Raw genomic sequence first — 288,358 nt, forward strand, 5'->3', positions numbered from 1 at the left:
ACTTGTCTTTTTTACAGTTTGGGATGTCTCTCTGTCTCTCTCTTCCTTTAGGCCGAGCATCGTTTGCTGCTGACAGGAACTCCTTTACAGAACAACCTCTTAGAGTTGATGTCTCTCCTCAACTTCATCATGCCCTCTATGTTCTCCAGCACAACGACACAGCTCACCAAAATGTTTTCTATGGTAAGTGTGTCTGTGTGTGAGGCACAGTGGGCTCAGTTTGTAAGGCCACTCCATTTGAAGCTACTCAAACAGCACTACCTGGAAATATAAACATGTTATCTCCCTTTATAAGTTCGGATTCATGATCATCCATGGTGGTCTTAGTTTTTGACTTGAAATTATTGTAATATATATATATTGTATGGAATGAAGCTCCGGGACTAGTTGAGCAAAAATGTGTCTCTTCTGTTCCAATCTGACGAAAGTGTTTACTGTTTTAGAAATCCCAAGACGAGCAGAGCCGTTTTGAAAGGGATCGTATTTCTCAGGCCAAACTCATCATGAAACCGTTTATCCTCCGAAGACTCAAGAGTGACGTGAGTTGATCTTCTAAATGAAGACTTGACATACAAAATGTTCTCTCAGTTTTCTTTTCTCTCTCTTCTTTTCTCAGTTAATATCAATTGCTTCACAGCATTTATAAAAACGCTGTGTTAGTGTTTTAAATAACGGGATGTTTCCTTCCTCCAGGTTTTAAAGCAGCTGCCAGCGAAGGAGGAGAAGGTGGAGTCCTGCTCGATGAGTGAGAAGCAGCAGGTGCTGTACGAGAAACTCTTTAAAAAACTCAAGGCCTCCACCACTGGCGAGAGTAAGCCTTATTTAAATGGCTGCATTAGCGGCTCCCTTTTGTCAATAACGGCATTATTTTGTACACAAAACAGAAATTAATGCATGGTTAATAATGTCTCTACAGAGAGGGAGCTGTGTAATGTGATGATGCAGTTGAGGAAGATGGCCAACCACCCACTGCTCCACAGGCAGTACTACACCACAGAGAAGCTCAAAGCCATGAGCAAACTCATGCTCAAGGTCAGTCCTCTTTCACTATCCTTTGTTCTTTTACTTTTTTTATTAATTCTGTACTTGACCTTCAGTTTGTTTAATTTGAATTCTTCAACCATTCAATTGTTCATTATCCTTTTACCCCTCCCTCTGTATTTCTCTGTTACCATTTTTTAACTGAAAAATCAAGTATACATTTTGCTTTAGTTCTTGACGGTTGATGTGCCTGACGCTTGGTGCTGGCATCAAACTTGTACATGTGAGTTATCAATAAAGGTTTCATCTATTTGTCTGTGTTTCCTTCCTCAGGAGCCAACTCACTTTGATGCAGATGCGGCTCTGATCCAGGAGGACATGGAGGTGATGTCAGACTTTGATCTGCATCGTCTGTGCCAGCAATACTCCACCATCAGCTCCTACCAGCTTGAAAACAATGTCCTGCTTGACTCTGGGAAGTTCCACTACCTCAAAGAGATGCTGGCCTCTCTAAAAAACAATGTATGTACTAATGTACAGAATCATTTGTGTGGACTGTGTCGAAGGAGTAAAAGATAATTTATCATCATTTACTCCAACAGGGCGACAGAGTGGTATTATTCAGTCAGTTCACCATGATGCTGGACATCGTGGAAGTGATGCTGAAACATCACAAGCATCGTTACATCCGACTGGATGGATCTACACCCATAGCCGACAGGTCAGTTAAAGTTGGGCTTTATCCAATTGTTGATACGGTTATACCTTTCCTAAATGTCCCCCCTCTACAATGGGATTTGATGCTGAAGTTATATAAACAAGTCTAGCATAGTAATTTTCCAACCTGTAACACCGTTAAAAGAATTGTCAAATTGAGAAAAGAAGTCTAGTATTTCACTTTATGAGCAAACATTAAATTGTGTCACACATAATGACAAATGATTTACTCATCCTGCAGGATTGTGTTGATTGATGATTTCAACACGGACCCTGAAATATTTGTGTTCCTGTTGTCAACTCGTGCTGGCGGCCTGGGCATCAACCTCACGTCAGCTAATGTTGTGATTCTACATGACATCGACTGCAACCCCTACAATGACAAACAGGCAGAGGACAGGTGTCACCGTGTGGGACAGACCAAGTAAGATGTAATCTGTTACTAATACTCCTGTCAAAGAAATTACTTCTTTTTCCTTCTATCTTCTACTTATCAGCAGTTGGATTGAAAGAAAACATTAATGTTATATTCTCAGATTTGGATGTGATCCAAATCTCAGAATAAGACCATACAATATGAATTGCTGATCTCAGATCTCATTAGAACTGCGCTTCATGTATTATGTGACTGTAGAGACTCAACATACTTTCTTGTGTGTCAGGATTGTGAAGGTGATTAGGCTGATCAGTAAGGGCAGCATAGAGGACTGCATACTGCAGCTGGGACAGAAGAAATTAAAGCTGGAGCAGGACATGACTGCTGCTGATCAGGGTGAGGACTCGCACGCACCTACACACGCATACCTTTTCTCAAATGCATTTTATAATCACCCTAAAAACAAGTGTAGTTTGACATAATTAAGTTAAAAAGTGAGTTAAGTTTCAAAATGTAAATAAAACTGATCAGAGGAGCACTACCCGTGATCACGCTATATATCCTTAAACTGTCCGTGTTAAATTTTTGAAATTCTTATAATGTCCTGTATTCCGTACAATGACGACTAGTTGGTCCATCTTAATAAGCTTCTAGACTGTACCTTATGTTATTAGTTGCAAAAGCTAATATCTTATTACATTATATGATGTCTGATATTGACATCACTTACAATCATATGATATATGATGGGGAAGAAGGAGAATTACCAATTGCTTCACAAGGTAGAGAAATAAAACAGAAGAGTTATACATTCATCAGGTTTTAAAGAGAAATTACCAACAGTTTCATGTCAAACTAATTTAATCTGGGACAATAAAAGATTGAAAACATAAATAAAAGAAAAAAGACAGTTCATAGAAAATATAAATCACAGTAAAAAAAAACTGTCCACTAAAGTGCATCTTAAGAAAGGATTAAAAAAAGGACACTTTGTCCCCTCAAAAACACTGTCAACTCAACTGTCACCTCCATGTTGCTGTGAAACCCCCTTCGGATGAGGTGCAAAAGCAGTTAATTTATATGTAGAAATGTTGCTTGATAATACAGAAGTATCAACTCCTCAAAAAGGGCACCAAACATGTATTCTTTTTGTTTCCAGAGCAACATGTAGGCTCCATGTCTGTAGTATTTTAGCTAGTAGTAAAGTATTTTAGCTTTATTTTGTAGCATGCAGCTTTCAAATGATCTGACTTGAGATAACTTCAACATAAACTTCTGAAATAAAGCACTATTTGTCCTTCAGGTGGTGAGGGAGTCATACCTGAAGATATGGCATCTTTACTCAAAGCTTCACTGGGAATGTGATACACATGAAACCTGAGACGTTTTTGAAAGCATTCCTATGATCCTGGCCAGAAACTACTGAGAATCATATGCTGCAGGTTCTGAAAATGAATTCTGATTGACTGACTGTGTAGCGTGCTAGCTGTGCCTAAAACACAATTTTTACCTGCTCTGAGTTTATGTTCTTACTTTGTCTATGAGACCAGTATTTACAGAGAAGGCTGAACAACAACTTAGCCTTTTTATTAATATGCACTTCACATGTTACATATAAGATTCCAAAGTTTAGAAACCTGAAAGAGTGTTGTTTTAAGAATTTCAGCGAGAACAACATGTATTGGAGAACACCATCAACCGTTTGGTACTGAACATATAGACTGAAACAGTTTGCATATCGGAAGTGACGTGAACAAAGCCTTGTGTCATATACATTTAGATAACTGTACTTTATGCTGGTAAGGACACTGAGAAGCCTGATGAGATATTCAGAATTGTTTTATGGTAATGATTCTTTCACAATAGGTGGTGCTCGGAGCATGGCACCTGACAGTGTTGCATCCTTGTCATTCCAGCCAGTGATTTTAAAACACCCTAGTTTACATCCCAATGATTTCATTCTATTCAAAACTATTTTGGCACTTGTCGTTGCATCGCAATTTCAGCCAACTATCTGGAAAATTAACTTCTGTCCCCGTTAGTTTAATGTGTTGAGTTTCATCTTTCAAGCCCAGATCTTTTCCTCGGAGACATGTCAAAGGAATTAAGAGAATGTTTTTACGTTAAGTATGGTGCTTGAATTAGTTTCTTTGAGTTTTCGAGCCAGGCAACAAAGAAGATGATTTGAGGAATCAGCTGCTGCATTCATGTACTGTACAAGTGGCTAATGTGTTGTAAGTGTACAAGTGTTACTGTAAATGCTTTAACTAAGTCGTTTGTATGATTTCTAGATACCTGTTTAAACTTAATAATAAATATTGGAATAAATGTGTGTGGTTATGTGTGTGGGGATTCAGCAGGAGGACCAGTAGGTACCTGGATGAATTATAATGAAAGAAGTACAGCTCCAGTGTAAAGGATTTAACAAATCCTTTTACTTCTGACACACGCTTGACCAATCACGAGTCAGTCTCAGCTGTCAATTATGAGGTTTCACCCTGTTTTTATAGCAAAGACTAATTAAAACCAAACATGTACAATTTAAAAAATACATCAATGTGATATGAACTACCTACACTGACCGAACAAAATTAACATTGAGGAGATTGGCTGTTGCCAGCCACCAGGGGGACATGGAGACAATTTGCCTCACTTTCTGAAGCCATCATGTTCTCAGTCCTTATAAACGTTTATAGGATGTATTAGCACCTAGTGGTGAAAATGCACATTGCAACCAACTGAATACCTCCTCCTCTCCCAAGCATGTAAGAGAACCCATGGTTGCCTTTTAATGTGAAAGGCCTTCTCTAAAGCCAGTGTTAGGTTTGTCTGTTCTAAGCATCCGTGAAACAGGACCAATTCTCAATGTTGACATAAAGAGCTCATTCTAAGTTGATAAAAACTTGTTTGAGCATGTCAGTGCAGCAAAAGACAATTAAAGGTCAACAGCCAAAGTATGTAGCCGTGTCTTTAATAAACATTTCTTTATTTGGTTATGTATGATGGATGTAGAAGGACATTGACTTTGGTTAATAAATACAGAAACATTACAATATATTATTTACATAGAAGACAACTGGTTTCTGGTTAAATTAATGTTTCCTACAAGATTATAATATGAAATGTTTATGTTCAGAGTTCAAATGCAATAATAAAATACCAAATATATTACATTTAAACATCTATCTATTTATCTAAATCTATGTTGAAACATTGTCACCTAACAACCTACTCAGCATGGGGGGAGTAGCGTCCACACCTAAAGCCTGTCAAGTGAGCATCACATGTGACGGAGTAGGTGAAGTAGAGAACTCCTTTACTGAGCTGACAGCTCAGGGAGTGAGTTCCCCTCTCAGGAAACAGCAGACATATCCCAACCCTGTCATTATAGAGCACATCCCTGTCCCAGACTTCAAACCTCATCTCCTGACCCAGTTCAACAGAACCAAAATCATACGTTGCATTCCACACTGGGTTATTGTCATCCATTACTGTCGCAGTTTCCTCGTACTTGCCGTTGTAGAAGATCTTCAGGTAGGCGTCTGTTTTTGTGAAGGTGTCCGCCTTCAGGCCTGCGGCTCTGTGGATCTCCAGTCGGAGAGTTCCTCTGCCAGCCCTTAACGGACAACAGTTGTGATCCAGGTTAGGAGTCGGGGAACAGCTCTTGGAAGCAGGATGCCCCTCCTGCAGCTGGTTCTCTTTAATGTAGTCAGTGACAATGCTCCTCAGATTGGCACTGATCTGCGAGTCCTCCACCAAATGGTGCAGAGGGAAGATGGCGTAGGAAACCACATCAGGGTTGTCGTGGAGGCTGTTCATCCAGCTGCGGTACGCTTCAGATGGGTCTTGCTGGTAGAGGATGTCGGGGAAGTACCTCTCCCCCCCGATAACCTCGGTCTTGTGGGTCATGAAGCCCTGGTAGAAGCCCATGCTCATATTGCCCTTCAGGAAGTTTTCACACTTGTTTGAGAAGGAAGCATTAGCAGGAACGAAACCTAGAGCCATTCGGAGTTCGGAGTTCAGGCAGTTATTGATCTCGGACTCTGAGTAACCCTTCAGTGTGGCCAGACAAGTCCTGAAGGCAGTGATTCGCTTCACCTTTCCCCCAAGCTGGACCTAGGAAACAAAAATATTTACTTTTGGCTTTTCAGTGACTATTGTCCACCACCTCTTTGTCATTATCTCAGTAAAACACTATGAAAAGATGCATTTATTAAAAGGTGCAGAGAGAAGAGTGTTTGTGTTTCTCTGACCTGGTGTATATAGTGTGTTCCATAGGTTTCTATCAGACGTCTGTACTTAGCTCTGTCCTGGCTTGTGTTTAAACTCGGTGGGAGTCGGTTCAGATGCTTAGTAAATTCTGTACTCAGCTGGGGATGATCAGCCAGCCTGTAGCTGAAGAAACAAAGAACATGCAGAGTGTCATGAGGCAATTAGAAAATAATCTTGACCTTTTTGTAACAAACACAATAAACATTCAAGTTCACTGAGCGGCCTTAAACCATAGTAACCAAGCCTTTATATTGTTTTTCTTTTGTGTACCAATAGTTCCCCTTTACCTGTAGTAGGTGCAACTTATTTCATGGATGGCAAAAGTGGCCTTGTCCACACTATGCTGTGAACGAGCAAACTTTGCCAGGTCTGATCTGCTTCCTCCCAGCACTGCCTTGCCAACTTTGTCGAGGCTCAAATCCAGATACCAGTTGTTGTTAACCAGGGAGTTGGAGCTGCGCAGCAGGGAGTCCACCGAGTGGTGCAGGGCACTAGAAAGCTGCTTACTGCAGCGGCTGAAGGGACGCCAGTCAAGCACCGCTGCTGGAAGCCTCTGAATCTGAGGAGGATTAAGAATGACCGGATGTACATGGGGATGCAGGTGTAGGAAGAAAGCAGTTAAAGGAAGTGGAATACAACAGAGCAGGAGGTGCTCTGAGAGGCCTGAGCAGTCTGGTAGTTTGACTCTACCTGTCCGTTTTGGAACCGGTTGGGACACAGTGTGCAGGTGCGGTTGTCATCCAGGTGAGCTTTGACGTTGATGACATACGCGCCCGTTCGACGCATCCGCACCACATCGAAGCCGTCTCCTGCCAGGTTGTGGCCTGGGACAAAAGGAGCTTTTTCACACTCTGACCCAGAGCCAACCCGACAGCAGTGGACCCTGCAGACCTCCAACATGACTGATAAAGCCATTATCAACAGAATGAAGCTGCTCCGTTGATGATTTCCTGCTGGCATGGTGACCTAAATGTAGCAGAGGACACAAAGGTTGAGGATGTTGCCAGTAAAGTCAGGATTTTAATGAAAAGCTTGTGAGAGAACATTTTGTCACTAAAAGCTCCCAACATGTCTCACAGGAATCTCAATGCAAGTAGCAAGTGTTTTCCAAAGTTCCTTCAAATTAAAACACATTTTGACAGGTTTTCTTTGGGCAGATTTTCAATAGCAGATGAAGTATGTCTGTCACACAGTAAATGCAGATGAGCTCTTAATCCTCTCTGCTTTATAAAAAGCAGTAATCCTGCAGCAGATGTAGTGTCAACATTAAAAACGTGACAAATGCACTAAAAATGGCAAACCATGAAGAAAGGCAAAATGTTACTCTTACCTTGGACTGTATTTGTTTTATTGTCCTTCTGTCCGCTTCGTCGTCTTCCTTTAGGAGTGGTCAAGCTGTATCTTGTCTTCCCATGCCAAAACGCCTGCCTCTGTTTAAACGCTCCCTCTTCACTAAGCCCATTGATGGCACAGTTCACTGTAAACGGTGAACTGCAAACTGTCTAAAGTCTTGATCCTGCTGGAATTGAAATAGCGGCCGAGGGAGCTTTTGCTGTGCTGAGAGCCTGCTGGGCGCTCTCTTTTGTCCGTCCTCTGCCTCATGAAAAAAGACCTAGGAGGGAGTTCCCCTGCTTCACAGCTATGTATCTGTCTCTCTCTCCCTTTCAAATGTTCTCTCCCCCAAGGCCATACCAATTTCCTCAGCATGACTGGTTTTGTTTTCATGTTCAAGACCCAGCTGTATGAATACCTCACAGCTGTGTGTTTGTGTGTGCGCGTCCACATGTACATGTGTGGGGGGAGGGGGATTTTTATATTGTCACGAGAGAGGAGATGCACATTGGTCTGAGCACTCTTTACGGGAAATAGAAGTGTGTGTGCACGTGCATGTGAGTGTGCACAGTACATGTCTGTTGTGAGTGAATGTGCGATCATGTCTATTTAATGTCTGGGCCTGCCTGTCTGTGTGCTGATAACCCTACCAAAACCATGAGGTCAGCTTTGCCATTGTCTATTTAAGGGTGAGGGTGGAATGCTGTGGTTTCTCAGTAAGGTCAAGCAACATTAAAGTGTCGCTCTTTCATTCAAAGAGAAAGTGAGAAAAAAAAGAATTTCCAGCCCTGGTTTGCTGTTATATTTAGAGAACCAATATGTGCTTTGGTGCCGTATGTACAGACTAGAGAGAGGTCCATTGAACTGATTCTGCTTTTTGAACTAATGTTTACTAGATCTATTAAAAACACAGCATCAGAATCAGATTCAAAAAGTATTTATTGCCAAGTAGGTTTACACCTACAAGGAATTTGCTCTGGTTATTGATGCATACAATGAACATAGAAACATAAGAACACAATAAATACAACACACATAAGAAAAGCAATAAAAAGGAAAAATATATATTTACTCACTATTTTCTTCTTACTTATTCCCTTTCTCTAATATTTATACAAAGTAACATTTATTTAGACATAAATATATCTAAATAAAATATATATAATATATAAAAGATATAAAAAGTGCAGTAAAAAGTGAAATGCAAGATGCAAAACAGTGCATAATGCATTGGGGGAGACATGTTATCCATTAACTATGTCCTTGACCAACTACCAAGATATTATTTGGACTTTAAAGAACAGAGAGATAGCAAACATAAAGATATAGAGCCATGACATTTTTTTTAAATAACTTTAATAGTTAATTCATAGTTGTGTATTGCAGAACATACACAATTTATACACGTATAGTTTTTAATTGCAAGTACAGTACCAAAATGATTCATACACAAATTACAAAGGGTCCACTAGTTGTCTGTGAAGAACATTTGTAAATGCATTTATTTTTGAGTGTACTTTTCAGTGCTACTGAGGGTAAAAATGAAAAAAAACGAAATGACATTGTGCATCTGGCCCTCATGAGGGCAGTATTTGTTCACTACAGCCATTGGAAATCACGTCTGCTTCCAGTTGATCATTTTGAGATTTTAAAATCAGATTTAGCTGTATCCAAGTATCTTGGATGTCATTAAATGTTGGAAAATGCAAAAGAGAGAGCACTGGCCCGTTATTTTACCTGCCTGGGGGGACAGAGAAAAATAAAAAGTGAAATCAAAGCAAAAGTTCAATAAAAATAATCACGAATCAACCACGTCATCTTATTACACCTACAGTAACAGGTTTCCAGTGGAAAGATGCTATAGTTAACAGGCCTCAAGCCATGGGCAGATTATCAGGGCAACACCACAGACCCTGACCTACTCACTCAAATAGTACACGTTCACTTCCTGTGTCTGAGGACAAACTAAAACCAACATCAAACTTGAGATATGAGGTTCACAAGGCAAATTTCTCTATTTGTGAGCCAAATACGACCGTGACCTTGACCTTTGACCACCAAAAAGAATATGTCCAACTGAACATATGAACCAAACCTGAATTCCCTCAAGGTGTTATTGAGATTTCATGAATTGGACGGATGAACAAACCAAACTGATTATTTCTTGGAAACTTCCACTGCTGTGTTTGGTTCATACATATCAGACGGAACCAGAAGGAACATCTCACCTGGCCAGATGCAGAACGGCCTCCAGGATGTTGGAGCCCTCTTTGGCGCTAGTTTCACAAAACAGGGTGTTGTATGTCTGTTGGGTAAAGACAGAAAATCAATAATCCATAATCAATCTGATTATTTTACTGCTGATCCGAGTTGGTTACAGGTTGTGACTTGGAAATTAAACGAAGATGATTGTGGATGTTTACCATGGCCAGTTTTTCTCCATAGCTGGTGGGAACTTCAAATTCTCTGAGATCACACTTATTACCCACGAGCATGATGGGAATGTCCTCCAGACTCACGTCCTGCTAAGTATCAGAAATACACTAAAACTAGTTAAACATAAACATAAAAAATATATTTTGCTGGAAGAGAGAAGAGAGAGCTGTGATGGACTAACCTCCAATGAACAGAGTTTACTACTACAGCTTCTGCTGGAGTTCAAGGACTGTTTTTCTTCGATGTTGGTCGGACTGATCTCATCGAACTAGACATCGACACTGGAGAGGCACAGCCCTCTTTCACCATGGAAGAGAAAGTATAAGCAGTTAAGAACTGGCCCAACCCCAGTTCTCTACAGGACCTAAAGAGTTTCTTCGGCCTGTCCTCCTATTACAGGAGGTTCGTGAAGGGGTTTTCCTGAATACCTGTGCCCTTGTTCTGCCTGCTGAAGAAGGGGGGGGGCATTCTTATGGACAGAAAAGTGTCAGAGAGCGTTTACTTCACTGCAAGGCACTGATCCTCCTGACCTCACTTTCCCTTTCGTTCTTGACACGGATGCCAGCAACGTCTGCTCAGGTGCTGTATTGACCCAGTTGACACCTGGGGGAGAAAGAGTGGTGTCGTACTACAGCAGGACATTCAACAAGGTTGAACGTCGCTAATGTGTCACCAGGCGGGAACTGCTTGCTGTGGTCAGCGCCATCCGGCACTTCAAATATTACCTTGGGGGCCTCCACTTCACTGTCATGTGGTGTCATGAGCCATGTGGTTTCTTAACCGTTCAGAAATCCTCACATAACCAATCACTGTGTGTCGGAGCTCGTCAGGGTTTATAAGTTACGAATCATTTCACTTTTTCCTAAAATGACGTGCACATCACTACATATACTCTATGATTCTGCACAATATACACCCTTGGATGTCACATAAATGTGCAGCATGTCACAGTTGAATACACTAATATTTAGTTTTCTTCAGCCATTCTGTTATAATAAAAAACTTTATCATTATTAATAATAATAATAATAACTTACTTCCAGCTGCTTTACAGAGTAAAGACAACAAAATAAAAACAAAATCTCAACTTCAGATTAACATCTTTTTCTTTCCTTAAAAAAACAATAAATTAAGATGAAAGAGTAAAAATTGTGACAATGGCCTTCTCGAAGACACTAGTCAGATAAAGAAAGGGATTTCAGACAGGCTTTCATTGATAATGCGGAATTATTTTTATTATCCAGGACAAAAATCAAGAGCATGAGCTTAGTAGTTTTCTAAACTACATGAGCTTAGTAGTTTACTGAGCTCATGTGCACACATTTAAACAAAATTACAGACATCTAGTGGATCAGAGTCTGCCACCTTTCATTTACACTTACCTATTAACTTATAATTCATACCAGACGATTAAATGATCAAATGACAGCAGTTCTTTTTAGCATTCATGCAAAGTGAGAATGATGTGCGATATGTTCAGCTTCAAAAAAATAAAATCTGTAACACAGCATCATCCTCAGCAGGAGGTCAAATGAAAGGAAATATAACACTGTGGGTAATATAATAAAAATGAAGTCTCGGAAAACATTAGCATGAAGTCTCATACGACCACACACTGTCATCTAATACAGTATAGAGCATGTATTTCTTTCAAGCAACACCATGTAACTTTTATGTAACCAGTGCCCTCCGCAGCCACACATGATGGTGATGATGAAGATGAAGTCACATTAAAAAAGGCCTGTTCAGTGGATGTTTTTACCTTTCAGACATAAAAGCTTTAAACATTGATACACGTTTCTATCTATGTTGGACACTGTCATTTCTCAAGAACATTGTAAATATTGAAATGACATATGACATCTATTGCACTTCTGTCCGTCCCGGGAGAGGGATCCCTCACATGTGACTCCCCCTGTGGTGTCTTAGTTTTTTTGGTAGCTATTCCTCACTCTAGTGGAGGGTTCAAGGGCAGAGGGCGTCACACGCTTTTATCAAACCCTATGAGGCTAATTATGATTTGTGAATATAGGCTTTAGAGATAAAACTTGATGTGATTGAATTAAACTGAAATATAATTGAATGTTGAAAATTCCTCATTATCCCAAGCTTCCTGAATCAGAGAAACAGCTGCTATAGCAAATACGCCAAACTCTGTTTAGAATTCAGTATTTTAAGTTTTTTCTGTGAATACTTGAATTAAACGCTGGTTCTTCAAAGTTCTCCAAGTCTAAAGTGAGTGGCACCATTCTCCATGTTACAAATTTGTCAGTGTGACAGGTTTTAAAGATGCTATTGTAAAGTGGCATAGTGTTGCTTTAAGTTCCTTACACACTTCTCTGTGTCTCCGTGTCGACAGTCAATACAGTTCACTTGCAGTAATATCTAGTAGGTGCAATCTACAAACATCCGTTTCATTTGAGGCAAACAACATTTTGTAGATGTCACTTCAGACCAGCACACAATGATGGAGGCAGCTCCACCCGGACCAGGCACCAGTCCATCACAGGGCCAAACATCCAACATTCACATTCGTTTTAAAGTCGCAAGATCATCTAACCTACATGTCTTCACCCTGTAGGAGGGAAACCAGTGCCCCCACAGGAAATCAGCTACAGGAGGGACACAGGATTTCACTTACACAGCCGTCTTTCTCTTCTCATGATCTGCACACATTCTTTTAACAACGTGCCAGAACCAGGCAGAGCTGATTGTACAAACCATATCACACAGGAGGAACGAAATTGTGCGAATAAGTGTGATAGCATAATAAAGAACAAACATTACATGGTAAAATATTGAACAGTTAGGTTCATGCTGTGCCCGAAACAAAACTTATTTTACATAACCCTGAATAACAAAAACAAACATCTAAAATGAATGTGAAGTTGTGGCTTTTCTGCTGTGATCCAATTTGCTCAATGGATCCATTATAACATAAAGTAGTTGTGGTTACTGAGGGTGATGATTTGTTCCTGTTGCAGAGATCAAGTCTCATTTCGGCTTTGTCAGGTTTCTGCATTTGTTTTCCTTCTCGAGTTCACATTAAGTCAGACGTGCAGGTCCAGAAATGAATCAGGTGCAACAGGAGAAGTTTGGTTTCTTACGGGGAGCATCCAGGCTGGGCAGCGACTGATAATGACTCTTTCGATTTAAGGTCGACTGTTCTTTTACCTGCCTGGAGGTGGGAGGAAAGAGAAAAAGAAAAAGTGAAATCATGCAAAAGTTCAATAAAACAAATCACGAATCAACCACGTCATCTTAGTACACCTAGAGTAACAGGTTTCCAGTGGGAAGATGCTACAGATTATCAGGGCAACACCACAGACCCTGAACTACTCACTCAACTAGTACACGTTCACTTCCTGTGTCTGAGGACAAACTACAACCAACATCGAACCTGAGATATGAGGTTCACAAGGCAAATTCCTCTATTTCTGAGCCCAAAACGACTGTGACCTTTGTCTGAACATATGAACCAAACCTGAATTCCCTCAAGGAGTTATTAAGATATCATGAATTGGACGGATGGACAAACCAAACTGATTCTTTCATGGAAACTTCCACTGATGTGTTTGGTTCATACATATCAGACGGAACCAGAGGGAACATCTCACCTGGCCAGATGCAGAACGGCCTCCAGGATGTTGGAGCCCTCTTTGGCGCTAGTTTCACAAAACAGGGTGTTGTATGTCTATTGGGTAAAGACAGAAAATCAATAATCCATAATCAATCTGTTTATTTTACTGCTGATCCGAGTTGGTTACAGGATGTGACTTGGAGATGAAACGAAGATGATAGTGGATGTTTACCATGGCCAGTTTTTCTCCATAGCTGGTGGGAACACAGTTAACTTCAAATTCTCTGAGATCACACTTATTACCCACGAGCATGATGGGAATGTCCTCCAGACTCACGTCCTGCTAAGTATCAGAAAAACAGTAAAACTAGTTAATCATAAAGTAATGAAACAAAATATATATGTTGCTGGACGGTGAATTTATGACTGTATGTGCTGGGTACAATCAAAAAAACAAAATAATGTAAGTTCATTGTTTACATAGTGCTTTGTATCAGACAACACATAACAGATTTTCACAGGCCACAGAATACAACATGCAGGAATTTTTTAACATGCCCACAATAAAACAGCAGAACACAATCTGTGCATGCTTTCCACTCCACACTTACACATCTGCTGCATGGGAGAAAAGGGAAACAAGCAAGACCGGTTAGTTAGGGATTAAAATGAACGTGTGACAACATGTTAACGTAAAGTATCTTAAAATAAGACAAACGCTGCCGTTATAGAAGGTGGATAAATTCCACCTTCACTTTAATCTGCAGAGGTCAAACACTGTGATACTTAGTTTACCAGAATGTTTTCCTCTGAGCACCTTTATTACCTCGATCATGTCCACCCACTCTCTCACATTCAGGAAGCTCTTTTCACAGGAGATGTCGTATAGCAGCAATACGCCGTCCGCCCGCCGGAAATAAGACTTTGCAATACTGCGAAACCTGAGGTGAGGGGAGACAACTGTTCAAAATACACACATATACACACAACGTTGATTTTTTAACTTGTGTTGGCAGAATAATTTAAGTTTTTTGTGATAAGATTAATACAAAATGTTTTATCTTACTTTTATTGCAGCCTGACCGATATTATAAAACGAAAAACATTTCCGATATTGGCTGTTGTACAAATGAAACAATTTTTCACTGATTCTTAAGATGTCATTATCATACCTCAATGACAACGATTAGGTAATTGAGGTTTTCATTTCAGTTTTTTTAATATATTAAACATATGTCAGCAAATCTACTTACATATAACTGTAATTATATTAATTCGTCTTACATAAATAAAAACTACCATAAACCATAAACTATTTCATCAATAATTACAAATAAATATAAAACACAAATATAGCCTGTTGAACTTGAATTAAGAAAATATTTTTTGCAAATGTAAAATGTAAACATAAATGCACAGATTTTCTACAATGTTTATCCTGTTAAATCATTGATTTTATTTTGACAAACGTCAAATATGATATACCTGTGAAGGCCATTGGCTGAATTTATCGACGATCCGGTAAAGTCAGGCTCTACATTTCTGGAAGCTTGCATATCTTCTTATAAGCTTTTGTACATATATAATAATACATATATATATCAAGCAAAACGATATAACACACCTTTCCTGTCCTGCAGTGTCCCATAGTTGTAGTAAAACAGGCTCTCCATCTACAACTAGTGTCTTGATCTGAAAATCCACTCCTGAACACACAAAAAGTCAAAATAAAACTTATCACACTGTGAAACTAAAACAACTAAGGGAACATTACATTTTATAAACTTCACACAATAGTCAAGGGCTTATTTAAACTATAACCCTCACAGAAATTTGACCATTAACTACTGACTGGTTAACTATTAATCTGTCAGCTGCCACTTCCTCCAGGCCTTCGTTTCTTGGAGAATATAATTTATCTGAAGTCGAAGAGGAGAGAACAAGACAATAAAGCCAGTCATGACTAAAAGAGAGTTTTGTTTCGTCCGACTCACCCAGAGTTGCGCTGGAGTTAAGTTTGAATTCGTTCTTGCAGAGTCGCAGCAGGAAACTGGACTTTCCCACGGCCGCATCTCCGGCCAACACGATCCTGAAGGCTTTGTCTGAGGTCCTGTAGCCCTGGTCAACGCTGCCCAGGTCCTTCTGCAGAGGGGACAGAGGCAGAGTGATAACATGAATCTGCAAAATTACTTTGGCTTTGACCACTTTAGAATTTCTACTTCGTCTTATTTTCATGTCTCTTTGTCATGTCACAATGTAGATCACATAGATACGTTTGCTAAACGTGGCCTGAAGAAACTGCTCAATGAAAGACAATGAAATCAAATGAAAGAAAAACCACACCTTGATTTGTTGGGATTCTAAATAAAATCTTTAAATTCTGAATCCTGATACTAGAGTCACTGAAATCATTCAACCCTTCTTTCTTGTCTCTCTTACCTTAACACTGATGGCGGTGAGGGCTTTCCTTGTTGACGGTGCCGGGGTAAAAGTCTCAGGGAGCTTCCAGTCCAACACTGAGCTGCTGTCCGACCCGATTGCTGATTCACTGTCTTGTGTGTCTGCAGGCTGTGATGGAGAAACAGAGGCAACCGCTAGCATTACACTGAAGAAATGATATTATCCATTTTCCAGGAAACCCACGGAAATGTTGAAACACTGTCAAAGAACGTGAACATTGTATGGGTTCTTCTTTTTGTTGTGCCCCGCCCTTCCACAAAATTTCATGGGAATTTGTAAATTTTTTTTTTCTTTTTCGCGTAATCCTGCTAATGACCAAGGAAACGCAGATGAAGAAATAACCCCCATGTGCAGTTGTGTGTCTGTGTTTGATCTTCTTCTCGTCTCACCTCAGCGTCAGACGTTTCTCCCATCATGCTGTCATTGTTGTCGTCCTCCACCTTCTTCTCTTCTCTCTCCTCCTCCTCCTCCTCCTCCTCTTGACCTTTGACCTCCTGCTCAGAGTCGTAGCCTCCGTGTGAGCCTCTGAGCGTCGACAGGCCGCTGTCCGTGTAGACCTCGGGCAGGCTGTCCTCCTCGCACTCACTGCTGTCCCTGCGCTTCAGGCCTGGGTCGCACATGGCCAGGGCCAGCGTGTCACAGCTGGGCCGCCGTTCGAACAGAGGGTATTCGTCCATACGCTGACCGAACCTGAGGAGGAGACCAGGAAAATAAATAAAAGCCTCCATAAGCTAATTCTGCATCCTCTAGAACAAGATGGAGGTAAGAAAAGTAGAGCCTACAAACTACTACTATTGTTACCCAAAGGAGCCAGGACATTGTGCAATAGCTTTATTTACATATTTACTTTTCTGGTAGTCCAAATGAATGAATACTAATACAAAACTCGAAATATGTTGCTGTACAAACACACAGTCGTGTTTCTTGAGGAAAAAGCCTTAAATTCCAAGCAAAGCGTCTTGATTCAATACATTTTATACTGGACATACGAATGGCTCAAACTTGATGCACCCAGTCTGAAACACCTATATCATCCTTAATCCCTAAACACTGACAGTTAATATTCTGCTCTTGATACAACTGAAATACTATTTAAAAGATAAACAGTAACTGTGATAAAGTAAAAAAACAAATTGATTGTTCAGAAAATATAAAAGTTCATAATTGTGTATCAATACAATACGTGCATACAATGAGTAGAAGATTGGCACACTGACCTTTCCCTTAATGCATATGGGGATGTGTAGCAGATGCTTTTACTTCTGCTTCTCTCCTTAATTTCTGCACAGTTACCAGACTGAAACACACGATATATATATAGATTTTAATGTTTCATTACTTTCTGAAACTGACACATATTCTGTGATTGTTTTCATGAGTATTGTAACACAACATGCAGTTTTCATTTCAAACAAATCTCCTGGTCCAATTAATTTGTTTTTTGGGGTTGAAATTGTGTAAATAGGTTTAAGCATCAAAGCAAAAAGTCAGCTTTTCTTCTTGCATAAAACAAATGGCGTCTATAAACCCAAAGTAGGAAATAACGTCAGCCTCTTTTAATTTGTAAACAAGACCATTTTTTAGTAATTGTTCAGCTTTACCCTTGATGTCCTCTCCAGAGCTGTTCTCAGGCCATCGTTACTGTCATGCAGCTTCCTGTTGGCTGTCCTATCCACACACACACACACACACACACACACAGCGAGAGAGAAAGACAGAGAGAGAGCAATAAATAATGTTTATTTGACTTACAAAGTGTGTGTGTGTGTGTGTGTGTGTGTTTCTGTGTGTGTGTGTGTGTTTGTGTGTGTCTGTGGGAATAGGACTTACTGCAGAATATCGATCTGATTCTCCAGGGCGTCGCGCTCATCTGCGAAATGTTTCATGAGCTCTTCGTCTCTGCATCAGAAATAACAATTGTTCAAATTTATACATTTGAAACGGTAAATAAAAGTGAAAAAAAAAATACACAATATGCTACAGATGTGTGTGTGTTTGTGTGTGTCTGTGATGAGGAGGCCTGAGCAGGGGGAGTGTGACTCTGCTGCGTCTGTTGCTAAGTAACGCTTCTGAAGAAGTTATTGTGTGTGTGAATCCGCTCCAGGATATCCTGTTTCAGCAGTAACAAAGTGAACCCCCCCCCCCCCCCCCCAAAGTGGGGACACTGAGGTCCTCACTTCTTTTTGTCCGAGTCTCTGACATCTGTCATCAGGGGTTGTTAAGGGGCCAGATGGATACACTTGATTACTCTAAAACAAATGTCGGCCTATTTCTGAGGCTTCAGGAGGTTTTCTTGTGTGATCGAGAGCAGAGAGACCATATTATTCTCAAATTCAGAATCAACAAATGAGATTTAAAAAAGAGGGAGAAAACCGGCTCTACCACTTCCATGTCATCAGTAATTCCAAATTTAAATATTTTCCTGAGGGGTAAGTGTGTGCGTTTGTGTTTGCACGAGAAAGTGGGATTTGACGTCAAGTCTTGTGCAGCAAACCCATTTCCTTCTGTTGGTGAAACAACAAAAAAATATCCCCTCATGTATGATCACGAGAGCTCTAGAAAAATATGACAAATAGAATATGATGCTGAGTTTGTCTGAAAGGTCTGCAACTTGCAACAACAGATTCAAGAGAAATCCAGTTAAATGTGCTCTAACACCTTATGACAAACATGGGAATAAAAACCAATTCACCGCTCAGAGTTGATGCTTTGATCGGTTAACTCTGTCTTCAGCGTGTCCATCTCACTGTGTAGACAGGCCACTTTGGTCTGAGATTTCATCAGGTCCTGCTTCAAACGCTGGTTCTCCTGCAGACACAAAGACAAGAGGAGAGAGAGGTGGAAAGTGAGAATATGACACGTGTGTGAAGCTACAAGTGGAGACGTGAGACAAAACTCCTTCTGGCACCTTGAACAAACGTTATGCAATGACAGACGCAGTCTCACCAGTGTCAGGTCACTGATCTTCTTCTTCAAAGCTGGACTCTCGTCTTTCACAGTGATGATCTTGTACTTATCTTCGATCTGATGGTTCACATATTATAGATTCGTCAGTTGACTATACACACAGATTTAACAGACTAATATAAAAAGCATACAAACTAGAGATGGCCAATATTACAACACTAATAATCATCACAATATTATTTTCACTTATAGCAATATTACAAAGATTTATTATGTATTGATATATTGATTGTAGATGTGAAAAACACAGTGAGGAGGAGATATAACACATAATTGGTTGACCTCAGGTATTTTAAATGTTTTTCTCTTTTCTTTATCAATTGTTTGTCAATTTCTTTGCCAGTCGATCTTATGGTTCTTCCTTTTGATATGAAGAATAAAAAGATCCTGTTTGGTTTTGTATTTTCAATTTAAACTAAAAAACGAAGTTATGCGATAAACTCAAAACAGAAGTGAAATTTAAAAAAGTCAAAATAAAAGCAGAGTGGAGAGAATCTATAAAAACCTCATGTCACAGGCTCAATTCTAAGCTCGAAAAGCTCTGCTGCCTCTTTAGCTTCCTGCACTAATGCACAGCTCATGTTTTTATCTTTGGAAACAAGTGAGTGTTATCTGCTCAAGTGGATGTTTGTGTTTTCAAGAGGTCAAAAGATTACATTAGTTCACCTTCTTGTGAATGCAGTCAGTCAGTGTTAACGAGAAATGACCCAATTCACCCAGTTCCAGTGTTTAGCGGTTTCATATATGTTCAGTACAAATAACTCTTCAGGGCCTGTTTGTGGTTAATTGAGTCGAAGGCGAGTGTCTCTTCAGCAGTGCACTCTTTGTTGTGAGTCCACATGTCACTGGGACAGTTAAACAGCACAATCATCAGTTTTCAAGACATTGCTCTAACTGTAACTCTGTGGAGCAAAATGTGTTGATCTCCAGAAGAGGCAGTTTTACAAAATAGATATTTACCATCTGCATCCTCTGGATCTTACACTGCAGCTCACACACTTCAGTCTCGAAATCTCTCCGTAACTCGTTCAGTTCGTTCTCTGCTCGCTTCTTCTCCTACACAAACACACAACAAGCACAAAAACACGGCTGCATTAAAATAACACGTTGTGATATTCTCTTATTAAAGCGTGCATGCTGTGAATGTGTGTGTACATGTGTACGTGTGCTTCGTTTTTTTCATTAGGATTCAGGACATATGATATGTAACAATTCTTAATAAAAATAAAATAAATAAAAATTCCTAGAAAACGACCAGACATCCTTATATCTTAATTTTTGCCGACTTGTGTTCTTAAATCATAGCAAAATGTTTCCAAGAATTCTCAAACCCAGAGAAAAGTGTGTAAGATTTAGGTGAAAGGGATCTATTGGCAGAAATTGAATATAAAATATCCCTTGTGATGCATTCACTATTGTATGTTTCATCTAAATTTTACAAGTTGTTTTCTTTACCCTCGAATGGGCCCTTTATATTTAAATATCAGCTGGAGCTGGCCTCTCTACGGAGGCCGCCATGTTTTTTACAGAAGCCCAAACTGAACAAGCTAAACACATTTTGAGTTTATATGACAATAGAAGGTTTCCACACCTTTCTTCATGTTGAGAAGGAGAGGGTTAGGAGAGTGGTATTTAGCTGCAACATGCAACTTCACCACTAGATGTCACTTAATTCTAAACACTGAACCTTTACGACTTGGTGTTAATGCTATGTATAGAATTCAGTTTATGATAAGGATAAGGGACTAGGGAATGCATTATGTTAACATGTGTCCTCACTAAGGACACATGTTGACATAATGACTCATTAATCTGTTCTTATTTTAGGGCAGATTTTGAAACATGAACGAAGGCCCCTGGTTGATCTATAAGTGTATCAGCAACCGTCTACGTCCAGTTTCCAAAAATAGATTCCTGTGATGTAGGTGTCGGAACGCGGCAGCACGGCTCTGTGCACATTACAGTGTGAGAGAAAACAGGTGAGTGCCCTCTAATCATGTGTACTTTTCTTACTAAGCAAACAGCAGCTCCTGAGTCAGTTGAGTACACTTACATAAGTTCAAGTTAAAAGCACAAAGATTTTCTCAGAAAGTAGTTTACAGATTACACTTTTCACACACACACACTGCCCCACTCTTATCATGACAACGATGTGTTTACAGTACAGTTTTATTATTGGAGACCAGCAGTTCTGTGTGTCTACTGTGTAATACACAGTAAGGGATGTACAGATCCGCAGGTGTGTCCATGTGGATCAGTAAGGTGATATTCATGCTTGTTTGACATGAGGGAAGAGCTGAATAAACACGCCCTGCTTATCTCTTGGCCTGCATATACTCCATAGACAGAAACCCATCATATCCACTGACCTGCAATATTGAAACGAAATCAGAGAGCCGTGTTTAAGCATGCGTTTGAATTTGAGAGGATGTGATGAGTCTGTCCCACCTGCTCCCGTGTTTTTCTCTCCGCAGCCTGAATGCGTTGCTCCATCTCCTCCTCCATCTCACTGAGCTGCATCGAAGCCTGGTCCTGCGCGCTGCAAAACAACGAGAGATAAACGTTAGTGTACTCCAGAAGCCTGCATCCCTCCATCATCTAATATGTACAGGTACTGGGTTATCCTCTTGATGGTCGCAAGGTAGGTGAGGCCAGTGTGGAGTCGCCAAATTTACCCAACCAGCAAGTTCTTGGACTGTAGGAGAGATTCTGAACATAACAGCATTTATTTCTCCCTGATCATGTAACTAATATGTAGCATATTTCCTGACATTAGGACCAAGATAACACACATTTAAAGGGACTAACGTAGAATCTATATAATCATCATCAGCCATTGTAACTGAAACATCTGAAATAATATTTTACTGAAAGAAAGAATTAATAACCATATAACCATAAGGGTAATTACACTGATAAAAGTGTTCTGCGTCACAACTCGATCCTATTAGTGTGTATGTGTGTGACTGTGTGTTTCTCACCGTTTGATGGCGAGGGCCAGGTTCTCCATCTCTGAGTTTTGCTGTTTGATCTCTTTGGTGAAGTTCAGGATGACGGTCTCGAACTGAGGAATCATTCTTGGCTCTGTCAGGCTGATGTTCTGGTACAACGTCGCTGCCTGTTCATGCCTGGAATAAAAACAGGATTTCACATTGTCTGCCGTGATGAATTACTGACATACTCACTCTCTCCTCAAAATTAAAATGCTTCCCTGGCAAATCATACACCATACTTTATTCACATAACCAAACACTGTATCTATCAGGGGCCCAAAGTGTTTGGTGATGTGTCCTGGAGAAGAGATGTTGACTGGAATAAATCTCACTCTGACCTGCACCCTATGTGTGTGTATACTGGTTTTGTTACAGCTTTGCGGCCTTTCCCAGCATAAGCACTGACCTTGTGAGGACCAATACATCTTGTGGCCCCCAAAGATCTGTCCTAATGAGGCTAAATATCATTTCTGAGCTCCTGGTTAATGTTAGTTAAGATGTGAAATCAACCAAATTTCAACTGACTGTATCCTTTAGTCTTTTGAATTGTGATTATGTGAAGCTGAAACTAGTAAAGTCTTGGAGTATGATTATTGGATCCAGTCAAATTAACAGAAAAGGGAAATAAGAGCATGCTCTCTATGTACAGTGAGAATCTGATGAGCGGTCAAAACAGGTTTCCTCTTTTACTGCCTGAAGAACTAACATCAGTTCACCTCATAAATCATGAAAAAGACATGACACCAGCACAGGCACAAGTAAACCATTTAAAGAAACTATTCTAATTTCAAAAGTCCAGTTATAACACACCAGTGTGTTTGCTGTTGCTTCTGGACTCATTTTATATCCCAGTCAAATACATAAAATGTAGATCCCATTAAGACATGTCAGTGAGAAACTAAACCTCACTTAATCACACAGTTTAGTTTAGTGTTTGATGTCGTTACAGTGATAAAAGTGTTCTGCGTCACAGCTCAATCATATTAGTGTACAGTGAGTGTGTGTGCGTGTGTGTGCGTGTGTGTGTGTGTGTGTGTGTGTGTGTGTGTGTGTGCGTGTGTGTGTTTGCCTTCTAACAGGACGGACCGGCCGTAATACTGAGCATATAGACACTTCTGCCTGTCTGTCAATAACTCGCAACACCACACAGCTGGCTGCAGCGTCCTTCACTCTGACACGCAAACTTTTCCAAACAGAAACACACACACACGACATGTAAACACAGGAAGTTGTGCTGAGGCGGTTGATGTCGTCTAACGCTGCTGAAAACACCACTTTATCGGCCCAATGATCTCAAAACTTTAAGCATTAAAATACTTTTACTGGCACCAAATAAAGACTTATTTATATTCACATGTGCGTAGGAATCATGTTTTCAGTGAACACTCACACAGTCATTTTAGTCACTGCCTCAGTCAGCTGAGAGACTGAATATTGATCAACAAAACACACTCACTACTTCGGCCGTAATCATTATGAAGTTATCGGTTCGGACCCTAATCGATTGATTTGCTCATGATGCCTCCTTCTCGCTCACAAAATACTCTTTCATCCACTGGAAAACAGACACTGTGTCTTGTGTGCTATATTTTCCATGATGTCATCGCTCAGCTGACGGTTGTGGCAGTGACTCGGACTCTTCAGGGATAAGAGGGTGTATTTAGCAAGTGGTACCGCTGTGACCATCGATGTTCCGATGTCACAGCACAGCGGCGCGAGGAAGAGTCCCATGTCAGGCCCGGGGCCAAAAACATACACAAAAAGATGATATATGAAAACATTCACAAATAAATAACAATATAAAGATATATGCTTACACAGGTTGGCCAGAGACATAACATTTTACCAGTTGAAGTATTTTGACACTTCTGCTGACTCGATATGGGAGTCATCATGACGATACATAAATCTGCAGCTAAGAGCAAACATGATTTATCGAAAACATGCTGAACATGCCTACGCACAAACAGATGTAAAGAGCTTTGCCAAAATAAAGGAGTCAAAAATTGAAATGAGAAACTAATTGACCATCAATGCAGCTTTGAAATCTGGAAAATTCTTTGGGGCTTTCAATGAATTACACTTTCTGACATTTGCTTCTTCGGGCCCATTTTTGGTCAGTTTGCGGTTTGATGCCTGGCTCTGTCCAAGGATCTCTACTTGACCACATGAGGACAGAAGTGAGCCTCCACTGAAAGGTTCGGTCAGAAATGTAACTGTAAATACAATAACAATCAAAAGTCAGATAAGAAAGACTCATTGGAAAGGATGATGGATTAGATGAATTACAGACGCATGCGGCTCAGTTAACAGACGATAGGTATTTATATGAGTTATAGTTGATATTGATTCCGTCATAATGACAGTCAGTTGGTCTTTTCATGGCAGACCAACTCAAGCTCTTAACTGAGACATTGCAAAATGATGATACTCAAAACTGTGGCAAGTAGGGCAGACCTTGTGTGTGTTAAAAACTGATATCACACTAATAAGCTGTGGTAGGCTTTGTTAAGTTGTAGAAAGTTGGGAAGAAGAAGGAAAGTTACTGTTTTAAAATAATTTATATTTAGAAATAAACATTGTTTTCCCTCTGTGGTTGGTTGTTGTCCTTTTCTCATTGGTTTTCATTTTGCATACACTTAGCCTGTAGAACAGATATCCCAAATATGGAGCCTGTCCACGGCCCTAGAATCCAGGAAAAGTGTGTAATGTCCACTGGGCCTTCCATCTGGTCAGGAGGTCTAGGTCCACATTCAGATAGAAACCCTTGGTTCTTAAACCCTTTGATGTTGGGGCCATCTGTTCCAGGTCGAGCTCTAGTGTGGCAAAATAAATGGTTGACCATGAAGGTTGTAGTTAAGGTAAAGTCATTGTGACCGGCCCAGATGGCCGAGCTGCAAATGTGAGTGGGCAAGGGAGGACGGGTTCTGCGATGCTGAGCTTGTTGGGCTTGTGCTGGGCAGTGGCCTGCTATGTGGCCCTGTTCACTGCATCATCGGCACCACTCTGTGGATTGCCGGACTGTTGTTAAGGTTCCCTGTCTTGGACGGCAAGGATGTACAGTGGTGATTTAATAGGCCACTACATCTGCAAGGCATTCTCTGTGATCTCACGTGTGAGACACATGCTCAAACTGCACTGCTTCGGTTATATGCACCATCCAATCCCTTGGCGTGTACAGGTGGATATATTCTTGTTTGTGTCCAGATGGCGTCCACAAACAAAGACTTGTGTTGTAGCATTACAGGAGTGGTACTCACTCTGTGTGAAAACCACTCTCCAAGCCTTTCTCCCTGTTTTCTCTGGTGTCATGAGAAACACGACAGAACCCCTGCTTTGCCGCTGACTCAATGGCTGACCAGAGGAAAAGCTCCTCTTGACTAATGGTTTGTAAAATGATGTAAATGTCCATCACACTTTCCCATAAAAGGCCTTGTTTAAATCAACAACACAGTTTAGAGTCATAGAAAATAGACTGAAGCAGAAATTCCTCTCGGTTTAAATTCTATAGCGAAAGGAACATTTTCGAACTAGTAATATATATTAATGTTCATTCATTTAACACGTTCAACTTGCTCCCCCTCACATATACTGAAGAGGAAGAGATACACCTGAGTCAACATGAGAACGTATTTATCTTTGGGATATTATGACTCCTGTAGGGGATTAGAACTAAAGACAAACACATTAACAACCCACAGTTCACTTTCTTTCTCTGACACCAAGGAACAGCATGTAGGGCTGGACGATAGGGCCCAAAATTATATCACGATGAAAATGTTCACATCAGTCAATATCAGTATATAAGTGTCTCAATAAATGTCTCATTATTATGTATTTTAAGTTTAAAGTGTGACTTTCGTTCCTGGGTGAGGGCTTTAAAACTTTTCTTTATGGGAACACCATACACCCAAAAACATTTCTCTATGACACAAAGACAAATCTGAGGCGGATCCACGTTCAAACAGTGACGCTTTGAAATCAGTGTCTTAGATGTGAATATATAGAACGCTTGTTTTATTGCTATTGATCACAAATATATTTGGATAGTTCCTGATATTGATTGATTGCCCAGCCATGTTGCCTGTTACCGCAAACATCGGTACAAGCTCTGATCATTTCCCCACAGCTACCTGTTGGCTTTTTACTTCCCTTACGTGAAGCCTTATTTGTGAATTTCCCTTTGGAGATAACTGAGGTGTCACCATCATTCGCTCCAACACATTCAAATCACCCTTGAACATTTCCATACGCGTCTCACACCCACTGGCCCGAGCTGCCCAGCGGCCGTGCGCCCTCACCTGGGGATGAACCTGGCTTGCTCTCCCAGCCGCTCCTCGAAGTGCTCCCAGGCGGCGGACACGTCCCCTTCGTCCGACTCCATGTCTTCCCCGTAGCGCTCGTGGAAGCCGCTGATGAACTCCTGCAGGGTGACGGTGCCGTCGTTGTCCACGTCGAGCTTGTCGAAGATGCGGTCGGCCTCGGCGGCGGACACCTGCAGCTCCGCGCAGATGGTGAGGAACTCGTTCCTCTCGATGCGGCCCGAGTTGTCCACGTCGTAGGCGCGAAAGAGGGCGCGCAGCCGGTCACGCTCCTCCGCGCTCATACCATTGATGGAGTGCTGGCTTCGGGGGGGGAGAAGGCGGTGCAATGGGTTAAATTGTCGAGGAAACCCCTGAGAAGAACGTGTGTTATTCTCCCTATCTGCCAAACTTAACAAAACACGTCGATACAAGTGCGTAAAACATCTTTAGGTAAAAGTTAATCCGTCTCAACATGTGAAAATGCTCGGGACATGTTCTGCTCCTGTTGAAGAAATAAGTTTCCAGTTGGTTTCTGCAGCGAAGAAATGAACAGCTGCTCTGTCTGACTCAGGTACAGCAACTATCTGTGTGCGTGTGCGTGTGCGCGTGCGCGTGAGTGTGTGTGTCTCAGAATAATAGGTCTGGGCTTGAGACCAAATGAAAGTGCTCTCATTGTAGTGAAAGGCTGACACCCTTTAATGGATTGACTGGACTTTATAAACCAGAGAACCACAGATGAAAGGGAACTTGAATTTATTATATACATTTTTTTAACAATGTTGTTTTGAGGACGAGAAAACCATTAAATGTACATGTTCTGAATTCATAAATCCGAACCCTGCAGGCCAAACCATTCAATGTGATTCATCCTTTTTGATTTACAATGCTCTGTACTGACATGTATGTTTAAATTGGCGCGTATGACTATTGACATAACGTGTGCACACATACTGACACACAATATTACATTTGCTTTTTGTTCTATGTGTAAAGTGATACAAAGTTTTAACTCATTAGCTCTCTAAAATGTTGAGTTTAGTTTGGTTTAGTTTAATTAACAGGTGCCATGTACATGTTTACGTATATAAAACATCACGAAAAATTTAACCAGACACAGTCTCCATGTTAGAAAATGGTTCCAAATGTCAATAATCACATGACTGATTTGTCTTGAGCCGCATGTGAGTTAAGTGATTTTAAGAGTGTTTAAAAATCACCTGTAGGCCAACACAAGTGCAATTTTTGTCAATGTCTGTCTGAAAATACAATATACTACAAATTCTGTTAAAACCTGGGATCCTGTTTAAGATTTGACAATAAAACCTTCTCACCCTGAAGCATCAATTTTCTTGCATTTACTGTAATAGAAAGAAACATCCTAATGTTTTGATGCAGGACTGTTTTTCAGCCTGACTCTCTAACACTTCCAAGGCATATGTTACCAAACTGGGCTACTTTTTTTTTTTATTTGTAAATAATGTTTTCATCAGAAAAGGAAATTGCATCACATTTACTGAATGGGACTTTCAAAGTGACACATTTTAGTTTAGGCTAAGATCATGTTGACGCATTAAATGGTCAAAGCAACGTTGGTGATTTATTTCAGGGATCCTTAGGTATCTGATAAAAGACTTATTTAATACATCTTTTTAAAGATACTGTGACCTAAAACACATTCTCTTTTTATTTCTTTATTGAACTCATGAATAGAAAAAAATACCCCACCAAGGAAATCCTGAAGACACACATTTCAGAGTGATTTATCCCTTTTACCTTCCCTTTCATTTACATGTTGATGACTGTTCTCTCACCTGGATATGATCTGCTCCTTGCTATTTGAAAATGTCCCCACAGTTGGGGAGTTTTCCTCCTCTTCTTCGCTGTCATCCTCCTCCTCCTCCTCCTCCTGGTTTCGTTCTTTGAAGCCGCCGATGAACTCCTCCAAAGTCACCGTTCCGTCTTTGTCAATGTCCAGGCGGGTGAATATGTTTTCTGCCTCCTGGGACGGGACGTGAAGCTCCTGGCAAATGGTGGAGAACTCATCTTTTTCAATGCAGCCTGAGTAATCCACATCGTAGGCGTGAAAGAGCGAAGTCAGACGACTTTTTTCTTCTTCACTCATGCCCTTTGTTGATGAGGCCATGTTGTTGCTTTTTAATAAGCAGCAGCTACAACAGATAGTTGATTGAAGTGTAATACAAAATCTGACAAGGCCTTTTGAATTTTAACCTTAAAGACATTTACTTTAACGTTATATTTCTTTCATTTGAGGATCAGGTTTTAAATCCAGTTGTTGGTTGGCAGCAGGTAAAACCTTTTGCTCCGTGTCTACAAAAATCCCATCGTTGAAAAGAAAAAATGTTTTTGTCAACGCCTCTGCCACTTCACTTTTATATCCTCCCCTCCCCCTCTTATCTCACTCCTTTTTGTGTGACTCATGTACACCCCTGACATTAAAAAAAAACAAAAATCCGTTCCCTCAAACATGGTGTGGCAAATGCTGTAAATCCATGACTGGCATCAAAGGGCAAATTCCCTCCAAGCAAAGAGATAACAGCCAGGCCGGACTCTTCCCGAATTACAAGCACCTAAAATAACTTTTTGTTTCCCAATAACAAGTTGAAAAATAAATCCAGAATATCATCACATAAGAAAGATTTTATTCAACAATTGTTTCCATTTTTCGAGCAATTTGCAATTCTCTGTATGAGGATTCTGGAATTTGAGTCGAGGCAGATATAAAAAGTTATTGAGCCTGATCAAAACTAGAAAAAGTAAAGTAGTAGAAACCCTTTGAAAGAGTCAACACATCTAACATCTGACACACAAAATTATTCACATTAAGTTTTATTAATATCTGAAAATTATTTGATTACTCGTTGAGACTCAGCAGATCTTGTATCCCCTGATACCTCAAGAATAAATGCAAAATATGTTAAACTGATATGATGTTGCACCTTTGTTTTTATATTATTACTCAGTTATGTGTGGGTCCGTCCCGTTGTGTGCAAATGTTTGTGTGTGAGTCACGACAGAGGGTAAACTTTAACTATGGCGTTGACTTCTCTGATCTCTCTCTCACTGGGGAGATGTGCACAGCCGTAGAGATGTAGCAGCTTCAGCCTAAAGAGAGAGAGACACGGGAACAACAAGTGGTGTAGTTGTGCTGCATGATATGTTGCTGTGCTTTGAAGTTTTCTAGCTACAGCAAAGAGTTACCACACTGAGTTGACACAGTTGGATGGTTGGTGTTAGCTATAGATTATAATTCAATGACACACCTAGCAGCAGCATTGATAGACTTCATTTTAATTTCGAGGCATTTGAGACACTTTGGATCTTTAATAACACTTTTAGTACAATTAGCAAAGAGTGTAAAAGAGCAAATTGACCCTTCATAGACACTTTGAAGTCAGATCTCAGAGAAATTAATTCAGACAAATACTGACAGAAATTAATTTGTGCATGTGTGTGTTCACCTCTTGCTGCGTCTGCAGAGCTTCAGGATGTTCTCTGAGGTGATGTGGCAGAAGCTGAGTTTGACAGTTTGAAGGTGTTTACTGCAGTAATTTGCCAACAGAGAAACCCTGCGTTAGACACACACACAAACACACACAATTATTTCTTTAAGTGGACATTTAACTCATCATATCAAACGTTGCAACACACAGCTTAAGTTGTAAAAATGGTTTCGGTAACCCTGGGACTTTTGCACACGGCAAGTCCCATTCAATCATGTACCCACATGAAACTAAACCACAGCTCATCAGTGTGTTGTTTTCCTACCCTCTGTTTCCTGCATCAGTGGAACTGAGGTCTAGCTGCTGAAGCCGTCGACATCCCAGAGTCAGAGACTGAACACCTGCATCGGTCACTGCCCCACAGCCACTCACATCCAGGTATCTGACACACACATGCACACACACGATATCTCAGTTTCTTTACATTACTATTCCTGTGTGTGTGTGTGTGTGTGTGTGTGTGTGTGTGTGTGTGTGTACCTAATGCATGGTGTATATTTGCTGATGTTGTGCAGTGTCAGGTCCGTGACTCCAGGACAAGAACTGAGGGTCAAACTCTCAAGTTCTGCATAGTTTTGAAGTAAAGTGGCCACTGTGACATCAGTGACCTGTGGCAGTAAACAACAAACAAATGCAGCACATTGGTTTAAATTCACAGATAAAATATTCATGGCGTACAGCTTATGTAGTTGTAATCTCACACTCACTGCCTGTAGACCAGTGACATTAAGGGAAATGAGACATTTGAGCTGTGATGCCATCACTGTGAGACTGTGTGCGTTGACTTTGGGCACCCGTCCGATGTTAAGATGCTTTAGACCCGGACACATCTGGAACACAGAACGTGAAAAACTACTTGGAAACATACTGAGACAAACTAAGAAAGTGTACACTTATTGATAAAAGATACAGACATGATTTGGAAGCACTGCACAAAGGATTAAAACTAAACATGCTGATTACTTAAGTACCTCATATATTGTCTGTAGACAGGACGCAGTGAGGAACTGACAGCCAAACACCTCCAGCCTGCACAGACTAATGTGAAGACAGAGTTACAAACATATCTATGCATCTTATTATTAAATCTCTGTGGATTTATCCAAACCTGCAGCTAAGGATGAGATCTGGTTTTCTTGTGACAAAATGGATGTGAGCCTGAAGTTTCCTACTCATAAATAGCAAATATGGCCCAAATATCCCAAAACAGATGTGGGCCACCTTTAGGTAAGGTGTAATCTGGCCTGTGAAGTAAATGGTGAGTGAAAAAAATAAATAGAGTATATGATGAAATGTAGTCTTGCTAATACGCTTATGTAAATACAGTGGGGCTGAATTCGTTCTGACCTCTCTCTGTGTCTCATGACAAGTTTCTTGAGTGGGTCATCAGTGACATGGCAGCCGTTCAGGACAACTGATTTTAGTCTCAACCTATGTGAGGAATAAATAAAGCATTAAAACGTATCGCCATCGTTACACTTTGTTTGTTCATGTATAGTTTTCATGTGCGTGTATGTCATTATCTGTGTGTGTGTGTGTTGTGTGAGTGTGTGTGTATGTGTGTGTGTGTAACTGACCCTGCCCGGCCGTCACTCAGAGCTTTGACTCCCATATCTGTTGCTCCACTCCAGCTCATGTCCACACTAGTCACATGGTCACACAGCTGACCAATCTGGGGCAGTATCTGGTCCCCATGGAGGCCAGGACCAGTGCAACCTGTGACCTTGACATCCTGTAATTAACAAACAACAATATCAGTTTGATGCGGCGTGATTCCAGCAGGTAACGTAGATGCAGAGTGCATATCACATTCAAGAAAAGATCCAATCAAGACCTCTTTATCTCAGAAAGGGAAGAGTCTATGACCAGGGGCCTCTATTGACAAAAAGAAGGGACCTCTTATACACAAGTAATTCACCCAGACGGAATGAGACTTGTTTCTTTGTTTTGTGTTGACTTGTGGCCAGCTTTAGTTTGCCAGTGGTTGTTTTGCATCCCCATGAGTCTCTGTGGAATCTGTGTGTGTATTTTCATAGTTGTTTGATTGAATAATCCACTGAGAAATCACTTCAAACAGAAACACCCTGAAGGGCCCCTCACCTCACACTCCCTCGGTCATCCTTCCATACAAGTTTCAAATATACTTATGTTGATAATGTGATATCTTTTAAATGATATGTGGCAAAGGATGTTACAGAGGTGACTCACTCCGGTAACATCACGTGTTGGGTGGACAATGACAGCCAGCAGACGGATTCAGGATGTGAGGTCAATCATTTTACAGTGTCAACAAGGAAGGATAATGTCTCATTGGCAGATGACAAATAAAAGTTTTGTTTTCTCTTTCTAATAAATCGATTTTCCGCCCAACACACAGACAGCACAGTGGCTTATTGATTAAGATGATCTGATGTTTTACCTTGACGTGAAAAATCATGTGAATGACGAGAATCTTTCACCAGACATTCACCCCTGCTCATCTGACCCACCATGTCTGCTTTGAGTGTTTTTCTTTTCTTACCTCCAGATGATTCTTACACAGAGTGAAGAACACCTGGAGCCCGTGGGAGGTCACAGACGGGCCGCTGCAGCTGGACAGACACAGGCTGTGAGGACGACGTTTGCCCCAAAACAGCAACCACTGCTCGGTCAGCGTTGAGTTTTCAATCCTCAGATGTTTCCCTTCAGGAGCAGAGAGAAGAAGCAACAAGTATATTTCATGTTCAGTGTATAAGCTCGTTTTAGTGATTCACGATGTTGCCTCTGACGTACAGCGTGTGTTTGAGGACATGTGATGGTGCAGATCTGGGTTATCTTACTGAATATATTTGTCCAGGGAGTGGTACGGTACACTTTGCTTACATCATGAGAACAAACCATGTGCTGTTACTTTGAAAAGTTCAGGTCATCCCACTGACCTCAGACATCACTTTAAATTATTTACGTGAACTTAAAAAACTGAAAATTCCCCTCACACGTCTCGTCACATATGTATTATTTTATAATACATGAGACAAGTTATAATGATTGTAATTTAAACTGCTACCAACTTGTCTAATGTTCTTTGTGGTCGGCTTTGTGTGACTTCTGTGCAAAAGTTTTACCTTAAAAAAATGCCACTTTATGGTGGTTTGGCATAATTTCGTACAGAAAGAAGAGGAAATAATACCAAAAAATAAAGTAATGTATCATCAGTCCATAAGAATAAGTGGAACAGGGAATTAATTGTAGGTATCTTCTTGTTTTTTTATTGATGTAGTTCTTGACTAAATCGATTCGAGGTGTGTCCATCTCTGATTTAAAAAAATCATTTGTGTGAACAATATAACATCCTTATCAATGCATTTCGCCTAAAAACATTTAAACATGTCTTATCCTGTCTTGTCTTATTATTTTTCTGATAGTAAGTTGTTTGTTCAATTGTCTCTATAACTATATAGTATAAATCTGTCCATCCCAAACACTCTGGAGCAGAGGTCAGAGTGTATTATGGCATGCGGCACCATAATCATTGGAACACAGGTCGATTTCTTATTTAATAAATATTCAAAGCTTTTGCCGTCGCGCAGCCTATATCATTTAGCGTGACTGATGTTAACACCCCCCAGCCACTAGGTGCCAGTAGTGCGCCATAGGCTGGATGCCAATCGCCATTTAATAACAATAAGAAGAAGTCTGGTGGGGCTAATAACCAACTAAGTATTGCATTCATAATGAGATAAACATGTTTCTTTAAAGTGTTGTTCTATATAAAGCCAATATGGATGGAATACAATGACAATCTGTTTGAAAATATTCATATGGTTCAATAATAAAACTTAACATAAGAGAATGTTGATATGGCACTCTTAGTAACAAGACATTTTCAAATTGGCACTTATTGTGAAAAAGGTTGCCGACCCCTGCTTTGGAGTATGTGTGTGTTTATTGTCGCTCTGCCTTGCGTTAACATTGTTTTGAGGATGCTTGTTTTTTTTTGCAGTTGTTGTCATCTGTCCGTAACCTTCGTGCTTTAGCTTATATGCTTTGAGAACATGCAGCCAAAGGAAGGCTGAGCATTTGTGAGTTTGGCAGAAATGTAGTTTGACATGTTGTTGCACGATCAGCCAAAACAAATACCCTGGTTCAAGTGAGGAGTGTGTATCTCTGCAGGGAGCTGACTCACAGAGTGTGTGATCAGTAGCCACTGTGAGCAGGCGGCTGCAGACCTGCGTCACTCTGCACAGATCAGTGTGAGGCAGCAGAGACAGGACGGACAGCCACACCTCATCCGGCAGACGCAGCCAGCGGCCACACGCAGGGTCAGCTGCCACCTGACAGGTGTAACAGAAAACACAACAAAGATGAACAATGATTGTGAGACAAAATCATCACTTAAAGGTCCTTTTTCTCCACAAACTGCAAACGCAGGAAAGAAGAGGCAGATCAAATCTTTTAAAACATTGTCAGCTACAGACAGTGTTGTTCATGAACGAACGCAAAAGAACACGTTCATTGAACATGTTCACTTTTATGAGAACGATGAACTGAACGCAACTCAATGACAAATAATGAATTTGAACGGTGAACATGTTCATATTGTAGCATCCTCGCGTATAGACAACAGGAAACCTCTCTTTATGTGTAACTTTATTAAAGTCCAGCGAACACGACACACTTCTTGATCGTAACTCCGACACGCCTATCATCCACCACTGTATTCTTCACTCCCCTTCCTCATTCACCCTTGATATGCCAACTCATCAGCCAATGAGAGCCTGCCATCCCACAAAACCCTACAGCCATTGGCCTAGAATTGTCACGTGCCCCACCCCTACCTGTTCACTAACGCTTTGGACATTTCATACTTTCTCCTCAGGAGAGACGCTGTCTAAATTTTATTGTTTCACCATGTCGTTGCTCAGTGCCCGTAAAATGTCCACGATTTATCCTAACCGAAACCAACTAACTCGACTTTGCACTACATTACCCAGCAACGTTTTCCAAGGGTTTTCTTCTCTGGCCAGTGTCTTGGCTCCGAACCGTAGTTGGGAGCTCAGCTCACTGGTCAGGGCCAGCCCTGGTAATGTTGGCGCCCTAGGCGAGATTTAAAATTGGCGCCCCCCAACATACACACGCAAACTGTCATGCATCCCCAAGAACTTTTGAACTGTAAACAGATGCACACACAGGCAGACAAATTTGTAAACTATAAAAAACAATAAAAATATATAATAAAATATATCAAAAGAGTCCTGTACTGATAGCATATCATGTCGACACAAATAAACATTAATTATGTCCACAATCGGGGTGATTCTTACCTCTATATTGTTCTTTCTTCTCCTCCTCTACGTGCTTTCTGAATTGTGCACCTGTTAATTTAATATTTTTTTTATTCATCTTTGACTCTAACCTTAGTCTATAATGTTCCTACTATGCTGCCAAAATGAGTAGGTTTTTATACATCTCTTTGTATGCAGCATGCTTCTATGAGGAACTGTTTGTGAAGTGAAATGAAACTCCTTTTTTTCTGTTCATGCTGAAATAAAGTGGATTCACTTGTTCTGACGTTTTCGATCACATCTTTATAAAACACCTCTCTAGCTTCACACTACAAACCCTATGGGGCTGGGGAAATGTTTTTTGAGAGAAGATTCCAGATTCATTCACTAGACTGGCACTCAGTAGAGCTCAACAGAGCCATATAGGTTCATCTCTGATCCATGCAGCTTCCTTCTAACAAGTTGTGTGGTTATTGGTCCAGTAGTTTATTACATAAACCTGTTGACTGACAAATCAGAGATGAAAACATAACCACCTTAGCAGAGGTAATAAAACCTCCACCCATTTATCAAGGAAATGTCACCAACATTAATAATTATTAGAACCACAACAGGAAATTAAAAGTAGAATGAAATGTTTAGAGAATATCTAAATAGTTGATGGGTAATTTTCTGTTGGTCGATTTATCAATTCATTTATTAAAAGCTAATTTCCCCCTGCTAAATTCGTCTATAGGGTTTTTATATTGTGTTTTATTTACATTGTTTATATTTTTTTATCTTTGTCGTGCACTGATTGCTGGTTGTACATCAAATTGCCCTTGAAGGATATTAAAGATTTTCTTTTATGGACAACTTTAGTTAATCACAAGCTGCACAAACCAAGCTAGAGCAGCAGAGGAACCCAGCAGCCAGGAGGGGGCAGCCTCAGGACATCACAGCAGACTGTGATTCTTGTAAGGCGTTCAAAGACAAGGTTGGAAAACATACTGGGTTATTCTCTAACAATCATCCAGTATCTAAAAGGCAAAAATCTAAAAGTAACTTTTAAAGTAAGGCTGTTAAATATATGTAGTAAAGTACAAAATATTTTTTTTGAAGTGTTAATCAAAAGCAGCATAACATGACACGGACACACACACAAACATGATAATTTGGCCATCTAATTGTGTTTAGTTCTTCACAGTTACCATCAGGCAGTATGGCCTAGTTGGTAGAGTGTCCGTTCCCCAGTAAGAAGAACCTGGTTCGAATCCCGCTCCTGCCATCCTTTAAGCAAGAAATGTATAAAATCTTAAAATAGGTGGCACATAATTTATTAGTTGCAACATATCTTAGAATATGTAAATTTAACTTAATTAAATATAAAAAGAAGAAAAAATTATTTGGAAAAAAAAAAAAAAAAAAAAAAAAAACTGCGCGCGCAATTTGTGCGCAATGGGCTTCTGCGCAGGTGTGCGCAATGGGCTTCTGCGCAGCATGTGCGCAGTAGGCTTCTGCGCAGATGTGCGCAGTAGGCTTCTGCGCAGCATGTGCGCAATGGGCTACTGCGCAGGTGTGCGCAGTAGGCTTCTGCGCAGCATGTGCGCAATGGGCTACTGCGCAGATGTGCGCAGTAGGCTTCTGCGCAGATGTGCGCAGTAGGCTTCTGCGCAGCATATGCGCAATGGGCTACTGCGCAGCATGTGCGCAATGGGCTTCTGCGCAGATGTGCGCAGTAGGCTTCTGCGCAGCATGTGCGCAATGGGCTACTGCGCAGATGTGCGCAGTAGGTTTCTGCGCAGCATGTGCGCAATGGACTTCTGCGCAGAATGTGCGCGCGCAGTTTTTTTTTTTTTTTTTATTTAATTTAATATAATTTTTTTTTAATTTAATTTAATTTAATTTAATTTTTTATTAATTTTTTTTATTTTTAATTTTGTATATATTTTTTTATATTAAATTTGTCAGCATCGTCATCATTCTCCGCGCTGGTTCAGGGGTAAATGATGCTGGTCTTCACAGGAGATTATGTGTGTGTGTGTGTGTGTGGCCGCGGAGCCTCCCGGTGCGAACAGCCCAAGTATTTAACATGGGCGAGGAGAGGAAGCGGACGGCTTTTCGCAGCGCTTCTACCTCCGGTGCGTCCCCGGGGTAAGCAGATGATCGTGGGACTTAATGTATTGTTTTAAATTGCATGTGTCACGTCATGAGAAATCAGTCTCCTATGTCGCCTGTACCAGGAGCCTCCCCTGTCACTGGTTATCTTGGCTCGCTGTCTGGCCGGTAACCAGCCGTCCGGACCGCTCCGTGAAGAAGGAGGAGGAGATGTTTCTTTACTTGGAATGCGGCCACACTCTATCTCTCGGATATACAGCAGGAGCAACAATGGCATCACCTCCTGTTGGTCCGTGACTTCTCGTTTTACACACACGTTTAGAGAGTTTACCCACAATACCCTGGTGCACTACGTCACACACTACAAACTTTCCTTAAAGGGGCAGGCCATACCTGCTACACCGCAGCTCTCGGTCTCATATACAGATGGCAAGTAGAAAAGGGAGGGAAAGGGATTTTTACACACTATCTGATAAAGATTCCGACAGTAAAGGCCAGGGGTAATGATGAATAAGGTTTTCTTAAACAAGTTAAGCCTTTAATTCTCACTTTCCACCTTAAAACCATGAAATGAAGTGAACTATAAACTAGTTCAGAATTTAAATGGTGAACTATGAACGTGAACTCTTCATGTTTACTTGTATGAACTGAAATTTGAACTAGTTCATGAGAGCTGTGAACTTGCACAACACTGGCTACCGATGTGACTGTTCTTCCTGTAGCCTCTTTCACAATGTACTTTCTACATTGTACGACTTAAGTAAATGTGATCACATTGTTAGTAGGTTTATAATAGAATAAAGAATTATATCTTACAGTGTGTTTATAGCCAGTGCTGCTCCCCTGGGCAGATTTGTCTGTGAAGGAAACAAAGAGTTATCTATTCATATTAAGTTATGAAAATCAATCGTTCTTCATAGGTCACACTGTAATTATGCAGCTCACCAGCAACAAAGGAGGAAACCAAAGTAAGGACAGATCGAGTTGAGCAGACACGCAGACCTTCATTGTTATTATTTCATATTTTGTTTTAAATTGCCATAAGTCAACTTTTACTTAATCTTAAAAAAAATGTACTCCTGTTATGAGACAGTATTTTGTATTTCTCAGAACTTTGTGTTCTATACAGAATTTCGTTTCATACCTGCACCATTGGACAAATTAAATTTTGATTCTTGGTTCCAAAGAGATGAATCATTAAATATCTCATGAAACATTTGGTTTTACAATCACATAATCACTTTTACAGCCCCTTCTTAACACTTGCGACTTTCAGTAATTAACCACCACTAACAACCAAAGCCTTTTCAAGTTCCAACCTTAGAATAAACTGCTGCTCACATGAGGACGATGTCTGCATGGCTCCATTGAAGGAGGTGAGCCGGTGCAATGAGACCAAATTGACACCGGCTATTATTCGACTCTAACAAACTCTTTTAAACTCATGACTAGCTGCTAAATTGATATCTGATAAGGTGTGAAATTAATTAAAATTTAACCAATCATATGACCTGTTGTTGACTTGAACTGTTTCTCTTTTGCTTTTTACATTTTGTAATGTTTTCATGTCTGTGATTTTATTGTTAAACTTACCTGAGGCTGGGGATGTCAGTCTGGTGTCATCACTCTGACACGTGTGCGTCTCTGTAGGTTTCAGGCCTGTGGGTGTATCCCTGTAAGGCGATGTGTGTTTCAGTCTGTCCTCTGGTGTGTGTCTCTTTGTGTGTGTTTGTGCATTCAGCCTTTTTGTGCGTTGAATTGCTGCTGCTGACTGAGGTCTGGAGAAAGAGGATGATGTTTATTGTGACACACCGGTATTTTTCACATACATATTTAGTCAGGCATAACAGGTCATTTTGAAGGAACCATGCTTTTATTTTGGAAAAAATAATCTGTCAAAAAATCTGTGTTTAAATTGTTTACTATTAACTTTGTTATGCTGTTTTTCTAACAAATCTCCTAAACTCAAAAACAGAAAATAGCTGAATGATTTCGGATTATAATTTACAAAATTCTGGCAAATCCATAAACATGTTATGTATATTTTTCTTAAGGTTAAATTTTAGAAAAAATGTATTCAACCTTGGCAATATTCCCCCATCAGTGAACGAAGACAGGGAAATGCTTGACTTCCCATTAAACCGCTGTGGACCTTGACCTCCAGTTGTCTTCTTTTGACCTTTGACATCACTCTGATGACATTTCAGGCCTGGATGTCGTTCAGTCCTTCTTGGCTTTAAAACTGATGATAGACAGAGAGAGAAACAGACAAACACACATTGAATATAAATGCACATATTCAAATAATCTGAATGTGGATTAAATCATATCAAATCATAAACTTGCTGTAGAGCAGGCGTTCCCAGTCTTTTTAATTTATGATGCCTTGAAATAGAGAACGTCTTTTTGTAATCGTCACAGTTTACGTCATCCTTCTGTTTTATATAAAGGATTTTTAAGGATTTTGATCCAGTTTTAAATAAAAAAAAATGAGAAAAAAGAAGTAAAAGAAAAATAATGCAGATTGGGAACAACAACCCTGGCCAATAGTTAAATTGTTTCTTTTGTACAAGATAGAACTTCATGTTGATAAGGGTTTGCATTCATAAATTATTTTTCAGTACCTGAATTAGCAGGAGGTGCAGCTCTCTCCTCTTGTGTTGAGTCCTCTACGTGTACGTCTACAGGCTTATCAGTGGACGTTTTGGCTCCTGCAGGCCTCTTCATGAAATCCCCATGTTTGTTGCAGTAAACAGAGCTCGTCTGACACAAACGTCTGTTTTTCCTTAGAGTCAGATTGTCACGGTGTTTGGTTTCCTTGTGTTTAGTAAGTGTCGCCCTCCTACATCCATCGCTTTCGGTCCTGTCCTTGTTTTTACAGAGGTCTTCTGCTTTTGTTGTTGCTTCGCTAAAGAATTTTTCAATCTCAGGATCTGCGGAGGAGGAGTTGAACTTTGAGCGAGCTGGAGGTCGGGCTGGTGCTGCAGTTTCTTCACAGGTCAGCTTCCCTCGTGCAGGTGAGTCTGCGAAACATCCCGCTTCAATACGTGGTCTCAATCTGAGGCGATGCAGTCGGTCCACACAAAGCTGGTACTGCTCAAACACAGTTAAATCTGAGGGGGTTTTCAAGTGACAGGGAATCTCATGGTGGCTCATTTGATCAATTGCAGAATCCAGAAAATCTGAATAGGTTCCTTGTATTTTGCTTCCATCCTCTTCCTCCAGCCCAGCATCCTTTTTCTCCTCCTCCCCTTCCACCATCTCTTCAACCGGTTTCTTCACTTCCTTTTGATTGTCTGACATTTCTCCTTTCAACTGAGCTCCATTTATTTTATAACTTATATCTTCAGAGTCACGTTTGGATGACACTAATTTCTTTTTACAAATGACTTTGCTCCGGCATGATGTGGATCCTATGATCAAAGTTGGTGATGTAAGAGTCTGAATCTTGCTGCTGTCAGATATATGTGTTTGGTGTCTTTGATTAGATGCGTTCAGTCTGTTTGTTGGGCAGTAGTCTTGGCTGGGACTTTGTTTATTGGTGCTCTGCTTTCGTTCCATACTTTTGCTATTTTCCGTTTCTCTGTTCTCAGGCCAAGTTACGTCATCTCTCCTGGAGAAGGGAATGCCGGGCTCGTCTTGTACAGGAGATTTAAATCCACAAAGAAATTTAAATTTTTCCTGATTCTCATAACTTGTTGGTCTCCCTCCATCAAATACCTCAGTTTCCCTCTTCTCCTCATCCTTCTCAGTTGCCAAAATTAAACTGTCCCCTCTGCAGAGATCTCGGTGAAGCTCTGATCCGCTGCTGAGGAATCTTTGAGCCCAGTCCAAGACGTGCCTCAGCTTCTTCTGTTCACTGAGGAGAGAACAACAGAGGTCCGGCTCCTGGTTGATGTTGGGCCGACAGTTCCCAGCATCCTCCGGGGGTTCAGACACAGCACGTGCTTCTCTTGTGATCTGATGAGTCTCCATTGTTGGATTTGCTGCTTGAAAAGTTGATCGTGGATTATGTTTTCCAGTTTATCCACAGGTATATCTCAGCGTCATACACACAAACAACCATGTAGGATTTACTATCGTCTTTCTCCACCTTCCTGTTCGAACAATAGAAGCAAAACCACTATTTAGACTTACATAATAACGATGCATTACATCATCTCTACAGAGTCGGATTCCGTCTGTTTACGTAGAAGCAACAGAGTTTTGGAAAATAAATGTTCACTCACCCTGAAGATTCCCTGTCGCCTCTGTATTTTAGCACAGAGTAAAAGAGAAGTTAAGTCCACTTGAGGTCTTCAGGCAATACATCAACTCCTTAACTCATATTTTTTCATTTATAGAAGAATAGGCAGTCAACAGTGAAGGTCTTAACACACTTCCTATGTCCCAGAAATCTTTAGTTGCTCACACAAACATCACCATAGTGACAGAGATACAAAATGCAGTAACTCTTCTCCACCATGTGGGGGCGGCAAAGCTTTGAGAACGTTTTGGGAAAATCTGAAATGTGAGCGGTTCATACTTATATTACTGATTGAGATGGAATAATTATCAACCTGAGTCGCTGCCTTCTGACGTTGCCTCGTGTGAAAGAGTTGAATTAGAATTAGAAGAATGTGAACTATGTGAGCATTGTAAGAATTTGAGTGTGTGGGGGCGGACACAAGATAATTTCCATAGTAAAAAAAACTTTTTATACATTTGTAAATTATATCGGTTTATACATTTTCTACAGCAGCAAACTGCAGACATTGAATTCTGATGCAGAATTCATAATTTTAATTTGTTAAAATTATAAAAAAAACTTATTTTTTATTATCATTGGAAATGTGTAACTTTTCTGATTAAACCAAACTTTGGTTTTTGTAATTATATGTTGACACTGAAATGTTTTTATAATCAGTTTTTGCTGCTTGGGTTCGCATTGACATTGAGAAAGTTTGATTGGTTAATTATCGCATGAATATTATTGGTTTTTATTCCTGCTGGCACCAAAAAACAAACAAATGCATTGTCCTATATAGACAGAAGAAAAAGCTGTGTAGGAAAATCATAAAAAACAAACTGGGTTATTGAGTAATGTAAAATAACTTACCCATCAGGCACCATATTTCAATAAATATTCAGTAGGGAGCTTTATTGAGGCAGTATTAACATATAAAACAATTCATGTTTTCTTTTATAACATACAAACATTCAAAATTTTCACTTCACAAAATTCATAAGGCTTGGTTGTCCCAGAAGAGAGAGGGTCATTACTTAGGGATTTTTTTTGTTACTTTTTCTGATTCTTTTCAAATTAAATGTCCCAGAATTTGTTATTAAAAGAGACTGGGTGACAAAAAAAATAAAATAAATAAAACTAAGATTTCGACAAACAATCCAAAACAACAAAGTGACCGTGCAAAATAATCTGCTACTGTACATGCCCACACAACACTGAAATTATATGATAAACAACTGTTTATTTTTCTCATATGCCATGTGATGTCTCATACATTTGCATATAGTTGACCTGAGTTCAAATATTTAAAATCTTAAATAAATTAAATAAAAACAGTATTCATGTGCTAGTTCCAACAGATGGATTCCAGGTGTTGGTACAACAGTTTTATTGTTCTTAATAATTAAAGGTAGATAATTCAATTTAAGTTTTGTAAATACTTGAGTCATGTCAGGAACTTGTGATTTTGGATTAAGTAATACCTCGGCTGTGACATCAACTGATGAGTGATCTTGATGTTTTTTTTTTTTTGTAAATCACAGTTTTATGTGCATACAGGCAATAAAAGTCATACTGTCAGTTTGTCTGTATGCCGTTTGTTAAACACAGGAAGTAGTTCAGTAGCTCTAAACAGGAGCTAAATGTCAAAGGGGGAAATTCCCTTTGAACTCATAAAGGCTACGAATGATGAATGAGCTACAAACTAATATAATGCTACAGTCTCATTGAGCCAAAGATCTGATTTATCAGGCCCGTAATCTGTGTTTTTGCAATGAGTTGAAGTGTAGCTTCACTTCCCATTAACTCTGTTGAGTGTTTTTAAAACATCTTTTCAGTAATGGAACATCGAAACAATTCATTAATTTAATAGCATGCTACGTTAGCAATGGGGTTAGCATTTAGCAACCGGCCTACATAAGCGACAGACACAGCAAAAGCACAATGAAGCTAACTCATGAAAATTGCAATAATAATGTTTTCCCAGCAGCCATCAAGAAGTCTTCCTTTTTATATTGAACTATTTAACTCAGACAGAGTTTCTTTTAAGCTAACAGAATTAGCCACTTGAAAAATATAGTTATTGATGCCTGAAACACACAGCATTACGTATTTTGGTTTTGAAATGCAGGGACAAAACTTGTCAGGTCCCTTCTGCTTAATTTCGACTGAGATAAATTGTGTGTTCATGTTGCAGAAATATTAGTTCCCAACTGGGAAATTTCCTGTGAACGCCACCTCAAGTTGATAATAAAGTGGAAATTTGACCATTTTTTCTTCACAAGTGCAAGTCGCCTATATCATCATCTGGTAACTATTTTTTCAGCTCTATATGCTTCTAAACTGAACTTGTTCAAGTTGAACTTTTGCCATTTGTAAACTAAATGTCCTTTTCTAAAAATATAAACAGCATACTTTTTCAGCCAAATTCATGCCTGTCCCCTGATCCTGTGTCCTTGCTCTTATTATGCACATTTTGTAAAAAGAGCTGTGAAGGGCGTTGTTTAAATGCTCTAAACACATTTTGTTGACAACATGTTTTTTCTGACTTCAAAGCACATGAACACTAATCGGGGCCTTCTGAGGAGCATGTTCACGCATAGAACTCCCTTTCATGTCCTAAACTCGTCTTCCCGTCCTCCTGTTGCTAAAGACACAGAAAAACATGCGTTCATCTGAGATGGTCGAGACAGCCAAGCCTAATACTAGATCGCTTTACACACAGAGGAGACACACAGAGGGAAAAAAGAAAGCAAGTCTTTACCCACACTGTTTTTTTTCTGTTGCCACAACTATAAAGACAGTATTTACAGATGAGGGCATGCAATTTGCAATGAGAGGTCAGCAGAAGATCCGAGTGAGATTCCCAGGTCAGTTAGAGGAGGACAATGTACAGAACACATTTCATTTTTGTTATAAAGACAAAATGATGGTCCCCTCTGTTAGTTGTCACTGGATGGTGGGGGTCATTTTACAGAGCATCAGCCACTTCCAACCAGTGAAGCTGAGTCTTTGACATTAAATGCAAACATCATAGTGGTGTGGCCCTTTGCTTGGTTCCAGCTTCAGAACTCAGTGCATGTCCTGCAGTAAGAAAAATAAATGTCTTGTCCCAAATAAGCGTGTTTTCATCATTACTGCATATTTATCATATGCATAAAGCTGGTTGATGCATAAAGTTTACAGAGTTACATGAAAACAAGGCTGATGATATGAGGCAGCGACATTGGAGAGAATATAATGAGAGGGCTTTGTTGGTTACATGCATTGCGGCGGCCTCTGTAGCAACCGACCTACAAAGAGTGATTTCTGAAAATAAACTTTAAAACATTAAACCAATTCCATATATGAGTCTGAATACTGTGGGAGAGCACTGACCAAAGTGCAGTGGCTGGCTCTCAACAGTAAAGACTTACTTTTTGATGTTATTTATCAGACAGACAAATAACATCATACATGCTGCAGTGAAATGAGGCTACAACACCGACCGTCTGCAGCCGTGTTAATGTCTGGCTTCAGACTTGATATAATACATACAGTATTTGGATATTCATAACAGTGAGATGTTTATGCATGTCTATGTATAAACGTTATGGTTTATGCTGTGATTAGATGCATTGTTTTTGTTTTTGTTTATATATTAGTTTTTTTTTAAACATAAACTGCTAATGCCTTTTCCTGAGAAGTTGATCCACACCATACTCTTTTGTTTGTCACACCATTTTTTCTCCACTTAGCAACAAATGTTTTTATTTAATCTGAAAATTATTTCTGATAACATTACCTCCTATGTTCTCTTCTCCACTCAGAGACGCTAACCTGACACACACTGTCTGTTATGGCTGTGAGTTCCCAGGATGCAGGGGTTGGATGATGAGTCGAGTCATAAGGTTACTTTGCTCAGGTCTCGGTTCTGTATACAGTGAGCTCACTTTTGTGTACAGAATACACAAATTCACATGCAATATGAAAATGACCCATTTCCACACGGATCATGAATCCCTTCGATCAAGTCCCAATTTTACAGATAATTCCTCCTTCCTGAACATTTTTTCAGTCAGTGGCGGGACAGGCATCCTCACAGTGCTCACTCATATATCTGTCCCATCAGATTAATGATTGGATAAATGGATTAGGGTTGGGGGGGGGGGGGGGGGGGGTCAACGGTCAAGGTCCCAGTGGCCTCACTAAACTAGTTGTGGCAGTGGGGAATTTCTAGTGACAGTGTTTTGCCTCCCCTCTGGCTTTAACATTGATATTTTCATCTTGGGAACCTCAGTCATATCAGCAGTGAATGTCAATAGGCATAAACACAGTATTATACTGTACATACTTCCTCTGGAAGCACCTTCCCTTCCTATAACTCCTGATAACTCTGCCTCGTTGGTCACTGACATTAAAAAGGAAAATACACTTTGTCTGTTGAAACATATTAATGGTTGCAGTTGTTTCAATGATAAACACAGGATAAATAGCAGATCTGCGTGCAGTGAGTAAAATACCTATAACTGTACCTCTTCAACATTTACTCCATCAGAAATCGGCTTGGATGACACCTCAAATGTCCCATTGTGTGTCCTACCTCTTCAAACAAAGCTCCCCGAAACAACACATCATCACACAAATGACCTCAAACTCAAAAATGTTTCATTCAGTGACTTTCCCCTTGAATCTCTTCATATTTTTATGTCAAACTCTACAAAACCACGTTGAAAAATGCGTGATTAGTTTTTAGTTAATGAGCTAACATTTAGTTCAGAAGACATTTTCAACAAAACACACATTGTTTTTTTTTTTCAATCATCACAAACGGACTGGAGTTTCTATCATGCCACCCTCCTGTTCCCCCGAAATGACATCACGTAATCTGAAACAGTTGCAATCTGTGTTCGGTGTAAAAGATTTGTGCTATAGCCTCTGTAGGAAAAAACCCAGGGTGCTACTGAGCCAACAAACATTGACCGTAGTCTGAAAAAATAGCTTAAATTTCCTTACAACCCCATAAACCTAAATAAATTAGCTTTTTTTTGTCATCTTATTTAAACTCTTAATTTCAAAATAAACTCAAAGTAGATCCTCTGACTGAAAAATTCCTGAAAGATCTGGATCACATAAAAATGTACAAAACATTTAAAAACAACTTATTTAAGATTGGTATTAATCATCAATATTCTGCTTTGTTTTAAATATATATATATTATATAATGTACCTCTGACGGTGGCTATTGTTTCATCCAGTGACAGATCAATAATCTCTTGGTCGCTCTCTGTTCCCACTCACTCCGTCATGACTGACAGGACGCTCTGCTCTGAGGACGAGAACCAATCAGAACGGTTGTAATATTTACCAAAAATGTCTCTTGCATCAATTTGTCAGCATCAGGAGTGAACAGACCATTCAATCTTCTAGTGAAACCCAAACCAACTGACTTTCCCTCTTGTTTTGATGTTTTCTCTGTTCATTACCTCCCTCTTATTTCTAAATTCATTCATCTCTCACTTCCACAAGTTCTTCCTTGAGCGCTAACAGTATTTTTTTATCTCATCACTGCCAAGTGTCCATCTTAACAAGTAATTAGATCCTGTGATAGAAATCTTACCTCTCTTTTCTGTAAGACAGTAATTAGCCTATGCTGCCAAAGAGGTGAAACACATCAATCTGATGAGAGAATCCAGAGGGCTACTTCATTACTGTCAATGTTTCCATACGAGGCCCTTTTTCAAATAAATATAAAATATGTAATTTTGTGGAGTTGTCATCGGTGATGTATTCCACCTGCTCCTGAAATAGATTGGATGGTTGAAATCATTTAACACCATTGGCAGACTTGTGTTTCATGAGGCACCAGTTGTTAAGACTGAAAATAAGATTAAATTCAAAGTTAAGACAGACATTTGGGTGCGTGTGATTCCCCCACAGTGACCTCTCACTTTCCTCCTCATTCTCTTTCTCTCCCTCCTCAGTCTGACCACAGGTTCTCCATGGCCATGCTGATCTTACACAGGATCCAGCGCCGGAACGGGCAGTAATACTCGTAGTGAAACTGATCGAACTCTGGCGTCTGGCGGATCTCGTGGAGGAACGATACGTCGATGTCAGACTCCAGCAGTAACAGCAGTGTGGGCACAGTGACCAGCAGGACGCCCATAACCACGGCCACGAAGCGGGCCACGCTCAGCACACAGGCATTGACTCTCTCGTTGGACGAGAGCAGGCGCAGGCTGCTGGTCAGGACGCCTCCCATTCGGCTCCTAGTAGCCAGCCGGGTGCGTTCGTAGACCCGGTCTCGCTCCCTCTCGGCCTCCAGCTGGGCCTGGATGTCAGGGTCAGCATGGAGCTCCCTCAGCATCCTGGCGGGGCTCTGGACCGGGGAGGAGAAGAGCAGGTCGACGCCTCCCTGGCTGTCATCTACAGGGGTGGACAGCATGCTGGCACAGGGGCTGGAGAGGAAACAATTTCACATTTTTAATAAATACATTATCAGTAGGAATGAACCTACTCAAGGCCTCTGAAAGAATGATTGTTGAGCGTTCTTATGAATAAACTATGTACCTGTAGACCAGCTCAGAGATGGTCAGGGGGCCACCGGCCCCGTCGTCTTCCTGCGCCTCATCTTCAGCTTTGGGCGTCTGAGGTCGGAGAGTGGAGGTTTCCATGGAAACACGGGGAGGCTGCAGGTCAGTGCTCAAAGCAGAGTTTCCTCCTTCGGTCCCTTGTTGCTCTGTGACTGTGGATACAGCTGAAGGTTTGAGAGGAGACAAGGGAACAGAGTCCTTCACAGCAACAACACCTGGTGAGAGAGGAAGACAAGAGACAGAGGAAGGAATACATGTTTTACATGAGGGTTTTAACCGGCTTTAACATCAACTTACACTGAATTAAACTGTTTCCTGGGTATTTATAGAGGGAAAAATTCCATGAAATAGTACTGAGTGACTTTTTAACAATCTATCTTTTTCACACGTATTGACTACATGGTAAGGATGTCATATTCAAGTTAGTAAAGGTAAAAAGTTATAAAGTAAATAATGTGTCCCAGTTTCATGTGTGATACATACGATCACACTATCAATGTTGGTGGTTCACTACGTAATAATTTTACAGTACATAAGGACTTACCCCCTCCCCATTTTATTTTATTAAACAAGATGTAAAAGTTTGAATCAAAGATGATAAATTTAACTTTTTTCAATAGTACATTTTTAAAGTAATGTTAAAGGTTTAGTGTGGATAATCTAGTGACATCTAGTGGTGAAGTTGTATGTTGCAGCTGATTAGAACTTTTGGAAACATTCAGTTGTTATAAAATCTCAAAGGGTGTTTCATTTATCCAGTTTGGACAAACTCCGTAGAGAGGAACTGCTCCCGATGTAAATATAAAGTATTAAACATAAAGGACTCATTCTAGGGTAGAGAAACAACAATTTGAACGATTTAGATGAAACACACTAGTGAAAACATCACAAGGATTATTTTATATTACATTTCTGCTGATAGATCCCTTTCAGCATAATCTTACCTAGTGGACCTTTAAATCATAAAAATGAACAAGCGTTAAGTAAAATGTTTTTTTCTGATGAAAAAATAGAAACATATTTTTCTACAACCTTCACAAAGCAAGCCGCACATTATCAACAATTTTTTGGGACATTTCTTGAATGGTTGTGAGGACCAGTGAGGGACAACAGTGTCCATGTGCCCAGGGCGAACATTTTACATAGGCATGTCAGTAATATATTCTTATTATGTTTAATATAATACATGAATCACATGTCACAATTGCTGTTGCAGTTTAGTTGTATAGACTTATTTGAACAGCCTTCAAGGACAACGTTACGCTGCAATTGAACCAACACAGGCACATGATGGCGCTCTTCTACTGGTTAATGACCCACAGATAACAATGGCTGGAAGAATGAAACATGTATAATCATTTTTTTTCTGTGTAAACACTCAACCCTCACGTTGAGGCACAGACTTGTGGATGTTTCTAAGACAGCATTGACGCCTCAGTGCGCACAATGAATCTGAAAATGTTGTTATGTCTCTAAATGGTAAACGGTCTGTATTTATAACGCACTTTTCTAGTTTTGATGACCAGTCAAAGCACTTAGTACAGTTTATTGCCATTCACCCATTCACACACCCATTCATAGAGTGCATCTATGGGCAGCCCTTTTTTCTATGAGGGGCAATTCAGTATCTTGCCCAAGCACACTTCAGCATGCAGATGGGGAAGCCTGGGATCGAACTGCCACAGCCAGTGTAAGTGTTTGTGTTTGTGTGTGTGTGTGTGTGTGTGTGTGTGTGTGTGTGTGTGTGTGTGTGTGTGTCAGTGTGCGTGTGCGTGTGTATGTGTGAAGGTTAAAAATAAAACCAGCTGTCTTCCTGCTATAGATTAAGTGGGAGCTGGGGGCTAAATGTCCACTGACGTATGACTCAGCTTGTCGACACCTCTCTTATCTCGCGATCACGTACACACACACAAACACACACACACACACACACACACACACACACACACACACACACACACACACACACACATACATGCCAGCAAGACAAAGACATTGTTAATATTCAACATACGTATTCCTATGCATAGAGTCTACGGTATATGCATAATAATAAATCTATTGCCATTGCCTTGACATGCATGAACCAAACCAGCCGTACTCTTTCTAACAAATTTTTAAGTAAAAAAAATGTACTGGTAAGAAAATGTTTGACGATCCTCTTCGAATTGTTTTAGCGTTAGAGAAATCAAGGTCAAACACACAAATCGGTTACCATGGCCAACGGATTCAAACACAAGTTGAGAGGAATGAAAAAAGAAAAAGTGGTGGTGACAACTACCATGGCAACAGAGTCAGCAAAAAGCCCAAGAAGCGAGTGGACTCCGGAGAGAAAGAGGCGGGTATTAAAGTTGAGGAAGAAGGTGCAGATGAAAAATGAGAGGAGCAAGATAAATAGAAGAGAGGCGGGTGAAATATATATAAAGTTAAATATTACAGCAGACTTGGGCAGCAACTGTCTGAATTTATCATAATTTATTTTCTCACAGTTGCTCAAATGTGAACTTGAACAAAATACAGATTTATTAAATGGAAATCATACAAATCAAGTCGCCCACAAAATGATGCGCCCCTGCGTGATTATGGCACCCAGGAAGAAAGATTATGATATGTGTGGTGTGCAAGTGATCTGTGATAATTCAAAGATAATTCACCCTGAACTGACCTGCAATTTAAAAGCAAATGTATGAGGCGGATGAAGAACTTTAGATATATTCAGTTTGCCCTTTTAATCAGAACGTGGTGGGGAAATAATCATAACTTCCACCATAGCTACTTTTGCTCTTTTCCCATTTATAAACGCCTACTGTCTGCTTTCTGTCCTGTCACCTCCGATACAAGCCTCTACTTAGAGATGATTCACACTATAAAAGCACAATCTCTGCATTGCCACAATTCACACATGCGCAGACAAACACTCATGCACAGACAGAATCTGGGTTTTCCCCTGTTATGCAAGTGTTGACAGACCTATTTATCTTTGCCATGCAACCTCATCATTAACACCCAGACACCTACAAAGGATATTTATATTTGAACGGCTGAAAGAAGCGTGCGAGAATAGTCATCGTTTTATTCTTTTTATTTTAAAACCCTGTTGTTTCTTTTCAGCACCTTGTCTTATTTTGTTTTTAACCACTTTTCCTCTGCTGTATTGATAAGTGCCATAATATTAAATGACATCGTGTAATCCATGTTAAGGCGGATTTTACATAACGAAGATGTCTCACTGTAACTGCAGACTTTAATCTCTTATGCAGACCTCTTACTACAATAGAAAACCCTCCTGAATGTGGCCTCCCTGCACAGCGTTAAGTGAGGGAACAGGATCAGCTGTGAAGCATCGCTCTTAAACCCGATGAAGATTCAGTGTCAGACTCAAGGACACTTCAGCCTGGTGGCGACGAGGGGACTGTGAAACGAGGCCAGTCAGTCAAGAACCAGCCCCTTGATGTCCTCATATTTCCAAAAATCTATAATTCCAATTCCAGTACTAGATGTGCTGTTACCAATCCTAAATTATCAACGATGTTGAAATTTAATCTACAAGAGAGTATGATGAATTATTAAAATCAGGCTTTAGTCTTAAATTTCGCTTCGTAAAATTGGCCAAAGGATTAACTGTAGTATAAAATGTTTGTGTGCGATAACAAGCAAGATTGAGCAAAAACGATGGGAGGATGCTATATGGGTCAGGGAAGAATCTCTTAACTTCTGGTGTGGATGTGGATCAATGGACACATCCAGGATTTTTTTAAATTTCTAATCGTTTTCTTTAAAATCACGACTTGGGAGATGGATTGTTTTTCCCAAGGAACAATTCATGAATCTAACTGACCCCCCCTCCCCCCCCTTTGATGCTCCATTCAAACTCAATCCAGATCTTCCACTAAAAAACTTGAATTACCTCACAATCAATCAGCCTGTTGTTTCACCATAAATCTATTGTCCACCTTTTGTGATATATGTGGCCTACACACACACACACAGACACACACACACACACACTGGAGAGGTCTCTAGAGAGTCTCAATGGATGTTTGACAGATCACACTTACCAGTCGGTTGCCATAACAGAACATCTACTGGGCTGAATGAGCTCAAAATTTGATCATGCATTTACTTTGAGAAATACATGTTTAATGCTGCATCACTTAAGGAAGTCTAGTGTTCATGTGTTATGTGCCTGAGCAACCAAAATAATCCTCTGTACCAATGTAGTTGAGCAGCCGGCAGAAAAGATGCTGTATTTGACCATAAATTACTTTGAACTGTATATCTTGATGTGTCTCTGCCTTGCATCTTACTCTGTTCCAGTGTGTTTCTCTGACATCCCGTGCAGGTTCCGCTGATACGTCCCGCTGACCCCACGAGACGTACATAAACATCCCTTGCCGTGTGATTGGCTATACGAAGATGCAGGCTACGCCGCGTTGTTATCTTCACCTGGCACCTCAAGGCCTCTGCCACCACTATCGATGAGGCCTGCTCCTCTGCAGCCTCCCCTGGATGAAATACTTCAAGAGGCCCGGCCTGTCCCTCCTCCATCTCCTCACGCTCGAGACCCTCAGAGGTCACGTCCAGCCCGAGCCCGCCCACCCTGCCCTGCATCCTACAGCTACAAGCGTCCCCTATGTTGGACTCCAAACTGCTCTGCATGAGGCCGCCTCCAACATCGCTTCTGTTTCTGGGCTCGAAAAGCTCCATCGTTCAGTCCGATGATACAACTTGGACCAGCTGTCTGCGGCAAGACCCCCACACCCTGAATGACCGGACTGCCAGCTGAGCTCTGAGGCTGGGAAGGGTATGAACACACATGCACTCCCAGAGAGATGGTGAGAGATGGACACCAGACACACACACTCACACACTCTCTCTCTCTCTCTCTCTCTCTCTCTCTCTCTCTCTCTCTCTCTCTCTCTCTTTCTCTCTCTCTCTCTCTCTCTCTCTCTCTCTGATGAACAGACATGGTGGGCCCTCATGTGAATGTCAGTGATTTAACAAAGAGTGGAGGGGCATTAGAGGAGGATCAGATCCAAAGCTGTAGTATCTATATATAACCAGGTGGTCCGGGGCAACTAATCTAACTCTGAGTACAGAGGCACAGGCCCGGGACGGGATGGGGATCACTTGCTGTTCCTTCACGCGACATTGTCTATATCTTCGTCTTTCATCCTATCGGACAAACTTGTTTCTCTTTCATTCTATACACACAAAATTCTTCAATTCAAATACACGGAAGTTAACTTGTGATCACAGAGAGACGAGTGTGGACTGTGATAGGATATACGGCCCAAGTGTTCTTCTAGGTGATGGTAGGAATGTGGACAATGTCCAATGTGAGACCTGAACAAAAGTTAGAACCCTGTTTGTGTGTGTGAGTGTGTGTGTGTGTGTGTGTGTAGGTAGATGGAGAGGGACAGGCTGTACAAACAGAGCAAGGTCGGCATAAACCTTGGGTCAGCTTCCTGTTTCCCCTCTAATGGCTGAGATTAGTGCTCTGAATATAGACGGGGGAACCTCAGCCATCTTGAGAACACTTTATCCCAAAGTCCTTGCACCAGCCTTCCTGCATTAGTCTGTGTGTTTGACTTTATGCTGTTGTCTCGTCCGTCCCCCTCTACAGGCAAAAATGCTCAATGGTACTAAAGGCCATATTAATTGGAGGGGTGTAAGTGATTCTAAAGAGGATAACAACATACATTTTTGAATTATCTTTCTTAAAAGCATTCAAGGAGTTGAACTCAATTGTAGACACACAAAGTAATGTGGGCATTTGTGTAAGAAATTAAAAGAAGAGCTTCAGAGAGAAGTTTAAATCCTACATTATATGATCAGGCAAATGAGAGGTGAGTGTGCTTCTCAGACTTTTGGTATTTTCTACATTAATTAACAACTAAAATATGAATTTATTAAATCAAGTGGCATACAACCTAGAGTTGCAGGAGATGCGATGACAAACAAGGCATTTTCAAATTGAATCTGGTGTCATTACTCAGCCCGGATCCTGTCAGTGATGCATGAGGCCCTTCACAAGATGACTGCCTCCTGCCCCGCGCAAGCTAACTAACTGAGACAGCCGATATGCTCAGCGCTGCAGCTCTTTGACCCCGAGTCAAGACTGGATTGATTTTCCTTTAAATGGGATGAAGGGAGACGGGGGAAAGACGGAGAGAGAGAGACAGAGAGAAGGAAGGTGAAGGGGGTGGCCCGTAAATTCTGCCAGAAAAGACGTGAGAAAAGAGGTCCATCAACAGTTTGAGCAGAGCGATGGCACAATGCCATGATTGTATTGTGCATGGCTGGCACGGTCTGGGTCGAATTTGTGAGACTGGAGGGAGGTGAGGCATGAGGGTGAAGGATGGAGTGAAGGAGAGCGGAAGGGGTTAGGTAAGAGGAGAGGAAGGACTCTGTGTAGGTGAAAGACAAAGGGACATGTCCTGTTGTGTGTGGAAGCCAGGGACAAATGGAATGAAGAGAGGAGACGACAGTGGAGAACAGGCTTTCTATAGGTGGAGATAAAGTTCATTTTACACAATAAGTATAAATTATATCTATCATCAGCCAAAGTCTAGATGATGGAAATTTGACTGAGTTTAAAGTTTTACAAGGCTTTACAGGCAGTGGCCACAGGCGACTCTAACTCAGTGATGTGTGGCTCAGGGGAGAATCTTAAAACACTACTCAGGACTTGTAAAAGCACAGCAGCTTTCCTGCATGCTTTGGGCTAAACATAGATTTTGAAATGAAATGATCCTAAGAGAATTATTTAACACCAGTCAAAAAGGTGATAAAAGGCAACCCCACCCCTTGTGGTTGACTTCACCTTATTCTGTCAGTAATTGTATCACTTCCTGACGAACATATCTTACTTTAGCTATGAATACTTTATTTATGTGTTTTGTTCCCACACCATTTTCTGATACTGATTCTTTTGGTGGATTAACACAACTGAAAGCACGATTGTTAATAAGTGCAGTTATTCATTATCTATACTCGTATATAAACTTCTTCTTGTCATTTTTCCACCTCTATTTAAAAAAGTCTCCTCTGTGATATGACCTTACATAAAGTCACCTACGATTCCTCCTGTTATTTTTTAGTGCACACACAGTCCTCCCTTCTGTGCATCCTACATCTGCAGGGAACAACCTTCCTGGCCTTTTTTCATTCTCCCAGCCCCAAACTCCGCTTTCTCCCTTTTCATTTTCTCTCCATTTATTTCCCCTCTCCTCTCCATTCACCATCTTGGGTAACCTCACCGTCTGCTATGCCCTTCCTGCTTTCTGCTGTTTAACAACAGGATTTAGGCTTCGATCAGATAATAGGTCACGATGTAAGGCTTAATAACGGAGGAGAAAAAGCAACAGAGAATTACAATAACATGCAAAAAATGTCACGAGGGAAGCCCCCAGTGTTGTGAGTATCTCTTGGTCAACATAAATCTGCTGTGGGAAGGAGGAGTCCTGAGGAAAAACCCTTAAAATACCAACTATTCTGAGCTGCTTCACTGGGTTTCTCCTGGAACGTTGCAGCCATGTCACCTCCAAGAGAAAATAAACATCTCTTCCTCTTTTTCTGGCCTCTCAGCTGATAGAAAACTGACCCACCATCAGCAACTACACATTATTAAATTCCCCACAGCGGCGACATCCTGAACTCAGCTTCTGGTACTAATGCTTCATTTTGCAGCTTCAAAATATCAAAACTAACAATATTATTGAACAATATTCATAGGTAGTCAATACAATATTTGCTTAATTATGTGAAAAATATTGTGAATTGTTAAACTGATACACTTAATTGATTATTCTGATCAGTCGCAGGGGTAGCTCAAACAGTTTTGTGCTCGATTCAACTTGCAAAAATGTGTAAATTTGTTCACTGACCAACATACAATTCAGTTATAAATCAATGAAAAATCAATGTTTACTTTGAGCTTTATTTTCACACACACACAAATATTTTTAGCCAAATTAAATGCATAGTTCTTTCCTAGAAACACTTATGGAAGCTCTTTAAAAAATATTTAAATAACGTGATAATATGATAACAAATAAGAAAAGGCATTATTGTTCTGTTTTATATGATGAAAAGGAAAATATTTATCCCACGAAAGTAAAATAAATATGACTCTATTGATTGCTCTTGCGAAGTTGCATTGTTTAACATCCAAACTGTGTTATGCGAATGTAATTACATTACTTCATACATATTTCCTGAGGGGATAATAGTTCCTCAGTTCAAAAAAAGTTAGATTAATTCTAAATGTTGTGATTAAATTTAAGATAAAAATGTGATAAAGTACTAAAATAATGCTAAAGTTTGAAAAAAAAGGAGGTGAAGTGTGTTTATACATATACACACATAAAACAAACACACAGAGTTAAATTGTATTGGATGTTCTTGATTTACTCTTTTATGATGCCACCACAGACTGATGCAACCACTGAATGCTCGCAAACACACATTCAAAGGAAAACTAACGAACAAATGCTTGTGTGCGCACAAATCTGCACACGGGGGCGTAAACAGAGACAGACCGCTCGGAGCCGAACAAACACAGTAACTCCTAATCGACTTTTCCTTAATGAAAACACAATCTGGGTCTGTGGGCTCTGTTTCCCTGATGTCACACAGTTGGTCTTCCTCTGTAACACACACTCATTATCAGACAAAGGCACACACGGACATGGTGGTATCCTTGGAGAGGATCATGGGAGGGGTATTTTTAGCATGCTGTGATTGGTGTCTCCAGGGAGACAAGACTGATGGAGGGATGGGAGCGTCAGCTGCTCAATTAACGCCCTCTGTCTGAGTGCTGAGCATGTGCTTCTTCAAACATACACAAGGCAGACCACATGAGACTTTCAAAAGGTCTGTAGCAGGGGGGAAATGGGTGTGTTTTGGCTTGTGTGTGTGTGTGTGTCTGTTTGTAGTGTAAGCGATATCTTACCATTGTCTGGGGCTGTCTCTTCGTATTCGTTAGGGGAGGGCAGTGCAGGTACCAGAGGTTCCATGTTCATGATGAGGTTTTTATGGCTCAATGAGTTAAAACTTCGACTCTGACCAAACTGGGCTCTGAAAACACAAACATCAGCAACACTGACTACAGTTGTTGCCAATTTCAAGCTGTCATTGTGAACTCCAGCTAAATGAAGGGACGATGATGTTTATGCAACCCCGTAGCTCTGTGTGTGTGAAAGATTTTCATCTTACCTGCGGACTGCAGGCGGCTCTCTCTTAATCTTAGAACTAGCTTCAATCACCTCTTTGGCAACTCTTCCACTAAAAGGGAGAAAGAATGATATTTTATTAGTTTTGCAAGGTCACAGTGACCTTGACCCTTGAGCAGCAAGTTCTAATGAGGTAATTTGTGAGTCCTGTTAAGCACTTTTTTCAAATTTGAAGAAAATCCCTCTGGGCGTACTTGAGATTTTGGGATTCACAAGGTTAAAAAGAAGTTCTTTCTGAGGTTATGGTGACCTTGACCTTTGACCTTCAACCACCAAAATCTAATCTTTTAAGGTTTTACAAGATACAAAAAATACATTAAAGAACATGAAGCAACTAACACAACAAAAAACAAAGTCAATAAAAGAAACAGTCGTCTAACAGTCCTACTTTTGGTTCAGGGCCTGTAGACAGGTTGAAAAGGTTTATAACAGTCTGTGTTTAAATGTACTGGAATTCCTAAGGATATTTAGAAATTTCATATAAAATTCCCATTTCATTTGTTATTGTTATATCTGCAATTTTTGAACTGTGAACGTTGGAGACAAGTGTGTCAAAGAGAATTTGGCCAACAGATAAGGGCAGTGGTTACTGTCAGAAAACAGTAACATGGGATTTGTTATTGGTTTTGCTGTTGTTCATAATGAGAACGATCTGTTTCTACTGAGCGGACGGGCTCCTGTCAGAGGCGCCACCAGTCTGATTGTTCTGAGTCTGACCAAGCAGCCGTGTTCTGGCTCATTAGTGTGTTGGCGGTGACTTTCTTCAACTGTATGTAAAGATGGACGATCTGTGTCCACGTCCTCCCATCGTCCAAAGTCATAATCAATCATGACGTTTTATCACACTTTTATAGCATTGATAATTTAATTAAAAAAGAGAACACAACTCAGAAACCATCTTTTTCTGAAAAATATATTTAACTATTTAATTATTGAATTACCTTTTGAGAGTTGTATTCTCTATATGCAGTGTCTCCCTCTGCTGTCATTTGTTTAATTCCAGCTTAACTATCTCTCATGCCATACCTCTTTTTCTTTCTTTCTTTCTTTTATCACACAAACTTCTAACTCTCTTCAATTACATTTATTACTTTCTTTAAACTGTCAGATTTCTGACTCACCTGTATCTGAACCTACTTCCTTTGAAGAAGATGTTGCTGCTGGTAACTGTCTTTATCTGACTCGACTTTGCACACCTGTCAGAGAGAGGGAGGAAGACACAAAAAGAAAAGAGTTTCACTATCATAAATCATCTAAGACACAAGTTTGATTTATTGATAAACTCGTAGCACAACACTCTCAACTTCATCTTTCAGGTTATGTAGCAACAGTGACTTAAATTGGACAGAGTAGCTTCTTCAAAGGCCAACAGGGAAGGTATTCAAATTTAAAGTTAATTCTGTAGGTCAAACCTTAATATTTTATTCAGGATTATTTATGAGATATATAAGAGATGGTGCCAGACAACCAGACATTTTACAAAGTGAGTTTACACACACTGACCCACCCACGCACACACTGCTTTGCTTAGTGTGTGTGCGAGAAACAACGAAGCAGCATGTTGTCCAAGCTCTGCTTGACTGCCATTTACAAACTCTATTCACTCTAATTTGATTATAGGGCTCCGATGCTTGTCTGACATCCGAGACAACATTCCCTCCTCCTCTGTGCGCCTCTCAGAGACACACGAGCTGCTGTCGTTAAGAGGTCGACATCCAGGGTTATACAGGCACAGGCTGTTATCACTAGGCTTTTATTATTTCATCAATATGTCTTCCTCTTGTAAGATCGTTCAAACATTTTTTGTTTAACGTTCATATATTTCATCAAGATGATCAAAGAGGAAATTGGTCCATTTCCACAGATGAAATACGATTCAGCAAAAGTAGAAAAGGAAAATCTAATGGATAGATTTTTTTAAACATAATCATATTAAAAAAGAGAGAAATGTTGAACAGACTCTATGAAACAATGGTTTGGGAAAAATATATAATATATAGAAATGGTGAGGTGACCCTTTGTGCTGATGAACTGCCTGGGGAAGGAACAGAATCAAGATCACGTCAGCACAACATCTCCACATTAAATCTGACTTCTTCTGACTCCACATCTTCTTCACACCTCATCCTCACTTTTGACCAGGGTGGAAGTTCTTCTTCTTTTTGGAATTTGTATCTTGCAACTACAGAAGCATTGTGATTGTGACTCTGTGACTACAGCAAGAGCAATAAACTAAACTCACTAAACCCTGACCGAGGAAAAGCAGTTCAGGGTCATTATCTTGGCTCCCAACCTAGTGTGCCCTGTGGCTAAAGACTAAAGTAGAGTTTCATCTCCATCCTCACACTCTCGCCACCACCCCAAGCTTGTTTCCATTCCTGAAGCAGCAGCAGTGTCATAGTATCTGCAGATCAGTGTGATGGCCTCGCAGCAATCAGCTGCTTCCCGGTGAAGGACAACAACATGTTGTGTCAGTGCCACAGAGTGTCAGTGAAATGTGTTTAAAAGAGTAGTATCGGATAAAAGAGGAACAGAAAGGAGAGCATATTAAACCTAACCCAGAGAAACGCATTCAAAATAAATACATTGAAATAGATCAGTGCCATTTGATATAATATGTGACAATTCTTTATTAAAATGTTTGAAAACAACAAGACCTATGTCGCATATTTTGTTGACGTACATCATTCAAATGTTTCCAACAGTGTTCACACCCAGATTTTATTCAAGTTAAAGAGACGTTTAATTCTGGTCACTATTTAGTAGCATCATATCCATTTACCAGTGGATTTACTTCTAAGGATGTAAACGCACACTGTTAGCAAGTTAGCCTGTGAGCCAGTTGTGTGTTTCTTTCTTCCACTGTTTGTTTTGGTCACTGATGGATCATGATGATTCATTACAGTTTTTACTGAGCGTTCTACCACCACAGCTCTCCCAGGGAAGCGCTAATGGACAGGGGAAACAAGCGACCCAAGAGGACAACTCCCTGGATCCCACACTGCTTCACAGAGTCATCAAACTAGGTATTTTGTTATTGTTTTGAATGAGCGACAACTAGTGGCCAACGTTACATATTATATGTTCAAATATTTATAATTTCAGGTAGCAGGGATATCTTGAAGTGGAATAATTTCGGACCAGCTCCCAGTTTCCCATGAATGTGTGTGTGCGTGTGTGTAAACTCACTTGTAAAAGGCCTGGTTCTCTGCCCCACACTTCCATAAGTGCTTACACGCTGCAGGGGTCGAGGTGTGAAATGTCAACACCAGTTTCTTCTGGAGACAGAAAAGGACAAAGACCCAGAGAGAGGGAGAGACAGGACAAAAAGTGAGGGAGGGAAATGAGATTACCAAAAGACGTGTGCATGAGGACAAGAGCAGCGAGGAACATGATGAGAGGGAGCTGAGCAAAATGCTGACCCACAGACCCAAAGCCATAAGCTTAGCAAGATGTCCAGACAGATATAGTGAGCGTTCAGCAGTAAAATGGCCTGCGAGCAGTTCACAGGTCTGTATGGATTAGGAGGGGGAGGAGGGATATATTCCTGTAAATGTCTGGTTTCCAGTCCTATGAGTCTGGTAATATGATCCCAGATCGATGCTGCTCAGCAACGAGGAGGAGGAGGAGCCAAGCGAGAGGAAGAGATCAGTAACATGGGAGCAAGATACTGTAAAACCACCCAGCTACGCCTTATTCTCCATTTTCAAAAGGACAGGGTATTTGGATTTTGAAGTTGTTAAGAAAACCTCACCATTCAGTTCATAGGTGACTCGTTCCTAAATACTCTCAGTCAGCTGTATTGCTCAGCCCCCTCAGTGTCATACATCACTCATATAAATTGTGTAGGTTGTGGTTTACACACATGTGCCGCAGTGGCCATGTGTGTTTGGTCACAGGCATGTGAGAGTACCAGAAAGTCTCTGTGAAAATATAATCAACAAATTGCTTCTCGTCCCACTTTGGCTGCACAAACAAAGACATGATGCTAATGATGGTGCTATGATGCTTAACTATGAAAATATATATTATATGGACTGTAATATTAGTCAGGAGTAAAGAGCATTTAAAGAAATACAAATTAAGCATCTAAATTTGCAGCTATGCAGCCAGTGATCTTCAATCACCTGATATAAAAAAAACATTCAACTTTATATTCTAATTAAAGAAACAGAGGCTGAATAAAATGAGAAAGAGATAAACTGCTGACTCATCAGTGTTGCAGTAACGGAGCCATTAAAAAGCTGCCATCAGCTCAAAGTGGGACAGTCAAGTTAATGTGTTCCAGAGGTTTGGGTGAATAGTGAAATCATGCAGTGACACATGTCACACAGTGGAACAGACAACACAACAATTAATGATTAAAAACCTATGACACTGAGAAATGTTCCCAGAAATGATGTGAATCTCAGAAAATGATGTGAATGATGTGAAACAAGACATGTATACACACAACACAAAGTAATGGAATCACTGCGGGTTTCTCATGGACAGAGACATAGATTATGTATCATAATCTCACATAATCTATAGTTCATTGATACAAGAGCTGTGGAGATGATTTTAATGTGGCTGCTGGGAAGGGTGGATGTAGGACTTAAAATCAGGGGGACACATTTTACACCGAGGGTCCAACTTCCACATACAACTGTTTCTTTCATTGAGGCTCTGGAACTGGAGCTCTGACTGAAGACACACTTTACTAGAAAGATATTTAAGACATGAAATAAGTGCCACAGTTTGTAAGAACAAATTTTATCTGTAAAGGGGCTGGTAATTTCTAGAAAAAGATTCTGATTGTGAGTCTGTAGGCGAGGGACAAGGGAATAGCTGATGTCTCCATCGGAAGACCCAAGGTATTGGCTGATGCCCCCCAGAGAATGATTTGTACTCAGATTGAGGGACTTCAGGGATCAAACAGAGCTCAACTGGGGCAGATCCCCTCTTGCCCCACCTCTGGCCCATGCTGCAGGGAATAGCTACACAGGAGTGGGATATCAATCATCATTTGACAGAAAATAACTCAAAGTTTTTATGACGATATAAATAGCTCATCATAGGAAATGATTGGATGAACTGAGAAAAATGTTCAGGAAAAATATTGAAAACCACACACAATAATGAAAAGATGATGAAACAACAGTTACAGATGAGAAAGTTTCCTCCAGCTACACGGAGGAGGTGAGGAGAGGGCAGGACTGCAGGGAGAGGCTTCAAATTAAGGATTCAAGTATGACTGTTATTAGTTGTGTTTTACTCACCAGTGATGACTATGTTTACACACAGAGAGAAGAGACAGAAACACAAAGATAAAACTGCATCTTCAGCCATTCATGAGTTGCGACACAGACAAACGGGCAACGCACGGACAAGTTAAGCGGAGATGAAAGAGCTGCTGAAAAGAAGAGTCATGAGATCGATTGGCTGATTGGATGATTGGCTGATCAGATGATTGGCTGATCAGATGATTGACTGATCAGATGATTGATTGGCTAATTGGTAGATTAAAGAGCAAACTGGCGGAACTATTTTCAAGTATTTTTAGCTTTTACGCACATGTATGAGGCGTGATACATCTTAATAGCTGCTCAGAATCTACCACAGTTCCAGACTGGATGACAATAGACATGAAACATGTGTCCCAAATACAAGACACCTGCTCTTAACATGTTTGTTTTCCTGTGTCCAGGAGAAATTTAAATTCAAAAACACGTATAATGACATTAACAACATGGTTCTAGTGGAGGGATCTCTTATTTGGGCCACAGCTGACACACAGTGTGAGTTATGAGGAGGTTAGTCGTAACACACCCACCATCCTGTTACAGTGAATCCTGCCTGTTAAGGAGATCTGAAACAGCGACACACATACACAGTGTGTGTGATGGCGCACCAGACTACAGGGACAAACAGTAACAGTTTCATAGCACGTTTTCCTGAGGATGAAACATCACACGCATTAAGAAAGGGGGGGGGGGGGAGAAAAGGAAGGAGGTCACTAACACAAAACTGGATCCAAATGAAAACAGGTTGATTCAAAGTCATGGTCTTTCAGATGGAGTCTACAAATGTTAAAGTTTAGGATCTAACAGGTCAGTACGATGATGATGATGATGATGATGATGAGATCAGTACAAGAAAACACAATTCATCATTATGACGATGGAAACTACATGACACATTGTGTTTGTTTATTTATCCCTCCACATGCAGGAGAACACAACACTCACCTCTTTTTGGATCCCTATGACGTAAAAAGTTTTTCCTTCAAACTTCAGCTTGCTGACGTCCACCCTGCAAAGACCCAAAACATTCATTAATTAAGTAATATCTACTAGTACAACATTTATAACATTACAGTTCTCCAAAGGGGGTAACACTACATAACAAGTTCTTCAATTTTACTTTAAATAACTTTTTCGTCCTATGTACTTTTGCTTTAGAAAAATTGTGAGTTACCGGAAGTATTGTTACTTTGTCTTAAAGGGGAGATATTATGCCCATTTTAGTGAGCTAACCGGGCCTGTGGAGCCCGGCTAGCGTTAGCTCGCCATGTAGCGAGACTCCCTACATGGGCATGGTGTGACTATGACATTTATTTCGGTCGTTATCCCATTCGACGCACTCTAGCGTATCGTTTCTGACACAGAGGAACCACAACAAATCGCGGGAGTTGTTTTTATCCAGAGTTTTTGGGACAGGAGACATGCCAGATACCATAATGAACATGTAGAAGCACTAAAAAAGTGGAATTTTCATAATATATCTACTTTAAGTAAAGGATTACATACTTTTACCACCACCACCATTAAAAATAGTGGCTTAAACATGTATATTGAGATTTTTGATATACAGTATGTTGTAGGAGTTTACTGAACTGATTTTATTAATCATGCAAGAGAACACCTTTCTGCAATTACAAGTGAAGTCAAATCTCACACCTCATACATATTATTGTCATGCCAGTTAAAATAAAGTGATGAGAGTACGTAACCATTTGCTTTAATACAGGCAACACATTTAATATCCGTGCTTACGGGTTTAAATTTCAGACTTGTGCAATCGTTTGTACCATTTGAGGAGGTGGATCCTCTTGTTTCCCTGGAACACCACAAACCCTGTGGCTGTGAACCCGAGAAACGCTGTAGAGCCTGTAAAGTCCTAAAAACACACACACACAGCGCGTGAGAGACAGCAAATGGTATTATTGGACACAGGTGGGGTTTAACATCAGGGGAGCAAGTGGGCCGTCAACAATCTCCACGGCAATAGCACCTACACAAAATCACCTGTTTGTTCCAACACCTGTTTGTTCCAAACTCCAAACCCATAACCATCAAGATCAAGGTGCAGAACAAACAGCACAGGAGATTCAGTTTGACATACTGAGAATAAATGAAACAACAACTCCAGAGTAAGAGAAGAATCATCAGTACATCTCCCTTCTTTTCTCTCCATCTCTCTGTAAATCCCCTCATCCTCATCGTCACATCCCTCCAGATAAAAAATATTTTATCTGTCGTATTAAAAACAGCCCCACTGATGACAGTGTAGCAGATAACAGGGATCCTCGTCAGCAGACTGAATTTAAATATCGTTTTAATCTGTTCAGCTTGCTCTGTTACGTCTGTTCATGAGAGTAAGAATGTCTATTTCACTATGAAGATGGAGTCAGTGACATAGACTTGTTTCGGCTACAGTTTTCTCTGAACAACCAACAATATTGATTCCTGAAAGTGACTTGTTTTCTCTGCTGATTGCTTTGGTTGACCAGGATCATGTTTGGCAGACATGTCTTTGCTAACTAGAGGATTCAGGTCATTGCCCTTCCTGCATCAAAACCGTGACCTCTCAGCTTTGCAGAGAAGCTTCGGTCAGGAAAGTTAATCATGTTCATATTTCTAAGTTCAATATGCAAATGAAGAGCAAAAAAGCAAAGGGTAAAGATGACAGGTGAGTTTATTTGTGTTGTTGTCTCTGCACTTGAGCCAGAATTCTCCACACAACTGCACAAACAACGATGGTGAATATTTGCACATGTAAACAAATACGCTCTCATCAATACAATTATATTTTGCTCAATAGTGGCTATCAGACTAAAATTTTAAAACATAACATTTACAATGAAAAGAAAAATAGGTGTAGATTTGCTCATCCAATAGATATCTATTATAATATTATAACAGTTTTAGTAACTATAATAAACCGTAATACTACTAACTTCAACCACAACTTTTAATATCGCATGATGAGAGCTCCAGTTGCTTTATCTAAATATAAATTACTTTATAATATGATAAAGTTATACTGTATATACTGCATATACAGAGAGGAAGACAATTCATTAGCAAGTCATACACAAAAGTGGAAGTGAAGCTACTTCATGAATGCAACAATAATTTGAGTGAGTTACTGAGATATGATCAAAAATCATGTCTAAAATCAAGGCAGAGGTTGGCGGATTTGCTCTTTAATCGGTGAAACCCTGTCAATATAAATACTGGAAAGTCCTGCCTAACGTTACCTTGCATGGGTGAGGGTCCACTCCATACGTCTCCAGGCTGTGAGCCCTTTGGAGCATGTTCAACTCTGCAAACGAAGCACACTGGCCCCTGAAACAGAGGAGCGAAAAACTAAGATTAATTTATGAATGACCACATTGACACTGTTAGTGCATGTCTCTCTATGTGCGTGGCTGTGTAAGCCCTCCAGGTATACTAATGATTTTATATTTATTTAATTGATCTGTTGTAGAGTCGGCATGAGACAAAAACCACAGTTATAGTATACTGATGATGCAATAGCAGCACAAACTAACAAAGAACCGTAAAAGAGAAATAGATCCATCAGTTTCTGGGACCCAAGTTCATATGATATGAATATATATATATATATATATATATATATATATATATAACAATTCATATAATATTTTGGTGGATTGAGTGAGTTTGGTCGGGCTACATTTTTCTTGCCTACATTTAGAAAAATTAAGTAAGTAGAATTTGCTGGCATCAGTTTCTTAGCCAATAAAATACTGATCCAATAACAATGTGATGATTCCAAGGCGAGTTCTGAACTTTTTCTGTGTAAATATGAGGATTTTGGGATGTTAACTTGCAGTGTACATCTGAAATAAATGACATCTTCTGAAAGTCTCACTGAATCTAAAAATATACACACACATACACACAAACACACACACACACACACACACACACACACACACACAGCGTGAGAGGCAGCAAATGGTATTATTGGACACAGGTGGGGTTTAACATCAGGGGAGCAAGTGGGCCGTCAACAATCTCCACGGCAATAGCACCTACACAAAATCACCTGTTTGTTCCAAACTCCAAACCCATAATTTGCAGTAAATAGCATCAAGATCAAGGTGCAGAACAAACAGCACAGGATATTCAGTTTGACATACTGAGGATAAATGAAACAACAACTCCAGAGTAAGAGAATAATCATCTGTACATCTCCCTTCTTTTCTCTCCATCTCTCTGTAAATCCCCTCGTCACATCGCTCCAGATAAAAAATATTTTATCTGTCGTATTAAAAACTGCCACACTGATGACAGTGTAGCAGATAACAGGGATCCTCGTCAGCAGACTGAATTTAAATATCGTTTTAATCTGCTTAGCTTGCTCAGTTGAGTCTGTTAATGAGAGTAAGAATGTCTATTTCACTCTGACTGAGGGAAACTATTAAAGATTGGTTTCCCTTTTTTTAGATTGAATCTGTTCCATCTGTAGTGCAAGAGAAAGTATAAAAAAGGACAAATAAGGTGAAGTGTCCAATGAACCTTAACTCTTCAGCTCTCCTGTGTTAACACTGTGAAGATGGAGTCAGTGACATAGACTTGTTTCGGCTATGGTTTTCTTTGAACAATCAATAATATTGATTCCTGAAAGTGACTTGTTTTCTCTGCTGATTGCTTTGGTTGACCAGGATCATGTTTTCCAGACATGTCTTTGCTAACTAGAGGATTCAGGTCATTGCCTTTCACCACAGTTATAGTATACTGATGATGCAATAGCAGCACAAACTAACGAAGAACCGTAAAAGAGAAATAGATCCATCAGTTTCTGGGACCCAAGTTCATATGATATGAATATATATATATATATAACAATTCATATAATATTTCGATGAATTGAGTGAGTTTTGTCGGGCTACATTTTTCTTGCCTACATTTAGAAAAATTAAGTAAGTAGAATTTGCTGGCATCAGTTTCTGTGCCAATAAAATACCGATCAAATAACAATGTGATGATTCCAAGGCGAGTTCTGAACTTTTTCTGCGTAAATATGAGGATTTGGGGATGTTCACTTGCAGTGTACATCTGAAATAAATGACATCTTCTGAAAGGCTCACTGAATCTAAAAATATGTGGACCATATCTGTGTACCTTCATTAATTGCCTCCATGGCAAATCTAAGACATCTCTACCACTGCTGCTGCTGCTGCTGCTGCAATTGCTCATGTTGATAAGTGGGCCAAGCTAAATAACTATCTTCCATTTCCATATTAAATCACAGAGAACATCCCTGCACCTCCCTTAAAGTTTGAAAAACTCAAATTTATAGGCAAAGTTTGAATTTGTTGAAATCACCCTTCGCCAAAAAACAGTTTGCAGCCCTCTGTGAAAACAACCAAAAGGTGTCCATTTAACCCTGAATGCATGGTCTGCATGGTGGGGACACTGGAAAATAAGATGTAGATAAAGTGAGAGAACAGCACAATGTGTCTGAGAGGGATATTGTTGTTGTTTACAGGAGATCTTTATATTGAGCTAATTAAAGTCAGAACATTTGGCAAGGCCTCTGATTATCTGTTTCCATTTTTGCAGAAGCAGCCATATAAACGGAGGCTACATGTTTGGTTTTGTTAGGAGTGTTGATGCTTTCATTAGAGTAAGTGCTGCAGCTGAGTGATGTACGCTGCTACTCCTATAGACGTATAAATACACATTTAAAGTGCAAACACATAATCGGCAAATATGCACAGAGAGGAAAATGATAAATCCACTGAATTAACTTATTCACCATGTAAATCCAATTCATACATCGGTTTGTGTATCACCTGAGGTCACTCTCTGCAGCCCAATACTAATCTACACGGTGTTAATCCTGTCAGTGGGACCCATCAGGGGCAGGCGGGGGGGCACTTAGAGGCGTCTAGGTCTGTGCTATGGGAATCAGCGCATTTGTCTTTGATGTTTTATAGGCGCTGTGAGTGTGACGGTCACAAACATCACATCATCACTCATTAGCTGCAGCGATGGTGGAAATACCACAAACAAACTTATGGGCTTCATGTTTTCTGTATATTATGTGATCCTATGACCTTGGATCTTAAATAAGTCAATTTAAACATGTTATCATAATTTTTTTGCTCAGCCTTTTTCATGTAATGCATTTTTTTGCCAACAGTCATGGTTCAAATGAGGCCCTGCAACGTGAAAAATAGATAAATCGATTTTAGGGATTAAATTCAGATAAATAGGGTTTAAAGACGTGTACAGTGTCATGGTAGTTTCACGTGGCCTCAACCATATCCATGTTTCAGCTCATATTTTACTCTATCCATCATGCAAGGTTGATTTCCATCAGAATTCATATTCTGAATTTAAATCCCGTATTATAAGCGAGTCAAACCCGGCGTAAAATAAATAATTCAGGCTCATTCATTTGCAAATTCATTTCAGTGTTTATTCACTTTCAGCTGTATGTAAAGTGAGACACCCTCTGCAATGCGATGGTGCACAAATCACACAATTTTGCCTCAGTGACAGAAAGCACTTTACTGTTTGCAGATTAGAAAATTGTCTCTGCAGCCAGTTTTTTTAAAGCACAGATCACAGGAACGAGCATCCGTGCCGGTTACAAATATCAAACAGTAAACTGATAACAAAGACGCCGCTCCAGGCAACACACAACCCCACCTCACACACACACCCCACCACACACACACTTACCTGAGCTCATTCTTATGTATTTCCATAATCTTCCTCTCCAGTTTGAGGGATTGTTTAGGGAACAGCTTGAAGTCACTGATGTAGTCTGACGGGTGCTCCTCCGGGTCATAATCCCCAAGTTCAGCTGAAAGAACAGGGCGAGACAATGTCAAACTATTTCTTTAACATGTGAATTAATTTAGGCTTAAATAGATGGTATTTCCACAGAATATACTAATAAGCAGCTGAGGCTGATAACACTAACAGATAAACATTTTCCTCTCCGTATCAGACACAAAGTCCTAATTTCACTCTTAAATCCGCTCTTAATTACTTATTATCATAATAGAGGTTAAATCAAAAACTTGCCTCAAGTTTAATTAAACATTAAAACTAATCCTCAATTAATTGTCCAGCTCTATAATCAACACCCTGACAAAATGGGACAGGGACCTGCCCTTGTTAAACAGAATTAGCCAATGTTACACTGCTGTCACACCGAGGGTCGAGATAACTCTCTGGGGATATGAACTAATCAAAGCACTTCGGTGATCTGTGTATCAGCCACACGGTCTCATTGATATGATCCAACTCAATTAATTCCTTGCTTAATCCATGTGAAAGCAGTTCATTCACGGCTCTGCGCTGTGACTCAACATGAAACTGGTGCCGCCAATTCAACACAAATCCCTACACACACATCGTTTTGTGTTATAAAATGTAGGATCACAACAGGTCTGGTGACTTGTCCTTCTAAACTTCAAGTCCCATAATGCACCACCTGCAGGCCAGTGCAGGCTGCTCATTATGACTTGAGTTGGAAAACCTTCAAGTCTTGGCAGAGAGAGAGGATTCAGCTCATGGTAAAACCAAAGAAGCCACTGGTACTATAACAAGACTTTTATTTGGATGATTATTTAATACTGGAAGTGCTGCTATCGTCATGAATGTAAGGATGTCTTGTTTGACGAATTGTAAAATAATAACCAAGCAGCACACAGCACAAATGATACAGGCTGCATTCATATAACTTTGGCTTTTTGTTTAAGTGTACTCAGTTGTTTGTGCAATTTTATATAGATGTTTGAATAGTGTTTACATTCATTCATTAATGAACACTATAAAAAACGTATTTACTTTATTTATTGGTTTGAAGTTGTTTGAAATATATTTGCATAATTGTATAACTTCTTGTTTTTTTTGTGTCTTGAAGGTTTTCAACCTAATGAACTAAATCAGCAAACAATTAACAAATAAGGCAAAATAAATATTGAGCTGTGTTGGGTTATTGAGTTGTCCCGTGCATCGTGTGAGAAAAACCTCGGAACTTGACACTCACCCTGTATGATGCAGGCTCCCAAATATGCAGCTTCAGCAAAAGGACAAAGGAGGCGACCATGGTAGATGTCTCTCTTCAACTGGAGGTACAGGAGATACCTGGACACACACACGCACGCCCACACACACACACACACACACACATAGTACCACTTATTTGCTGCAACAAATGTCTGCAATACTGTAATAGTTGAAGAAGCATCAGTGGTGAAATATGTACAAAGTGTTTGGGGGATATATCTAATTTGTTTTCCCAACTGCATCAAAATATGCCATCAATTTTTCATTTGTAACATTACCCATAACAACATAATGATAGATACAGTTGACTCAAATCATTAACGAGAAGCGCTGTGTCATCATCAGGATATTGTGACATTAAATATTTCCGCAGTCCTCGATAGCATTATCATTCGTTGCTGAGTATTACCATGGAAACAGCTACCGTATAGCGGAGACTGGTACTGTAGTTACTATGGACCTGACTCCTCAACGGAGGCTTGTTTAGGCATGATGCTGACATGCTACTGACATGCTGCTGACATGCTACTGACATGCCACTGACATGCTGCAGACGTGCTGCTGACATGCTGCTGACATGCTGCTGACATGCTGCTGACAAGCTACTGACATGCTGCAGACATGCTACTGATGTGCTACTGACATGCTGCAGACGTGCTGCAGACGTGCTGCTGACATGCTGCTGACATGCTGCTGACATGCTGCTGACAAGCTACTGACGTGCTGCAGACGTGCTGCAGACGTGCTGCAGACGTGCTGCTTACGTGCTGCTGACGTGCTGCTGACGTGCTGCTGACATGCTACTGACAGGCTACTGACATGCTGCCGACATGCTGCCGACATGCTACTGACATGCTGTTGACATGCTGCTGACGTGCTGCCGACATGCTAATCTGTCTCGCATTACCGAGGAGGCAAGAAACAGAGGATACAGATGAGTTTCCAGATGAGACTGCGTGTGCGAGTCGACCAATTCATTAAAGTTGTGTTTGAACTTTAAGTAAGGGAAGCAGCGAGAGGATGAGCATGACAGACTGAATAGAGCCAAACGCCATGCTGCAGCTGAACAGCTTTATTGTGGCTGTAGTTTTTCTTAGATTGGCCTTTTAAAAAGACATGATGTAACGATAAGTGTACACAACCGTGTCAGTTGTGAAAGTTTGTCCCTTTCTATTTCTTCTCTGTCATATCCTGAACCCACTCCTCCCTTTCCTCTCACCTCGTTTCCTTTCCTGAACTTTTGCTTCGATTCTTCGAGGATATTTAGCGCACATTTTGTTTTATGCATCACTCGGCCCTTTAAATAACTTCAAAGAGTTGTCTTGAGTAAATATAGAATAGACCGAATCTGATCAAATTTACTATCCATCCATTCTCCTTACTTTCTCGCTCTTATCTTTCTTGCACCCTCTCTCTTTCTGCTTCTCCAACTCTGTGCTTGTTCCCAGTGTCAGGTATGAGGTTGTGCTGTAAACTGGGATCACTGCAGGTGACATCCCTGCAGAACGTGTTTACAGCTGGGCTAAAGGTCACTATTGTCTACACCATACCATCCTCAGGAAGTTTTATACAACCTTAATGCCAGAAAAACATGGACCTTGGATTTAGTTAAATGCCGACAAGTCATGTTTCTGCATTATCTTAGGGGTATAGTTAGAACATTAACTGAAAGCACTGGGACAGTCTGTCTCCTGTATAAAAGTCTGCATCTCGACATAGACAGCACAACACTGCACTGACAGCATTGACACTGACATGATGCTGAATCGCCTATGGATGTTATTCCAATAGTGTTATTTTTTGTGTTTTTTTTTCAGTACAATCACAGAAAAGCAACAGATGGAATAATCAGGAAAAATTAAAAGAACTGATATATAGAAGTGTGTGATACTTGGTGCTGAGCGCAATTCACTGCCTTTCTGACTATTAGAGAAATAAATGATAAATATCCAAATTAACTTGATACTGAGAACTCTGACTACAGTTCCTTCCAAACTCTCAAAGCTCAGCTCAAGATGAATTTCAGGAGAAGTCAGAAGTGTGATGGTGCTCCTTAAAGACTTTGAAATAAATCCTAATTAACAGAAATGGACAAAAGGGAGAAACATAATAATATAGTCATTTCTAATTGGAGAAATGCAGGAGCAGGAGAATGAAACATTTAGAGATGCATGGCAGAAATTGAAGAGGCTTCAGGAAGATGGAAAACTGAGAAAACAGAAGGAAGAGAGAGCAAAGATTTACACTAATGACCTTGATGATGAAAACCTCCTTTAAGTAAAAAATTGTTTTAAAGGATGGGAAGGTGTGGAGAGACGACCTGAGGGAGGAGAGGGAGCTGTGGTGACAGGGGAGGAAGACGGAGGACAGAGCGGTGTACCAGCAGATGGGAGGGAGGAGATACTGCAGGGAGGAAATTAAGGAGAGACAGAGGGCAGAAAAGAATGGAAGAGAGCGAGGACGAAAGAAGGGAAGTGATTGAGTGAGTGATGGTGATCGATAGGGAGAAGAAGAGATGTTTAGACATGACAGCTCAGATGGGACAGAGAGGAGTCCTGCTGAGTGAGCATCTCTAATTATCATTGTGGGGTGTGTGTGTGTGTGTGTGTACGTGCATGAGTGTGAGCTCCCAGGTATTCCACATGTTGGACTATGCCGAATTTATTTAAAAAATAAGTGCTTTAATGACATCTACCAAACAGTTTTAATAAAGCAAACTGTTGAGAAGAGGTGTAAAGATAGTTGGCAGTTATTTAAAGTCGTACCGCTGACCACACATTATAACTTAACTTTTGGATGGCTGAAAGCACATGTTGCCAAACTCACAGCACCGGCTGATTCAAACAGATTGAACTAGAGCGCTGCTTGGAGAGCTCATACCTCCACCTATCTCACCATGTTTAAGAAAGTGGGAAAAAAAACAACCCTGGATCTGCACATTTATCCAGATCCACTTCTTCCTTGGGTCATGAAACTCAGTTGAGCATTTTTTGCAGAATCCTGCCAACTATCATACAACAAACGGGGATGAATCTCCTTGGGCAGAGGTGAATGCATCATATTGCTGGATGTGTCGGGACGGAACCTGTTTAATGTTCTGCAGAGACTCACAGAGGCTCAAAGTTAAGTTCCTTACTGGCTGGAACACTTTCTGGCAACAAAAGTACTTGTTTAGGTTCCTGAAAGGTTTGGGTTAAAATAGAACCGTTCACAATGTTAAGCACATTCAAAGTCTGTGTGGCAGGAAGCCACGTGCCAGTCTGCCACCGTCACAGACAGCAGCAGCTGAGTATCACTGGCAGCTAGCAGCTGAGGTGAGACCACCAATCTGTGTAACTTAAGTTACACAATACACATCCATGGACAAAGCTGGTCACGTGTTACATCTCCGTCAGATCACAGAGGAGCTCCACGGCTTTTAGTCCTTAATTATCTCATTAACATATGTCTGAGCATCTTTCTTCTCATATGAAATGTTTTATAGTTTTATTATTGATAATTATTATTTATCAATATTATTTATTTTATTTCATGTTGTTTTACTAAAATGTTAGTGCTGATTGTATATTTTTCGTTGTCTCTTCTGTCATTGGTTTCTTCTGAATGTTTTAAACAAAATTTGGACATTCTTTGAAGTGTCCATCACCTGTAAAGACACTCACTTGCTACTTACTCACCAATACTACACAGACTACAGCAGCAGGTTAGAATTCCTTTAAATTCAGATATCATTTTGGACTTTCGCGTGCCACCCTAGGATTTTCAGTGAGCGCATTCGATCAAAGAGAGAGAGAGAGAGAGAGAGATGTATTGTTCTTTTGCGTTAGGTCATAAACCATAAATTATCTGTGTTAGTTTATACCTGGTGAGCTCCTCCTTGATTTTCATGGGCTCGTTGGGATAAAACTTCATCCGGAAGCACATGGTGTACGGCTGCTGAGCTGCTGGAGACAAGCAAGACGCACAAGTATGAGAGGAAGAGTAGAAGAAGAGGACAGTGAGTAAAGTTTAGCAATTTGTGGAAGTGAAACATGTGGGAACGTTGAGATAAATGAGGAGGGGAACCAGAGGCAAAATAAATTGATTGAAGTTGGGGAGGAGAAAGAAAAGGAAGAGGAGAGATAAATAAATGTGAAGAGGAGAAGAAGGGGAGCAGAACCACAACGATTATATGCAACTGAAGAGAGAAATAGGGTGGACATGAAAAAAATGAAACAGTGTAAGTCTCTGAGAATGATTTGTCATTTGATAATTACGGTAATTAGTCATCACTCTCAAACACACACACACTTGAAATGGGCCCTTTGCCTTTCCCTTTGATCTTAGGCTTAAAGTGTGTGTGTATGTGTGTGTGTGTGTGTGTGTGTGTGTGTGTGTGTGTGTGTGTGTGTGTGTGTGTGTGTGTGTGTGTGTGTGTGTGTGTGTGTGTGTGTGTGTGATGATTTGCGCAGTAACACAACACATACTTACACAATACATGCACACATGCGTACACAAAGCTAACAAATTACAGTCGTCTCTCTCCCACACACACACACACACACAAACACACTTACCTACAAGCACAGCATGCAAACAGCAATGAACACATGATGTAAATAATGTAATGTAGAGTTTATAAAGCTAAATGCTACGGGGATATTTGTATAATAGTTATATATATTTTTCAAATACCTATACAATACATTTTTTACATCCATTTGCTATTAAGGAAAATATCAAGACTGGAATGGTTTCATTCTACTTCTGGCGGCGTCAGAAGATTCTGTAATTCCCGGAGAGTCACTTTACACTATGTGTTGATCACGTTCAAACATGAAACGGATTAGACAGTTTTATAAATGTCTCCATAGACTTGTGTCTGCAAATCTGTCTGAGTCTCTTTTTATTACATAGGGGTCTTTGGGGAAATCTACCAGAAACCCAATGGTTTATTTAATATATACAATACTATGTTTGTATTTACTGTACTCATGGCATTTATATGTGGGCTATTTTGAGTATAAACACAGGGATACAATATTGTCAAAAGACATGCTTAAAGTAGAAGCCAAGTCATCTGATGGTGACAATGACTGTAAAGAGGACATTAATGACCATCTGAGCCAAAGAGACAGAGAAGAAGGCAACACGGACATGGAAGAAGAAGAGGACGGAAGAGTGAGTATCATCTGACACAGGAGCAGAAATCTTTACAGGGCGCCCTCACCACTCTGTCTGTAATAGCAGCAAACCTCTGCGGTATTAAAGAGCGATGAAAAACAGCACTCGTCTACATAATACATGTTGAGCAATATGAAAGATGCAGTCCTCCCACCCGCTCCCAAAGAACACACACACACACACACACAAATGTGGCGTAAGCTGGGGCACACAAATCCAAAATAAAGCGCCAGCCACATCCTAATTGGAGATAAATCCTGCCACAGGGTGAAGCCATGTTTCAGTTAGACTCCATTCCCCTCTCTCATCTCTTTTTCTTTCTTTCACTTTCTGTCAGTCTCTCTCATCTCAGACTCTCTCTCCTGTCAACCCTCTTTTCTACCCAAATCTGACGTTTCTTCTTCAGCCACATTATCTGTCAGCGCCTGCTCTCTGAATCCCCCCCCCCCCCTCCCTCCCAACGTCCCCATCATCATTCTTTTCTCTTCCGTCTCCATCTCCACCTCCCCGCCGTCCCGTCCTCTCGAACACATTCGGATCAAGCAGAATTCAGCGCTAATAGCTCCTTTATTAATTTACAACAGGGCAGAGAGAACAGGGCAGTCATTAGAAGGGGAAGTGAACTTCAGACAGAGACATGAAGAGAGTGAGGGAGGAGAGGAGAGAGAGAGTGAGGGAGGAGAGGAGATGGGACAGAGGGGACGATGATTGCAAATTGAGAAACATAACAGGAGGAAGGAAGAAATGTAAGTAATACATTTTGCTATTACTTCTTTCTTTTCTTTCTTTTTGCAGAAGAAAAATAGAAAACACTTTCAGTTAACCTTTGTCAAGGCAGAATTTTTGGTTGCTTACATGTGCAAAAAAAGCTATAAAGCATTGTCCCCTTAGTCTCCAAGAATAAACATTTGCTTCCAGAACAAAGTGTTGCTCATAATTCAATGTGACAGGATTTTAGTTTTGCCTTCCCTCTCTATGGAATGTCTGTACGATGCTAGTATCTTGAGAACCGTTCATCTTATCGGCTCAACACTTCTCACTAGGAAGGAGTATTATTAAGGGCCCGAAGAGGTGCAGTGTTGAATTTGGTGCGATTTGAAACACGTGATACGTTCAACATTGGTAAACTTTGAATAAACAGACGACCGGCGCTCTGTATCATTGTAAGTGTCGGTCATGACAGCAGCGTGTTTAGCTCTCTGTGCAGCAGCTGTGGCTTCAGGGTTCTGTGGACTTAAAGAGTGGGACACTTTTAAAGTCTCAGAAAGAAAGCTCCAACCAGTGTCATCACAGAACAAAGCAAACAGCCCATTCCAAACAGGCAGATTTAGAAAAGGCACTGGAAACTACATTGAGACGAGATGCAAGATGACACCAGGCTCAGTTCCCAAAACCCAGCTGAAATAAATAAATAAAATTTTAACATAAAGTCTGTATCCTGCCATTAAAACTTCAGTACACATTATGTCACTGGTATAGGATCAAAGTCTGGAGTAAATATCCCTCCAATGCTGCCATGAAACAGCGCATCCAGTTAAGGCCGCCTCTTTACCTGTTTTGTTAATTTCAGATATGTTCCTCACACAGTTTGTTGTGTTTTGTCAATGTCTGTCTTCACTGTGTCTCTGTTTGTCTCCCTGTCCGGCTCTATCACTGCTCGTGGTAAATGGTAATGGAGTATGTGCTGTGTGGAAAAAGTGAAATGGGTGAAACATGCAAAGGAGTAAATTTGTCCTTGTCATGAAAACACAGAGACACAATCATACACACACACACAAATATAGACACAACAACGTGAACACACACACACACACACGCATGCACACACACACAGACACTGGTGCACAGAAAACAGAGAAAAACCAGGAGGAACAGAAAGTACACTTACTCTTCATCTGCCTCACCACAGGCTTATTGGGCTCCAGCCAGTGCTGAGAGAGAGAGAGAGAGAGAGAGAGAGAGAGAGAGAGAGAGAGAGAGAGAGAGAGAGAGAGAGATTTAGACCTAAGAGGAGATCAGCTAGAACAGATATCTGACAATTTCAATGAGCTCCGATGAACTTGTATATTTCCCTGATCAGAAATCTCTCTGTGTTTCTGATGAATAATTGAAAGACACATTTAAACTCAGCCATGTGCAGCAACAGCACCTTACAGACGATGGTACAGTCACATCGGAAAAGAACATGTCTTCAACTGCATCATGGGATATAAAAGTATTTCCCTTATCTCATTATACACGCGTCAGGATCTGAGCTGGATGGTTTTTACATCTGCGCTCGTAAAACATAAATATAATACTTCTGTTTTCTTTACTGCACATGTATTTGACACATCAATACATAAAAATAGCCATAAGTAACAGATCAATCGTGATGATAATAGAGCTTCACTGCCTTTGTGTGTTGCCTGTGTGTGATAGTTACCCTCTGTCTCTCGGGGTCCACATATCGAATTCCAAAGTAGTCTTTCTCGAGCAGGTTGTAATGGTTACACACATGGTCCAACAGGAACTGGCCTTTGGTGTCTCTCTGGAAAGAAATCAAACACATGGAGTACATCAATGCAGGAAGTTATTTCAGGTCCTTTCAGTCAGGTACTTGCGTCTCGTACCATCAGCATCATAGAGAACAAGTCCCTCTTGGGTTATAATTCTTTGAATGGTAGGAAATATAGTACATCAGCGACTTTTAGGTCTTTAGGTAATTATATATATCAGCGCTGGTCAAATTCCTAGACTCAGCCTCCTCGTGCCAGCAAATACAGTGTGTGTGCAGTTCGTGAAGCCAGTGCAGACGCTGAGAGATCAATAATCACTTTGCCTTTATTGCCTGTTCCGCAGTCAATATCCACTCATCACATCCAGATTCACACAAAGATCCTCGTTCACTTCGCAAAAAATAACACGTTAGCATGTCTGCAGGCCATGATTAAGATGTGCACTTAATTTAATGACACAAACACCTGAAAACATACACAACTTGTCAGTATTCATCAGATTTTCATTTTGTTAGGGACTGGCCGATATGGATTTGGGAGCCACCGGTATAAGAGAACAAATAAATTGCCATGATTCCTAAGATGTTATTATCAAACCGTTATGACAAAGAAATGTAAATGAATCTCAATCACTAAATTAATAATTAATAATTAATACATTTAAGTAAAATAAAACAGAAATAAAAACTAGCACAGCAGACTATATAATTAAATAAACAAAATTGGAGAAGTTTCCTGAATGGTTTGTTCTGAAAAAAAAAACGTATTTTATTTGCGTATTTTGCAATTATAAACATAAACACCTATACAGATATATCTGTGAAAGGCTCATTATTGGCTAACCAATAAATTAGTTTGTGTGTGTGTGGATGTGAATGGGGGGGGGGGGGGGGGGGGGCTCTATAACCTGCTGATTGAGGTGGATTCTGGGCTCAGTTGAGCAGGACTGATTGATTCAATAGGAAATCGTCTGTTTGCCCTTGGTTTGATTTACTCCCCACAGGAGATATACATAAATGTCATCTCATACATGCATACACACACACACATACACACACACACACACACACACACACACACACACACACACTGCAGTAGACACCTGTGCTGATATTTCTATTGAATGTGAAGCTTTTTACACACAGTTGCTTTTTTCCTCTAACACCTCACCCTCCCTGTAGAGTTGAAAATGGACAGAGAACGAGGTGGAGACGCTCCCAGCATCTCTGTTGTCTTCTCTTTTGCCAAACATTAGCTGTGTCCGATAATTGCGTGTGCAGACATTAGCAGCGGGTATGCACCAGTGAGTGAGCACTCCTTCCTGGATAAGAAGCTTGCTCAACTAAGAGAATCTCAGATGGACACTATGTTCATTTCTTTATTGATATTCATGAAGGTTCAGTATTAACACCAAAAGAGGGGAAATTATCATCTCAAGTGAAACAGAGCTCTGGAGAAAGAGAAGGAACACCTTTTCTCTCACATTATGTCGCATCACATTGATTTCCCACAAAGTCTTTTCCATCCACTGCCTTTCACACACTTTTACTGCTCCGTTCATTCACAAATTCATCACATCTGGCCAGTCATATCTCTGCCAGATATTCCTTGAAAGAATTCTTCCTTGGATGCTGCTCATTCAAATTATTTATTTTGTAAAAAAAAAACATGCTTGCTTGAATTCAAAACCAAACACGCAAAAGAGAATTTGCGAAATCACACAGAACAGTAGCTGCAGGTGGAAAGACATTTTCATGAGCAAGCATTTCTGCGTCTGTGGATACTGTTCTGTGCCCTGGCCCAGTACAAGTGCTCCTTTAAAAGTATACGGTTTTGCGCTTGCAAATTCTGAGACTTGATAAACACCACACACGCCTTTCAAAGCTGCCATTGTGCAGCTCACACTTTTACCATCTTCAGGATGTTTCGGGAGATTCAACTGAGACTTTCCATCTATCACCTGCTGTAGACCCCACCAACAATCTGGACTTCCTGTCCTCTGTCTTCATGAACTCATGTTTAATGAAGATGCAAGTGATACCACTCTCGATAAATGTTCTTTATTTCTGATCTCCTACAACTCTTAAAGCTAATCAGTTTATGTTGAATAGAACATAAAATGAAATTTTAAAAAAATGTGTTGCTTTGAGGCAGAGAAATCCTGCAATAATTATAGTATGTACCCTGAAGTATGAGTCACAAAACCCTTTTATTTTATTGCTCATTAAAAAGTCTGTAGTGACTGCAGTTCGATGTAGATTCTGAAATCAGCATCGTTAAATGACCCTGTTTAGTTGTTCAATCTCACATCACATCTCATGTCCAGTCGTCTTATCTTATCTTACACAAACTTGAATTCTTGTGCAAACCCATTTAGCAAATGCATCAATCTCTCATCCAGGCAACCTTTTAAAAGAAATGTCTCGGTGAGTCACGCAACGCGTTTCACGGTAAACAATCTGTCTTATGCAGAAATTGCTATAAACCTTAGGTGTCGATAGAGGAGCCAAGCAAAAGCAAAGCTATTTTCTGTAAATGTCACAGCCACGTTTCAAAAACAGCACAATGAGGAGAAACAGTGCTGAACGTAGCAGCTGCTTTATGTGAACCTCCAACCAAAGCAGAGGGGACACAGTAACATACTTTCAAAACCGACAGACTATTGTAAAGTAAATTCAGGTCAATGCAAGAAGAATTAAAAATAAAACATGTGCCATGTACACAATACACAGGGGTTCACAGGCTGATCACACACTACACTGCCCACATTATCATATGAATATTTAAACAATCCTGGTTGTTCGTCCTCTTTGCCTGTCAGACACAAAAAGGACACCGCTGTTACGGCAAGCTGTAATCGTAATGTTTTCAGCGTTTGGGCGTAAAATAATGTGATTACTTTTGGTAATGTATTACAATTTGAAATGGGGATGCTGCCATGATCGTCAGAATGACAACAACCCATAAACGTTCCATGCTAGCTGTCCATGCAACGCTAAATGGAAGTTCATCACAAATAAACTCAACACAATACAACCGGACTAGACAATAGCCTGTAATCATGGACGACATGACAACCCCCCCGAAAGTGAAGCCAAAGCAAGTTGATGACCACCTGGTATTGCCGGCACCAAATGTGGGTACTAAATCCAACCTACTCCATGTTAGTGGTTGGGACGTGACCCAATACATTTTAGTATTTTTCTTCATTTTTAAGTTGTTCTTAACAAACTGATGATTGTCCAGGTTTCTATTTTTTCCTATTGGTTTTGATTGGTTATTTAATTCTATAAAAATGGGGTAAAACACCATGATAACCTGTTCAGCCGTGTGTATCAGACCTCGCTACTGCGGATCCGTCCCCTGAACGCAGACTCTGGCTTCAAATGCAAAAGATGGCATCGTTTGTATCTGTCATATTTTTGCTTAATTTCTGAATATTGGGAGGAAGTGGAGACACTTTTAAAATAGTGACTGAAGTGGAGACTGGGGGCAGCTTATATTCCAGTGCTGAATATCAATGTTAGTGTTCGGACAAAGATGTTTCCATCTTGGGCAGAGAGAAAAGTGAAAGTCTGTAGGTGACATACGTAACTGTGTTGGACTTCAACTGTGAGCATATGGCTCGTGTGTGTGTGTGTGTGTGTGTGTGTAAGAGATGGTTGTAATAATCAGTCTCTGTCTGTGGAAGCTGCACATCTCCATCAGCATTTGTGTGTGTCTGTCTACATGTCTTTGGGATTTTCCGCTGATCCACGACAACAGTGTTGAAAAGCTGATGGATCTGAGGAGTAAACAGACTCAAACATGTACAGAGGGAGGAGAAAAGTAGAAGAGCACAGAATGAAAACAGTCGCCCTGCGAGTGGTTTTCTGGCCGGATCATCAAACAAAACCTTTCCTCTGTCTGGTTCTCAGGGCAGACGCTCGCCGGGAGGAGAGAGACGAGCTGATGCCAAGAGCGAAGAGAGAACAGACCAGACAGAGAGTGATCCAGAGCCAAACATGCAGAATGGCTGAGAGAGGGAGAGTCGGCAGAGACTGATCTAAAAAAAGAGAGATATTGAATGATAGACTGAGACCAGTGAGGAGGAGAGGAAGAGACAGAGTGAGTGAAGAAGAGAGATGTAAAGAGTCTATGTCATGTCCAACAAGGGCTAAATACATATTTCATATATCCAAAGGCTAAGCATTAAAAATTAACCCCGTGATCCTGTCACTACATGATCTCACCTAATGACGGCAAAGTGCTCTTCTCTCTGCTCCACTTCAACACACAGACACATGCACACACTTTAAATAGAGCCTCAGTGTGGAGTGTACTCAGTTTAGCAGGAGCAGAGTGCACTTTGACGTATATGTGTTTGTGTTAGAGTAAGTCTATACATGCTTGGCCATTTGTTCTCGATAAAGCAATCTCCTTAGAGCCGGCCGAGACCTGACGCAGACCAATGAAAAAAAGAAATAGAAAACCATGCTGAGCATGAAAAACACACATACAGTTAATTATTTATCAAAGAAAAATGTCAACCTCAGTGAATTCAAGTAAAGTTTGCCCACATTTAACAGCTGGTGTGTTTGATTCTGCCCAAAACAACTAACTGAACCAACTCTGCAGACATTAGCGGTAAGGTAACTCACAGCACAGCAGCATAGCCCATGGAATGACCCAGTTCTGCCTTTAGAAATTACACCTGTACATTTATACAAATAAAGTGCAACAGTGAAGACATTAGAGGGGAAACAATGCTGAATAGGACATAATGATTAAATATTGTTAATTAACTTATTAGGCAAATTGTTGTTGACCTTGGAATAAATTGTACCGATCATTTAATTTCGATCATTTTGACAATGTATTTATTTTTTCACCAAAATATCAGTTATTTCCGTAGAGTTTTCATTCATCATAACTTCACACATCCGCTGCCTCTCAAATGTCTAAACACACTCCTAAAAATTCCTATTACAAATTCCATCTTTCTTGCTTGTTTTGCAAGAAAAAATGCAGATGCATTATTGTGTATTTAAAATGAAAAATTATGTTAAATAATTCGGAAAAACAAGGTCAGAAAAACCCAAAAAAAATTGATCCACTCATAGTGCATTACAGTACAAGTCACATTCATCCGTTCATGCACACATTCAAAGTAATATTGGGTTCAGTATCTCAACAAGGGACACATTGGTGTCCTTTGGAGGTGCCAGGGATCAAACCACAAACCTCCTGTTCAGTGGACGACCCTCTCTACCTACTGACCCGTTATACACATTCTGTTATTTCCAGCTAGCATTATTGATTATGAAATGAATTTACAGTTTTAGAAGCCAAATCATTTACCCACTGAAACTTGAAGGTTATACAGTTTTTAGAGTAAGAAAACAACAACTCACAAACTACCTGATAACTAAATACTCATTGTTGTACTTGTAAGACTTGTTCTCACTCCTGACCCATAATCACTAACGTCTCATGATTTGACGCCCACTATGAGTCAAGCACTAGGACCCTGCGTGCCCTGGCCTACTTAAACACTGTTTGTTGTTTAGTTAAAATGCACGCCAGCTTAATTATGACTGGCTCCTATCGACTTTGATGTGATTCATTTCATGACACGGCAAGTGTAATTGGCTGAAACATTGAGAGGAAAAGGACTGTTAATTCCTTTGATCCCCCTGTGAAGAAGGCAACGCACATTCTGTTCTAGCAGGGATGGAGAGGAAACAGTGAAGTATGGAGTCATAGGAGGGCCAAAAATATCCACATATGTAAAAGAAGAGGAAAATAAAATATTTTTTATAAGCAATTCAATTTACCTTTTAATTTCTTTGTTGAATTATTTCTGTATACAGTGATTGATATACTTAAAAATTAGCTAAATACCAGCACACTCCAACCAATCAGCTGCTAGCCTTCCAGCAAAAGTAACAGGAAGTAAACGTAACTTGTGTATGTGTAGAGTGAAAGTTGTAGCAGTTTCTAAAAAGAGGCCTAAAAGTAAAGGTAAGCAGTGTGGTGCCTTTTCGTCTCCATGCCATGAAAGATTATATGGCTAGAGTAGTTGGATTTAAGAGATTTATGATCAGCCGCTCTTTACCGGCACACAAACCAATTTAAAAGCCTGGAGGCGGCAGTTAAGACAAACGCAACATTCACAGCTTTTCTATGTTGCCACGGTAGCAGCTCTTTAGGGAAATGGAGATTTAAGATGCTTGTGGACTAACTTGCCACTTTATTTGCCAAATAGGAAGAGTGTGTTAGCAGACATAGTCGTCCTATTATCAACTGTGCCAATATTTCTAGAGCCAGTTTGTGTTTACCACCCAAAACTTGAGCCCTTGAGCCAACAAACGGATTGATCCAGAGGCTTGACCAGGATGCGAGAGAGACCAATCAATGTGCTGGACATTGATTGGCTGGCTGTGGGAAAAGCATTGCATAGGATCAAAGAGGAGGAGGAGATCTAAGTGAAAAAGCTCTTTTCTTTCATTTTTTCGTAAGAATTCGTTCTTCTTCTTAAAACATATTAACCCTCTATCCAGTTTTCATTTAGCATTTTACCTTTATGTTTAGAAAAAACTGTGTGAAGATGTATATTCTGGCTTGTTCCAGCTTTTTATTGACAATATTGTTTACATAAATACTCATACCTAAGAGTTAATCTATGGCAGAAAGTTCTTGCCAAATAGAAAATACATTTCCAGTAATTTTGTAATTCAGAGTCTTTAGTCTGACATATTTGGCGTGTTTGGAAGTTTTGCTGCACAGCAATGACAGACTCACCAGTGGCTCGTTGTTTTAAAAGGCATGCAGGGGAAGCTCAAATTAAATATGTAAAACCGATTTTTAAAGTAAGTTAAAGACTTAAGATGCAAATAATTCTCAGAGGGTAAAAGGTTAGACGAGAGAAGCACATTTAGTCTTTGAACTGAATTATGAAGCATTTCTAATTTAAAGCGATGAGAAAAACCTTTTCATTAAAGAAATGCTTGACCTCACCACCACCACCACCATCACCATCACTCTATTTAATATCCTCCCCTATTCACGCCATTTATCGGCACATGTTTGATTATTAAATCCATGCTGTCTCTGTATTATATATGAAGAAGAAGATTCAGCAGTGAAGAAACAAGAATGTCATATATATCAGAATGAAACCCATCACAGCTCCAGTAAGTATTGATCTCATGAGCTGCATTAGAGTGTATAGGTTCAACCTCTTTAACCACTTACCCACAACAATAATAGACCTTCACCTGGAGACTTTGCACATAGAAGGATTTCCTGTATCCTCAGTTTACCATATTCAGAAAAAGAGAATGAGAAAACATTTTAGAGACATTTTAAAATCAATCCTTGTGTTTTCAATTGTTCTCAAAAATCTAGAAAGGAAAAAAAAGATCTCAACAACAACTGGATGGATTGCCATGAAATTCTGTTTAGACATTACTGCTCCCCTGAGGATACATCTTAATAACTTTGGAGGACTCCTGCCTTCTTCTTTATCACAAACATGAGGTTCATATTTGTGGTTTTTATTCAAATTTGATGGATGCCATTAAATTTGCCATGGAACTGGGCAAGGACATTCACGTTCCCTTGAGGATGAACAGTAGCTTTGATGCTCCTCTGACTTTTCTTCTGGTGCCACCAGCTTAAATATTTAATGTCTGCGGTACTTTGGTTTATATCTAAATACATTGTAAGCAAACGTTAGCATACCAGCATGCTAAACTAAGATGATGAACACGGTAAATGTTGGATGAGCTGAATATCAGCACGTTAGCATTGTCATGGTCAATAGGCTAGCATGTCAATGTTAGCATTTAACATCCTTATAAAGCTAATACACTTTTTTTCAAATAACATACTAATACATTTTATATTTTCAATCTGTTTTGTTGTTCTTGTGCCTGTTAGCATAACATATGTTAGCTATAACTAACAGGTGACAATAATTCTTTCCTTGTTTTTGCTTACATGGGATTAAATTCAAACAGATGATGTCATTTTGGATTTAAGAAAAACTGGTCTACTGTGACTTAGTGTTTTACCTGATTGTTTTATAAATACTCACCCCTAATCTTATCGTTTGAATAATTAAGTGGATAATCCCTCCAATCCATGTGAGCGACATTATAACTGTGATAGTGACCTTGTCCCAGTGTGGAAGGGGACACATCAATTACCGTATCATCACCTTTTCTGCTGCACACACGCTCACATGCACACGCTCACATGCACACACTGTACACACGTGCTATCAAATATTTCCAATGCATCTATACGCACAGCTCATGTTCACGGCCGGGCACACAGCCTAATAAGCCCAGAGGTGGAGCTGTAAATCATCAACATATGAAGCAGAACCACTTCCTATTATAAAGGATCGTCATCCACCTCACTCTGTGTAGAGCTGGTGACTAACTCACAGGATGATAGGAGAGTAAAAGGGAGATGAGGGTGGCATGACGCTGCGGCTGCAATGCTGATGTTATGCGTCTGTGCTTTTGGAGGCTACATTAAAGCAGCTGTCTTATCTGTGCAGCGCAGGATGTTATAAAAATAAAATATGAGAGTGAGTCAGTGTGTGTGAATCGAGGCGAGTTTGTGTCTGCGTTTGTTTGTGTATTTGCATGTTTCTGGCCCAAATCAGTGTTTCTCTGTCTGCATGGGTTTGCTTCTCTCCAGTAACAGTATAATGCCATAAGCAGTGGTAATGCAGCACGACTCATAATGATGAATTCTAACAAACATCAGCTTCACATGGCATCACTAATCTACACCCTTCTCTTGATCTATCTTCAAAATGCATATATATATAAAAAAATATAAGAAGATCAACAAAGATGTCATTAAACTAGGGTGTTAACTATAACCAAAAACATATTCACACATGTGAATTTTACCTCCGCCATGGCCGAAAGCCTCCACATATAAAAACACAAGATCTGGATTTTTATTTGGATCTGCAGCAACTACACATTCATAAATGGCCGTCCTTTGAACATGCCGGATTCATGAACAAATCTCTGAGAAATCAGCAAAAATGTTGGAATGCACTCCAAAATGTAATGGGGACTTTTTGGGGTTGTGCACCACCCCTCCACAAAATGTCATGGAAACTGGTTCAGTAGTTTTTGCGTAATCCTGCAAAATAACAAACAAATTCTGTTGAAAACATCAACTCTCTGGCAGAGGTAACCTCAAGATTAACAAACATTGTCATACTTGGGAATTAAAATACCTTAGAGGTGTGTTTGCAGTAGTTATCATCTAACCTGGTGGCCATGAGTGAGAAGTGTGTCCTTTAAATGGACAATCTGATACTGAAGTGTCCTTGAGAAAGACAATGAATATCGATCAGGCCGACGTTTGACCTCTGATCCGTCTGAGAATTTCCCCAACTTAATCTCTCTTATCTGCTGTTAACACTTATCTCCCTCCTGGTTTGCTCCTTCCTCTTCTCTCTACCTTGTCTTCACCTTTAAAAAATGTCTTTGTGTCATTTCAAACGTTTCATTTTCAAATCTGCATGATGAGTTTTCTTCTCCTCGGCCGCTCTGCTTCATTAAGCCCCTCCTCTTCCTCCCCCTCCCTGCTGCCACCATCCTCAAAGCTCGTGCATTGCGACCCACCAAGTCATTTATTTCATCTTATCAACCATCTCTCTTTCTTTCTCCCCCTCCTTCACCCTTTTCTTTCAGATGTTTCCGTCTCCTCCTCCTCTCTATCCTGCCACCTCAATGCCTCGGCCGCCTCACAGTTGCGAGCAAAAATCAAAAAAGGGATTATTTCTTTAGTCATTTTCGGAGGATCATCAAAGAGGCACCAAGTGGCATAAGAAAAGAAAACTGATACTATTTATAACTTGCTACAAAGATTGCCAACCACACAAACCAATAGCAGTGCACACATGCACACAACTAATACAGCCACAAAGTGAAAGAGCAGCTTCACCTCTGCTGCACAGTCACACCTCTCCTTGACCGAGTGTAAAGGCAGCTGCAGTGACAAACAACACCGGTGTCCACATGCATCTTTAAAAAGTCTGTATTGCTGATGTATTGATCCTGCACATGAATAGAAACAGTGCAGTCAGCAGGATTCACTTCAAGCTTTCAAAAGTTCAGGCTTTTGCAAGTTATTTTGGTGCCTAGCAGGAATTCCATGTGTGGTTATTTAATGTCCGTAATTGTAGAACTTTGGTTCAGCGGCCACTTATAAATCTTTTAATGCAAGCTAGCCACGGCATCCCCTCGGTCCAAACACACACGTAAACCTGTGTACACACATATACACACTCATTTAGCAGCGCATCGCTGACAGCTGACTGATGTCGGCCTCATGAAGAAAAGTGATCTCCCTTAATTATACATGATGTGTCACAGAGAAGGAGGAGGATGAGAGAGAGAGAGAGAGAGAGAGAGAGAGAGAGAGAGAGAGAGAGAGAGAGAGAGAGAAAGAGAAAATATATAGATGAGAAGATTCAAGACTAGAAAGTGAGAAAAGGTGTTCAGGGGAGTAAATATGAAGCTGAAAGTGTAGCAGAGAATAAGTGGGGGTGAAGGAAAGAGCAGTAGAGCAGGGAATAGGGACGATTAGCACTCTGAGGAGAGGAGAGAGGGAGAGAGGAAGAGGATGAATGGGAGGAGAAGGAGAAGGAGAGTAAAGGAGGGAGGGGCTGATAGCAGAGGTTGTCACGGTGTATTGATCTTGACACGTGTGTCCTGCAGCAGGTCTGACTTAACATTACCAATGAACATGAGCACAGCAGACTGGATACACTCAGCCCCCGGCTCTGGACACACACATCTACAAACACAAACACACGCACACACCACCTGTCTCATATTCTGCTGTGAAGTTATTCTTAGAACTAAACGTAAAAGTGATTACGCTCTACTTGAGGCAGCCTGTCTCTTTCCAGGACCTAAAATAATCTTCTCAAAAACAACATTATCTATTTTAATTTGGAGAGACAACACACCCAGCTCTCTCTCATAACCACACACGTACATTCCCACAAACTCACTTGTTCCCAACTCCACTCTATTCATATGTAACACTGTCAAATTTAATAATTAAGCAAATTCTGAAAAAAGGATGTGCTTTTTATTTTTATTTCTCTTGCAATGTTAGTTTAAAGTAATGAAGTTTTGTAAATGTTCTTTTTGAGCAAAAGCGTTGTCACAATGTTGTTTTCTATAGCTGATATCTCTGGTCAGCATATGACTGATTAATGAGCTGTATGGAAGGAAACAGCTTCAGATAGCGGTCATGTCAGGATAACACAAAATTATTGATAGATGAAGCATTATGTGCTGAGGTGTTTTAATTTAGTTTCTTTTTTTATGATTGCAACTCGCTGTGTGATTTTCACCATGTCAAAACGTGACCACAAAAACTTTCTCTCATGAAACAAACTTCCAGAAAGGAATTATTTTGAACTGCACTCCAAAGCAACTTAATTTATATTCAATGTTATTCATAACGTCCTATTATTATCCTGAAGTCATTTGTGTCTTATGAAAAGATACAACCTTATTGTTTAAAGGAGCAGAACAAATAAACTTCCTTGTTATTTTTGCAGTTGCCATAACGTGAGTTATGTCTGGAAATATCCACAATTATCGTGATTTGAAAAGATGTTTTAAAGTCTTTATTCATTCAGGATAATCCATGCGGCACCAAACATCGTGCCTCAGAGGAACCTGGCTAATGCACCCATGTTTTATGCAAAGTCGAGAAGTGACAGCTTAGGGTAAGGTTAAAGGAAATAAGGGCACTCGCAGACCCACTTAAAGCAAAAATGTTCAGTTGTTACTCGTTGGCTCCCAAATGCAAGTCAAGAATGATGATCGTTTATGATGGCGTTCAGTCTTTGGCATCATCCTGACCTATTTATTCTGAACAGAGCAGCAGAACAGACACAACAGGAGACAGACACATAGCGACACTGAAGAAAGAAAAACTGAGCCGATAAAGTGAGAGGTGGAACTTCTCTGTACAGTGAGGAGAGGAGGAGTGGTGTTGTCGAGCTGCACAAGTGTAGCATGAGGAGCAGAGGATGTCATGAAATATGTAGGAGGGAGCAACTCAGCACCGGAACACAAAGCCATTAAAGAAAGCCCCTGGAAAATGCAGTCAGCTAGAAATATAACTGTCCATTTCCTTATCGCACTCAGATACACGGTCACACAACTAAAAGCCCACACACCTTCATAAACACAGGCTTGCAATAGTGTGTCTCACTTTAATGTCCTCGGACTTGTACACAGGGGTTGAACACACTTTTGTGCTCTCGGAGAGGCGAGCACGCCGGTCAGCACTGAAACACACAGAAACTAGCAACCTCTCCTCTCCCTTCCCCCCTTTACTTTCCTCGCTGTGCACTTAATGTTGTTTGGTAAATCATTGATTGGGCTCATGTAGGAGATCGGTGTGACACTTAGTCCGACATGCACGAGTGTGATCGCTCTTTCAGGGTCGGACAACACGGCGGAGGTGGCTGACAACTTGTTTTGAATGCGACTCAGAGCTGCGTTCACTCAGCGCTGCTTCGTACCCGTGTTCAACTCGCTGGTTTGTCGACAAGCTGGTGCTTTGGAGGATTTGGTGCATTGCTGGAGATGTAAAGGAATAAAATAATGACAAGTCATACTGCATAGAACTGTAAAATTTGTATGCACCGTCCTTAATTAAACATGTGAGTATGAGTTATGGGAACAGTCTTTGGCAGATTAACAGGATTTTACTTTTACATCTCTGGCAGCAGCTGCACCTTCGGGCTGGAGGGGCCCAGGATCCAGACATGATGCACACTGCAGGCCCACAGGATCTCATTTGTTTGTGCAAAGTAAAGAAACTCAGGTTTCCCTTTGTTCCTTTGTTGAGGCAGCCAAAAACGGTTTCAATATCACATCTCAAATAAGTCAATAAAGCCGGGAATCCTTTCAAATGGTTTTGTTTCACGTCCGTTTTCTTTAGCTGTCTGACTGGACTTAGGCTTTAGGGTGGGGGCTAAAGTTAACCCCAGCAGCAAAGATCCAACACCTCACGTCTACAGTTAATTTTGCCAGGATAATTATCAGACAACCACAGAGCTGCAGTTCTGGGAAATGAAATCAAGAAAATAACATCAAACGAAAGGGGTGCGGGAGGGGGAGAAAGAAAGAGAGATGGTTGAAAACAACTTCTCTTTCAGTGAGATTAGGCTGGATTATAAAACAGAGGTGGAAAATGTCCGGAACATTTGGACCTGACATTTTCAGGATGCTTCATTTCACATGTGGAGAACGCAGCAGGAGTTTGCACGTTCACAACACCAGTAACATTCACTCCGGTCGGGAGAGGGGTGGGGCCTGGGTGGAAAAAGGGAGGTAACAGGACGTGGTGAAGAACTGCAACTTGTTTGAGAATTTCAGCATCTGTCCTTATCGCCAAAAGCTCTGGAATCACTTCGACAACTTTGTCGTTGTCTTCTTCGTGTAGGCCACCTCTTGCTCCAGCTTCCATTGTGTGTTCCAAATATCATCAACACTCTGAGATTTTGCAGCAAAAGTTGCGGAAATGTCCGAAGCAACTTCATAAATAGAAATACAATACAATAAAATAAGTACTGGAGCTAACTGAGCTATTTTGAATGAAAGAAAAGATCAAAAAGGTATTATACATCTCATGTGAACCTTTTGTCCTCCCTTGTTGTATTCAGGATTTATAAGAACAAGTATAATTGTTTTATGCCAATGACAGAACATCATTAGTATTTACTTATGAGCACTATTTGTCAACAAACATAATTTATACTACAAAGACATTTTATTTATTTTACTACAACTGTGTTTTATTAAATGCTCATTCATCATCTATTCATTCACCAGCCTCCACTTACAGAAACCAACAGGAGTTATAGTTGTTGACAAATTCATTAATAAACACTTTGTCTTACTCCTACATTATAGTCTGATATAAGGGGTAAATTATTTATATATTCTGCGTATTAATACTAAGAGGGGGTTTGAAGTTTGTTAGAAGTTTGGATCTTGTCCTCATGTAAAACCGTTGTGTTTCCAAGTCGTCTGCTTTTATAGTCTATCAGAGCAGCAGTACAGGGATGGATTTATTGGCTTCAGTGAGGGGGAACTGGAATCAGACGACTGAAGATGATGTGGTGGAAACAACACGTATCATCCCCAATCCCTTCAGACACACACACAGCTTCTCATGATCAATAACCCGAGCAGAGGAGCTCTCTGTGGCTGTCACCAGCCACCACACCCATGCAGCTCCAGCATCGCCTCAAACTTCATCCTGAGTCAACTTCATCTGCCAGGTCTCAGCAGTGGTGCAGGGGTTTCTGTTGCATGTGCCCCCCGCCCCCCCACCCCTCCTCTGCACAATACGGGCTGTGCATGTAGCCAAGCATGCGACCTCTCCCGTAAATCTGACCAGCGTGGAAACTGCTGTCGTTGTGTAGAACAAAAGGCTGAATCGGTGTGTGAGGATGCGGGAATGGTGCAGCCTTTAAACGTGGAGAATATAATTCACCCGCATGGAAACGAATCCTCTGCGTCCACGTGATTGTCACTTGAAGTAATCACACAATGCACGAGCTGCGTGAGGGTCGTCTCACCTGGATGCTGCAGGAGATCTCGGAGTCGTCCAGGAGCCGGATCGTGCACAGGACCTCCTGGTCCAGGGAGCGGATGCTGGGGCTGCGGAACCGAAGCATTTTCATCCTTGTGTCGGTTCAGTTTCAGCTCCTCATGTCAGCGGGTCCACACACACGAGCACGGACGGACGGACTGGGGACTCTCGCATGCATGCACGCGCACACGCATGTATGTGCCTCTCAGTCGAGGTCTTGTCACCCTCTCTTGAGTCGCCCTTGGATGTGGACGGAGAGATGGACGGGCAGATAGGAGGACGGATGGATGCAACAGAGAGAGGAGGAGCAGGAGGAGGAGGGAGAGCTCGCATCCGACTCCTGGCTGCACACTGATGGATCTACAGGAGGGAGGATGGCTTTTCCGCCCCTCTCTCACCCCTCCCTCCTCTCTCTCTATTATCCCTCTCTCACCCCTACTTATTTTTCTCTCCTTCCAAATTTCTACATAAACCTTCACTTATGATACCACATGTGTCACCTGATCACCCGTGGAGAATGAAATTCACCCTATGATTTATTTATATTTTACACGTCAACTTAAATAAATGAAAAGATGAAATAAGATGGATTAAGAGAAGGCTAAAATGGTGTTAAGATGCCTTGTAAAAGTGTTAATATATGAATTATGTGTTATCACATGGGTTGAAGAAAACATGACGTTGTATTCATCTGTTTTGAGTCAACTTGTGCATTTAACACCTGACTTTATGAAAATGTCTGCGGGGGTCTGCCTATAGGATTTGGAAGAGTAGAAATCATCAAATCTATTCCTATGGAGGAGGCCCTATTTTATTTTTGAAGGATTTCTATTTCCCTTTTGGGGCTTTTTCAGGGACAAAACATGCTCAAATTCCGACCAAAGTTTGCAGGAAAAGCCCATCAGTCAGCTTTCCACCTCACGAAAATGATGACAGTTGTGTGTCATAACCAGATGCACAAAAAAGTCTCAGAGTGCATTATGAAAAAGGCAACAGGAAGTTGACCATTTTGCATTTAGTGGTCAACTTGGCCGTTTCCCATATTTTTTCTTTAATTTCAAAATTTATATTTACATTTTGGTAACATTTTCCAATTGACACAAAATGCCCTTTACTGTACAATAATGATGAAATGTAATTTAGTTGCAGTGCAACGATCTGATCTGAATTTGTCATTGAACCAAACACAGCGCGGCCCCTTTAACCGTAGCTGACGTGCGTCCTACGTCATCACGCACTTTACTAAAAACAACCCGCGGCCATGTCTGAGAGGAGTCATATGTTTTTAAAGGTAAGATATAAGTTTAGTTTGATTAAACTTGAATTAAATGAGCTGTTATTCCGTCAGTCAATGAATATATCAGATGTAATGTCTGTGATCGTCTCATGAGTAGTAACATCTAGTCAGTGGCGTCCATTGTTCACCTGCTCAGGGTTTTCTTCTGAATGAACCACTGCATTTCCTCAGGTTTAGTATCTGCAGCAGTAATGTTGGAATAAATGTATTTATTCTGCAAGTGGACGCTTCCGGGATATTTTCCTTTCCAAGCCTTTTTACATTTCCACTACAGTCAGTGACATTGGTTTAACAGCTTCCGGTTGTGGACGTATTGCACTGTTATGTTAGGATAAGTGTTCATGAGGCAACTACCAAAATTCCACTGGGTTGAAATCCAAGTAAAAGTCCCAAAGCACAAAAACAATACTATCAAAAGTATTCATTGTTTTAAATTATTTTTTGTATTATTATGTAATGATTCACTTGTTAAAGGCTGAGCTCATTTTCATTTTAGGCTGCTTTATACTTTGAAAATTCTTTTAATCTATACAGTAAATATATTTGATATTCAGTATGTAGCTAGTCAGAGAGGTCCTGAACACAGGTGTATTAGTCTAACTCTGAATTATTGAGCAAAGTGTTTTTATAGAACTTTGAAGTATCCTGAAATGATCTATTCCACAGTTAAAATGTTGGACTTTACTTTGAAATTTTTTCAAATCTATGCAGTAAAAATGTTTGATATTCAATATGTAGGTAGTCAGAGAGGTCATGAACACAGGCATATCAGTCTCACTCTGAACTTATTGAGCAAAGTGTTTTATAGAACTTTTAAGTATCCTGAAATGATCTATTCCACAGTGAAAATGGTGGACTTTACTTTGAAAAATCTCAAAATTTATACCGTAAATTTTTTGGATATTCAGTATGTAGGTAGTCAGAGAGGTCCTGAACACAGGCATATCAGTCTCACTCTGAACCATATATTATTGAGCAAAGTCATTTTACAGTACTTTGAAGTATCCAGAAATTATCTATTTGAAGCAAAAAATGTGTGATTTTTATTCAGTAGAATTTCTGTGTCGGCTGATTTGCCCACAGAGATGTGACTGTTGGCTGGCTTGACCGCAGTTGCTTTACATAGGATCCTTGGGTAACTTGTGAACTTTTACTGTAGAATTTTATCTGAACTTCAATCAAACACAACTTTACAATTCTACTTTTATATGAATGCATGTATATAGATAATACAATAATGTAATATGTGACATAATTCTCACTTGGGTCCATTTTCTAAAGTGACGTCCTCTGCTTTTAATCTTTTTTTAAAAGATGTATATTTTAACAAAAATGGTAACATCACATTTTTATTTCTGCATATACAGTATCTCTGTGATACTGATGTTTCGATGTGGACATGTATAAAGCGAGTTAATGCCAAAATTGATTACGGTATTTTTCTTGTTTCTTTAATCCAGTTCAGGACAGAAGATCCACAGACAGGATGATCTACATCATAATGGGAGTCTCAGGCTGTGGAAAGTATGAATACTAACAATCACTATTTCTATTTGTCCATCCATATGTGTGTAATGATTTAGTTTTTGAAGCCGAACTTCATGAAACTTGCGTTTATCCTGTCTTGAAGTGGTGCCTTTTGATAATTCTTCTTGAAATTTCAATGGATTCTATATTTTTCATGGCAACAAGTTTGACTTGTCCTATTGGAGAAAATACAGTACTCCAGCCTTTTCACCAATAAGCAACAGAAAGACTCTCACAAAGTGTTCTGTTTACAGGAAATATGGATATGAGGGGATTAACTTGTTATCACTGGCACTGAATTACAGGATTAGAACTCAACACCTGCTCACTAAATAAATAAACGCTAAATAACCACCATATACTGGAGTAAGCACAAGATCCTGTGGGCAGCTCTCAGGCTGTAGAGTAAGACGATTATTTGTTTTAAACACATCTTGTATCACTGAGGCGGAAAAGTGCGACCTTAGCTGTGACAGCACCAATCTGATGATGATCAGTGGGTGCACAGGTTCAATTATTCCACTCTATCACTCATGTCTTGGCCTTTTCTTACGCAGAAGCAACTTGGCGGCACATCTTTCAGAAAAGGTAACTCTATGCACACTCATACTCATACGCCTCCATTCATGCTCGTGCACACACACAACATGATACTCCTCTACGTGTGTGTTTCCTTCCATCAGCTGGGCTGGATACTGCATGAAGGGGATGATTTCCACCCACAGGAGAACGTTGAGAAGATGGCTCAGGGTGAGCCGCTCACAGATGAGGTCAGTAAAGGTGCGTGTGTGTGTCAGGAGTGCTGCGCGTCTTCAGTCCCGAGTTAATCATTCTGTCAAACCTGCAGAAAACTCAACAAGTAACTGGAGCAACATGATAAGCTGCTTTCAAAGACAGTGATCTCCACGGTGGAATCTATACGTCATGTCCGGCCTCCTGCATGGATCCACCCAGGCGCCAACCCCCTCGTCTGAATGTCCCAGAGATTTTCCTGTCGTTTTGAACTCGTCTGACTTGAAGAATCTCCTGCTGCATTCTTCATATGTGAAAGGCAGTAATGTCCACAACCAATTTTCAGGATATTTTACAGAGCTCATCTCTGAAAACGTCTTTAATGAACGCAGCCACGAGGGAAACTTCACAGAATCCCAGAGCTGACGATTCAACATTTTATCTTTCACTTATTTTCATTTATGTGATTATTTCTTTAATATTCAATCTTCCTCTGTGAATGCTGATTCTCACTATCAGCACACAGCTGCCCACACAACCAATAGAAACCTCCTACTCAGAAACCTGCTCCGATCAGCTGGGAGTAACCCCGGGAGCGCTCTGTCTGACGCTTTGGCGTATTAAAAGAAAACTTCGGCACCTGAAGCAGAGAGGTAGAGTCGGTTCGCTGTCGTGTCTTTCATGCCAGGATCAGAGTTGGCAGGTTGATGCTGGCGCAAGTGAGCAGGACATGGGTTTGCTCAGATGTCAGGATGTGAGAGAGTGTGATTCCTCTCATTCCACTTCAGCTCTTCCTGTTAAAGGCTGTGGGAAATTACAACAGCTAAGTTGTAAATGGATTAGGACTAATTCCACTTCTGATAGTAATCAAAGATGTCTTTGTGCTGCAGACTGCTCGATCTCTGTTTGATTCCCTGATTAGTTCTTTGAAAGTCTCGCTGAATTGAGTCCATTCAATAGGAAATAGTGGAAACTAATAATAATAATAAATCCATCCAATCCCTTAAGAATTAGCTTTTGGTCTGCTCACTGAAGTTATATTTTTACATATTACTAACTTGTAGGATGTAGATACGACTCAGAGGTGCAACCCCTTTATATAGATTAAGTGAATAACCTTCAATCAGCTCTGCAGCACGCGACCTACCTCACTGATTGATTATTATACGCTTAAACCACGAGTGTATGTTGTATTTTAGCGCCAGCTGTGGCTCGGGAGGTAGAGAGGGTTGTCCACTAACCAGGAGGTTGTACGCAGTTCGATGCCCGCTGCCCCTGATGGCTGTACAAATCGTGTATGAATGTTGTGTGCATGAAAAAGTGCTACGTGTAGAGGGGCTGCATGAATGTGTGAATGAATGGGTGTTTTTTAAGAACAATAATCTACCTTTTGGAGGAGATTCTAGGCTGCAATGAGAGATTTGGAACAGTTATTTTTTTTAATAATTTTTGGTGACGTTTATTCATACATCTTTATCAGACAGAAGACAATAGAGGGAGGACAGGACACAAGAAGAGAGAGCGAGATGAGGAATGACGTACAACTGTGATCCTCATACTGGAGACGGTGGAATACGCAGTTGGCCCTTTAACCTCTAGGGGCAAAAATATAGAGAATGGTTTTGACATCTGATGGTTAAAGCTCTTACCAGTCGCAACCTCCTACAATAAGAGTGGTTTGATATAATAAATGTTACAGAGATTATTTTTCTCTCCGCCTTAAGAAACGTGTCCATTCATGGGCCAGATGTTAAAACCTGTATAGACAGAATTTGTGGAGGCGTTGAATGAATGAAACACTGTTTTCTTTTTTTTCCCTCTTGGAAGCATTAGTGAGTTTTATTTTATTTCGCGTCCTGTCTCTTTTGAAACTGATCTTTTCCGAAAAAAGTTCTTATATTTTGTTCAATCTTTGGACGACTGAATGAATCATACTGCTCTCGCCCTGATATGTGCCTGGTTGTGTAAATCGCTCTCCAAAAATAAGGAATTTAAATAATAAAATGTGAAGAACTGTAAATCTGACAAGAAAAATCTATTCCATCTGTTTAATGCAACTAACTCCTGGCTTATATCTGAATATATTAATGCTACAGTTTTTACGCTGTTTACAATATTAATAAATCCATTCATGTTGTTGTTGTCTCTCCAGGACAGATTTCCTTGGCTCCTGCGACTACATGAAGTAATTCAGAGGTAAGAATATGTCTTAATACAAACAGAGTATTTGCTGCATACTTAAAGAAACATTCACATACAAACCCTCAGAGAGAAAACAGCCGATACTTTTTCCTATCAGAAATTTACAAGATGATGAGTTCAGAGAGCGGGAGCTGAGGAGCGAGGTGAGGATACCGAGGCGTGAAATTGTTGGAGAAGATCAAAAATATCAAAAATGGTTTCGAAAATTGAGACGAAAACCAGAGAGCGAGGGGAGGAAATTTGGACGAGTAAAGACAGATTTAAGTGAGTGAGAGTGTGGAGAAGAGGTGACGGAGGAGTGGAAAGTGTGCCATCGCTTTCTTAAAAAACGATGAAGGCGACATCAAAGACCTGCTTTTCCATCACTCTTATACTCAGTCACACATATTCTTCCTTTTCTCGGGTCCCTCGTTTTCTTCCCACCTCCTTGAGCTGTTTGTGACAGTTCACATTACGTCTAGTTTCCCCAGTGCTTTTAACATTCTCCTTCTAATCCCTATAGTTCAGTGTTCATTTGTGTGTATGTTTGTTTTCACTGCAGAGAAAGATGCTCAGGCTCAGATGCTCTGGTGACGTGCTCCGCCCTGAAGCGTCTCTACAGGCAGATCATGCTGCACGGCTCCAGAGCCTTCGACCACGACATCCTGCCTCCCGTCGCTCCCGATGTCTTTTTCCTCTTCCTACATGGGGACTACAGTCTCATTCACCAGAGGATGGTGGCCCGCAGGGGACATTACATGAAAGCCGACCTGCTGCGCTCCCAGTTTGATGCCTTAGAGCCTCCGCTGGATGAAGAGAATGTGTTGTCTCTGGACATCAGCAAGAGCATCACTGATCTAGGCTCAGAGGTCGAGCAGCACATTATCGGCCTCAAGTCGTCCCCAGTGGTGCTGTAATCACCACAGACAGACAGAGAGGTCATAATCATCATCATCATCGGGTCGGTCAGTTCCTCTGCCACTTTGGTCCAGACTGAAACATTTGATCAGCTATTGGTTGCAATTCCATGAAATACTATTCAAACATTCATTGTGCCAACAGGATGAAGCGGTATTGACAATGGTAATTCTCTGATGATTCCTCTAGTGCCACCAGCAGGTTATGCTTATCATTTTCTCAGTGAAATACCCAAACATCTATTCTCTCGATCTGCACAAAATGTAGTGCAGGCAGTCACGGTTCCACGATGATTGAATGTAATCAAATTTTTTGATTGGAAATTATGACATTTTAAGTACAGTCATATATTTATTGACTAGTCACTTCACATTCTACAGAAAATGATGCTTTTATATGAAATTACTTTCGTATGACTTTGTTTCAGTTGGGTTTGGATGACAAGTAACTGACAGGAAAATCAGGATCCGGCAGAAACTCATGTTGTTTTAGCATTTCAGCTAACACTGATCTTTGGGTTTAATTGTTTTACCATCATAGGTTTCTTACCCAATTGTAAAAACTTGTGGAATAGTTTGCAGCTTTGCTGAAGATCAGATTAGTTTAGTATCAAGCGACAGTTTTTATATCATTTTATAGTCTGTCAAAGCAACTTTCATGCTCTGACATAGAATCTAACTAATCTAACAGCACAATAGAACAGGGTGGAATGATTAAAGGGGGTTAGATTAACCAGCTTCCTGCTACACATCACTGAGAGGCTGGTTTGACTCTTCTCACAACATCATGTAGTTTCCATATGAACGGTCACTTCAGGTCAGAGCTTATTGATCCTCATTTTAAGAAGTGACCATTAGCACAGTCTCTCCCCCCCCCCCCTTAACTCAGCACTGCAGAGCTGTTTTTGTTGGTGTGACTCATCTTCAAACCTCAACTCGAATATTTTAGGAGCTTCTAATCCAGAAAACCCCCCCTGGCTGCTCTCGTATCTCACACGTCCAGACGAACCGCCGCACATACACACACTGCAACACACACACAACACTGGAGATTAAAACCCCCTCAACAGACGCACACAGGTTGTCAAGTGGATCACACACACACATATCTGATGTTATCGTAAGCGTCTTGTGTGTCAGTTACTCCACAAGGTCTCCGAGAGCGAGGACACAAAGGTAGGAATCAAATAAACCGAGAGCAGTCCTCACACTACCACACACTCTTTTTATTATTATTATATTATCACCAGTGGATATGACTTGTGATGTTAGTTTAAATGAATTAACCACATCACAGTTGTTATGTAAAGGTAATTTAAGTTATTATAAACTGCACCCTTTACACAGCCATAGATGAGATTTGTTTCAGATTAGAACGATTATGTTTTGTAGCTTCATAATTCCAACCATACAAATCAAAACAACTGCTATTACTGAAGTCCAGTGCCCCCTGGTGCTTATAGTTATAATGTTCAAGCTTCAATAGAAAATCATTCTAAAATCATTCTGATTTGAGGGGTTTTCATTGAAGGGCATAAAATAATTGACATTACACTACTCATAATTTATCTGTGTTTTATAAATGACTGCGTTTTTATCAATCAAGATGGCAGACGTGTTGGTTTTCGACTCTATTGTCTTTAGTAAGACTGTCGGGTGACGCTGTGGATCTTTACACCAACTCTGGATACAACATTATAGATTTTTAAATGAGGATTTCTTCATTGCCTCTGTTTTATATGAAAAGAAGTGGAGGTGGCTGTAAGATTAGATTTTTACTGATTAATAAACAATATAAAAACTCATCTAACTGCATATTTACATGAGAAAATGATTGTGTTGACATATTCAGACAGGGAAGTTCAAAAAGACAATGAAGTAAGGGCACGGACACTTTTTACTGATTGTGTATCAGATCCATAGATGAGGGGTGAGTATGCTGCTCAGTTGTTCGGTACCCCAAATAAACTCAGTCCATATGACACACTACTGTAATAAGGTGAATTCAGCTAAGTTTAGGAAAAGAACATTAAGACACCAAACATTGACACCGGTCACTGTCTAGAAAGATGTTAGGCAAAGAGCATTTTTAAGAAATGACTCACCTAAGCAAAGGAACTCATTTTTCTCTTATCCATTATTCTTGCCTTATTTTCTCCTGAGAGAGTGTTGAGAGGATTAGTTGAGCAAATCGGAGTTTCTGTGTCTGTGCCGCGTCAAGATAAACATTGAGATTCTAGCACAGAGTTAAGCTTTCCATTTTGAACACATCTATCAAGCTTTTGCTTTTGGAGACAAACTTGATGAATCATCTGCTGCAAGTGGCCACTGTACAGCCTGTGGTGAACAAGATAGACAAGAAGAGAAGCAGCAACAACAGACGATGCTCCTGTTTCCGTCTGTTGACTGAGACTGTGAGAGTGAATCCTCCGTCAGCGTCAAGATGATCGGACGTCCTCTGGGTGTTAAAAGTTTTCATTAGACTCTGTCCAGGTGGCAAGATGAAAAGAGGCTGGAGCGTCACACTGTGTCTGCACAGAGATTAATATTACATGAAGTACCTCTGAATATTAATGCAACTGCTACAAGACTCAAGTATGTGATGATTTAAGTAGCTGTACTGATCTGCACCAGTGCACGTCACTGACCGGGTTAAAGTGATTGTATCCTTGTTTCACTTTTATATAAACTTAAAGTGTTGAGCCTGGAAGGACAACAATTGTAAGTCTTATCATAACAACTAAATAAAGTTTGTTATATTTGTATTATTTAATTTATATTCATGTATAAAGCCCAAATCACAAAATTGTCACATTGGGCTTTTAAATCTGGTCAGTAAACTGCAACCCCCATCCTAGACTGATATTAGTAGAGCAGTGTGACTTTTATACCAGGACTGACTATTCAGCAGTTTACTACAGCAGACAGGTTAGTATGGAAGTTTACGAGTGAATAAAACTATGGAATTACAGGAATATAAATATGGCTTGCATGTTTACCTTTTGCAAAGCAATTTTTTAAATATTGTTACCTGTACGTGTATCATTATGTGTGAGTGCTTATATGCAAATGTCAGAACATGTGTATACCCTGAATCCACGGTGTGGTCCACACAGATCAATGTGCGTGCATGTGTGTTTGAGTCCGTGTCAGAGGTCGAGCAGATGTTGTATGGCCGTGCTGAGGTCTCCTCCTGTGCTGATGAGGGCCTGAAGGTTCGCCTGCTTGTCTCTGAAGCCCATTGAGCTCAGGTGCTCCAGCTCCTCTTGGAGCTCCGCCTCCTCACGATGGACCTGACAGGATGAGACAGGAGAGTTGTTACACTTGTGATCATTACAATAACATGATCGCAGAGAAAAATAGCAAAGAGATTTTGTGCCTCTGGCTGTGAGAACATACTTTCCAATGTGAACACTTCACTGTGTCTCTTATCTGCTTTTCTGGAGATGATGCAGTCTATTTATCTGATCTGAATCTTCATAAGAAATGGGTCTTTAGTATATTTTGTGTATTTTATTTGACTTATTTATTAAATTTATTTGACTTTCAACAAATGTTTAAAGAAATCATAGATAACTACTGTACACTAACTTCTGTTCTGGATAACTAACCCACAGACGGAAGGAGGAAAATGTAAATTCGCTGTGTAAATCTCATGAAAACCTTGAACATAGCAAACATCACCGCTGGATGTGGCCAGATGTGGTAAAAGCATGTTGTCACCACTAGCTGGGGGGACTAATAAACTAGATGGAGTTAAATATTTAAGTGTGTTACTCTTTTTGTAGATAGATGTTAAAATGTGTACTTCACTAAACCACCATAAGTTCAATACGACGGGAATGTTGAATCATCAACAGCCCTTCCCTATGGTGATGATAATAATAAGAAAGCCCTGTGTAGTAAAGACGAGTTTCCAGTCGGCTTTTGCCATCAAGATGCTATTTACTGGTGATCAGTTCAAATCAATTACAGAAGCAGACAACAAGGTTATAAAGAAATGAGATACCCCATTATCAGCCAGCGCCTGCAGCATCTGCTGCACAAACTGCTGCTGCTGCTCTGTCACCGTGGCAACCTGAGGACGATTTCCTGAGTGGCTGTTCAGGAAAGAGTTGGACTCGAGCTCAGGGGCAACATCAGCACTGGCTCCAGTGTTCCCCAGTCCAGCCCTGCAGGAAGATATGCAGCGTCACGCAAGTTTTATGTATTAAAAAAATAGGGTGTTATAAAATACTAATGTTTGCCCAGAAAATAAACCACCAGCAAAAAATATCTGGGTACTATGACATTGAAGTCCAGATGACAAATAACTAATTAAAACCAAAATGACTAAACACTTGCACATACATCAGTGTGATAAGAACGACCTAAAATGACAGAAACCATTTTTGACTAAACTTTTTAGTTTGGCCCATGTCCTCTCCTTTAACATGGAGGAGGCAGAGTTTATGATCAAGATACTTCGGCGTGTCATCCATCTTTATATACAGTCTATGGTTTTAACTTACATAGGTATGAGGGCGGGAGCTTCTGTAGCCAGAGTTTGTAGTCCCTGCTGGATCTGTAGCAGAGCCTCCATGGCTCTGGGGTTCAACATGGCCGACAGCAGCTCCGGACTCTGCATCTGCACAGAACAGACAACTGTGAGCCATGGAAACTGTGTAGTGAACTCTCTACAGCAGATCACAACTCTGACAACCGTTTCTGAACAAGAGATTATTCGTTTTTTTACAAGGGCCTTTGAATCAGAGTTGTTGTTAGTCAACGATCAAAGCCTCATATGTGTCTGAGATGGCCGAGGAGTAGAGAGAATAAACTAACCTGTTGCAGGAATAGAGGGAGCTGCTCTCTCATCTGCTGCTGCAGCTCAGGATTCCCTGAGAACAATGGGTGGCTCAACAGCATCTGAAAGAGAAAAGATAGACATGTTAACAAGAAGTGAAGGTGGAGGGATTGCAGCCCAGTTTCAAATCTCTGCATGGATTGTTCAGCAAGTCAGATGCTGATAAATAGCAAAACCTTAAAAACTTGCATGGCAAATCATATTTAAATAAATTAAGTTCACTAGATCTGGATTTTTGATTTGATCTGCACCAAAATTACCCACATTCATTTATATTCACTTTTTTGTTTGTCAAGATCCATGAATTATTCCCTTAGTTACAACATAAGTTTGGGAAAACACCTTAAAGAAAATCCACTGATCCACTCCCCAATTTAGTGCTTCCTTCCACCAATTTTGGCAGCAATTCATTGAGTAGTTTCGGGAGACAGAGGTAAAAACCTAACATCTTTGGCGGAGGTAATGCGCTACATATTAATTATATTAAAATATAAATTTATAATATAATAATACGTTATGCCCACTCTATAATAAACTGTGTTACATGTCAGACTCACCTGTGCAGCCAGATCCTGGTTTTGGCCGAGGCAGTTCAGAAGGCTGCTGACGTACGGCCCAGAGAGAAGGCTCTCCATCAGACCAGGACTGGCCGTGATCTCCTCCAGCAGGGACTGCATGCCTGACGCCGTGGATTTAATACAAAAGAATAAAAGCATGAAGAAATGTATTTAAGTGATGATAGTTTAACTGACTGAAAACGATGATCTGTGTACAAACCCTCTAAAAAAAAAATATCCAGGGCAACAAAGGTTAAACTGAGGTATCTATTGAAATTATACAGGTATGCTCTTATTGTAGATTTGCTGGATTGGTTTTGTAAAAAGATACAGACGTGAATACAGGAAGCAACTACTGATTCTCTTTGTGTAGCTGAAGCATGTGGCTGTGTGTTGTCCTGCCTGCAGTGACAGTGCTGTGAGGGTTCGGGTCAGCTGTGGGTGTGGCAGTCAGTTTTCTGAGAGGATCTGTGGAGTGACTGGAGAACGATGGCCTCTGGTTTCTTTCTCTTTTGGGGGCCTGTTGTTTCCCAGATGAGATAGTCACCACTTGGGGTCCTCCTGTCTGGAAAAAAGAGAGAGAGAGAGAACATGTACAGAAAACTCAACTGCAGGTTAAATACATGAAAAACTCTACCTGTGACAGATTGACATCATGTTCCTGTATTTTTGCTTCGGTCTTCTGGAGGCCATCAGAGTCCCCGTTGATGGGTTCAGGGTTGTCCTGCTCTGGTTTCAACTCGTCTATTGCGCTGTCTTCATTACACATCACTTCCTCTATCTTGTCAGGGTTTCGGACGAGCTCCAGCACCTGGAAAGGGAAGGACGAGCAAGACGATATTGGACTCATGGATCTGAGAAATCTGTTAGAATGGAATAATTACAGTATGGTCAAGTATCAGTGAAATGGACTTTTTCTCTCCAAAGTATGTGAGGTTTTTCATGTAAAACCTATTGCAAATCCTGAACCTTCCTCCATTTTTATGTTTTTTAGAAAAAGATCTGAATGATTTAATGGAAACTTGCATTTGTGTAGAGATTTCTCTCCATCCTGCACCATTTTATTGTATAGAACATCTACGGATATCAAAGGGATAGTAGTAGTAGAAGTAGCTTGGCAAAGGGATGCATTCTTTCATGCACACTGTATAAAGCCAACCCTGCCACTCAACAAATAAGTAGTTAATTCCCACCTCTGTGATGATGTCAGGGTTGTTGAGCATGTCTCTAGCCTCTGGATTTGTCTCTAGGAGCTTCTGGATTTGAGGATTGGACAGAATGAGCTGTCTGGTTATCTGGGGGCTGGAAGTAGAGAGTATGCTCTGCACCAAAGGGCTGCCCAGGACACAGCGCATCATCTCTGGGTTATCCAACAGCTGCTTCTCCATCTGGTGCTGGAGTGCAGGGAAGAAGCCAGACTTGCCTGTCGCCAGGCCAAGACTGTCCACTGTGGGACCAAGGTCCATCAAAAGAGCAGGACTATGTTAATACCATAATACACTGGAGTATGATCTTAGTACCTCACAGCAGAAGTGTGAGGCCAGATAGAGAGGACCGACGAAGACTGAGAGTTGAGAGGAGTTTGTGTGTACTGCGGTTCTTACCCAGGCAGAGGGGAGAGGTGGGAGATGGCGTCAAGTTGTCATGACCAGGGTCGAGAACGTCTGTGCGCTCTTGATGGATTGTCTCCGAGGACAGGTCAGCGGCAGCAGAGGAACATTGAGGCCTGAGAAGAAATAACTGAGCCTGAATCTTCCACTTCTAATCTGCAAAGCATCTACAATTATCTCCAGACACTGTTTCAGATCTTCACACAGACACACAACAAATACAAAAGCCAAATACAGCAAAAACAAAGGTGGCCTACTAAGAACATCATATGTGTGTGTGTGTGTGTGTTCTTGTACAGCTTCTTTGTGAGGACCGGTTAGAGTCCTACTGAGTGTGTGACGACATTTTTGGACAGTGAGGACATTTTGGTCGGTCCTCACTTTGTGACCCCCCCGTTTAATGGACTGTTTGGAGGTTAAGACTTGGTTTAAGGGTTAGATTTATGTTTAGGGTGTGTGTGTGTGTGTGACTGTGTGTACCTTCGGATCATGCAGAGGCTGACAGAATCACTCTTCCCTTTAAGGTGACTCAGGATCTGAGACTCTGTGAGGACTCGGCCTGAGTGGATCAGCAGGAGCTGCTCTGCTGAGGCCCCCGCACGATCTGAGAGATCCTGCTTCAGCTGTACACACACAGAACACACACAGAACGCACACTAACACACGCCAGCCAACAATAGGATAGCATTGGTAGCCGACTGAGAGTGTTTAAATCAGAGTGCAATCTATTGAACATTTTAGAAGAGGAGAATGAATATAGTTCCACCTAGGCCCAAAAGTCCCCTTAAACCACATTCACTACTAGAGCCTGATTTTTATTTGAATATGCACCAAATCAAATAGAAATGTGAGTCCCCTAATCATGACAGATTTATTCCATCAAGATCCCTCAATTATCCTCAAAGAAAATATAAAAACCGGACAATGTTCAGGAGGTAAATCATTCTTTGATCTGCCCACATAGGTGCAGATCCAGTCCAATGTTGAATATCACAAAAAAATAGCTGCGTAATCCTGACGAACACACAAGAGTCAGTGAGGTCAGCAACCATCTGTGTACACGCAGCTCTGGTTTTGTGACCCACCTGTCTGACGGTGCAGTCGCATGCTACCGTGAAGTCTCTGCTCTCACTGACACTTTGAACGGCAACGTGGATCATGTCGGTGGTGCTCTGACATCCACCCAATGCTCCCAGCTCATCTCTCATAGACATGTCTCAGTCCGGGCTGACGATGGAGATGAAGAGATGAACGGACCTGCAGCGCACAGTCCCGTGGCCGTGAAGGAGGAGGAAGAGGCGGAGGAAGAGGAGGAGCGCGTCTGTCCCGTGACTATGCAAAAAGTTGTGTGGCGGTTTGCCAGCTAATGTGCAGGGAGGTGCTTATAAACCTTAATATTATGGTGACGTGTTACTGCTTAGAATTTACCGATCTTTACACTTAGATATAGTTCTTACTATGTACCCTGATCATATTTAAAGAAATAGTAGCCCACAAATTAATCTGCAATCATTAAAACAATGTATTTCACCTAAAAGTAACTGTTTTAAACTTGAAAAATAAGTAAATATTCTGTTTATTTTGGATAACGATAATTTGGTATTCGTCAGTTTGATCATAAATTCTAAAATTTTCTAAAATATTGACAATAACAAAATATGAATAAAAAAACGAAAAAGATTTTTCACCGAAAAAGTATTTATTCACTCATCAGTGAGAAAAAAAAAACACAAATAAAAACAGAAACTTACATATGTAATGTTGGCATTGAAACCCAAACAAAGGTCAGGCACACAGTTTTCAACAACACTCGATTTGTAAAAGCAGTCTCACACCTGCAGAGGGCAGCATTGTGGATGCAAGGCCACCATTTCAACACAACCTTTAACAACTTAAGTCACTTTTAAAAGCTTCTTTAATTCTTGTTCAGCTGTGTAATACATCCTGGAGTGTGTGTGATTGTAAATAAGGGGGCATGCATTATATGCTGACACAGAGTTCAAGCTAAAAAGAAAAAACAACACAAATTATTACAGAACTCTTATTATGATCAGCAATGTTTTTCTTCATATGTTCATCTGTTTGATTTAATTATTCAGGTCTTTTCTTTTGGAGCCTTCATAGATCCATTTCAGGTCCTTTTCTCCCCTTTTTGTTCCCCTTCAAATCACAGGGGAAGAGAAAGAATAGCATTAGTTTAAAGTATGAGAAAGTATTTTACACAAGTGTGCTTTTACTATTGAGCACCCACGTTGTTTGTGAATGCACTGCAACCATCAGAGCGCCCACGGGTGAGTTGTTCTTTAAATCAGGTGTCATCAAATACACTGTTGTTGTCTTGAGTCAACTGATATTAACCGTGCAACTGACAAACAAAAACCTGGTCTGATATGGCCAGGTATAAACTGGGATTATACTTTATAAAGATGGTAACATGCACTCAGGCAGGTTCACAATGTGTATACTCTGCTTATTACATACACAGATCTGAACATGACATTGTTCTGTGATTTACAGACTTATTAAAATCCCCTTTTGAATTGTGCACCTGGTGCAGCCACATTTGATTTCACCAAGTGAATATGGACACATCTCAAATGCTCTTAAATCTGTGTGCTTAGATTATTAAAATAAAGCCTTGATTCTCCCTGGTTTTGTTTAAATTTAATCTCCACACACGACTGAAGAAACCAAGAAAATTGGACAGCAAGTGATTTTCTGTGCTCTCACCTGATGTTTCGGTTGTTCTGACTGCAGACCTTTGACTTTAGATCTTTCTTGCTCGAGGGCACCGTGCAATAATGACACCTAAAAATAAAAATTATTAAAATTCACATAAATGTGCAAATATCTGACCGGGAGTTATTCCTCTTCATTTTATCTCACGATAACACACCTGTGATGATAGTTCTTCTTTGATGTGTAGTAGCTCCTCTACCTGTAGAAGGATTTCTGCTTTATCTTTCACTGAGGGAGAGATATTAGAAAGATCATTAAAAGAAAAGTCAGTCAGACCACATTGATTATTAATTGAGAAAAAAGAGAAGTGGAAGGAAGGAAGGAAGGACGGAAGAAAGGAATGCTATCTAGTGACATTCAACTCACTCTCTCCCTGCTGGAGCATTTTAAGAAGCTGGGAATTTCTTGCCTTCACTTCTTTGTATTTCGCCTGCAGAGTTGAGAAGGAGAAAATACACATTTTTGTTGCCTTTAAAGAGTTTTTGACACAACAGGAAAGCAAATATAATACAGATGTGCTTTAAGAAGTTAGTTTGAACTTGTTGATGCATTTTTATCACTACTGGTCTCTGGCCATGTGGGAGCATCCCACGTGGTTGAGCTTGGGTGTGGGCTTTTCTTGCTGCTTTAGAAAAGAAAAGTAACCAAAAAGAGACTTTGCTTGCCCACACTGCTCCCTTTCTTATTTTCTTAGCTCGCCGCTGTTATCTGTCTCCAGGTATTTTACCCTATCTTTGTTCAAGAGCGAGGTGTTCCAGTTTCAGAGCAGGTCTTATTGATTTCAGTCAGATTCTCTCACTCAATGGTTGGACTTAAATATACCCTTTTTTTGCTTAGATTTCCTGCGCTCCATTTTTAACTCTACTCCTCATGGACACGCTGCCACTGTTCGCGTGAAACACCTGAGCTTGGAAAATCTTCTTCTGCTCTCAGATCTTTTCTTCAGCCACTCAATTTTAACCAGAACCAAACTTTGAATCATTACAAATCCTGCATAATGCACCTTTGAAACACATATTGTATGAACTGCGATGCAACTTTCTATTGAAATTAGCTGGTCTGTATTTACATTTCTTTTTAAAAGTATGAGGAATGGTAAAACATGAAACAAGGAGCTTGTTAGTTTTAGAGCTGCAGGCTAGTCTCAACTAACAAAACAGCATCAATTTACCAAACACCATGGGTTAAGTTATAATTTGCCAATGAAATAACAGAATGAATAACTGCTGACCTCCCACTGTGAGATTGTCTTTTTTAGTTTATCGATTTCCTGGTCTTTCTTCTCCAGGTCGTACTTCAGCTGCTCTGTCCGGGGGTCCTGACAGGAATGACGGGGAGAAAAATAACAAATCAAGAAAAGTTTATACAATTTAAATTTTTTCCACTAACATCAGCCGAGTAAGGAAAACCCAACGATACTTGAATGATGTTGCATTTACTCAGACACTGCAAAATGTGCACACAGATATATTTTAGTCCGTTGTGTTGACATCAAAAACAAATAAACACAGGAGTATTGGTTGTCTGTCCACTCACCGGTTCGTGTTCTGTGGATGTGTTGACTTCTTGTCCCTGACTGCTAGTGTATTGCTCGCGTCTTTTTTCCTGTTGGATAATCCGACTGACGTCATCTTCCAGTTTATTAAAAAATCTCTCATCCTGCCCGTTGCCTAGAGCCAGGTTCGCTGCTTTGGTGTCCTGGATGGGAATATGGTCAGTGTTTCACATACAATATTCAATCCGGAATAAAACCTTGTAAATATTCTTTATAGGTAGTTGCTGTATAGTTATACAGTGCATATGTTAGCTCACCTCTTTGTCTGGTTTCTTACTTGGATGTTCTGCAAAGAGACAAAATACAATATAACTATTATCTAACACACATAATACAGTTTATACAGTCCTACAGAGAAAACAGTCATAGATTGTGTTCTTAGGGCCTGTTTAGCTAGAAACTGCAGGACACAAGCTCCTACTTTGATAGTGATGAATAGGTTTCTCTCACCTGCAGTGCCTTCAGCCTGGAAGTTCTGCAGAGAAACTGTCTTTTTCTCTTTAGCCTGCTGATTCTTCTTTTTGTCCTTCTTCCCTCCGCTCTCTTTTCCTCCCCGTGACTTTGGCGAGGACGTGTTTGTGTTGTCCTGCAGAATGAAAGCACATCAATGGACTTAAGCTAAGTACAAGTTTTTTTAGTTTGGTAAATTCGGCTGTAAATTACTTTTTGTCTTGCACATTCGTACATTTTGCCCTGATGTGCACACATTTAGTTTTTCTCATAGAGAGTTATTTAGCTATGAACTTACTGATAAGGTAGATAGTTCATCGTCTGTCTCATGGATAGCTTTGACCTCACTGTTAAGGTGGACAGCCATAACAAACACACAGCCTCTCTGTGTCTCTCTCAGTGGTACAGAGGTCATTGGGATCTACAGAGCAAGTCTGTGCCATGTGAGGACATTTTGGGTTTAAATACACCCTGCAGAGGACAGCCTCCAGTTCAACGAGGCATTACACAGTGTGAACTTGTATTGCTCAACTCTTCTCTAATCAATGTTCGAGCATAAATAAAGTGCTTTGGAGTTTCCCGATCATTCTTCCAGCATCTTACTGGATTTTTTCCATTACGATTGGCCCTCAGAAACAGGATCTCCATGTAGCAGGACTTAGTAAGTAGATATTTCAAGTTTCTCTTTGCTTTTATATACTAGTGTGTGTATGCAACCAAGGTACCTGTTTGTGTTGTTCGTATTCCAGTTTACTGAGAATCATAGCCTTTTCCAAGTCTGCCTCATAAAGTTCAGTGGTTATCTGGGAGAGTGAAGGAAAACACTCGAATAAGAACACACGATTGAGGAACATCTGCCCGCAATGCAATTATATCCAGGAAAGATCAAATACAAGTTTTCAGTAATGAACAAGAGAGGGGCTTAGAGTTTAGTAAATAGATCTAAAATCAATGAATTGGTTTGAAGAATATCCTGCTCCTGGCTAATACTGCTGCACACCCTCCTCTACTGCTGACGTCCAAAAATAATATTGCCTATCAGTGTTTTTTGGTTATCCTGACTAACTAACACATTTATTATGAGAGTAGAAGTTCTGTCTTACCTGCTCATCCCTCTGCTTCCACTGCTGCCATCCACCTGAGGGTACAGTGTGGTCGCCGGATTCAGTGGTGAGAAGCTCGGTGGCTATTCCTGACAGTGTCAAACATGGAGGCGGGGCAGAAGACTTCTGAGGAATCTTCTTGAACGCCAGATTACGTAACTGAAAAAAGATAGAAGGATAAGACTTAATTCAAACACTGACCTAATATGACATTATTGCTCTTTTTATGAACTACAGCTCTGTTCAGTTGATGGCTTTTCAAGCCGTCTGCATGTGTGTGTAAAAACAGCAGCAGAGTTAGACTCTTCACCGGGAGTTGCAATTTGATGAGTAGAAATGGGGCTGCAGTGTATTTTTGGTTTGACAGCAATTTACACAAACAGTCAGCTCTTATTATTCAATATCTTGTTTTATCAATTCAGTGGCTGTTTGGTCAATAAAATGTGAAACATACTGAAATGAGTGACTTGGTTTTCAGACCAACTCTCTGAAACTCTTATTTCAATCACACTGTAAAAATGAAGATAAGCAGATCCTCAAACAGTCGTTTCAGTTAAAATCAGAGTATTATGGGTGTTTTGGTTGGGGCTTTTGGTAATTGAAGACTTTTGTAAGGGAACATTTCAAATCTTGTCCAGGAGTAGTAAACCTGAATAAAAAAGCTAACTGTGTTCATGTTATGAAATAATGCCAGCACCTGCACTTAACAGCTGAGGAATAAAACAAATGCGCACATCACCCTCTGCAGTTTCCTTTCAAGTGAAGTGAAACAACAGGAACAGAATCCTACTTCATGGCTGTCACACACTGACGTCATGAGATAGTGCAGTGACACAGCACAGACACACTAATGGAGCTGCGGTTCATCAGATGCTTTCGTCACTCACCTCGTTCGCTTCACTCTGCTGCTGCTCCTTCCTCTTCTTCTTCTTGTCTTTCTTCTTGTCGTTGGCCTGAGCCGCTTTCCCCCCGGATGCTCCTGCCTTCCCTGACCGGGGCTTCCCGGAGGAATCCCGTCCGCCTTTGGTGCTGGTCTTCCCCGGCTCCGATGTGTCGGACTCCGAATCCGAGTCAATCTGGAGCAGGGCGAAACGGGAGGCCGTGGTGTGGACGGTGATCATGGCAGACGATGTCATAGCTGAAGTGGAAACTGGTGATAGAAGATCAGAAATCAGTGAAGATGAGTTGTAAAACATCAAGTTAGCTTCCCGGTGCCGTCTCTTAACAGTGTGTCGGCAGCAGCTTCATTTAGAGCAGCAGATAGTGTGGAAAACAAAAGAGGCATGCTGTGGATAAACGAATCAAGCTTTGTGAAGTGGACTGAGGCTAACAGTTCAGTGTCAGGCGCAGCTAGCATCGTGAGTTAACCTAGCTAACTATCAAAGGGGCTTAGCCGGTTAGTGTTAGCTTCTGAACAAGTACAAAAGTAGACATGGCTGCCGGTCAAAAACACGAACGTGGGTTCCCGTTCACATTTCGTGTCTGATACACGCGCTGGGTTCTTTTTAAAATGCAGTTACTCACATTAAAGTTGCTGAAGAGTACTTTCACCTGTTCGTAGCGGAACTGGCTTTTAACCGATGCTTTGCTTTCAGCGACGGTCTGACTACAGGAGCCCGGAGGAGCCAAAAAGGATTAATAAAAAGAAGGACTGGGATTGTTATTGGTGGGACCAGATTTGACTGACAGAAGGTCGCCCAATCAGAGTGTGAGCCGTTTAACAGACGTGTATTCAGTCTGTTAAAGCTGTTATACTATAGAAAAACGTTGAACCCCCCTTTTAGCGTGTATTTATTCCCTTTTTGGAAAAATAAAGCACGACGAATTATTTGTTTGACCTATAACAAGTAAATAAAATGTATGCGTAAAACACACTGACATTGAAGGAAACTTGAAAATGTAATAATTCTCCGGCAAGAACCGCAATGTATTATGTATTATTTCTAAATATTATATATGCATATTAATTGGCATCTGAGCTCAAGATGTCCCTGGAAAGAATAACTCACGATGAATCTAAAAATACCTGTTGATAATAAATAACATATAGGATCTACTTTACATGTACATTCTTCCATTGTACTCTGATAGTACAAAAACAGGCTTACGTTGTAACAAACTGTACAATTAATTTACACTCCTAAACTTAATGAAACATTAGTCCTACAAAACCATTCACCACAACTTTAAAGCTATTCAGAATCAGTTTTTTTTAAGGTTGATTTAGTATAATATACTTTAGGGTACCTTATATGAAATCCCTCTAGTGTTTATACTTGAACAATTTGAAAGCTTTACATTTGCTACTGGTTGAGGGTGTACCACTTAGGTTACCCCTTAGGAGTGTGGTTTCTGTTCACCAAACAAGGGGCTGGGTATTTTTTAAGAAACACAAGGTAAATCTGAGTGCTCATTCACATAGAATGAAGAATTCTGCAAAATACATTTGAGTCAGTTATCTTCCTTATAAGTTTAATATGTTTTACTGCAATAGACACATACAAGAAACAATTCACACAGCTGACAACGTAAGGTGTAGCTAAAGGTACAAAGTGCACTCAGACAGTAGAAATCAAGTGCATAAGAAACACATTACTGTTGTAGTGCAGTAAACATGCTGTATTAGAGGCCGCTTTAAGTGCTAATCAGTGCTTTGGATTACATATGGACAACATAGCCCTAACCCTAACCCCCATATTCTCCTCATATGGGGTTAGGGTTGGGGGAACATTACATAGATATTTCAAAACATTTTACAACATGTTGAAGATGTTTTCTCTGAAAGATCTGGGCTTCCATGGACAGGTTCTACGCCAGACCATAAAAGAAACATAGCATTGTGCAGAACGTTGCTGCAGCCAATGGCTCTGGATAAGGAGGAAATATCCCAAATGGTCCCCAAGATGCTATAGACATGCACCCAGGTCTGATAGTCCTGTTGTAAAGGGAGTGTAATCAGTTCAGTCATAGGTGTTGGTGATAACTATAAGGTGAGCTACTGTTTTATGACTACATACAAGATTATCAGAAGGTTGCAGTGCTCTCTGAAGGTCTGGCCACTTCTAAGGAATCCTCCAGTACTTCCTTTGAGACAGAAGACTCTCGGCCGCTTGTGGCAGAACCAGATGTCTGCAGGTCAGCTGGAAATACCTGTCTCAGGTCCCTGCGATTCAAACGAACTGGTGTCATCTCAAACCTTTCCTCATAATCACTAGCCACATATCTGTGTGTTTGTATGTGGTTGTCATCAGGCATGTTGTGCTCAGGTTTTTGTGAGGGCTGAACGTCAGGGTTTTGGCAGCCACTGAAATGCTCTTTGAGCTTCTTTTTGAGCTGCCGACAGGAGCTTTTGTAGTAAAATAGTTCCTTCTCCACAAGCTGCATTCGGTCTTGGAGAGTCTGCTGTTTAGTTGTTTCTACACACACAGAAAAAATCTATTATGAAACAACAACATTCATGAAACATTTATTCACAAATATCATAGCAAGGCAAATTAACTTATATGGCAGCATTCAGCCACAGAGCAATTCAAAGTGCTTTACAGTGGCATATTTCCTCACTTTGAAGTTCCTGCAGGAGGAGTTGGATGTTTTTCTGGTGATCTATGTGCACCTGTAGGACCCTGCGGTCTGCATCCAGTACCAGATACTGCATGGTGGTCTTCATCTTCCCGATTGTCCACTCTTTTTCATCAGCATCAAGCTCAAGCTCTTTACAACGTATTAGCAAATGGCGCTCTGTCTCACGGAGACTGACAACCTGAAGATAATGGCAATGATGGGAGAGAGTGAGACAACGCAGCAGAGGAACATATTATTACACAGTGTCATAACAAAGACACTGGCTGAACGTTTTGAAACCGACAGAACCAAAGAGGCGGGAGGGAGACTATCATGGAGATACGGTTCAAATAAACCTATTGGATTGATAATAGTTGATAAATGATGTCAGAACAAAGATGGAGACATGGAGGGTAACATAAGGGAGGCAGAAGGGTGCAATTTAATTAACATTACAAAAAAATTTCTGCTGTATTTCTGACTCATCTTTTACTCTCATCACTTCACATGGAGAGAAAAGCAACACTATGTAAATAACAGAGTGAGAGAAAATCTCAATTGGAATAAAAAAGAAGTCAGCACTGACCACAGAAGAATCAATTTAAAAAAACAAGTTTTAAGCGAGGCACAGACATGTGGCACACATGGAATTTAATTTTAAAGAGGAAATGAAAACAGTGTAAAGGAAACTTGTTGGATTTGTATGCAGAGCTGAGGGTCTCTTACTTTACCTTGTTGAAATATTTGACCAGCAGATCCAAAGCCTCAGGCGGCGAGAGCTGTTTCAGCTTCCTGCTGACATCACAGAGCTGAGCAGGTTCAGTGTTTTGTGACTGAGAGGATGAAGAGTCGGTGATGGACAGTTTGTTCTGTATGTCCCGTATGAAGTCGTTTTTAAACTCAAGAGCTGCATCCAGAGCTTCAATAGCTTCTTCCAGCTGGAATAGGGAATGGTTCTCCTATATAAGGAGAGAAGAAATATCAAAGTGCACACTGTTATTAGTTAAGTTTTATGTTCCAAAACCTTGGAAATCTATTGACCATATCAATCAGATTATTTTAGTACGTCTGATATGTTTTCTTTGATTCTGACCGTCACAGTAAGTCCTCCGTTTTCTGTCAGCTGTGCCTCCAGAGTGTCTTTCCTCATTCGAAGCCTTTCTCTCTCCCTCTTCAGTTCCTCTGTTGTGACTCCTTTAGTCAGCCTTGTATGGCTACTGCTCCGTAGGTTCTCCTCCACAGATTCCAACTGCACAGACACACGCAGCAGGTCCTGACTCAGAGCCTGAAAAGTTAAAGATAAAAAAACCTCCAGATACCAATGATTGATAAACATACATGTGGTTGAATTATGTTCAAAACCTTTACACATACTAACCCTGCTGGTACGCAGCTTCTTGACCTCCAAATGTTGTTTCTGTTGCAGACAGGTCTCTCTGCGCTGGACCACCTCCTCTCTACTCCTCAGCTCATCCTGCAGCTCCTGCCGCTCTGCCTGCTCCTGAAGCACCAGCTCCTCATGCTGCTCCAACCAACTGCTGCGAAGTGTCTACAGCGAGGACAAGGACGTGTGGAGGAGTGGGAGGAGGTGTAGGAAGAGCCAAAAGACGGTAAAGGAGGAGGGAGATGACACCAACATTTCAGAAGATAGAACAAGTGACATGGTGAGGAGAGTTTGTACACAAAAGAAAAATCGGTTTCTGCAGTGAAAGATATAATTAAAAAATATATATTCTGCATCTATATCAAACAGTTAACCTTTTTGTTTGACCTTCCCCACAAACAAACACTCAAATCTCCTTTTCTTTGCTCCAATATCAGCAGTTGCAATTTTACAGTTTTTTAAGTTGTCAATCACCTTCAGTTTGGATGAATCCTTGTCTCTCCAGAATATTTACTACCTTAACTAACTGTTGAATAGATACTAGAGTGATCACATGAAAAATATAATTTTGGAATTTGTAAATTTTTTGAAAAGCTTGAAAAACTGCCATAGAGCTTTACACAATACCTTTCCTGTAACATCAACTAGACATGTTTGATGTTACTTTTTAAAAAGTTTGAAACTAACCCCACTCGGTCCAGGCTCTGGGTTGTTGTCAGGCATCTGTCTCTGCTGCCTGAGGCTGGTCTGACTCTGTTCTCTCTGCAGACTCATGTGTTGCATGCTGCAATACACCTCTGATCGGACCTGCTGGCTGTGCATTGAAAGTTTTGCCAGTATGCCAGCTTCTCTGCCGTCTTGACTCTGTCTGCCACATCTATCCACTGCTTGGATCTCTTCATCTGTCAGGACAAAAATTTACATTTATAGAGATGATTCAAGTAAATACACTGCCAGAGGTAGATTGTACTCAGAGTTGATCTCCTTCAGTGAGACCTTGGTTTATGGTTTACACATTTCTAAATGCTACATTAAGGGTTCAACTGCTCCGAATGACATGTAGAGAAAATCAACAGACTCAGGAATATACAGTTATGACAGCATCACACCTGTTATGTCCAGCTCTTTGATGAGCTCCAATCCCATGATCATGGTGACTGACAGATCTTGGATCCTTCTCTGAGTTACACTCGCTCTCAGTCCACCCTTCCTCACATGGCTTTGTTTGGTAAGGTCTCCCTCAGTTCCTGTGAAGAAATCGTAACTTATTATTAGAACCTAAACAGCTTCTTGGAAATAGTATTCTTGCAGGACAAGGAAACAAAAGACTGTGAAATAAAATCAGATACAAGTTAAGTGTACCTTGGACTTGCTGAGACTGTTGTACTAATGGATTCCTGCTCATCTTTGAATGGGACCATGTTCGATTTAAATAACGCCTTGAGAAACAGAAGTAAAAAGCAGACTTCAGAATCAAAGATTATTGAAAGCGTACCTGCAGTACACAAGAAAACAGGGTTGTAGGGAAAATACTGGTACACCTTAAGATTAAGATAGATAGATTAAGATATGTTTATTTATACCAAACACATGCACAGACATGCACTACACACTCATGCAATGGTAGGTAAATTTAACCTCAGGACACACAGAGCAGTGAGCGACCATGTACGGTGCTCGGGGAGCAGATGTTGGGGGAGTAAGGTGCCTTGCTCAGGGGCACTAGACAGGGTAGGGAGACTCTTGGATTTTTGGACAGATCAATCCAGGTTTGTCTTTTGTTGTTTCTTCGTGGAGTCGAACCCGAGACGAAGCAGATATTTCTGCCCATAGTCCAAGTTTCTACCACTAGACCACCGCCTCTCCTAAAAATCAGTGCACCGCCCGGGAATCGAACCCGGGTCGCAAGAATGGGAATCTTGCATGATACCACTACACCAGCGGCGCCTTAGAAATTTATGGTACTGCGTATCCTTTAAGAGTTGCAGTCATATTGTTTTACTAATTAAAAGTTTGAAGAGCTGTAAAATTCAGTGTTTCTATGATTTGTGAGAGGTCAACTGAGGTGCAGCAGCTAAAGTGACATAGAAAATGTATATACAAACACTCACCTCAATGTCATTTTGCCTACACAGTCGTCTTCCTCCTCTTCCTCCTCTGTGTCTTGAACGCTGGCTTTGCTCTCTGCCTGTTTAATGAATGGACAGCCCACCTCATCCTTTCCCTCAAGCTCAGCTAGGAGAAGGTGTCCACGAATTTTAAAGGAGGCCATCACCCTCTCCAGGGAATAGGCTTGGGTCCTGGAGTGACTCTACAAATGCATGCATTCAGACAGAAACACAACAGAGCCATGAGCGACAGAGTCTGTGGCTGTACACGTTAATGTTTGTGGTAACACTTTGTGTCAACGTGCACCAACACCTACACACAGAAAACAACACACGCAGCTATACCCACCACCCTGAAAGGGACACAATGGGGCTTCTTGCCGCGAAGGCGATCGATGACAATCTGCTGGTCCACCAGTTGTTCAGTCTGAAAACATTCATACAAACACATGCATTTAACTATTGTCATTAATTCTAGGACACTTCGGAACATTTATTTGCAGTTAGCCTTCAATGCTGAATGCAGTGTCCTTCTCTACTCACCAGGTAAATCGGACTTCTCACCTGTAACAGATTACGTTCCTTTTCTTCCTCTAAGGCCTGCATGCAGGTTTTACTCTTGTGAAGAAGTTTCTCAACATCTTTTTGTAAATGTCTCAGTTCTGCATCTTTCTGCTCCAGTAGCTGCTCCGTTATGTTGAGAGCTCCCTAAAGGTAAGAGGGTAAAATATGACTTTTTTTTAACCTAGATTAAAGGATAGTTTATATACGATTTTAGCCCCTTCAATTTTGAGTCAGGCTTGTTTGGCCATATATCTTACCGATCTACTGCATTTGTTCACATTATCTCATCTTCTTAGATCCTCAGGATGTCTGATTGAAAATTTGAACCTGACATAATGAAAAGCCCAGTGGCTGTAATACGTTTAAATGTGCTTGAAATCCAGCCTAGACAATAGTAGTACCCTGATGAGGGTGACAAATCTAAATGGGACATAGACGTAACTAATGTTAAAGTTAAGTGCTTTAATCCATCTGGAAAACACTGGTTTCCAACACAGAGAAGTATTTCCATTATACAACACTGGCAGTTCTTTTAAATGGTATACGATTTGTAATATAACAGGTAGATTACATAGATTGATCTACATTATGCACCCTATCTCTTTTAATTATTCTCATGGATATTGGATAAAATGACTTGAGCAGAGTACAGTATATGAAAAAATAATACTAAGCCAGGTAGCACCTTGATATGGCATGGATAGTATAATTGTGTTTTAAAATATTTTTAATGTGGAACATAAGAAAAAATGAATTATCTGCATTTCCCCCCCTAAATATCATATGGACCATCTCATGTTTTATGAAACAAACATTGAACTCTAATGGTGATGTTTATTTTTGTACTTTTTAATCATTACCTGGCATCCATGGAGATCTTGACTGAGTTTTAATATTCGAACATTGTCGGCTTGGTCTCCATCACCCTCTGAATTTCTAACCTCATCATTGATAGGATGAGCGTTAGCGACGACTTCCAGTCTCTCCTGCCAATCCTGCACCCGCTGCCTGAACGATTGTCTCAGAGACTGACTGGAGAGGTCTGTGAGCAGAGCTGCAGCCTCTTGTGTTAGGAGGCGGTATGGGTTCAACTTCTGATCTTGCTCAGACAACCTCATCTGGCCAGACTTTCTGATGCCCTCCTCCTCAGCAACTCTTCTATCTGTCCTCTGCATCTCAATCTCTTGCTCCTTCTCGTTCAGCAGCTCTCTCAGTGTCTGAACCTCATACTCCAGCTCCACTCGTCGAGCCTCGCCAGGGTCCCAGTTTGTAGGCCCACATCTAACATCAGTGTGAGTAGATGTGGCTGTCGGACAGTTGCGGATGTGACGAGCCTTGGCGGCAAACTGCAAAACACCCAGAGTCTCAGCTACACTGTGGTGAGAGGGGCTCACACACGCCACCATCACTGTATGGGCAGTGCCTCCCATCGAATCCTGGAGGAGACGGGTGATCTTGGCATCGCGGTATGGTATGTGTGTGCTGTTGCCGTTGTTACCATTGCGATTTCGAGAACGGTAAGCCAGGGCACGGATAACGTTTCCCAGTGCGAGCAGGCCCCTGTTGATATGAGCGGACTCTTTGAGCTGTGAGCCCTTGTTGCCTGTTTTTCTAGCACGTTCTGAGCCTGCCAGGTCGACCAGACAGAGTTTGGAGGAGCAGGAAGACTTTAGGGAGGGATTGTTGTGGGGGAAAGCTTGGATGACCAGAAGGGTGAGGATGGTGTGAGAGCGACTGGAGTGCTCATTCATCCCTGTGGTGTTGATGTGGCGCAGAACGTTACCCGCCTCTACAACGGAGAGAAGCTCCTCTGCTGAGGTGACAACTATTTCTTTGGCCCCCACCACCACTGGAAACACATAGAACCACACATTGATTATTTGTAATCCTTTTACACATTACTCTCCCCAAAAATGATGTTATTCTATCATTTAATGTTATACAGCTTATCAATACCGTGATTTGGACTGACAAAATCCACACAGATAACATGTAGCCATGCTATTATAATTGATTTAAAAGTTCGAATTAGTCAATGGCCAACTTGGCCCTTTGTGAGCTTGTTCCCTCACAGGTAAACGGGGAAAAATAAATTCATAATTGTTCACAATTGTCAAAAACATGTTTTCATTACCTGTGTTTCCCTTGTCGTTCTCCCTGATAAAAAGCTCTTTGTCAGTGTTATGAGGCTCCAGCAGGTCTTGCAGCTGCTCCATGTATAGCTCCAAATATGTGACGCTCACTTTTGTCTCAACTCCATCACTGTTTTTCTTCTCCCACAACAACGAGAACATATTCTCGGCCACACGGTCAATGATTCCTCCTTCCTCACCTGAGGGAGGTTATAGAAAATAGAGACAGTAATAAAGTACACTTTGCCAGAGTGAAATGTGTGTCAGATTGAATTTGACATATTTTTAGACGCTTTTTTTAACACCACACAGAATAAACATGTTTATAAGTTTTAAGATTTATATAATATAAGGTCAGAGGAAGAAAGAAAATTCATAATTGAAATAAATGTGTACGTATTCAAGCTAACAGCTGGATGCTGGGTAGGTGGAGGGGCTGAAGCAACTGGCAGCAATGCTGACCGACAGCATTATTGTGGAGAGTGAGGTTTGTCACATGATGTATGTCACATGATGTATGGCACATGATTGGAGTTGGCTGCCTGAACTACTGAAGGTCGGTTCTTCCAGACACTTGGATGACGCCACAGGAGCAATGTGGAGGCTTTTTATCTGTTTTTACATTTCAAGTAGTGGTCTCCATTTACTTCAATTATGTTGGATTTGGCTGCAACACTGAGACTCTGAATGTGTTTTGTCTGTGACTTTGTCTGTCTGTCAACTGTGTTTTATTTGATTTTTGTCTCATAAATCTTTGAAATGTTAGCTAAACTGTAATAAAAATTATGGGGGGGGGGGGGTTTCTACAGATTGAAGTCTAACATAAGGATGTTGAATAATTCGCAATGTGGATTTATGTTGAAAAAGCCGTACATTGTTGACAGCATCCCACGTAATCTGTTATCCTGAATTTCAAATCAGTTTGACAATGACATTCAATCTCCTAACATTTTTAAAAACTCATTAGAGCTTGGCAAATAAATAAATTTAGCAGAATATAGGAGTATATTATGGGAACATCTATATTATTTAGCAAATAAGCCAACGGATTTCTTTACTTTTTGGTTGATACGAAATGTAATCACAGAATGACTGATGTTGAGGAGCTTCTCAGTAAAACTTACCCAGGTTCCCTCCACCAAACGTGTATGTCTTCCCTGAGCCGGTTTGTCCGAAGCAGAACACAGTGGCGTTGTCGCCCCGGAGCAGGGTCTCGACAAGGGGCTGGACGCAGGAGTTGTACACCTCATCCTGGGTGGCCGTGGGCCCGAACGCGTGGTCGAAGGAGAAGACTCGGTCGGAGCCAACCATAACCTGAGCGCTGTCCGGTACTATCCGCACACATACCTTGTGGTTCTGGATGAGTTCATTGGGAAGCAGCGGCCGGACACGCAGCGCCACCTTGACACACACCTCGGTCATGATGCTGAAGTGATGGCACGGGGAGAAAAGACGATAAAGAAGGGAAGTAAGTAAATCAGTCTCATCAGATTTGGACACTTTGAATTTCTAACACAGAATTGTTTAACATTGGAATTATGCATTTGTATTTATTTTTCAATTGTTCACAAAATCTCAGATTAAACATCTGTGATACCAGGCAAAAGCAATCGATTGTCTCACGTCAAACCAAACCTCCGGCCATTCAGGTCATGTAACGTCCTTTGATGCTTGCGACGTGCTTTGTTGGAACTATGTCGGTCGAAGGAGTAAGTAAAATATTCTGTCTAAATATGACAACTCTGGCTGAGTGTATTCACTGATTGTGTATTTCATGTTAAAACGGATTGTGGTCTAATTGCAAAGTTTGCTATGTGTCCCAATAGGAGACGCATATGCTTAAACATGATTCATCCACAGCGGATTACTCACAGAATAAGAGAAACTGTGCATGTTTATTTTTCTTTGTCATGGTATTTCCTTTTTTTCAATATAAACTTTTAGCAAGGATTTGAAAACATTAAGTAATGATAAGGGATTTGTATGTGTATGTGAATGCAAAAATGACCTGTATTCCATACCATACATTTCACAAGGCTGTTTTTGCACATATGATGCATGTAAATCTTATTTTACACACAGTTACTATTGAGAAAGAGAAAAATGTACCACATTAAGTAGCTGTTAGCTAGCTAGTTTCTATTCTGGCTAGCCATCCATAGCTAGATCAACTAAATAAAACGTATATACTGAATAGATGGATCGATATACATATGAAAATATGCTTTTGGTTTTCTTTATCCAGATTGTAAGTATTGCTTGTCCCCATCAAAGATTCTGTATGAAGAACAGGATGAGGATTCAAAATCTCTGTTGCTGAGGAGCGCGACTTTGCTCTACTTGATCAAGCTGGAGTTCTGGTTGTTTCATGGAATCCAGCTTGGTTAAATGAAGAAGGCTCCTCGTCTTCTAAGTCATCAAAGGAGCCTTCTTCTTGATGACTTAGAAGACCCGTCTTCTAAGTCATCAAAAAGTCATTTTATCATTTAATATATATAAATATATTTTTTTATTAAAGCATTTTATTATTAGAGTACCCTTCAGCTCAGTGTGAAAATTAATAATATTCATTGTTGAAATACTATTGAACTCTACTTTATTTGACAGTCAGTCATTTACTTCATACAGACAATGATACAACTAGTAGGGTACTTCAAGATTATTGCTATTAGAATGTTAAACTTGAATTCACACAGTGTTTTGATACTCCAGAAAGTAACTTGAATTTTACTTTAGTTTTCATTTATTTGGTTGTTATACAGCCTCCTAATGCCTTGCAGTGCACACTTTGTTGTATTTGTATTTAAGAGAAAATGATTACATAAATATAAATTACACAAGTTTTTTAAATTGTATCTTTCAGAAATTCATAATTATCTTAATCAAGTAATATTAATCAATACAAAATTATAGATAGGTGCAGCCCTAATAGATAGATAGATAGATAGATAGATAGATAGATAGATAGATAGATAGATAGATAGATAGATAGATAGATAGATAGATAGATGCGGCAGTGGAACTGAACTAGTCTCTCAGAGAAAGTGCTCTCATCAGCTCCTCAGTTACTAGCAATCACTGGAATGGACTGCTATTTTGCACACATTGCTTTGCATGGCTCAATGAACAGTACCAGCTCTATACTGTCCTAGAGGTTGTCTGTATTTTGCTTTCTAAGATTCTGCTGAACTGACGGAGTTCATGCCTCAAGTCCTCATTATTTGTATCACGGCTGTCTCGTTCACAAATACATCCCTATTGGGGTTTAGAGCTTGGAGGATCTTCACTATGTCATAGTTTGTCTTTGAAAACCACCTCTTAAGCTCATGGAGCATTTGGTCAATGACAGGGTAGAAAAGAGCAGTAAGAAACCTTTCTTTATCTGATTCTGAGTCTCTCTGTCCAACAGTACTCAACCAAGGTTAGAGCTTAGCCTTTATGTTGTTTTGCAGCTGGCTGTATTGCTTTATTTTTGTTCAGAAATGTACAACACCTCATCCCACAAGTCAACCGCTTTTGAAAACTCAAGTGATGAAGACTGTAGCTTAACAGCAGACCTCGAGCCTCAATAGACCTTTCACCATTCCGCTCTTGGGCTATAGTGATATAGTGATGGTGGAGAGGCAGTGTCTCCATACTGTTGTCCACTAGGTGCAGGAGAGGATGCTCGTGGTGGACCATGAGGGATCACAGTTTGTTCAAAGCCCTCTCTCCACCACCACTTTAACAGAGCCTGGTTTCTAGCCAATGACGAAGCCAGCTTGTTAAGTCTGTTGCTGCGTGGATTTTAGTAGCTGAATATATATACTTTGAATTTGAAAAATAAAAGTGAAAAGTACTCACATGTACTTACATAGATAATGGAGTTTTATCAGGAAGAAACGGATCCATGATAACGACCGTTTGTCAACCGAAGTGTTTGTCGGTTGCCTGGGAAACCGCAGCCAGAGAGAGCTGCAGTGGACGAGAGTAGAGGAGGCGTTCAAGAGCGTCGGAGAAGGAGGAACTCGTGGGCCGTGATCGCGACAGCGCCCTCTTCTGGCTGCGCTGCCTTGTTATTGTGTTACAATTTCCTATGATCAATGTTGTGAATACTTATATTTTGCTGATGTTCTCAGTTACTTACACGTGGCATGTGTTGCATTTCTGTCGGGCCTGGGAGAGGGATCCTTCACATGTGGCTCTCTCTGATGGTTTCTATGTCTGTCTCCCCTGTTGAGAGGGTGTTTTCCTCTGTAGTTTGACCTCATGTTGAGTGTAAAAGGCCAAGGATGTCACAACTTGTTAAACCTTGGGACACAATTGTGAATATGGGCCATACAGATACAATTTAATTTTAAATAAAGGCTGCAGATGAATACATACAACTTAACAGTACGAACAAATATTTACATATATAGAGTACAGTTTATTCAATTTCACATTTCGTTATGCTGTTAATACATTTTACTTGATTTATTATGATAATTATTCTGATTCACCATGATATATGTACTATAGACTATACTTCAATACAAAATACACAAAATTATTCACTATTCAGTACAAACATTTATGATGTTTCCTAAAAACACAACAATATTCATGCAAATGTATATATATATGTTATAATAACACAAGTAACTACACATTCTGGCTGCTTTCAGTTAGTATTAATAATGTTTTTATTAATTTTTAAAGTATTTCTGTGTTACCATTCCAAACAACTTTAATCAAAGGTACATTTGACTATATAATCTGGTAAATGTATAAAATATGATTTAAAGATTTTTTAAATTAACATAGCTTTCAGGAGCAGCCCTGTATATTTCTTGTTTTGGGTGGATGATGCAGAAATATGATATGCAGAAATGTAGCTATATTTCAATACTTTCGTAAAGGAAGTAAAAAAAAACATATTTAATCAAAATGTTTAATTTTCACTGTTAGTATCGGTTCAAATTGCAGCAGATTTACAGTATACACACTTGTTAGAAAACGTTACATCTCATTAACAGTAAACATTTCCATTGACTGTGAATGGACAACGGTGATACATCCCACTCAGACAAACAAGCCACATTATAACTTCCCACCTTTCTTTTTTACAGATTGAGAGAAGCCCATTCGTATGTATATCTGGCACATGAACATGTTTGGCTTTATCCCAGGGAGAGACACCAGTGCCAAGGCTGCACACTGAGGATGTGAAGCCTCCTGTATGTGCGGCGGCCAGACAGCTCATCAGAAGTAAATACAGTGTGTATGCGAGTGGGGGCCATCTCTTTATGATGCTGTTTGGCAGTGGTTTCGGAACAAGGGGCTAGGTAAGAGACACAAGGTAAATACAAGTACTCATTCATGTGGAATGAAGAGTTTTGCAACACACATTTGAACCAAACCTCAGCTTTATAATTTAATAGACTCTCTCAGCCATTGGGACCCGGTCCATTTGTGGGCCGTGAGCGCCCGCTACTGGGCACTGAAATGTTTTCAATTTCATATTAGTCGGTCGCGACCATAGATATTATATATCTATGGTCGCGACCACTGCATACGTCATCAGTTTGAGACGCCCAGTGACAGGTGAGCTAATGCTAACCACTAGACTGTAGTATTTGGAGTGATGGAAAAGTTCCTTAAGCGGAAAACAACACATTTTTATTGTTTGGTTAATGGAGGTGATAATAAAGAGCCCAGAGCCCATAAATATGGTTAATTATCATTATAATCGTCATTATTTTTAAAATGTATTCAATTAAACAATTATCAAGACAATTTCTCCTGCCTGCTACCTCTGAATTTCAGAACCGAGCTCTGTTTAATAGACTATGGGGGGGATTTCCATATGGAAGAAAATCACAGTTATTTAGCTTAGTTTTAATTTACCAAAACTGAAAAATCTATAGATCATATCAATCACCATTTCTTACAAGGTCAGATATGAAAGAAATACAATCATTATATATGTATCGGTTGTGCTGTATTACTGGACCATAGAACCTCCAGCTGGTTTGCACATTCAAACAAGAATCCAAGAGCCATTTAACCATTTATTAGAGTTGAGGTTGATGAAGGGTTTGAAGATTGTTGTAATGGATGATCTCTGTTCAATGGTTGCTTACATATTAAGAAGTAATACTTCAGGCCTTCCTTTGGTCCGGTTCATATAGAACAAATACAGAGTAAATACAGAACAATAAACAAATTCTATTCATCTAAACAAGTTACTTATAGGGTCTCTTTTATGGTTCCGTCTGCTTGGTAACAATATAACTTTGTCTGTTAAGTCAGGTATATATTAAAACAGGATGCACTCTGTTGAAACCTACTCAAGTCATATAAGACAAACAGACAAACTTACTGGTGTGGCAGCATGGTCTCAAACAAAGTTGTTTGAAGAGGACACACCAGCCCTTATATAGCCTCCTCCCCTGTGACAGGTAATTGTCTCCACCTACTCCTATTCTCATAGAATAGACATTTGGCCTTGAGATTCTTGAACCGATGTTTTCTATGAGTAAGTCACAGTAAGTCCTCTATTCTCCATCAGCTGTGCTTCCAGAACGTCCGTGTGATGTAACTTTTTTAACTTTTGTATCATCCCCTTGCATCCATTGAGATCTTGTCTGAGCTCTTGGTCTGCCTCAGTGAGTAGATGTGGCTGTCGGACAGTTGCGGATGTGACGAGCCTTATCTGCACACTGCAAAACACCCACAGTCTCAGCTACACTGTGATGAGAGGGGCTCACACATGCCACCATCAATGTATGGGCAGTGCCTCCCAGTGAATCCTGGAGGAGACGGGTGATCTTGGAATCACGGTATGGTATGTGTGGGATTTTGCAGTTGTTCTGAGCACGGGTGGCCAGGACACGGATAACGTTTCCCAGTGCGAGCAGGCCCCTGTTGATATGAGCGGACTCGTTGTGCCGTGAGTCCTTGTTCCTTTTCCGAGCACACTCCGAGCCTGCCAGGTCGACCAGACAGAGTTTGGAGGAGCAGGAAGGCTTTAAGGAGGGATTGTTGTGGGGGAAAGCTTGGACGACCTGAAGGGTGAGGATGGTGTGAGAGCGACTGGAGTGCTCATTCATCCCCGTGGTTTTGATGTGGCGCAGAACGTTACCCGCCTCTACAACGGAGAGAAGCTCCTCTGCTGAGGTGACAACTATTTCTTTGGCCCCCACCACCACTGGAAACACATAGAACCAGACAGTGATTATTTTTTGAATGCTTTTACACATTACTCTCCCCCAAAATAATGTTATTCTATCATTTAATGTTATTCAGCTTATCAATACCGTGATTTTGACTGATCACATGTATTGACTTCTGCAGCTCTGCTGATGTAACCAGGGTTATCTCTTGGGTTAGGAGTATATGAATCTACAATGGAAATCCTGTGTTACTATGTAGGGGTATGGAGTTTCAGAGGTGCATGTGTAGTGTATTCAACTCTGCATTGTGGATTACAATGAAGAGGACTTCCAAGGAAATCTCTTCCCGAATCCTGACACAGCTCTTCATCCACATGCAGATTAACACAGGGATAGAAATAACTGACAACACCCAAAGCTAGCGTGAAACCACTAAAATAACATCTCTAGTCACTTATTATCCTATTCACAAAGTCAAACCAACAAAAGTTGGGAAAGCAAAGAGAGTGCGTACCTTCACATGTAAACATAGACAAATAAATCCATATTTGTTCACAATTGTCAAAGAGATATTTCATTACCTGTGTTTCCCTTGTTGTTCTTACTAATAAAAAGCTCTTTGTCAGTGTTATGAGACTCCAGCAGGTCTTGCAGCTGCTCCATGTACAGCTCCAAATATGTGACGCGCACTTTTGTCTCAACTCCATCACTGTTCTTCTCCCCCAACAATGAGAACACATTCTCGGCCACACGGTCAATGATTCCTCCTTCCTCACCTGAGAGAGGTTTTAAAAAGAAGAGACAATAATAAAGTACATGTTGCCAGGGTCAAATTATTATTTTGTCTCTTTAACTATCACTCCAACAGCAACCCTAATTAAAAAAGGATCAGAAGTAGAAATTGAATGGTTGAATGGGATAACCACTTAAAATAATTGATTACATTAATGTAAGGTCAGAGGAAGGAATGCAACTCATAGTTGAAATCAATGTTTATATATTCAAGCCTAAAGGTTTGCTTTGCACATACTGTAACAATGTGATACTCAAGTTTTTCTAATGTTTAAACAGTAATGATTCTTGGCTTAGACTTAATCACTCCCCCAGATATAATTTAACAAAGAAGCAAACAGATTTTTTTTCCAGTTTTTGATAGATATGAAATGCAATCACAGAATGACTGATGTAGAGGAGCTTCTCAGTAAAAACTTACCCAGGTTCCCTCCTCCGATCGTGTACGTCTTCCCTGAGCCGGTTTGTCCGAAGCAGAACACAGTGGCGTTGTCGCCCCGGAGCAGGGTCTCGACCAGGGGCTGGACGCAGGAGTCGTACACCTCATCCTGGGTGGCCGTGGGCCCGAAGGCGTGGTCGAAGGAGAAGAGTCGGTCGGAGCCGACCGTAACTTTATTGGAGTCCGGTACTATCCGCAAACATACCTTGTGGTTCTGGAGGACTTCTAGGGGAAGCAGTGGCCGGACACGGAGCGCCACCTTGACACACACCTCGCTCATGATGCTGAAGTGAAGGCACTGGGGAGAAGCAACAGTTAAGTAAGGAAATCAGTCTCATCGGTTTTTAAAATTTAAAGCCTCTGAATTTTTTTTACATTGGAATTATGCACCTTTGGTGGGGGGAATCCAGCTCTCCTAAATTAAGAAGGCTCCTTAGATGACATAGGAGATTCATCTTTTTTTCTTCAAAGGATCCTCTGATGACATACAGGAGTCATCTTCCCAATCATCAAAGGAGCCTTTTGGTACATCGAATTTGAAAACTGAAATCCAATGTCAAGTAGGACTGAAAAGCAGAACAGAACTGGCCAGAGCACGTGCATTTTGAGGCGTTGCATGCGTTTTGCAAACTGCGGAAAGATAAACGTGATGTCGATCCTTGCCTGCTAATTGCTCAATTGCTCATTATGGTCAACAATATCAGTTTGATTTAACTGTCACTTCCTCAAAGGAAGCAACAACCAAAGGGACTATGTGCTTTTACTCTGAAGACAAACCGGAAGTGATTCTATGGATCTTGTTGCCATGACAGATAAGTAACTTGTTTTTTTTGTATATTATTTTTATTCTCAAAAGCAATGCAATGATACAATGTGTATGTCATGTTTCCATTTTCTCCCCTTCTCACCCAACGCCAAAAAAGATCACACTGTCTCAATTCAGAAAGTATATTGCAATATAAATAACTCAAGAAGTGTAAGCATAATAGTTTACAAATTACATGGTGACATTGGTTTTAAGAAAGAGTATTAAAAAAAATTGGTAACTTGTTTACGATGCTCAGTTTCTTCAGGTGCCGGATGCTTGCTTGCTTGCTTGCTCTCTCTCTCTCTCTCTCTCTCTCTCTCTCTCTCTCTCTCTCTCTCTCTCTCTCTCTCTCTCTCTCTCTCTCTCTCTCTCTCTCTCTCTCTCTCTCTCTCTCTCTCTCTCTCTCGCTCTCTCTCTCTCTCTCTCTCTCTCTCTCTCTCATCAAATGGATTTTTAGATCACTCCCCCCCACCCCCAGACTAAAACATAAATTAATAAACAAGATAGCACTAGGGGGGCTGGGGAGTTAGACAGCTCATTGGCTTTCCGTTGACTCTGAGAACATATTAAAAGCATTTATGTTTTTTATTAATCCCAGAAAAAGAAAAATATTGAAATAAATAAGCCAATCAAAGCTGATGTGACCAATGATACATACCCCTAGTTAAACAGACACCACCACCGCTCAGTTTATTTTCATAGATTGTCTTGAAAATAAGATATTTCATCATTATTATCATTCTCCTAGAGTTGCAACTACAAATTAAGGGAACAAATTGTTTCATCAACAAAGACTGGAAAAGGAACCCTGTGCTGAGCTTTACTCTTCTTAAACCTGTGCCTACCAAACACACTAGACGGGACCAAGTAAATACTTATTCAAACTTTTGTGAACAAAAAATCATCCTGGAACGCGTTCACATTGACCGATCATCTATCATGACCAGAAAAACAAAAAGATATCAAGGGGCAGTTAGAAAAACACCACAGGAAGCCCGCCATTTTGCATTTAGTGCCCATTTTGGCCATATTCCACATTTTTACTTTGAGGTACTTGTACCAGGGCTTACATCAGATCAACTTCAAATTGAGATGAAAACAAAAAACATTAAACATTCAAATTAAAATTTCTGGGACTGCAAAGCTGCACTGAACGGGCCCGAGCACATGCGTTTTGTACACATTCAATACATAAAGGAAAACACACACTATCATTGAATCTCACAAACCAAGAAACCATTGTTTTAAAACAAACATATTTAAATCATATGAACTAGTTAAGAACACACATTCATACTGGGCAAGGAACACACTTTAACCTTAAAATGACATGGACATTATGAAAAAGAGATAAATTATCTAGAAATCAGTAGAAACAAGACATATAAACTAGGGGTGCAACGATTAGTCGACGTCGTCGACAAAATTCGATGACAAAAATAGTTGCAGACGGATATACTCGTCGATGAGTCGTTGGTTACGTCATAGTTTTACGGGAGGTGATGTTGGAAATAGCTGAGGAGTGAGCCCTCTCGCTTCCTTCCTATCTCTGAAAGTCGCGCATGTGCAGTAGTGACAAAACATTGGCCATTGGCGGCGTCCGCTGCAACAGCATCTCGCACTAGGAAGTAAATAGTTCGGGCGAACTTCACCCTCAACATGGCCCGAAAAAAAATACCTGCATTATGTGTACGCCGGAACCGTGTACAGCCGGGCCGGACGAACTGACCTGACCCGCTTTATTTGGTCCGCTCGGCGGACACGCGCATTTGAGGAGGTTTGACATCGTAACGTAAACGATGCGGATTCGCCTCGGTAAGATAGCCTGTTAGCTAGCTTGCTACATACACGTATATACCTGTGCGCAGGATTCTAGAATCCATTACCAAAAAAATGGTTTAAACTTTTTTTTAACGAGTTTAAAAGCGTAATGTTATCCTGTTGCCTGACAAATGTCTTTTTTAATTACAATTATTTACAATGATGTTTTTATTGCTGATACTTTCCCTGTCCTTTTTATTAACAAGAATACAAAACAAGAATATTCAAATGGATACTTGAAATTTAATATATTTTTAGTATCAGTACTTTGCCTGTTCTTGGTTCACAGGAAAAAGGGAAACTTAAATTTGATTTTTTTTTTGCTATAATAACTTTGCCTGTCCTTGGTTTAAAATGGACAAAAATATTTTTTTCTTTGCTTTTGTGTCAACAGTACACTAATATGCAGCAAAGTTTATTATTATTATTAGGTATGTATGATATCAATATCTTCTGATAAATCCTAATGAATCTTTTGCTGCAAAGGTTGCAACTGAATCACTTCTCTACTTTATGAATCCTCACATGTCTAGTACAATAGGACTTAATCTTAAATCTTTTACCACACTCAGATCAACTAAACTGTTTCTCTGCTGTATGACTCTTAATATGTCTATTTAGATCGCCCTTATGGCGAAATCTTTTACCACACTCAGAGCAACTACATGGTTTCTCTCCTGTATGAATCATCATGTGTGTATTTAGATGGTCCCTACGGACAAATCTTTGACCACACTCAGAGCAACTAAACGGTTTCTCTCCTGTATGAATCCTCATATGTCTATTTAGATGGCCCCTATGGATACATCTTTTACTACACACAGGGCAACTAAACGGTTTCTCACCTGTATGACTCCTCATATGTCTATTTAGATGGCCCCTGTAGTTAAATCTTTTACCACACTCAGAGCAACTAAACGGTGTCTCTCCTGTATGAATCCTCATATGTCTATTTAGATGGCCCCTGTAGTTAAATCTTTTACCACACTCAGAGCAACTAAATGATACTTCTTCTGTCTTTCTTCCCATATCACTTAGAGGCTGTTTCTTATTTCTTGTATTTAAACCAGTCTGAGGTTCCCGGGTCTCCATCCAATCATCCTCACTGTCTTCAGTCTCAGAAGAGTCTTCAGTCTTGTCCTCAGTACCTTGTTGTAAACATCCATCAGGACCTGAGTTCCTGGCTGGTTCTGGTCCTCCACAGTCCGGTCTGTTCTCTTTCGTCTCACTCGGATGAAGGTTTGACAATCTAAGTTTTTTTTCATCTTCTTCACTGTTCACAGTGACAGGAGTCAATGTGAACTTGATATCAGCCTCCTCCAGCCCTTGAAGCTGCTGTCCATCCTGATTGGTCCACGGTTCCTCCTGTTCCTCCTTAATGTGGGGGGGCTCTAGGTCCTCCTTGGCCACAAGGGGGCTCCACTGCTGCTGCTTGGGGGGAACCTCTTCTTTATTCACCATAGGTTCCTGGACGTCTGCAGGACACACTTAAACACAAAAACACACGTTTATCATTTCAGAGTTTCCTTAAGTGTTTTGAAAAACTTGTGTTGTGTCGCTTAATGACATCTGTTGTGATTTTTGAACGATCACATTCAGGAAGTAGAGATGATGAGGTTGTTTACAGTTAGTGTTAGCAGCTCGTAAAGGAAGCAGCAAAAAACAAAGTGTTTCTGGTCAAAAAGTTGTTCATTTTGAGGCCAAATAAACTACTTAGGTCACTAACAGAGGAGAACACGGTGAGGGGAAGTTAGTTAGTTGGTTAAGCTGCTTTCAGACCTGTGGGTAAAACTCAGAGAAATGTGTCCAGACTTTCTGTTTCAGACATGAGCAAACCAGCAGCAGGTTCTCTGCACAGACTCGTTCACAACAGCATCAAATCCTCCTCATTATTCAGGTGAGAGGTGGAGCAGCCGGGTGCAGCAGACAGAGACCGGATTAACTCTACTGCTCGTGCTGATGCTAGCTAACGTTAGCCTGTGTGCGGTTCCTCTAGGGCACATGTGTCAAACTCAAGGCCTGCAGGACACTTCTGGCCCGCGAATGAACTATCTATTGCCCGCATCCGTTCTCAATACAAAATAAGTATTGAGAATTCCTGAGGGTCAGTGAACAGGTCGGGATGGGGCACCTGTCGGTTCTAGACATGTGGCTGGGGGGTTGTGTGGGATGGCAGGCTCTCATGGGCTGATGATTTGGCGGGTCAAGGGTGAATGACAAATGCCAGAATGCACATTGATGAACTTGTATCCAAGATGAGACACCAAGTGTCTGGCCCAGAACAGTGAGCATAACCGAGCAAAAAAAACAATGCTTTGACGCATTTTCAGTTTTTAAACGCAGTCTTGATTTATTTTTTTTCTTTTGCTTTTACCGGAGATCTGATTTTTCTTTGAAGTAAATAATTTTTGGCTGTTGTTTGGCTGTACAAAATGTTTTCACTTGAAATAACTACGGAAATATAGCAGATAGAGCCATAAGCTCTATTACTTTTATATTTATTTATATCTCATAATTAATGTTGTTTTATCGGCAACACTCTAAAGGCAGCAAACAATGCTTTGACGCATTTTCAGTTTTTAATGCAGTTTCATTTCAGAATTTTTTTTCTCTTGCTACTACAGGTCATTTGATTTTTCTCTGAAGTAATTTATTTTTGGCTGTTTGGCTGTAGAAAATGTTTTCACTTGAAATTACTCTGGAAATATTGCAGATAGAGCCATAAGCAATAAATGAAACTGGTTTTATTACTTTTATATTTATTTATGCATTATTTATTTCATTTATTTTCATAATTAATGTTGATTTATCTGCAATAATTTATAGGCCTATCCAGGTTCAATATGTGCACTAAGGTCTTTCAATACGTTTTCAATAAACATTGAATCCTTCTGGCCCTTGACTTGTGGCAATTTTTTTATTTCGGCCCACTGTTTTTTTGAGTTTGACACCCCTGCTCTAGGGATTGACCTGCTCTGTGCAGCCGGACTACGGCTGCATCACGGCATCGAGCAGTGAGAACACACACTGTCATTGAATGTCATGAACCAAGAACCCATTGTTTTAAAAACACATTTAATCATATGGACTAGTTAAGAACACACATTCATACTGTGCAAGGAACACACTTTAACCTTATATGACATGAATGACATTATGAAAAATAGATAAATTATGTAGCAATCAGTAGAAACAAGCTATAAAGAAACAAATCTTTCGCGTTATATTTTCTAGGGAGATAAAAACTGTTAGTCTATTTAAAACAGTGAACTATGAATGTATGATATGAGTATCTGTCGATAAATCCTAATAAATCTTTTGTTGCAATGGTTGCAACTGAATCACTTCTCTCCTTTATCAATCCTCAGATGTCTCGTACAATAGAACCGAATCTTAAATCTTTCACCACGCAGAGCAACTAAACTGTTCCTCTACTGTATGACCTTGGGCTGCAACTAACGTCTATTCTGATAGTCGATTAGTCATCGATTATTGAAACGATTAATCGGATTATGAATGACACAAATTCTCAATTGCTCTTATGCATAATTTTAATTAAAAAAGACATTTGTCAGGCAATAGGTTAACATTACGCCTTTAAACTAGTTATAAAAAGTTTAAACCATATTTTTGTAATTGATTAGAGAATCCTGGGCACAGGTATATAAGTGTATATAGCAAGCTAGCTAACAGGCTATCTTACAGAGGAGAGACTGCATTGTTTACGTTACGATGACAAACGGGCCTCCTCCTCAAATGCGCATGTCCTGCTTACATGGAGAGCACGTCCGCCTTACAGATATTGCACGTAGGTTTTTTCGGGCCATGTTTAGGGTGAAGTTCTCCCGAACTATTGACTTCCTGCTACGCGATGCTGTTGCAACGGACCTCGCCATTGGTCCATGTTGTGTCGCTTTTGCATATGCGCGACTTTCAGAGATAGGAAGGAAGCGAGATAGCTCACTCCTCAGCTATTTCCATCAGCACCTCCGGTAAAGCAACATTTAGTTCAGCTGCACGGCACGAAAAACACGCGCTATTACGTAACCAACAAATCATCGACGAGTAAAATCTTCGGCGACTATTTTTGTCATCGTTTTTTTCGACGATGTCGACTAATTGTTGCACCCCTAGTATGATCCCTCATATGCATATTTAGATTGCCCCTATGGCGAAATCTTTCACCACACTCAGAGCAACTCAACGGGGTCTCTCCTGTATGAATCCTCATATGCATATTTAGACTGCCCCTATGGCTAAATCTGTCACCACACTCAGAGCAACTAAACGATTGTTTTTCTGTCTTACTTCCCATATCACTAAGAGGCTCTTTATTATTTCTTGTATTTAAACAAGTCTGAGGTTCCCTGGTCTCCATCCAATCATCCTCACTGTCTTCAGTCTCATTAGAGTCTTCAGTCTCAGAAAAGTCTTCATTCTTGTTCTCAGTACCTCGTTGTAAACGTCCATCAGGACCTGAGTTCCTGGCTGGTTCTGGTCCTCCACAGTCCGCTCTGTTGTCCTTCGTCTCACTCGGATGAAGCTTTGACGATTTAATTTTTTCTTCATCTTCTTCACTCTTCACAGTAACAGGAGTCCATGTGACCTTGATATCAGCCTCCTCCAGCCCTTGAAGCTGCTGTCCATCCTGATTGGTCCACGGTTCCTCCTGTTCCTCTTTAATGTGGGGGGGCTCTTCGTCCTCCTTGTCCACAAGGGGGCTCCACTGCTGCTGCTTGGGGGGAACCTCTTCTTTAATCACAATCATTTGCTGGACGTCTGCAGGACACACTGAAACACAAATACACACTGTTATCATTTCAGAGTTTCCTGAAGTGTTTTGAAAAACTTTTTTGTGTTGTTTAAATGTCAACAGTTGTGATTTTGAACGATCACATTCAGGAAGCAGAGATGTTGAGGTTGTTTACAGTTTGAGGTCAAATAAACCATTTTATTTGGAGGCCAAATAAAAACTGGCCTCCAAATAGATTCATTTTGAGGCCAAATAAACTACTTAGGTCACTAACAGAGGGGAACAGGTCGAGTTAGTTGGTTAAGCTGCTTTCAGACCTGTGGGTAAAACTCAGAGAAATGTGTCCAGGCTTTCTGTTTCAAACTTGAGCAACACAGCAGCAGGTTGTCTGCACAGACGCGTTCACAACAGCATCAAATCCTCCTCATTATTCAGGTGAGAGGTGGAGCAGCCGGCTGCAGCAGACAGCGACCGGAAGTGGCGTATTAACTTCGCTGTTCGAGCTGATGCTAGCTAACGTTAAGCCTGAAACATGCTTCTGCGACTGCGTCTGCGTCTTTTCACGCCGCTGTGGCGCAAGACTCGTTTTCATTCATGCTTCCCCAACCGTTGCGCGTCTTACAAAGCAATTCCGCGCCAGCACACTAGGCGGAGTAATGCTTTTTGTCGAGACGACCTTAGAGACGCCTTCTTTCTTCTTCGTCGATTGTTTATTTACATAGCCACTGCGGCTCCTCGTAGCCTTTTTCTGGCGGACAAATCCGCCAGTCAGTGACAGGTTATACAAGTGATCATACTATCGGATATCTTCTGCTAAGTGCTCTTCTATTTGGTCCATATTCGTTCTTCTAAATCTTCCGTGATTTCTGCCGGTATTATGGGGGCATGAAACCGGAAATGCAGCTCCAGAAGGGATGTAGAGCAGACCAATCACAGCCTTGCGGGCTGAGTGAGCTTGCGGAGCGTTGCCGTAAATTTTAGAAAAGGGGGTCGACACCCGTCAGCACGTAAGGAGGGATACATAAGCACGTAAGGGACCCGGAAGGGCTCTTGCGCTTACGGGCCCGTGAAAACGCAGAAGCATGTTTCAGGCTTTAGCCTGTAGGGGTTCCTCTAGGGACTGACCTGCTCTGTGCAGCCGGACTACGGGCTGCATCACGGCATCGAGCAGCCTCCTCTGTCGGCAGATCTCCCGCTCGGACTGCTCCACTCGGTCCTCGTACTCTGCCAAGGTTTCCTCAAGCCCCGCGAGGATCTCCTCAGCCGCCGCCCTTAGCCGCTCGGTGAGAATCTCTCTCAGCGCCGGGACTTGAGTCTTTCCTCCTCCTTTCTCCACCTGCAGCAGAAAGTCTTCAGCGGCAGCGCTGATCCGCGCATGTACCGATACCCGCAGCAGCTGCACTGCGGACATGTTTCTCCTCTCTGAGCACATCGAGTCATTTACGATCAGAGAGAGCCAGCGGCAGGAAACCAGAGACTCCTAGCCAGCAGCGACCCCTGTTGGACTGGAGGACGAAGAGGAAACGAAAGTACTAATACTGCACAGTAGAAATACTATATTATAATATTATAAAGTAAATATTATAAATATTACTTTAATGTAGTAAATGTAGAGAGTATTACTCTACTACATTAAAGTAATATTTATAATATTTACATTACAAGAGCTGTATAGAAGGAGGAACTAGTGTCCGCGAACGCAGCACCGCCCTCTTCTGGAAGAGCTGCCTTATTGTTTTGTGACAAACTGTTTTCTCTCATCAATATTGTAAATATTTATATTTTTCGTATGTTCTCAGTTACACGAGGCATCTTTTGCACTGGTTGATGGTTTCCATTTCTGTTTCCCCTGTTAATAGGGTTTTTCCTCACTCTTGTTGAGAGTAAAGGGCAGAGGATGTTACAACTTAAAAACCTAAAAAAGTAAAGTAGTAAAGTAGCTTTATTGTCAATTTCTTACATGTTCAGAACATACAAGGAATCGATACAACGTTTCCCACTCTCCCACAGTGAGACATATAAAGTGCACAGGCACAACAGAAGACACAAGACATTTCCTAATACTAAACCCTATACGACACAACTCTGATTTGTTTATATGGACTTATAAAAATGAAAAGAAGCGACTGGATGAGCAAGAAACCATGGCGAAGTGTACCAATCCATGTTTTGATTTTAGTTTTGTCAGCAGCCAAGACAAAAATGACAGCAACCAAAAGTGATCCGCGCAGCCACAAAATGATGGTAAACTGGCGCCTTAAATACTAGGCTACTGGTTAACCTATTTGGAATCTACCATTGCCAGGTGTTCCTTATTTCTTAGTATCTGCTAGATTTTTAGAAACTATTTTATAAAGCACTTGAAACATCTTATTTACAATTTATATACTCTAATGCAGTCGATTACCTGATTGAAAAGTGTGCTATTCAAAGTGGAAATTGTTCTGTGAAAATCCTGCTAATAAAGTACCAATACTGTTATGAAAGTGTGAAGTGCTGTTATTTATGTGCAAAGTGCAATTAATACAGAACCCCAATTGTGCAATAGGCATACACCTACAGCTACTAGTAATGAAGTTCCCTTTGTTACTGGGCTTTACAAATAAAATATGATTGATTATTATTAAAACAAGTTACATTCACATGAGCATTTACCAATAAAGGCTGCAGAGAAGTACATTTAATTTAGCAGTACGTACATATACAGTATATATATATAGTTAAGTTTTGATAGCCTATTCAATTTCACATTTTGTTACTCTGTTTATAAATTTTACTTGATTTATTAAAAAACATTAATTTTAAATTTTTGTGATTCTACAATTCTGATTCACCATAGACTTCAATACAAAATAAACAAAATTATTCACAATCCAGTACAAACCGCTGCTAAGATCTTTCTATCTTATTTTATGACAATATTCATGCAAAGTTAGATTTATATCATATCAGTACAATCCTGCCAACACTGTTAGTATTGGTTCAAATTGCAGCAGATTTACAGTATGCACACTGAGATCACTTGTTAGAAATGTTCCATCTCATTAACATTAAACATATTAATTTACTGTAAATGGACAACAGTGATACATCCCACACAGACAAACAAGCGACATTATAACTTCCCACCTGTTTCCATTACAGATTGAGAGAAGCCCGTTTGTGTGTATATCTGGCACATGAACATGTTTGGCTTTATCCCAGGGAGAGGCACCAGTGCCAAGGCTGCACACTGAGGAAGTGCAGCCTCCTGTATGTGTGGCTGCCAGACAGCTCATCAGTAGTAAATACAGCGTGTGCGGTGTACGGGAATGTGGGCCATCTCTTTCTGATGCTGTTTGGCGTAAGGCCACAGGTAGAAGTCTATGATTCCGGAGTTGATGTGACATGTCTCTCCGTCTCGCTCCTGCACCAGTTTGCAAAGTTGTTCTTTGATCAGCTCCACGGACCAAATCGAACAACCTCGGATCTCTACCTCCCTCCTGTCCCCTGAACACAGCAGCTCACCTGAAAGAAAAGACAGAGTGATCAAATCGTACTATTTAATAATTATCTTCCACGTGCACAAACGCTCTCCTGTTCGGTCTCACCTTTCTTCAGCATCTGCATCAGCGTGTCAGAGTAACGTAGCACTCCAAGGTAGACGAGAGCCTGCGGGACCCTGTAGTCTGCAAACATGGTGAGCCAGTCCATGTTGATGATGTCTCCTTCTCCTCTCGCCTCCATGACACCCCAGAAATCTGCCACCAGGATCTGGGCTCGCTTGTACAGTGAGATTCTCTTGCACTATAACACACAGGGCAATAAGGATCATATCTCTGTTTATTTGTTTTTAAACCATTGTTGTTTATTACCAGACAGATGTTCATACACAAAGATAATATATCGGTAACAATGTGTACGCACATACTATAATTAGCCCTTTCACTGACTGTATTTAGTATAAAGAGAGAATTTGAAATATTGCCATATTGTCTTTGGCCAGAAGGTGGAACTCTAACATCAACAATCATCATCTCCATATCCATACGTTTATCTCAGATCACCATTCCTCTATTCTTTCAAGATGTTATATACATCAAGGATGTGGGATGGATCAGGGAGGAGCTCAATCGATTTTTTACTTTCGTTAACTTTGTAGAATAGAGTGTTTTTTAACCTTCCTTGATTTCATAGAATAATTCGTGGATCTAGATATTTTTGTAAACAGGCACATTGAGGAACTGATATCTTAAAGCGGTGGTGGAGGTAAACACTCTACAGAGAGCCTTTCTGGTTAGACTTTTGAAGTGTCACAATGGTACAGTACATTTATTAAATGTATAAAGAAAAACAACTAAAGTCCTTAAAGAAAATGTTTCAAAATGTACTTGGCCACATAACCACCCTGAGAGTATGATTATTTTAGCACATGGGACAAATGTTTCAAAATGGATTGTCCTGTCTGAGATGTGGATGACACACTACGTCAACAAGACCAATAGTTCTGAAAACATGAACATGGTATTTGCAGTAAATATGGCACTATAGCTCTGACCTCATATGTAGCTTCGTCCTTGTAGGAAGGAATCTTCTGCACAATAAGCTCAACCATCTTGCGGGCGTCATTCCCGGCTTGGCTGATGAAACTGCGGAAACTTCCGCCATGTTCCAGCAACACGAGGCCGCCTTCAGTAAGCACCTAGTTAGACACAGTCAGATCTCATTTGACAACAATGAAGAGAAGGAGAGTAAGATGCACACTTACTCTTGTTGAGGGAATTGTGTGACACTGATAGAGAACACACAGTGGAATAATTACCTGAGTGAAAATATCATCTATCTCGTGAAAATCTGTCCAAATACATTTAAAAAAACCGAATAATTTAACATAAAAATCCATGTGTACACAGCTGCCACATGAATAGAGCAGGACATGAGACAATAGAACCTAAGACACGTAACGTACCCTGCAGGAATTTGACATTGCGCTCGTTTTCTATTGATTAGAGAGATGAGATGATGCATCCTGTTTTTCTCACCACATCTGTTTCTCTCTCGGCTGAGAAGAACTGCTTTAGTTTTGTGCAGTGTAAATTAAAGAGACAGCTGTGCGTTCAGAGCAGTCACGTGATGTTTTTGAGCCATTTTTTAAACGGAAAGTAGAAAAAGCAAAGCACGACATCAGCCATCCTCTTCATCACGGAACTGAAGATGAAACAAACTGAGATACCAGAGGAGGGTAACTGAAGTGATGAGTGGATGGAGTATATCATTACATTGCCAGATTCCTGGCGGTTGTGGGACATACTGGTGATAATGCTCAAACCTTGTGGCGGGCCTGCAGCATTGGCATGGGCGTTTCATTGTCAGATCGAAGGATGTGTCCGAGCTCCTCCACACTCATCTTGGAGAAGTACTTTGGATTGGTGATGGGTATACCTGCAGAGTGAGGACAAGAGAAACCTCTGGGTGGTCCTATCTTTAGACAGGAACTCGTGGGGAGGAAGCTGCTATGTTATGAAGTGACCGTGTGCTGCAAAAAACACACAAACCCACAGTAACCATTTCTCTCGCAAAAGACATAATTTGCTCTGATCTCATGCTGCTGTCGACCCTCCAGATCCCCCTCCCCTGTAACAAAGCAACCTGTGCTATTCTGGGAGAGTCTCTTGTAATTATAAAGGCCACGACTACCACACATTGAGAGCCCTGTTCCATATGAGACATAATTGATTCATATCCGGAGTCTTTCACACTCATTATGACTGATGCACGGGCACACGCAGCGCTACAAGCGATTTCCAAGCAGTCCAGGTTCAAGTAAAGGGCGTGTGCACAACAAGTGGCCGCAGCAGCAAGAGAGGGTAGATAATCGAAGAGAGACATCAGAGGGGGTTTGAGTATACGTCTCTTTTTCTCCAGAGACAAAGGTTCTGTCAAAGAGGATAAAGCAGCTTGTGAAAAAAGGTTAAGATGTCGTGTTTCACTGTCAGAGAATGGTCCTGCCTTGTCCTCATCACTGTGACATCTCGATCACTCAGCATGTTTGTTTATTCACTGAGGAAGAGCTTTTTTCTTTTCTGCAAAATTTTCATGAAAATGTTTCCACAAATGTTAGAAGCAGCTACGATGCATCACCACAACTCCAATACTCTGCTCTGCCATGTGTGCCGAATGAACCAAAGTACCCCTAAAAAAATTATTATACACGTGATTCATAGACAGGTCATCTCATCCCTTCGGGGGGGGGGGGGGGGGGGGGGCAGCTCCTTATGGGCACTTGTATAAGTCCTGACGATTGATGGGATAGTGTTTCCTCAGTTCCTCGGTTTCTGCTTTTACCGATTGTTTCACCCTAACCCTACAAATGTCTCAGGATGGAGCAGAGGGGCCATCGCATGGAAGATGCGGACGCAGATGTCAACTTAAAGACAATAAGAGTCTAGAGCTTTTGGCGTTAGAAACCGACAGCGGTGCTACGAACATAAACACATGATTCCAGCAGTGGAACATATACATCATGTTCTGCCTCCTGCACGATCTACCCAGCCGCCCTCCCTCGCCTTCCAATATGTAAAAGGCTAACTCATGTCAGAACCCAAGCTTCAATGTCTAATAACAGATCATTTCAAAAGAGACAGGGGCTATGACTGTAATCAAAAGGGTTGAAGAACACTTCCCTGTGTTTGTTTAGGGACTAACCTAAATGAAATTCTGCGGCGACTGCACCTTTATCAAGGAACAAGCTAAATTCTGTGTTTTCTCACATCTTTCATTCAGCGATTTGTTAAACACGCGCTCACCTTCATCCATGGCTCTGAGAATGGCAGCACAAAGTGTCATGTAGCCTGTGTACGTGGTCCCTTTATATGTCACCTCACACTGCTGAGTTTCTTCATCTGGCCAGAAGGAGAAGTTCATGGTGTCGACAACAAACACCCAGTTTAAGGCCTGAAGAGTTCAAACAAAAAAGGTTATTAAGTGAGAGACATGGAGACTGTTGTGTAAAAAGACACATACTTTATTGCAAATTGTTTTAATGCAACGGCTCCTCTGCTTTTTTGTTGATGATGCTCATTAATTATCACCTTCCAGGATCACTTTGAAATTCTAGAACACTTTTCACTATATAGGAATCACAGATATTAACCAGGCTTGACATTTGTTTTAACCAGTGGATAAACAGTTGTGAAATGCCAATTTACAGTGTTTGTAATAAATGAATGACGTTGATTAATCTGCTTGTCTTTTAAAAGATCATAAATCAGTAAAAAATGGCACAATGTCGTAAAGCCACGTTACCTCTTCAGATCTCTTGAATTGTTACCTTTATATAAGATGTATACATATAGAAAACACAGAAAATATCTACTTTCAAATGTCATAAGAAACACTTATTCATCTCGATGAAAAATATCTGTGACGGGATGATACAGGCTAAGTGGGACAATAAACGGCTTGTGTTTTTCTTTCTTTCTTTTCCATATTTGCATTCATTCATGCAGTCTCTCTGTCCTCCCTCTCCCTGCCTGAGCCTCGAGGTTTATCACCAACCGAAACCCACTCAACTGAACATCAGTGAATAATTTCTTCTGACTCCTTTTCATTGACCACACACACTTGTTGACAAACTCCCCTGGTCAGAAGACGCTGCCGGGGCCAGTGGATTCCCCTCTTTCCAGCCACTGGCAGTCAGAGCCTTACTGTGTCGGAGAGAGTAGAGCATCTCTGCCGCCTTCCGCACTCCCTCCTCCTCCACAAACACGTCCTGACTCCGCTCCGCCACGAACAGGCCAGACTCACGAGGAAGAAGAGGCGTTTCCATGATGGATACTGTGTGAAGCAAAGGAATCAAGTAAGGTATAAATCTGTTTGTAATTTTAATCCACCAAATGTCAGGGGGAAACGCTTTAAAAAAAATATGGGGGGAATAGAAGCAGCCAGAACTTTACCTGAGCCAATTACTTAAATGTATTTCATATAAGTGCATCACTAATATTTGTGATAAGAAATGAAATTCTTACACACCTTTAATAATATAGTTTTAAATAATAATAATAATATATACTATTTAAATAGCACTATTCAAGTTTAAGCCCTTCGTGCTTCCGAAACAAAAGAGATTTAAATTTAAAACAAAAAATGATACCCTCCTTTTAGGACGTACACATTTTGAAACAGGACAGTTTATATCGCCGGCACTTTGTATCCCCCGTACATCAATTTAAATATGTGCAAGTAAAATATCGTTTTAAGTAAAATAAAGTAAAATAATTGAATGGTTGAATTAAAGATAATAGTTCTGGTTATAATAAAATAATCTCATATGGGGTGAATATGTACTGTAGTGGTACAAAAGTATGTAAAATCTCAGGCAAACAATATGAGAAAAAAAATACTATTCACATAGAAACAATGAATTAAACACAGCAACATAGTCAAATACAAGAATATATTAGATTGTTAGTGAGATAAACAAATCATCGCTGTCTCTCGTTATTTTTACGACACTACTCCGCACTTTGTGTGACTGAATGAAATCCACGTTCTCTCGCTGTGATCAGTCACGTGGTTTACTCCTCATGTTCGGTTTTGGATGATCTATCTTTTGCTGAGAGGATCAGTGCTGTCTGCGGGTCAGTGAGAAGAAGCCTTTTGGCATCACATGTTTCCTTTTTTACGATCGCAACGATCAAAGTGCACTACCAGCAGAACCTCGACCCCACAACACAAACCACTGCATCAACAGCTTCAACACTGGGAATCTACGAACCAGCTCTTCAGTCTTTAACTTCCTGTTCAGCTTCCTGTTCTGACACTTTGTTGATTTGATCCTTATTTCATATGATACGATATGACTTACCAAAGATCAGACAAAGTCTCCTGCTGCTTCACGCTTCCAACTACCTGGGTTCCAGCTGTCGACCAATCAGAACTTCCGCTGTGCAAGCGTCACAGGGTTACTGACCAATCAAAGGAAGCCAAGGGAGGAAACCAGAGGAACGATTTCCGTTTTGAATACGCAAAAATAAACAACTGTTTATTAATTCTGTATAATAATGTTATAGGTCTTCTAAACCAAAATTACTTGGTTCCAGATTTTTTGTAGTCGTTAAATAGATCATGTGTAAATTTACATTCTACAGGGAAACACTAAAAGTTGCATTATTCCTAACCAGTAATGCAGAAGTGGAATTCTTAATCAGTTATTCTCCAAATACAAAATTGTATCGTTTTAAACGTTTAAAATTAAATGTTCATAGTGTCAGCTTCTCAAATGTTTCTCTATCCTGGTTCTGTTTTATTTTATGCTAAACTCAATAAGTGATCGAGCGTCTTACCCCGGGAATAGTGATGGTAACTTTTCACTGTCTTTAAACGTCAATAGTTGTCAGCTCCACTGTTTAAAGGCATAATTCTCGGTTACAGCCTTACACATCTTCTATGGTGGTATATGTTTCCAGAGGTTAATCACATGCAAACTACATTAAAGGAATCTGAAAAAACTAAAGCGCAATATTAACTATCATTAATACTTGAATTTTGAAGTTAGCGTTGCGTCAACAAGAAGCCATTGTTTCCATGATGCTGATACCAGTTTCTTCTGTGAAGATTTGCTTTTTTTTGTGTCTTTATAATTATTCTAATATCTTTGGCTTTTGGACATATGCAATTCAAAGCATCACCTTGGGCTTTTGAGATCTGTGGACTACTTTAGACAAAACTATGGTTCATTTAATGTAGCACAGAGGAATTTTTGTTACTTTGAATAGGTATGAGTGCAAGTTGCCCTGATCTCCGACAGGTGAAACATTCTTTCAACATTTTATAAATGATCAGAGTTCTTATGTTCTGAAAAGGCTACAAATATTTTCAGGAAGCCGTTATCTCAGTTCATGTTATTAATAAATGGCAGCCAACAGGAGTCGACCTTCAGGATGATTAAGCAGATCAGACTGTTCAAATATGACCTTCATAGAAGAGTCATTAGAAAAAGATCTCAACTGCGTCCTCACCACAAAATTGCAGCAGGGACTTCAAAGGATCAAACAACCCTGATGTATTCCGGTAAAAGTTGAACTAAAAATTTTGGTTGCAATTAAAACCGGTATGCAGAGAACACGCACAAGGCTTGTGATTTAGACAGCTGCACAGGGGACATAGAAATAATTCAATTAAATACCAACAATGTCTGGCCAGCAACACAGTACATAGGTGAACATCCCTCGAACAAGAAATTAAAAGCTGAACTGGCTTAAGAAAAAAAATGTAGTCTGTGACTCTTTCTGAATGGCTCGTTACCAAGTACTGACCACAGTGTGCCAATAATGTTTCCGTACTTGTGATTCGAGTAAAAAAAAATATATATGAAAAGAATCCAAACTTAAACTAATATAGATCTCTTAGCTATTACGCATTCAACTTGCAGCCTAGATATTTCCAATAGCAAGAAATCTACCACTTATTTAAAATGTACAAAACTGTCACAAAAACAATTCATCACTTCTATCTACAATACTAGCAGTGCAAAGAAAAGTTATTCACAGAAGAATTTAGGGGAAAAAATCTTAAAGACTTGTTCAGTAAAAAGTGGCATCTTTATTCATTTTACAATTTGAGAGAGTGAAGTCTACAGCATGGAGCGCAAACAAGTATAGAGAGGAAACTGCAGGGACAAAGTATTAAAGTTCAATATCATTTGCCAAATCAATAATCTCTAGCTACACGTTTCCATTTGTGGAGGATAGTTTATTTTACTACACAACTACAAAGAATATCCTTTAAAATGATCCACTGTCCAGGACCTGGTTTGTACAGGAGTCCCAACTTAAACATCCCAAAAAAAAAAAAAAAAGTCTTAAGGGTAAAATTTACACATCTCTTAAAAAAAAGAAAAGAACTCAATATGAAAAGGAAATGTAGTTTACATTCTGCAAGTTGCACAGAGTGGTAATATGGTACAACTGTGTGTAAAGGGACTGATGTAAAAAAACAAACAGAAAACACACCAACCCATACATGCCAAGAAGCACGTGCACACACAAGACAGATTTTTTTAACTGAACACACAAACCCGTCATAAAAAACAAAACCATCCCAAAAAGAGGTTGTTTATTTTCGGAGAGACTGAAGAATAGTTTGACAGATGCAAGAGTGTTAGAAACCAAAGCAAGAGAATCCGATAAGCTATTGGACTACACTCTTAAAATGCAGAACATCTACATTTTATTATATGCACAGGAATGTTGGACATCAAAAAAAAGAAAGAAATACAAAAATAAAAATAAAATTATCCTGAATACTAGTCTGAAGGGGGCAGAAAGGTTGGGGTGTGTCTGAGTCTTCTTCAATCTGAGTCTCCTGGGTTTACATCAAATGACCAGAGTACTGCTTCACACTGAAATAAAAATATAAAATGGAAAAATAAATGAAAATTCGCAGCAGACAACTGCAATTGACAAGTCAATGACAGAGTAAATATATAGCTAAGCAACTGTCGGAGGAGGACGTCTAAAGAGGAAAAGGATGAGGAGGCAGAGCAGGAAGACAGACAGACAAATAGAAAGATGAAGAAAAGCAACATGTGACATCAGCGGGGGAGGGGGGGGGGGGGGAGGAGGAGAAGGGGGGGTGGGGTGGTTAGCCCTTGTGTCCAAGTGGGAGCAGCAGACTGAGGGGGGAGGAGGGGGAGGAGAGGAAGAGGGAAGCAGGGCTGGTTACCATGGCAACACTACACTACTCATGAGACAGCGGCGGCAGGTCTACAGATGCATTAGCATTCGGGCTAAGACCAGATAGCATCAACGAGGAAGTATTGTGCATTATACGTGCCTACTGGTTGCCAAGGAGACAGAAGAGGAGAAGCCTGTGCTATTTGGCAGACTGTGATTTGTTGTCAGTTGATCTAACTAAAAACAACAAAATCACTAGTCTTCCACACAGCAGCAGCCAGGGGAAGAGTCAGTCCACTCCCTGCTTCACAGTGAAATGGCTTAGATGGAAAATAAACACTGCAGTTTTAAGTTTTTATCATATTCAGTGGACAAAGGTGACAGTCAATGAAACATGTCAATCAGTCCCTTTTTTAATGTTTTATCTTAAGCAGTGGGCAATAATTAAATTTGCCTCCTCCGTCAGAGCCATTTCATGTAAGAGGAAGGTTTGAACGAGTTTCAGGTTGCATGGGGAAGAAAGGAAGGGGTTAGTTAAGAAGAGACAGCAGGCAACAGAAATGCATAACCCAACCAAAGGTGGGTTATGCACTAGTATCAGGATGCAATATCAGAAGATCAGTCATGCATTTACAATCTTAATTAAATCTACCATCTATGCATGTGTTGTTCAGTTGAGTGAAAGAGAAAAATAAGGCAAAAATCTTTTCATGATACTAGGAAGGCTGGAAGCTAAGACTAACCTGATGAGATAAAAAGGTTCAACTACAACAAGGTGGCTGAATCAAGATTTTCTAAATCCAATATCAATGCCATTGTAATTCAGTTAGTCCCGGCCAGGACTTGCCTGTGCTGTAGAAGGTACTGGGCATTCTGGATCTGATCCTGGGTGCCGACGATGGTGATGATGCGGTCCTCTGAACCTTCCAGAGGTTCGTCAATCTTGATGGAGGCTCCAGACTCATGGCGGATCTGTTTGATCCGCTGGCCTCCCTTCCCAATGATGGAGCCGGCCAGCTGTTGGTGGAGGAGAGAATAGGGAGCTTGTTGTTGGATTTTGCCGTTTAAAAAAAATCTATTTATTACAGGCATTTATATGATCACATCCATCTAATGCCTTTTCAGTCAATTCTGTTCTACCTCGCACGATTTGACAGCATCAGTGGTAAAAAGCATTTTAATTATAAAAACACAGCTGAACAACTGCACACAAAGAAGCTTTCTGAGCTCAAGTGAAGTCTGCAGGTAAATTAAAATGTGTCCTGCTGACTTCATATGGCTGCAACGATTTAATGATCTGAAAGAGAAGCTTTTCATACAGTGTAAAGCAGCTGTGTAGATATTGTCAAGTCAATCAATCATAGCACTTTATCAATCAATGTTATTGCTTTAACCAGATTTTAACTATTTTTATGTTGCAAGTTATTAATAATTTGAACATTGTGATCATAGTCTTTTCTCCCAGTCTCTTATACAGCAGAAGCTGCAGGTCCACTTATGCCCCGGCTGTCAATCTACATCACTGAGAATATGAAGAGCTACAACACATTTGTCTACAGACTATAATTTATAATCCATTAGACCAGGTTACAGCGACATGAAGCATAATGTGTGCATGCATTGGGGGGGGGGGGTTGTAGGTCTGGTTGGTTCATGTGGTTAATTAACACATTTTTTCAAGAGCCAGGTTGTGCAGATTGACTCACATAAAAGGTTGGGTGGGTAATAAAACCGCTTGACCCGCACAACACTTTGTTGTTGCATAACCAATAGGAAAGCAGAGTAACTAATAAAATGCTTCGGACCATTTCCACAGTTTTGTGAGGATAAGGAAGATCTGACCTCTTAGCACTGCCTAGTGGCAATACTCTTTCAAAGCAGCTTAATCTTTTATACATATTAAGTCATGTTTGTCTGAGAAGCAACTCTCAGAAACAGCAACCTTAAATCAACTTACGCAGCATCATGTACTAAAATTAAAACGTGCCATTTTCTGATGCCTGATTCGATGACATGATATCAGTAAGCTATAAAGGTTGTTGCTTACAGTGGTTTGGGTGTAGAAATCAAAACAACCCATTCACACACTGAAGTCACAGCAATAAATTACAGCTTTAATGTCTTGGGCCGTTTGACACGCAGGAATCAAACCAACCGTTTTGTTAAATGGATGACCCACTCTACATCCTGAACCACAGGCACCACGTGTGACAAAGTGTCATTCATATAAGGCTGGTGAAGTAGTCCACATGACATCATTTATGGCGATATTGAACTGAACCAAGTCTGCCAGAATCCAGATTATATAATGAGGGTGTAGTGACAGAAGAACGTCTTTCTTTGGTGTTATGTTGCTGTCAGCTACTCACATCCTTAGGGATCGTCACTTGTGTGGTGATGACGGAACCACCCATGTCACTATAGGAGCCACGTCCACCTGATGGACAGGGAGACATGTAGACCAACACATAAGAAGAGGGGGGCCAGCATAAGGACCAGAAGTAGAGCTCCACAGATCAATACTTGGCTTTACACATTAGGACACGTGGCTGAACAAATTCTTCTAATCACACTTGTCAACTTAGTGTAGAGACTCACCTGACTGATAGCCATCCCAGGAAGAATTGTTGTCTAATGTACAAGAAAGAATGAACAGTGACAAATTATTTCTATAACCAACATCAAAACCACGTAAGAAGCCATGCTACATACACAATGTGACTTTCATGTCGAAAGCGCCTATATTTTTATTCATATGAGCTTCAACATTTGTTTTAACAGAGATATTTAAAGTAAATGTCATTCCACTAGATTCATTATAACACAATGTTGTAGAAGAACACCTTCATGCTAGAATCAATGTCCCATGAGCCAGTTTGTCACAAAACATCACATCAACAAATCAGTAACCACATCCATATGACATTAAAACCAAGAGGATGAGGACTTACCGTATCCTCCTCCACTCTGTAAAAAACAGAAACACAGACAGGTTATTCACAGTATGGACCATTTTCAGCATTCTACAGATCCCAGGTGAATTTAACGGAGGGTTGCACAAATGTATGGATCATGCAGCAGCCTCTTCCATGGAGTAGACTCAACTAAAAGCCACCCAGTTTTCATCCTTAAAGCAGACTCCTCCTCCTCATCCTTCCCTCCCTCCATCCCCCCTTCCTGTCTCTCCTTGCATCTCCATCAGCCCCCATTTCACCTGCTATTCAGCTGCTGCTGTCGCCAGGGCAACAGGCAATTCAAAAAGCTGTTGCTGAGCAACAGCAGGCAGTATCCTGCCAGCTCTCAGAGAGAGACCTTCCAATCTGTCAACAAAGCGTTATTATTGCCTAGCAACCAACCAAGGCCACCCCCACTCCCCCCAACATCCTCCCTCTCTTTACAGGAAACACAGGCTGGCCGTGAAAAGTACACAGTAAGAGGGCAATTACAGCTGATTATTATGGGGTTTCTTCAGCTGTGGTGATTATGGTTATTTGGTGGGACAGCTCATCACACGCCAAAACTAACATTGCTGCATGGCCAGGTCTCAGATGAGTGTGTGCACATGAATGACCAGCTATATTTGTACTGTAAATAATTCACCATTTCATGACAACACAATAGACAATCACGGCATATTGTCTAGTGCACTGACCAACCAAAACACTAGACTGTAGGCACTTGCAACCAATGAGATGCTAGTACCAGCGCTTGATGCATTTAGGAAAGGGTCACTAACCATGCTATCGCTATAGCGATCCGGTCTGCTTCTTCGGTCACTGGTGACGAAAGAGTGCCACACAGGCAGGGAGATGGTTTGGGGGAAAGAGGATAAAAGAGGAAACGAGAGGGAGATGGGGAGAAGAGATATAGAACATTCTTAGGAAAAAAATGCTTGACAATACTCCAAAGAAAATGTCTGGTCTAGGTCAAACTGCACACACATGCTGAGCAAGATTACAGTATAAACACATTTCCTCTCAGCCATCTTCCCACACAGTAACAGGAACAGCTCTGACAGTGTTATGGTGAGAGGAGTGACAGGTGGTGGGGATGATCAGAGCCAAGAGCTGCTGCTTTTTTTCTCCTCCAAACTCAAATAGAGGAGTTAGCCAGAGAAATGGATTGGGTTTTACTTGGTTCTCTTAATATATCGAACATACATGCATGTTTGATAATGTCATATCACTCAATGTTAACCATGGTTCATTATATATACTATTCAAGAATAAAATATTTGATTGGCTTAGAGGTTTTCTTCAGACAATATCAGCCATATGTCTATAAGTTTGATTTCCATTATGCACACAGCTGACAGCTGGGACATGGCATCCTTCAGCTTTTGAGGTGCAGACATTCATAATGTAGTATAATCTGAACAGAAAAACATTTGTTAGGTTAACAAATTGTCTAATTCTCCGCTTCTTCTCAAAGCATGCTGTTTTGACCCTCATACACACCACCACAAATGAATTCTCTCAACCTGGAAAATACTGGGAGTGTATCCGAGATTTAGGTAATTTAGAAACAGAAGACAGAGGAGGTCATACAATGTAACTGCAGTTCCTTTTAAGTAGAGTGCTAACAGCTAGGTTGGGGAGCAGGGTAATGGACATATGCAGGCTAGGGCATTTACAGGCAAACAGGCTAGAGAGAAATGGTTGTTTGCAAGGCCGCAATTAGTATCGAGGGTTAAGGTCTATGACAGGATAACAAAGATTAAGAAAAAGAGTAATTTTCTCATGAGCTAAAAAAGTGGATAATCAGGCACATTTGAAAACTGCAACGATAAAGACGTAAGGAAAGGAAACAGAGGATGTGTAGGGATACCTCAACAAATACGTTAGATTCTTTGCACATTTGTTTATGGAGGATATGCTGAGCTCTAGTAAATGATTTACTTCTCACAAAGACCAAAGGGTAAAAATGTTTCTCTACAGGAAGCCCCAATTGATGGAAATAATGAAGAAATCTTGTTTTTTCTAAATCAGAGACTATATTGTGACAAGTTCAGGTACTAAAAAAAATTTACAGAATATTTGAATGTCAAAGTATCCCTGTTAAAAGATTAGTTAGGAGGTTTAGGCAGAGGACTGGGGACAGAAACTTACGTTGACCTGTCATCTGAGCCACGGTACGAGTCATAGTAACGATCATCTCTGTGGGTAAGATGGCGAAAAAAAGACACACAAACACACCAAGACATACAGTGATGAGCACATACAATAAGTGGAATGATGAAGATGAATACAAAAATTTATAAAGGTGTGACCCTGGATCGCATGCAGAACACTGGGCTGAGAATCCTATAATTTACAAATGAAAAAATGCAGGAACAGAATTCCTGCAAATTGAAAATTAGCAGCAGAACGTGATCTCCTAAAGAGAAACTATTAACAGTGCCAATGTTCAAATATCAAACACTTAAGTTTGCAGGACTCAACTTCGAACTTATAAGGATCATGAGGTCATTTGAACTGTTTGTAAAGCAACTTACCTATATTACTCATTAACAGTATGACGGGTGTAATTTTAGGAAAAATGTTCTAACATTAATACAAAAGCTATATTGAGTGGCTACACCTTATCAAACGACTTATTCGTTTATAAAAGAACTAGAAAAGCAGGAGAGCAATAGAAAAAGAGTGCAACACGCTGCATTTCATTGATTTCCATCTCTTACCCTCCTCTGTGTGGGTGTCCCATGGGCATGCTGCGTGCACGGCTGCTCCCCCTGCTGACTCTACTGGGGTGAGGTGGTGGAGGAGGGCCTCGACGGGGGCTCATCTCATCGTATTCCCGGCGGGAAGGAGGCGGGGGTCCGCGTGCCCCTCTGCTTGAGGGCATTCGTTCAAATCCACGGTCTCCTGCACTAGACCTGCCCCCACGCATGGGAAACCCTCCCATAAGTCGGCGACCGCCGCCCCTCTCTTCAAACATCATGGTGAATCCACCATATTCATAGGTTTCGTCGTAAAAGTTGGGGTCATATGGCTGTGCACGGCCCTTTATGGGAGCCTAGGGAAGGAGGACAAAGGGAAATATATTGACAATTTAAAATGCATGGCTCACACTGTAAGAACAGTGTGTAGAGAATAAATGTAAATCTACTACCAACAATATGTGGAGAAAATCAAACTCGCCGAAGAGGCATAAAATATTCGTATGCATCATTGTTTTGCTATTTTCAGTGTCTTGCACTAAACTAGATTAAAAATTAATTAAATTAATTAACTCAATACATGCATTCTCCCTTCTGTCTTCAATGTCTAAAAAGCAAAAGCCTCTGAGCGCTTTGGAAGATTCTTACATCAGCGATGAGCTCCAGCATCGTCTTGATACACTCCACCACCCTCTCAGTTTTACCACCAACCAGCACCACCCGGTCGGTCGACTGAGGACAACACTCCTGGAACAGCTTGATGCTGGTTTTGGTGTTCTGGAAACACACAGATACAGGTTCAGGTAATCAGGCCCAGAAAGGGACAACGCTTTGATATATAAATAAATAAAAAACAGTAGCTGATTCTTAGAATTTTTTTTAAGAACATTAACTCTGGTGCCTTAACTAGTACATTTCACACATCATTTTAATGGTATGTCCACATCTTTGGTCAATATCTAAGCTTAAAAGTGTTACCTGACAACTGTCATTAATTTGGCAGCACACAAGGCTGTCAGAGCATGCATGTTGTACATTACTTGCATCTCAATCCATAAACTTCTTTTCAACTAATGTCACTGTAAAAGAAAACTATAGAGTCTCTTGAATTCACATACCTCCCGCAGCTCCTTGATCTTGGCTCCCTTCACCCCAATGATCGAGCCAGCCAGGCTTTGGTGAATCAGCAGACGTAGCTCACAGTCAAAATCCATTCCATTGTACTGCTGGTACTGACAGGGACATTTGGCTAGTTAATAATATGATTCAATCTACGCAGCTTTCAGAAATAATGCTATGTTTTGCTTCAAAACCGAGTGGAGACAAGTAATTAAACAATAATAAAAATACAGAACACAATAAATCTATTTTGTGTGCTGAAACTGACATTTACAGACAATTTGATGACAGTTGTAAACATTGATATGAAGAGAAAATCAATAAGTTCGGTGCGCACCTCCTCCAGCGTTGGGATAATTTTGAGCATGATTTCTCCAACTGTCTCGATGTCGGCACTTATGCTCAGGATGCTTCATATTTCAGCCATCAGTGACAAGCACAGCCACAAAGAGGGAGGGGTTTAGGGTGCCAACACGGCATCCAGGGGAGGGGAGGAAACAACATTTTAGAACAGAATTTATGATGTCCCCCTCTTTTGCCATTGAAAAGCTGTCAAACCCCAATTAACAACTCTCTCCCGAGACTAACACAGCTAAATAAACTGCTGATGTCCATTTCTGATATTTATATGCTAGGTAATTCAACACTGTCATTGGAAAGAGGCAGATACTTAAACAACACAAGAAAGAAAAGTCTTTTGTCCAGAGAAAGGAAGAAAGAAGACAAAATTAAAAAGGGACCCAAAGAAAAGTGACTGCATTTGGTGACCACTGAAGGGGCAAGACGGGGGAGGTGAGGGAGATCTGGCAGCAATAAGCACCAATGGTGCCAAAGACAACTCTACAGTCCTAAAGCAGTTTGGCGGATGCACACCACAAAGAGCGACTACCAAAAAAGGGAGCTAAACAATGCGCTCAACACAAATTTATCTTATCAGGGAATTAAACTTTTCTGGTTCATATCATTTGCTAAAGGCCCAGTGTTAAAATATTTTTGGGTTTACATTGATGCTAAATTTAGCCAAGAAATTGTAAGTATTTTGTGGTAGGCATCCACCTAGTGAGTTAATAAAATATAATGAATTACTAATCAAGAGAACTTAAGCACAGTTTGTTCAAGGAAGCAGAATGGTAGACAGCTGAGGAAGAGTGGCAGATTACACCATGGAAAATGAAGTTGGCCACCGGTGGAGTTGATGTTTTTAAAAAAAAGGATTGGAAAAGCGACAAACATTAAAACCAAAAAATACATGAGTGAGTTGGACAGAGGGAGGTAATCTGTACTTTCAATAGCTCCAGCAGTTGATAAACGAGTTCAGATGAAGGAGACAGGAAAGGAAAGAAACACTACACTAAAGTCCTAGCTTGTCTTTTTGCATTTCAGAATGGAACGAGAGTCTGAGTCTATGACTGAGGACAACACAAGGAAAGGATGGTTTGAGAAGCAGGTGAGCTTATGAAATGGACGAGAACACAAACACCAGTTTATCCACTCTGAGGGGGGAGGGAGTTGAAAACGCAAAAGATAAAGAGGATAGATAATCATCAATGAAAATTAAATTAAATAAAGACATTGCACAGATTATTTCAAAGATTTACAAAGACAGCGGCAGATTGTGGAATAAATCTTGAAAACCACCCTGCGTTTCAATATTGACGTTATTTTAAAAACTGTATATAAAAAGGATGTTGACATTACTTTAACAGGCTCAACAGGCAGATTTGGACATGAACGTATTTAGGCATTTTGACTTAGGCTAATATACTGTGAGGACAGGTAGGTTAAAATACAGTGACTTGACAGAGGCAGGATGACTATTATTCATTTCTTCTTGTTTGTTTGACCTGTAGTCAGGCAGTGAGAGGGAGGAGCTTAGGGACATACCGCTCAGGCCCACTGCTGTCTGGGACTGACACACTGGCATTGTACTGGGCGTGGAATGGGCAGGGGCCAGGGCCATTCGAGCACAGATGTCAATCAAGTAAGGCGCCCATTTAGGGACAGGGCACGATTATGGGCCAACCAGGGTGTCAGGTGGGCGGGCGGGCGCAGGAGGGGCCATCCAGAACATGGGCAACAGAGGAGGAAGTGGGCAAAAAGTCAACAGTAAAATAATAAACAAGGGAGAGGGAAGAGGAATACATTTTAATATACAGGCTCTACACTGTTCAAATGTGATTTTTAATTTGTTTCTCTCAGAGATTTGTTTGTCAAAGAGAGAAAAGGACAAAATGTGACATTTGAAAATTGGCAATGGCATATTAAAAGCATAAAGACTTCAAAGTTGGGGAATAGACCAGAGACAGTGAGAGGGAGGGGTAGAACAAAATGTTGAGGCTACAGAAAGAGGCAATGGTACTAAATGAATTAAGAACTGGGTTCCTTTCTTAAACACTTCTAAAAAAGAAATATAAGCTGGCCCTGCAGTTGACCTCAAACACTCCACTGTGCCCATAGATTTCAATTAACAAGAGCATCAGTGTTGCCACAACCGGACTGCTATAATAAATTATCATTATAGGAGGAACAAATGGACATTAAATTGAACTTAAGTGCCTAGGTCCAGTTTAGCTGAGGCAATCACATGATGTTCATGTGATAAGAAAATCATAAAACCAACTCAAATGGTTTGTCAGAAGGCTAATATCATCACAGGCATCGGCTAACCACATCCCCTGTTTTCATCTCAGGGTAAATGTTTGTTAAAAAAAAAAAAACTCTTGTCCTATTATGACGGCTGGGCAGGGTTGAGAGGTTGAACACCTTTCCAGGGTAAAAACATGTATACACAAAATAAAAAGTTTTTATTCAAATATATGTACTCACGTCTGTACGCAGGGCTTTGATGTTTTTGCCACCCTTTCCGATTACAGCTCCAGCATTCTGAAAAATACAGAGCATACTTACAAAAACTGAACATGAAACCAATTCACAGACCAGGTGTTTTATGACTAATGTCAGAGAAAGCACAATGACTATATATATATATATGAAGCCCGACTAAGGGATGACTTTTTTGGTTTCAAAAAGAGATGTGATCAGGAAAAGATTAGAAAACCTTCAAAAAATAAATAAAGATGAGGGGGCACAAAGAAAAACAGTCTTAAGCAATGTGTAGACGACGGAGACAAAAATACAAATAATTGGACAGGGAGTCAAACATGAATCATTAAATGAAAGGGAGCTGATTTACTTTGCTCTGCAGGAGGATGCGCAGCTCAACCATCTCCTCCGAGTTCCTAGAGCGCTTGAATGATTTCTGATCATCTGCATCCTCAGCAGGGCGCTTACCTGGTAGGAGATAAGACACTGAAAACCCTGCATACACAGCCATCCACAAGATCCATTTAATCAGAGAGCAGTGAACAATAGCCTTTCAGATTAACATATAGTGAAATCTACACAGATCACAGCATGCAAAACTAGGGAAGACAGTGAGAATATACACTGCTTCTTTTCCTATGTTTCCCAAATATTTTGACTGTAAGTCATAGTTAACTTGCTCTAGTTTCAGAAATCTGAGCTAAAAAAAAATGGTAATTTGATAGAGAAAAATGTGGTCATTACAAGACACGCATGTGAAAGGTTTGTATACAGACGCAAAAACACAAAGAGGATTTATACCGTTGGTCTCCGTGTTACCAAATGACGAATCGTCGATCTGGTCATTTTCTGAGTCCATGGTCTTCTCACTGTGGGAGAGATGGGGTTGGCACCTCGGTCTGGGGAACAGGCGGCAGCAGGAAGAGAGATGCAGAAAAGGGGCCCCTGTGAGCTCTGGTAGTCTGTCAACATCGTAAGAGGAGGAGAGGGAGAAATAAGACAAGAAAGTCTGTGTGTGCTGGAGATCCGGTTAGTCAAGAACTCGAGTTGAAATGAAGAAAAACTGGCTGAACAACTGCGCTCCTCGATATTTATTGCGGAGACAAAGGCGTGTTGATAGGCGGAACTAAACAAGGGAGGACCAAACAGCTGCTGCGACCTGCCAAGGAGGGAGAGGCATCTAAAACGCGGAGATATCATACGTTATCTTGATGGTGAAGTTTGATTCTGATCGTGTATGTTTTGGAAGAACATAATCGATTTCTACGTTTTGAATGTGGGTGATTCAAAACGTAACTGAACAGTGTAGCCGTCTACCCAAATAAGCAATTGTCGTGATATCATTAGTTATGATAAAGTGACATTGACGGGGTCGATTGGTATATTATGTTTATTATAAGAGCAAATGCAGCCACCCTTTCGTCTAGCGACGAGTCCTCAACGACACACAACGACGTTAGATAAACTAATACTAAACGGCTGCTGCCATTTTATCTGGGGGGGAAATATTTAAACTTGTTGATTTCAAATCACTGTACCGTCAAGCAACTGATATACCAGTTGTACTCATGCCCTTTACGAACGTTAGCTAGCTCCACTTGTGGCTAACAGCGCTGAAGTCTTTCACTGTGGCTAGTGCTAGCTACCCGGTCAGCTAACTAGCCAGGAGGGAAATGCGTTAGCTCCGAGCGTCATCGTATGGATTTATAACAACAATTCCATTAATTGTATATCTTATATTTAGAAGGGCGGATATGTTTTTACTTACATCACAATACACTGTGGTGCGTCAGTAATCTAAAGCAAGCGGGTTGATGAAAGCCTTACCGATCGATTTGTAAGATAACGAGCTTTAGTCAGTTAAGCTAGCAGTTAGCTAATTTCGCCATGTTGCTATAATTTCAGTCGAGCACAAGCGGGGCTAGCCAGGCAAGCTAATTAGCCACCGTCACAGCGGACACAGAATAGGTCAGTGTGACTCCTACAGACTTGATTATTTCACAGTATCAGTTCACCTCTGCTCTATTAAACTCTGTGGCGCAGACAAAAAGGGCGAAACATCGACAAGAACACAAACCTGCGGCGCTAGACCTCGCTCGTTCCCTTCCTTCTCTACCGAACCGGGAAGTGGACTGGTCGATCTTAAGCGCGCTGATTGGTTGAGGAGACAGCAAATCAAGCACGGAGAGTCACAATTGGCTGGAACATATGCCAATCACATGAGCGGAGGCGTTTTCATTCCTCTTTTCCGGTTATGGTTAGTTCACGTAAATTACCGTGGATATTCAAGTTGTTCTTGTTTACAGGGTTGCGTCTACAATACCATTGTTCATGTGGGTTTCTGAAAGCGTTTAGACGTTTCACAGTTTTATTCCAAGGAGCTGTAATAGCTTGCTAAAGCTTAGGTGGTCGCAAACGGACATACTGCTAAGGTGCTGTTGCATGAGCATAAAGCTAAGTTAGGTCCGTCAACTTTGGCGCCTGGGCTGCTTACCACAACACTGGATGCCTCCATGGTCGTCAGGTAACCTTCACAGCAACTTCGGCGTTCATTATCCTGCTGAATGCTATCAATCCAAACGAGTAAACTGTACTGGTATCACATTTATATGTTCTGCAAGGTGATCAAAGAATCCCATTCACAATATCTCTGTAAGAACAAGAGCAGTGGATAAGATCAAAACAGAAAATAAACAAATGGACACTAAGTTGGTGTTGTTATAATACGTTTTTACAGATTTATGTGTCCCCTTCTTGTCTTTCCTTTGACAGCAGCATCAGGCAGCTAGAACCGCACAAATCTTGCGGTATTAATCTTCAATACATTATTATTAAAATGTTTTTTCTCCCTCAGAGAGAAATTATTTCTCCCTTGGTGTCAAACCTTTAAAATTTTGGGAAAATTCCTCCCTAATAATTTTATATTTTTCCTCCCTTTTTGTTAAGATGTTTTCGCTATCCCTGCCTGCAGTCATCACTCAGTCTCTCCTTCTCCTCACAGTATCCAGACGTGACCCTCCGCAGTGACACAGGGCTTAGCCATGCTGATATGACAACAACAAAATAATAGAATGCAATTCTCCTGTGGACTCTATCAAGCTATCGAGTGGTTTCAGAGATTGAGAGAGAAGATGAACCCTTAACATAGAAACCCAACCTAAATCCTCCAGAGATTTTAACGTTGCTTTGCATTGAATACAATTATCTTTAAGACACTTCAATATACTGAACAGTGTTACATGTTTACATTAAAGTTACAAATGGGCACAAGGCTAAAACAGTTATCAGTTATATTGTTATTCCAAGTGAAGACATAAATGCAATTTATCAGAATTAACCAAAGTCAGTAATCAACTTTTTGGCTACACCTTTAAAATAGCTACTGACAAGTACAGTTCCCTAGAAATAGCAGAAAGGGCCCTAAGTCGAATCCACACAGAGAAAGAAGATGGCCCCTGAGATCCAGACCGTGGTACGTACGACCCAAGCCTGGCTGAAGGCCTCCCGGCAGGTCCAGGTGCCCTTTGCGTGGCTGGAGGCCTGCGTGGAGTGGCTACAGGAAGAGGCCGGTGGCGCTGGACGTCTGTCACAGCAGCAAATTAACCAACAGGTACCCAGGATTTCTGATTATTTGACTGTGTAGTCTTACATGTAAAAGTATCCCACTCCTGACAATACATGTTAACTAAAAAGTTCAGTCTCCAGCTGTGTCTGTAGCTTTCCTTCTCATGGTCGTCCTCGGGAGGTTGCGTTTGCTCAGTTGTCATGGAGATAACTTGGTTATTATGATGTGACTTAAGTCTAAACCGTGGGTCACAAGTGCCTCTATATGGAGTGTAATGATTACATCCTTCGAAGTTAAAAAAATGGTTTCATGCGTTTGAGGCATGTGATAAGCCATCGACTGACCACTGGTTGATGACCTTTGACCCCTCATCAATCAAGGCTGTGACTGATATTGGTTCACAGGCAGCTGATGATTGTTTCCGCTTCTTATCGTCTCTTGTCTAAGGTTCTTGACTTGAAGTATCAGACATTTTATACATTTGCAGATTTGGTACTTTTCTTTTAAATCATTCAAACACCAATATCTTTGCAAATGTCACCAGGGGCTTCCAGGACAAGTCATTTTTTTATTGTGTGATATTTCATAACTAAGCAAATAATGATAAAAATAATCCACAGATTAATTGAAAATAAAAAAAACTGCTCCAAACATCAGCTGCACGGCTGCATTATGTGAGAGGTACACCTTGAAGTGCCTTTAGGGTGTACCACCCTAAGGAGTAACCTAGACAGACACAAAAGATGATTTGTGTGTCTTTCTTTCTTTCATGGAAAACAATGCTCATGCTTATTAATACTCAGCATGATTTAAATAGAAGTTTTATTAATGCTCACAACAGGCTAAGCAACCCCGAAGGACGTGATTCAAACTGTGGCGCCCAGTCTTACTGTCGTGCCCTACAGTACAACTTTGCATCTCACAGAAAGAATAACTCAGTGTAACCTTGGAGCAGATGAGCAACAAAAGCCAGAGAGACGACGCACATCTCTACTACTATCAGCCGAGAATAAGAAGATCATGCCACAGTGGGCTAAAGTGGGCACTAAAGGAGTTAAAGATCGCCTCCTGGTCCGACATATTCTGGTTTCTGTTGCAACACCCTGATAGCATGGCACATTTTTTTTTTCGTGTAAACAGCATGAATCCATCTTGCCTTGTGTCAGCTGTACCAGCTGGTGGTGGCGTCATGTGGGTTGCGTTTTCTTGCATTGACGCATCATTTGTACGCCACAGTGTACCTAAATATTGTTGATGAACAGCTGTGTCCCTCCATGGTCATAGTCTTCACATTTTCTCAAAGTAGAAACTAGAGGAGAGCAGGATAAAGATCTCATTTCTCCAGGCCCGTGTTATCTCATGATGCTTCCAGGAAAATGACAGTGACAGTAAAGGATTGAAATATGTACAATTTAAACAAAATATGTATATTAAAGCACATATGTGACATTAAAATTGCATGAATAAAATGTTGATTGCAAAGTTAAATTGGTTCAAAACCTGGTTGAGATATTATCGGTGCATGTGCTCTACTGGGAGCTTCGCTGATGGTTCAGTCTAATGGCAGCAGGAAGGAATGACCTGCGATACCTCTCCTTCACTTTATCTGTATTGAGTGAAAGTAACTAACTCTAAGTGTCATTAAACAGGTCTCACATTTCGAGTTGCCATCTTGCTAAGACCCCGCATGTCGCCTGATGTGTAATTTAAGGCGCTGGATCAGTGGCTGATGACGGACCTGAGGGACCTGGACTACCCTGCTCTCCCTGAAGGACTCGCTGGGGCCCAGAAGACCGAACTCAGTGGCACCTTCTGTGTCCAGGTACAGGCTTGTTGATCGTACATCACATGTTGTTTGTTTCATCTCAGGTTGTCACTCTGGCTGTTGACCAGTAGAAAGAACTGCTTCTCTCAAGCTCTGGAACAGTCCCTTTCTACATCAGGTCTATCAATCATTTTAGATTTAAATTAGCTTTTTGGTGCCTTGGAATGCCAATGATTATTTCAACTTCATCAATGTCTTGTACACTTTTCTTACACTGTGCATCTTATCCTTCGCGTCGCCTTCTTTTGCCATGATTGTAATGCACTTTGGCTCAACTACTGTTTTTGTTAAAGTGCAATATAAATGAATCTGACTTGACTCAATAATAAAATTAGTCAAAATAGGCTATGAAAGTTCATTTTGACCAGATACAGAACAGTTGTGGAGGACAATATATGGATCTAAAGTAGAAATAAGGCCAGAAGAAGAACAAAACAGCTCACAAGCAACAACACACATCAGCAAAATTGTGAAGCCGTAAAGTGCACAATGGACCAACATGGAGACAATCCGTTTGTAATGCTCCTTGCACTTTGTGTGTCAGTTATATCTGTTGTGTTGAATCTTCAAAAATATTTGGTTCAAGGCAATTTTTTTCTCCATATATTTTCTCTTCCCTTTGACATGATTGGTGTGTTCTTTTGTGTGATACAGATTATATATTCCAATAAGCCAATTATAGACCAATCAAATAGCAGGCTGTTGTAGCAAAATCCAGGCTGCTGAGCGGTTGATGGAAAAGCAATGATTAGAGGACAGTCAGAAGCCATGTTATAACAAAGCACTTCTGGATTCCAGTTCTCCTTTAGATGGGAAATAGAAAAACTCAGCTGGAAGGCCTTGAGACAGAGTTCTTTAATTAAATGTTCCGAATATACAACAATGGGAGGGTTTCTTTGGGGGTCTAAAAAAATTGGGAAAGGCTCAAATTAAATAGGCCTTAAAAATGATTTAATAGTTTTGACATTTTAGGTATTATGTCTTTGGTCCATTTAGTTAGGTCTTATTTATGTCAATGATAAAATAATACAAATTCTTGTGGAAAGTCGTACGTGATCCAGGTCTCAAGTTTAATTCAAACAAGTCTGACATTTAAATTGCTGAAACCTGCAGAAACCCTGGTTATTCTGTAATAAGAGTAATGCTTTCAAATAATTATTAGATATTTAGGACGTCAATGTTCCAGGGAAATTATGTCTGTCACAGATCCCGTTCTGTTTTAGGTGGATTCATTGCTGGACGTCAGTCAGCCTGCGTACGTTCAGCTGCAGAAGTTGCGGGGCACAGACTGTGTCAACGATGAGGTGTCTGCCGTCACACAGACCACACAGAGGTCTTGGGAAGCCAGACCGACCCGGATGCTAGTACTGCAGGTCAGACACACTTATTAAAGAGAAAAATATTGAATTTTATCTCCCGCATTAAGCTTAAAAAATAGATTTTCAGCATTTCAAAGTTTGTTGCCAGAGTAATCGTTATTACCAAGTTTCCTTTGTTGTGGAAAGCACTTCTTCTCAAAGTTGGTGCTGTATTATTATTTTTTATAGAAAAGTTTGTGTTCATAGTTTGTGCCAAAAGTTTGTTACATTATGAATGAACTAGTTTTGACGAAAGCGTATTTGATACCATGAAATACAATATCAAACTCATCTAGAACCAGGCTTTGTCTTTATGTTGTGTTTGTTAGAACAATGAAGTCATCTGCTTCTCTTCCTCACTGAATCACAGACAGGTCCAAGCAGTGAGAATCTATGAAAGAGTAAATTGCTGGAATATGAGGCACAGATAAAATTTGTATCTTAAGTAACACACTTGTCGGCTGTACGGTCTCAAGAATAGTGCTGGTGTTGCTTAGAAACGTTGCGTTGGTTATTTTTTCCATTTTTACTGTTTTGTCAACCATTTTCGAGTCACAGTCCTACGAGTCATGAGATGCACGGCAGAGGAAGTCACTGCCAAAGGTAATAAAGAGACCGGTTATAAAGTAGATGTGTTTAAGTACGTTTTACCATCTCTGCATTTTGAAAACTCCCAGTCGAGGTCATACTGCAGCCAAACAACCTACACCATGACTTACATTTACACTGTTACTGAAGCTGCAGGTAAATTGCACTTCTAAACTTTCAGAATTAGAAATAATGCCAAACTTTGAAGCATATTGCAAATTAAATGGTTTGAGAATTTTCAGGTTCTGTCCTGGTCACATGCACTGTGTGTGTATTTACAGGTGACAGATGGAGTCCAGAGCTTAGAGGCTATTGAGTATCAGCCAATCCCTGCATTCAGTGCTGCACTCAGGTAAAGAATAAATCTATAAAACACGTGTAGGGTCTGTTTGCTGCTAATAATGAAAAAAAAGAAAAAACAATCTCCTAAAACGTTTTGGTGAAGATGTCAAGATGCCAATTTCATTTTCTCACTATGGCTTCATACTGTTTCTTCCAGGCCTGGTGCAAAGCTGCAGTTGCAGGGACGGATAGTGTGCAGACTGGGGATGCTGCTGCTGGGGCCGTCCAACGTCAAAGTCCTGGGTGGTGAGGTGGAGGACTTAGTGGACAGGAATAAGCAGGTAAACCTATTGTGTCATAAATCGATTGTTAACTCTCTGTGTTTGTATTTGTATTCTTAATATTAACTGCAATTAATCACATTATGAGTGTACAACAGTTTGAGAGGCATATTTCTGACCAACTGTGACAGGGCCGGGTGCTGTGTCGGACACTGGGTCTTCCTGAAGAGCAGCAGCAGCCGCAGCAAGAAGAGGCTCCACCAGCACCACAACAAGGTAAACTCATGAATACAAGGGAAGATGATGTGGCACACAGGTCACTGTGGGTTTGAAATATGTGACACAGGGCTCCCACAGGTCCTCGAACTGAAAAATAAAATCGTCCGGAAAGTCAGTAAACATTTTAAGTGCCTGGATTTCTATATTTCTTGCAGAAACAGAAACATTAAAACTCTTTTGATATTTTTCTTACTTAACAATTATAAATAGATGCTACTGCCTACATGTGTCTCCTGCTGTCTTGCAGTTACTCAACTCCAAAACAGATTGTCGCTTAAACAATTGATTGTGTTGCTCTACTGTCAGAGAAGGTGATAGAGCTTGTAGTCTGTTGTCACTGTAACACAACAGAATTGTTCACACCACTCCTTACTGTTGGCGTATACAAAGCTTGCTAGTTGCCATTATTAAAAAATATTTTTGCTGTAACAGAAACAGTTGATTTAGCATCTGAAACTCTGCCTTTACCTCGAGAGTCCTTGAATTTGATGTTGAGGCGAGGGCACCCTGATAACACCACCGCAGACAAAACTGAAACAACCCATATTTATATTTGAACCGTCGTGATGCAGAGTCTCCTCTGGTTTTCTTTTTAGTTGACGATGGAATAGAAGACCTGGAGCTGGACGACGCAGCGTTGTTGGCCAGTCTTGAGGACCAGGAGGAGGTGCAGAGGATTCAGGTCGGGTCTGATAGTGGCTACGGGACACACAGTGAGCCCTCCACTCAGTTCTCCAGAAGCTCCTTGGTCGGGAGCTTTGGCTCCACAGCCTCATCCAGGTGGGATGTGAAATAGATGTCGTCAGGGAAAATAATTCTTGAAAATGTAGACTTTTAAAATAATGTTTGTTATCAGAAATAATATCACCGCTCCAGTTCAGATACTTCAGGAAGCATTAAGCACTTTCATTTAGAGCCTGTGTAAACAGTTATTTTATATAATGTTTGTTCATTTTAATGATGCTAATAATACGGCACTGAAAGAGGAGAAGCAGCCAAGCATCATCGATCTTTCTCATTTAAAGTGCAGCTCTTACTCCTGGGCTTCAAAACATTTCTCTGTCTGTCAAAGTTGATGATCACAATTTTCTATTACTGCAAACTTTGATTAGAATAAACTCAATTCTATGAGACTAATTGTAATTTGTGAATATGGGCTATACAAATAAAATTTGATTGATTGATTGATTGAATTCACTAATTATCGTAAAAAATCCAGAACAAGCTGCCTGGTGATGAGTTATTTTAAATTTAACCAACTTCAGGCTACAACCAAAGACAGGACTCAGCAGTTTAGAAAGATATCAGACAAATCTACGTTGGTAAAAGCTCTGTGAAAATGTTCTTTGATTGACATGTGTTTAAAAGTCACATTTGAATGCCTTTATCCTGCATTAACCCTGGAACAGTGAGCCCAGGAATAATGTTCAATGGTTTAAAAGCTCTGTTAACTCAGTTGGCATTATTTGCTGGTGTCTTCCAGAAGTGAAGCCTCCATCCCTTCTTACAGAGGTGGTTTGACCCAGAGAAGCAGAGGTGGTCCAGTACAAGGTCAGCTCTTCGAACAAGAGGCTCCAGACCTCTTACCCTCCGACAACGAGAATCAACCAGAGGTCCGGGCTCGCAGCATCGCAGAAGAAGACTTTCCAGACGAAGACTTTGACGATCTTCCCCTGGATGAGTTGGACAGTGTACTCTTTCAGGAAACTACTATTGTTAGTGCACAGTCAGACATCAGTCACAGAAGCACACAGCAGAATAACAGCAGAACAACAGGAAAGCCACAGGGTTTGCACAGTACCACAAAACCCCAAACTGCACGGATTGAGCAGCGCACAGCAAACCGCTTGGGGTCCCAGTTTGGTTCTGACAAATTCAGATCCACCACACAGAAAAGAGACTATGAAAGCTGCAATAAAGGAGAGTTTGTAAGGAATGATGTGAATAATGTTATTGGTGAGGACATGGACTGCTCTCTTTTAGAAGAAGAAATCTATGAAGTTCAACCAGGGAGGACTGGAGGACAAAATCCGCTTCCCGACCAACAAGGACTTGGAAGAGAGAGAGACTCTGAAAGAAAATCGTCTCAAAAAGATCCACCGAGTGACGGCACAGTCTCTGCTCTCACTCTCACCTCGCCACCTTTCACGTACTTGTGCCTGCTAGAAGACCTGAAGACCACAGCACACCCCCACACCATGGAGATCCGCGTCAAAGCTTTCATCGTGACCCTCTCGGGGAAATTGAGCAGCAGCAACGGCGGTTGGAGCATCTGCGCCTCGATATCTGACGGGACCGATTACCTGGACGTGGAGCTGTCCGATAGGGTTTTAACCGGCCTGCTGGGTTTCTCCGTTGCGGAGAAGGCATCTCTGAAGCGCGACCCGGCGCGAAGGGGTGAGCTCGACGCCGGGATGAAGAGATGTCAGGAGGGGCTGGTGGACATGTGCTGTGTTATGACAATAGTAGTCCCACCAGAGGGAAGGAAAGCTGTGGTAACTAAGGCAGAGCAGGTCAGTGAGAAGGTACGGCAGGAGCTGGAGCAGAGGGCTAGAGGCGGGAGGAAAGTTAATGAAAATTAGATGGAAAGTTATGTTCTTGATTGGAGATGAAGGATATCCTCAGCACATTTGTACTGCCTGAGACATGAAACTGAGGTATTTTTTGGGATTGGTGATCTATCTGCCCTTCTGCTTCAGATTTAGAGAGCAGAATGTGTGAACTGGATGTCTGGTGATCACCGAGCGGTGTGTCGCAATGCCTCCCATCTGCTATATGTGAATATGACATTCTGTCATTAGAGGATTTCATTCATCTATTCAAAGAGCTATTCCCTGCTCAAAATGCGAGTCATTGCCAGGCAAAGTAAACAGACTAAAGATGGAACATTTTATCTAAAGGATACGTGTCAATGATGGGTTGTTCGCATATTAATTCCAGTGTTGAGCGTCCCAGAATGTATGTGACATTTATAACTATGCAAAGATGAGAGTGAGACATTTGAGATGAGGAATGAAAAAAAATCATCCTCTGATTGTTGTAATTCATTTCCAGCCGTTGCATTCGTTCAGCTCATCCATTCTGGCTGGAAAACTGATCAAATATCCAAGGGCAGCGTGGGTCTTGAATAAAGTCTCCCAGGGGAGAATGAGAGGAAATTAAGGTAAAGGGGAGGCCATGATCTTCGATGATTTCTCCTCGTTATTGAGCCTCATTTATGTTATTGTCTTTGATGAGCACATTTACCACAGATGTGACATCTATGCCTATATTTACTGTATATTGAAATAAAATTGTTCTGGAGGTTTTACCCTTTTCTTTCCCACTCTTCACTGACTAATGAAGCCGGGGCTCGCTGCTAATTTCACATCACCGTTTCTCCTCGTCAAGTGAGTATTGTATTGAATTAGATGGATAACCAGACAAACCAGGGGAGAATGAGAAGAAATTAAGGTAAAGGGGAGGCCATGATCTTCGATAAGTTCTCCTCATTATTGAGCCTCATTTATGTTATTGTCTTTGATGAGCACATTTACCACAGATGTGACATCTATGCCTATATTTACTGTATATTGAAATAAAATTGTTCTGGAGGTTTTACCCTTTTCTTTCCCACTCTTCACTGACTAATGAAGCCGGGGCTCGCTGCTAATTTCACATCTCTGTTTCTCCTCGTCAAGTGAGTATTGTATTGAATTAGATGGATAACCAGACAAACCAGAGCACAGCACCAATGCACTGTGTTTCATTTGGTTTTTAATAGTTTTACCAAATGCACCTTTGGGAAATGCTCCTTTTAGGCACACATAATAGTAATTGAAAGCAGTATAAGCTATTCCTTTGCCTCTGTGATCAATCTTTAAGATTTAACTAGATAAAAAATCTTTACTGCATACATGTTTCTTGTCAGAATTAATTGGGTTAATTAATAAGTCTTGTACCACAGTGTGATAAAGAGCAGAACGCAGGCTTATAAAGGCTCCATGGGACATGTATGCTAGGGTGAACGTTTGCCACGTGCACATGTATGTTATTGTCTTTCCACTGTTCGCATTTCTATTCAGGTAGCCGGTCTCATTTGATTAAGGTATAATCAGATTGAACATCTAAATCAGGACCCTGCTATGAATGTCGATAGGCTATTATGTGCTAATGGGGCTGGATAAAATCGAGGGGGGGGCAAGCCTGTAAGAGGGGTCCAATTTGAATAAGCATTGGGTGATAGAGTAAATGAAATAAGTGGGAGTGCGCTCTCAGCTTGAAGTGATGCTGCAGTCCAACCTCCCTAAAGTACATATGCATTGCAGCCATACTGAGACTGACAGGTGTAGCTATATGGTGAGTGTCCAGCTGTGACCATAGAATTATAAAAAAAATACACTTACTAAAGCTTTTTTTACTTAGATTGCGTGCAGATATTTGGACAGGTTGAAAAGTAAGGGAGAGATTTAAATTAATATATTCATGAATGTTAAATACAAGTCTATGATGTAGTTCTATGAAAAATAACACAAGGATGTCACTCAGTAGAGCACAAACCTTCTGCCCAACTGGCCTTAAAGTCAGTCAAGCTGCACACACACAGGAGACCATTGAAAATGTGAAAACAAGCCTTGTCTCGCTATATTAAATACAGAGATATAATAAAGTCCTGGACCCTTTAACCTTATCAATGCAAAAACCTCCTCCTCAGCTCGTGTCCCATCCTTCTACCAAGTTTCAAGAAAGTCGGTTCAGTAGTTTTGGTGTAAACCTGCTAACAAACAGACAAATGGCAATGAAAACATCCTTGGTGGGGGTAATTGATTTAAAGTAAAGTATTCATTTGCTGAGGAAGAAAAAAATCAACAACAACTATTTCTCTACCGTTGTCGTCATGGTCAAGCAGGATCTTTAATGCTTGACTTAGAAACCAAATACAAACTGGGCCATCTCCAAATTCTGCTGTTGATGATGGTCATGTGATAAGAGCATAATCTTAAAAAGAGCGAATAAAGAACCCCTGTGGTTTCATCGAGGGTCGATCACCACACAGGAGACCACTGACAAGATCAATGGGTAGAAGAGCAAAGGAAACGATATATTGTAAGATTAAATATCAGATAAAATGCTACTTGAGGGAGAATATTTCCATTTAGTGCTGACTTTTACTTCCACTTCATTTCAGGGGAAAATTTGACTATTAGTTACTATTTACTTTGCAGAATTGGAGTTTAAGTTTCAAGCCTTTTATACCATGATGTATTTTGATATTAAGTCAAAATTAACCCCACCTTAAACAGGATACAAAATTCAAACGTGTCTTAACTGTGACATGTTATCAATAATAAAATCATCCAACAATATAATATTTTATAACAAACTTAAAAGGGCCTTTACCGTGTGGCTTGAAGACTTATAGGCCTACTATGTCTGCCACTGTATACAACATATATATCGTGCATTTATGTACATGTATAATGAAATGTGTTTAAGTTACAGGCAGTAAATCACAAGGGCCCGAAGTGTGATAACAAAACGAATACCCAGGACACAAGCTGAACATTTACAGTAGGAGTTCTTTCCTCAGAGATTTTATACGAAAACTTTATCTGAAGCTTTTGACCTTCATTATTTCCTCCTAAATGTACGATATGTGCACGGTGGGTCCGGCGTTCATTGGACGGCATTGTGAGGAAATTACAATTTTTGAGTCTGAGTTTGTCATGCAGCGGCACATAATAAATTACATATTTCAGAAGCATCATGAGAAAGTGCTCGACCGCACTAATAGCTTTCCATTTGCAATATTACTTCCTCGATTATGTTAGTGTTCCACTTCTGTCTCAGTCTGGAGCTGTAGCAGGGGTTAAAAATACGCTTTTTCATTCCCCCCGTGAGTTTGGATGTACCTTTTCGAAATTGCAGATAGCAGGCGAGTGGAGGCTGACACTGAGACAGAAGGGACAGAGCTCACGCATGGGAGAGAGAGCACTGTGCTAATTTCTCTAATGCTCTTATACAGCTGCACTGTACCTCTTCGGTCATTCCAAATATCAATGTAAAAAGTACATGAGCAATCCTAATGCTCCTCCTGCTGCAGCAGCTGTAATTTTCTTTGCCCTATTATATTTAGTAATGAAAAATCCACTTAGACAGCTCAACCTCTCTTTTAGGCCTCCATCAAAATGAGCAAATGGTTTCTCTTCATGGCAAAAACATACCTCTTTGTGTGTGTGCGCTCGTGTGTGCCTGCCGAGGCTTGAGAATGTGAGTCATTAAAGGAATAGAAAATTATGAGGAAATTGGACTTAGGTAACAATAAAGTACTTTCATACTTTGTTTTGGTTCATCTGGATGGATGGAGGGGATGATTATTGTGGTCTGAAAAGCATGAAGACAGGACCCATTTTGCACTCATGAAGGTTTTTAATCTCAACTGACAAAAGTTTTTGGTGCCATGGGTAAGGTATGCTAAAGACCGTTAACGTGTCAACATATGGATTTACAATACATACAAAAACTCAAAACCAGTAGGTTTTGTGGAATTATAATTAAGTGGCCATGTTTTTATTATATATAATAAAAACTGCTGTCATAAGCAGTAAAAGCAATGGATGCAAAGTTATAATTTTTTATACACAGTACATAAACACAGTAAAGACCACTTGCACACACACACACACACACACATACACACACACACAAGAAAAAGGTACAACATTTTTGTCCAAAGAGAAATAAAGTCAACAAAACCATTGTAAAAGCTTTCACTATTTTGCTTAAGTAATAGAACATACTTATTTGCATAATCATAGACTAAAGGTAAAAAAGTAAAAGTTCTCGTTATGCAGAGTTATCCACTTCAGAACAATATGACATTATTATTATTATTACATAATTGGATTTTAACTTCTGATGAATTATGTATAGTCATCACTCTTGTTACTGCTGGACATGTTCATATACAATAAATCATATCAATATGCCAGAGTAACCCAAATAAATAAATGTTGTAGAGTAAAAGTAAAAATGAATGGACTGCGTTAATGAATACAGGTAGAATAAAATAAATAATACTCATAGTACCCTGAATATGTATGAGGAAATATATTACTATTATATTATATTACTTCCTGCCTCTGCAGATTTAATGGAATCTTCCTGCCTGAGCTGAGAGTAGTTGGCTTTAGCGTCGTCATTATTAGTGATTTGAGGAGAAAATTTTGAGCGAGTTGATTACAGACATGACAGCTCCCAAAAAGTCAAAGAGTCCTGAGTACGACCTGGTGGTTGGTTGCAGTACTTGTCATAAATCATTCATCCTCCTAGTTACTTGATGGGAAACGGCAAAATGAACATCACATTGAATTTTAAGTAGTTCTTATCACACTGATGTATGTGTAAGTGTTACTTTTCTGGAAAGTTTGGTTTTAATTACTTAATAATAAGTAGTAAAACTTAATTATTGACAGCTAAGACCCACTCATGATTGGTTGAACATGTGTGTAGACGGGACCTCGCTACCGTAGCCACATTCCCTGATCGCTTCTATACTCAGAAGACGCCGGCGTTCGTATCCAGGATCATTTGTGCACATTTACATTTTACATTTCTTGTGTAAAATTGTAAAACACAAACAATACACCTTTGTAATGAGTCAAGGCTGATGGGTTTTCAGACATATAGAAAACTACAAATAATAACACAATTTCTCCTCCTGTTATGGAAAATCCAGAAATAAAGCTATGAATATGAAGTGTGAGATATAAAAAAGACCATAATGATGAAATCTTGCAATTAAGGAGAATCTGACCTCCTGCTGATAACTCAGGTCAGGTGAATGATGATTAACTCGACTTAATGGGAGAGCCTATTAAAGCTCGGGGAGGTAACTCTGAAAGAGTGCAGACAAACGATTGACAGGCCCACAATACATCTGGCCTCTCTCTTCATCCTACTCAAAGTCGCTGGCAAGTCATTACTACCATTTGAATACAAGCAGGATGTACTTGAGAAGCAGGACTTGAAGGAAAAGTAGCATATAAAGAGATGAATGAGTGATTTTGCTGTGACAAGGAAGAGAATGGTTCGCCCCCCCCCAGTCGGTCTTTCTTTCCCCACAGAGATGAGGCGGTGTGACAATCTGGCCATTAGGGAGGTAATTTGACAAGCTGTGCAGAGTGCTTTAGCTACTCCTTTACACCTCTTGAACATCACGGCACCTTGTTCTGTACCCCTGCTTAATATTAAGAGAATACGCAGGCTGGAGACGGGCACGGAGGATGTCAAATGACTGTCAGTGTATCAAACGCATGTTCTGTTCAGGTCAATGTGGCTCCTTGAACTCAAGGCACGCAATGCACGACATTTATTGTCTTTAATTCATGAGGCAGGATTTGAAATGAAAGGTCACCATTAGGCAATCATTGGGAAAAGAAGGAATTAAGGGGAAATGAGCTCCACCAGTAGGAAGTAGGAGGTATGTATTTTAAACCGAGAAAAGGAAAATAATGATCCTGAATGGTTGAGATTCTACACAGGAAGAAGGCTAGTGTTTAATTGAGAGGTTTGTTTGTTTGAGGATGAACATTAACCATCACAACTACAGGTTTGACCTCAACTTAAACTTAACTCTGACCAGAACCCTAAACCCAGTCAGGCCCTTTGAGGCATCCGAAAGTGAGGACTGGCCAACATCTGTCTTTATTTTACCAAGCCTAAGTTTTCAAAGGTATCCTTGTGAGGACGCTGCATTGACACCCATTCATCATGGACATCCCAAACAATACTTTATTTCCAACTTTAACTATGGGTACTTCATGCCTAACCCTAACCTCTACCAATCCACAAGTAGCTGCTTACCCCAAACCTTAGCCAGGAGCTCAGATTTTTTTTTAATGTTGCTTTAATGACTGGGCTATGGTCCAGACAAGGTTTGTGTTTCTACTTGAAAAGGTTCCAAAGAGGAACAAACACCAGAAGTGCGTTCACATGCAGACACACAACTTTCATATCATATTGTATCATGTATCATAGACATACTTCCCATTCATTGATATAATGCAATAAATGCCTAACTCCAATCTACCTTAACGCAAAGTCTTAACCCTGAAGCCGGCCTTAGAAAGTGAGGAATCGGCGACATGTCCAATGGTCGGAAACTCAACTGGTCCTTATTATGTGCAGCCATACTGATGTACACATACACACACAACTTAATAGGCTGTTGCATTAAGGGAGAAGCAGGGTTAACTTGCCTGTAAAAATTGTAACCAACAATCAAAATTAGTCATTCATTTATGCACACTCACACACACACAGACACACACAGCAAACAAGTCCTGGATGTCCATGGGGACATTATCATGTCTTATTAATGGCCCTGATCAGAAATGGTCCAGCTGGCTACTGACTGTTGCTTCTCCATTAGAATGCATTATCACACTCTTGCAAATGTCTTACCCTCGAACCATGTTAGTCTTTCTATTGACAACAGTGTTGACTAATTGTATTTGATTGAGTTCCCCATAATGTCAACAAATTTAAATCCTGTATCTAGTGAATCATTTATTCAGGCTCAAAACGAGCCGTAGTGGTTAGGCTATTTTTTTCCTTGTCTCTTGTTTACTTTAAATCAACTTGGAACTCAAAGGATGAAAGGAAATACTTGTAGTTTCTGCCTGGTAGGTTTAAACCCATGTTCAGTGTCGGTTTGTACCAGCCTGGACTTAAATAAAAACATCATGCATCAGCGCTGTCTGTTGTAGTAGGTTAATACTCTGCAAGCCTATGATCACTATAAACAGATGTAGCTTTACAGTCTCTACATTTAATTTGCCGCTCTCTCATCATCGTCAACCCCCCAATGATGCATTTCATGATGAATCCCTGGGCTTTCATGCTACTCAATTCAATCATCTGTTACTGAAGAAAAGCGAGATGCCTCTCAGTCTGAAATCCAATTTGATGAGCCTTAAAGTGGACGAGGGAACGGGGAATGTGGAGCAGAATGACGAGTGGGAAGGAGGAAATTAGAAAGGATACAACATGGATGAACGAAGGAGGCGAGGGGGAAGTTGAGGGTGCGGACAGAGCTGAGAAGAGGCAGCACGACACAGGAGGACGGGAAATTTGTGAGACAAACAACTACTGTTTGTATTGTATGTCTCATGTCTAGAGCTGAATATCTTCTTACCATTTCCTGTTATTAACTGTATGTATTTGCATTAAAACTGTTCGACCGGAAGACTTAACTTCAAATTATTTATGACAAAAACATTATTTTCTCACTCATGATCAAATTAATTTATCCTTTACATTATCAGGTTAGCTCTTCAGTATTTTACGGTAATGAAAGTGTTTTATTATTACAATAAAATAATATCCGACCAATCCTCCTTATTACACTGCTCATATCCTCACCAGCAGCGTTATGGAAAAACAGTGCAACAATTTTGAACAACCTGAGATTTTGTTTTTAAGAGATTGAAGCAATCAAAAAATGTATAAATACAATTGGTAACTTAACATCTCAGTACGTCCATGGGGTTCCCAATGGCTTCATTGCGCCAATTAAAACTGACATCGTCACTGCTGCGTATTTTTATGCACTAAAACAACTTCATGTGCACATTGTCAGCAAACCAGAAGTCATGAGGAATGTGGGGGTATACCATCTGCTTTAAACCAAAATGAATCCCCCTTAATAACCTGTCAATTCTGCCTTTCTCCCAGAGTGCTATGTGTGCAGATGGAGACTGTGTGTGTGCAGGTGAGCATCCTACAGTGCTGCTAACTAAATGCATGATCCACAGAATATTTGTGAAAGTTCAAATCCAAAGGCATCGAAAAGAACAGGAGGAGGGTGTTCTGTTTGTCTCTCTCTCTCCCACACAAACACACCGGCCGTCTGTCATGGTCCGATATTCATTTATTAATTAAAGATATTTTACAATTAACACATAGTCTGTTGCTTTGGTTGTCTTTTTACAGTAAGGTTAAAAAAAACTACTGACTGGATTTTGCTGACAACCTGGTGGGATGTTGATCCTGATGGAAAAATGTATTTGGCATTTTGAGGGAACACTCTCTATGCGTGTGTGCTGTGGATCCAAACGGAAATCTGGAACTAGCAGATTGTGGTTTCAGAAGGCGACGGACCGGCCTTGGCTTGGATGCATGTGCTCTGCTGACTTCCACTCTCATTTGCCTATGGCCATTACAATGCGTATCGTCTTAAGATGCGGCGCGCTTAGCTCCCAGGGCCACCGTACCTCCTTCAAAATAGCTTTCTCGTTCACTGAAGCTCATCTAACAGTTTTATATTCATATTTTCATATGCAGTCATTAATTGGGCATTCAGTCGGTGCTCGGTGGAGCTCATATACAGATGCAATGTAATGAAACCCGTTCTGGCCCTTGAAACGGGCCGGATGCACAGTTTAGTTTACAGAGGCGACCCCACCCCCCCTCCCTTGTTGCAAGAAGGTCCTAATGCACACTCAAGGACCATCCACGCGCTCTCTGCTGCCTCAGTCACCATGGAGATTTGTCAAATTCAGCAAATGATAGGGTTGAATAAGTACACATTCAGTCGAGCACCAACAGCAGCCGAACTGGTAAACACTTGGATGCCTGGAACAACGGACGGCATGAAATAGAAAGAGCTGACATGGTGCTTTGATATGCTTTTAAAATCCACATCCTTCCCCTACACTCAAAAAATGGGATAAAAAAAGACGTCTTTTGGTGGCTGTGTGTGGAGGGGCACTAAATGGGATCTGAATTGAAGCAAAGATGGACAGAAGGTCTGAGGGAGGGATGGCACAAATGTAAAGCTGGAATAGAATTAAAGAATTAAGAAGCACTTGATATTCGTCGGGCCCCCGAGGCCATTAGGGGAGCAGCATGCTCTCCAAATTAGAGTAATGAGGAGTTTGGTACCCAGCTAGCTGCGTGAAAAACGGACAGAAAGAAAGAAAGAAGGGAGGGAGCAAGGCAGGGCGTGTGGGATCAAGAGAGAAAACACGTGGTTCTATGAGAGGGAGCAAAAAATCTCCAACTTTCAACGACAAGTATCTAATTGCTTCTACAGGTTCAGCAGCAGTTGTCGGATGTGATTGTGTACAGAATACATTTGGAACACTCAAGACGTGAGGAGGAGTGAGGAGGAAGTGATGAGAGAAAGACAGAATGATAGAGTGAATGAAAGAGGGCGAGACAGGAAAAGAGAGAGAGAGAGAGAGAGAGAGAGAGAGAGAGAGAGAGAGAGAGAGAGAGAGAGAGAGAGACCTGTGAATCACACTCTCCTGCTCTCATCCCAGCATGTGTCCATCTATGTCCAAGCCAGACCCCCTGCCAGGGCTCCTGGGAATCTTTGTGTGTGTGTGTGAGTGTGTGTGTGTTTGGTTGTGTGTGTAAGTGTGTGTAAGTGTGTGTGTGTGTGGTGCAGGTATTTCACATATTGTGGGGACCTAAATCTGTTTGACTTTACAGGGACTCGTCGTCCTTATGGGGACAATGACCCCAAGTCCCCATAATGTTAAACATTGTTTTAACGATGAAGACATGTTTTAGGGTTGGGTTTAGTTTAAGTTTAGTTTTAGTTTATGTCCCCTGAAGTCAAAGATTGACAGAGAAAGAGTGTGCAATGGTCAACAATCGTGTGTTTCGGTGTGTGTGTGCTTTTCTTGTGCACACCTGAGTGTGTGTGTGCGTGTTTGTGCGTGCGTGAATGTGTGTGTGTGAGAGAGAGAGCTCTCCCAGCAGGGGGGAAAGCTCATGGGATGAAGGACACATGCAGCTAAACACAAATGTAGTCATAAAAGAGTGGCTCGACCGAGGCGTTTTCTAAGAAGCTAACACAAACAAGCGTTTCTGAGCGGCTGCATTATTTCCGAGAACAAACAGGGCAGAAGACACACTCTTGATTTCTGAATCGCCTACACTGCTGAATGCACTTGATCCGATCAGTGAAATGGGCTCCATTTTAACCCCATCTCTCAAAGCTGAGAGAGATATTCTTTAAAGTCAAAACAGTTAGAAAGACTACATGGCTGGTCTAATTCAAAGGAGAGCTGTCTGAGAGAAACAGTGTAGCTAAAAGCTCATATGAGGGGGGATGCAGTACATATACACAGACTCGTTATACTCATAGCAAATTCTAAATCACAATATACTGTTTCAGTTAAAAACAGGACCTAGATAAATAGCATTAAACTAAAAGATTTCTTGCTAAGATTGCGCTGTGAAGATTGATCCCACTCTCATGTCTGTGTGATAAATATTAACCTATCAAAGTGACTAAAGAAAGAAGGAAATAAGTAGTCTTGCTCTTTGCAGTGAAAACATAAAGACATCAAAGCCAATAATTTACACATCATATGTTGTTTTTTAACCGTACAAAAATTCACAGGGGCCACATACTCGGAAACCACTGGTCAAAAACTATAGATAAAGCTGGACGACATTACAGTTACAAAAAGAACTGAAGTGTTTTGATCGCCCCCTGGTGGCTGACTGCTATAGATCATAAACCTAGCCTTCACCTTGGGCAGTAAAAATTTTAATTCTTAGAGGGGTTTCTGTCACCTTAGTTAGTTATTTTTACACTGTTTGTTCAAGTGTTATCTTTCTGTGTTTAAGATTGGTTTTAATTTGTGAGGAGAAACATCATGATTGACAGCTGAGACTGACTAAGCATAGGTCCAGTGTGTGTCTTGGGGGGACCTCGTTACCGCAGCTCCATACACTGATGGTTAATGCTCAAAATGGCGTCATTAGTGCAAAATGGCAGCGTTTGTCTGTCTTTATATACAGTGTACTTATCCAGCAGGTTTGAGCCATAGAAGATTGTGTATAAAGAAATGTCCAGATCATAACTTGTCATGAATTGCCTTAATTGCCTTTTTTTGTACATTTAACACTCAGTGAGAAAAAGCTGATATATCAACAATTTGTTTTGGTCAGTTCCTTTGATTAATACACTTTGAATTGCATCATCACAAGATAGAACACCATGAGGTAATATTTGTTTCTAAGTCAGTAAGAAGCATTGGGCTTATAAAGTTTTTTTTTGGAATCTTGGAGTCGACATTTTAATTTCCCCGGACGCTGGACTTAACTCCCCCATTGTGAAGACAAACATTAGATAAATTAGAAACAAATTCCAGGTAGGTGTAAATGTGAGAATGTGAATGTGTGAAAGGACAAAACAAAATTGACCATATTACAAAATGAATGCCTGAAAACAGCTAACTTCCAGTTATCAGCACTGGTGTTACCAAAATGATATAGAAATAATAAATATTTAAATTCATGTGTTCTCATACACATATTGGACAACACATGGTGGTTGTAGCATGTGTAACGATAATTCTGCATTAATGGCACACAATGCGGGTTTTGACATCTCTTGGCTCACAGATTTCACCTCTTCCTTCTGTCTCCTCTGTCTCTGGCATCTTTCCTAGAAGAACTGTCAGCTATACGCAGAGGATGGTGATTGAAGATGGCTTTCCCCAGCTACGTTCAAGAGCCTCACGTACAGTATATTGTTTGGTTGTTGCTAACAGGTGTGGTTCCTGTGGGGGAAGAACTCAACTGGGGAAGGGGTCCTGTGGTGGTTGCTATGGAGGCCAAGGCAAGAGTGAGTGTGTGTGTGTGTGTGTGTGTGTGTGTGTGTGTGTGTGTGTGTGTGTGTGTGTGTGTGTGTGTGCGCGTGTGTGTGTGTGTGTGTGTGTGTATGTATTCAAACATACATGTATGTGCGATCCTGGGAAAGGACATGAGTAAAAATTGTAAGTCTCATAGCAATCAGATTAAATGAACTATATTTTAAAAAAACAGACCACAACGGGATATTGCTGTTTGAGTATAGGGACGTTTTCATGAAAATAAGATTCACTGCGCTGTTATAATAGATATGTTAAAATAATATTTAATACTTAACCAGTTTCAATTTTTTTTTAACTTCAGTTAAAAAGACCCAAAACAAAATGGTATCATAGTTTTCTTCACGTTTAACTTATTATTTCTGCTTTAATCTCTGCACAAATAAAAATTCATCCTTTTTCACCATTGTTTTTTCTTTTCAACAGTATAAAGCAAAAACTATATACAGATTTGTAGGCTAATATAATGAATTATCTAATGTCATGTTTTAAAAGTTAATTTCTATCATTACACTGTTTCTGTATTAGGTATTAATTTTAAGCATTATCATTTGATTAGCAAATGGGAATATGAAATTGAAAATACATGAAAAGCACAAAATCTAAACACTCCTTAATTATATCATTTCCACGTTTTCGTAGTTTATTTAAAATAAACCACTCCTAATAAACAGTAACCTCCTTGGTGCTCTGTGTAAATCATGTTAATCAGACTTACTTTGTGATGAGAAACCTGCTTCATCACAATTTACAGCAATTAATGATCCACAACGTCTATTGTCATGCGCACATTTTTCAGGGATTCTTCATTTTAATTTGTCCGCCTGTGCCAAGACACGTCCATATAATTATCTGTCAATGAGCAATTAAAGCATCCATTAGGGTTGGTTAGGCAGGAGAACAGTGATTAGGCACAGTGGTCACATAAATGTTTATGTATATTGTCAATAAGATGATTATCTACTGTATTAAAGGTTTATCATCATAATTACAATAACTCACCGGCAGCAATTACACAGTAAGTGGCTCTGAGTCAAATTACATTAGAAGAACAAGAGACAGCAGTTTGTTCATACTGTATCATACATACATACAGTTCTGTAAAAATAATATTGTAGAGCTACTATCTATCTATCTATCTATCTATCTATCTATCTATCTATCTATCTATCTATCTATCTATCTATCTATCTATCTATCTATCTATCTATCTATCTATCATCGGCTACACCATCATTCCTTCTTTTCCATGCTCTTACCATCTCCCTTTCTAATCATTCTTCTCTAAGTGCCTCTTTCAATCCTTCCAAACCCCAGTTTCAATTAGTCTGTATTCTCCTTTTTCTTCATCCACCTCCATAAGCTTCCTTCATTCCTTCCTGCCTCCTTTCCTCCCTCCTCTTGCTTTGTGTGCTCTCTGGAGTGCTGGTGGATGACAACTTCATCTCCATCACTCAGAATCTCTGTCCTCCTCTTCATCTTCCTCTTCTTCTGTTGAAGTGGTGCTACATGACAATCCAATATCCACGGTCTCAGCCCCCTGACACTCATCCTCTTCTCTGTGTTTCTGTTTTCCGTCCGTCCCACTCTCCCTCCTCATATCCCATCTTTGTTTTTCTCCTTTTCATATATATATATATATTTATGTGTGTGTGTCTGTGTGTGAGTACATATAATTTCACAATAATTATCCAACTAGTGCTTGACAAAAAACCCTTATCAACTTTATATTTTCGTGAAAAACTACTGCAATAATAATATTTATTATTATTATTGCACAAATTTTATTTAGATTATTTTATTATAATTGTTATTCTTATTCTTATTATTGTTTATTTTGTCTCTGTCAAAGGCAAATTTTAGACTGAGGTAAATATTTAATATATACACAGATATACAATGAGTCCAACCAGATTATACACATTTTTCTTTTATTTATATTATATCTATATCATTCTTAATTAGTTTATTCAATAGGGGAATAATACAAATTTACTTTTTTACAGTATGCACATTACTGATTCATTAGGAAAGATATTCAAGCGTATAAACATTACAAAAGGCTTTTATTTTTTTTTATTTTATTCATACTTGTCATACCTTCCTTTGCCATGATTGTTAAGCATTTTGGTGTAACAATGTAATGTTCTATATAAATAAATCTAACTTGACTTAATGGGAATATATAAAACTCAAAGTAGCATGAGAATAAGAATTTGATGTGCGGAGCAAAGTGGATTGATGTACCAAATAGACTGAGCATAATTTTGCTGTAATAACATAAAACCTTAAAAACCTAAAAAGATACTAAATCCTGATGATTGTTGTAAGTCCAAACAATTTAACCCTTATCTTTCTTATCTTACACAGAAAGACACTCACATAACAACGTTTAGTCGACATGTTTTCAGGACATTCTTTTTCTTAAGGATGCTCAAGAACCAGAAAATTAGCTCAACATATTTGATTTCTTTTTTTAAAAGAGGGGAACACATGGTAACACGGAACTTAAAAATGCCCTCTATGACAGCGTCTGATGGGTGAGTCTAATGTTCCCTCTGTGTGGGTGTGTGAATTTCACACATATGAACACACCTCCTGCCCACGAGAAGGGAGCCATCTGACCTTTTGCTTGTGGTGGATTTAATGAACAGACTGTCATTTGCCATCTCTGTGACTGCGCTCTCATCTCACACATGCAGATGTTGAAAGTGCACAGCTCGATGGCCTCCACTCTATTTAGCAGGAAATCAGAGCCTGAACTCTCTGTTAGTATTCATGAGGCCCATACCTCCCAGAATGATTGACCTGCCCCACAGTGGCCTGAAGAAGCATCTAGACTCTAGCATGTTTTGGGTGAAACTGACATCCAGTGGCCAAGTAACACACTGCATTTGCTAGTTTCTGTGATATTTGTGGAGAAGAGCTTTCAGTTTTTCTTTTTTTTATCATAGTTGCAGATATTTGGTGAAATGAGTCCAGTAAAGCTTTTGTTCCACATATTGTTAGAAGGGTGGTCAACAAAAGCAGTGGCGGAGGACGAACCTCCAACGATTTAGATAAGTTATTAAGCTTTTTATTAAGCTGCAATATCACAGTATATTCAAAAATTCAGAAATGTATTTACAACAATCCATGCATTGAGCTGTCACTTTTAATTTTTTAATTAGAATTAAATTTCTATACAAACAGCTGGGTGGGTTGTGAGCCGACCGCTGTAAATTAGTATTTACAGCGGTCGGCTCACAAAAAATTATTTTTTTTAACTGAACAATTTACCTTAAAAAACAAGCAGCACATGTTTCTACCACTGAGGTCTGTGTGTTTTTGTCGACAGTGATTCAAAACACAGAGCTGCAGTTGAAGTGTGTCGGGGGTGTGAGTGTGCAGCAGCCTCGCAGGCTGCTCTGACTGAATCCTTCTCCGGCCGTCACGTTCCATGGCTCAAACGCGGTCACACTGCAAATACACACATACAGACACACACGCACACCGGCACACACACAAATATGTATAGATCAGTTATAGGCTATGAAAGACTACTTCTGTTGGTTGTGTCAAATCCAAGACGCTTTGTTCATCTTTTTTATTCTTTGTTTATTTAGGTTAGGGTCCGAGATACTATTTGACCACTTCTGGGAAATGAGTTGGGGAAATCCCCCCCAAAAAAATAATACTGATCAAAAACTGCAGACTTATCCTGGTACAAAAATGTATGAGCTTATGCAAAATTGTAGCTTTTGATGTGTGTGTGAATCTTAATAAAGCAGAAATCTAGAAGCGAGATAATATAATTTGTTTTGATATTTGACAACTCTCCCTATAATGTTAGTGTGACAATTGTTGATTATTAATAGATTATGATTCAGTAAGATTACTAATCTTAATAGTAAACAATGCGTAATGTTTGTGGTTATAAATGTAAATGAATAGTTTTTGATTTTGGTCAAGACGTCTTTCAGCTCTTCACCACATGTGGCTTAACACTTCACTTGGGAGCAAGTGTCAAAGTCTTTCTTAATAACTACCTATCTATAAAGCAAGGTTCAATATACATAAACTGTGTATAAATGGTGCCTTATCAAAAATAACTTGCTGGGAGTAAAGAGACAGCATAAGAGCAAAAATATGGAAACCTGGAATCAGTTATTCCAAAGGCATCAACATAAGACAGATGCAAACATCAATTTGATACAGTAATACTGTTATATATATAAAACACACACACACACACACACACACACGCACACGCACGTGCAAACACACACACACACACACACACACACACACACACACACACACACACACACACACCTGTTATACAGCAGTGTGCAGCAGGTGACCAGTTGCGTGCTACTGGATACATTGGCATTGCTGAACTCGGTGCTCAGGAACTGGGGACACTGGACATCAGGGATGTACAAGATACCTAAAAAAACATGCAGTGCAATGTCATCATACAAATAAAGTGAGAGGTTTAAGATTGTGTAACTCTGAACAAGAAATGCTATAACATTTCTTCTTGGTTTTCATTACTTGCCCTGAATGTTGAGTTTGCAATCCTACGTGAGAAGTTTAACAGTCCCTGACTTTCATCTTAAATGAACTTTTCCAAAGGGAATATATTAGGTTATATGGAGCTAATAAGGTAATGATTAACTATAGTTCAAGTTCAATGCAAAGATGGAGTATTAATAGTCCTGTGGGGCCAGAGTCTCTGTTCAAAACAGTTAAAATGTTTCAAGGAGCAATTTAAATCAGTTTAAGAGCAGAATATTTCTGCTTTAAGAAACGCGAACCTGCATCTCTTCTCTTCTTTATCTTCAGAAAGTAAAACAAATTGATATTCAAGAGATGCAAAATGCATTGTCGTCCTCCTTATACCAAGGTCTGTAATGGCATCAACATAATTCAATGGGATGAATAAAGTTACCTCTACATATGAAAAACAACTTTTATAAATTGGCTACAGTGACGGCGTGGGATTTTATAACAGCAGACAGTATCGATACATGGATGCAGTAGATAACAGATCAGGCACAGCAGTCACCTGCAATACACGCTGTCATCAAACAGGAGACGCTGCCAGCATTGAGAGATCTGAGGCCACAGGAGGAGATGTCAGACCGCCGATCAGGAGCGAGAGCAGCTGGAAAATGTTAAAAATCCATAATACACAAACCAGACACAATATTTTACAGCGTTAATGATTTGGTGGCTGCTTCTGTAAAAGGTGTGTTTCAGGGTCACCTGACTCTTTCCATCGACATAATCACTGACAATCACTTGAGCCAGCCAGAAAATCAAAGACAAGGTTTAATTTCATCCTTCTGTGTTTGTTACAGTTAGTTAGAGTAAAATGTTGAATTAAGGTTGTTAAGAATTAAATTTGATTATATCTCACAACATGTTACATTCACCAGGAACTTCGTGACCTTTGAGTTTGGTGTTGAGAACTAGTCTTGCTAACGGCTCGAGGGCATCACTCACACATCCCTCCAATCGCCATCCCCAGTGAAGAAAAGTTGGAAAATCCACACAAAGCGTAGGTTGCGATGGTTTCAGAGTGGACCTAGATAAGGAAACATTATTCATGGAAATTGTTATGTATTATATAATATCTAAACAGGCTGTGTCATATGTTGCTGTTAAACATGTTAAAACAGACATTTACTGCCATACACATTTCAGATCTTTCAACTAAAACTAAGTGTACAGTTCTCTTTTTCTTAAAATTTCGTAATTTAAGGAAACTTTTTCGGACACCGACTGACACTGACTGAAGTGCAAACAATTTTCCTGGGGAGGGGGGGACATGTTAGAGTTAGTTACTCCGGACATTTTTACAGCCCCCTAGTCAAATGTTCGGCAAAGTGTTCAAGTTCGCTCATGTGAGAATAGAACAGAAAAATGTCCAGACAATTCACAGTGAGAGAACGGGTGTGTTGACGTTTCTAAAATTAAACCTTTAGGTTAAGGTCCATACACAAAAGATTTCAGAGCTTTCGATTAGAAGAGTAGAAGATGGCGTCAACATGGTGTGAACAAAAACATTTCACTTCTGCAGTGGAATTTATACATTATGTCCTGCCTCCTGCATGCTCTACCCAGGCAACACCCTTCCTCTGTATTTTCAGGAAACAATTTTGACCCGAATAATCTCCCGAAGACAAGGATAATCAGAAAGTAGACATATTTCGCTAGATGAGTGAGACTTACAGAAATATACTGCTTCACGTCATTCACATATTCTGGCCCTCCTGCCTTCCGCCTCTTGATTAACTCCGACAAGTTCTGATAGGCCACAAACTCGTTGAGGAAAGTCTTTATGCCGAGCAGCTCAGCGACAATGAAACTGTCCTCCCAGGAGACGCCCATCATGAACGAGAGAGGCATGAACACATAAGAGCAGATAAGCTAAAGATGGGACACAAAGAGATAAAGGGGAGCGTGAGTTGACAGGTGAGTCGATGTTCAACTTTATAAACACAGCATGAATGTTAATGGGGGGGTGTATCGTAGTGTGGTTGGGCCTTCACCGCAAAGCTGAGCTGCGGACAATCGAACATCCCGCCCAGCCAGGAGAGGATGGCGTTCAAAAAGGCCAGCAGTGCCATGAAGGAAATGACGTTGACCACAATGCTGGCCACGACACTAACAGCACAAACAGCACCTTGGGAGGCCGCCTCCAACACGTTCTTACTCTTTCTGAGGAGACACATGGAAAAGTTCAATGACCCTCAATCCTCTAACAATACAGTGTCATCAGCGAGCTGGTGGTGTTGGGCTGACGATATTTGACAAATTTGAGTCGGCGCCCCAGTTTTAAAGAAGTACAGCTTAGGTCAGTGTGAAAGTTTCTTCTGCCACCGATGAATTGACATCTGCACATCGACTCTGCACCTTTAATATATCAATTTAGGTAAGACTAGATTTGTAGTTGGTCTCTGCACCTAACAAATTGAAATAGTTAGACCTGCCTTTGGTTCAATGTTGTGTTTCAGAGTCAGTCAGATTTTTTTTTAAAGTCTGCGTCTGCCTGGCATCTCCTACCCTTTGTTCAGTTTGAGGTCTTGGTCACTGATAGTAGCTGTCTTCTCTGTTTCAGGCCAGAACGTCTTGGCGATGGCGAGCGAGGCTGGAGCGGACATCAGTGATGCTGTCAACAAGTGTGATGCCTCAATCTCGAAAGAGAGGCACATACAGGATAACATAAATTCAGAATTCAATATTTCATTTCCTGACAGAGATTTGGCCTTTGTAAATTCTTAGTTTTCTTTTTTTTTTGTCTTTGTCGATTATGTCGTTTCATTCACGTATGTCTTTGGACCTGGAGTATAAAATTGTCAGTGAATATTTTAAACAGGAATCATATATAAAGTTATTTTGACTTATATAATCCTATTTATTATTCACTGAAATTTGGTTTATATTCCTGCTTAAACTACACTTTAAACTGTATGGCTGGCCCTTCCCCTTAGGGCCATTTTATCAAACGCCTTTCATTTTAAGATATTCCGAATCTTTATGAATAAATTACATACAACATATTCTTTTAAATATTGACTTAACTCTGACAATCTCAGTGCAATCATCATCCCCTCGTCCATCTACATATTCCATACTCATATTCCTCACCCCGAAGGAGATAAAGGCTCCTAAGATGCTACCGGAGATGCTGGCAAAACCTCCCGTCATCACAGCGTGCAGCTCAGAGAGCGTGAGCTCACTGAGGTAGGGTTTAATCAGGAGGGGTGTCTCTGTCTGGAAGAGAGAGAGAGGCAGGATTAATTCGATATTTATGGATTAGAGCTGTATTTATTAATATACAAGAAATAGTTCTTATATCATACAATACCTGTTAATACTGTACTATTCCAAATATATTTCTTACTGTACATATCTGTTTATTAACATTCCACTTTAAATACACACAATACTCTGCACTTTACTGCCTTTTTTTGCACTTCTGGTTAGATGCTAAACTGCATTACGTATTATAAGTACTTGTACTGTGCAATGACAATAAATTTGAATCTAATCTAATCTAATATCATTGAATGTTTGTTTGTTAGCATGATTCTTTTCCCTATCTTTATTCAAGAGTGTGGTCTTTCAGTTTAAGGGGAGGACTCAAAAGACATAAAGCTAGCACACCCACAGCAAAGCCGAATGGATTTCATTCGTCAACACTATACCTGGCATTCTATTGATTGGGGAGTTTTTAAATCTAAGAACCAAAGAAAATAATCTGAGAACAGAAGAGAAATCTGAGAGCAGAAGTTTCATGTGTGCACAGAAGCAGGGTGAGCACAAGGAGACGACGTGGAGCTTTTTTTTTTGCTTTTGTTTAGTGTTTAAACTTTTGTTACCTGTCCCAAGAATATATTTCCTGCTGCAGCCATTGATTCTGTTGGTGACGTTCCCATGACGACGTGCATTATAAATCCTAGCTGGGTAAAAAATCGATATGGCAACGTCAAAGGAAAATAATAGAACTGTTGATTCAAAGTATTCTAATTAAAACCAATCATTGTTTCATAATGCTCCAATTGCTAATCATCATTATCTTTGATTCGTGACACTGTATTGCTCATTTTGAATGAGGATTTAAAGATAAATTATTAAAAGTAACTGATCTGACTTGAAATGTGACTTTCCACTATCGTATCTCTTAAGCAGCAGAGTGTTGTTGAAGTTTGTAGATGATGAAGGAAGGACTCCGAGGACCAAGTATTTTAAGTATAATAGAATTTATTACAAGAAAATACAGGTCAAAACGAGCATCTAGATACCCGGAGATTCACAAGCCGAATAGTGAAATCTAATTTGCAATGGTCGAAAGCACACATATATAGGGAGTTTGGTTCCACCCATGACTTCAGGTTAAACACATCCCACATGGGATTTCTGACTATAACGGCACATTTTTGTGTCTGAGGACTAAGATAAGTTACTCAAAAACATTCCCTCTGAATCCATACATCAGCTGGTCAGAAACAACTCCCCAGGTCAAAGCTCATACGCAAAAGTTAAGATAACTGTCTGGAGGACTATCTTAGAATGACTAAGAGTCCAAAAGGCAGGCATCATCAACCTAAGCCTGTCATTATGTTTCAAGCACACATACCAACATGTTTTAGTCTAATGAATACACAACACCACCCAAGCACTATCCACTTTCCTTACCTTGCAAATGAGCCACTGCATGAAGCCAATAGAGTAGAGGATTGAGATGATAGAGCTTATAAACACCACTATAGGCATCACCTGGAGAGAGTCCAATCCTGATCATCACCATTACCCTCATCATGTCAATATGACTAATAAGACTTAGACATTCTAATATATTTAATTGTAACAATCAACAGATTTGCAATTGTTTCGGTTGTATTTTAGTACAGTGGATGATCTTAATTACATTTTTATTATTTTGATTACTTCTATTACAACTTGAGGTAAGGGAGAAACAGCCTGTTTACATGCTCAAAAACACATTCCATAAAACTCTGTCATGACACGGTACTGATATCAACAGGTATTTTTCTAGTTGCTGTTATTTTACTGTTGCCTCATTCACATGCACCATGTAGGACTGTGTCATACCTGAAAGGCAAAGAAGTGGTCTTTGTAGCTGTCGCCAAACACAAATTTAGACCCAACATCTGTGAAGGCCATAAAAGTCTGTGTGGGGAATATTCAGAATTGTCAGTAATAGAAACAGAAACGTTAGGAACAATTGATTGTTCACAGAACATGCAAATCTTCCATCACTTATACTTGAGAATGTAAGTAGAGCTGCAGCAGGAATGTTGAGTTATAAATCTTGAATTTTACTAAAAGAAACAAGACAAATCCTTACATCCATACGTCCATTCTTACATCCCAGTTATCCTTTAAGGTTTGTGAGGGGGAGCTGTAAGCAGCCGCCAATCTCTTTTCAGGACCAACATAGAGAGACAATCAACCATTCAGTCTAACCTTCACACCTATGGGCAATTTAGAGTCTCTAACTAACCTCGTGTACACATCTTTGGACTGTGGGAGGAAGCTGGAGCCACAACAACAAAGAGAGAACGTACAAGCTCCAAAGGCCCTGGGTGACTGACAAATTCATACCTAGAACCTTTCAGACCTTCTTAGTGTGTGTTTATGTGTGTGTGTGTGTGTGTGTGTGTGTGTGTGTGTGTGTATTTTATTTTCACATACTTCCGCTTGTTTTCCAATCCATTCCAGTGCTTGCAAGCCAAATGTGGTCCTGAGAGTCAGCAGACCGGCGACAAACTGTAGTCCAATCCCAGAGAGCAAAGTTTGTGGAGACCACTTCAACACACATGTACAATATATGATTATAAATTAATTTGTTGGCACTTGTGTATGTGTGTGTTTGTGTGTGTGTGTGTGTGTTGAAGCTTTCTTTCGGGTCCATTACCCTGAATGGATGTTTTGAGAACAGCGCGATTAAGAAGATGAAGAGCAGCAAACCAAAGAAAGACATAAGCTGTCTGGTGCCCTGCTGGGCTGTGTCCAGTGCAAGCCAGCACACAACCGCCACCAGTACTGACATATATATACACCTGGAGAGAGAGGGAGAGAGAAAGACGAGAGAGATGAACAGATGATGACATATTTGTACCTCTGTAACATATGAGATATATCAGTAAGAAGAATGTTATAAAGAATTCAAAGGATGACAAAAATACCCAAACCCTCTCTTCTGTAAGAACATTTTAAATACTAAACTGGTACATGGCTTATACAATGATTAGACAGTTTAAAGGAAGGACCTTTAGCATCTTGTTTTATTTTTAGTCGCCTCTTCAGCTTTTTAATAACATGTTTAGTCATGTATTAATTGAAGAGGAAGGAGACACAAGTTGTAAACATAACAATGCGGACTGACAACCTTCATATGACAAACCTGGTTGTTTTAGCTTGTTTGTCTCAGGCCACCACACAAATTAAGTTAGTTTTGCTATTGAAGTACACTTATTCCCCATTTCTTATTAATACACATATTACTAACATATTGTACTGTTTGTTGAAATTATTGTGTAACAGTTACAATCAGTTTCAGTCTTATACCCCAAGAATATTCATTCTCTATTATTACCACTTAATGAATATTGTTTTTTTTTACATTAAAACACAAAACTACACGTGGTAATGAATAGGCCTATATTTTTTATTCTACTCTGATATCTTGAATTGTTACTAGTTACAAGTACTTTGAAACTTATTAACACCAGATTAGGAAAGCGGAACAGAATTTATCTTTTCTCACCATCTGATCCAGAACCAGTTCCTACTTAGAAGGTCTCTGATAGGACAGAGATGCTCCCACAACCGATCGCCATAGCGTTCCATCGTCCAATCCCAGACCAGAAAGAGCACGGTAACCAAGGAGAGGACCAGAAGCCCGACTGCCCGGTTGAGGTTCAGAACACATGCCGCTATCACCATGGCAACAAATCCTGAAATAAATTGAGAATTAATGTGAAATATGTCCCACAGTGCTGACAACATTTGAAACCTATTTAATTAAAATTATTCTAATCTCCTCATTTACATGCTGTGTTATATCCTCTTCTCCGAGGGGTCGTGAGCTAATGTTAGATTTAACATTAGTGACCTGCCACAGAGATCTAATGCACAGCTGAAACTCATTCATTGAGTAATACAATCTTTTTACAAAATCATTAGAATCAAAATATAAGTAAATGTTCTCATGCTTAAACACATCATTACACTTCAGAACAAAGTTTGTAACATTTGCAGATCATTGTGAATGTTGTATTCTTGTACATATGGCTTTAATGTTGCAGCTGGTAAAAGGGTGTAGTAATTTTCACTATTCTATATACTGCAGATATAACAATGAATCATTATTCAGTTGTTGTTTAAACTTTGTTTTGATAACCAAAGTAACTGATGATTTAAAATGAAAAAAGCACAGTGGCAGAATAAGCATATAGCATTGGTTTTAAAGAAGGTAAAAATGGAATAACTCAAATATTTGAGAAAAATTACTTTTTCTCAAATGTTGTAGCCATTGAAGCCATTTGTTGTACAAATGGCTTCAAGAGCATTTTAAATGTGTTGCATGTGAAACAAACATGTTCACTTGAATCCATCAAGACTGACGCCCTTTGAAACATAAACCAGACAGTTTTCACATTTCCATTACTTCATTTCAGTTCAGTTTTATGTTTTGTTTTCTTGTCTTAAAGGTTCAGTGTCTTGAAATTAGTGACATCTAGTGGTGAAGTTGCATCTTGCAGCTGAATATCCATGACCTCACCCACACCTTCCAAATGTGAAAGAGAACCTGTGGTAGCCTTCAGTTGTCATAAAAACTCAAAAGGTTAAAAACCTTCTTTCCGCATAGTAATTTCTTCACTATGCGGAAAAGCTTTTTGTTCAAAATTGAGGATAAGTTCCTATAATATGATTGCGTAACCTGATTCCTTAACCTTAGTAGTACCTAAACACACACAAACACACACATGGGCCGAGGCACATATCTTTTAGGATGTCGTTCCACTCAAACCAGCACAACTAGTTTCCAACAGAAGATTTAACAGCCCCTTACTATCGTCATTCAGCATCAACTCCTTAAAGGAAGACTGACCATGTTTTTCAACATACTTAGCGTAGTTTCTTTGATCAATGTCGATGCAAAATCAAAAAGTATCAAACAAAGACAATTTAGAGTAAAGATGAAGGACTCTCTCATGTTTCAAACGTAAGAACTAAGTTTCAGTTGGATTTCGGGCCTCTTTTAAAACACACTGATGGCATGCAGAGACACACAGACACTGGCCCAACACCCATTTAGTGTCTTCAGTTACAGTTTAACAGAAGTCAACAAAGATAATTAACCTGCTCCTAACACCAGGCGTATAAACAGGTGGATCTGGTCACTGTGTTCTGCCAAATAGCCCTGGACTGCCTCCATTTTCTTCTCCAGCATGCTGAGCACACACAAAAAAAAGCAAGATAAGGAAGTAGATAAGGCGAAAGGATATAAACGGAACATAAAACCGATGAGTGAGAGCTGATAATTCAGAAGACAGCGAGGGAATCTGACATGAAGAGATATTGAATGCTTGTGTGTTTGAAAAAAAACAAACAAAAAGACAGAATGCAACCTTTTTTCCCGTTCTTCAGACATTTTCTGTACATCCTCTGCAGTCTCCGCAGCGCTGTTCACATCAATGTATATCTGATCCTGCTCCTTTCTCACACACACACACACAAACACACACGCACACGGACATGCACACGCACACGCACACACACACACACACACACAACCACACACACACATCTTAAGGGTGAGAACTAATAGACATTAGACAAAAAAAAAAAAACTGTTGGACTGTAGCTAAGTAAATAATAATCAATAAATAAATGTTATTTGTCTAATGTCTATTACCTGTTTGGCAAAAAACACTGTGCAGCTGTTTGAATACGCGTCTGAAACTTGATCCTCAAAACTTTGCCATTGATTTGAAACTCCTGTTATAAACCTTGAATGTTCTTGGTGAGGCAAGCTAAGAGAGATGGTCTGATTCAGTAAAAAGCCAGTAGAGTTGGGGTTAAGGTAAATATATAGAAACAAATAATTGATTATCTGTTGAAACGGACTGCAGGAGTTCTCAAACATTCCTATTCATATAAATTTTATTAATCAAGAATAACTTAAGAGATAAGTGTGTGCTCAAAAGTTCTGCCTACCTCTGACTTAAAGGCTATGTTGTTGATTCCTCTTTTCTGACATGTCTTCTCTGATGTGTTCAGCTCCATCCTCTTACTGCTTTGTTTGACACTGGGAGACTTTTCCAACACCTGTACTGTTCTTCTCCCCTCCCATTGTCCCTCCCTCTCTGACTCTGTCACACACACACAGGTATCCTTCTCAGGACTTTGCATTGACTTCCAGTCATCGTCGACAGCCTAAGCAAAGCCTAAGCCCTTATCAACCTGACTACAGTTCACATCTTCCCTAAGAAAATTATGTTTTTCCAGGCCTCAGCTTTCATGAGGACCACTGTGGCGCGCACACACACACACACGCAAACACACGCACACACAAACACACACACAAACACATACACACAAATGTATATGTAAAGTATCATTCAGGGTTTTTCAGTTGAAAACAGGAATAAATGCTATCACAGAAATTCCCCAAAATCTGACCAAATACCAATCAGCATCACGTGACCTCTCTCATTGCTCCCTGTGCCCTCTCCACTGGTGCTACAGATACCATCAACAATGGCTCTGTTCAGCTCAAGTGTCCAGTATGAGAGTGAGCCAGTGTGCAACATACCAAGCTCCAGAAACTGAAAGAGCTAAATGAAATTCAACTATTATTCATATTCTGTTTGACTTAACTGACTTATAACTTTTCCTGCTGCGACATGAACAAATATGTGCCCTGAAAAATCCCTGCAGTGCTCACATGCCCTCTGTGATGAAGGATAATTGTGTTGTTTCTATGTGGATGTAGCCTGTGCAACTTGACACTGCACTCATATTTCTTGAAATATGACAACAGCCACTAGGGAGCAGTATTGTATAATTTCTAAAGACCATAGTGTATGTGGACGGTATGAAGAGGTCAGAGCAGGTGACAGAGATGCAATGGACAGCAGGTGACTGTGAGGAAACAATACATAACAATCAACTGTTATCTAATGTGATAACAGTTGATTATGATGTAGTAATAGTTGATTATGATGTAATAACAGTTGATTGTGATTTAAAAGCTGGTGATAGTTATGTAATAACAGGTTATTGTGATGTAATAACAGGTTATTATGATGTAATAACAGATTATTGTGATGTAATAAGTGATTGTGATGAATTAACAGGAGATTGTGATGTAATAACAGACAATTGTGATGTAGTAATACTTGATAATAATGTTATAACAGGTTATTGTGATACAACAGCAGGTGATTATGATATAATAACAGGTTATTTTAATGCAATATAAGAATAATCTGATGCAACAATTAGTGAATGCTGCAATAACATTATGATTTAATAACTGACCATTAACCAACAACAGTTGACTATGATGTAATACTATGTGATTGTGATGTAATAACAGGTGATTGAATATGATGCACCAATGACAGATTATTATGATGTATTACAGAAATTGAAAAAAAGCAAAAACCGATGAATCAATCAATATTCAAATATCTTTATATTCTATCATATAATTGTAAATACAACTTTAGCAAGTTCACTGTTCTTAAAATCATGATCAATTTAAAATCGTCTGGATTGGGACTGTAGGTCAGGTGTCACTTTTGGTTTTGGGAACATACCTAAACCCACCATTGAAGAGATTGATCATAGACTGCAACTGTTGAAGCCTATAGTGGCGACACAACGGATGGTTATGTACAACCCTGAGGTTATAGTGACCACAAATATACACAATTGTGGTAGAACTTGTCAGACTTGATTAGTGATCAGTGTTTTAGCCACAGAAACAAAGAAGAAAATGAAACCTTACAGGATGTTATAAAACATTATTTTATAACTAACGATCCACAGAGTAACTTCAGGAAAATGTGTGATGCTGTGATTTTTTGAGCCCACACATTTACGTTTGTAAGTCATCAAGACATGCCGCCAACTCGTCTAACTCCAGATGTACGCACATGATAATCAACAGAGGACGCAGACTTATATGTCAGCTCAAAGATAACTTTGTTCACGGTTTATAGAGGGACTTCCATTTTCTGTAAATTATAAATCATTGCAAAATTGTTATTTGTCTTTTGCAATTAACACATCAAAAAATACGCTAAATATGGCTCGCTATAATTTGCTCACAGTGTTGGATATAAAACGAATGGCGCTTTGTCTAACGATGCAGGTGAACGATGAAGGATGGTTCAAGAGGATGATTACATGTTTAAACCGACACAGACCTTTAACAGGGGTTACGGCCTCTGTCACATTTAGAAAAAGGCGCAGGGAGTAATTGGAATATTCTGCTTATGAGACGATGTTTTAATTGGCACGCCCACGCCGCTCTGTGCAGAATGTGACGGCCCAGGCAGCTAGTGAGGCATCCGCCAGATTGGTTCAGACACAGACAGGGCTCCGTAATTACACTCCTCTATTCAGTGCACTGCCTGTGCGTCAGTGCGAACGTCATATTGGAGCTGCACATGGGGGGCAGGACATTGGAGCGGGGGAAAGGAGAGCAGAGGAGAAGGAGAGGAGACTCCTCACAGATGTGGTGTGTTGGGGTTATTGCTGCTCATAGGCAGATGAGGCTGTCAGTCTCTGTCTCACACAGAAGGTGAAACACTGAAGAGACGTATAGCTCCACTCCTCAACCGCTGTGCAGCAGTTAAAGACGGATCAGCTCCTGTGTCAGACGTGCATCCAGCAGTAGGAGCTGTAAAACAGCAGCAGAGCGACGGGGTTGCAGCCGTCCATTCAAGGATGACAGCTTATTGATTCAAGTCTAGCTCTGGCTGGGAGCCCTGTATGATTATGAAATACAGCCTAATGATTTAATAAGGCAATGCTTGGTCTAGTACACACCGGCTAAAGGCTTGGTGATTGGTGATTGCTCCCTCTTTCTCTCACTGTCTCTCGCTTACATACGTGCTGCTGTAGACATTACATCCTCCTGGGCTTTTACACATGGAACCACTGGCTGACCTGCCATTCAAAAATCCTGTAAGACAGTTAAATGCTATAACATGTTGTTTAGCGTGAAACAGCATGCTGCTTTTTCTTTGCATTATGTTTCCCATGTATTATAATTTTCCTATTTTAATGAATAAGACTGGAAACATGACACTTAGGTCACGATCTATACCTTCAGACAGGTTTGTTTTCATTGATTAACTTCAGGCCTATACAGGTCGACTTAGAAATCACTTTGCATAACAACTAGACAATAATGATAATCACATATAAGGACAGCAACTGTGGGATGATAATGATTATGAAAATTAGAGTCCTCAAATGAATGCCCCCTTACATCTCATCTATGCATATAATCTGCTACCAGATCAATGAAATAACCTTTTGTGCACAATGTGTGTTTGTGTGTGTGTTTGTGTTTGTGTGTGTTGACTTAATCGTGGTTAAGTCAAGGTGAAGGCTAAAGCCTGAAACATGCTTCTGCGTTTTCACGGGCCCGTAAGCGCAAGAGCCCTTCCGGGTCCCTTACGTGCTTATGTATCCCTCCTTACGTGCTGACGGGTGTCGACCCCCTTTTCTAAAATTTACGGCAAAGCTCCGCAAGCTCACTCAGCCCGCAAGGCTGTGATTGGTCTGCTCTACATCCCTTCTGGAGCTGAATTTCCGGTTTCATGCCTCATAATACCGGCAGAAATCACGGAAGATTTAGAAGAACGAATATGGACCAAATAGAAGAGCACTTGGCAGAAGATATCCGATAGTATGATCACTTGTATAACCCGTCACTGACTGGCGGATTTGTCCGCCAGAAAAAGGCTACGAGGAGCCGCAGTGGCTATGTAAATAAACAATCAACGAAGAAGAAAGAAGGCGTCTCGACAAAAAGCATTACTCCGCCTAGTGTTCTGGCGCGGGATTGCTTTGTAAGACGCGCAACGGTTGGGGAAGCATGAATGAAAACGAGTCTTGCGCCACAGCGGCGTGAAAAGACGCAGACGCAGTCGCAGAAGCATGTTTCAGGCTTAAGAGTAAGGTGTTCATTGGCTGTCCACAGTGAATGGAGGTCAGTGCATGCAAGTCCTGATAAGTGTATCATCACACACCTGTGGGTGTGGGCTAGGGTGTGGAATTAAAAAAGAGAGGAGAAAACCAAAGGGTTCTTATGGGGTAAGGGTTACGTAAGGGATGAGGTTTGGGCAAGGAGCTATAGGGATTAGTTTATGCAAATTAGGGTCATACTAAGACATAAGTACAAGGTTGTGTGTGCGTGATCCAGGTATTTCTCATGTTGTGGGGACCTCAATATGTTAACACGGTCACATTATGGGGACTTATCTAGCTTGTGGGTTAGGTTAAGGCTATAGGAGTTAGAGGAGTCGTGCAGCCAAGTCCTAAGCACCTATGCACATCTATGCACCGGACCCTACCCCCCCTGCACCCACCCATACCCCTTCTGCATGAAAGCAGAGCAAGGAGCATCATCACTTCCCTGAGAGCCATCGATGAGGTATCACGGTCTGCTTTAACGCTGGTGGGCAGGGCTCCCATACCCGCCATCCACTACCACCAGCAGCAGCCGAGCACCATCCACACACAGAGGACACAGTGGCGAGGACGCAGCGGCCAGTGCGTGACGGCTGAGAGAGAGAGAGAGAGAGAGAGAGAGAGAGAGAGAGAGAGAGAGAGAGAGAGAGAGAGAGAGACCCTCCCTGGCACACAGTGTGTCAGTGTGATTTTGGCTGACGGGGGACCGTGGAGGATTCACGCAGGAACCAGGAGGACCCACTCTCCTCTTCCCCCCTGTTTCACACCTTTCTCTCCGCCTCCTCTGTCATCCTTGGTCGCTGACGATGGTTTTCTAATCGGCGCCCCCTGCGCCCACCTCAGCATCGGATTTTTACGCTTCACCACCTCCTCCTCCTTGGCTGATTTTTGGTTGAACCAGGGGGGCTGATTCCCATCCAACCTGCAGTCCGGGCTGTGCCGTGCCGGGCTGTTTCAGCGAGCCTGGTAATTGCTGAAGTTGGCACCCGACGATGAGCGCCTTGAGACCCGGGAGCGGGGCTCTCTCCGCGCCGGGGAGGAGGGGGCCCGGGTCGTGGCGGTTCCTGTGGTGGTGGGTCGCGGCGGTCGAGCTGGCGGTGGGCTCGGGAGATCCGTGGTTGTCCGCGGAGGCATGCCCGTCCTCCTGCTCCTGCAGCAGCACCAAGATCTCCTGCGTGGATCCGGAGAATGGCATCAACGCCTTCCCGGTCCTGCAGAGCGAGGCGGAGATGGAGAACATAACCGACATGTGAGTTTCTCTACGGGCATCAGATTCACTAAAATGGAGACAGATGGTCCTCACATATAGTTTCATTAAGGTGGCACTTTACAAATAAAGGAACGTCATCCATCACCCCTCCTCTGGCCGGCGAATGTGGCACACACGCTGCGCAAGGACCCGCTTCTATTCCTCTTTACATTACATCTTCATCTAATGCATGCATTCAATATAAAACAATACATTCATCCATAAATCCACACATTGATCTATTCTGCACAGCTTCATGGCTCATGTTTAGCCTAACATTACATAACAGCCATAATCATATGAGACACATCTCAACAACAAACTGCAGAAGACACTGAAATCACGTTATCCTGACAAACGAGACAAAACGAAGTGTGTGTGTATTTGTGCGTGCATGGTGTGCGTGCACGTGTCTGTGTGTGTATGTGGATGGATCTCGCACTCACAATGTCCAAATATTAGCACAGACACTTCCCGAGATGGCTTTGTATTAGTATATTTAAATGAAGCACAGGAGAGCAGAGATGAATCGATGCAGAGGAGAATTTTCTAGTAGAGTTGTTTGGCTTGTAGTCTGTCTGAAGACTGGACTGTCCTTTATTTGGCTGCTGTGAGGGAGAAGATCAAAGATGGCACAAAAACTGTTCTTTGGAAATGTACAGCAGCCTATCAGCCCTCACCACCCCAGCCTTTTCACTCACATTTCAAATGTGGAAATGAATTGAAACGAGTGTTTCCTCTATGTGTGAGCAATTAAACGGGGGGGATTAGAGCATCAAACAGCTGCAGCAGTCTGATTCTTGGCAAAGATAAACGGCCTTGTTGATAATGACTTTTGTCAGAGATAAACAGTCTTCATCCTTCGGCCTTGGATGAGCCTTGGAAGCATTTTTTTTTTTTTTAAATGAGCCATGCAGCCGGCAGTCATGTGAGGAAGGAGAATCCATTCACTCAACTGCTCGTCTAACGTAAACAGACAAATTACTGAGGACAGGGCCACATCTAATTCCAAACGACCTTGCCAAAAAAAAAAAGGGTGAGATATATTATAATCTCCTAGACATCCTGATTTAACCGGATCCGTCTGCATGACACAGACTAAATCACAAAGGATGATATTTATTTTTCGACTGATGACTTGGTGAGATTCTAATGGGTGTTGGCTGTTTGAAAGATACCGACACAGGAGAAACAGCCCAGGGAGTTGTTTTATGGAGCCTTAGGATCGACAAGAAAACATTTCACCTATTAAAAACATCAGAAAATGTGTTATTTATCGTTTTAAAGTACAGATTTATTGTACACAGGGGATCATGTATAAACTGATGGACATTTGTGGGTGTAGTAAACTTAACTCTTCCCTGTCAGCTGAGACGAAACATGCAGAGAAGAGGTGATAAAATCGAATCGAAAAGAAAAGGATACAAAGTGTGAACATGGTCTTGTGTTTGTGAGAATTCATTTTAGGTTGCTCATTATTATCAGGCCTTCTCTAGCAAAAGTCAGTTTTTTTCATATCAGGTTGAAAATGCCGTTTTTCAAAGGATGGATGGCTTCATTTGTCAGCCTCGAAGCTGCTGACATTCTGGGTCAGCTTCTTTAATTATTGAACGGCCCAGTATCACATTTAATTACTTTTTAAAAATATACACATATTCTTTCCAGGTTTTATTTGATAGTGACAGCAGAGACCTGGCAGGAAATAAAGCAGGCAGATAGAGCCGAGCTGATGTGCAACAAAGGTCGGATTTATAATGGAGATGTTGCGATGACATGGTCTTTGGTGTGGTACAGCGTCCTGGACTCCGAGGCCAGCAGGACAGCCCCTGTTGGAAATAACGCTCGTTGTTAGATGTCGTCTTTTCCACGCACACTTCTCAATCTTTTGACTTCCATTGACTAGAATGTGATTATTGTGGTAAAAAAAATTATATGTCAGAGGACAAACACTTTGTATCAGATGGAATTTGAAGTGATTATCCGTGGACCCTTAACGATCTTGGAAATCAGAATCAGAATCAGAATTCTTTTTATTGCCATGTATATTTGCACATACAGGAAATTGCCTTGGTGTGGTTGGTGCACTTTACAAACAACAAATGAATGGATGAAATTAGACTTTTTTTTGTCACCACATGAGAAGTTGCATTTAATGATCCTGTGATTTACCTAAACACAGAGGTGGCTGCAGGACAAAGAGCTCTGCAGTGACTGTTACAGCATGTTCCCTCTGAAGCTTGCTCCCTGGTTCACTCTTGAGGAATTGTTTAGCCCAGAAATGTTCAGATATCTGATTCCACATCTGAGAAGTACACGCGTTGTATTTCAGAACCCGCTCACACAGTAACACTAATGCACAAGAGGGAGTGGCTGCACGCATATCTCCCGTTGGTCCTTAAAACCCGACAGGTCAAGTGGTGAGGTGAAGCTGCAGGAGAAGAGACGAAGCCTGACAGCCTGCTCCTCCTGTGCAACAGATATCAGCCGCAGCCCTTCAGCAGCTCATTTTATAATGCTGAATGCTAATTATACGGCCTAATTATGTCCCTTTGTCTTGTTGAAATGTTTCTGTTTATGCTTGTCCTCTGGTTAACAAATGAGTCTTGTGACACACACACTTGTATCTCCTGACAGTTACATCGTCAACCAGAGCAGCTTCTCCTCCATCAACGACAAAGACCTGCACTACTACAAGAATCTCAGGAACCTGTGAGTCTCCACCAGCTTTTGTTACAGAGGAAAACCCTGATTACACAGGAGGGGGTCGGCGGTTCGATCCCCGACTCCTCCAGGCCGCATGTCAAATTGGCAGTGACACTGAACCTAAATTCAGTGTGTGAAGGACATGTGATAGAAAAACATGTATGTCAGTGTGTGTCAATGGGTGAATATCTCTTCTAATGTAAAGGGCTTTGTGTGGTTGCGCATCACAAGCCCTATACATAATATGTTCTGTGGCAATATTTAAATGTTTCTATACATGTTTGATGGACAATACAGTGACCAATAGGCATTATTAGAACTATAAATGTATTTAATACCGTTAATAACAATAGAAATAACAGTACTAACACATATGAGGCATATTGGTCTACTTTTCTTTTACTAATCGCTCTCCCTCTTTACTTTTTACATGGTCTTTTTCTACTACTTTAAAATCCCATTGTGTTTATCTCTGCAGCTTCTCTGTCTCATTTTATTTCTCATTTAAAAAAAAGAAAAGAAGCGTCCGCAGCATTTTCTACCAACGCAATAATCTGTTAAGTGGGCACCACCTAATTTCCCAGCCAATATCCCATTTTCTGGACAGATTAGCACAAAGCACGTTACACACTGCAAGTGTCTGCGCTTTTTAGCTGCAGCTTGATCCAGTGTGGAGAAAACTCCAAATGCAGGGTGAGGACCACTGTCCTCCAATAAACACTTAACACATAGATACACTATACGTATTTTGTAAAAAAAGGCTACCAGTATTTCACAGTTTGAATAATTTCACAGTGATCGCCAGCTACGCGTCACCTTTTTAAACAGCGAAATGAAAATCCTCGCTCAGTCCAAGTCCTCTCAGACATGATCAATCAGTCACAGAACATTGATTAAACTGACTTAAACTGATATGGTCTCACAGCCTCGCCTCTGAGCTCCTGGTTGTAACTGTGCTGAGTAAGGTAGAGTATAGAGTGACGTTAAAGGCACATTACTTATTCATGAAACGGTTCCCTATATGGAGACATTTTTGAAGAATATATCTACAAGATAAGGGTCTAAATTGTTCTGGAGAAAAAAACTGCACCAATTGTGAAACAGAGAAACAAAATCTAAACTGTCTGGATCGTCTCCTGTTCTTTGGCAATCATCCCTGAAAACTGGATCTTTGGGTTTTAAACCCAACAAGACAGTTTGTTATGTGATTGTGATGATCAGAGAAATAATCATTTTGGTGAAATGTTTTGTTCGAAACGTTGCTTTAATGGCACAGCAGATGACCTTGGTTTCTCTCCATGCGAACAACACACTCTCAGTTTCTTTCAGCTGTTTACACAAAACAGAACTATACGCTCAAATGCAACAAGGCATCAAAAAAGAACATTATCACGTATTGTTTTTCCTCATGCCCTGATAGAGCCACACATACAGTATGTGGCACTACAGTCTCCTCATATCATATTGCTCAAAGGCCAAGGAATATTCCATTCGATATGTGTCCCTTGGAATAAAATGACTAAACTGTACTAAATTACTTACAAAGATTTCCTAAAAAATATAAAAGCTTTTCACAGACCCCCTTGCCAGCGTGCCACGGTCCCACTGATTAAGATAATGTGTAGTATCTGTGCCCTTCATTTCTGTCCTTTGTGTTTGCCTTCGTAATTTAAATCAAAAGGATCTCACCTTCTAAACAAAAGTGCTTCATAAAACATTTATAAGTTGTGATTAATATTCATAAATAAGCTGTTCATGTTTTATTAATGACATAATTTGGGTTGCCAGGTTGTGAAAAAAAATCCCTTTTTTCTGTAATATCCTCCTCAAGGATGACTTATTAGAAAAAAATTGTTTTCTTCAGACGTCATGGAGCTGATCTGAATTTATGTCAACATTTTTCAGAACGGTGACCAACAGCAAGCTGACATATGTATCGAAGCTGGCTTTCCAAAACAACATCAAGTTGCAGTACCTGTAAGTAAAAACACATCCCATGCTTTCACAATATATAGAATACCTTGTGTTTTCTATTGAGCTGTGCAGCCATTATTTATCTCTTGCCGAGAATCATTTGTTTCAAATTATTAAAATGCACTTATCTTTTAATTCCTTTACCTGTTTTGAATTCATAAATTTATCGCATTACTCTTTGAGAAACACATTAAGATCAATACAGATAGTGTATAGAGAGAAAAATTATCAGAAATAAATGGCTGAGTCAAACTCAAACATAATTTAATTTTGATGATTATTACGCTGATATAATGCACCAATTTAAGGTTAATTGTCACTGGAGGAGAAACACAATTAATGAGAATAAATACTTCAGGCGTTTCCATGCATGTTATAATGGACCTTCAGTTGTTGCAACACTAACCCAACTTTTTCTTTTGTGTTTCAAATCTAATGTCCTTCCCTGATTTTCTGATTTTCTGATTTCAAGGAATCTGAAAGATAACAACTTGTCATCCCTGTCCTGGAGAATATTCAGAAACCTCAACATGTCTTATCTGTGAGTTCAGCCTTCACGGTCAATCTCTCTCTCTGTGTCTGTCCGTCTGTCCTTCCAGTCATTATCATGCTCTCAGAGCATCTGTGGTGTGTCCTGGTTTCTGATGTGATGATTTGAAGCTTATAGTTGGGTTTGCTTCTGCCTGCACCCTTGGATTTTTAGATTGAGGCAGCGGGACAGAGATAAGCTGAAGTGACAGTAAACCACCGGGGCACAATATGATTGGCTACGGCCACGATGAAGGAAACTATATCTATCCTTTACTCAGTCTATCGTCTCTGTCATGAAGCAGTAACTGAGAGATTGAAATTAGTGGGGAAATAAATTTGTTATAGTAATATCATTTTGGGTCATATGCCTAAGACTTTGATGAGAAGATGAATGCCACTCTCATCTCTCTGTTAAATATAAAGCCAAGAGACCATTGGCTTGGCCAAAAGCATTAAGACTGTGGACAGGGGGGAGCAGTTGCCCTGACTCCATCCAAAGGCAACGGAACAAGCTTACCATCAGAAGACTTGTTAAATCTGTACCAAAACCAAAGTGTAAAAATGTCAAGTTGTTGTTTAAGGGGTGTTATGTGCTGGACAGTGTCTTGTCCGAGGGCGCTCTCTCTCTCTCTCTCTCCCTCCCTCCCTCCCTCCCTCTCTCCCTCCCTCGGTTGCTTGGCAGCCTCGGGGTAACAGCAACACTCCAGGATGTTAACCTCGACCAGCCAAGTAATAGTTATATAGTTTTTGTTTGGATTCAAAATCGAGAGACAACATCTCTAAACTGGTGAGCTTCAGAAGTGCTTGTCCGAGGCAGTTGGCTGGTAAACCCCTTCCCCAGGTCTTTATGCTAAGCTGCTCGTGGCTGTAGCTTCATATTTAACAATCATGAATGACAGTGGTATCAGTCTTCTCATTCCATTAGTGGCAGGAAAAGAAATGAGCTTATTTTACATAGTGTGAAGTGTTTTTATTGCATTTAAACATATTGTGCTGGCAGTTGCCACATAGAGACCATTAAGATTTTACTCACCCCGCGATCCATTGTTCTTGACTCTGTGTGTGTGTGTGTGTGTGTGTGTAGGATCCTAACGGGGAACCCTCTGCACTGCTCCTGTGAAAACATGTGGATCAAGCTTTGGCTAGGGGAGGAAGCAGACACTCAGGAGCTGCGCTGCATTGAGGAAGGAGGAGGACGCAAGCTGCTGTCCAGACTGATGCTGCCTAACTGTGGTGAGGACACACACACACACACACATGCGCATGCACCGAAGCTGGAGAAGACATTTGAAGGTGTAGCAGAGTGGAAAGCAATAAAGCACCGGGTGGAAAACTGTAATTTGTCTTCTAGAGAAACTGTTCCATTCACATTTGTCTGAGGGTTCATGTTGACCCTAGTTTGTGTGTGTGTGTGTGTTTTATGCCTAATTGTGTATGTATTATTATATGTTCTGTCAGCCCATAGGGTGGTTCGGGATGATTGACTGTAGAAAGGAGATTTGCTATTTAAACCTATGAGAATACATGTGCAGATATCATAGTTCATGCATTGAGAACAGCAAAGCAGTATCACTAATATTAATGTACCCACAGGTAATTGAATTTCCACAGTGTGCATACTGTGCTTATTCTGCACAGCTCTGCTTAGCTTGTGTCTTGTAATTCCCAGAGGCTCAGTGCAGTGCAACATCTCACACGTGAACAACAAAAACAAATGACCAAAGGTATAATTCATTTTTTATCCTATGTTTGTCAATGGCAAGATTAAAAAAAGTTCAAAATTTAGTTGCCTGGCCTGGAGTTAGCTCCTCTTTCAGGCGGAGGGAGAGGGGGGAGGCGGAGGGAGGAGAGGGCGCTCTCTCTTACCTTTTCAAGGTAAAGCCCGGTGAGCCTTTCTTTTGCAAGCTTTCTAAATGCACTTTTAAGATTTATGGAGTGTTTCCCCTTGAGAAATGTTCCACACATTTGATCACCTTCCACTACAAGGCACTTGCTCTTATCTAAGACATATTCATCATATATTCAAAGTAATCCCTAATGGGACTTGGGCACTTTGTGCCAACTATCATTGCTGCCATGATACCAGCCGTGGTCGGACTGGCAACACATCATGGACCATGCATAGCTGCTTGTGTCCATGATGGTGCTGCCAGCCGGTGTAAAACTGATGCAGCAAAATTAAAATGGTACGATTTCATATCCACTCAAAATACTAGTATTACGTGGGAATTGATAAAGACCAAAGCTAAGGACATTTTCTCTGACTGTTCTAGTTTGGAAAACAGTTTCATTTACACACTGTTTTTAAATAGCCTTGTTTTGTTGTTTCAGTTAAATTTGTACAATCCATAGTTTAGGTTATTTCATTAACAATAATAACAGTAATGTACACAGAGCCCTGCTTTAATGACGGGTTAAAAAATATAATTTGATTTCTGCTGAGAATCATTGAAAGGCCACAGACACTGAGGAGTCTGACGTTGTCTGTGTCCTGAAGGGATTTTACTCATGTGAGGCATAGATTAGCTGCTAGTCAGAGGCGAGAGGGATGTGTGACATATTGAGTAGTGTGTGTGTGTGTGTGTGTGTGTGTGTGTGTGTGTGTGTGTGTGTGTGTGTGTGTGTGTGTGTGGCATGACAGGTTGCGTCGCCTTATAGACTGGTCTCAGTCATCTGAGACGTTTGCGTGTACCTGCAGAAAAGGTCGTTGTGCAGGACATTATAGAAGCAGAAAGACTATAACACGAAGAGGAAACGTGTGATTGAACACACATCAGACATCATGACATCAGAGAGTCTCTGAAGATGCTGAGTGGAGAAAATTCCCTGCATGTATCTCAGTAAAATGAAGTGTTATAAAGACCATCTGCACCCTGTCGTATAACACCGGTGACCAGCTGCCACACAGCGGATTTCATTTCCTCTTTCCCTGAGTCATTGTTTATCAGTTGACCAGGAAATAATTTTTCATGGATTTGCAGAAATCTGAACCACTACACTAACCTGCAACAGAGATGGCATTATTGTAAGAATGTAAGGCATTTTATAAATATTTGATTGAGATAAATTCAGAAAGAAATATTGTTCTGAGCTGTGCTGACCAAGCCACAGCTCAGCACTTGGTTTGAATCCCGGTCCGGTCAGAAGTCTTTTTATGTGAAGAGATGTTCCACAGTCCAAAGACATGCAGGGGGGGGGGGGGGGTAATCAGAGACTCTAAATTGCCCATAGGTGTGAATGAATGGTTGTGGGTCCAACTCTGGCTTTTGCCCAATATTAGCTGGGAGTACGGTTTTAATATGCAAAGAAAAAATATTTAGCATTCCCCAGGAAATACGTTGAAACTTAAAACTTCCATATTCTTGAAAGAGTTCCTGTCAAAGCGTAAACGTGTAGCATCAGTCTAACCAGCGAGCTTGCTGCCGCTCCACTTCAGACTTCCACAGACCACAAACCTTTTATGCACTTGCTTAAGAGAATCTTTATCAAGCCTGAATGCATAAATGTCAGCAGTTAATTGATGTTTTATTCTTACCTTCTTTACTGCATATTACATCTCCCGCATACATTTTTAATGAATCTATCTATTTTGGACGCTCAGCTATTCATAAACAGAGTCAGATTACAGCTTGACCTGTCTGTGAAAGCCTGAGTCAGTGCTGCTGAACAATGTGTCCGAACACAGCCTGGATTTTTCTTTTGGTCTCCACCATCACAGATCTGACGAGATGGACAATCAGTTTTAATATAGAGTTTGACTCAAGTAAACAAATAACACTGGATTGTTCCATCCGTTCGGCAAATAAGTGCAGTCAAATCTAGTTTGTTCTTGTACAGTGACATAAAACACCCACTTCATGTTTGATTTAAATTCATAAAAGACACAATAAAAGCAGTCAGAAAAGCTTTATGGGCCTTAATAGAAATGTAATCTAATTTCTATTGCTAATAGGACAGAGCATTTCTCTGCTGTTGACAGCCCTAATCATTTGGCCAGAAAATAGCTCTGGGCAGTTGGGACGCACAGGACACAAACAATAAGTTAGGCTGCAGGAAGCTAAGAATGTCACTGATAACTCCTATTGATCTGTCCCCTCTGCCTCCCCTCCACGAGGCCAGGTTATTTTTGGCATGAGCACAGTTCCAGCAGGGTCCGTGGAGAGGTGGTCAGGGGACCCCCTGGCAGTGTGACATATGAGGAGGAGGACATGGTGGGGCAGGGGTTCCAAATAATGCCCCGGGGTTTACAAAGATACCTCAAAAGCCCTCTCAGTCTGGCCAGGCTGCAGACCTCTGTCGTTTCTCTCTCTCTCTCTGTGCTGTGCTTCCTCTTTATTACTCATTTTCCATCTGTCTGTGTCTTTCACGTGTGCGACTGCTCCTCTGTCTTTATGACTGAACATTTCTGAGTGACATATGAGGGAGGCACAAAGGAGCGGAAGTACCCAGCGATGCCCTCGGGCTGATACAGAGCTCCCGGGCCACCCACATATGTCTCTCTCTCTGTGGACTGTTTACTGCTGCAGCTCCAGTCAAAAATTAAAATAAAAAAAGGGGCTGGCACACAGACGGTTCCCACTGCTGACAGATAGAAAACACACCGAAAATAGTGCTGCTCTGATGCCACTGCCGACCCATGCCTGGGCAACATAAAGAAAAAAATGGTGAATCACTGAGCAGAAATGTAAGGCGACAGAACAGCTGCAGGTGTAGAAAAATAAATAAAAAACTCAGTTGTGAAGTGGAGGATGAAAACAATGAAAATACCTGATACAAACCCCTAAACTCTCCACTTGGTTTAATCCCCTCTAATGTCTCTCCCTTAACGTGTATGATTACTTGAGCTTACAAAGTTCAGGAAGTCACTTGAAGCCTTTGTGGGTAAAAGTAGCTGCTAAATGCTCCGAAAGGGATACATGTTAATCATTGGAAGCAGCTGTCCTGAGAGAAGGTGCTTCTCTCGTTCATGTGTTGTGGAGACGACAGCCGATGGATTACCAGGTCTCTCCTGGTCACAACACGGTACTGCAGAGCTCTGTCTTCATCTGTCTCCACCTCTTTTCGTCTGTCTCCTCTGTCAGTTCATTGGTCTGCCTATTAGGCTCCTCTGCCCTTTGTCATCCCCCACTTTTCTGTCTCTATATTCGTGTAGCTTTTACCTCCCTCCGTCTCTGATCTGGAGTCAGTACCAGCTGGCATTAGGTGAGAGGCAGGGAACACTTTAGATCATCAGTCCATCTCAGGGCCAACATATGGAGACAAACAACCACTCGTACTCGCATTCACATCTCCAGGCATTGTAGAGTGTCCACTTAACCTTCTTTCAATCTGCATGTCTTTGGACTGTGAGAGGAATGCGTAGTATCTGGAGAAAACCCACGCAGACATGGGGAAAACATGCAAACTCCACAAAGAAAGGCTCTGATTCGAGCCACGAACCTGTGAGGTGTCAGTGCTAAACACTGCTCCACCATGCCTCCTCCAGTCCTAATCAGTTAAATTTAAATAAACAACAGGAGTGATTACGTTAAACTTAAAACCATAAAAATCAGTGGAGAGCATATTCCTCCCCCAAGGTCCAACCCTCCTCTTTATGAAATCACATTTAAATTCACTTCATCCATTTTCTATTTGAAACTGCTCCAAATGACACCCACTCATAAAAATCTGTCCCTTAAACATGACTGTTTCATCAACCTATCTTGCTATGTTTAAAGACAGAGAAAAAAAGTGTGCACTTCAAAATTGTATGAAAAGTCTTATTTATTTGTATTATTGTTTTTGGTTTAGTAATTGACTATTGTTCAAAGACTGTACTGAGAAGACGGGCACTTCAGGGGCAAATCTGATTTTAGGCTAGTGCCCCATGGCCCTTTTCCTGGATCCAACCCTGCCTGAAGTGGTGTTAATTTGAACCATAATAATTATAATCGGAAATTAAATAATCTATATATTGGATTTCAAAGATGCTCAGCGGTTCCCAACCCCCTTTACCTTCCTCCCATTTCATATTGTATTGACAGGCGTCACTGCACTCAAACATTAGAACAATGCAGAGGTAAAACTCAGGGACAGATTTGCTTCTCTCCTGTTGTTATATTGGACCAAGGTTTTTCCCCATCTCTCGTGACAAATCCTGACACTTTGTGGAAATGTATGATATAGACTTTATATATGTGAACACCTCTCTAAACACCACAATGGCCGTGCCTATTGTTGCCTGTCACAGGAGCAACAATGACACCTCCAGCACTGGAGTATGCTGTGGCTTATTGTGCCGAGGTTTCAATCCAGAGAGCAGTGTATGTTTTTTTTCCTTTTTAGAAGCGGGCTGTGGGCAGCTATTCAGTGCCCATCCGGGGTACGTGCTCCTGGTGAATGGAGGCAATCTGGAATTACGGAGCGTCAAGAACTGGTTTATGTTCTAATGACACGTAATCTTCACATATTCTTCACATATAATCTTCATATAATTGATTATTATAATATCTTTTGAAAATACAAATAAGCTGCTGATGATGAGCCCACAAAAACCAAACCAACAGACTGGGTAACCCGATAGCTGATCATATCACATGGGCTCATGCGACATGAGCAGCAGGTGCCAGGTTTAATTTCCCGCAGAAGGAACCATTTACTATGCCCCTCTCCTCTCTGTCATCATTTCAAAGGCCTCTTTTTCTCTCTGTCTGTTCATGTAAAGGCTCAAATGGCCCAAAACAACAACAAAAAAGCAAAAGAAACCTAAATAAATTATAAAATAAATTTCGATTTATTGGCTGAAATGAGGTTAGACTTTCAAAGGAAGCAATTACCATTATTTTCAATTCCAACCCATATTTTTTGTATAGCGTCTAATCTTTATAAACAAATTCAATGTGTGAATATACACAGTCTGTAGGCTGCTTGTGTTTTGCAGAGAGAAATGTTCTTGTGTTCCTGGTTGTACTGTAGAGACAGAGACCGTACAAAACTGGAGAGAGAAACCCAAAGGTTCACACCATGAACGAAAGCACATGGCGAGAAAACTGAAAGAAACGAATTAGCCCCAAGTACCTGTTATGTTGACCCTGGCTGACTGCAATGAGTTTAACAGTCTAAATCTAACCTAAACTACCAAGTCAAAACTGAAAGAAAAGTCAATTTAACATCATTTTCCATTATCCCATGTAAACTGCTCATACTGCCTATCAAGGACTGACTGGAAGAATGAAGGGGGGGGGGGGGGGGGGCATCCTTTTTGATTTCATGAGTTCTTTCTCAAATAAATCACCACCACCTCATTTTACTACGTGGAGCCACATGGGAGCTGTAGAAAAAGCCAGCGTTGGCCTTTCAGTACAAATCTAGAGTGACACTTAAACCCAGGAGGCCCCGGGGCCAGGTTCTCTTTTTGAAGTGACTGCTTCGTGTTGGAAATTCAATCGATTGACTACAAAAGGGCACAAAAGGATCAGAAAGACACTTAAAAAGACGACAACAGCAATCAAAGTAATGACAATGAGATGCATAGGAACTAAAAAAGACTCTAAAATTATGACAAAGAGCCACAAAATAACTACAAAAAGACACAAAATGAGTATCCACAAAGATTGTTGGAGGGGCTTTAACATGTACGTGCCTGTAGGGCTCCATGAAACCCAATCATCCATATCCTTCAGAGATCTACATAGAGAGAGCAAGAGAAGAAAAGAGAATAGACCAGTACCAGATTATGAAATTGATTGTGGAAATACCTTTGTCTGGAAAAATTGACAAAATTCAATGAGTGCCTTCTTTGTCCATGTCACTACCCTACGCCAAGTTTGGTGGAAATGCATTTTAAGTTTTGTTAGTTTTTGTGTTATTCAACTTACAAACAACCCCTTTGGAGATAGTACTCTATCTTCTTCTGTATTTTTGTTAAGTCAAACTCGATAAGATGATAAGATGCGATCTTTACTGAGGATTCCCTGTCGCTCTCTTGCCCCTGTTTTTTTCTATTTTCCTCCGATATTTTTTAACAGTTAATACAGTTGGATCCTCAGATCGTTATATTTGTATTTCAAATGAAGACAGACACTTTCAGTTGGGGTAATTTTACCGGTTTATTTCATCCCACATAGGCTTCATAGGGTTTATGTGTGTGTGTGTGTGTGTGTGTGTGTGTGTGTGTGTGTGTGTGTGTGTGTGTGCGGATGGCTGTAGTGGCAGAGGAAAAAACTGATTTACTGAGAGTCTGTTAAGATATGTGGCTCTGATATGGCAGCGGGCCGGCCAATCGCTGGAATGACTGTTTTTTAGTGCGTCTTGCAGTGATTGAGAGGGTTGCCGTAGTGATAAGTGGGTTGCCCTGGTGATAAGCATTCTGCCGATGGACAGGACAGGTTGGGAGAGGAGGGGACGAGGGGACGGAGAGGGTTCGATAAGACACTCTGTCCAGGTTTATCTGCAGTAGCTGTTGACACCTGTGTCTTCGCTGCTCCTGGTTTTTGATCTCATTGCTCTCGCCGTTATATCATTTTACTCTTTCCATCTGTTCTTTTTTTTTTTTTTTACGATCTGGCCTTCTTCATTTTATCATCTCTTTTCTTCTTCTCTGCTTTATTCTCTCATCATTTTTGTTCCCCTTCCCCGCTGGTCCTCTTCTCTTCTCTTCTTCCTCCTTTCTTCACCGATGATGTTATTAGACAGTGGGACAAGGACGGCAAGACCCTGATTGAGTCTGATTGGTCATACTCAGGTCACCTCCTGGTCAGCATTGCATTGTCTGCGCACGCACGGACGTGCACGCACACAAACACACACACACACACACACACACACACACACACACACACACACACACACACACACACACACACACACACACAGTGTCTAGTGTCACCAGTGTCTTTGCTTGGACAGAGGCTTCAGACTCTGTCCAATCAATTTAGTACTTGCTCTGCTGAAGACATGCAGTAGTAATCAGTGTAACCATCACTGTGTTTGAACTCTGCCTCTTTGTCTGACTGTTTGATTGGAGTGACTGTGCTTAAATGCAAGTGTGTTACTTTGTGTATGTGTTTGAGAGAGATTGAGTTTGAGGTCTCTCTTTGTGTGCATCTCTTTTCACTCGGTGGCAGTGGGTGTGTGTGTGTTCCTGCTCTTCCACTCTTATTGTCGAGGTTGTTACGTGCCTTGTGTTTTAACTGAACGGACGAGAGTCGGCCATGAATCCTAAGTTTGCTTTCCTCCCCAACCCCCTCTCTCAATCCATCACTATATCCTTGTCTCTCTGTCTTTCTCATCCTCTTCCTCTTCGTCCCCACTCCCTGGTTGTATGTAGAGGTACCCATGGCAACTCTGAGCCCAGACAAAGTGACAGTAATGGAGGGGGCGAACGTGCTGCTGTCCTGCACGACCTCCGGCGTGCCTTCACCTGAGCTGATATGGAACATGGCACTGGTCACCAACTATGTGGTAAGACTACACATGCACGTGCATGAAAATCCAGACTATGGTCCAGACCATGGTTCAAGTCTTTTTCTTTGTGACATTGTTTATATTTGATATGGTTAGTTTTGGTTCCACATTGAACTCAAACGAATAGTCTATTAAGTGATTATTTAATCAAAAGGAAAAACTTGATAACTGAGTAATTGTCTCTGTCCTTTTTCAATTTAAGAGATTTGCCAGTTTCAACTTTTAAAATAATGAATTTTTAAAAGTTGACGTTTTTATCATATACACTCAGTTTATTAGGTATACCTGGCTAAAACCAATACAGCTCAGACAACAGCCCTTCAATAAATCCTGTATCCTGAAGGTTATAATGTTCAGGATGTTTAGGCCTGTAGTGTGAGGTGCTGGTGAATTGTTTTTCACTTCCAGGTGTTTCTACTGTCTCCTCATTTGTATAAATACAGTGGACCAACAGGAGCCTCTGTGTAACGCTTCCTGCTTATATATAGTTTGTGTTTACACACTCAGATCGAGACATCGGGCCAGGTTTCAGGGCTGCGACTGTCCAACCTGTCGTCGCTGGATCACAACAGCAAGATCAGCTGCACGGCTGAGAACATTGTCGGAGAGAAGGAGTCCTCTGTGCTGCTGGATATACTTTGTAGGTTCACCCTGTGGCACAGTGCCCTAGTTGTATGTAGATGAATGTGTCAACGTGTGTCTCTGTGTAGTAAAACAGAGAGTTAAAAGCTGGAGAAGACTGGCCTTCTCATGTTTTAATCAGAGCTTCTGTGTGCTGTTTTTTTCCTCTGGATTTCTCCCTTGCTCTCTCGTTTTCTGTCTTTCCGGGTTTGTGCTGTAATCTCTCCATTCTCTCCACTTCCTTAAGTTCCTCCCAAAATCAATAAGCTGGGGGCTGCAATCCCAGACCATCACTGGTGCATCCCCTTCAGTGTGGCAGGTACGAGACCAATAACCCATTCATTGTACTTTGCTGTTGTTTTCCTGTGATCTGACAAGGTCCGTCCCTAGATCTCACCAAATGTATTAATCACAGAAATGACTACATACACAAAGAATACTGACTAATGAAATCCGAGTTGTACTTAGTCACATCTTAAAACTTTTTCCAGGAAACCCCAAGCCGCAGTTTAAATGGTTTCTGGATGACAAGGCGGTGATGGAGGACAGCTACATAATGACCATGATCCATGACATCACAGACCGGGAGTACCACGGCTGCCTGCAGCTGGACAGCCCTACACACCTCTACAACGGGAGGTACAGGCTGTTGGTTACAAATAAATATGGGTCAGACGAGAGGGAGGTGAAGGCCCACTTCATGCACGAGCCCTGGGATGGTGAGGACTTTTCACATTGTTTTGATCAAGACCAGTTATACGTACCACTAGATCTATTTCTTTTAAAATCAATATTTAACTTTAACCAAAAGCACAGAACTTGAAATCATAGATGACAGAAAATGTATTAGCAACTGTTTTTATTATCATTTGACTCATTCTCAGGGTGCATTCAAAGTATAATCTTCTCAGATGTGTGGATTTGCTTCTTCTTTTCTCGCACCTCATTGTTCATCCTCTGACTGTGACCTTGTCACTGTCGAACATTTCTATTCAGGAAATGTGAAGCGCTTTTATCTGTGTCTGAAGACTTTCATTTGTATCGATTTTTGAGGCGGCATGATGTTATTTCACATCTAGAAATACGAACACAGAATTTATATATTTTCTAAGATGTTCATATGTTAATATGAAAGATTAGTTGTTGGCATCAAAGCTAAAACGGGATTCCATATTGGCAAATTATGCTTTTATGAAAATGAGGAAAGTCAGTTGTGCGCTGATTAAAACCATTTACAGGCAAACAGTAAGATCAACTGCACATTGGAATAGCGTATCTAATTCGTTACTGGACTATTAGAAAATATATAAGTATATGTAACTAGCTGATCAAACTCACTTTCAGCAGACTGAGAGGAAAAAGTGAAAGACAATCACATCTAATATTTCTAAAGAGCTTTAATCGACTGTGCAGGTACAATCTATGTGATATTTGACCAAGGGGAACATTTTTATCAGATTTGATCTCTTTCTTTCTTGCTTGTCATGATGTGCAGGGACTGAGAAGGACCCATATTATTATGGTGCGTAAAATAACTTTTCATAACTCCATTTTTTTTTTAATCTAACATGTCAGACTAAGTGTCAGTGTTTTTTCGAGACACGTGTTTTATAATGTTTAACATCTCATCAGTCTGTGGTGTCTGTGTCTTCAGTCTGTTTTTTCGAGGAGCATGTCAAGAATTTACTGTTCAATTGTTTTGATATGATTAACACCAATTTTTTCTTGTGTCTTTCTCCAACACCTTCTCCTTCCTGCAGAAGTAACCACAGGTACTGGCCTTAACTGTGTCTTTTATTTACTCACTCCTAATCCCAAGCATCACTGTTATGTTAAACATCATTATATTGATATTGACTAAAACCTGCCTTATATACTGTTGCAATTCCTGTCAAATGTTAATATACTTCCAGGGAACATAAGCAGTTTCTCGATAACGTTGGCAGATTCACTAGAAGATTCTTACTTAATTATTGGAACAATGGGTCCATGATTGATGAGTCAGACGTAGAGGCAAGAGCCAACGGAGCTGGACACAACGTCGAGAGCTAGTTTAAACTCTCGTGACTCGGGGACCAGTGTTATTTTGAAGTCTGTTTCCCTGAACTGTGTCTTTCCCCTGAACTGAGTATGTCAAGAGTATTCATTTTTGGAGCTGATCTTTCAAAGGGTAAAGGTCAAAGTCAAGGTCAATGCAAATATTGTTCAAAATACACATTTTCCAAAAAAGCAGGGCTAGCGAGCTAATCTTAAGGTTATATTCAAAACAGAGAATGATTATCCATGGTTTGATAAATTGCAACATTAAGAGGTCATGAAGAAGTCTGAAATAGTTCAAAATCTCTCTGTATCCTATAGAAATATAAACACAACCTGAAGCTTAGATAGATTGAAATATAATTCATGACCATTTGGTAGACTTGATGTCATCATGACATCACGCAAGTCAAAACAATCACATAGTATTTAGATTTGTCATTGTGTGGTATGAATTCCATCTTGATGACATTGTTCCGAAATTATATTATTACAGTATTAAAAAATTGCCTAGATGAGATATATGTGCAGGGAATGTATTGGAGCTGTTTTGCTTTAAATCAATACCATTTTTTTACTTTGGTATATTTGGTTTTAGCATGTGTAAAATAAAAAAATTATTATAAAACCACCATCCATATCCTTTCACAAATGTTGAGTATTGGCCTGTGCACTTCACTTCGGTTTGACTTGAATACTGCAGCCTGGCTCAGCCTGTTTACAGTTACTAAGTTAAGATTGTACAATTGCTGAAAATACCATAAAATACAAATACTCGTTGAACTCACTTCACCGGCTGAGCAAGCTATTCAATATTACCAAAAGCAGATGAGCAATGAATTATATATAATGCATATATTACACGAGTAGATAACTGACCTTCACTTGATCATACATCACTCCTTCAGTGGCTCTTCTCCTCTAATCGTCCCTCCCTCTCTCTTTCTCTCTCTCTCCCACACCTGCATAGAAGAGCCCCCTGTAGATCCACCTGAGGACAGAGTCGCTGTAAGTCCCGTCTCACCAGTGATTGCCTCTGTCAGTTGTTGACTTTGTCTGTCTGAAGTTACTGAATGAACACAACATAAAGATGCAGCAGTCGGCGACTTTAGAAAATCTGCCTCCCTTGGACAGAGATGCAAATAGACTTTGTGGCTTATAGCTTATGATTTCTAGTGTGTGGATTTTGGCTTTGGGAAGGTTCTGTAGGTTTCTAACTCCACTTCTTCATGGTGCAGGTGTACGTGGTGGTGGGCATCGCCGCTGTAGCCTTTACTGGTTTCCTCCTCATGCTGGTTATTCTCAAGTTCGGAGGAAACTCCAAGTTTGGCATCAAAGGTAAGAGTCCAGATTTTCATCTTAGTGGCCTTCACCTTGTGAAGGTGGATGAGAGCTTCAGGACGAATGCTGAATGGTTGCCTTTGATGTTTGGATGTTCGGATATGTAGATCAAAGTCTCATGGGAATGGATAGCTTCATGGATACAATTAAAACACAGTCTAAAGATTGGGCCACAAACAATAAAATCTGAAACTGGAACCTGATATCACACCAGAACAGTCACGAGTTTAAACAAAGGGAAAAAATGAACTTTATTGATTTTTTAAATGCTGATAAACTATAAAGCTGCTCTCTTATAATCACTTGAGCTACACGTATTTAGCATGATACCGACTTTTTATCGACAATTTTACCTTTTTTATGACCTGATACATCCTGATACATATTATAAAAACTACATATTGCACCTTTAACCTTATTATGTAAAATACATGTTCACTTCCTTGACAAACGTTTCCTGTGTTTTTTTTTCTAACTGTTGCTGGAGTGACCTTCACTTTTAGCCTTGAGCACACAGTATATATTTACATTGTCCTCATAATGGTCATTCAAGATCAGTAGTTGATCATCTTCAGGCTAAAATCTGAGTCCAGATAAGAAAAGGTTTGTGTGTGATGTTCAGATTATCCCAGGAAGTGATTGGGCTATTCAGAGTTGCATGCCGTGCTGATCTGGTTTCACACACAGACCACCACGTATCCATGAATCCATCCATTTCAGGTGGAGACAGCTGCTGTGTGACGGAGTTTAATTTGGTCTCAGAAGAACTGCCGGTGATTAACACGCATGTCGACTTAACCGAGCTGCTCTCGTCTTTTACATGTTGACGTGTAACTACTGTGGTCGTCATTACTAAAATGAACCCCCCATCCGACCCAACACACACACACCCACACCAACACACACAGACACGCTCACACACACAGCATTTATCTCGTTTGCCCCAGTTTTCAAAACATTGTTTGACTTCTGCCATAGCTACAGTGTAACTAATCTTATTTAGTCTTTTAATTGATTTAACTGACTCACTAGAACAGATTTGTGTTTTGCTTGTTTTGACACATGGCTGATCATTTCTCTTTCTTTGTGAACTAACGATAACCCTTCTGACGAGACTCCCATTTCCACCCACTGCTCCCATTTCTAGAAACATACAGTACATAACCATGTTCATGCCATTTTTTTTTGTGGGGGGGAATATAGATGTATTCAATGTGCAGCCAAAGAACTGTGGGCTGACAGACTTTTGTATAATTTCCACTGGCTCATTTGTCAAGTTGAAAACACAATTCTGTGTGAAAATTCATATGATGGGTGTTTGAGCTATTTCCATTCAGTTCACTTTTGTTTGGTTAAAAGGGAATAATAATGTATTCTCGATAAGTAATAAGTAACTCAAAATTCAACCTTCTGGGAAAGTCGTATCGTGCCGTTTAAAGATACAGTTGTTTCAGGAATAAATAACTTCTCTTGGCACCGTTTGATGCAGTGAATATCCACATTTGATATTCAAATGACCAAAGAAAAAAGTGAATGCAAATGTCGACACAAACCCAATAAATGCGTGTTTGCAAGAGTGTGTGTATATTTATTTGTGTGACAAGAGGTCGCACCACTGAGGTGCAGTGTTTTGGCAGTGATTGATTTATGGCCCCTCAGAGACGACGAGTGAAAGACAGATGCAGCAGCTAGTATATGCATTTTGTGGGAATGTGTAGTGCACTTGTTCTTCTATCTTTGTGACGACCACATTTTAGCATCTTGGAGTGAGGACATTTGGCCATTCCTCACTTTGGGCTGCTTGAGGGTCAAGACCTGCTTTTAGGGTTCAGGTTAGAAATAGGTTTAGGTTAGGGTTAGGTATTGAAGCAACTGCATAAACTCCTAACTTGTGATGAGGAATCTTACCGTCATTGTGAGTTCCCAATACACAACTGATTGGAGATGGGGGATCGCAAACTACACGTTCTTGCAACGGGAGAAAACCCTAACTGGTGCCCAAACTGCGTTTAATGATGAAACCAAGCCAGAAGAGGCACATCGAATCTGGTGATCCTCCTGCCCTTCTGTGTCATTCATCTCACAGAATGAGCTGGAAGAGGTAAAACGCTCCAGTTGACATCATACTTATTAAAAAATAGAGAGCGGCTCAGACTGGACTTTTTTGTTCGAACCCCTCCAAGCCAGAGAGAAAACGAATTGAGCCTGACCTGAGCCTGAAGCTGCACTGACTTTGTGTTACCCTGTACCTCACGCACATGTGTATGGCTTGATTTCCGCTAAAACAGACACGTGCCATGTAAAAAATCAAGGGCACCTCACCACTACATGTACCTTCACCCTACCCTTACGGTAAGGGTCAAGAAAATGCATTAGGTCCTCACTAAAGTAGACAGACAAGAATGCCTGTGTGTCTTCTTTCTCTATTGGAGGTGAGTGAGTTTGCTCTAAAGGAAGTGATTTATGTATATACAGTTTATATGTATGTTTCCTTGTCTCCCCACCCTTGCACATGTATGCACTTGTGTAGGATGTTAGGTCATACTACTGTTTTGCCCTCCTGATAGCCCCCCCCCCCCCGAGTCTTCCTCCTCCACTCTTTCCACTGACAACTTCTCTCCCCATGCTTTGCATACTGTACATCCAGATGTATGTACCCTGCAGCGTGTTGACACTGGGGCGAGTGTGTTGAGAGATACTGAGACCCAGTGGCATCAGTGTGAACGGCGGAGTCAGAGGGCTGCGAGTTAACCAGAGCGGCGACAGTTATAAAACCCACTGTTTGCCTCTAACGTCTGCATATATGCAACACCGGACCAATGACCAAAGTCCATCTGAACAGAAGTGTAATCGCAGATGGCAGCACGCTATCAGTGCTAATCTAAACCAAGCATCACTTTGTCATGACAACACTTGTTTTCTCAATCATAAATATCCCTACAGACACACGCACACACACACACACACACACACACAAACACACTCACACACACACACACACACACACAATCACAGGAAGTGCTGATGGTGAGGATAGACTTGTGGGCAGAAAGTGTGAAGAGAGCGCATCAGGCCTTCTGCCATATTGGTCAGGTGTGCATGAAAGAGTCAGCCGATTCAGATGCTGCAATTCAACTCCATCTGACAATTGAGTAAGAAGATGTAGCTGATGCTTTACATTATTTATACTGACCCCCCTCATCAATAACCCATGGTTACAGGTTACCTCTACTGCCACTATCTCCTCGCTGATTCTTGTCACACAAATATAGGATGAATGTAAGATAACCGTCACATTTTAGTTTTTGGCAGACCAAAGGGCAAGGCGTGGTGAATCTTAATAACAAAAAACGAATTACAGTCCAGTTGGTGGCAGACAGGCAAATTAGAAAGATTCAAATCAGAAAAAAATCCCCAAAAGCAGAAGAATAAACCAGGAAAACAGGTGGAATCAAAACTGAAGCGCAAAGAATATCCAGGGATGTGAACCAACAAACTGATAGAGGGGCTCAGAGACTGTAAACACAAAGGAGGGGGAGCAATAGGACAAAGGTGCAGCCAATCACAAAGGAGGGAAACTATAGACAAAGACAGGTAGTAAAGTATGAGATGATTCAAAGTAAAACAGGAAACAATAAACTCAAAGGGCGAATCCAAAAAGCCAACTATATAAGACCACAGTCCGAACATGACTGGATCCGGATCATCACCAAAATGGAATGCGTTCTTCCCTGAGCCATACCACATCTGTCCACCAGGTTTTGGGGAAATCCATGCAGTTGTTTTTGTATAATTTTTACCCACCAAATTTACCAACAAACAAACAGACTAGGGTGGAAACATGAACTCCTTGGCATCAGTGGAAATAATTTAGCGAGAGAAATCAAATCAAGAATTACCTGCGCACATACACGCCTTGTCTGTCACACACAAACTAAAGCGCCCGAATGTTTTCAGCTGCATAGATGGAAAATGAAAAATGATTCAGAGAGTCTGAGAAATTGAGAAAGAATGAGAGCACGGAAGCTGAAATAGGTCTGTTTCGAAAGCCTAACAGGTTCCACAAAATTACACATAATGACCCTCCACAAATTGACTGCACACTCCTGAGAGGGAAAACACATCCGACAAATGCAGTGGGGTGAGGGGAGGACGCAGCAGCATCTCTGTGTGTTTGTGACCGCAAAGCACCTGTAAGAAAGGGGAGGCGCGGATATAAAGCTCAGAGCGGGAAGGACGCGTCAAGACAGGCTTAAGAAAAGAGGGATTGAAGGTGAAACAGTAAATGTGAAGTGGGGAGGGAGGGAGGGAGGGAGGGGGAGACAGAGAGAGGGAGAGAAAGAGGATAAGAGAGAGTGAATGCAAAAATTGACTATTTTGCAAGAAATGAGAGAGGGGGAGAGAGACAGCAACTTTGTGTGTGTGTGTGTGTGAGCGAGAGAGAGGGAGAGACAGACAGAGAGAGAGAGAGGCAGATTTGAGAGAAAGCTGAAGTTAAAAAAGCGCAATAGAGCTAGAGGAAAAGAAAAAGTGAGACGAAGCGTCCTCTCTTGTCTTTGTATCAATGATTCATTATTAGTGCAGGTTTCAGTTTTCTCCTTGTTTGGTGGGGTTGCACTTCTTCTTCTCTCTCTCTCTCTCTCGCTCACGTGCACACACAGCTGCTCGCTGCTGATCGATCGATTGGACACCCTCAAGGTCAGCAGAGCTCCACTGCGAGGCACTACTGAGCATGCTCATCATTTCTTCTTCTTCTGCACCGTCCTTAGAGCCATGACGCTCACACGCTTGACATCTTCTATCAGCTCGCACCAAGCGTGTGTTTGACTTTAGTATTAAGCCTCAACAATAACACACAACAAATACCCGCCCCGTGTCTTTTCAGCTAATCGTAAACAAGACGGAAATCTTAGAAGGTCAGCTGGGTGGGATGTATGAATAAGGTCTGCCACATTAAAGCTGCCGTGCGTTTTACTTTGACATTTCTTTCACAACTGTGACAAGTGGTTTGCAGGTCAGCGGGTAAACAGCCTAAAGCCCTTAGTGCTTTGAGTCACTTTAGCGCTGCATTGGAACTAAAGACACCTGAACTACCATGGTGGTTTATGCAAATCATTGTGGACCTGAGGAGCTGGATGCAAAGAGGATGGACAGCTCAGTGCAGCAGCTCTCGCAGCTACACTGAAGAATAGTAGCAGTAACTTATTTGTACTTGTCCCCTTTTTTCTAAGAAGCAATCATACAATCTGTGTCCTTAATATATTAATAGATTTAAGTTAACGGCTTATATAATAATTCCATTTTTAAGATTTAACTATGAGCCATACTGTGCCTTATGTTCACAAAATGCTTGATTTGGCTCTAGTCCCATGTGATCCTGGGGGATAGATGGAAAGAAAAGAAAAGAAAAGAAAGTGTCCTGGTGCTGTTTATTATTCCATTTTGTGCCCTGACACAGACAGAAGAGTTTTGTTTGTTTGTTGGTTTCAACGTTCAGCGCTGCAGGGACAAATGTCTAAACGCCTTTGGCAGATCCTGAGGGCAGTGATTGTTTGAAGTGCTCAGAAATGGAAACGGTTCTTTTCCAAAGTGAAATGTTGCCTGAAGATCTTGTCTGTGCACTTTGGTGACTGCAGCTTTTCTTTACACAAAGCACTTTATAAGTGATTGTTTTTACTTCTTCTTACATTGACCTCTGGTCAGATGTTCGAAATTCAGGTTTGGATTTAAGAAGAGGTGCAAGATCTTTATTTTCCGTAGGCCAGAAAATATCACATCTCTGAGGTAAGGTTCTAGAGGTTTCAATGCGTGTCATGACATTTCGTCAAAAAAAGGTGCAGAGTCAGCATCTAGACAAACAAAATAAAGAAGAGGAAAATATTGCATCCACCGAAGAGTCATGTCTCTATCACTACTGATCGGAGCCAGAGCCTTGTCTACCGCAGAATCACTTGACCCGGGTGTGAATGCCAATTGTATCCAATCCCATTACAGACAAAAAACAGATGTTAGTTGTTGTTTTTTGACCAGTGGAAAAAGGGGCTTTGTACTGATGTTATTTTAATTTACCTACTGGGTATCTACTTAGAGGATATGACCTTATGATCTTCAATGTGAACGTTTTCAGGGAGGACGGATTGATTTCTTCTAATTCACCAACATGTCGTGTGACTTTATGTCAAAATTATCATATTACCAACAAACAGTTTATCTACATTGTTCCTTTATAATTTTAGGGAACACCAGGTTGTCATGGCTAACAGTGGTCTCTAGAGACGTATGGTCTTGTGGCTCTCCGCCTGTCATTGATGCACAGACCTCACCTGCACTGGATGTGCCTGAGTGTTGAAGTTGTTGGAATGTTGTAGGTTTTCTCAGTATTTCTCAGTCATGTCAAACTATCGGCTCGCACTGTACTGGCACAGCATTGCTACAAACGATTGCACCATAGATCCAAAACAATTACGCCGTACATTGTGGGCTGTGATTTAAAGGGTTTCCCAATTTACTTAAGGCTATCAAACTGGAGTAATGTGCCAGCTGTTTCGCACATGTTGCACTTCTGCAGAAATTGGTTTCTAACTAAAGTGACTATAGAACCTACACAAAAATAGTCAATAGGAACATTTGACGATCATCTAAAATGCTCCCCATGATTTTAAGAGGATCTGAAAGTACCCATGTGTGGAATTAGAAAAAGCCAAAGCCTTGAGGGTCTATTTTGAAAAGGTCAAGTGTTTCTGGATAGAGAACTGTTGGTGAATTGGCAGTTACCATCAGTCTGTCTCTGTCAGGGAGTTTATTGTGCGGCTGCACATAATTTCCAGTCTTGTATTGGTCAGTCTGACCTTTGCTAACAGTCAGAGCGGGAAAAATTTGATTGTTGAGACTGGGAGAGCAGTTTGGGAACAGGACATTATGCATATGTACAGTTTGTGTGGGGCTCAGCTGAAATAATCACAGTGCAGCTGTAGATTGAGAATTCGTTTCCGTTTTGAAATATGAGTTTTTTAAATTGGATTATTCTCCACTTCAGACAGAAAGCACTTTACGATGTTGGTTATGACCTTTTTGTTTTTCCCGCTGATGGCCCATCTACATATCAAGGAACAAAAATGGACTTTAAATGCATACAAGGAAAGATGGGGGTCATAAACTCTCACACAGCACAGGCACTCTTTACATACTGAACCATTTATTTAGGACACTGAAGTCTGGGATTGGAGGTTTTCTGGCGGCAGCTGTAATTTTATTAATGGAAATAATTTGTTTATGTTATTTTCAGATGGTACTCTTCCCCTTAGCACTGATCAAACTAGAAAGAGTCATTTGGCCGTCATGTTATAACTGGATAAACAATTCCATACGCTTTAAAATAAGGTCTTTAAATGTTGGAAAGTATTTTATTAAACAAACAATAGCAGGGCCATTACTCAGTTGTATCCGGGTATTTTATTAGCAGCATTGCAAAGGTAATATCATCTCTGCCATTGTTTCTATTAAAAACACCTGAACTCAGTGATCTGCCAGACCAAGACAATGATGTCATCAGTAACAGCAGAAAACAGAAAGAGAATAGGGAGCACCTCAGTTCTCACAAACACAAAGATGTCTTCAAATGTAGCAGTGTAATTGTGTCACATAATTAAAGGTGCAGTGTGTATATGTGGATTTAGAGGTGAAGCCTATTGCAAGCAACTCTATCGATGTAAGTAAAAATGCAACGGCTTGTTCTGTCCATTCTGGGATAATGTTGAAACATGGAGATGGAACATGGTGGAAAGAGGACCTGCTCCTGAAGTAGATATAAATAGCTCATTCTAATGTAGTATAATCTTTATCTATAAAATCAATAATATGAATATTAAACTAAAGAACTAAAGATTTCCATGAGACCTTTATGTGATAGATAGATATCTATAAATTCAAATTATGTAAAGTCTACTTACCTGAATGTTCAAATATCCAAAAGCAGTGTTGCAAGAATTACTCAGTAAAAGTCATAATGCTACAGTATGTAGTACCCAATTATTTAGAACTACGCAGTCTTACAGAATTGTATCCGTGCAGCTATTAAAAAAATAAAATAATAATTACATAATAGTTGTAATAAAATAATAATTACATAATAGTTGACACATTAACACCTTAATAGTTCATCACTATTCACAGTAATATTGCCATTTAAATTGGGGCCGATATATTTAATGACAAAGGGGAAGATTTTCATACTGAGTGATTTTTGCATCTGAATCCGCATGAACACACTCAAGCTTTAGCGTTGACAGTTATAGCCCCTTAAAACTGAACTTTCCCACCACTGTCACATTGTTGCTGCCTTCAGACCGATTCCTGGTACTGTTGTAAGGAAAGAAAAGGAAGCGTTAATTTCTTGTTCTTTCTGGTAACGTACATTGTAGCTCTTTGGGTGAGGAGGTGATCAAGTCACTGCTCAAATCAAAAGGCTGAGGTGTTGTTACAAGTCATCGGTCTCAAGGTTAAGACGTCTTTTTCTATTCATGCAACTTGAATCAAAAGTCTTCAGCTACAAGTCCTCAGATTAGGGCTTGTTGTCATGCAAGACAGTTTGTGTGTGTCAACATTTACTCTGTGTCGCCTGTATTGTGCGTCGTGCCAGTGGGATGTTTTCCCTCGTACAGTCTGATTATGTGCGTTGTTCAAGTCCTCCGTTGTCCCTCAGTAAATGTCAGTGCTTTCAGAGAGTGTGTACAGGGTGCGTCAATGTGGCGTTTTCTTGGCAGCACAGTGGATGTGGGTCTATGTTAATGAGGCTTACAGCTATCGATCAGCACCTAGTCCTGCTGCATTCAGCCAGATACCCGAGACACACACACACACACAAAAACACACACTCAGAGATACACATGTGAAGTTTTCCGAAATATGTACGAGAGTTGGTTAAGATGTCGATATGATTTACGGTGTCTGGCTGCTTTTGTGTTGTATTTCTGTGCATGTGTGCAGCCTCTACTACACAACAGAGAGAGGGAGAGAGGGAGGGGGGGGGGAGGGGGGAGAATGAGCGATTGGAAACAGCACTACAACAGATAGAGGCTTATTGATGGATTAATTGATTGTTGGCCTGTCCAGACTGTGCCAGGATGCCTCAGTCTTCTTGGCCCTGTCTTCCCATCACTGCCTAATGCTAAGGTCAGCAGCTCGGTTCTGCAGCGTGTGTGTGTGTGTGTGTGTGTGTGTAGGGGAGATGGGGAATAGTGGGGGGGATGAGTGACAGGGTAAAAGGAGGAGTGCGATATATGGAGAGAGAATAAAATACAAAGAATCAATGCTAGGGAGGAGAGAGAAGAAGGAAGCAAGCCCCCCAGTTTTGTCTTGTGTGTGTCTGACAGTCAAAGCGTCAATCTCGGTTGTTTTTTTGTGTGGCCTCATGTTCGTACCTGCCATGGCTCACAGTCTTAATTTGCAGAACAGCCTCGCACTCAGAGTCTTTGCATTGTTACATAGAAGCTTCAGACTCTTTGTTCTGTTTCCTGACGGCTGTTCTTATGTTTTTGGAGGTTTCACTCGATGGTCCAGAGCCAACTACGATTTTGCTGAGCGGTTTTTCTTAAGCCGACTCAGCCAAACAAGAAGCAGGGAACAAAACAACCGACACATTTCCTGAAAACCTGCTGAGTAAACCAACAGATGTGCCCAATGCAGTCCAAATAATGATTAACTGCATGTTTTCGTGTGAGCTTTAAAAAAATCTGACCGTTTCAGTAGCTGTTGTATGACTCCAAGTTAATCAACCGTACGTGTCCTTTGGTCAGTTTCCAAAAACTGACATTTAGACTTTCAACAATAATCAACAGGAGATCAAGTTGACTTGTTACCTGGCTCATGGCTGCTAACTGCTGCTACCAATGTGTGTTATATGCTGTTCTGCTGTTACCACAATGCGTCCCAGAACCAGTGCCCCTGTCCGTGTCCCAGTACCCCTCCTCATGGTTTGGCTGATTGGATCACAATCCCACCACAATTCATCTATGGTGTATTTATACCTGTAGCCTCTGGCCAAACACTGATCGGATTACAATCCAAGTGTCTGAGTGAGGATTACTGCAAGGTCATTGTTTCTGACATCATACATCAGCCACAACCAAGCAAATTCATAAATAAATGTACGTGCAAATTGGAAATTTAGTAATGATGATGTACTATTATTAAATATATTGTGAGGTCCAAGGTCCAATTTATTTTTGTGTCATTTTTATTAATAAAGGATTCAAATATGATATTCGCTACAAAATTTCAGTGGAAGAAGAGAATAATATTTGAGCAGTGCGAGCAAACAAAGTGAGAAAGTGTGTGTGTGTGTGTGTGTGTCTTTGTGTTATTTGGAAGTGGAGAGGGACGATAATGGGAAGATGATTATGTGTGAAAAACAGGGTAAATCTTGGTTTGTGAAAACTGAAAAGAAAGATCAACAAATGAATGCGACAGACTGAAAGAAAATGTGACAAGTAGAAAGAAAAGCCTTCAGTTTGTGTGGGTCTGTGTGTCTGACAGAGACGGAGCGTACGAAACAGAACACGACAGCCGGGAGTCCTGATTGTTTTTCTTCATGCACAGACACACGCTCGTGTTTCTTTTGTGGAACAACCGAACGCTTCCCAATTCGACAGCACACACTGTTTGTGAGCAGCAGCAGAGAACAGCCAGTTGGATTTATTACTGTTTCCTAACGTCCAGTCCAGGGCTGCGGTGCCAAGAGCTGAGATACTGCTGAGCTGTCCAGGGTTTTTCTTCGCTGACATAAGACAACACAGAAAAAATATTCTCAACCCAGCAAGACTCCGCCTGAAGCTGACGTGCCGAGAAAAACAAATGTGTGTCCTGAGAAAACGCTGATTAGTCACACAGACGGAAGTAAAAGAGCGTGTTTGTGTGAGGCTGAAATGTATAAACGAGTAATCGTCATCACTCATTCTTTCACACAAATGCTTTTTGGAGAATCCCCTGTTGAAATCAGCCTGAGCGGTTACAGATATGTCTTTTTTTTTACTTTTACAATTTCGAATCAATTCATTTCTCCAGTTCTTCACTTTATAACTTGATTATCAATCCAAGAGATGTAGGTAGTTCACATATTTGAAAACCCCCAAAAATGTACCTTCATTATTAACAAAAAATTTGAACTCACTTTGAAGTCATTTAATTTCTAATTTTGAAAGCAGATTACTATTGTATAATTCATATTTTTAATAAATAAATAAATAATAAGGGCTTCATTAAAACGCAATCCTCCGATGCTGTGAGCAACACTGAGCAACAGGCTCCATGTCGACTACTTCTAGTTTTGACAAATGGTCTGTGGTTGCCTTTTAATTGTGTGTGTGTGTGTGTGTCTGTGTGTGTGTGTGCGCACACTTGTCAGAAGGTCTGTAGCGTGACATGGTTGACTTCCGTTGCCCATTGCATGCTGTTGCCATAGCAACCCGCGTCATTGCCAACCTGCGCTGCTCCAAAACTAAAACCAAATCATTATCACTAGCTGAGTCTGTGGGAGGAGTGAATCACCACCTTCAGACACACACAAAGACACAAACACACACGATACGACACCTGGGACCAACTCAAGTCAGCAGTCGAGACTTCAGACGGGAGCAGACAAAAGATGTCAAATCCTGAAGTTGTGTTCATTTCTGCAGCTTGCTGCCCCAAGCTGAGAGATTGTTTGCCCCATTTACTGGCTTTGTTCATGAAGTGAGTCATGGGATGAAAAAGATTGTTCACTCCTCCTACGTGGACTCACAATGATTGGCAGCCAGTCGTGACGTTCGCACAGATTTATGTGGATGAGATTTTAATTTTAAATCGGGGGGGGTTGCTGCAAGGAGATACTGAGCATCATAAGCATCATAAGCAGCATAAACCTTTCACTTCAGATGCCAGGTTGTGTTCGTCTTAACAGAAAGACGAACCTGGATTGATCTGTCCAAAAATCCAAGAGGATTCTCCCTGCCCTGTCTAGTGCCCCTGAGCAAGGCACCTTAGTACCCCAACATCTGCTCCCTGTGCGCCGTACATGGCCGCTCACTGCTCTGTGTGTCCTGCAACAGATGGGTTAAAAGCAGAGGTTAAATTTCCCTACCTGCAGGAGTGTCCCTGTGCATGTCTGTGCATGTGTTTGGGACAAATAAATGTATCTTAATCTTAATAAAAGCAAGTTTAACCACAGCCTTTGAAAAGGGGCTGTCTCCCTAAAAAGGTGTGTTGAGGATAAAGATGTCTGTATGCTGCGACCAATGCTGTGGGAGGAAGGTAGAAGAGGGTAAGAGCAGTTTTGTTTCGGCGCAGTCCTCTGGAAAATAAGACTGATTATCTGTAGCTCATTTTATAAGCGACCTGTGGTTATTGAGATGCAGCAAGTGAAGCCCTGCTGTGGGACTGCGGGACAGAACCCCGGAGACCCCCCCCCCCCCGCTGCTGCACAAAGAGCTGTTCACCTGTTTATTCAAAGTTCAGTGGACTCAGGACGCAGAACCACAAACAGGAGAATCCGTTCTCGTGGCTGTAGCTGTGAATGTGCTGTTGTTGTGATCAATCCCCTTTAGCTGCAGTTGCTACAGAGCACTGGTCGCCTGTTTATTCAAATCGTATGAATATCGAGCGGATTGAATGTTCATACACATGCCAAGACTGAAGCAAAGATTATATGAACAGTTTTCGAGATGTACGAGCCAGACAGAGATTTCTGGAATTACTAGATGGATAAAACCACAACTTAAGGGCTTGATGGGACTGGAAGTAGTTGAGCAAGTCTACACCACACCAACCTCCCCAGTCTAGTTCCAGTAATGCTCTGTCTGTGATGCCTGTGCTGCAACAGTCTGGACTTCTTGTTTGTTTTTCTACTTCAGTTCATTCCACAGACATGATGTCCCTGACTTGTGTGGCTCTATGGCATCTATAATAAATCTGTTCATATTAGTTTATGTTCCAGTCAAAAGCAGTGGGAAGTTGGACTGAGTTCTGGCTGTGTTCGATGCTCAAACCATCATATGAGGTGATGACACCGACTTCACTCGCTGTCTGACATCTACAATAAACACATATGTTTATATAAGTGGATGTTCTAGTCTGAAGCTGCCATTTTCTGGCTTGATAAAGATATGTTTGAGGTTTAGAAGTTGGTTCCTGACCCACTTCTGGCTTTGTTAAATGAATAAACCACCGCATGCATGGAAACCTTCTGCGATTCCAATGGACTGTGTTAAATGAATTCCTCTGCTGTGTCCTGGGATTGTTAATACACTAAGCTTCCGCTGTGCGCACTCACACCAGTATCCAGCTGATTCATTGCATTGTATAGTCCAGGTACAAACGAGAGGCTCATAGGAGTCTATGGTGGATGGTTATTAGGCCACCATGTGACAGCAGTGCAGCGAGGAATCTCAAGAAACTCTCCTCGGGGAGGTCAAACTGTGGAGTTACTGTCTGTACGGTCGCTGCCTCGTGCAGGTAAAGGGAGTGTTAGTGAGGAGTTTGTTGCTTTTTGTCTCGTTTACTCTTCGTCTGCTGCCAATCTGCAAATTCCTGCACAGAACAGAAATGACAAAGCAAGCTTAAGGGAGAAAGCAAGTTGTTGTTCTTGGCTCGTCTCACCCCGTCCTCTATCATAAAGTGTCAGCTGCCTCGAATGGTTTTCTCCTTTACATTCCTGTCCTGACAGACGTCTCAGCCATTACTTCCCTGCTCTGACTTTATTTCCACCCTGCAAGCTTAATGATTACACATCCCTCCTCCTCAGACCGGCAGCAGCAGGGGTGATATTGTTCTGGGACGGGATGTTATAGGCACGTTTTCAGTTGCTACGTGATTAAACGCAATCCGGATGCATCCCCCAGTATTGCATGTAAAATCATTAGTGCTGTTATTCGCTATAAGCAGACACTGATTCTAATGGATGATGAGCATCACTGCTGTCCCAGGCTCTCTTAACCCCTGCTTTTTGTAGATCAGCGAGAAGAGTAGCAGTAGTCATGTCAGTCTAAGAGAAGGATAATTCTCCAGTACATGTAGAATTATAATAGATGAGGCAGACAGTCTCCGCAAGAAACATTTCAATTTTGACCTTGTGTTTCACGACAACAGAGCGTGATACAAGCTACATTCACCTGGAAAATTACTTTTATTCTCTTTTTACCTCACCTCCATCCTCCTCGGTTTATCTCAGGTTATCCTTAGGTTGTTTTTTGTTGTCTTTTTGGTGACATGTCTCCCTTTCCTCTCGGATATTTGGAATGCATTTGAACTCTTTGGCTGCCTCAGCCTCTGTCATTAACAGACAGGTTGGTAGTGTGCACGTAATCTTTCGACACAGGTCAGGCTGTTGTGTTCGGCAGCCACAGACTCTCCCAGTCACCAACCAGGGGCTGGCCTCAACCTCTCACTTCTGTTTGGATCATCTTTTATGAATCGTTGGAGTGTCTCTGCTGACAGAGGTGCCTCAGAGAGTCGGGCACGTTGAACAGGCCTTTGTGTTCTCTGCTACGACGTGGTGGGTGTGGACTTGTCCATTGATTGGGTTTCGGTGAGATGGCTGAGGGCTATAAAGTGAAGTTCAAATGCTTGTATGATCAATATGTTTATTGCTCATGCTCTGGTAAAAGGTCACTTCAATCCTACCGTGAGTAAATTGTTATTTTTTTTTAATCATTTTACTTGGAAGGTGCTCTGTAAAAGATTACTCATGTTAAATAGAAGTGACTGAGGCCTTTGTTACATAACTGATGAATAATGATGCTTGATAATGTCACACAGAGATGGTGTTCGGAGGGTGAGCAGCAGATTATCAACTGGGGACATTGATGTATTAGGTCCTTATATATCGATATCTAATGAATAGCAATATTGATCTGTTTTTCTAGATAAGACAAAGGAAACATATTTTTAGACCTTTGGGTGCTACTCTCAAATTTATGGTGATTGCAATTTGTATGTGCATAGCCGAAAGTTATTCCACCTGTATTTTCAGTCACCATATACATTGTGTTATATTTGCAGACATAACCACAAAAAAGTCTGTTTCTGCACTGATGTGAATAACATGGCTAATACACTTAACTTCTGTTCTAATACTAGACTTTATTCAAGCTGGAGAAACAATACAAGGTTATTAAAATATAACTGTATTTGAAAGACCAAGGAAGACTTTAGCGTTAAAAGGTCTAAATGTATGTATATTTCTTATACGTAAAGCAAAAATACTTGTGTTCTTTCTCCATCGTAAACATCGCAAAAACTACTTTTTAACTAACACTGAGCAGAAATATCTCTGTTGCACTTACACTACCAGCAGCTAGACCTCTCCTGATGTTATTATTATTATTATTTTTATTATTTGACAGTTTTCTTATGTTAAAGTTTTTTTGCCTTTTGTTATTGTTTATGTTTTTTATGTGTTTCCCTTCAGGCTGTGTTATGTTTCAGAACATCCCAGTGGAGGTGGTCTCACGCTAACGGAAATGGACACACAAGAAAGAGAGAAAGATTGCTTATGTGTGTGTGTGTGTACAAGTGCATGTGTGTGTATTTGTGTGAGATGAGAGAGAGTGGGGGAGAAATTAGGTGCAAGGAAATGGATAATGGCAGAAGATGAAGGAGAGATCCCAAAAAAAGAAACATAAATAAAGGAAGTGGGCTCTGTGGGGGGGTTGCAAGATTTTGCAAACACAGACAACCACACACACACACACACACACACATCAGTGGTCTGACATAGTCTTCATAATAAATCTCTCAAGGTAGAAGAAGCAGGTAGACGTCTGGTAATGCAGCAGCCTGATCCACCAATCAGAGAGATTCTTCAGAGACATATAAAAGCTTCCCATTGGATGAATTATTCAGATCAGAGGGACAGACACAACCATTAACCTACATCTTTCCCAAATACACACAAGCGTCCCACCTCCATCAATCTACACACACACACACACACGTTGCTGAGTGCCTTACCGTTAAACCCCCTAGTACCTGGTGAATGCCATACAAACATTTCTTCTTGCACACTACACAACGCTAACTTTGTAAAAAACGCTGTGTTCAGGGTCTTGTTTGAATTCACCCTGCATAATCATACCAGACGCAAAAAAAACCTCAACATTCAGCCACTGCACCGTCTCTGTGCTGCTGCCTACCTGAGAACACAGAGCAGGTCAGACCCGAGGAGCTGTCGAGACTCATCAAACAGAGAAACCCAGACCAGACTTTGTGAACTGTGGAGGAGAAAAAGTGGCGAAAGAAACAAAACAACACGATTTCATCTTGAACTCAGCAGCATGTTCTTTGCCTGCGCGGCTGCAAGCACAGTTAGAGCGAGGAGGGCAAAAAAGTGATCAGAGATATGGGATCGCTTTTAAGAGAAAATGGCCTCACTCCCGATTGCCTCGCTCCTGCGTGCAACAACTGCTAAAGAGGGATCCCTACGTGAGGAGTCGGACAGGCTTCTAAAAGTCCTTATTACCGACTGTTAACACCAGGAGTGGCAGAGCACATTACCTGACTGTCTAAGAGGCACTGCTGCTGCATAAGCAATAAATTAGTTTTGCAGGTATTCAGCACACCTGTCAAAACATCCCAGACATCCGCCACCAAACAGATTCCTCTGCCCCCCCTACCCTGCCGGTAGCTCTGTAATACTGAAAGTTTGCTCTGCCGTAAATCAATTGATGCTGGTATCGTTTTTTAGGGGGTAGGAAACATTTTTACAGCACAAGATATTTAAGATGTAACATGTCGGTAGCCTATTAAAGAACATATAACCTGTCTGTGTTCAACACAGACACACTCTCGATCATAAATATAGGTCTCTGCTAAATGAATCATTGGCTGCCTGCCACCCACTCGTCCTCTCTGAAAGACACGTGCTGTCTTGCATGCACATCTGTCTATAATCACACACGCGTGCACACGTCACACAGCAGGAGCATGTGCACAGAGAGAGTAAAATAGTTTAGGCTGCGTTGCCCTGTCTGTAAAAAAGTCATCATGCAGCTTCATAGAGAGTCCATGTCACGCTTTAAACATACATGTTGAACACCAGTTACAATGTGGAGACAGACAGGTGCTTCTGCTCAGAGAGGAATACATAAATTAATGATCACATGCACATGTCAAGCACTTAAGTGTATCCCATATGCATGGCACGTCCACATATAGCATTTTACTTCATGGGTTCCACTACATGTGGGATCTGTCACATGCACACACACACACACACACACACACACACACACTTCAGCCCCCCCTCTTACACAAACCCACATCACACGTTCTGTGCCAGGAAGTGTTGGTGGAGGTGGAGGTCAGGGCAGATGTAAAAGGAATATTTGATTAGAGGAGCTTCGGGGTTAAAACACAAGACACAAGACACTTTCACTGGTGCGAAGGAAAAGAAGAAAACACAGAGTAAAACCGTGTTTATCCAAAACTGAAGACAAGCCAGCCACAAGTCAGATTGGTGGTGTATTTAAATCACATTATCATAAAAGACGTGCACTTGAGCAGCCCCTGAATCCATTAAAAACAGAAAGGGGGCATGCACTTTGACAGATGTATGAAAATCCACATTTAAAGTGGCGCTCACTGACCACACTGTGGTGTGTTATTGGTTTTAACTGTACATAGTGTTCATATTCTGCTTAAAGGTTTGTTTCTTTGTGGCTTTTCAACTACTTCTGAATAACATGTGGGGTTTTTTCCAATGGAAACTATTTTTTGTGTCCAACTATGAGACAACCTCTCAGATCTTTCACAGTGTGAGACTGATTGAATTAAATAGGAGAAACTGGGAAACTGTCAGCAAATGGGAACATTTGATTGGTTGAACTTTCAAAGTGAGTTCAGTTTGGAGGTTTGATTCACATGTGTATCCAGAAAAAAAGAGCAAATGCTCATAATTAGAAGACCAAATACTATATCCCTTTGGGGCTTAGGGACAAAAAAGTACTAATTAGGCCTCAGTATCCAAACTGCATAAAAAACAACATTTGAGAGACGAATGTTTGAAAAATGCAACAAAAATGAATAAATAAAAACATTAAGTGAATAAATAAGGGGGGGGGGGGGGGGCGGTTTTTGTGTCATTGAAAATGGGTTTGTTTAAGGATACGTGTTTAAAACAATACAGACCAAGACAGAGACACATAAGTAAAAAAGACATTTACAAACGTATTTACTAGTTCATACAAAGTGGGATTTGTAAAGTTACTTGGAAACACAAAAGGTGGCATGACAAGAAACTAGAGAAATTAACAAAAAGGTTAAAAGACTAAATTGTTTCATCCCTGAGCAAAACCACATCCTGTTACCAAGTGTGATGATAATCCATCTGGTAAATTTTGTGGAAGCTAATTAACAGACAAACAAAAGCCAATAAAAAAAAAAACAGCTCCTTGGCGGAATAAATGAGGTAGAGAGTTTTACATTTGCTGGAGGGTGGATCTTGTTATAGTCTGATGGAGCTGTTTCTATCCATTTCCAGTCTTTGTGCTAAGCTAAGCTAAAGGGCTGCTAAATTAATTAATCTTCAAATGGGATTTGTTTCACTGGGAGCTACCGTTGCTCCTTATATTTTTAATCTGAATCCTGAACATTCCAGGAAACTTATTACTTATAAACAGGTCTGAAAAGGATCAATTTAGGGTTGAACTGTCCTTGATTTGTTTTGCACACAGTTGTATATATTTTACTTTTGTTGGACCATTGTATATCACATACTTTAGATTTTCTTGGAAAATATGTTTTATTTTTAGATGGTAAAAACAATGCTTACACTGGGACAGTATAATAAAATAGGTTTTTAACAGGAATAAGTGAATGTTGTTCTGTGTTGTATGTTTATTTTATTTGTCATTTTTATTTCCTTTGTCGTTCTGGTATACAATTTTGTTTTGTCATTTTATTTGAGGTTGACATAAGCATAGCTTTTCTTTTACATGTCTTCATCAGCAAAGGTATTTCCTCACCCAGCATTTTACAAATACATGTACATAATTACATGACGAGAACAAACATGTCATATTGTTTGAAGCACGAAGACAAAGCAAAAAAAAATAAGCTACATTTGTAGTGACTATAGGAATTTCTAGCCGGGGACCTCTTCCACAGTGTAATTGTGACATTAAAGCTGCGTTCAAGAAGCCACTCTGTATAATTGCTTAAAGGGCTCATTTGAAAAGGATATATCCTTCTTTAGGAAAAAGACTTGTTCTTTTCAATAATAGAAATCATTCAGTGGTGTCCCTCATGTGTCTTTTTCATCTCAAAGTGCGAGAGCTTCGAGGTGTGCGTCTCTGTGTTCCTTCATTCAGCAGAGACACAAGGCTCAGTCTGAAACAATAAATTAAATGGAACTAATCTGTGGCCACTCTGGCTTTGAAATCAACGCCTCCGGATCCCTCTTTCTACTCCTCTTTCCTGTAAACTCTGTTTTCTTTTGCCCGTCCCTTTTACTTGGTCCATCTCTATAGGCAGCAGTCTTATTTCAAGTTATCAAGATCATTCAAGTGCACTCTTCAAAGGACTTTTCCACACTGTCAGAGTGACACCATGTCCCAAATTACAACACTAATATGTCATACCAATATAGTCTGATGGGTTATGCTTGAGGCATTGATGGGTGGGTTTAAGGGTACTCATATATAGTAGTAACTATAACATTTACAATATTACACTGCAATAGTAATCTGTTAAATGTAAAAGTGTTTTCCACAGGTCATAAAAAGTCTTAAAAAGGTTAAATTATTACAAACCAAGTATTGAATATGTTGAAGAAGGTCCTAAGATCTTTTCACGCTACTTCTGCCATGCTTTTCTTTTTATAAAGAGATAATTTGGGGGTATGCATAGTTTGTGTGCTGTAGTTCTGTCTTTTATCAAACTGATCAGAATTTATCTTAATGCACTCGTACTGGCTCTGAGAGACTATAGATATTTTCCCTGCAGTTTCAAGGGTTTATTCTCTACTCATGTACTTCACCTCAACTGCCAGTAATTCTGGTGCTTTGATATTCTTTCATATCTGTTGTACCTGACACAAATTTGAACTTTCAGTCATTATGGTTTTAAAGTCTTAAATGTAACTTGAAAACTACAAAAACCTTGAAAAGTCATACCCTGGAATTTCTGTCCATTCTGAACAGATGTGATAATTTTCTTATGTGATGGCCGGATGTTAAAGACCCGGAAACTCAACAACCACAAACCACAGTTCCTTTTTTTCCTCACTTTTATTTATTGCTCCGTCACTTCCCTCCGAGCCACTTCATCTCCCCAACTCTGACCACCTCAGAGGGCTTTAAGTAGGAAGCGTTGGTCTTCTAGTGTGTCATATGAGAAGGTGAATGTGGGTTGAATATTATAAATAGAAGAGATTAGACTGAGGGAGTTACGCAGAAGGAGGAGGATGTGGGGAAAAAAAGGTGATGACGAAGGAAAGCGGGGTGGTAGACACATGCATGGAGATGAAGAGAAGAGGAAATGTCTATTTTTACCAGAGGATGGTACAGAGAGGGGAATGTGATAGGCCTCTGGATCAGGACAAAGAGGAGGAGGAGGAGGAGGAGGAGGAGGAGGAGGAGGAGGAGGAGGAGGAGGAGGGTTTTTGGCTTGTAGAGGCAGATTCATATTGACATGTATCTAACTGCAGTGTGGAGGAAATTCTACCCATCTACTGTATCCATCCCTCTGTTTGTCTGCCCTTTCTTTTGTTAGCCCAGCTTCCACCATCCATGTTGGATGTCATCTTTGTCAGTGTTTATATATATTTTCTATAAATATATATTTTCCTTAAAAATCGTTTTCGGTTTATTGGGGTTTTCTTTCTTTTTTCATGGCAGAAAGTTGTTGTTATCATAAATTGCCATTTGTTTCTGGAATGAAATATAAATAATCTCCAGATATGTTGAAAGAAAAATCACTTTTCAAGAAATAACATCTCTTTTTTTGAGCTTCACATATCGAAGGTTTCATAAACTCTTTACATTTGGAGGACCTCACCTTGGACTCACCGAGGTACTTTTCCATCTATTTTTGATGTTTAAAGGAAGAATGAATGGACTAAATACAAAATAAACAATAATTAGCCCTTGTAAAATATGATAAATTAGGTTAAAGAAGCCATTCAAATTTCTCCTATTTGAATTCTGAAAAGAGAGAATTAAAAATAACCTCTGGGAATTTAAAGTTAATGAAAACATGGCTGAGATCTTAAGTATAGTAAGTAAACAAATTGACTGAGAAAATGTGTTTAAGCTTTAAAAAAATCCATAAACTTATTTGCATTTTTCCTCTTCTCCTGCATACTTGGACAATCCTCTCAGCCAGCCAACTTCCTCTCTGCTGTCTCTCTTCTGTCTGTCTCTCTCCACCTCATCCCTCCATGCCTCTTCCTCCTGGATCAATAGATTACTTCCTGTGCTCAGCAGGGTGACAGCAAAGTTTAGAGACCACTGGGTTTATGTTACCAGTCATTTGTGAGTGTCTGGTGGTGTGTGTGTGTGTTTGCACATATTGTGAAGGGCTCAAGGGGTCATGGAGGTCTCTGGGGTCAATAGAGGCAAACGTCCTGTCCTTGCTCTAGTAGTGCTCGACTACAATATCCAAAAGAGACAGGATTATAGGGTTTACAATTACTTTTCGATTTGTAATTACTTTTCATCAATAGGCAAATATTCATGCCTGGGCTAAATGTTTTTTTCCCATGAAATTGCCATGAATACCACTCTGCTGCACAATGTTTAATCAGCAGCTCCAGGCAAGATAATGGCAGTACATGCACCGAATGGACAAGTACAGACACCAGACCAAAGCCTAACACTTGTCCATTTATTCTTTTGTTTTTGAGTCCATCATCATCAATCTTGGTCTCTTACATCATCGACTACCGCCAACTATTCCACTGTTATCTGCCGACAACTGTTCTCACTGTTGCTTTCAGAGCACAAGACGACTAAGTTGGATCTACAGCCAGGCGCTGATGGCCTTAAATCCCATAATAGCCCACTCTACATCCATCGCCATGGGGAACTTGCAGCAGTAAATGGCTTCAGTTTGTCTAAGGTATACCCAGAGACCCTAAGGGAGATCGATACCGTCACTCAAAGTCACTGCTTTAACTCATCTCCAGTGGAGGCTCCTGCCATGAAACTCCTACTCCACTCTTGGCCTCAAACCCCCGGGCTCTCACAGGAACACCGCTCCCACGTAGCAACCCACAGAGCTAAAGAGCGAACCGTCCACATGGGCGTATTCAGAGCTGTGTAACACTGGGTTTGACTCACAATCTTCTGTGTGTCTTATCTGTAGCTCCTGTGGCTTTATCATTGTCCATATTCTTTGCTTTCCTTAAGGATCCTCCGGGGAGGAGTTTCATTGCTTTTGGGTGTGTTGTTGTTGTTTCAACAAGATGGGTCTTGGTGAACACCAACTGTTCACCAAGTTTCCATTGTTTCATCATCATTCAAAGGAGAGATTTCCCAACGTTGTTTTTACTTGATGGAGCAACACCCTGCTTAGTTTTAGCAGGTGTCTCATTTCCAAGAATAAATATAAACGCTGAATGAAGCAGACCCTGCGGACTTGAGATCATTCTTTTAGCTGTGTCATTATTTGTAAGTTCTACTCTGTTTCAAGGCAGCATTGCCCCGTCATCTGTTGACAGAAACAGCCATTGGTCACATACAGGGACACTTGTATCAGAACAAAGCTGATCAAGAACTCGGTGCTCAGTGTCTCAGCTTGTTTAAGTGATGCTGTATCTGACCACTTGAGGTAAGTGGTCAAATAGTGATGAGTACGTGTTACATGCATTTACGAGAAAAATCTTTCATACAAGTTGGATCCTATTCAAGGCTGACGAAGCATGAATGCAAATAAGTCGTCACTGGAACTAATTCGGGCAAAAAGAAAATCTTCATTTCCTGCGACTGTAGGATTTCAATTCATGAATTTACCGAATCAATAAAATAAAGGACGTGAAGATATCGTTAAGTTTAGAGATTAGTGTAAACTATATAGAGGGGCAAATATATGGACTGTAAAAACAATCGAGCTGTCAAAAGTAATCCGATGATCAAACCCACATCTCAAAAGATTTGGAAGCGGAAACATTGGCTAACAATAAACATATTACCCATAATGTTTGTTTTAAATAACAGAGAGTCTTTCTGTTTATCATATTATTTTCTGTAGCTTTCTTTTCCAATAACAGCTGAGTACTGAAACTTACCGTTTTTACTGCCAAATAGAGTGATTTAAATGATCTGGCTGGCTCCATTTAATTTTGGTTGGAATTGTATTGCTGCTTACTCTGGTGACAACAGAGTTGTTATGAACAAGACAAATGATGGAGACCTATGCTGTAATAAACTAGAACGGTCCTTACAATCCATAAATCTTCCCGAGTAATACACATTGAGTTGACAGCACTGGCTTCTCACAAGCCCAATCAGTCAAGACATGGTGCCTTTCCGAAAACAATGACTTACAGTAATTGGCAGTGTTCATGTTCCTTGTCCTGGCAGTCTAAAGTAAAGTAGGCATGCGTTGTTCCTTCAGTAAATTTCAAGATCAACAAAGAACATGTCTCGATTCGCCCTTTTACCAAAACATGCTCCTCACTGATGCTATGCACTGTAGCTTTAACCCCGACTTACAGGAACGCCAGAGGACTGTCATTGGTTTAAAGAAGTCAGATTTTTTTCCTCCCCTGAATCACCTTTACTGTTTGATAGTGTTTGATAGCTATGAATTGGTTGGGTGCTAACTTTAGCTGTTGTCGAATGGCCACGATTGAGCTATCATATTGTTTTACTTTAGAACATGATATATCAGTCGCTATTCAGTCAGTAAGAGGGAAATGATCATTTCTTGTTTTTGACTTGCAACTTATTACGACATTATTCCGTTGATGCGTTTGAGCTTCCCGCCTCGAGTGCGACATTAGAGGAAAATGGCCGCTTTGTGACTAAGGTGAAAAGCTGAAAGATGATTGGAGACCATTCTCCAGCACTGACACTGTATCGATGGGTCTGGCTATGAGTGACAACTCCCCACCAGACTGTGAGGAGCATGAGACTCCATCAGTTTAAACATTAGATGCATTAACAGTGTCGGGTCATGAGTCGCGACCTGACCCCACTTACACCTTCACCTCTCCTGTCCATCTCTCTCTCCCTCTCATCACCTCTCAGCTTCATCCCCCTTTTACCAAGTCACTCCCTGTGGGCCCTCCTCTGCCTCTCTCCATGTCTCTCTCACACACACACATACACACACACACACACACATACACACACACCTATGCCCCTTGGCTTAACGGTATTTATAACGATTTGACCCTGGGACCTCTCTGTGTTAATGATCTTCAGCCCCTCCCAAATGCTCCCAACAGAAACACACACACAAACATACTGACAGACAATAACCTGCTCTCTTGTTTGCGTCATTGAACTTTCTCTCTTGGTTACGCTGAGATAAATTTGAAGACCAAGACTGAAGGCCAGATAACTTGAACAGTCCGAGAACAGGTTAATGTCTTGATTGCACAAGTTATCCAGTGAGTCACATCTGAAAACCATTTCCCATCTGAAACAGCTTAATAGGACTGTCAGCTGTGAGAAATGACAGCTTCCCATTTAATCATATCCAGGCAGTTTTAATCTCAATTTAAGAGGGAAAAAATGCATTCATTCAGGAAACTAAAGACCACAGTGTATCCGACAAAAAAAATCAAACGAAGTTAACTGTTAGAAAAGTTCATTGTCTCTGACTGTAATAGGAGAATGTATGTTTTAATGTTATCTCTGGTTTTGATGTCAAGAACAAAATCAAGAATAAGACTAGTTTCTGGAAAGTAGGATACGTTGATAGTTAGTAGTGGGGTTCACACAGAGGAACAATTTGTAATATGTGAAAAATGAAGAACAGTTGTGAGTTACAGAAGTAAATTTCAAAGAGCATTCGGTCCAAAGAGAACCACTACAAACAGAATATTCTCAATTCAAACCAGAACTTGTATATAGTTTTCCTGTTTCATTCCCCCATCATCACTGTTTAGGGTCCACCTACTGAAACTAATACTGCAAAAGAAAGAGGCTGCCAGATGACATCTCTCTCACACAAAGAAACAAAAACACACACACACACACAAACGGACAAACAAACTCTCCCAGGTCCTCCCTCTCAATCGAGCCCTGTCAGCAGCACTGGAGCTCGAGAGGAGGCCGGGGACGCAGGAAATGAACAATGTCAGTGTTATAATTCAGCAGCACCAACCCGCATGAGAGGGAATACATCTTCTGTGTTCTGTGCTTCTGGGAAATCAATCTCAATTCATACTACCATTTTCACAGGCGCATGCTCTCATCTTGAAAACGTCTAGAGAAGGACTGAGCTTTACAGGTGCGACTGTGTGTGAGTTTAATTCTGACATCTGCGCCCTAACCCTGCATCCATTCTCTGAAGTCTCTGGCCCACTGTGACTGTGAGAATGTCACCACAGCTTCTCTAGTCTCTGTGACCTTTCGAGGTTGTTGCTTTTTAAGTGCAAGGACACACACCATTAACAGTTATTTGGCAGACATCAAAGCTGCAATGAGTAACATTAATGTCTGCCCACTTAAGTTTCGAAATCTAGACAACAAACCGAGAAGGTAAACACATCTTCTGGATTGGGAGAGGTGTTCTGGTAATAATAATAATAGAAAATAATAACATGAACTATGGCTCTACTCAGTGGGGTTTCTGTAAGTCATGCCAGTGTGACAGTGATTCAGTATGAACAATACAAGGACCTTGAATCTGAAGAAGCTAAATTAAATTCAGCATCATTAACTGTATTTATTACCCTGTACGCCAGTGTAGCGGGAAGTAAGGTATTGTTTTCGCCCCAGTGTGTGTGTGTGTGTGTGTGTGTGTGCGCGCGTGTGCTCTTATTGAGAATATTCTTTGAGGGTATCTTCACATGATTAACTTTTGGAGCTGATTGATCTATCTCTGCAAATAATAGAGACAATCCAAAGCTTATATTGATCACTAAATTCCCATCATAGGTTAAGAGACCTAATGAAAAAGTCATAAAAAGTATGTGATGCATTTCCAAGGTAACTCTTCATTCTAGTTAGGACCACAGACCTAGAGCTTATGTAAATATATAAATAATTTAAACTGATAATATGGTAGGAATGATGTCATCATCACATCACTATACATGTAAATGCACAGAGTGTAGCGCCAGATCATAAGATACATTATCTCAAGGCACTTTGCATACAATAACATTCCAGACACAATCTTCACCTCAACCAATCATTGATCATCATATGGTATAAATGGTATTTTATTACTAAATGGTTTATTATATAAAAATGTTAGCATTGCGTAATCCCCTATTAGTACAGTGTGTGCGCAGGGAATGCATCATCCCTACGATGCTTTTCATTTATTTTAGCTCTTCCTCTACTGCAATATAAACGTCTATTATCTGTTACTCACACATCCAGTTGAAACAGAGGATCCCATCAGACTTGTTAAGAGGAAGTCAGTCAACTTTTTGATTGTTGGCGAACTCCATCTTCGAAATGATGTGGAGTTCTGATTCTCTGCAGGTGGAGAGTCACAGGGGGACATTGAATTGAAAGTTTCAGCAACATCAAGAACAAGGGATTCAAAACTGCATCCGCTGAGACAACGAGAAAAAAAACCTTTTAAAGCCGGTGTTTAAAGAGAAATTACACTTTTTTTCCCTTTCCTGCAGTGTGTTATAAATGGTCTTTGTGAGTGTAAAATTGGAAAGTTAAAAAGCCCAAAGACTGCAGTAAAGGGAGCTCCTCTCCCCCCACAGAAATGATTTCAAATTATGAACCTGAATATGAGCATAATACATCTCGTTTAAAACATTACTTTTACAAGTCAGTATGTGCAAACAAAGAGGCTGTTTTAGTAGGGAAAAAAAAGAAAAGCTTTTCTTTTCTTTCTACTGCAGTGTAGCAGCAGTGGAGGGATACAAATCCAAAGAGGAAATAAGCTGAGCAACACTACAAGATGCACAGTTGATTAGTCTGTAATTCATCCTGCCAAAACCTCATATTTTCTTTAGATTATACAGAACACAGACTTTATACCCTTCACTTAAAAGAAGGAACAAAAACAGCTAACTGCAAAATGTTCTATATACTTATGACATGTGGATATTGTTTTAGACAGATTTAAAAATGTGAATTAATCCTTGCGGTTGGCTGTTAGTATCAGGCAGTAACATGATTATTGCTCTGTGTGTGTGTGTGTGTGTGTGTGTATGTGTGTGTGTGTGTGTGTGTATTCATAAGTGAAGGAGTGAGAAACCTGTATGCACTTGCAAATGTGTCTGCTGTAAAGTGATACAGTCTGAGTGTGAAAAAAGCTGTTATTGTTTGCGTTGGCACTGAACCTAAAGACACAGAGAATTAGCAGTGATGAAGTTTTCACTGTCACTGACAAACTTGTGAACGTGGAGTTGGCCTCATGGACCGTTTTACTGTCCTAATTAGAAAATAATAACACTTCTGTTGCCAAAACAAAACACTTTCTTTAAAAAAAAGGGTTCAACTCAGAGTCTGACTCACGCCATCCCACCTCTCTTCTGTTTGCACTGGGATGCTTCATGTTGTTGCTGCTGCTTTGCTCTCAGAAATGCTTCTTGTATGAAGCAGGGTTTTTCATATCTGGTGTTGGAATGACACAGGAAAGGCTTTTTGCCAGAGACCCGTGTTTATATCAGAAGTTATTAACTATATCAACAGAGAACACTGAATCTGGATCATGATTTTCTAATCCTAAATAAGGAAATCATAAATTCAAAATAAAACAGGAAACACAGAATTAAAAAATGAACACAAACCTAAACACAAGGAAACACAAGTAAAAGTCCAAAAACATAAGCGGTTCATAATCAAAAGAGTCCAACAAAAAACTAAAACTATTTATTTAAAGAGTCCAAAGCCTAGAGTCATAACAACTCACCTATCTCATGTGTATGGAACCTGTACATTAATAACCCATTTTTGGACTCAGCACCATTGCACTATTTGTGTGTGTGTTTGCATGAGGTCACTGTCCAGCGATGGGACTTGTGTGGTCAGCCAAAAGTTGTTCTTCCCTCTATCTTCTACTCGAGGAGAAGGTTTGACCTGACTTTACTAACCTGTGTCAATGTCATCAGAAGGCGCCGTCATCATGTTTCATTTGAAAGCTTGGTTTCATGGAGCAGCACGTCTGAAATAATGAATACATCCCAGGTTTTAAGGAATGCAAGGGCGTGTGTTGTTTCAGGTACCTTTGAGATAATGTCATATTATCCCAGAGGTCTAATTTGGGCAGTTGGAAATCTAATGAGCTCTAAAAACTCTGTACAGCAGGATTCTCTCCTGTCTTTGCGGCATTTCGAGAACACTATTACTTCATTTGACATTCAGAATTTGTCACAGCCTCCCTCGCTCATGTGCACATTTCCTCTGCTCCTGCTCAAACCTGTTTGTCTGCTCTCAGATTCACTGTTGTACAAAGATAGTACAGAAACTCCACAGCTGTTTGTGATATTCCGAGGAGGGCTTTTTACAACAACTCTATCTTACATCAGGAGAGTCGCCAGGTTAAAAGGTGAAATGCAGTCACAAAGTAATCCACCAGGAATGTGACTGTTCCACAAAACACGCCAGTGTATTGGCTCGTTGCGAGTGATCCATTCTCCTTCTCTTCGAGCTCTGATGTGATCAATAACAACTGCTCACTTCCCCACTTTATGATCTCACCTCCTCAATCTGTGCTAATAACGACTTAATTCATTCTCTCTTGTCCTTATTTCATTAACATGACTGAAATGTTTGTTTTTTTCTATCTCACACGCACAACCTTTCTCAATCACTGTAAGTATTAACATTAACAAACTGATCTCTCCACCTCTCTCGTCTCTCAGGAGCGTCATCAGTGATCAGCAATGACGATGACTCGGCCTCTCCTCTTCACCACGTCTCCAACGGCAGCAACACTCCCTCCTCCTCGGAGATGGGCCCCGACGCCGTCATCATCGGCATGACCAAGATCCCGGTGATCGAGAACCCTCAGTACTTCAGGAGCACAAACAGCCTGCTCAAAACCGACACATGTGAGTTATTAAACATCTATGAACAAATTGACTGTGCTGGGGAAAAAGAAAATCCCATTTATCATCATTCATGAGCAAGTATTCAAATTTCCACGGGAGTTACCATGGCAACATATTTCCTTTGCTGTCATGGAGATGACCTTGGAGCTGCCGGTTTAAAGGGTGAAATAGAAAGTCCATTTATATGCAGGTGCGTGTGTGTGTGTGTGTGTGTGTGCTGAAGCATATGTTCAGCACATATCCATTCATAAATTTGAAACTTCCATGTGTGACTCATGCTCAAATATTCCCTCAGCCACAGGAAGCAAAGCACCACAGGTAAACGTGATGTTTTTTCTGAGGGTGATACGCTTTACTGTATCTTACCCACGTCATATACAAACACACACACACACACAACTCAAACAAAAGACGGCAGTCAAGAAAGTGAACAGAGACAAACAGAGAAGAAGAGACACATGAAGAAAACAGAAGAGGACAAAGAGGGAGCAACAGTCAAATAGACAGAGAGCACACAGGGATATTGACCTTGTCCATCAACATGACATTATAATTATTGGCAAGGAATAAAAGCTTCCCCAGGCTTTGGCCTTGTGCTCTATTGTAAATTATTGAACTGCATGTATATGTGTGTGTGTGTGTGTGTGTGTGTGTGTGCGCACAATCCAGCTCTTTTTGTTCAGGGAAAGGTTTAGGGGGTATAATAATGGGAGACTGGGAGTTGACCCTTTTCGGTCCTGCGATATAATGTAAAGATAAACAGGGATTCACGGCCTAAAGACAAGAAGGAACGCGCAGAGGATCAATGAAAGTCAATAATGCACTACTGTGTATGTGCCTTTATGCGTGGCTTTAATATATTACAGCCATTACAACTATTACTTTGCGTGCTTCTTTGACTCAGCAGCATAAATACTGAAAGTATCTGACGGATTATTTGGCTCTCAGACCTGTATAATAGCTTTTGATGGAGACATTTTTGGCAAAGTGACGCTAGGTTGCATGCCAGGAACTGAACTTTTGTTTTTGTTTTTTTGATAGTGACCCTAACCATCTTGTGGCCTGTAATATTGAATGCAGGAATCAGTAGTGGGCACACGCTTCTACTAAAAAAGATGGCACCAACCTCTTCCTGGCATGAAAAAAAGCAGCAATTACTCGGCAGAGATGATGGAGTGGCGTGTAATTACAGGAATAGTTGCAAAGCCTCAGTTGTACAGATTAAAACTGAAGTGAATACCACTTAAACAATAACATCATCAGAGGAGTTTCTCGCATGCATTATTGAGAGATTAAGATAAAATGTATAAAATAGGTAACTGCTGTGTTTATGTTTCCTTAATCCCATGTCTGCACACACAAAGGCTGTTACAGGACATGGTCGGCCCTTTGGAAATACCCGATTATTTCTATCAATCAGGCCTTATTTGTAATCGTCAAACAAACAATGTTATCCAAAAACAATAACCCCCCCCCCCCCCCCCACCATCCATGCACGTAAAACAATATTGGCAGGAACAAAGAAAACGCTGTGGTAGAATACCCTAACCCTAACCCTAACAAAAGGTGAACAGAGAGAGTTAACATTATAAAGATGTAATAGAATACATACAACTAATGATGCAACCCACAACCACAGAGAAGTCTCTAGTTTGATTGACTTGGATTGTGTTGGTTAGATTTTTGAGTTTGCAGTTGCTGGTCTCTGAGGACATATCACCGACAGATGCACTATTAGCATTTTCTAATTGTTTTGTGTGCCATGATACGACTCCTGCTTCCGCTGAATGTTATGTTTGTGTTTACTGTCAGCGGGTCCTAAAGCCTCGCTCTGGGAAATCCTTCTTTTTAGTTTTGTGTTACGTTTCTGTGATCAAACCTTTCCCATAAATGATGCAGATGAGGCAGCCTTATATGGCGACTTTAGGGGCATTGATCAAATCTCACAAATATGCGTCTCCCCATGAACAGGTGGTATTCATCAGTCTGATAAGAGGGATTTATTACAATGGAGGTTAGTGAATCCAACTTGGAACACTCTTAGGAACAAGCCTTTTAAGGAAAAATAAGACAATAAAGAAGAATATGTCGATTTTCCTAATCAGGTTACACACTTCTGTCCAGAAAACTTACTAACAAAGGATTTCGAAATTCTCACAAGGTTACTGGACTGCATTTGAAAAGCTTTTTGACTTAACAACTGCTTAAAGGCATTTCACGTTGCACTTTCCACTCACACACATTCATACAGCGCTTCTATATCCACCAATTGCCTACAACTCACAATCACATACTGCCGGCGGAGACATTAGGGGTAATTTGGAGTTCAGTGTCTTGCCATAGAACAATTTTACATGCAGACTGGAGGCACTCGGAATCGAATGTCAAACCCTATAGTTAGTGGACAACCCACTGCACAGTTTATTTTCCAACATAAGGTTTACATTTGAAAATATGCATATTTGCTTTCTTCCCAAGAGTTAGAAGTAGAGACTGACACAAAGTGGGGTCTTCGTGGTAAATCTTCCAGTAATATTCACATGAGTGTTATAAATCCTAAATATTACTATAAAATATCCAGAAAATGTCAATTCCTATTCCGTCAATAAGTCAAATTTGGACAAACTGAGCCTTATATTGTAGAATTACTTAAAATAAAATACTTGACCTCAGTCAGCCCTGAATTGAAGGAATGATTTTTCTTTCTATCTTTTTGTTATGTTACACCTTCCTCTTTGCCTTCATCAACAGTATCTCTCATTTTTTCCACCATCACATCTCAGCAGACCTTCTGGGGTTTGTATTTGGTGTCTCTAGGGAATGAGGATTACATTTGTTCTGGAAAATGTTATTCACAATACAACATGTGTGTACAGCATTTGATAACACCCTTTCACTCGGACATGCAGACACACACACACACACACACACACACACTTACCTTATGAAAATTGAGGTCATGACAAGTTACAGCTCCTGATGGGAGGTTGCAGAGTGGTTGCCTTAAAGGAGGTGTGGGGGGAAAATGTAAAAATTTAGTAAATATTATACGCATTTCAATAGTTGAGGTCCCTGTCGGTTCTATTTTCAAAGCATCTGTCAAACATGATTGTTTGTTTGACCGATCACATTGTTGGGTTACATTTTCAAGTTGTTGAAGCTGTTTTATGTAAGGATCCACATTAGTGGAAAGATTTGGGGCCGAGGTGAGGAGAGAAGGAGGAAAAGAAGGAGAGGCAGATGGCAAATAGGGAATAATTATAACCCGAGGCTTTAACTTCTTTTTCTGTTTATAAGATGTTGATTAAGAGGGATAGGTGTGAGAGGTGTCTCAGTAGGGAGACGTTGAGGGACCGAAGGATGTAGTAAAGGACAGATGGAAATCGGCGAGAGAGGAGGTAGTTGATGGAAAATATTATTCCTCTTGATGCTAATGTTGTAGGCGCTGTCATAAACAAGTGATGGAAAAAGATGGACAGAGCGACAGACTCGTGGAAAAATCATTCCTGGGTTTAAATGGTTAGAGCATAAACAAACCCAAAGAAACAGACGTTGATGTCAGCCCTATGAAGTGCACAAGACCTCGTACTTGGATAAGGCCATATCTAAATCTAATTAGACCACAGAGAGATGTCCCTTAGGTAAAGAGGCCCTACAGAGAAGGCACAAGCCCATTCCATAACTGGAAACAAGCAGCAGTGGATGTGGAAAAAGGAAAAAACTGAAGAGCAGCTCGTTGATTATTACAGCACCATGTCATCAATACCTGAGATATCATCAACAATGAGGGATCGACAACCAATACAAATATAGACACATTTTTTAAGAACCTAAAAATAAATAATTGGACTATAAATAACAGTATAAATCAATGTCTAATAATGAGAATGTACGGTATGATCAAGAACACAGTATTGGAATGAATCTGAGTGTTATATGGATAAGAAAAAGTAAATAATCCAGGGTAATCTCCAATGTGTTTGATAAACTACTGTATATGAAAAGAAGAAATAGGTTTTTGGATATAAAGGAAAGTGGGAGTATGGAACTAAGTATCAGAAAGGCTGAATACAGACAAGTGGTTGTACTAAAAAAAAGGAAGTTCATGCCCTTCTATGACCAATGTTACAGACGTAAACAGATCAAGTCCAAAAACTTTCCAGGATTAGCCAAATTTGGGTGACATAGCCTAATCTTGCCATACCCAGCCCAGCCAGAATCCAGAGAGCTCCTATAAAAATCAGGGTACATTGTGCCAAACTGCACATATCAACGACAAAGAAGAGGGACCAGAGCAGGGTCCTCTGGGCTCATCCACAGACCTCCTGTGGCAGCAGCGACTGACAAAAAACAAAGAACCAGCAGGGCTCTGGCTTAGCATCCGTTGAGACCGTCTGCAGGAGCCGGCCAACTCCAACAGACGTCTGTGACCCAGACCTTTGAAAGGTTCCAGCAATGCCTGGTCCGGAGAGAGGGAGATGTCCCCCTGAGAATTGGCCTGGTGACGGATATTGACGCGACTAAGAGCCCTCACAGGCCGCAGACACGCACCCCTCTGGTCCCAAAGATGAGCTGGTAATACCTCGGTACAACCAGTGGGCAATCCTAGCTAGAAGTGCAAGGGAACCTGAAACAGAATCAACGATCCTAAAATAAAGATTAAATTAAGAACCACCAGGAAGAGGCACCATAGTGTAGCGTTCAAGTGGTGACAAGACACAAGACTGTGTGCTGCTTCCAGGTCAGGATGGTTACTAAAGATCCTCCTGTTAGACTGACGCTCATCCTCAGCAGTTTAAGGTGCATCTACAATGGGATCGCCAAGGTTGAACCGTCTTCTCTGGTCATGTTAGGTGGTCAACAAGAAAGACATCCAGCAACTAAAACAACTGTTTTCACAAGGACGCTGTTGTTACCCACTGTGCCTCAGTTAGTACTCTTACAAATAGACAGATGAAGGTTCTGCTTACAGGGTGGTAGGCCAGACTTTGGAAAGAAGACAGCTTCTGGACGAGTCATCTCTTATTTTTTTTTACAGAATTTGAATCCTGTTTAGGACGAAGTCAGTAAGGACTTAGTTAGACAAACAAATCTTTATGAGTTTAATGTGAGGGCTGAATGGGACTTCTGTACCAGAGAGCCTGGGTAACAAGAGGATGTTGATTAAAAAGTGATAGGTTTAGCAGCAGAGGGGAATGGCAAAAGGGAGAAATTAATGATGGAACAGAGGGATACTAAATATGGAAAGTAAGAGTCAGATTATGAGGCTGGATGGAGGGATGCTAAATGAGGGAAAATGAGCAAATACGATAAGCATGGAAAACGGGTGCTAATTAGGAAAAACATCAGAGAATAAGAGTGCAAAGTTTGGTAAATGGGGGAATAATATTTCTGTAGATCTTAATTAAGGATACTGATTGAGGGGAAGAGGGGAATGTGTAGCACTGCACACAGAGATACAGTTTAATAATGAAAGCAGGATGGAAGGAGGAGTGTAACATCGACAAAGGCAGACAGCTGGAAGCCGGATTCATGAAAAATACCCAATTTTGAATGATGTGGATAACCATATGCAACGATTTAAAATTCCTGCTTATATAAATACAACATTTGTGTCAAAAACACATAAATTAAAAAGATTAAAAAGTGAATTTTAAAAGCAGCAAATGACGTGATGTGAGCCAACACCAAATCTTCCTGCCAGAGGAGTAAAAGATAAAGCAATAGAGGGATCATTGGTCTGCACACATCAATTTATTTGCTGTTTGGGGGATGTTAATTAGGGAGAAGTGGTGCGAGGCGTTTTTATGGGTGAGTGCTTATAACAGAACCGCAGTAAGAAACAGTGTGGTGAGGTAATTAGCTGGTTAAATGGTGGGTTGTTGTCTTGTGGGGATGTGGGTTTATTGTGTGCTGCTTCTGCTCGGGGAGTTGTGATTGTTCCGTCTCCTGCCTCCGTTGTTTCTCCACTGACGACTTCATGTCACTAGGAACAGCTGATAAATACAGACGTTTCACTACATTTGCCCAAAGAAACAATGTCATGAAAGGCTTTTTGGGTGATTGGATTGCAGTTGGGTGACAGTCCAGTTTTTTAAATCCACCCTCATTGAGGACAGTCAGAGATGCACTGTGACCACATTGAACATAAGGGAAAATGCTGTTATGATGTAATTTCACAGTCAACAAATGTAAATATGTAATTGGTCTTAACTGTTCCAAACTATAGACTCAACATAAACATGGAAAAGTAGCCTGCTCCTTAAAAGTGAAACATATGCCTCCTCCATGTCAAAAGCTGAGACATGGATCAGGCTAAAACGTAAAAGTTTATTTCTCACAATTACCAAGTTTTCATGTTTTTGATAAGTTTGAGTCGAATTAGTTGTTTGATGAGATTAGGGTGAAACATCATGATTGCCAGCTGAGACTGGCTCACGATTGGTCTGACTGGCTCCAGATGCACAAGACGCCAGCGTTCAAATCTGGGCTATTTCATTGTCCACCTCGTCTATGTTCCAAACCAGTGAGGTAGCAGCAGCTTGTTAGGAAGGAGCCTTTAGCCAGTAAAAACACGAAGCCAGTACTCAGTACCTTGGACGTTATTCAAGACACTTCTGGATGGAGTGAGGAATATACTAAGTGTCTGCTTTCAAATAATTCCAAAGACTTCTCCTCAGCTTTGATCACTGGGCCTTTGCTCGGTGAACTCAACCACACAACACACGGATGAGAACTTGGATGTTTCATATCAAAGCCTTTTTTATTTGAGCTCAACATCCACCACAAGAAGTCAAACAAAAACAAAGCATTTCACAAACCGTATTAGAAAAACAGAAAGCTAATATGTTGGCATGGCACGGCTGACGCACTGTCTAGTGTCCACAGAGCTGAGGCACACATGTTGACGCGTACATTCTGCATGGTGGGTGTTTCCCTCCTGCACAATCTTACACTGAGAATGAGATGCTTTAGAAAATCGGATGTAGACCAGTGACGTAGCGTTTCTCTCTCTCTCTCTCTCTCTCTCTCTCTCTCTCACTCTCTCTCTCTCTCTCGCTCTCTCTCTCTCTCTCTCTCGTTTTGCTCTGTCTGTACATTATTAGGTTTTGGTGGCCCTCAGTAGCTAACAGTGTAGATCGATGTAGCTTCTGAGAGTCTAGCTGGGCTTTAATGTGATATTCTGAGTGGACAGCTTTTCTTCAAATGCACCTCTTAATCACATCAGAGATAAATCTCCGATCTTGTTGTCTTCCCTCTCGCTATGTGTTTGTGTGTGTGTGTGTGTGTGTGCATGTTCAAGAAGTACCCAAGTGCATGCTGGATAATATGAGTTTCCTTGCAAGCAGACAGCTGTACATGTGGCTCACATTCAGAAAGACATGCAGCCTCGAGCTCGGTTATAGAGACGACGCCACGCTGTTAATCACTCTACAATAAAAAAGCTTAAATCATCACCATGGTGAGATGCCAAATTTTCTCAAAAAATCAACTGGCATGGAGTTGTGAGTTACTTAGCAACAGAGAGCAGGTTTGTCGACTTTGATCCAGCTGTGGGTGAGCAGGAGGCAGAAGGAGATTAAAACATGAAACAGACAGAGGAACACGTTTTTAATATTCAAATTACAGTACAATCTGGATGAAATTAGTATATAAATGATGAACAATATGCCAAAGAAAAAATATCCTAATCTTCCACCTGCCAATTTAACAAACAAATGAAAGTAATTTGACAAAATATGAAATTATGCAATGGATCCATAACATATTGTACATATGGAATACAGGAGTAACAATTTAGAGAAAAGGACAAATAAATGTGTAATTGTTGGGCACCAGGGTATCGCACTGGGTGGGGAATACACTGAAGCTTGGGACCAATAGTGTTTTACAGAAAATACAATATATATATCAATCCAATTACACTTCAGTGGTTTATCAATATGTCCTCTACCTAACTGTTTAATCGGAAAAAGGACAGTCATGCAAGTTCAGCACTGCAGCAGTCAATAATAAAAGCTATAGAAGGCATATATTGAACATACAGTATTCATTCATGTTTAGTGAGGAACAGAAGTAATAATCAAGGTTCTTAACATCTGCTTTAGTTAAAACACCAATAATTGTGTTTTTTTTTGATTGGCTAAAATCAGATTCTATTTACTTAGGATATCCATAAATTACCATATTTATTAATTGAATGGACATTGTGACCTCAGTTGATTAAAAAAAGAAAAAATTCGGACCAAAAATGGTAAAAAAAAGAAAAGAAAAGGACATTCACTTTTTCCTCTTTGTGTCTCCTTGTTCAACAGTCGTCCAGCATATCAAGAGACACAACATTGTGTTGAAGAGGGAGCTGGGAGAGGGAGCCTTCGGAAAGGTCTTCCTGGCCGAGTGTTACAACCTCTCACCTGACCAGGAGAAGATACTGGTGGCTGTCAAGGTAATCAGGAAGTCTAATTGTTTTAAAGAATACAAATGATTATTTTCCTGTTTCTCTTTCCTCTATGTCTCGTATAGGTTTTTTATGTTTGTAAAGGTAATGTAAAGTTAAAAAGTGCACTCATGGAAGCAAACATGTTTTTGAAGGAGGTTAACCAATCACATTAGAGTGGGTCAGCTGGCCAATCATTGTTTCAACAGCTCTGTTCTCCAGTGTTCATTTGAATAGTTTCCTTATTATCCTTAACATATTTAATCACTGTGTGATTGACTGTAGGGTTTCCTGGATAAAAAAGATATTTTCAACTGGTCACTTAGAAAACAAAACTAAAGCTTTGTTTTTAATAATCTGAAAACCACAGAGACATTTTATTTGTAAAAAATAAATGAAATATCATCCAGTCTGGTTATTCCGATTCATGAGGAGTCTAGCTTTAAGACGAATCATTTAAAAAACCCTGCTGCTGCTGAATGATCGGTTGCACCAAAATAAATCACATTATGATGTTATTGAAGGTGAATTTATTACCTTACGGTATTTTTCAATTCGATCCGGTACCTAGAATACATTTCACATATCGAATATTCCAGCAGATAATCACGCTGTACGTTTGTGAAATGTAGACATTGGCCTTCTCAATCAAAATCCTTCCTATGGCGTATGTATCGCCATCATCTCACCCCCATTTCCTCCGCTATTGTTAGAAAGCCGCTCCTTTCCAGAGTTTCTGAGTAAGCGAAAGGTGGAATTACACTCAAACCACCGACTTCCGGGGCTCAAATTGAACGGTTTCCCAGGGAGCATCCTCCAATCACATATATCATCCATCCATCTCACCATCAAGTATGCTTTCTCTGCTGGTCTGCGGTGAAACAGGATCTGATTGGTGAAGAACTTCTCATTAACAATACATGACCTGTGAGAGACCCCCACCTCACCCTTCCTTCCTTCTCCCTGTGTCTTCACTTACCCCCCCCCCCCCCCCCCACTCCCCTCTACACACACTTCCTCTGTCCTCTGTCCTCCACTCCTTACCTCAAAGTCTCTCTTTAACCTGGCATGTACCCGACTCTCACTTCATCCTGGCACCTTCCATCTCTCAAATCCTCCACTTTCTTCTCTCTTCCAACACTTCCTGTTTTCTTTCCAGCTTAACTCTAAACCGCTCGCCGGCCGCGCAATGTTTGATGCCAGCTTAGCTCCAGCTAAGTCTGGGCAAAAAAACGCACCTGAAAATCCTCAGAAGCAGAGTTCTTGGTTGTAGAACAAGGGTCTGGATGTTGATGTCAGACCCGGTGAAATGTTTTATAAGCAGCACATCTCTTACCCTGAGACAAGCACAGGTTCAGCTGTTTATAGACATGATGTACAGTAGATGAATCATTGAGTCATTAGTGTCACGTCATTGATTTAAGTCTCTCAATTCATCATTTCTGTTCAATCAGCTAATGCACCACCTGCTCACTGAGTGTACGTCTCACTCTTTCGGCTCTTTTCATCCTCGTCTCATTGTCGTTTGGCATGACTCACCATTCCTCTTGTGCCGTTTTCCTCTTCCTACCCCTTGTTGCTGCATCCAAGGAGCCAATTTGTTATGAAAGCTGCTGGAAACATTTCATTTCCAACAGACCTTCAAGGATTTTCAGGATTGGTTCACCCAAAATATAAAAAACTAAAAAGGGGCTTTTTGGGGGGGTTTGAAAGTAGTTCATATAATCCAAAAATAACTGAGACACTGTTTCTGGAACTAAAGACTACAACCTGGTCATGGACAGATTAATTCCCCCCAGACTGAAAGAGGCACTAATGACGCAAATCATGTTATAACTTTTTTAAGGTCAATTTCTGTCCCAGTACGGTTGTTTTTGGTCTGTGTTCCTCTTTTTACAGATATTTTACATTTTTTCTCTTCAGTCTTTTTGCTTTTCATTATTGTGTCTGAGGTCATGAATCACAGAGAAATTAATAAGTTACTTAAACATGAGCCCTGCCTGATATCGAAACAGCAATTTGGTTTATTGACAAAGACTTTTTCTTCAAAATGTGACCATTGACACTTAAGTCTTTCTTACAACTGCTTCAGTGATGAAAATACATGTTTTTCTTTAGATGGACACTATATCAATAATGAAGTGTACATACTGGACTTATGTTACACTCTGTCATGCGTGCTACATTATCGAAACATGTTCTGCCTTCTGCACCACATTACAATAACCTGCACTCGCTAATAGAGCTTAATGGTCCTGGTTTTAGAGTCGGCCATCAATCAACCAGTCATCCATAATACAGAGGCAAGTTTTACTACAATACGCTGAGCTGCCATCGATCACAGGCAACACCATAACACGTGCTTCTGTACATAGAAATATGCATATGCACACACACTCACGTCTATAGACACTCACACACTCGCACGCAATCAATCATGAACACTTTCCATTTTCCATAATGTTGCACATGTAAATGGGAATCACTACAGTCCCAAGCTAGAGGTTGGTTGTTGATTGCTTGTTATTTGTCCAGGGACCTGAATGTGCACAGACCGGATAACTAACGCTGCAAAAAATATGGCTCTTGGCTCGAGACTTAACGCGACACTGAGTTCAGACAGTGAGAGCGCGACAGTGGATACATCGAAGTTTCTGACGCACGACAAAGTCTCTGTTGTAGCGTTCTAAGCCTGGTGATGAATGTTTTTTCTGCTGGCTGGTCGGGCTCAGTGGTGCAGTTCACGTCTTTGTCGAGAAAGAAAGATTTTTTTTCCCCCTTTTAAAATCCAAAAATTTGATTCCAGCTTTTGTTTTGTCATGGAGAGGCAAACTAGGTAAACTTCCAACAGAGCTCTATCAGTGTTTATGTTCTAAAGTGTCCCTGTAGCCTTTAAGTGCCACTTTTTAAATTCATCACTCCTTTAGAAAGTTGTTATTTACTTTATCAATAGTTAATTAATTTATAGATAAATTATAAACTGTTATGATGACAATGTGGGGGTTGGCAGTTTGAGTGTGGTGTTTATCAACACTTTGTATTTTGCCGTTAAAAGTTGTTTTATTATCCTGTCCCTCTACCTTCCTCCGAGAAGATTCCTCCAATTAGAGTATTTATTCATATTTATTAATTTACAAATAGTGATATTACAAACATCAATAATTGCAAGGTGATGACATACCAGCGATAGCCGCCATGTGTTTTTTTAATGGTCGTGAGTAAATTATTTACTAACCATTAATTAATGAAGCCATTAATCACAATACCCAAACCCTTCATGAAGGTGGAATAAATGCTATTTATCATTATTATCATTACTCATCCTCTTCTCAGTTTGGTATTTAGTGGAACTGGGAGGTTTTCTAACAGAAGGTACTCTCACTTTGAGAACACATCAGCAGAAAGTCAACCATGATTTCCCATACATGTGCGATATCACATTTCCAGCTGAGATTGGAACATTGTCCATACAATATCTATACTGTAATAATCCACCGTCGTTATGGCGCTGTATCCTCTTACAGCCTGTAATGTACATGATCGAGCCGCGGGCTTCGCGATTGGCTGAGAGTGGAGTCACCGTCTGTCTCATTTTCTGGCATCTCAGCGTTCTGGATGAAGGGTCACGGGTCACTTCCTTCTGCGTGAGCTCTCTGGGTGACTTCTCCTTGTCCTTTAGACCCGTGCTCGTAACAGGAGCTTCTCTCTGCACTGTTAGTTCACAGCCACATGCACAAGGTAGAGAGTGAACATATATCCATGTCATACACTGTAGGAAGACAATCTATTATTCATGTTTAGGACAGGAGGACTTTTCTATATTTCTCTTCTTTAGATGTGAAATGAATACAGACCCTGTATCACTTTCATTTCCTGCAACTGCTTTTCTCTTTTTTATTCACACACACTCTTTTAGCGCCTCTGTCACAGATGCCTGTGTTACACAACCTGCCCAACAGATTTCCTGATTCATGGAAAGGAGATTAGTTTCAGAGGGAACCAGGGAATATAATGAAGTGTTGTACAACAGTGTTGTACTTTGTAATGGCTTACATTAATATGAAATGTCTCCAGTTTTCCTGCTCGGTCATTGAATCAATCCTCGCTCAGTGCCAGTAATTTCACAATGTGGCTGCCGTGTTGCTGTAGCTCACCCTTTACAAGCAAGACCTTTTTTTCATGGTGGACATCAGCCAAATAAAATGGAGCAGATCGTGTCCACTGTGAAAATGACTCACTGGCAATAGTGTACGTGGAATAATGTGAAACTATTTCATTTGTCGGTTTATTAAAATGTCCCTTTGTGTCTTTGTGTGTGTGCAGACACTTAAAGAGGCCAGTGAAAATGCCAGGAAGGATTTCCACCGTGAATCTGAGCTCCTGACAAACCTTCAACACGAACACATCGTCACCTTTTACGGCGTCTGTGTGGAGAGCGACCCTCTCATCATGGTGTTTGAGTACATGAAGCACGGAGACCTCAACAAGTTCCTCAGGCATGGCTCTTTCCTTCATTACAGAAAAGTGACCGGCAAATGGCAACAGACATGATGACAAATTTAAGTCAATGATACAGTAGAGATCCCCTCTCGTGAATTACCAATTTTAAAGACTTTACTCTCTCACTTACTCACAGGGCTCACGGTCCGGACGCGGTTCTGATGTCAGAGGGTCAGACCACCAGACCTGTGGAGCTGACCCAGTCTCAGATGCTGCACATCGCCCAGCAGATAGCATCCGGCATGGTCTACCTGGCATCTCAGCACTTTGTGCATCGCGACCTGGCCACCAGGTTTGTCGTGTTCTTGTGTGTGTATTTGAACGGCAACATGTAATCTTTTCGGAGTCACATGTGGCAGAACTAACCAATAAGAAGCTCGAAGGACTTAGAATGATGTGAATGTGGCGGAATCACGCAAGTGAACATAAAATATGATCAAATATAAAGAGAACATACATAGCAACTTTCAGTACTTGTGTAAAACATGTTACTTTCATGACAGATTATAATTGGAGAATATTTACAGTATATCTCTGGTTGTTTTTATTGTGTTGTTGCAAGTCAATTGCAAAAGCGGATATTTGCTGTTTTACAGAACATATGCTCATGTTTTCTCTAATCTATGTGAGAGACATGCTGCTACAGACAAACAGCAAAATAAAAGTCCAGTTTCTTCACTGAACTCAACGTCATCAAGTTTGCAAATTAACGACAGGATAGTGGATTTGAGGCAAACATGAAAACCTTTACAGGGTGTGATAACTGCGCCAGGAGTAACTGCAACTATGTAACACGTCTCAAATGATGTTAAACGTCTTTTACTTAAACTCAACAACATGTTCTTCACAGCTGTGTTTTGTTCTGTGTCTGACAGGAACTGCCTGGTGGGCGAGAACCTGCTGGTGAAGATCGGGGACTTCGGCATGTCCAGAGATGTCTACAGTACGGACTACTACAGGGTAGGTGTATGTGTCAACCTAATTTTCTTCTTTCAGCCTCCCCCCTCCCTGCTGCGTGGGTCCCTCTCTGCTCCCCACCCCTTCCCCCCTCCCCCTCTGCATGGGCATGACTGATGGGCCCTGGCCGAGTTACAGTAAGCCGCCTGCCATGGTGGCACAATTAAACCCAGTGCAGTGCAGTGCAGCAGAATTAAACATACATGTTGGTTTCACTGAGAGACAGAATGAGCTTTGTTTGGTGGCGGCAGCAGTTTCCTTTATTCACACTTAGGTTCTTTTATTTTTTCAGGAGGTGTTCATTTTGAATTTAGAAGTCTTCTGTTCACCAGGGACCCGGCTAATGACACACTTGCATGACACAATTTAATATGCTTCTCTGATGAAAACATTTTTATCAAATTATAATTACAAAAACGAAATAAAAAAAAAGGTGACTCAACTTTTGACGATGTGGAAAAATTAAACAATATGTACCTATTGTTGTAAAGATTTAATAGAGACTCATTATTTTAGCACCAAGTTTTCACAGAGTGTAAATATACTCACATTTTTTTAATTTAAGAAGCTAGTTTGAAAGAGTGAAATAATAAATCATGAAATAGTATGAAATATGGTAGCTTCAAACAAACATTTGTGCAAACTGTACACAGTCTGGTTAGTTCTAAAATGTTCCTCTAAATCCTACTTTTTGTTGTCAATCAAACTCTGAGCCTGATATAGTCAGTAGATACAATGCAAGGTCACAAAACTCACATTGTATATTAGTACACAGCTCTGCATACAATAAACCTATTCAGATTGCCGGAAGTGTTGTGCTAGTGGGATATAACACAAACGCACTTATGTCAAGGGGTGTTGTCCAAAGGGTCTTCCTGGAAAGTGTGTGTATGTGTGTGTGTGTGTGTGTGTGTGTGTGTGTGCAGGGACATTTAGTAGTCTTTGAGAGTCAAGATAGCTCAGAGCTACAAGAGACGGCTGAGAGTGTGTTTTCTTCCTTCTGCACAGCGTCTGTCACCTTTCCAAAATGGCAAAATCTAATAAATCTTACTGATTGATTGACAGAGACTGTCCTTTTCTTTATGTCCTTTCTCCGATCCACTGTGACAAACTGACATGAGTGACGTGAAGGAGCACAGTCGTCAGAGGAGGGAGAACGAGTGACACAGGAAGGGAGCAGCCATTTAGCCACAGGACAAATGTCCATTTGGAGCGAATAAGTATTTGAACAGTCACGATCAGAAAGACAATGATCACCAGGGCATTAAAAAATGTATAATTCAGGAATGGAAATAATTGATGAATTTTTTGTTTTGTATGTCTGCTGCCATATTTTCAGGTCATATAAGAACACTATTATTATTTAGTTTGCAGGAAAGCAGTTAAGTTATATCCGGCATACATCAGGCTTATATAAATCATTACTTGCATTGCAAAACGATCATGAATCATTATGAAATCCCTTGATACAGTTTTTTATTTGAATCTGATTCAAATTTCACACACTTTGAAATATCCTAAATATGTCTGAGTTTCTCTATCAAGCTCCAAGAATGATTATCTCACAAACAAAAGCAAATGTTTTGAAAATTAAAAAAAAAAATGTTATACGAAATTCCTGGATCCGCACCAGTTTTCGTATTTTCCGGACCCATACTACTTCATTCCACCTAATTTAATGGTCTAACTTGTAGTTTTTGTGTTATCGTGCTTAAAAACCAACCAACACACAAACAGGGGTGAAAACATAACCTCCTTGACATAGGTCACTATAATGCATATATTTGTCAATATTAGAAAACTATTGTTTCATCACATTTCACAATGTAAAAGGGAAAAAAAGCCTCCTTTTTTACTCTTTTCAGAAAAAGACTTATTAATATTTATTCTTGCTTTTATGTTAATGTTAATCATATTTCACAGCATGTGGAAAATTTGTTATGCCACAATTTTTATAAAGGTCAAATATTCAATAACAACACAGCCACGATCAATCTGTGTTGTGAAAATGACCTTTCTTTGGACTTTTTCTGAAAACTTATGATTAAATGTGGAGTAACGAGATGTGCGTGGGATCAAATTAAACTTAAACTGTAAGGTCTCTCCTCTGGGGCTTGCTTTTGTACTATAGCTGTGTGACGACACACAGCGATCTCCCTCCTCCTCCTCCTCCTCCTCCTCCTCCTCCTCCTCCTCCTCCCCCTCCTCCTCCTCCTCCTCCTCCCTCCTTTCACCTCGCCTCAACAAAGCTGAGCGCTGAGGCTGTCGTCATAGAAACGGGCGAAGGCAGTGGCAGTGATCCTCGGAGTTGTATCCAACGTTTGTCGGGAAGAAAAGTAATCAGACAACTTGTGTTTAGTATTCCGAAGCAGTATGAGAGAAGGAGAGGGGGGAGAAGGGGAGAGATGGAAGTGTGGGAGACGGAGGCAGGAAGGTGGCAAAGATGAAAGGAGAGAGAGAGAGAGAGAGAGAGAGATGGAGGGAGCAGCAGGAAGAGAGAGAGGAGGTGGGGGAGAGACGAGCGGGAGGCCGTGCAGGGAGGGAGAAAACAAGACATGAATAAATATACAAAAGAAGAGGAGGCAGCGATGGAAGGATAAAGAGACCTACACATGCTGTGGTGGGAGAGGAGGAGACGTCGTGCAAAAAAAAAACAAACACACACCCGAGCTGCAGCTGCACACAACCACAGAGCAGGACATCCGAAACACACAGACACAGACAGACGCAGGGAAAACAGGGAAGCAGGAGAAAGGTACAGAACGGTGGGAGGTAAAACACGAGCAACCACTCATGTTTCAACATCCAGGACAGACAGAGGTGTGTGTGTGTGTGTGTGTGTGTGTGTGTGTGTGTGTGTGTGTGTGTGTGTGTGTGTGTTTCTGTGGGGACCCAGTTATGCTCTTGCGTCAGACAAGAGCAAAGATGAGTCATAGAGGAATCGGAACGCCCCCCCCTGCTGCCTCCCCCAGTGTGTGTGTGGATGTAAGGAAATAGAAACAGAGGCGTAGGACTGAAGGGGCCGCGGTGACGTCACTGAATCCCCTGTTACCCAATGAACCTGACAGATGCTTTTGCAAACAGGCGAGGATGACTCCATCCGATGCCTTGTGTGTGTGTGTGTGTGTGTGAGGGCATGCGGGCGGGGCTGGACTTGGACTTGGAGTTTGGGGGTGAAAGCACATAAACTGATTTCATGCCCAAGCATAAAGGATGAAAGAAATTCAAATGTGTGCGTGCGTCTCAACATTCAGGCCCTGACTGTTTTATGCCGCTGACACAGACTGGAGGGAAACGCTGGCAACAAAGTAGAACATAAACAATCTCTTTAGAGTATTTTGGCTTGTGTGTGTGTGTGTGTGTGTGTGTGTGTGTGTGTGTGTGTGTGTGTGTGTGTGTGTGTGTGTGTGTGTATGTGTGCGTGTGTGTCTGTGAGTGAGAGGGTGTGTGTGTGCGTGAGAGGGTGTGTGTGTGTGTGTTTTACAACCCATATCTGGGTCCCGACCAACACAGACAAACACAATTTTAATGGGGCACCTGGAGATGCTGGAGTCAAGCAGTGTGTGAGTCAGTGTTCGTGTGGACTGACAAATCACCGTCTGCAGGACAAGATACAAATCAACACAGTTAATCTTAAGTTAATAAAAAGGTTTAATACAATCAAAGCTCAATGTATCCATAACATGTACTTAATTAAATTTTTTAAAGACATGTAAATGTAAATTAGGGGTTATGTTAATTGGAGACTTTAAATTGTCCCTCTGTGGGAAGGTGAGAGTGCAGTTTTTTTTGTATTGTAAGAACAATGGTATAGATAATGGATAAATCTTTCTCTGTGTTAAACCGGGCCATATCTCTCCCTAACATTCACCAGGTGCTGCAAGTGCCCCGTGAAACCCATTAAAAAGTTGAATTATGACAAATGGACATTGAACTACAAGAACTGATGTTCAGGTGGAAAATAAATATAGTGTCTATAGTGTCTGTCCATATTTGTGCCCTGAAAAATATGTTAATCACCAATTCCTCATGATATTAACAGATAATGTGATCCAAGCAGCATCACAACTTTTTTTTGTTATATTAACATAATTTCTAAGAGATTGAGCAGAACAACAGCATGTGATGAACATTTATATATCAAGCATTACTGTGTCTGAGATGGCCAGAAGAAGGAGCTCTTTTCTCCAGGGATGGAAACAAAACTGCACACACACACACACACACACACACACACACACACACACACACACACACACACACACACACACACACACACTGCACATACGTAGACACAAGGATTCTTGGAAAGAGTTTTTGTTTCCATAGCAACACAGAGGGCAATTAAGGTAGAGTTCCCGTGTTTGTTGCAGGAACAGAGGAGTGGGTGGAGTAAATCACTTAAGCCCCTCCTACACCGCATCCCATAATGCTCTCCTCTTAACTAGTGCAGTTGCCCTGGATACCACAGCCTCCAGGAGGTCACTACAGGGAACCCAAAGCCCTCGCCTGGTTTATTCTTTCTCCGGTTTTGGGGCGTTCCTGAAACGTTCAGGCAGTGGACTCGTTGAAATGATGCATATTTGTAAGACAGGGAGGGAGAGAGACAGGGCGCCATCTTAGAGGTGAGAGAGAAGGTGCAAACGAGTGAGAGAGAGAGAGAGAGAGAGAGAGAAAGACGGGAACGGCTAAAGCCTGAAACATGCTTCTGCGTTTTCACGGGCCCGTAAGCGCAAGAGCCCTTCCGGGTCCCTTACGTGCTTATGTATCCCTCCTTACGTGCTGACGGGTGTCGACCCCCTTTTCTAAAATTTACGGCAAAGCTCCGCAAGCTCACTCAGCCCGCAAGGCTGTGATTGGTCTGCTCTACATCCCTTCTGGAGCTGAATTTCCGGTTTCATGCCTCATAATACCGGCAGAAATCACGGAAGATTTAGAAGAACGAATATGGACCAAATAGAAGAGCACTTGGCAGAAGATATCCGATAGTATGATCACTTGTATAACCCGTCACTGACTGGCGGATTTGTCCGCCAGAAAAAGGCTACGAGGAGCCGCAGTGGCTATGTAAATAAACAATCAACGAAGAAGAAAGAAGGCGTCTCGACAAAAAGCATTACTCCGCCTAGTGTTCTGGCGCGGGATTGCTTTGTAAGACGCGCAACGGTTGGGGAAGCATGAATGAAAACGAGTCTTGCGCCACAGCGGCGTGAAAAGACGCAGACGCAGTCGCAGAAGCATGTTTCAGGCTTAAGGAGACAAAGACGGACGACCAAGCTCCTGAGAGCTGATGACGGAGCGATGCAGTGAGAATCTCTTCTGACTGCTCCTCTGTAAACTTTGTTCATGTTTGTTGCCTCCTCCTCATCAACAGCAAAAGGGTTTAATCTGGTACTTTTCCTTTACCTGTAATTCTTCATCTGTTCTCTCTCGTTTCTCTGTCCACGTGGCCTTGTTGGAGATACTGCCATTTTGCGTTCTGCTCAGACAAAGAGGCTGTTATTAATATGTTAGACCATCAGAGGGAATGGTCAGCCATGATGAATAAATCAAAAATTAGAATTGGTATGAGCTGGTCCAGACACATTGGTGAAAATATTGTCAGAAATCGATCTATCCATCTATTCTCGAAATAATGGCTTTAAAATAGTAAATAACTACGCAAGTGACCATAAGAAACCAGACCAGAGTAGAACCAGACTAACTTTTACTCATTGGAAAGGATGCAGGACAGATTCCAACCTTATTAATCATCAGTTGTTACTGGGAGGGAGGGACGGAGGGTACCACACATGCATTCTAAATGTCGTCTGCCTGCAGAGGATGGTAAAAACTTTATTGATGTTTCAATGGGTCATTTTTCACCCGCTGCTGATAGTCAGTGTGTTTGTGTGAGAGCAAGAGAGAGAGAGAGAGGAAGAGAAAGAAAACAAGAAAGAGAAAGATCGACCAAAACACGCAGCTCTACACTGAAGCATTCTTCATGTTTCTAAATATTTTATTATCATTATGAAACTCTGCTCTAATAATACCCGTTATATTTGTGTAAAATTCTGTGAAATATAAGTCGACGTGTTTTTTTGGCTTCCGAGCTTCGCCTCTTCTTGTTGCATTTTAACAGATACACATGTACCACTGTTTATGGGAGGATCCATCCACAAAAGATGTGAATTAAGTCTCCTACCTGTACCCCAAGTGTATCCAGGAACAATTCTTATTTGGCTATTCTTGTGCTGCTTAAAGCTAAGTCAAAATTAAAGCAGCAGCAGTAGTGAATATGAAAGTGAGTATTGAGGGTATGAGATTCCAGTGCCAATTAAGCAGGTATGAATTTGGCTGAAATGTAAATGAGAAACAGACAAACAAGGAGGGAGGAATGACGTTACAGGGAGAGAAGGGAGGGTTATGAGGAGAGAAAGAGCTGCCGAGATGAAGGCAGGTATGTTTCAGTGAACCTGGTGGCTATCTGACCGTGCAGATTTTATTACTCCATTAAATAACCCACTGACTAACATAGAAACAGGCCAAGTGTGGGCACCAAGCCATTAATAACAGGCATAAACCGAGGATTGTCCTGTCTGTGTGGAGCAATGGAGCGCAGATGGTTCGGTAGATTCATGTGAGGAGAAGCAGTGAGTGGAGAGAGGAGGTTCAGTGGGAGACGGGAAGGCATCAGGGTTTAGGTTTCATTCAGCTTCACTTTAAACACATCAGGATTAAATGGTCAGCTTAGACTAGAACATAAAGAAATGGTACAAAAGTCTGTCAAAATGACTGATTTCCTCAGCAGTGGATTTCTCCTCACTGTCTCCTATTGTTTAATGCAACAATTTAAAGTTTCAAATTAAACAACTTTTCCATTACTTCAATTTCTCCTGCATTCAAAAACTGAATCTGCAGTGGATCCATATGCAGCTCTCACACACACACACACACACACACACACACACACACACACACACACACACACACACACACACACATTCTATAACATTTGACTATTTTCCTGAACAAGAATCTTTCTTTTTTTTGCCATTTGCTGATCGCAGGATATTTATTTGCAGTATTTGAGGTATTAAAAACCAACCCTATCTCACCAGTATACTTTCAGGTTGAATAAAATGTTATGCTGCTCAGAAGAGAGGTGTGCTACAGTCAGGTATATGAAAGCCATCTACTGTGCCATATAACTCCAAACCGGGCTTGATTAAATGCCTCAGGCGGCAGTTTTGGGGGAATTAAATATTTGCAGGGCTCCTTTAAACCTCGTGAGAAATGTGAAGAACTGCATCAGAAATGCAATATGTAAAAGAGAAGTGAATGGAAGAGTATAAAAGAGGCTTCACAGCTCCCTACACATTTATTCTTTATTCTTTTCTGCCGAATTTATACTGACTTTACCCTGTCCAACATTTCTCTGTTTAAAAGGTCGGCGGCCACACCATGCTACCCATCCGCTGGATGCCCCCTGAAAGCATCATGTACAGAAAATTCACCACAGAAAGTGACGTCTGGAGTCTTGGAGTCGTTCTCTGGGAGATCTTCACCTACGGAAAACAGCCTTGGTACCAGCTCTCCAACAACGAGGTACAGAAGACTAAAACACCTCTGACCACACCAGTGTTGGACTATCGTCAGGATTGTGAAGGCAACAGATCCAGCACAATAAAAAGAAGAATAGTCAAATGTACAAAGCAGCAACTTTATGTAAATGTTACCTTGGAAGCATCTCCAGCCAAATAAGAAATGAAAAGATGAAGTCGTAGGCTCCAGATCTGAGGAAACAGCCCTTCAGTTCAAATAAATATTTGATCAACTGTTGATCAAAGTTTCTCACAGGTGTGGTGCAGTTTACAGTACGAGGCTACGGCCCAATGCGCAGAAACTCAATAATTGAGCGAACACGTCTTGAATTAATGTTGAGATTCGACACAGAGCCGAGGAGCCAGGTTTGACTCTGTTCCCCCATTCACAGGGAGGCAGATGTGAAAGCGCTGCTGTCTGGCATCGCTGTCAGACTACTGCAGCAGCAGATGCCTCTTTTGTTCTGAGCAGAAATGAATTTGAAACCCTGTTTGTCCTACGGGAGCCACACCATGTCCGTTTCTTTTTGCCATGGATCACACTGACTTTTGTGTTCCGGTGACACCGGTTCCATCTAAATATCTGTTCTTTTTGGTCCAGGATCTAAGCTGTGCTCCCAAAGTGTTTCGTACACAAACAGCATATGGTGACAAAGGCAATAGATAGACTACAAATAAGAATAGGAATAAAAATGGAACATTAATCATTTGTATCTATTAGTAATGCAAAAATAGTGAAAATGCACATTTTCCAGATACAGTCTTTATTCATATTTTTATGTTATAAAACACAAAATGAACTAATCCTCTCATCTGCTGGAACTATAAGGATTGTTTGGCACTTTTGCTCGATACAGTAAATTTCCTTAATGATTAATTGATAATCAAGATTTGATATTACAGACTCATAATTATATCAAATACATCAGGCTGAACCTCAAATATCCTGTATGACTCAATGACCATGTTAAAAAGAAAACTGTTTAAATTGTCAGTTATTTCACTCCTTTCAGCTCGTATATAACACTGACTCAAATTACTGATGAAGTACCTCAACCTGACCTGTTCTCACTGCACTTAATACATCATTATTGACAATTAACAATTGACTGTCGCTTCTGAATAATAAATAAGTCTTAACAAATCGGCCCTTTGGTCGGTTACACTCAGGGTCTTGACCCAGTTCCCTGCATCGGATCCTTTCAACCCTTCACCTTCACCTTGGCCTTGTGAACCTGCTCATGACCTCCACTCTGGTTACTGCTCAACATGTCAGCCGTCCCGTTTACATCCAACTCTTTCGGGCTGCGTCCGAACTCAACCTTTAGCCCCTTTCACCTTCTTCTTTTCCCCTTTTACATATCTGCTGATTCACAGTTCACTCTCCTCCTGACCCCGAATCGGATGCTCAGATATCTGTGACACGGGATATGGACCTTTGTTTCAAAACTAGATATCCCTATATTTATACATAGATTTATTTCCTCTGATTCCCATCACAAAATGAGGAGAGGTTGGCTGCTTGATTGGCAAAAAGATAAAACTGTTACAGATCAGATCCTTAATAATGTAGAGCAGAGATCTAATGATAATCAAATGTTCATAAAGCGATTTGGTGCTTTCGGGAGGGATTAATAGACGCTGCTAATTAGTGTTCATCCCACACAGCAGGGTGTATTTTTATGTTTGAGGAAATTATAAAAAGCTTAATTATATTACAGTCAAATAACTGTAAAGATATTTTCCAAGCCACTGTCAGAGGATGATATATCCACTCCCTGTACAGAGGAGCAATCTCCTCTTCATTCAGCCGCTCGGTTTCAAAACGCGTCGCCTAACTCTTCAGCCCCAAACCCTCGCACTGACGCAGATTTAAAGCTCAAATCCGTATTTGTTGTGCTTTAAATGAACCTATAAGAGAAGATATGAAGTGTAATGAGACAGTAAATTAATTGAGCCCATGTCAATTTATAGTTTGAGACTTTTCCGCTCGCAATCTTATTAAGAAATTGCCTCATTTGTCTGGACGGCTGCTCCAGTGCAATGTGACTTCATCAGTGCAGTAAATAATTTATTCACGCTGACATTTTCCCTGTATGCCACTGCACCGAGGTGAAACAACTTCACCAAGCAAAGGCTCCATCATACTCACGGGAATTTAATGAATACACAAAGTTATAGACTTCCAGTTGGTGTTTGTCTGTTTGTGCTTCAGATAACCACGACATCTTGCCGCAGATCCCAATCAGGAATGCGGGAATCTTTTCACTTTCTTTAGCATTGGTGTTTCTTGACATTTACCTTAATTTATCAGAGTAATTCATGAATCTTGATAAAAAAAAAACAGACATCGATAAGGGGAGTGATATTTATGATGGGTGTGTAATTTGGTACAGATCCAATCAGTAAGGGTGCATTTTAAGGCGGGGACTCTAGGGCCTTGGCGGAGCTGTCTTTCATTTCCTCCTCTTTGTTTCTCCCCTCTGTAGGTGATCGAGTGTATAACCCAGGGCAGGGTGCTGCAGCGCCCCAGGACCTGTCCTAAAGAAGTGTACGACCTGATGCTGGGCTGCTGGCAGAGAGAACCGCACATGAGACTCAACATCAAGGAAATCCACTGTCTGCTCCTCAACCTGGCCAAGGCCTCACCTGTATACCTGGATATACTGGGCTAAACACAGGAAGAGGACGGAGGAATGCGTATCTGTGTGTTAAGGTGTGGATGGTTGCTGTATTTAAGTGTGTATGTGCACTTGAGGTATGTGTGTGTGTGTGTGTCTGCTATAGGGTAGACATGGTGATACCTCTGAATAAGGTGTGTGTGCGAGCAAGGTGGCGCTGTACAGGATGTGAAGCTAGCACCAGACTCTTTAAGGCAATCAAGACGTTCTTCAACTCAGCCCCAATCGCCTCTTTCCTCCCGACCAATTTCCTCTCCTTTGTGCATCTACTTCTTCCCCGTTTCCTCTCCCGAAGACACATTTAGAATGAGTGATTCAACTTTGGAGGAGAGGAGAAAGAAAGCTTCTCTCTTCTTCTCAAACGCTTTAAACTGACTGGGACTAAATTGATGAAACCTGATAAACAGGACTTTAAATTTGGTGACTCATCTGTCGCTGCCTGTCGGACCACAGGACTCGTTGTGAGCATCCTGGAGTTTTAAAAGGAGGCGCAGCGCGGGGAGGATTTCCAGAAGCCTTGTATACTTTTGCGTGTAAATACGAGACTGTGAGACTCTCTTCAGAGAAAATGGCTCGGTGAGATGTGGAGCCACGAAGACGCCGATTCCCCCTCTCGCCCCTGTCTGTCTATGTGACCTCTTTCTTTCTGTCCGCCTCTCCGAACTGTACGTGAATATTAATGTCAGCATTCATACAACGTGGCTTGTGGACAGGACGACATGATAAACACACTGGTAGACGTTCAGTAGACTGACCCGAACATAATAATGACGAAAACAAAAAAAAAGGAGGAAACACTGGTTTTCTGCCTCTCTGAATGAGGAATACGGAAAACGCAGGGGGGTTAAAAAAAAGAAACAACTATTTTGCATTGATCTACATTATGTTCTCATGCAACAGATTGATATCAATGATTTTACACATATATGCACCCATATCTGCATAGTGCATTGTTTTTTCTCTATTACTTTGCCTGAGACGTAACATGATGATCATCCATCCAGCCCCTCCCCCTCTCACTGAAGTGACAGCTGCTTCCCTCGCGATGTCAAGCACCCGTGTCGGAGGTCAATTGATTCATTTGTCCACAGCTGTCCGACAATCACGAGGTCCTGGTGTTGATGGAGGGATGGATGGGGGGGGGGGGGGTGATGGGGGAATAAAGGCTGTTTAGGGAGGCTGGGCTTTTTGAGTGGTCAGATCACGGTCAGATGTGTGGGCGGCGGCGCTGGAGAAGGTGTGGTTCATTTGGTCAACCCATATTAAATCATCAAGGCTCTCAGCACTCAGACTTCCTTGAAAACCACATCTGTGCTGGAGGGGATGTACACAACACAACACAACACACACACACACACACACATACTGTATACCTTATCCCGTCATCCCTCCATCTCCACACTCACAAACTGAAAGACACTCAAAACGGGCCGAGAAGGAAATTGAATTGTGCATGTTTTATTATTTGAGCGGTGCAGTGCTTTAGCCAGGCCCCGTCCTCTGTAATGGTGTAATGTATATTTCATTACGGCCTAATGGGCCCCATTAGCACAGTCTCCTCACAGACATTCAAGACTTATTGTTTTATGGCCGAGAAGGAGCGATGGAGGGAAGAGGAGAGGTGAAGGAGGAGAAAAACAGAAAGCACGACGGAGGAGCAGAGGTAATAACGCATATTGGGAAGAAATGGAGGGGAAGGGCGAGCGCTCAGAGCAGAAGCAATGGGGTAGAAAAGAGCAGACAATGGTGGCGTGCAAAGGTAGGGTCGTGTGGAGAGGTGGGGAGGGAGAGAGAGAGAGAAGAAAGCGGAGTCGAGAAAAGGCGGAGAAGGGGAAGAGAGGAGGTGTGAATGTCCTCAGGGAGAAAGTGAGAGTGAACATCCATCATTACCGCGGCCTGCAGATGTTCTATAAGCCACAACTTCAACTTCACGCTGCCGTCACATTCCAATGGCTGCCCTCAAACACACACACATAGACACACACAGACACACACACACACTTTACTGGGACTCCACCAACAGCTTACACTGAGAATAAACTCAACAATGCACCACACATCCCGAGATGAGGAACCACTTCACAGCTCACATATCTGGTCACATGCTCTCACACACACAGACAGATGGACACACACACACACACACACACACACACTGTACATACAACAGCTCACATGCATGAAAGAAAACACACTAAATGTTTGTTTTTGCATTTTACTCGGGAATGTCTGATTTCCTTTCAAACGTATAAAAAACAAAATCTTGATCACTGCACCAACAACATCAACGTTTGTTGGTGTCAAACATCAATCTGGAATTTCTGAGTCTTTTTTGTTTATTAACAACAGCACTTGATGGTATTGATGTCTGTGAACTTGAACATGTTGATTTGATTGATTTGTATTAATATTGTTATTATTTATAAATCAAGAAGCATTTTGTACATTTCTTTCTATATCTTAAAGTTGCCTTTTGCAACAGCAACACTGGTTTACTCGATTATGTTTCGCAAAAAACATGCGTAGGATAGTTATGTAATGTATTTTTATGTCAGGCTCCCTCTGAACAGCGACCTATAGCCCGTCCTCATGTACGGTGCACTGGACAACAGGGATGGACGTCTCACCAGTCTGTCACGTTCAACCTATCTGACATATCGCAAAATGATGCCCACCTGTCAGAGCGTGAGCTGCCGCCGCATTGACCACGCAGGCTGTGCAGTCGAGTAGAGTTTGCACACTCACAAACTGGCCTCACATTATCTCTGTGTGCGGTGAACAGAGGGCAGGGTGTGCGAGGGCCTGTGTGCGTACGCTGGAAAAAACTGTGAGATCGTCTCCAATGTCAGAAGTGTGAGAAGAACACCTGCTGGGTTTTCTTTCTTTCAAAAAAATGTATAATAATGAACTGTGTCAAGTTGGATGACGGCGAGGTCTTTACAGTTCCAGGAGGAGGAGGAGGCTGAGAGGAGAGGGCTGTTTGTTAGGATGAAGACCTGTCAGCACAGGGCTGAAGTGTTCTGTGATCTGTGAACACAGCCCCGGCCTCTGCATCAACGCCTCACGTCAAGGATATGGGTCAAACAAAGAACGCCCCCAACAACTGCTGTATGAACGGATGCCTCAGAAAACGAGGGACCGACAATCACTGACTTCTCTCTTTCTCTCTTATTCAAGTGACCTACTGTAAAATAGACTATTCCGCCAACTTTCCTCCTCTATGCTGCCTCTACTGTACGTGATAGTCTTAAACTTTGGTCCCTAGAAGTGCTACTTCCTTTTTCTTTTTTTCTTTTTGTAAAATGAAATAACTGCGAGAGGAACAAAGAAAATACGTGGACAAATGTGAATTAGCTGCTGGAGGAAGTAAGCGTCGCTAACTGCTGTGTCAGAGACTGTGTCAGTAACTAGGTTGTACTATTTTCTTTCTTTCGTCTGGGAAGTGGAGGGCAGAGAATTGGTAAAAGCTGCAGGGGACCCAGGATGCAGAGCGATGTTCGCTCACTCTCCCGGCGGACTGGGTTTGTGCATGCATGTGGGTGTGTTTGTGTGTGTGTGTGTGTGTGTGGGGGGAGAACTGATTGATGCCGGAGTGAGTCAGTGGGGATCAACACGCTGGGTTCAGACTTTAGCCAAATCCCAGTTCAAAAAACAAGTTTCATGGTAGGAATCAGGAACTGATTTGTTGGCGCTGTTCAACCAATTCATCATGTCTGACTGAGTTTGGTGCTATGGCAGCTAACATTCAGGGAATCAATTGCTTTGTTGTGACTCCAACCATTAGCTTCTTCTAAAAACACTTCACTAACGCCTGAGTTTCACATGAGTGTATCAGCAATAGTAACAGATTCTTCCCTTTTCCTATCGCCTCACGTTAACACCAGCGTGGGGCTGGGTTCAGGCTAAACCCTGTGACTCACTCCCTGTCCACACTGATGCAGATTATTTCCTCTGCGTTTGCAATTCTCCTCCAAACACAAACACTGTTTCAAAAACTCTGGTTTCTTTGGATCCATGTTTAAATGTAAAATTTAGCTTTTGAGAACCTATGACATCACAGTTTACTTTACTGCTGCTTTGTGCAATGAGCGTGCACCAGAAACCATTTCTCTACATTTTGGTTGGCAATGCCAGATCCAATAAAAAGTTTGCAGTTCAATTTATCACTTCAACTTTTTGGATTTGACTTCATTAAAACGTTCTTTACCTAGTGTTTGATGGATTTGTTGCAGACTTATGAGCATTTGTCGTCGTGTTTGTCTGGACGGAGATATTTTGTAAAACAGAGTGAAAAACATTCATAAAAAAAAAGTATGACATTTGCAATAGTGTAGACAAGGCCTCAGTGAGCGAAAGGGTATTTCACACAGTGCTGAGTCATCAGGAGAGTTTTTTATCCATGTCATATTGACTCCCCTCTCTCTCAGTCTGAGCTAAATGAGCTGAAATACCATAAAGGTTATTAAAAAGATTACCTTTGTGCTTGAATGCTTCTGGGGCCCATACGCCCGGGAGAATGTAATGCAACAAAAAACTGCTTTTCTGCAAAAAAGAATGAAAAAAAAAAAACAAGTGAATCTACAAAATGCTAAATGTCTGTCTCCTCTTTCCCAGATTTTTAGATTCTTTGCTGTTTGTCTCTGTGTTTCGAGGGTTTCGCTGCTGCAGCGTTGATAGTGAGAAAACCAGAGGGGGGTGGGATTACTGGATGTTTTTGTGGATTTTGGGATTGTAAGAGACATGAAATAGGGCGGAGGGCAAAGCGCTTCAAGGTTCCTGTGTGAAAGATGTTACAAATTTTATTCCTATGCCTGAACATGCTCTTTGAAATGTAGGAAACAGCTGTACAAAGCACACAATGTAATTAAAAGCTGGAAATACTCTTGACTGATGCAGCTAATGTTTGTCTTTGCAAGCCGGTTGTTGTTCAGAAAAGCAAAAGTTATGATGCCGCCCATGCGTGCTTTGCTGTTGGACACACACACACATACACACACACACACAGAAACACATGCGTGGTGGAAATGATCATAGTGACTCATGATGATAATGATGGTGATGATATGATTTCTCTCTGAACATGGACCAGTCTGTCATGTTATTATGTAATTAATAAAAAGTGTTATGTCACATCAAAGTTCCTGCAACTGACTATAATGAAGAGTTACGTGTGTATCCATGTGTGTGTGTGTGTGTGTGTCTGTGTGTCAGAGAGGGGGAAACACACACGCCCATGCAGCAAACAGAGGAAGAAGAAGAAAAGAGGATTGTTCAGGGCGGTATGAGAGAAACAGGGAAATAAGTTGCTCTAAATTCAGTGATAGATCTGGTGTGTCGGAGTGGTGCTACATCATTGTATTAATCCCAGTATAAATCCAGTGTCTGTTAAGAGTGAAAAGAAAAAAGGAACTTGCGTGGTTTGCAGATTAGCAGCAGGCTGAGAGCTTTTGCAGGGAATTGTACAAGTGAATTGGACAGAAGAGTTCCCTCTAAATCCCCGATGCAATTAACCAACAGCTGAATTAATATGTTCTTTTTACCCAGAGCCCTGTCTACAATTTAACTTTTAATAAAAACATCATTGGGAAGGAGATGAGAAATGCACCAGGCGCACAGAATTCACCTTGGTGTAACAGCGTGTGTGTGCATGTGTTGATGTGTGTGTGTAAAGAAAGACAGTCAGTGGTAGTGGTAGTGCTCTCCTGGTGTACAGTGGAGGTTTCATGTACTCAGCACTTCAACCTCATAAATAACACTTTTAATCAACACACACACACACACACACACACACACACACACACACACACACACACACACACACACACACAAACACACACACAGGTTTGTGAGGATGAGGGAGGCTGTAAAAGCTGATCTACTACATGTCTTGGGAAGACACACATCAGAAGAGTGAGGCCAGTCTATGTGGTTCAGCTTGTTTCTAATCTGTCCTGAGTTTATATCTAGCTCAACATCGTCATCACAACACCACACCTTCCCTCTGCTTTAGGACAGATTCACTTAATCTCAATTAATAAGTTCAACCCCGTTAATTGAGTTCTAAATCTGTTCTTTAAGAGGATAAAGAGAAAGGTGCTGCAGGCGAGAGCAGGGGAGTCTACATACGTTTATTAGACATACTATAACTTAACTTCTGCAATTTTACCTGATTGCTTTAAGGAGGTATTAAAGTGATGCTGTTTTCTGGCAGATTGTACTGCAGCCTGTAAAGGGTGCGGGGGACTTAGGGAGCCTGAGCTTGAGGATAAATACAGTTTGACCCCAGATCATTAAAGATCCTCTCCAGGCCCTGTTTTTTTATAGAGAGATCAGTCAGTAAAGAGCATAGCTCCGCCGAGGCCGAACGTTGCTGAAGTTCTTATTGTAGAAATACAAAAGAAGAAAGGGAAGTGGTGTATTACAATTATTATTATTATTCGTCTTAAAGCAAAGAAAGTTGGAAAAACAACTTCTGCCTGATCTGTATCGGGACCAGTCCCCATCCCTCCACCAAGTCTGGTTGAAATCAGTAGTTTTAGTAGGTTGTGCGAAATCCTGCTAACAACTAAAGCAGCACAAAAAACAGACCACCCAACAAATTAGAAGGACTCTCATAAAGCACACACGTCCATCAAAGCTGTTTGGCCACTTAGCACCATGTAGGCATTTACATGTGTAGAGTATCAAATGGATCAGACCCAATTTATGGAAACCGTGACTAGAGTTATTCTGTTATTCCTTTGCATATAACCCAACAAGTTTCAAGAAATCTGTTCAATAGTTTTTGCATTCACAACTTTTGCAAAGGATGACAAAAGAAAAAACCTGTTCAACACTAAGTTTCATTTGCTATTAATGTAGAGAGATGTTAATGTATGTGTTCGTCAATGAAAGAAAATGATTGGTATTGAAAATATCCATAAAAGCTTCGCTGTGCTGTTTTCTGACAAAATATCCAATCTTGGAAAAGCCACTTTGGATCAAATTTACATAATGGGCTTCATGTTGACCACAAGGAAAGAATAACTATCTTAAATATTCTGTGTGATTCAACACTTTTAATGCTGTGGTGCCCCTTCAAGCCAATAAGTTCACCAATGAGTTTCAACAAAATGCAACCAATGGCCCAATGCAGATTTAAATAAAACATCCAGTTCCGTTAACTTCTCATAATTAAATATGAAATAGTTGCTATGATGGACAATATTGGAAGAGGTGAAAACACACGAGAGGCAAAAACGCCACAAACTGGCTTCAAGCCTGTATCACGCGTGCTGTACATCACAGCCCCAGTAATGCCGTTACTAACTATAGCCTGTCTTTACCTTAATACCATACTATTATCTGTAGCCTCATCCCAGAGGATCTAAAAGCAGGGAGGAAGACCAACTGTTGTTCGGAGAAGATGTGTCATTACTACAGAAACACATCCTGAGGGAGAAAAACACACAGCGGAACAATGGTCCAGTGGGGGGGCCGAGGTGAGCCAAGCTGCTCCGTAACGACGCGGACCAATTAGAGACGGTTAAGGCAACGACAGGCCGTCATTAGTGGTTAGTCCCTCTCTGCTGCACCTGCGTGGTGACATCAGCACCGCAGGCAGGAGCGTGGACGTGCTCCCTCACAATCTCCAGCATCTGTTGGTGTGAAAGTGAGTGATTGTTGCTCACGGCCCAGTAATATCAAGCATAATGAATGTTTTTAGATGAAGCCATTTTCCTCCTGATCTGCATTTATCTTATCTCGTTGTATATTCAACTGAAAACAGTATGACTGGGTTGTTTTTCAGCTCAGAGCACGGTGGGTTTATTTTCTACTAAAGCAAATACAATTAGAGATATATACTTATCAAACTTAATGGACGTAATGAAGCACGATTCATGGTTTATGGTTTTATCTGGAAATTTGAGGGCTTGGTTTTGGAAATGGCTAAAGGTGGAAAAACGGGGACACAAATAAGATAATTATCTGTCACAACTATAGCAGGATTTCCTTTCCAGCATATACCAAACATGTGAAAACTGAGAGACACGTGAAAGAAGTTAAAACTACAGAGAATGAAATTTAGGATGTCAGGACCATGATTTCAGACAAATGACAAAAGCAGGTGGGAGCAGTGAAGGTCACTTCTGTGACTTCCCTTCCCTCCAGCTCCGTTCAACTTCATTCGGGTGGGGTTGACTTTGAAGTGACTGAAGTAAAATATATTCCAAAAGGGAAGACACCATGACACGGTCAATCAACTGGGTGCTGCTATGATTTTCCCACATTTATACCAACAGCAGGCACTAACCCTGGTATAAACAATCTAATAAAGTTGTTCTGTATGTGACCCTAACCCACGCCATCGCCTCCTCACAGCTTTGTTGTTTTATCCATTAAATATTTTTTTTCACTGCTGCAACTGAGCATAATCCTCAGAGAAACAACGTTTCCTGACCAAGAAATGAGTGGTATATGATTTCTGTAAACATAATTTGAGCGGACTGTTTTGATTTCAGTCTATGGGTCAATAATAAAAAAGAAACCCGTTCTTTCTCACAGGTTTTCTACTGGGTAGTGTAATCACTACAGGGGTCCAAATGAAGTGGTCAGAATACGACAAGCTATGGCTCCTTTCAAAGAAAAACAAGAAGATACCAACACAAACATTAGAGGGGCTGAACAAATACAGATACGATTACAAATAACACCCCTGTAGATCCCTTGAGTGGATTCCTGTGATTTGGTTGCTCTCAATTCACAGGAATGCTCCCTCCCCGAGGACGCCATCAAAATGGAAAACGCAGAAAAACACGACAACATCATAACCAAGAGCCATTCCTCATCTTCTGTCTCCTCCTTCTGCTGCAAGAGTTTCCTGTTCCACCAAAACGGAACAGCCAGTGGCTTTATCAAGATTTATGAGCTAAATCATCATTGGAAATATTAGACACTTGCCGGGGCACAGGGGGAGGTGGGAGGGGAGCGTGAGCGGGCTGCGGAGGAGATGAGGGGAATAGGAGAAAGACGAGACGGAGTGAGAAAAGAAACAAGTGAGTCAAAGGGAAATGGAGCGAGAAAGACTTAACTGAGCGAGATAGGAGGATTGTGCTAAGAACAGATGGCTAGACTTGATACAAAAAGCATTTTCAGTACAATCTTTTATGTTCCTGCTGTTTTCTTGTCTCAATGTGCCGACATCCCAGTCAGAGACACTCAAAAACAAGCAGCGGAGATAAAGGGCTGGAGACAAATGGGAAAACAAGGTGAATCCCCAAATCTGGGAGCCCCAGCCCTTGTCTCACATGATCCCTCCTGATGATGAACTTATTTCTCCTGACTCAGATTCCTTCCTCAGGAAAAGAACATTAACTCACTCACCAAGAAGAGAAAAACAGCAAACGGGTTAGACTGAGGCCACTGAACGTTGCTTCAAGACCACGAGTTCTGTTTTTAATTAGAAATACACTCAACTTATATCATCTTCAAACCATTTTAAAGTTATACTGAAAAATGTAGCTTTTTTATTATAGTGAGATGAGCAGACATATTAACCTCATGTCGCCTGAGAACAGACCAGAAGCCAAGAGGAAGTTAGCTTAGCATAAAGACTTGAGGCAATTCACAAATGCAAATATGTTTAAAGTGTATTTATTTCAAATCCTGTATGTTTAATCTGGACATAAGCAGAAATTCTTGGGTCACATATACGTCTTTTGACTAAGCTTATTTTGTAGCCGATGTTTTATGATATTTGTTTAGTTGTATTCCATTTTTTTATACAATTTATTTATAATAACAAATATTGAAAATGAAATCCTTTTCAAGGCCTCAAAAGGCTTAAAAAGATTCATCCTCTAAATTTCTATTCTTTATTACTATAAATATATCAAACTTTAAATACCAGCCCTGCAGTCACAGCTGGTAATCAACTTAAAGTTAACTTGAAATTCATGTGAAACTGAGTTACCTAAAAATATTAATTCTTTGACATCTCAAAGCTTAAAACAGAAGAACAGATGGTGAAAGTGTATGTATGAGACATCATTTTAAAGATAACATACTCTAGTGACCCTATGTTGGACTAAAGACAGCCTAAGTTGATTCATACATCAATTTAAAAAGTAGTTTGACAATAAACGTTGAAAACCACCAAATTGAAACTCCGTCTTTATGGACTAAAGGAATGTAAAAAATCGACGAATGGAGAGACAATCAGACTTCACCAAAACGATCCTGGTAAACCTGAATAAACTGTGAACTGGTCTAATTCTGCATTCTTCTGTCAATATTGAAAAAAGGTTCAAGCATTTACACAACGACCGGCGACCGGGTTCGTTTTCAGAGCTTCAGGCAGCATTGTCTGTTTAACCATCTCCCTGTTTTAACATTAAATTCAAACCCAACCCTTCTGTAGGGTTATGCCGAGTGTTAAATGGCACGGGTGTGAAATAAAACACATCTTTATTCAAAAGTCAAACTGTGGTGTGTCTGATAAATGTCGGCCTCATTATTTTGCTGCCTGTTCCACCTTTAACGAGCTGAGCGTCCGTCCACTGAACAATAGCACACTCAATAAATTAACCAGTGAGCCGTGTGCTCCTGCAAATTGAATCAAGCGTGTCTGCAACTGCCTGATTTTCATATGATTGACTAATAAATTGATGCAAGTGATGCAAACTAAATCAGCCACGTTTGCCCTTTCTGAGATTCAAATAAAAACTGCTTGTAGAATTGTGTTGTGGGAGAAATACGTCCGTGGCTAACAGGTCACATTAAATATAATGACGACAGGCAGAGAGAAGGGAGCGACAGAGACACACAGCATGGAGCCATGAGGAAACAGATCAACAAAATCAGACGAAATTTCAAATGAGATGCAGACAGTGCAACGTGCATCAGGAGGAGAAAACACTGGGGAGCCTGATGCAGAGAGAGAGAGCGAGCAGCAGAGGAGGGCCGGCGAGCGAGGGATGGGCTTTTGATGGAGCCTCATCTGGAGTGTTTATGACGAGGCAGCGCCAGCAACGTAATGAGTTGACTGATCAATCTTTCCTCCTTGCTCCGCTGGATCAATAACACTGTTTTGACATCCTACATTAAGCTCTAACTAATTGCCAGATTGCTAAATGCTTTTAAGAAGGAAGAAAAAAAAAAAACATATCCCGGGCAATCAATAATGCAATCACACCAGCGACTCTCCTATACTGCTGAGGGAGGAGGGATGTGCTGTTGTTTGTGTGTGTTCGTTTGTTTGTGAGCGTGTGTGAGTGTGGCCAGTGTCAAAGGCCAAACATTTACCTGCTCTGTGATTTTCAGGACCTGTGGATGCGTCTTATTTGGGCTACTGGGAGTTGTGGTCGGGGGAGGACGGTCGAGCAGAGCAGTGGTGTATTTGGGGTTTGAACTCCAGTGGCCTCAGTGGAACAGTTAGTTTACGTGGTTCATAGCTCCGTGGCTAAACCACCGAGACCACCAAGCGATTATTGACAGGGGATAGGAGTCTTAACAGCTTAATTCAATAATGACTGTGTATGTGGAAACTGCAGACATGTGTCTAATGTCTGATAGCTGTCGCTCTTTTCTACTCCCCTTCAGCCTCAACACTGTGCTCACCTAAGAAAGACCTGAGAGCTGGCAACCATAAAGCATTGCTGCAGAACAGTCCAAAGGGGGTAAGAAACACAGCGAGGCAGCTGCATTACAAATCGTACAAACCCTGCTCAGCACCGTGGAGGAGGTAGATAGAGTGAGTGGAGTAATTTAGCTGCTGTAGATTCAGATACAACCCTCAGGAGCTGGTGGAGACCAAAAACAGAGCTTTAAGAGAAAGAATGATTGATGTCGTCACTGCTCCCAAACAGTGACGTCAAAGTGTCTTGATCGCCACCTAGTGCCTGGCTGCAGTACAGGTCATGAACCCCAGTACACTTTAAACACATTTTTCCTAAAGACAGTTTCTCTAAAAAAAAAATTCCGAACATGTTTATGAGAAGGTTGTGGTTTGGGTTCAAATAACTGGTTTGTCTATTAAAAATGTTATTTAATTTTTTAGGATATGCTTAATTTATGGTGCTGTCAATTAATCTCCTGAAAGTGCTCATGGTGAAAGGCAGTTTGATTCTGAACAACTCCATGACAACTGTGAAAATTTCAATCTTGGCTGAAGACCATCTGTTATTATCCAAGAACGAAAATTGTCAATATGCATCATTGTCCTGAAGGATCTCTCTTGATTTGTGTCATTGTATCTAGAATGAGTACATGGGGGGTGGAAAACTTAATGATATGGCAGAGCAACATGTGAAAAAGCACAGAACTCCTACGCTTGGACATCTTTTTACATGCCTATACAGTTTGTGTGTGTGTGTGTGTGTGTGTGTGTGTGTGTGTGTGTGTGAGAGCGTACATGATTGAAGATCAACATGTTTTTGTCTTGGACTAACAGGGTCAGGGGTGGACAGGTTAGCGATACCGGACGTCAGTTATTCTTCACCTCCACACAATAGTCAGAGATAAAAACCTCTTTTCATGAATTTTTCAGACAAGCCGAGCTTCTTGAGCTGAAGAGCTTCCCCGCTACACTCGCTTCATCCATTTTTTAACAAGTAGAAAGACTGGACAAGATGCCACCGATTCAAAAGTGCAGGTATGAAGGTGTCTGACCTGCTGTCTCGCTGTTTTTTTGCAAGTCACACAATTCTTTGCACGCAGCCATGAGAAGAGCTGAAATGGAGGCCGAGGGATGAGCCCAGAGGACGAAGCAGAGAAACAGAGGACACACGAGCATAACGTCTTCTTTTCTGTGTCAACATATAATAAATAAGTAAAACAGCAGAGCCGATTGGTTTGGCGAAATGAGAGTGAAACAGCCAGGGTCTATGACAATTTACATGAACTCCCAGACTTGAACTTTAAGCCCCGTTCACATTCATTTCAGAGATGCTGATTGTCGAATACTGAATGAGATGGTAATTACGCTCCCATGAAGATAAACCGACGACTGTGTGGCTCTAATTGCAACACGTCTTGTTTGATTTAATAGCATTAAAGGAGCAAATGTACATTTATTTTCCACAGTGTGAGGATGTATTTAGACGCTAGTCGAATAATCATTAAGCTGAATAAATTACATCATCAACTGCATGTCGATCAAACTCTTTTTTTTAAGTGTTTTATACAGTCGTCTGAAAACGTATAGGATTTGGATTTTTGAGCCTGTTTCCGTTTCTCAGCTGAATTTTCTTTCATCGTCCACGGGATCAAGAACACTGATGTTTTCTTTTCAATACCTCATCTTTTCCCAGTTCTTCCTTTTCTTCATTCCATCCCATCTTTCTATGTTATTTTTCTTCTTGTCCTTTGGCTCGGCCTCTTGTCCCTGACTTCTTCTTTGTTTCCATATCCCTGCTATTAAAACAACTAAATTATTAAACCTATAGTGATAATCAATCAATAGCACTCTTTCTTAGAGGGATAGACCGTTTAATAATTGACTAATCCTGAGGGGACCACAGCCCCCAGTGTGTGTGTGTGTGTGTGTGTGTGTGTGTGTGTGTGTGTGTGTGTTGACCCCTTTGGATAGGCCCAGCTATTTGAATTGCATGTCCTCATTGTTCTGTGGGATTGAGGTGACTTACTGAGGTAGACTGGCTCTGATGAGGGTCATGGTGCACTAATTAAACCCTTAATTGTAATTTCTAGAGAAGCATAAGAAGAGAGATGTCAATGGATGCAATTAGTGTGACTAAGCCACAGGTGCAAAGGGGCAAACAAACAAACTGCACGCCCCATATATAATGTCAGTCTGATGTTAACTATAGAGCAAATAGACTTCAACTTTAGTCCACTGGAAAAATGAAAGGTCAGGCAATTTACTGGATTACATTTTAAATTTTCAGGCCAACTCAAAGTTTTGAAGAAGATCACTTGTACCAAACCACAAATGTGTGCACTTTGAGCACACATTCTGATTAATGAGCATCCTTCACCCAGGGGTAATCCAGACTGACACTTGCTGACTGGAGTAGCCAGGGTTGAAACTAATGACTCTCTAGTAGGTGGGTGACCCTCTCTCCCTCCCGCGCCACAGCCAGGTTATTGTGATATCACTACAATAGAGACTTATGCTACACCCAACCATAGCACTCACCTTCAGGACATCATGTTTCCCAGGAGGAGAGATGAGAGATGTCTCATCATGTGAACACACACACTCATGCACAAACGAGCAATAGACTCCAGTGTCCATGAAAACCCCTGCAGAATTGCTCTGTAGACCCTGTTTTTAAATTGTCTGGCCTCCACTCTGGGTAAAACGTAAACATTTGTGTTTGGTTCAAACATGAATCCTTTTTATGTATTGAAGCCAACTTTATAAATTATACTTATTAAAGTTACGTGAAGCAAGAATGTACAAAGTCATCAACTATTCAAATCACAGTGAGTGAGGAATTTTACGTTTTGGTTTTCACAGTGAATGAATAAGTGAATCTCTGCAGGGATGCATTTATTTAAAACATTTTCAAGAGAGTGTTTCGCTGGAGCCATTACTTCCACTACTGCACCAATCAATACCATCGTATTCTCAAAAGATAAAGAAATCTCATACAACATGTCACTCAGGTAATTGTCTCCAGTGTTTTGGTTTCATGACCTGTTCAATGTTCAGTATCTCAACTGTATTTTTCCAGATGTAACAGGCAGATGTGCAAGCAGATTTAAAATGCACTATAGCTAAAGTTAGCAGCTGGTGAGCACAGAGCAGCATGTAGCAAGTAGTGGAGACCAAATCATGAATGAGAGCTTAAATCAGAGTGAATTACATCTGGAAACATGATTTTAAATGAATGATAATGTGGCTTTATACCAGGTGGATGAGTTCAAGGCAACTGTGTGTGTGTGTGCGTGTGTGTTTGTGTGTGGGTGTGTGTGTGTTTGTGTGTGTGCACGTTTGTGCGTATGTGCGTGCATGCTTGTCATCACGATAAAATCTGGTCCTGGAGACACCCACAGAAATCTTGTTCTCCTCATTTCACAGATTGTTATCATTATTATTCAGTACATTTTTCTATTGCATCCAAAATTCAAGCACAGAGTTGTGAATGAGGCCCCTAATAAACTAAAATGGTGCTGTGAAATCGATTCTGTAGCATTCTAGTATGCTGACAGACGCAAAAAGCAAAGAAAACCTATCTTCCTCAGCGGTTGTAGCCAGTCCAGCTCGACAGCATGTCATCGTCAGGTCTGTGTATTGTATTTCATGTTCAGTGGAGCCTGTTGTATTGTCCACACTCTGATGTATTTGGGCCCCTGTGAGTCTTTGCTTTTAACATTCC

General features: G+C 40.8%; 16 protein-coding genes and 1 non-coding gene across 23 annotated transcripts in view; 4 read left to right on the forward strand and 13 right to left on the reverse strand.

The window, feature by feature from the left end:
* Positions 1-4,409, forward strand: part of smarcad1a (SWI/SNF-related, matrix-associated actin-dependent regulator of chromatin, subfamily a, containing DEAD/H box 1 a) — an 11,342-nt gene extending 6,933 nt beyond the window's left edge. Inside the window, exons 15-23 of the mRNA XM_062383433.1 lie at positions 52-183; positions 444-539; positions 694-811; positions 917-1,032; positions 1,315-1,503; positions 1,584-1,702; positions 1,940-2,122; positions 2,361-2,470; positions 3,378-4,409. Coding sequence (XP_062239417.1) covers positions 52-183; positions 444-539; positions 694-811; positions 917-1,032; positions 1,315-1,503; positions 1,584-1,702; positions 1,940-2,122; positions 2,361-2,470; positions 3,378-3,439 — 1,125 coding nt within the window. The 3' untranslated portion in view covers positions 3,440-4,409. The remainder of the gene's footprint in view (positions 1-51; positions 184-443; positions 540-693; positions 812-916; positions 1,033-1,314; positions 1,504-1,583; positions 1,703-1,939; positions 2,123-2,360; positions 2,471-3,377) is intronic.
* Positions 4,410-5,085: 676 nt separating this feature from the next.
* On the reverse strand, positions 5,086-7,933 carry LOC133942250 (perforin-1-like). Its single transcript, XM_062381785.1, has 5 exons — positions 7,677-7,933; positions 7,037-7,312; positions 6,634-6,905; positions 6,328-6,469; positions 5,086-6,190 (listed from the first exon to the last, which is right to left on the reverse strand). Exons 2-5 carry the CDS (start codon positions 7,304-7,306, stop codon positions 5,303-5,305), a joined length of 1,572 nt encoding a protein of 523 aa, XP_062237769.1. The 5' UTR covers positions 7,307-7,312; positions 7,677-7,933; the 3' UTR covers positions 5,086-5,302.
* A 3,395-nt stretch (positions 7,934-11,328) lies between these two features.
* On the reverse strand, positions 11,329-26,979 carry rasef (RAS and EF-hand domain containing). Its single transcript, XM_062384955.1, has 17 exons — positions 26,416-26,979; positions 22,103-22,249; positions 21,570-21,660; positions 20,082-20,177; positions 19,101-19,178; positions 18,847-18,962; positions 17,985-18,053; positions 17,756-17,822; positions 17,372-17,451; positions 16,544-16,844; positions 16,134-16,262; positions 15,689-15,836; positions 15,319-15,400; positions 14,521-14,635; positions 13,927-14,037; positions 13,732-13,808; positions 11,329-13,292 (listed from the first exon to the last, which is right to left on the reverse strand). Exons 1-17 carry the CDS (start codon positions 26,718-26,720, stop codon positions 13,190-13,192), a joined length of 2,115 nt encoding a protein of 704 aa, XP_062240939.1. The 5' UTR covers positions 26,721-26,979; the 3' UTR covers positions 11,329-13,189.
* A 2,119-nt stretch (positions 26,980-29,098) lies between these two features.
* Positions 29,099-34,306, reverse strand: LOC133933719 (F-box/LRR-repeat protein 7-like; the record flags this gene model as incomplete). Its single annotated transcript, XM_062380909.1, has 10 exons — positions 29,099-29,541; positions 29,898-30,005; positions 30,205-30,321; positions 30,420-30,547; positions 30,647-30,769; positions 30,911-30,977; positions 31,287-31,370; positions 31,517-31,671; positions 32,461-32,621; positions 34,105-34,306. Coding segments are annotated over 10 exons (1,242 nt in total), but the record flags the coding sequence as incomplete, so codon positions are not given.
* A 12,325-nt stretch (positions 34,307-46,631) lies between these two features.
* Positions 46,632-93,066, reverse strand: frmd3 (FERM domain containing 3). Of its 2 annotated transcripts, XM_062381780.1 has the most exons (16): positions 92,962-93,066; positions 78,251-78,355; positions 77,714-77,756; positions 74,525-74,603; positions 70,643-70,740; positions 69,325-69,448; positions 65,862-65,949; positions 64,410-64,498; positions 63,568-63,631; positions 60,527-60,615; positions 58,459-58,533; positions 57,321-57,389; positions 57,058-57,182; positions 48,264-48,316; positions 48,079-48,197; positions 46,632-47,966 (listed from the first exon to the last, which is right to left on the reverse strand). In XM_062381780.1, exons 1-16 carry the CDS (start codon positions 93,064-93,066, stop codon positions 47,486-47,488), a joined length of 1,806 nt encoding a protein of 601 aa, XP_062237764.1. In that variant the 3' UTR covers positions 46,632-47,485. The 2 variants fall into 2 exon arrangements, with proteins under 2 accessions (XP_062237764.1, XP_062237763.1); XM_062381779.1 differs by having other exon boundaries at positions 48,079-48,316.
* A 1,140-nt stretch (positions 93,067-94,206) lies between these two features.
* Positions 94,207-101,434, forward strand: LOC133942624 (probable gluconokinase). Its single transcript, XM_062381814.1, has 6 exons — positions 94,207-94,266; positions 95,733-95,796; positions 96,357-96,387; positions 96,483-96,569; positions 98,684-98,727; positions 99,275-101,434. The coding sequence occupies exons 2-6, from the start codon at positions 95,759-95,761 to the stop codon at positions 99,627-99,629; spliced, it is 555 nt and encodes a 184-aa protein (XP_062237798.1). The 5' UTR covers positions 94,207-94,266; positions 95,733-95,758; the 3' UTR covers positions 99,630-101,434.
* Positions 101,435-101,508: 74 nt separating this feature from the next.
* LOC133942603 (ubiquilin-1-like) lies at positions 101,509-107,946 on the reverse strand. Of its 2 annotated transcripts, XR_009915860.1 has the most exons (12): positions 107,728-107,946; positions 107,123-107,265; positions 106,637-106,758; positions 106,226-106,479; positions 105,670-105,843; positions 105,435-105,597; positions 105,033-105,154; positions 104,454-104,537; positions 104,141-104,256; positions 103,639-103,801; positions 102,719-102,922; positions 101,509-102,160 (listed from the first exon to the last, which is right to left on the reverse strand). XR_009915860.1 is itself a non-coding variant. In XM_062381813.1 (11 exons), the coding sequence occupies exons 1-11, from the start codon at positions 107,854-107,856 to the stop codon at positions 102,779-102,781; spliced, it is 1,614 nt and encodes a 537-aa protein (XP_062237797.1). In that variant the 5' UTR covers positions 107,857-107,946; the 3' UTR covers positions 101,509-102,778. The 2 variants fall into 2 exon arrangements, 1 of the variants encoding a protein (XP_062237797.1); XM_062381813.1 differs by having other exon boundaries at positions 101,509-102,922.
* A 374-nt stretch (positions 107,947-108,320) lies between these two features.
* On the reverse strand, positions 108,321-114,114 carry gkap1 (G kinase anchoring protein 1). Its single transcript, XM_062384754.1, has 12 exons — positions 114,014-114,114; positions 113,377-113,639; positions 112,490-112,648; positions 112,112-112,189; positions 111,387-111,522; positions 111,194-111,222; positions 110,918-111,079; positions 110,613-110,699; positions 109,748-109,811; positions 109,539-109,609; positions 109,373-109,450; positions 108,321-108,802 (listed from the first exon to the last, which is right to left on the reverse strand). Exons 2-12 carry the CDS (start codon positions 113,623-113,625, stop codon positions 108,761-108,763), a joined length of 1,155 nt encoding a protein of 384 aa, XP_062240738.1. The 5' UTR covers positions 113,626-113,639; positions 114,014-114,114; the 3' UTR covers positions 108,321-108,760.
* A 1,317-nt stretch (positions 114,115-115,431) lies between these two features.
* Positions 115,432-123,660, reverse strand: LOC133942715 (kinesin-like protein KIF27). Its single transcript, XM_062381821.1, has 14 exons — positions 123,363-123,660; positions 122,241-122,438; positions 120,967-121,955; positions 120,107-120,250; positions 119,892-119,969; positions 119,546-119,745; positions 118,797-118,873; positions 118,544-118,681; positions 118,122-118,336; positions 117,429-117,599; positions 117,144-117,335; positions 116,782-117,009; positions 116,051-116,249; positions 115,432-115,905 (listed from the first exon to the last, which is right to left on the reverse strand). The coding sequence occupies exons 1-14, from the start codon at positions 123,658-123,660 to the stop codon at positions 115,514-115,516; spliced, it is 3,519 nt and encodes a 1,172-aa protein (XP_062237805.1). The 3' UTR covers positions 115,432-115,513.
* On the reverse strand, positions 119,311-119,381 carry trnag-ccc (transfer RNA glycine (anticodon CCC)). Its single transcript has one exon. It is a non-coding gene; the product is annotated as a tRNA-Gly (tRNA).
* A 4,597-nt stretch (positions 123,661-128,257) lies between the features above and the next one.
* On the reverse strand, positions 128,258-131,151 carry LOC133942667 (kinesin-like protein KIF27). The gene is made up of 3 exons (XM_062381817.1): positions 130,588-131,151; positions 129,956-130,150; positions 128,258-129,409 (listed from the first exon to the last, which is right to left on the reverse strand). Exons 1-3 carry the CDS (start codon positions 130,883-130,885, stop codon positions 128,865-128,867), a joined length of 1,038 nt encoding a protein of 345 aa, XP_062237801.1. The 5' UTR covers positions 130,886-131,151; the 3' UTR covers positions 128,258-128,864.
* Positions 131,152-133,158: 2,007 nt separating this feature from the next.
* Positions 133,159-139,835, reverse strand: LOC133942699 (zinc finger and SCAN domain-containing protein 21-like). Its single transcript, XM_062381820.1, has 3 exons — positions 139,113-139,835; positions 137,687-138,025; positions 133,159-134,721 (listed from the first exon to the last, which is right to left on the reverse strand). The coding sequence occupies exons 1-3, from the start codon at positions 139,417-139,419 to the stop codon at positions 133,808-133,810; spliced, it is 1,560 nt and encodes a 519-aa protein (XP_062237804.1). The 5' UTR covers positions 139,420-139,835; the 3' UTR covers positions 133,159-133,807.
* Positions 139,836-139,911: 76 nt separating this feature from the next.
* qng1 (Q-nucleotide N-glycosylase 1) lies at positions 139,912-146,953 on the reverse strand. The gene is made up of 7 exons (XM_062381819.1): positions 146,833-146,953; positions 145,605-145,802; positions 144,773-144,919; positions 143,296-143,408; positions 142,525-142,668; positions 141,578-141,773; positions 139,912-141,494 (listed from the first exon to the last, which is right to left on the reverse strand). The coding sequence occupies exons 2-7, from the start codon at positions 145,792-145,794 to the stop codon at positions 141,265-141,267; spliced, it is 1,020 nt and encodes a 339-aa protein (XP_062237803.1). The 5' UTR covers positions 145,795-145,802; positions 146,833-146,953; the 3' UTR covers positions 139,912-141,264.
* A 1,592-nt stretch (positions 146,954-148,545) lies between these two features.
* hnrnpk (heterogeneous nuclear ribonucleoprotein K) lies at positions 148,546-161,383 on the reverse strand. Of its 2 annotated transcripts, none has more exons than XM_062381828.1 (16): positions 161,320-161,383; positions 160,044-160,204; positions 159,613-159,710; positions 159,246-159,302; positions 158,304-158,347; positions 156,757-156,829; positions 156,419-156,526; positions 155,949-156,077; positions 155,322-155,656; positions 154,750-154,797; positions 153,378-153,417; positions 152,593-152,608; positions 152,240-152,272; positions 152,011-152,078; positions 150,489-150,658; positions 148,546-149,367 (listed from the first exon to the last, which is right to left on the reverse strand). In XM_062381828.1, exons 2-16 carry the CDS (start codon positions 160,099-160,101, stop codon positions 149,337-149,339), a joined length of 1,308 nt encoding a protein of 435 aa, XP_062237812.1. In that variant the 5' UTR covers positions 160,102-160,204; positions 161,320-161,383; the 3' UTR covers positions 148,546-149,336. The 2 variants fall into 2 exon arrangements, with proteins under 2 accessions (XP_062237812.1, XP_062237811.1); XM_062381827.1 differs by having other exon boundaries at positions 156,419-156,532.
* A 93-nt stretch (positions 161,384-161,476) lies between these two features.
* Positions 161,477-171,020, forward strand: rmi1 (RMI1, RecQ mediated genome instability 1, homolog (S. cerevisiae)). 3 transcript variants are annotated; one of them, XM_062381825.1, is made up of 9 exons: positions 161,477-161,766; positions 162,189-162,852; positions 164,519-164,629; positions 165,856-166,005; positions 166,860-166,930; positions 167,078-167,201; positions 167,333-167,417; positions 168,017-168,200; positions 168,904-171,020. In XM_062381825.1, the coding sequence occupies exons 2-9, from the start codon at positions 162,691-162,693 to the stop codon at positions 170,000-170,002; spliced, it is 1,986 nt and encodes a 661-aa protein (XP_062237809.1). In that variant the 5' UTR covers positions 161,477-161,766; positions 162,189-162,690; the 3' UTR covers positions 170,003-171,020. The 3 variants fall into 3 exon arrangements, with proteins under 3 accessions (XP_062237809.1, XP_062237810.1, XP_062237808.1); XM_062381826.1 differs by having other exon boundaries at positions 162,244-162,852; XM_062381824.1 differs by having other exon boundaries at positions 161,477-162,852.
* A 13,057-nt stretch (positions 171,021-184,077) lies between these two features.
* Positions 184,078-195,895, reverse strand: LOC133942825 (solute carrier family 28 member 3-like). Of its 2 annotated transcripts, XM_062381829.1 has the most exons (17): positions 195,815-195,895; positions 195,226-195,311; positions 194,957-195,048; positions 193,359-193,548; positions 192,507-192,651; positions 192,284-192,397; positions 191,681-191,758; positions 191,264-191,344; positions 190,447-190,527; positions 189,713-189,838; positions 189,128-189,258; positions 188,614-188,782; positions 188,294-188,491; positions 187,565-187,646; positions 187,125-187,223; positions 186,389-186,503; positions 184,079-185,533 (listed from the first exon to the last, which is right to left on the reverse strand). In XM_062381829.1, exons 1-17 carry the CDS (start codon positions 195,881-195,883, stop codon positions 185,416-185,418), a joined length of 1,974 nt encoding a protein of 657 aa, XP_062237813.1. In that variant the 5' UTR covers positions 195,884-195,895; the 3' UTR covers positions 184,079-185,415. The 2 variants fall into 2 exon arrangements, with proteins under 2 accessions (XP_062237814.1, XP_062237813.1); XM_062381830.1 differs by lacking the exon at positions 190,447-190,527 and having other exon boundaries at positions 184,078-185,533.
* A 4,486-nt stretch (positions 195,896-200,381) lies between these two features.
* On the forward strand, positions 200,382-274,159 carry ntrk2a (neurotrophic tyrosine kinase, receptor, type 2a). The gene is made up of 20 exons (XM_062381832.1): positions 200,382-201,059; positions 203,694-203,768; positions 205,668-205,739; positions 206,209-206,277; positions 207,352-207,500; positions 215,575-215,708; positions 216,219-216,351; positions 216,580-216,651; positions 216,824-217,051; positions 217,828-217,854; positions 218,093-218,104; positions 219,340-219,377; positions 219,608-219,707; positions 248,692-248,880; positions 257,196-257,326; positions 261,641-261,813; positions 261,954-262,109; positions 262,693-262,777; positions 270,203-270,361; positions 272,847-274,159. The coding sequence occupies exons 1-20, from the start codon at positions 200,803-200,805 to the stop codon at positions 273,030-273,032; spliced, it is 2,445 nt and encodes an 814-aa protein (XP_062237816.1). The 5' UTR covers positions 200,382-200,802; the 3' UTR covers positions 273,033-274,159.
* The last annotated feature ends 14,199 nt before the right edge of the window (positions 274,160-288,358 follow it).

The sequence above is a fragment of the Platichthys flesus genome, chromosome 3, assembly GCF_949316205.1.
Source record: "Platichthys flesus chromosome 3, fPlaFle2.1, whole genome shotgun sequence".
Taxonomy (NCBI): Eukaryota; Metazoa; Chordata; class Actinopteri; order Pleuronectiformes; family Pleuronectidae; genus Platichthys; species Platichthys flesus.

Excerpts from the sequence above, each read along its gene's own strand:
- LOC133942250 (XM_062381785.1), bottom strand. The coding sequence starts at position 7,306 with ATGCCAGCAGGAAATCATCAACGGAGCAGCTTCATTCTGTTGATAATG. Across the intron at positions 6,906-7,036 it reads ACCGGTTCCAAAACGGACAG|ATTCAGAGGCTTCCAGCAGC; the intron begins GTAGAGTCAAAC and ends AATCCTCCTCAG. Across the intron at positions 6,191-6,327 it reads GAACACACTATATACACCAG|GTCCAGCTTGGGGGAAAGGT; the intron begins GTCAGAGAAACA and ends TTTGTTTCCTAG.
- rasef (XM_062384955.1), bottom strand. The coding sequence starts at position 26,720 with ATGAGCGCGGAGGAGCGTGACCGGCTGCGCGCCCTCTTTCGCGCCTAC. Across the intron at positions 22,250-26,415 it reads CAAGCCAGGTTCATCCCCAG|GCATGAACAGGCAGCGACGT; the intron begins GTGAGGGCGCAC and ends TTTTTATTCCAG. Across the intron at positions 15,401-15,688 it reads TAACTCCAGCGCAACTCTGG|GAGTGGATTTTCAGATCAAG; the intron begins GTGAGTCGGACG and ends TTGTGTGTTCAG.
- frmd3 (XM_062381779.1), bottom strand. The coding sequence starts at position 93,066 with ATGAAAATGCTTCGGTTCCGCAGCCCCAGCATCCGCTCCCTGGACCAG. Across the intron at positions 64,499-65,861 it reads TGGACCCTCACCCATGCAAG|GACTTTACAGGCTCTACAGC; the intron begins GTAACGTTAGGC and ends GTGTGTTTTTAG. Across the intron at positions 63,632-64,409 it reads AGGATCCACCTCCTCAAATG|GGTGGACGTCAGCAAGCTGA; the intron begins GTACAAACGATT and ends GGGTCTTTGCAG.
- LOC133942624 (XM_062381814.1), top strand. The coding sequence starts at position 95,759 with ATGATCTACATCATAATGGGAGTCTCAGGCTGTGGAAA. Across the intron at positions 96,570-98,683 it reads GTGAGCCGCTCACAGATGAG|GACAGATTTCCTTGGCTCCT; the intron begins GTCAGTAAAGGT and ends TTGTCTCTCCAG. Across the intron at positions 98,728-99,274 it reads CTACATGAAGTAATTCAGAG|AGAAAGATGCTCAGGCTCAG; the intron begins GTAAGAATATGT and ends TTTTCACTGCAG.
- LOC133942603 (XM_062381813.1), bottom strand. The coding sequence starts at position 107,856 with ATGTCTATGAGAGATGAGCTGGGAGCATTGGGTGGATGTCAGAGCACC. Across the intron at positions 107,266-107,727 it reads GCGACTGCACCGTCAGACAG|CTGAAGCAGGATCTCTCAGA; the intron begins GTGGGTCACAAA and ends GTGTGTGTACAG. Across the intron at positions 105,844-106,225 it reads ACCCTGACATCATCACAGAG|GTGCTGGAGCTCGTCCGAAA; the intron begins GTGGGAATTAAC and ends TTCCCTTTCCAG.
- gkap1 (XM_062384754.1), bottom strand. The coding sequence starts at position 113,625 with ATGACATCGTCTGCCATGATCACCGTCCACACCACGGCCTCCCGTTTC. Across the intron at positions 110,700-110,917 it reads CATCCACAGAACACGAACCG|GACCCCCGGACAGAGCAGCT; the intron begins GTGAGTGGACAG and ends CATTCCTGTCAG. Across the intron at positions 109,610-109,747 it reads AATGCTCCAGCAGGGAGAGA|TGAAAGATAAAGCAGAAATC; the intron begins GTGAGTTGAATG and ends TCTCTCCCTCAG.
- LOC133942715 (XM_062381821.1), bottom strand. The coding sequence starts at position 123,660 with ATGACCGAGGTGTGTGTCAAGGTGGCGCTGCGTGTCCGGCCGCTGCTT. Across the intron at positions 117,010-117,143 it reads ACGGAGGACTTACTGTGACG|GAGAACCATTCCCTATTCCA; the intron begins GTCAGAATCAAA and ends CTCCTTATATAG. Across the intron at positions 116,250-116,781 it reads TGGTCAAATATTTCAACAAG|GTTGTCAGTCTCCGTGAGAC; the intron begins GTAAAGTAAGAG and ends CATTATCTTCAG.
- LOC133942667 (XM_062381817.1), bottom strand. The coding sequence starts at position 130,885 with ATGAGCGAGGTGTGTGTCAAGGTGGCGCTCCGTGTCCGGCCACTGCTT. Across the intron at positions 130,151-130,587 it reads GATCGGAGGAGGGAACCTGG|GTGAGGAAGGAGGAATCATT; the intron begins GTAAGTTTTTAC and ends AACCTCTCTCAG. Across the intron at positions 129,410-129,955 it reads GAACAACAAGGGAAACACAG|TGGTGGTGGGGGCCAAAGAA; the intron begins GTAATGAAATAT and ends ATGTGTTTCCAG.
- LOC133942699 (XM_062381820.1), bottom strand. The coding sequence starts at position 139,419 with ATGTGCTCAGAGAGGAGAAACATGTCCGCAGTGCAGCTGCTGCGGGTA. Across the intron at positions 138,026-139,112 it reads AGTCCGGCTGCACAGAGCAG|TGTGTCCTGCAGACGTCCAG; the intron begins GTCAGTCCCTAG and ends TTTGTGTTTCAG. Across the intron at positions 134,722-137,686 it reads TGATGGACGTTTACAACGAG|TGTGTCCTGCAGACGTCCAG; the intron begins GTACTGAGAACA and ends TTTGTGTTTAAG.
- qng1 (XM_062381819.1), bottom strand. The coding sequence starts at position 145,794 with ATGGAAACGCCTCTTCTTCCTCGTGAGTCTGGCCTGTTCGTGGCGGAG. Across the intron at positions 144,920-145,604 it reads GGCAGCGTCTTCTGACCAGG|CCTTAAACTGGGTGTTTGTT; the intron begins GGAGTTTGTCAA and ends GAACTCTTCAGG. Across the intron at positions 142,669-143,295 it reads TGCTGCAGGCCCGCCACAAG|GTGCTTACTGAAGGCGGCCT; the intron begins GTTTGAGCATTA and ends GTGTCTAACTAG.
- hnrnpk (XM_062381827.1), bottom strand. The coding sequence starts at position 160,101 with ATGGACTCAGAAAATGACCAGATCGACGATTCGTCATTTGGTAACACG. Across the intron at positions 155,657-155,948 it reads TGCTGGAGCTCATCGCTGAT|GCTCCCATAAAGGGCCGTGC; the intron begins GTAAGAATCTTC and ends CTCCTTCCCTAG. Across the intron at positions 153,418-154,749 it reads GGCTCAGATGACAGGTCAAC|TGACCGAAGAAGCAGACCGG; the intron begins GTAAGTTTCTGT and ends TTTCGTCACCAG.
- rmi1 (XM_062381824.1), top strand. The coding sequence starts at position 162,691 with ATGGCCCCTGAGATCCAGACCGTGGTACGTACGACCCAAGCCTGGCTG. Across the intron at positions 166,931-167,077 it reads GCATTCAGTGCTGCACTCAG|GCCTGGTGCAAAGCTGCAGT; the intron begins GTAAAGAATAAA and ends TGTTTCTTCCAG. Across the intron at positions 167,202-167,332 it reads TAGTGGACAGGAATAAGCAG|GGCCGGGTGCTGTGTCGGAC; the intron begins GTAAACCTATTG and ends CAACTGTGACAG.
- LOC133942825 (XM_062381829.1), bottom strand. The coding sequence starts at position 195,883 with ATGGAGCTGAACACATCAGAGAAGACATGTCAGAAAAGAGGAATCAAC. Across the intron at positions 195,049-195,225 it reads TCTGAAGAACGGGAAAAAAG|CATGCTGGAGAAGAAAATGG; the intron begins GTTGCATTCTGT and ends GTGTGTGCTCAG. Across the intron at positions 186,504-187,124 it reads GATGACAGCGTGTATTGCAG|GTATCTTGTACATCCCTGAT; the intron begins GTGACTGCTGTG and ends ATGTTTTTTTAG.
- ntrk2a (XM_062381832.1), top strand. The coding sequence starts at position 200,803 with ATGAGCGCCTTGAGACCCGGGAGCGGGGCTCTCTCCGCGCCGGGGAGG. Across the intron at positions 205,740-206,208 it reads AACATCAAGTTGCAGTACCT|GAATCTGAAAGATAACAACT; the intron begins GTAAGTAAAAAC and ends TCTGATTTCAAG. Across the intron at positions 219,708-248,691 it reads CTCCAAGTTTGGCATCAAAG|GAGCGTCATCAGTGATCAGC; the intron begins GTAAGAGTCCAG and ends CTCGTCTCTCAG.